Consider the following 238,020-nt stretch of genomic DNA (forward strand, 5'->3'; position numbering starts at 1 on the left):
GACGAACAAACGGCTGGCGGTCCCAACCCGACTGGGGGGATCCTGCGGAAATACCACAGTCAAAACTCTTGGGAGCCGCTTCCTGCCTGCTCCAAGGCTTTGGATGCAAAGTATTTTCCTGCCGTTAAGGTAACATCTGCATTTCCAGTGGGTGTCTCGGTGACATGCCACTGGTTTCTTAGAGCCGCCCCCAACTTCTGACTGAAAAGGCACCTTGTTTGAAAAACAGAGGGGCCTTTTTCTGCCACAGCTACCTAAAATAGTCACGTCACTGCTGATGTTTGCTTTTGGTAAATGACGAGGTTAACACACCCTCTGAGTGGGCTGTGAGCGTTTGCTTTGGTCAGGAGCTTTATTTTCATACTCGTCTGTCTTGCAAGAAGCTCGCAGGTGAAAATGCTGAGGCTTTAAAAAGTCATGCCTCAGATGGACAAATATTTTCCCAGAGAGCCAATAGAGACACAGTGTGTTTGTGGAAGGGAGGTGCTGCTCCCCTGATGGCCCTGAGCCTTCCCAGCTCTGTGACACCCACCCAGAAGCCTCGGCCACCCCACGGGGTCACCCACAACCGCTTGGGTCTGTCATAGGGAGCAGTCCCACCTGCTGGGGGAAAGCCTTCAGCCCCCTGTGGGACTTCTTCAGCTGTCCCTGAGTGATTCTGCCTCCCATTGCAGATGGGAAAGCATCCCAAGTGCAGCTCAATGGGAGCCAAGAAAAATACCTTCCCTTCCTGTCACCTCTACCAGTGCCAGGTCCACACCAGGGTGCTGGGCAAGCACTCCCACATGCTGCCTGCTCCCACCTGCTTTGGCAGGCAAGGAGGCAGAGGGATGGGAGGGGATGAACATGCCTGGAGAGGTGTGGGCACACTCGTGTTGGGTGCATGTGTGGGTAGGGGTGTACACGTGCATGTACACATGTGTGTGCCCAACCTTGTGATGTACAGGTGTGGGACATGTGGGTTTGTCCACCTGGCTGGCATTCACACCTGTGAGCACAGCCAGGGAGCCGAGGCAGAGGCTGGTGGAGGCCCAGCATCACCAGATCTTGGTGACAGCCAAACAACACTCAGCCCTGGACAAGCCTCTCTCCCAGATGTCACTTCTTCCCCAAGTCCCTGCTGTGGCATAAAACAAAGGGACAAGGCCTTTCAGCCCCAGTCTCCAATGATGAGGAAGAGAAGAGAGGGCTGGGGCAGCACTAGGAGATGTGCACATCACCCTGGGCCCCTTTGCCCTTTTTGCATCACCAAGTAATAAATAGAACCTCCAAATTCATATCTGCCATAAAAGCCACGGGGACGTGCACAGGCAAAGAAAGGTGTTTTCTCCAGAGAGGGATAATCACACCAGGCAAACCCCACAATGGCATGTGGCTGAGGAGGGAGCCACAATGGGCACCTGCACTGGCACAGAGGGCTCAGCAGCCCCCAGGGCAGTTCTCATGGACACACTGAGCCAAGCAGAGCTAAAGGAGAGGCTGGTACTGGAAACAGACCCTGCTGACCATTCCTTTACAGACCACAGATGACTAAAAGTCAGGAGGTAAAACCAAATACAGTCCACTGTTCTTTGGAGGAGTGGGGAAGAGAGCGGGGGAAGTTTTTTCCATTGGTTTGACCACAGAGTTTTTCTAGCTGCAGGAAAGACTTTGACTCTCAGGCCACATCAAGACAAAAATACAAACTCATTTTTTTACCCCTAGGGTAAAACTAGCTTTTCCCACCAGGCAAGGGCCCAGCCCTGCCATGTGTGCATCCCAAAGGATGCTTGCCAAGACAGAGGAGGACAGGCAAAGTTTTTCCTCCTCATAGCCCACCGTGGACCTTTGCCCTTGAAGAGAACATGGGGGGACAGTGGCTGCCAGGGACAGGAGGCTGTTGCAGGGCAGACCAGCAAGCAGGGGAAGGTCATCAATTTGGCTGAGGCACGGGCTGCTTATCTCGTTCCAAGAGCTGGGAGAGCCATAGGCCTTCTCCGAGCACACACCTCCCAGGGGATTTGCCCTTGAGGCACTGACCTGCTTTTCCTGTCCTAGGGAAAACAATCCAGACTCACATTTATATCGACCAGGTCTGTTGCCTGCCTGTACCTGGCAGTGGGGACTGGCTGCAAACTGCAGCCCATGGGTTTCAGCTCAGCCCAAGAGAAAGGCATGAGCCCTCCAGAGCCATGTCAAACACCTGAGTGACAAAAGCATCCCATCCCTGGCTGCCAGAGAGGGATTAAGCTCCCCTGATTTGCGCACCACATCTCCCCCTCTGCTCCATAAATAAACCTACAAGGCACATGGCATCCCCTGAGTCCCCATGGCACAACGCTGGCATACAGCAGCCAGGGGCAGGTGTCACAGCTGCCACCAGTGCAGAGAAGAGGCAATTAGCAGGTAGTGAGAAAGCTCCTGCTCTCCCTGTTCAGCCCTGTTGTGCTAATCCCACCCCAATTAAAGCCCCCCTCTTTTCTTTCAGATACTGCTATGAGAGATTAATCCACCCTAGAACAAGGCATTTCCAGCAGACCAAGAAGACAAAGCCAACTCTCAGTTTGCAAAAGGCTCTGGCACCTGCCTGGGAGCATTTAATTACCCTCACAATGGCATCAAGAGAAGGGCCATGAGACCCCTTCAATCACAAATTCACTGAGGAGGCACCAGCTTTGCCTGCTGCTCCCACATGCCTGGGGCCAGCACCTGCAGGCTTCAGCTCTTAGGGACACCTTTTTCCCCCCTGCAGAGCCTGCAGTGTTGCACAGGGTACTGGCTTTTTTTATGCTGTGCTTTTCCTTTGCCCTTTGCACTGCTCTTATGCCAATAAATGCACATTGTAAAAAAACAAAGCAGTGGACAGTTCTAATCTCTAAGTCAACATATGCCCTTATCACAGAGGGTGGTTCCCACGGAGCAGGCTCAGGCTGTCTTTAATCCATAAGCAGCAGTGTGTGCACACAGTGCAGAGCAAATCAGAGGCAAAACTTTCTTGGGCTTTCCGAGCCCTCTTGGGAGCACAGGACTGAGCAGCCAGGGACACTTGCAGGACCAGATCCTGCTAGAGAGGTACAGCAGGTACTGCAGGACCCTGCTGGGCAGGTACATGTCCAGCATACCAAGCAGATCTCTCCCACCATATCTTCATGTCCTTTCTGGCTCTGTCCAGGCACTGCAGGGAGCTGTTTCCAAGGCTGTTAAGTAACTTTCCTTCTCAACACATTCACTTCTTGAGAAAAAACACCACAAATTGTGGATGTATGCCTGGCTTTCTAGGATTCAAACCACCAAGTCTGGAGGGAAAAAACCCCAACAGCCCTCAGCTGTGGCAAATGCTGATTCAAGAGAAGTGCTTGTAAAATTGCACACGAAGCACTTTGCAAAAGTGACCTGGAATGCCTGCCTGGAGGTGCGCTGAAGAAGGAGAAAGAGAGGCAGTGTACTGCACTCCAGATACAGATCAGGAAGAGCCAGAATAAAGTGGACCAAGGGAATTAATGGGAAGCCCACATTTTCGAGGAAGAGACCCACATGACCGTGTCCCAGCTCCTGTGTTCTCTCCCTACTGCTCTCTTTTCCCTTTCCACTTTCCCCCACTCAAACCCTCGGCCCGTTGTGCCGGGGCCGGTCCGTGGGTAGCCATCAAACACGGGCTTTTTCGGCAGTGCAGACAGAGACGGGCCTTTGATGTGCCCCAGGGCCACGCTGCGTCCCCCTGCTTTTCAAAGGCCGGTCCTTGGCTATTGTGTTCACATCCTGAGCTTGTTTGTACACTTGCTGGAGGGCTCCAGCCCCGCAGCCCCCCTGCCGTAGCCGCAGCCGCCCTGACCCCCAGATAAAAGCAGCCGGGCTCAGGCGGCAGAGCCGCTATCAGAGCAGGGACAAACGGCACCGTCCGAGGTGCAGCTGCCAAGATAGCGGGAGCTCTGCCGGGCCGACCCCGCAGGGGTGAAGGCTCCAGGTCAACAACAGCCCCACAGATCTGCACCGGCCGCGGGTGCTGCCCCGGGGCTGCCGGGGCACTCGGGCTGTTGGCAGGAGCGGTATCAGTGCCATGCACGCCGAGGAATGTCCTGGTGCTGCTGCTCTGCCCCTCAGCTGCATCTGGAGAGGGCCAGCACCTTGCCAAAAGATGTAACTGCCAGGCGGGAAGCAACACTAAAGTCTTGCTCTTTGATCATCACCTCATCTCTCCGTGCCCTCTGGGCAGGCATAAAGCAGGGTAACAGTCCACCCCCCTCCCTGTAGGTAGGGTAAGGTCATGCAAGTAGCACAGAGGGGTCCCCAGGACTTCAGGGTTAAAATTGCAGTGAAACCCAGTCTTTGCAAGCAAGGAAGCCCCATTAAAAAAGCCAGACTGTTTTAGTCTCTCTGGGCAGTGTCCAAGCATGAGCCTCTCTGCTGGGCCTCCATGCCAGCCCCTGGCAAGCAGACCAGCAGTAATGAGCATCACCACATCCACATCCCTCCTTGGGTGATGGGAGAGATGAGCCTCCTCATTGCAGGAAGGCAAAAAAAATCCCAGAGGATTTTGAGTGAGGGGCCCATGGGATACCCCAGGTCTGCATCTTTATAGGAACAAGAGCCCACACTGTCCTCAGCCCCACATCTCTCCTCCAGATGCTTGGTACTCTGTCTCCTCTCCAGCTAACTGGTGGGAGCACCAGGCCAGTTGTGGAAAATGTGGAGAGCCAGGCCAGCCCCAGGTGCTTCCCCAGGAAGGATGCAAAGATGGGTGTTATTTTGAAGGGACAACAAAGCTGTGGCCAGGTGTCAGTGTCACCGCTGTGTTTCCATTCTCTCAATTGCCTCTTCCCTCACCTCCTCCACAGCCTCTTTGCTACAGGACAAGAGCCAGCAGATCCTCTCCCAGATGCCAGTTCTGGCCACAATCCTTCCTCAGCCTGCATGGCAGCACGTGTCAGGACTGTGGCCAAGGAGCAACCGCTCCCAAGCATGGCTGTGTGTGCCTGGATTGCTGGGAGAGAGCAGGATGGAATGACATGTTCCAAGGCAGCATGATGGCTTTTCCTGAAACGGTCATACCCAACTAGTTCACCCACTTTTTGTCAGGGCAATTAAGAAATGCAACAGCAAAGGCCAAAACACGTGGTCTTCTGGAGGATGGGGGTACTCATGGTGTTGTGAAATTCTTGGCTATTGCACTCTTGGCTTGGTGAGACTGGAGCAGCGAGAGCAGGCTCTCCTGGGAGCCATGCCTGCCAGCCCTAACCTGGAAGGTTAGGATAGTAGAGGGGTTGCAGCATGATTCTGACACAAAAAAAGCCTAGATTTCACAGCTTCTTGGGACCTGTAATAGCTGACTGCACCCCAGTGCAACCCATGAGTTGACCAGGGCGTACAGACAGACTATCCCTCAAACCTGCTCCCAGGAAGGCAGGAGCTAGCACTGCCTCTCCTCTGAGTGGCTGGGATCCAGAGGAAGCAGTTGCCATTCAGGGCAGAAGATCAAAGTCTCTCTTTTGTCCCCAGATATCTGTTGCCTCTCTGGCTCTACACCCCGGGGTGCCTGGAATGCCCCACAGCCCCTGTCCCATGGAGTGCACAGCCAATGGGAGCCCTATAACTACCTCCCACCCCATAGGCCACTGCATGTCCCACAACCTTTGGCCTCAGCCCAACAGCACATCCAACTTAGCACCACACCGTAGCATTTGGTTCTTGGCTTTCTCATCCCTTCCAGACTGAAGAGCCATGTTAGTCGCAGTATTTCTTGCCATAGAAGTGTTCAAGTCACCTCACAACATCATTCGTGATAAGATGCTGGCAAAGCAGATTTTCACAGAATAATCTGAGTTGGAAGGGATCAAAAAATAACCAGCAAATCCAACCCTTAAGTGAATGGCCTATGCAGGGATCAAACCCACAACCTTGGCCTTGCTAGCACCATGCTCTAACCAGCTAATCTCAGAGCTGCATGTGTTTTGGCTGCTTTTAAATTGCCTTAACATGGGTCACACAACTGGTCACACGAGGGTCAGCTATGCTGCAAAACTGAAGTGAAACCATATTTTCCTTCCCACATTTTGATCTCATGTTCTCAGCATGAATCCCAGAGGAAGAACACTGTCACATCATGAGATATGGTACAAAAGAATGCAGAGTCATTTGAGTCGAGTCAGAGGACTCACAAGCCCCCCAGGAGTTCAGAGGACACGAGGACATCTCCTAAAATAACCAAGCCAGGCCACAATGAGAAGGAACACCCTGATGCTGGGAAGACAGATCAGAAGTCAGCAGTTACCAATCCTACATGCTCTTTCCTCTTCATCTATTTCCTGGCTTTTACTTTCTGCTCCTTGTGAGGATTTTTGGCTGGACTGGGCAGCCTGAGCACCTGGGCTCAGCATCGCCAGCAGTACAGGCACCGCTGTGTGAACAACAGGTGTCCCTGAGAGAGGTGGCACCAGCCACCAAGCACCGATAGCCAGCCAGCTCCCAACCACCTGTAAGGTGAAGGGTGCTCCACTGCTCAGGGGTACACAACACTGCCTTTGAAGAACTCTCATTTTAAGGTATTTCACTGCCAACACCAGCTGAGGTGCAAAAATATCTGAGTTTCTAGAATGTCAGCTTTCTTCTCTTTTTCTCGGCACGTGTAGAAATGGGGAACTGACTGCTCAGCGCACGCACGTTGTGAGAGGGAACGGAAAACACCTGCAGCGAGTCTCTGCCAGGGCAGGTCGGGGCTGGCGCGGCGGAGCACCTCCCCTCCTGTAGCCGGAAGGGGGGCACCCAGAACGGTGGCCAGGGGGAGGAATAAATCCGACTGCCGCCTTCCTTGCCTGAGTTGCGGCATTGCTCCAGGGAACGTCCCGAGCCTGAGCTCTCCTGCAGGTGTCCCTCCTTCGGCGGGACCTCGGTGTGGAATCGCTGCCCTGCTCCTGGCACGGTGTGCACAGGTAAAGGCGCTGCTGGAAGGTGAGGGCTTGGCGGGGGGATCCCAAGAGGAACATAAAAAACAGGGCAGAACTGGGACTGCTTTCCCCGGGTTACACTTTCCTGAGCCGCAGGTTGTATCCAGACTGTTGCGGTGAGAAATGATCAGAGGATCCAGCTTGCAGGACTGATCTAAACTCTTTCTGAACCCTCTTACACCTTGGGCTTCCACCAAGGCCCCCACCAGCACCATGTCCCACGGTTCAGTCACACGCAAAGTGACAATAGTTTTCCCTCCTGTGACTGGTATCACCACAGCTGGGGAGGGATGAATCTGGAGAAGAGAAAGCCTGGGCACTGGAGCCTGGCTCAGACCTCCTCTGCTAAACGGAACTGGCAGGTCCACCAGCATGTCTTGCCTGAGAGACGCTTTACAGACTTGTCTCCAGACTGCCACGCTGAATTTCAGGTCTAGTTAATCCCCCCTCTATCAGAGCAGGAATGTATTGCTTTTCACCAAACATAATCCTCTTTGCAATCATGTGTTCTGCCAAACTACAAACTTTCTGCTCCTATCCTTCTTTCCTGGGAGAGGATTTGAGGCAATAATCTGGGCCTACTGATTTATTTTTCTAATGAGCAAGGGACAAACGAGCACAGTACTGCAGAACATGCGCACACACGAACCTTGAAGCGTTCCCTAGTTGTGACATGCTTTTGAGGGATGCCCTGAGCTGAAGGACTGAGGCTGGAAGTAGTGACCTTCTCTCACAGTGGGCCACAGGCAGCCTGTGTCCTGATGTGGGCTGTCCATACTTCTTGTGTTTAGGGGCTGGAAGTCATAATACCTACCATGCTTCCCATCATACAAATAAAATAGCAATCTGTGCAGCTCAACACAAATGAAAGGCACCCCGGGCATCTCTGCCCATTCAGATCTAAAAAGGCAGCCCTGAGCATGTGTGACTTGCTGGGACCTGAGGATGCTGAGAGCTTCCCAAGCCAGAGCAAGTCCTGTGTCTGGTTTGCACCACCCAGGAAGGAAAATATTTTTCCTGCCCTCATCCCTCAAAATGCTGAGAGGGTGGGAATGCTGAATCTGTGACCTGCTCCTTCTTCTACTGTGGTACGAGCATGCCTTCCCACAAAGAGGTGTTAACCTCACCTCCCTGCCCCACTTTCAGCCGTTCCTGAGGGGAAGCTGAGACTTGGTGTGCACCCAGTGAAACACATGCCACTTGGCAAGTGGTTCCTCCGCCGTACCAAGAGCACCTAAAGGCAATTTATAAAGAATGCAGTTTCATTCTTTTTTATAAAGGAATGAGGTCATCGTGAGGAGGGAACCACTCTCTTCTACCATGCCTACAGAGAGAGTACTAGAGGAAATGGCCTTTAGCTGAGATGGGAGACTCAGACTAGGTATTAGAAATTTTTTTTCCCTGTTGGGGTGGTCAGGCACTGGAATAGGTTTCCTAGAGAGGTGATGGGGTCACCCTGCAAGTGTTTACGAGGTGCCTGGATCTGGTGTTGGATCACACGGTTTAATGGTTTAGGGGTTACGGGGATGGTGCTGGGTTGATGGCTGGACTGGATGACCTTGGAGGTCTCTTCTATGATTCTGCGCTTCCTTGCGCTCCCTCCCCGCAGCAGGGCCAGGCAGGGGACGCAGGAGCCACACTCCCGAGCCCTTGGGGGAGCTGTGCGGGCAGCGGGCCGCAGACCCGCATCAGCAGCAAAGGCGCAGCAGGGACGTGCCCGCAGCTCCGTGCTGGGTGGAGGGGGAGCGGGGAGGCGGGGCCAGCTGTGGGGAAATATGATCGCGCTCGACGATTGGCCGGGCCTGCGCCGGGCTGCAAAGGGCGCACACGGCACGGCCGCTCAGTTGAGCCGGCGCGGCGGCGGAGCGGGTGAGCGGGCGCGGGAGGCCGGGAAGCGGGGCGGGATGGACGGGCGGAAGGCGGGATGGACGGGCGGAAGGCGGGAGGGAGGGAGGGAGGCAGGCGGCGGCGGCGGCGGCGGCGGCGGCGGCGGCGGCGCCGCAGGAGCTGCGGCGGAGGAGCGATGGCAGGGGCGATGGCAGGCGCAGGGGCCCCGGGCGGCGACACGCGGCCGCGTCGCATGCGGCAGTGCCCGCTGACCTTGGCGGGGAGCGCAGAGCGGCCCCGCCGCCGCCGCGGCCCCGCACGTCTCCCACGGCGGGCACGGGGGAGACGTGCCCGCGGCCGGCAGCGTATCGCCCGCGCCGCTTATCTGGCGCACCGCAGCCGGGCCCTGTTCGCGATACCGGGGCCGCCCGTCCCCGTGGGGCGGCTGCTCAAACGTGCTCGCTTTTCTCTCGTTGTTGGTTTTTTTTTGTTTGTTTGGGTTTTTTTGGGTTTTTTTTTGCCTTATTTCTGAACGATTGGGGCCTGGCCGCAGGGGCTCGGGGAGGCATCGCGCACCCGGCCAGCATCCGTACCAGGTGCGCTGGCCGCAGGCCCTTTGTGCTTCCCTGCGTCTTCCCGGGTTTGCTTCTAGCGACCTTTCCATCTGCTCAGTCCACTCGTGCCCTGGTGGGAGCCTGCGGCCTCAGGTTGTTACTTGGGAAAGGCTTCTCAAATCTGTCGGGGTTTCACCGCCACGTGTTCTTCCCCTAAATAAAAGGTGAAATAAGCAATGGTCACTGTTAACCTTTGCTGTCCAAATAAGACCTTGCAGAGCTCCCAGGTGTAGAGCTAATCCACGTGCACCTGAAGAGCAGAGCCATTTCTTAGCAGCACTGCTTCAGGGCATACTGGGGTTGCTTACTCCCAACCTCAGCACCTGTCTAGTCATTCACTAAATTACAAACATTTTTCAGGAAGAAATGGAGAAGTAAATAAGTTACAATTTAGCTTTCAGATATGTTCACTGTTTACAGAGAAGTTAAGATTTTAACAGTTGCTGAAATGAATTTGGGGAGATGCTCTTAGCAATTTTCAGAGAGTTTTCAAAACAGAAATTGCCTTCATAAAGTGGTAGAGAACATAGCCATCTAGGCGGGATGTTCGTATTAGAAGTGTTTTGTCAGGGTTGGAGTTTGTGCTGCTTTGCCTTATGGCCTTGTGCCACTTCCCTCTTCCAGCTGGACTCTTCCTGTCATTGAGACAGACCCCAGGAACTTTAGATATCTAGAGGCCATTGTCACAGCTGAGTAAATGCCTCTTGCCAGCACTCCCTGAGTTGAGATGTCCCCACCATTAATAAGACCCTTGGCTGAACTTAGCCACTGGAGACTGTATTCCTCATTTGTACACATGTCACTATGCCCAAAGCTCAAAGAAAGAGTTGATGTGTTCATTGGAGCTTATAATTGCTGTGGGAACTTCTAGGTTGCATTGAAGGTTGATGGAGGTTCACCAACATAGTGACTTAGGTGGAAGTATGCACAGAAAATCCATGGGCAAGCAGTGCACTATTGGCAGTGACTGGCTTCAGGTGTGTAACAGAGGGGCAGGGGAACAGCCTGATCTGACTTGTTATATTCTGAACTTCTAGGACTTGGGTAGTTGGTTTGCATTCATCCAGAAGGCAATGGACCATGCCAGAGCAGCAATCTCCAACTTGGTAAGACGTAGTACCCCAATGTTGTTTGTCTCTTGGTGCACTGACAATACTGCAGAAGAAAGGTTCAACAACATCCGTGTATGAGACTGTATAATATTATTTTTATACTTTTGCATGTAGTTTGTTGTCTATTTGAACATACACTGATTGTAGAATTGAATATAGCTATTCTGTGCAACAGGTGGTTGTGTTGATGGAACTGTATGAAAGATATTTGATCAGTAGTGAGCTATATTTATTGAAAAAAATATCACTACTTATCAGTAGTGGAGAAGATGATGAATCCAAAGCAGCGTTAGATGCTGCTGTGTGGCTGGTGAGCCAAATGTCACTGCAAGTAGCTGGCCATGATAAGGAAGTGGCTCAAGTGGTTCATTGCTGGTGGGGTTATCATTAACTGCTATCATGTCTTGGGTCTCTCAGAAAACTGGTAAGAAAGGGGGGGGGGGTGGGTCTTGAACAAAGTTGCAGAGGGAAGTGCTGCAGAGGAAGCCATTCAAATGTGACTGGGACAATCAACATGTGTTCTATTGTTACTTGGGAGGTGGGAATTCAACCTCAAGTCCAGCTTTTGAAAGCAACCTGTGCTTGAAACAAATGTGCAGGAGGAGGGACTTCTGAACTTGTTCAGCCAAGCCTGCCAGTCCTAGAGAGCTTGGATTGTGAAATGACCTGAGGCTAGGACTGTGAGTGTGGTGGTTTGGTCTCTGAACAAGAATGGAGGATATGTGGGGTTGGGGCATGTTCTCTGTGTGAGGACATGCCTCAAGTGTGAGGGAAGCCAAGCTGTGGAGCAGCTGAGCAGGGAGAGTGTTAGGACAGACTGCAGTGTTGCCCTTTCCAAAATCTGAGCAGGCAGTCACTTCATTGTGGGCAGCGTGGGCCAGAATGGAACTGCAGGTCTGAAATGACATTGGTTTCTTTTGCCCAAGCAAGCAGATATCTGGTCTCTTCACTTCCAGCTCTAACATACAGTTTGAGAGTGAGCTGAGAACTGTGGATGAGCCGCTGAGCTGGTAACAGGGCTTGTGTGCTTGTCACCAGCTGCTTCTCCAGTACAGAGGAGAGGGCTGCAGGAGTGCTGCTCCCAAAGCTACTCCTTTGGCCTTTTACCAGTCTCACTCCACTCTCCAGCACAACCAGGCAATTTCAGCGTCTCTAATGGAAGCTGAGTGGTTCAGCCAGTGCCTGGCTATGCCTGGAACTGAGTTAATCTGAGCAGTTGCCTTGTCCACGGGCTGCTGTTCTGTGGGAGGCTGTGCCTTGCACCTGTTTAGAAAAGTGGGCTCCAGACTGGAAGCTCTGCTGGGGCAGTGGTAAAAATCTGTCAAACAGTGCTAGTCGTTGGTGGGTGCAAGAGGCGTAGCCTCAGCTTTCACGTTAGCTGAGGTAGCACGGTGCCCATGGGTCATCTCTCTTCAGCCTAGCTGCTTTGTAACACTACCAGTAGTGTAATTTAAGGGTAGCCTTAGGCAGTTTAATACAAAATTATCTGGGTGCTGGATGAGAGTATTTACATCAAAGTGGATGTGGCTCAAAGGCACAGCCATGGACGGTTGCCTTCCCTTTCCCCTGTCTTCATCAAAGTGCAAGTTGTACTCATTGAAGTCAGATCTGTGTTCTGCTGATTAAGACCAGGAGTTTCTGTTTGACTCAACCTCAGCCGTGGGGTCACGTGGGAAATGCCGATGCCATTGGCTGCTTCATATCTGTAACAGACTCCAGGCTAAACTCCGATCAGTGTGGCTCCAAACTTGTGCAGGGTAAATGGAATCTAAATAGACTCTGGAGACCCTGACTGGGTCGGAGTCTTAACTGTGTTTAAAACATCCAGCTTGACTTAGTGACAGACCAAACACTCCCTGCACTAGAGCAGGTGTAGATGGACAAGCAGTGTTTGGGCTGGAGCACAGGTGCAGCTGGCTGCAAGGACTGTAGGCTGGGGGAGCCAACTCTTCCATCACATCTTTCCACACAGTTTGGTGGCGAGCCAACGTCATACACACGCTTCAGCATTGCCCGGCAAATGGATGGAGACAACAGCCACGTGGAGATGAAGCTGGCTGCTGATGATGAGGAAGGAGGGGAAATTGGGAGACCAGAGCACCTGCATGCCAGCATGTCTCCTCCACGGAGGAATGGCAAGAACCTCTGCCTCATAGTCATGGCAGCTGTCCTCCTCCTTTTGATTGGTAAGGAAGGGTGGGAGGCAGCTGCATGAAGTGGACTCTGGTATTGTATGTAATCCAAGGCTGTTAAACTTGAATCTGTATTGTTTTGGGAGGTAATGCAACAACTGGGATCCAGGCTGGAGCCTCTTGTCACTAAATATGTCTAGCTCAGACTTAAGTACAGCACTGGCACAAAGAATTGTGACGATTGACAGTGGAACTGTGACTTAGCTAAAGGGAAAACTGGTCCATGTGGAAGTTTTGGTTTTCCCTCCATTAACACTTCTGTAGAGATGTGGGTCAACAGATGAGTAAAGCCTTTGGTACTTGTCTCTTAAGGATTTTAACATTGCCATTGGCCTAAAGTGAGCATTCTCCTTCCCAAGTGGTGCTGGAGGAACTCTGCCAAGTGCAAGATCAGATTTACAGTGCCCCTTAAAATATGCCAGCTCAGGCAAAATGTCAGGCTGCATAATTCTGTCTGTCCTTGGGTAAGCCAGCTTGTCAAAAATGGTGTGAGAGCAGATGCATCTTAACTGTGGAGCTGTGTGGTGGGGGGGCTGGTTCAGTCATCTTTCTGCAGCACAAAGAAATACCTGTTCTGTCCACAGGGTTTCTCATCGGCTACTTGAGTTACCGTGGACGAATGCAGAGGGTTAACAGGTGTCTGGATGGAAGTGGCAACTGCGAGATGACTCCTACTGCATCTTACTTCTCAGATGATGGAACAGAGGAGGAAGAGGTTCCCGTACAACGTATCTTATACTGGCCTGAACTCAGAAACATGTTGTCAGCTAAACTGTCAGCTGCGCATCTTGAGGCCAACCTGAGGTAACAGTTCCAGAAAGCTTAGCTAGAGCTTTGAGAGAGGTATGGCCTGTGAGCAGAACTCGAGCTCATTTGCAGAACAAGGGCCTTACAGGTGATGTAGGGTGGGGTGTGTTAAACACAGGCTTAAATGGCTTTGCAGGCTGCAGTGCAACCTGGTGCTGTAGCCTAAGCTGCATGTATATCTGTTACCTACAGGCAAAGAGAAGGTAAGAATTCTTTTGAAGCTGGCATGTTTGAAGATGAGACCACTGCCAGCTACATTCATGACCAGTTCACCAGCTTCCACTTGGATGATGTGTGGAATGATGAGCACTACATCAGGCTGCAGGATAAAGGCAGGTACGTTAATGAAGAGATGCACATCTCTTCCATATAGCATGGATACCCACAGTCTTGAGCAAACATGTGATTTCTGCTTAAAATGATGTGAAAATTGTGAGCTAGTTATCACTCTCCAAAGATGACCTCAATCCAGCCAAGCAATAACTGCTCCTGCCTCTTCTCAGGCTTTCTAAATCCAGAGGGTCTGGTAGCAGCACTCTGGATGTTTCCTGGGGCAGCTGTTTCCTCCAAGTGTGCTTAGGAATTGGAGAGAAAATAAACTTGAGTAAAAACTCAGCTGAAAGGCAGATTCCCTGTGTCTAAAACTGCTAGCACAGGCCACTCTGTCTTGTCACCCAGACAGGACTGCACACCTGGCAGTGGCTCCTCCAGTAGCTCAGGAGGGTGTCAGCAGTCACTGTGTTGTCTGACAGCTCACACCCTCATGTCTTACTTGGCCTTTTTGTCAGGGGAAATGAGTTTGCTTAGCTTCTCTTAGGAGGTGACTGAGAGACTTGGAAGCAGAGATTCTTTCTACTACTTATCTTAGAAATCAGCCTTTGTTAATGTCTCTGACCAACTCCAGAGATTCTTGCATGGAAGTATTGGGATGAGTCTGCCTGTTTCAGGCTCTGTTGACTTGATCAGAATTGTTAGAGCACAAACTGAATACAGTCAGAATACTGACTCAGAATACTGAGTTAATTAAATTGTTGTGTGAGAGTATAATGCTGTCTCTTTACATTTAACAGTAGCAACAACCAAGTGTTCATTATAGAAGATGGCAGTCCAGAAGAGTTACTGGAGAGTCCTGATGCATATGTGGCATACAGCAAGAGTGACACAGTTACTGTAAGTGACTCCAGGAGGATCCTGGAAATGTGTCTGCATGTGTAGAAAAATGTGTCCAAAATAAGTCCCTTTAAGATATGGAGTGTATAAAGCCCTCCCCAGTTAAGAGAGCTGGGGTGGGTGGTCAGAGTGGGGAGAGGAGCGGGCCCATGTATTCTTACTGCAGCAAGATGCAGGAGTAACTTTAAACTTCCCTGCTGGGATCCAGACAGAACCTTGGCAGAAGTGCTGCTCCAACAGGCATGTTGGACAGGATCAGTTTACATTGCTGAGCTTCAGCTCCCTACTGTTAACAGTAGGCTGTTTCAGGTGTCTTACTGACCTAGGACTGCTGCATTCATAACCAGTGTTTCTATTCCAGGGCAAACCCATCTATGTGAACTATGGACGGAAAGAGGACTTTCAGCAGATACGAAATATGGGTGTTCCAATGAATGGGACTATAATCATCTTCAGAGCTGGAAAAATAACCCTTGCTGAGAAGGTAAGCAGTGGCTGCCCCACAGGCCGGCCATACTTGGCAACAGGAAGGTATGCTTCCTAGTCTTTGAGGCACAGAGGTATGTCTTTCTTCAGGTGTGTGGAACTCATGTATGTAGGATTGTTCTGCAGGCCTGGTCTTGCTTGTTTGCACTAAGGCTCCACGTGCAGGTCTGGACACTGAGGCTGAGCAGAGCTTGTTACTGTTCACGGTGCCATTCTTCCTGGCCTCCGGCAATTTGCTGGAACAACCAGGACTCTGGAGTGGTGGGGCTGGGAGGCAGAGGGAGGCAGCCTGGGAGCACCAGGATGCAGAGCTGGCTAATATCACTAGATACAGCCATAAGGCTGCAAGAAGCAGGACAGCCTTGCCTCCAGGGCACCTCTTGCTGCTGTAGCCAGATACTTTCAAAGCTTGGCTGCAGTGTCTCGCTTGGGCCCTTGCTGACTGTTCCCTTGGACCAAGTGGCAGTGCTGGCACTGTGTGTCCAGCTGGTGGCCTTGCATGCTGCTGTAGTGTTCCCTGTGTAAAGAATAGAACCAAATAGCCAAGCAGCCTAAAGGATCCAAGTGCTTCTGTATGCAAGCCTGTTCCATATCTGACCGGAGCTGCCCCCCAGATGGGTGCTCCTGGCAGGGCTGGGGCACAGGACCCTTTGCAGTTGGACTCAGCCTGTCTGCAGGCATCTGACACAGGCAGTGCTGGAAAGTGCTTCCGAGAAGTGTGGTCACTGATTCTCCAATCCTATTCCCACTTTCCAAACTGGTGTCTAGCCTTGCAAGAGTGTTTGTACCAGTGCCGTACCAGAGCTGGGTTGTTGGTGTGTTAAACAGGGACCTGGCTGGTCCACTCTTCCTCCATTTTCCATGTGAAGATGAGTCTCCAGTGGCTGCTTGTCTTGAAACTAACCTCATTTTGGGAAAACGGAGGGAGGATAATCAAAATCAAATAATATTAAATTTTAAGGTGCTCCAAGGAGCAAGTATAAGCTGAAGGAATCATAGACTGAGACACTGCACTGTGTGCTAACTGTTCAAAAGGATGTTAGACAGAGTTTGTCTGGAGCAGGGCTGAGCTGCTAGGATTCAGCTGCCTTATGTATCTGTCAGGTAGCTGTTAAGATGTGTTGTGGAGTTGGGCACTGAGGAGCACAACACTTCACACCATTACTCCATGTTCTTGCCTGGACTCCCCTTGCTTGCAGTACAGATGTGCAGTTAATGTTTCTCTTTGCTGCAGGCTGCAAATGCCAGAGAGGAAGGAGCAGTTGGTGCCCTGATGTACCTGGATCCCTCAGATTACAAGAAAACAGATGTGCTTGTCCCCTTTGGACATGTGAGTATGCAACTGGCTTCCCTGTTGCCAAGAACCTCTCTGGCTGTGGGCTGCAGGCTGGGGCAGTCCTGCAGGCCTCTGGCTCAGCAGTGCCCTTGTGTAGGTGAAAACTGTTGGACTCTGGTGAGACTTGAGGACTCCTCTTGCTTTTCACAGGCCCACCTTGGAACTGGAGACCCTTACACCCCAGGCTTCCCTTCTTTCAATCACACACAGTTCCCACCAGTGGAATCTTCTGGACTACCTCGCATTCCTGTTCAGACTATCTCTAGCCAAGCAGCAGCCGCACTGTTCAGGTAACTGTTTCTCCTGTCTGCAGGCTAAGGTGCTGTGGCCTCTTGCAGGAGTGAGGATGGTGTTGAGGTGCTGTGAGACAGAGCTCTCTGCTGCTCTCTGCTGTGTGTGGCAGGGAGCGTGTTCTGGAACTAGCTGGAGAAGTGTCACTTGTGTCGGTGTCTCATGTCTTAAAGACTGAACTTAATCTAGATTTGGATTCCTCTCGGCCTCTGCATTCTACCCCTCCCTGCATAATTAGTGCAAGCTCTCTCCTAGGCAGGCCCTGAACAAGGTTGCACCTGCAGTTGCAGGTGTGCATTTTTCACACGATAGCTAAATGAGGTCAGAGCTGGATAATGAGTTCAAAGGATCTTCTTTTTTCTCTCAGAAAAATGGATGGAGAAAAATGCCTTGAGAAGTGGACATCTGGTATCATGGGATGTAAGGTGACAGTGAGCAGCAGCAGCAAGATGACAGTGAAACTGGCCGTGAACAATGTTATGGTGGACAGGAAGATTCTGAACATCTTTGGTGTTATCAAGGGATTTGAAGAACCAGGTAACAGCAGCTGCATTGTGGCTCAATCTTGAGAGGAACCCTTCCTCTTCTGTGGTCATTGGAATGTGACAGCTGCTCCCAGACAGACAACAGTTCTTTCTCGGCAGAACCAAGGCCTTCCCCTGAGGATCAGAGAGAAATCTGAACTGTGCTGCCAGGGAAAGGCTAAATGAAAGGACTCAGTGTGCCAGATTCAGGGATCAGACTGCAGAGACTCTCTTCCTAGTACAGAAGCTGAAAGCTGCTCTTCTCATAAGTGGCGTTTGCAATCTGAAGCTTGCAGCTCAGGTCTTGATCTTGTCTCCTTTACAGATCGGTACGTTGTGCTCGGAGCCCAGAGAGACTCCTGGGGGCCAGGAGCGGCCAAGGCTGGCGTTGGCACTGCCATCTTGTTGGAACTTGCCCGTGTAATCTCGGACGTGGTGAAAAATGGTAAATATTTGTGAACAAAAGCATGACGGTGGGAGGTGATGCAGGTCTAGCTCTGTGTGTGTTAACACTGGAAAGCCTAGTTGCAAAGCAGTCCTTTAGAAGGTGTAGGGAATCTGAGAAAGCTTCCTGAGAAGCTGTTACTTGTCTAATACATCTTGTCTGCAGTGAGCACTCACTTCCAAGGGACTGCCTGCCTGTATCTGGTATGGCTCAAATACAAGAGTGTCCTTGGATAACACATGACGCAAACCTTAAACTTGAGCTGTCTGTTGGACAGCCAGGCCTGAAGTGGGAAAACTCTGAAGTGTCTGACCAGCTGGAGCAGTGGGGACTGCATGGTGGCACTTACTGTGAGCACACTTGTCTCCAGGGTTAATTTTGGGCTCAGGCAGCTAAACAAAACAGGGTGGAAATGCAGACAGCATTGTTCTCCTGCGCAGTTCTGCAGCACATGGGGGCAGGGTACAGTGTCCATGCAGTGTGCACATTTCTCTGCAGCAGCGCTGTCTCAGGAGCGGGCAATTCATCATCCCAGGCCCGCAGTGCTAATCTGCATCTCCATGGGGGAAGGGCAGACATCTCAGTCTCTCTCTCTTTACAGATGACTACAAACCACGGCGCAGCATTATCTTTGCTAGCTGGAGTGCGGGAGAGTATGGAGCTGTGGGTGCTACCGAGTGGCTGGAGGTATTGTCTGTTTAATGGAATTCTGCAGGATGGCTGTGCAGTTATTCCTGTGCATTAAACATCTCGGTGTTGGCTTGCTGCTGCTCATCTTATTAAAATGCTCGTTTTGTTCTAGGGGTACGCCACCACGCTGCATGCCAAAGCCTTCACTTACATCAACTTGGATACTGCAGTCCTGGGTAACCTGCTACTCTTTTGAGTTTCTCAAAATTGGGTGGGATTAGAATAGCTTGAACAGACATCCCTCTAGGAATGGGGGCTGTGCCAGAGGTGGCTGGTGGGTGTTTGGCTGAAGAATGGTGTGAATCCATTTATTCTCCAGCTGTCATTGAAGCTGGAAGGCTGATACAGCCTAAGCCATGAGGAGTCAGCTCTGCTAAATTGCAGTAGACTGTCCTGTGCCTTTTGATGATCCTTTGGCAGCTGTAGCTGTAGATCAAGGCTGGGCAGCTCTAGCAGTAGTGGTTGATTGTGCCACCACGTCAAATACCCTTTCATTTTTTGCAGGTTCCAGACATATAAAGATTTCTGCTAGCCCGTTGCTCTACTCATTGCTGGAGACAACTATGAAGAGGGTGAGTTGAAGGGCCTCGGTCTGATCAAGGTGACTGTGGTTTTAGGAGGAACTGAAAGCAGACAGAGCTGTGCTGGGTCCCTTTCCCCACTGGATACCTTCTGAGGAGAAAGACCCATTTAGGAGAAAAACTTGGGATATTCTGAAGGGCCCTCTCTGAAATGAGCTGGGCTCTGGGAATTGCAGTTCACACATGAAGAATCTAAAATCAGCGAATGCCACAGTTCAGTGGCAGATGTGCCTGTGTGGAGAAAGGTCAGGGGAGCACACCTGCTTCTGGCATCTGCACAGCAGCATAAGCTCCAGGATGGACCTGGAAGCCTAAGCAGAGGTCGGAACAAGTGCACTGACTGTCATCTCTGTGCAGGTAAAGGACCCCACAATGGATTCAAGATACCTGTATAGCAGAGTTGGCTCTGACTGGGTAGAGAGAGTGTAAGTATTGTCATCCATCCCTTTGGGAAAGCAGATCTCCATAAAGGAGCAAACCTTATGGATTCTGTTTGAGTGTCATACTGCTGTCTGGGGTGGGCTCTGCCTTCTGATGTGAGGTCAGGCAAGCATGAACAGTACAGCACTAACTGCTGCCCCAAGCTGGCTGAGGCAGCCCAGACACCTCCCTGTGGAACAAGAAGAGCCTTGTGCCAAGTCCAATGGAATGGACAAGTAGGTCCAGAGATTTGGTTGGGACTCCTTCAGTCTTGCCTAGACAGAGTAGTCCATTTGGCTCAGAGCTTCAATTGTAGAGCTTGTAGCTTTTCTCCTGGGCTACCCAAACCAGTTGGTAACTACTCAGTGCTTATCTTCTGCAGGGTTCCCCTTGATCTGGATAATGCAGCATTCCCTTTTCTGGCCTACTCAGGAATCCCAGTGGTTTCCTTTGGTTTCTATGATGTAAGTAATGTGTGCTTGCCTGGTGTGCCCATTTCACGCAGAGTGCTGTAAGGACATCTGCTCTCCAGGATGGCAGAGCACAAGGTGCTGTCCCAAGCTCACTCCCTCTGCGAGAGCCTCTCAGAGGGAGGAGGTGCAGACTCTGAACCTGGTGGCTGTGGCAGGACTTGCTGTCACAGCTGCTCCTGGGACAAGGCCGGCCTACAGTCTCTGTTGCAAAGTACTGACTACTTGCAGGTTTTTGGGGAGAGGGGTCACTTGCTTTTCTGGAGGCTCAGAATCCGAAGCTAAAAGCAGTAGGAAGATGTCAAGCTGTTGCTGCATCCATTGAAAGACTGTTCTACAGCCTGCTGGTCACCAAGCAGAGGGCATTGTGGAAGCAATATCATTGCCCAGAGCAAGTACTACCTCAGGCTGTTCAGGTCTGCCGCTGCAGCAGCTTGGGGGTGACATCAGCCCAGCAGCCTGCAGGTGTGCAGCTGGGTGCCTTAGTGATAGCAGCTCCCTCTCTTAGGAATGCTTGGGGTTTGTTAGTGTCAGACTTGTTTCACAAAAATATTTGAGTTATCCTGACAGGAAGGGTTGGAGGCTGCTGCAAACACCAGACTGGGTGGTGAGATTTTCCCACCTACACTTCCGCAGTGAGCTCTGAGGGGGTAAATGTCTTTGGGTCTAAATAACAAGCAGAACATCCTGCTGGTTGCTGGAAGCTGTGAGGGATGAGAGGCAGGAGCTCCATTCCTTTCCCTGTGCTTTGAAGTTTTGCCATTTGAGTCTTTGCTCCTTAGCAGCACAGGGAGATGGGATGTGGTGGAAGTAACAAGTAACCTGTGGCGGGGGATGAAAAAAGTCTTAACTGGAAAAGCATTCTTGGCTAACTCCAATACCTCCTTTCTTGTAGGAAGGTGATGAATATTCCTTTTTGGGCACTACTCAGGACACTTTGGCTAACCTGAAAGCAAAGACTGACAAGTTGTATCCTCTCATGCGTACTGCTGCAGAAGTTGCTGGACAAATAGCTCTCAGGCTGACCCATGATCATGAGCTCTTCCTGGACTTTGATAGATACAGTGAAGAATTGCTATCATTCCAGGAAAAGATTTTGCCCTTCGATTCCAAAGTGAAGGTAAGAAGGACTGTGAGTTCACCCTGATGATCATGGGGCCATGTGCAAATAAAAGCCCTGTGCCAGTGGATACAGCAGGATGGATATCTTTCCCTTTTAGACATAAAAGGGTAGTGAAGTGTGATCAGAATTGATGCTCCTTATGGAGCAGTGCAGGCAGAGTAGCTGTGGCAGACAGATTTAGCTGATCTGGCTGTTGTGAGCTCTTGAGGAAGTGGATGTGAACAGTTTCTTCTCTGGTTATCATTCACAGCATAGTGCAGCTTTGCATCTCATTTGCACCTCTGCTGAAAGTCTACAAGAAACTGTGGGTAGGGAGTGACCTCAGAAGAGCTTGCCAGGAACTTGTTCTGCTACTTGGCTAAACTGGCAAAAAAAACCCCCAAAAACCAACACTTTCTGTTGGTAAGAGAGCAGCAAAAGAAGAAAAGCAGGTTTGCTAACAGCTCCTCCCTTGCAGGCACTGGGGCTGACCTTGAAATGGCTGTTTTATGCCCGTGGAGACTTCCAGCGAGCTGCAGATGCACTGAGAAGAGACATCGCAAACAGTGACAGGGAAAACAGGATTGTCCGCAGATCCCTGAATGACAGGATGATGAAGGTGGGTATCTTCAACTGGTTTTTCTTCCTTCACAGAGGAAGAGAGTGCTGGCTGGGATGGGCCTTTCCCTAAGGGGCCATGGGCAGACTGGTGTCTCTTCCACTTGCTTAGTGGGAACATGACAGTTCTGCACTTGCTCACAAGAGAGGGTCTGGCCCTTGCAGAGCTGCTGTGAGAAAGGGCTGAGTGGGGGTCAGAGATCAGCAGCTTGTCTTGGGGCAGATAAGGAAAGAAAAACTTGGGAGGTGAGAGTATAACCCTAAATTTGCACCTCTACTCAGGTGGAATACGACTTCCTCTCCCCATACCTCTCACCAAAAGATGCTCCCTTCCGCCATATCTTCTTTGGCAAAGGCTCCCACACCCTGCAGAGTCTGCTGGAGAACCTGGAGCAGCTGGAAGTCAACAGGGACAGCGTGGATGTGAACAAGCTGAAAGAACAACTGGCCCTGGCGACCTGGACCATTAAAGGGGCTGCCAATGCTTTAGTGGGCGATATCTGGAATACGGACAACGAAATCTAGACACAGCAAACATCTGGATTACCCATCTAAGGTACAGGAGAGCTGTGTGCTCTCACAGGGAGCACAGCTTCCTTCCTGGCCCCAGCCCCAGCAGAGGGCCTTGCTGTGTAGATCTAGTTCCACCTGTAGCAACACACACAAACTCCCTGTACCTCAGATTAGGCATTGGCACGATTTTTAAATGGCAGCTTCCTGCAGACTTCCAGTACCTTATATATTGTGAAACCTAACCAAAATCCCCTGAAACCTAAGTGAAACCCACTCCCTAACATGGCATTACTTTCTTGTAGATATTCTGGCAACAAAATGTTTTTGACCAAAGTTGAGCATAAAATTTGAATCTCACCTTGACAAATTCACAGGAGGCAGTTTTACAGCAGTACTAAGATTACCATAAAGTCTCCTCTGACCAGGCTCCCGTCTAACCACAGTCCAAACTGGTCATGTACAGCTGCTTATGGAGTTTCCTGCCTCTAGTGTACTTGAGCACTAAGAGCTCAGGTGTTTCCTGAACTGGTACCTTGAGTGGGGAGGACTCTCATCTATTCAGACTTTCAATTGTTGGCCACCTAAACCTAGTGACAAAACAGGGAATGAATTCCTCTGAACACTTGTAATGAGGATCCCTTCTCTGACAGGAAGCTGCAGAGAGCTGCAGTTCAAAAATTAAACAATGTATTAATAGCCCGCATGTGCTGGATTACCAGCAAGCTCTGAAGTGCCCAGCCTGCCTTTACTCAACAGCAGGGTCCCAGTGACATCTTGCAGGCTTGCTTCTGCCAAGGCAGGTATCAATACCCAGGGAAAATGACCCAAAGATTATCCAATGTCCCCTTTATATCCTCGGCTGGCACCTCAGTGAGTCCTGCAGCACTGAGAAATGGCTTTAGACTGGCACTTCAGACCTTGCTGCTCAGGGGCCTTGTATGAAATCAAGTCTCTTGTTGGCCAAACCCTGTTTGACTGATGTCATTTTGCAGGTTGGCTCTTGTTTGGCACTGAGATATTTATTTCTTTATTTATTTATCAGTGACAGTGTTCACTATAAATGGTGTGTTTTTTTATAGAAGATAATTATCGGAAGCAGTGCCTTCCATAATTATGACAGTTATACTGTCGTTTTTGAATAAAGCAGCATCTGCTATTACAATCAAACATGATACTGGAACTTTGCATTTAAAATAATCAGAACAAGCCCCTCAAAAAATTTGGAAAACTAGCAGTTAAGCTTTCTGTGGCAAAAACACCCCTCTGGAAGAAAACGAAGGTGCAAACCTGGTAGTGAGTCTCCAGGTTGCGCTCCAAAGTAATCCTTGAAATGCTGAAAACCTGGATGGAAATTCCAATACTAGATATTTGGCTTCCTTGCAGGGTCTGTGCCCCTCTGTGGGCTTCAGACTTCTTTCTGCTCCCCTTTCTGGATGCTGTGTTGCTCTCACAGGGAGCACAGCTTCCTTCCTGGCCCCAGCCCCAGCAGAGGGCCTTGCTGTGTAGCCCTAATGCCACCTGTGGCAACACACACAAACTCCCTGTACCTCAGATTAGGCATTGGCACGATTTTTAAATGGCAGCTTCCTGCAAACTTCCAGTACCTTATGTATCATGAAACCTAACTGACATTATCGGGGGCAGTGTCTCCCATAATGTGTAAAGAACAAGGTAGTTTTTGCCTACCACAGTGTTATATCGGAGGCAGTGACCTCCATATGTTGCACTATGGGTGTACGTAATTATCGGGGACAGTGTTTCCCATAATTGTTCTCTGCTTATCACGCAATGTCATCTGCGAAGCTTGATGGTTAGTATCTAACATGGATTAATTTCCTGCAGTCCTATTTTTTCACTCTCCTGTGGTGATGCAGATACGAATTTCAGTCTGTTATGTACATCCTTAGACTCTTCCTTCTCCATAGGCTGAACTGTTTCAAATAGCTGTGCTGTGTTGAATTGGCTTCCTGCCTCCAGTCACGGGAGTGGTGCTTGAGTGTTTAGTGGAAACTAGGCTAGTTAGACTGTGTGCTCTGTGGTGTAGTAAGCTTCCTTCAAATCAGTTACAAAGACCTGAGGAATTAAAGGTGAATGTAGGGCTTGGGGCTGACAGCTGTCTGGAGGGCTTTGGTCACTGCTCTGGATTGGTGCACGTAACACTTTGAGAGGCTGGCCTGCTGTGGCACTGGGAGGGTGCTGGTGTGGGTGCACGGGCTGCTCACTCTCCAGTTCTGCCTGGAAATTCCAGTCTTGCCCCCTTGGGTGTTGCATGGAGGGAGGAAAATCAGTGGCAGCTTTCTAATGGTGCTGCTCTGCTGTGTGACCCGAAACTGAGCACTGCTGATGTGTGACACCTGCTAAACTGTGCTGCCTGTTCCCAGTGGCTGTTGCCAGCCCTGTACTCTGCAGTTTGATCTGGCATTTAAACCTAACCTGAGTGAGTGGCCTCAGCCCCAGCAGTAGTCCTTGAGGGAAAGAACATTGTTCAGCTGGAGCTCCACAAGAAATGGGCAGGGACTGGCCCCCAGCCTAGTTACTGAGCTCAGTGCTCACCAGCTTGGAGGGCTGGATTTTCATTCATCTCTAGAAACCTGATGCCCAGGCTTGTGCAACTTGTTGCTCTTCCTTAACTTCTCTTAACTCTCCAACTTCCTATAGCCCTGTCTGTGTTAGTGTTTCCTAGTGACATTTCTCTGGATGGCATCTAAGAGCTGCTGTCTGGGAGTCCTCACTGTGGTGTTTGCATGCATCTTGATATCAGACTTAATCTTGTGCATTATAGCCAGCAGAGAGAGACAGAAGACAAAGCTTGTCTCCTGGCTAGGCAGCACAGCCGTGACTACTGGGATGTTGGGATGCCTTGCTCAGTGCTGGCATCTGACTTCTGTGGGGTGCTAAACTGTTTCTGGATTACCTGCTGTTTGCTTGAATAAAGTATTTTTGAAGCTTCAACACTCAGCTTGTCTTGTGGGGTTCTGGATTACCTGCTGTCTGCTTTAATAAAGATTTTGAAGCTTGAACATTCACCTTCTCTTGTGACTTCCTGCAGAGCCATGATGCTGTTGGGGCATTGTGGCCGTGGGTGAGCTTGGGCAGCTGGAGAGGGGGGCTGTTATCCTGCTACATCAGGGCTGGTACGTAGCAGCTCCACTACCACCTTGGTGATGTGCAGTAGCAAATCTGAACTTCACAGTGCTGCTCAGCTGAGTCCTGCCTCCTCACAGACAACTGGAATGAGGACTCTGGTAGTGAGGTGGAGGAGCACAACTGTATGCAAGCCCCCAGACCTCCCCCTCCTTTCATGGCCATGTCCTACCTCCTGCCTTTCCGTCACAGTGTTGACTATGAAAAGCCTGTGGTGTACAGGTGAAGGATGGAAGAAGGAGGAAATGTCAGGTTTCCCCCTGGCTGTGACCTTGCAGGTCTCTGCTGTTGAGAAGGTGGCTGGCCAGGCCTGTGGCTGGTTGTGTCCCAGGAAGCCAGCACTTTCTCCTGCATTGTCCACGCTCTCTGTCGTCCTGGAGGTCCCATGGGCCAAGGTACAAATACACAGGTGGAGACTGCTTAGAGCGCTGGGAGGGCAGGAGGTGCCTCCTCAGCCCCAGAGGCCTGCTCAGGTGCGACCCCAGGGGTTTGGGGGTCTGTATTTAAATATGTTCAGTTTCTCTCTGCTGTCCTCCCCCCTCCCTCCTACTGGTCTCACCTTCTGCTTTACAAACACCACAGCCTGAGAAGTCACACTATTTGGGTGAGTGGCAGCTTCTCCAGGAGCGCAGCTCGAGCTTTATGGGCTGTCCCGGCAGAGCTCTGGTCCCTCCTCTTCCCCCGGGGATGATTTACTTGTTGAAAGCACGTCGTTTCCCGCAGCTCCTGCCCGCGCCTGGCAAGGCTCTCTCCCTGCGGTAACTGAGCAAAGCGTCCCGAGAGGCCGGGCCGGGGCTGCGGGAGCCCTGCTGCGGCCGGGCAGCGCCAGCCCCGCCGGGGCAGAGGGAACGGGGAACAGCCCCTTCCAACTCACCTGGGAGCAGGCATTTGGGCAGCGCAGGGCAGCCCGCGTCCCCGGTGCAGCGGATCGGTCCCGGGGTCTGGCGCTGCTCCGTGGTGAGTCCGTCCGTGCGTCCATCCCCGTGCTCATCCATCCATCCATCCATCCACTTGTCCGTCTGTCCGTCCTCACCCCCGCCGTTACGTAAAGTGGCGGGGCGGCGCCTTTAAGAGCGGGGCCGGGGGCGGGTCGGGGGCCGTCCGGGCTCCCGGCGGCGGCGGCGGCAGGAGGAGGCGCGGGGGGGCAGGAGGGGAGGAAGGGGCGGCGGAGTCGGAGCTCCGGAGCTCCAGCGGCGCGGCGCGGGGGGGCTCCCCCAGCGTGCGGGGCCGGGGCGGGGCCCGCCGCCGCGTGCACCATCCGGGGGCAGGGGGCGAGCGGGGCGCCAGGGGTGCCGGAGGGCGGGGGGCTGAGCCCGGCGGTGCCGGAGGGCGGCGGAGTGGCCCCGGGGGTGCAGGAGCAGGGGGGCTTCACCCGCGGCGTGCAGGAGGCGGGGCTGGGGGCGCTGCCCCGCGGCCAGGAGCTGGTGGCCGGCGGCGGGGAACCGAGGGGCGGCGGGGGGGCGGGCCGGTGGCACTGGGTGCCGCTGGACGAGCGGACGAGCCTGCAGGAGTGGGGCGAGCGGCCCGGGCCCGTCACCGCCCTCAGCAGCCCCAAGCCGGGCGCGGAGCCGCGGCGGCCCCGGGAGCGGGGGGCGGCGCGGGCGCGGCGGCGGGCGCGGGGCGCGGAGGAGGCGGCGGCGGGCGGCAGCCCCGGCGCACGGCGGGCGCGGGGCGCGGTGCGGGGGGTGCAGGAGCACGGCCCCAAGGTCCGGCAGGAGCAGGGCCTGGCCCGGCGGGCGCAGCAGGAGCGCGGCGGGGGGCGGCGGGACGCGGCGAGTCCCCCGGCCCGCGCCCGCTGGTGGGTGCGGCGGGGCCGGCAGGAGGAGGGAGAGGCCCGGGGCGGAGTGCAGGAGGAGGGCGAGCTCTACCCCGGAGAGCAGGAGCACCCCGGCGGCAACCCCGGCACGCGGACCCCGGCACACCGCCCGAGCCGCAGGAGGTCCGCCCGGGTGTGAGGCCGCACCCCGTGCCCGGTGCCCGCTGCCCCGGGGGTGATCCCAGCCGCGTCCTGGACGTCCCCGGCGTCGATCGTCGCACCCAGCCCCGGCAGGTGCGTGGGCTCGTCCCGCCTGGCATGCCGGCTGTGTGGAGTAACGCCATGCCCGTCCTCGCCCTCCGGTGACGCTGCAGACCCGGCGCAGGATGCGGTGGCAGTGGCGGTGAGCGCAGAGGTAAGGAACGAGGCGCGACCCCATGTTTGGGGGTCCTGCGAGGGGCAGGGGGGTTCAGGGCTTGGCACTGTGGTGCTGCCCGGTTGACGTCTGAGTGTGCCGGTGTGTTGGCACCGTGCCCCGCAGTACTGCGAGCTGCGGTGCTGCCCTCGTGCCCAGGCACTGCGGGACTGCTCAGTCCCGGCCGGCAGCATGCCCGACGTCCTGCTCCAGCTGCCAGGCCAAAGCAGGCAGCAGGGTCTGGCGTGAGTGGGTGCCTGGTGCCCTTGAACTCTCCTAAACCACAGCGGAAGCTGGGGGAAGTTTTTTTTTTCCTGGAGAAAAGGCAGCTTTGCTCTTCCTCTTCCCTGGGCTCGTGGGAGCTGTGGCACTGAACAGAGGATCCTTGTCCTCCGGGGCCAGCCCAGCGCCTCGGGGTGTTGTGTTCGGCCAAAACCCCGAGCAGCAGTGAGATGCGGGGAGCTTCTGACCACCGGCCCAGCAGGCAGCACCGCGGCTGTATCCAGCCGTGTTGTGGCAGGTTTTTCTCCTAACAGTCCAGGACCGTTGGGTACGTTTGCTCTTTGTTGCTTTTGCTTTTTTTAATAAAAGTTTTAAGTTAAACCTGGTAAGATGGTGTTGACAGTCCAGACAAGGATCCCACCTTGCCAGGCGAATCCTGCTCAGCTTCCTCCAGCATGATCTGACCCCTTGCCCACTCTGAAGCAGCAGCTGGAGAGGGGGTTTGGAGGTGGCCAGAGGAACCCAGGCAGGGACAGTGTCTCTGGCGGCAGTGCTGGGGCTGGGCTGTCTGGGCAGGACAGGCTGGGGCAGAGCCTGGCGCTGGCACTTCCCCACACCCTCACCTCCCTGGGGCCACTTGGTGCAGCGGGCACACCGGGGTGCAAAGGGTGTCCTTCTTGCCAGGTGCTGTGGGCTCTGGAGGTTGTGCATTCCCCTTTCAGCTGTTCATTGAGCTAGCTCAGGGCAAAGCTTTGAACAAAGTTTTTGGATACTGGGCTTTGCAAAAGTCTCCTAAAAACAGGACCTGCCTCGTGGGGTGTCTTTGAGCAGGTCTGCGCTACCAGGCACCTCTTTAGGGAGAGAGGGTACAAGATGGACCCCGGCTCCTGCACACCCATCCTTGGCTGCAGCCCTGCTCCTGCTGCCAGCCCCGAGCCCACTGCTCCCTGCAGGGAGGGGGGGGTAGAAGCAGCTTCCACATCCCCCCGTCGGGCCGCGCCGAGGCCTGGGGGTGCAGGGTGGGGGCTGTGCAGGCTGTGCAACCTGTTACCAACCCCTGGAGCTACCAGAGCCTCGTTAGCCAGGTATTTGTTAGTGCAGGGTGGGGTGTAGTGGGTATGGCTGGGGGGGCTGGCGATGCCTGCTTCTTCCTCAGGCCGATGCCAGCCTGCTGTCCCACTGCTGTGACAGCCTCCCCGGGGCAAGGGGGGCCCGCATGGGCAGAGGAGCAGCCCCCACGGGACCATGAACTACTGTGAGCTTGTAGCCGAGGCCTGTCCCAGCCAACTGCACGCCAGACTTCACAGCGTACCTCAGTTTCCTCCTGAGATGTCCCATCCTGCCCCTGGAGCCACCTGAGTTTTGACTTCGATTGTGTCCATGAGGGATGGCAGCTGTCAGGGGCAAAGCATCCGGGGGGGTATTACCCACTTGTATGGGTTTTGGGGGACAGGAGGAGGCTCTGCTTCATGCACAGCCCCTGCCAGGACAGGAGGACTTAGGAGAAAATCTTTTTCATGCCTTTGCTGAGTAGCCCTGGGGGAGGGCCACTGCTCGTGCTGCAGCCTGGCTAATTAGGGTGCTGTCAGTTAGTGCTAATGACCGGCAAATACTGGATGGTCTGGCCAGGATGCTGCACTGCTTTGGTGCTGGGGAACTGCGGGGATTGAGCCCTCATCCTCCCTTCCAGCTCCAGGGAGGCTGGAAAGGAGGATGAGGGCTCAGTCTTGCCTGCTCCCAGCCCAAAGGGGAGATGCTGCTCTGTGGATGTGGCTTTGTGCCAGGCTGACCTGACAAACTTGTTTTGTGCCAGCTGCAGCCCAGCCCAAGGACACCTCCTGTACTCGGGTGGAGATGGGGGTACTGCTCGCAGCACCCCCGCGGTGGAGGGGCCGGTTGGACCCAGGGCTGAGGGTGCATCCTGGTGCTCCCCTTCCATGGCAGGACTGGGGGCAAAGCTCACTTGGGGAGCAGGTTCACAAAGGCTCTTCCAAGTGCCTGGGCAGAGCAGGTAATGACCCTGGATGCAGGGAGACTTCCCGTACCTTAACCATCAGGAAGTCTGGAGCATCTGGGCTGGACAGATGGGGGTGCCAGGCAGGGAGACCCATTCTGACCTCTCCCACTTCCCAGGGGGACCCTGTGACCAGTGTCACCTGAGCCCTGACATTTTGCCCCCTTGCACACTGCCCAGTTCACTGTGACTCTGAGGCTCGCACTGCTAGGGGACCCCACAGCGCTGTCCCTGTGGCCCAGGTCAGATCAGTGTGGGGGGCTGGCAGGCACAAACCAGCCTTGCATCAGGGCAGGGTGGCAGAGTCCCTACCACCACCCAGGGTGGCGGTGACACCAGGGCTCAGTGATGCCAAGCCAGCTGCCCTCTCCACCTCCCCAGCAATGAGGGTGCCAGGGACAGTTGCTTTGCATGTTTGTCCCCCAAAACACTGCACTGTGACCCTGCCTTGGTGGGAGAGCTTGGGGCTGAGGTGAGGATCAGCTATAGGGTCAGCAATTGCTGCCCATGCCAGCGAGCTGGGAGGTGCAAGACAAGCTAAGCCCGCCCCAGCTCGACCTGCGGAGCGGATTTAGCAGAGGAAAGAGGCTTAGGGAGGGGATTGGGGTTGTACCGGGATGCCCCCCCCCCACCACATGCCTATGTCTTTCCTTTTCAAACAGCCATTGCTGCAGACAGAGGCTCAGAGCAGGGGATGCCCTGTGCTGGGGGGCAGGATCAGGCCATGGGGACAGGCTCTGGGAGCCCAGAGGTGGCAGCGAGGAGGAGCCTGGCACCTCGGCCTCCCCGGCCACCGCTGCCACAGGGGTCCCCAGTCCTTCGTGCTGGCCCCCCGAGACCTCCTGCTTGCTCCATCCGGCCAACCAGGCAGCATCAGGTGCCAGCACCGAGGGAGGTAAAGCACCCACTGGTATGGGGGTACGTGGGGTGGCACAGGCCAGTGAGGGGCTGGGGACAGTCTCCGGGGAGCTGGGTGACAGCAGCATCCCACAGGTGGGCAGGATGCAGGCGGCAGCCCTGCCTCTGGTGGGAGCAGGATGTGTTTGTACGCGTGGATGTGTGCGTGTCTGCACACCTGCGCCGTGGCAGCCGGGCTGGGGAGTATGTCACCACAATTTGGGGCCGCCCTCGGGGCCCTGCAAGGGCTGAATGAGCCAGCCCGGGGTGACGGTGTGGCTGCCCTGCTGCAGCCACAGTCAATGAGATCACTTCCAGGCGACACAGCTGCCAGGAAGGTGGCAGGAAGGTGGCAGGCGGGCTGTGACAGTGAGCAGGGTGACGTGATGGAGGTGAGTGGGGGACCCGGTCCCCCTCTGGGAGCTTGTTTTGGGGACCTGTCACTTCCTGGGGTCCTCTGTGCGGGGTGGTGAGCGTGGGGGATGGTGTGGACATGGTCGCAGGGATGTGGGGCCAAGTGTGGTGTCCCAGAGGGCTGGGGAGCTCCGTTGTCCCCGCAGAGGGGCGGGACACTGTTCAGTGTGGCTGTCACACCCTGGAGGGTAGAAGACAGTGCACCCCATCCAGTGGTTGTCATTGTGGTGGGACCCCCCGCAGGGTGGGAATTGCAGGCAGCTGAGTCAAGGCTGGCAGGGCACGATGCCATTTGTCTCCTTGGAGGGTACCTAATCATTCTGGTGTCAGTTAAGCCTGGTCAGGCCGGGAGGACCCGACGTGTGGGAGTGTGACCCAAATCCATGCCCAGGGCTGTGGGGACGGGGGCCGTCCCTACTTATCCCCACAGCATCGCCTTCACGGGGCAGGCTGGCGAGGGTTTTGGGGTGGCGCAGGGCGGCTGGGTCCGGAGGGAAGGTGGCATAGCACGTGCATCAGTCACCGTCCTGTGGCGTGCCAGCGCGGTGACGCCGGCGGGCCGTGCGCGGGGGCGGCTCGCTGCTCCCACGCCGCAGGCTCGGCCCGCCTCGGCTCCACGGCTGAGCTCACCTCCGTGGTATGGCAGGAGGAGTCGCCAAGGGGCTGTCCCCGCCCGGCCCCTCAGCCAGGGCAGATGCCCACCTGGACTGGGGGTGTTTGTTTCTCTGGGGGAGGGAGAGGGGAGGGGGGCTAGGACAGACTCTTTCGTCCTGCCTTGGCACGTTGACAGCCTGGTGCCACTCCTTTGGCTACGCCAGAGTCTCAGGGCTCTGTGGGGGGGGCAATGAGGGGTCATGGGGGTTCTTCTGGGGGTCAGAATCATGACCCGTGGCGTTGGTATGAGGAGCAAATTGGTCCCTGGGGACTCTGCTGTGCCCCAAAGGACAGGTAGGTCACAGGTCTTTGAGGGGGCTGCAGGCCCCCCCGCTCTGATTTCAACCAGTTGCAGCTCTGGCCCAGGGGGCTGGGAGAGGGACTGTGGCTGGGCAGCGTTGGGCTACAGGCCAGTCCCTATGTGCAGGTGTGGGGGTTCCCCATCCAGGGGGGTGGCTTCTTGCTCGGGGTCGTGCCAGGTGCAGCTGCGCCTGGCAGAGGTCTAGGAGACCCCCAGGCTCCTGCGACGGGGTGGGGGGAGAGGATTGATCCTGGCGTGCCCTTCGGACCCCCATTCCAGCCGCACCCCCCGGGGCCTGGCTGCTGTCCCAGCCGTGCCGTGCTTGCGCCAGCGCTGCCGGTCGCTGCGGAGCAGCCATCTTCCCTGTGCATCCCATCCCCCTCTGCCTGCGCAGGGAAGCGGGAGGGATGCTGGGGATACTGCCAGCGCCAGAGCCCCCCCATCCCTCTGCAGGTGCCTCCCTACCCATCCTGCCTGCCATAGAGCCCTGGCTGCTTGACGATGGTCCCCCCTCATCCTCCTCCTCCGCCTGGCTGCCTGGTGCACCGTGCCGGGGTGCGGGGAGAAGGGGGCTGCTGGCGCGGCGCTGGTGCTGGCGGCGATGCCACCACCTCTCCACTCAGGAGCCGGAGCAGGGACAGAAGGTGGGCGGTTGGGCTGCCGCGCCGGGAGGAAGACAGTGGTGCCAGGCTGGGATTGGGGTGAGGACAAGCGCTCAAGGGGCTGCCCCCCTTCTCTTTTCCCTTTTCGTCTGCATCCTTCCATCCATCCCCCCCCCGCCTCCCCTCCATCACCGTCGCGGTCACCTTCACCCTCTCGCTGTTTTCCGGAACTGCAGCAACTTTCTGCCATGTGATCCCAAACCCGGCTCCAGCCCTCGCCGCCCCCAGGCAGACGCGGGCGTCTCCGCAGAGCCCCCCACTCGCCGCTGCGCCGCAGCCGCCGCCGCCTCAGCCATGGGCGAGAGATGCGACTACCAGCGCTTGAGCAGCGCCGAGGAGGAGGAGGAAATGCACGGCCCCCTGCCCCACAGCTTCTCGGACAGCACCGGGCAGCGGGCCCTGCGGCTGGGCAGCAGGCGCCCCACGCCACCCCCCCGGCAGGACATCGCCCCGGGCATGCCGTGCCGGCGGGTCAGTGGAGGGCAATCGGTAGAGGAGAGCAGGGGGGGGCACCTGGCTGAGCTTGATGGTCCCAGGATGGGCATGGGTTGGCAGCTGACATGGAGCACAGGGGGTCCCTGCATGGCATCTCCCCTCTGGAATGTGCAGTACCCCACAGCATCCGGGGCAGCATGACACCCCCACTTGCTCGGCTGTGCTGCCATCCTGACCCACGGGAGAGGGGATGCCTACTGCTTCTTGTCGGGGAAACTGAGGCATGGGGGAATGGTGTGCGGCAGCGAGGATCAGCCAAGCCTGGCACACCTTGTGGAGGGGGGGGCACGGTGCCCAGCACAGGATGCCGTCCACCAGCTGCAGCGCTGTAAGCAGACGGTGGCCCCGCAGGCTGCCATCCCCACACGGGGGTGTCCCTGGCTGAGGCCAGGCTTTGTATGGATGTGGGGAATGTGTAGGTGCAGGTGGCTTGAGGTGTAGGACAGGTATTGTGGTGTCCTTATGGATAGATATAATGGGGGGGGGGGGGGGGGAAGATGGGGAGGACTGACCCCCCACGTGCCAGCTCGGACGGGTGTGTGCGCTGCCAGGCAAGCGCGGAGGCGAGGAACATGCCACAGCGGGGGTGGGCACCCGTGGGCGCGCAGGGGGCAGGCGGCTCCAGGTGTGCGTCGGGCGGAGGCGGGAGCAGGAGCGGGACGGTGCCGCCGGCGGTGTTTGCGCACGTGCGGCCGGGCAGGGCGGCAGCCGGGGGTGCGCGGCGGGGACGCGCGTGGGGGGCGGCTGCGGTCGTGCAGGTGGCGGGAAGCATGCGGGGGGATCGCTCCTGTGTGGTCCTGGGGCGCACGTGAGCGTCCTCACCGCCCAGCGTGCATGAGCCCGGGTGCACGTAGGGTGCGTCCCTGGCGCTGCAGGGATGGGTGTGCATGGCAGGGGCGTGCAGGGCACCGAGGGCCGAGCAGCACCTGTGCCGGGGGTCTAGGGGATTTGTGATTTCCCCACCACAGGATGGGAGTTTGCTGGCAGGACTCCTTGCCCAACTCGGAGTCGAGGTCGCAGGATCATTCCCTGTGCCTGTGGGTCTATCACAGAGAGGGAAACTGAGGCACGGAACCTCCCCTGGCATGGTAGGCAAAGCTGGGTTCCCCGTTCCCTTTTGGAAATCTGTACTCCCGGTGTGAGCACTGAACTGGGCAGCCTCACCTGGGATTTGAGGGTGCAGGAGGCAGTGCACTCGGTGCCAGTCCCAGTGGGTGCCATTTCTGCCTGATGAGGGTGATGCTCTGTCGAGGCAGGGCACCCCCCCACCCCCGGTGTCCCCTGAGCTGGGAAGGGGGAAGCTGGCGCGTGGCAGAGGTTGGTGCCGAGGGCACTGTGCCCAGTTGTCCCCAGTCAATGGGCTTCTTGTGCCTGGCGCTTGTGCTGCCGGGTGCCAGCTGGGATCCCAGTGGCAGTGGAAGCCCCAGTGGAGACTCCTCCTGGGGATGCACTTAACTCCCTCTTAGCTGCCCCCCTGGCACAGCAATGGCCACGCTTTGGAGGGGCCAGGCAGGGGGGGACTGTGGCAAGAGAGGTTGCTGTGGGTCTTTCTCACGCTGTGGCTGCCGGCGTGGCCAGCTGTTCTCCCTGGGGAGCCCGCGGGCGGACAGCACTGCTGGGGTTGGGTGCCAGCCCCGCCAGGGAAGGGGAGCGAGCGCCGGGGTGCTGGTGGCACCCCACGGCAGAGCCCCGTGGGGGCTGGCAGCTGGGCAGCGGATATGTTTGCCGAGCCAGAAACTCCCCCCGCAGTGCCCATCGCCCTGGCATCATGCCTGTGGCCTCGGTTGGGGAGCAGAGAGCCGGATGTCTCTTCTGCCTCCCTCCCTCCCTGCTTCCTGGGGGGGAAACTGAGGCCTGGGAGCGATTCCCAAGGCCGGGGCGAGTTTCCATGGAAATGAGAGCGGGGGTCCGGGCTCCCAGCTGCGAGCGACCGCCGAACAAGGGAGAAAGCGGGACATTGATGGGAGCCCGGCCCCTTGGGCGCGCGTCCCAGCCCGGCTGAAAATAACCCTCCTGGGCAGCGCTGCGGGCAGGCGACCGGGACCGAGCCCCGCTGCCAGCGGGGGGTCCCCAGGAAGCGGCTCCAGCCAGGGGAGTGACCCTCAGCCCTGCCTGCCGCCACCCCCCACCCCGGCCCCGTTGCGTTGGGGAAGGGGAGGGCCGGCCGGCCAGAGGATCGAGAGGCGGATGGAAGGAGGGGCAGAGCCACAACCCGCGTCCGGCCGACGGACTGCCCGAACCCCCTGCCCGCTCCAGGGGTGTCTGTGGGGCGGCCGAGCCCAGGGGACATCTCTGTAGCGCAGATGAAGGGGCTGCGGGTGCCCCGGCTGCGGTGAGTGGGCTCCGCCGTGGGACGCCGGCAGCGGGGAAGGGACATCAGCGGTGCCAGGGGCTGGCGGCGGGCAGCCAGGCAGGATGCGACGCTTCCAGGCTTTGCACCGATCCTTCCCCTTCCTCACCCGCTTCCGCCTCTACCGAGTAAGTGCCGACCCCCGCCCCGTGCAGACCCTGCGCTGACCGTCACCCGGCCCTGTCCCCGTCGCCTGCGGGCAGGGGAGTCGCAGCTCCCTTCGCCCCGCGTGGCCCTGCGTGCCCCCATGCGCCCCCGTGCCCAGCTGCTCGCCGCGCCCGCCGTATTTTTAGCCCAGTGCCGAGGGTTGCAATTGCGGTGACGCGGCCGAGGGAGCCGAGCACAGCGGGTGAAGACGCCAGGGGCCATGTCGTCTCCCAGGGAAGAAGAGAGGATGGAGAGGGCTACCGCTCTGTGGAGCTGGGGTGGCGGGTCCCAACCTCCCTCCTGCTCTCAGCAGGAGGAGGCAGAGCTATATGCCTTTCCAGAAAGGTGATGGTGAAAGTGGGGGAGAGCCGGGACAACAGGCAGGGATGGGGAGTGGGGGGGAGCATGGGGCTTCATCTCTCTGTGTTTGTGCTCTGGCATGGCTGGGGGCTGATGCCAGCAGCACTGGGGTGCCCTGTACCTCAGCACTGGAGCAACAGGACTCTTAGAGACCCACATGTTCACATGTTTCTCTCTGCCCCCTCCCTGTGTCTGGCCAGTGAGGTGCCACCACCTATGGCAGAGGAGACCCCCTGATAGTCTGTACTACAACTCAGCCAAGTGTGCGGGCATGCCAGGGGGCCAAGGTGGCTGTCCCTGCTGGGGACAGCCCCTCCAGCTGAGCAGAGGGAATTGGGCAGGCACATCTATTCTGAGGCTCTGCTTCCCTCCTCTGTCCCTGGCACCCCTGACCAGGGATAGCCTCTGCTGGAACGGAGAGGTGGGCTGGTGTACGGGCAGGACAGGGCAGACTGGGGGGCCCTGCCTATCTCTGGGGGTCCTGATGATGGGGTGCCTCTCCTGGCCTCCCCCAGAGAGCTGGTGACAGGCTCAGGAGATGACTCCACTAGTATCCCTCACAACAGCACCCCAGCCTTGATTCTGAGCCCCTCTGGGTGACTCCCCAGTGGGAATGGGGCAGAGGGGAGCAGAGCAGGGTTGCCCCTAACCCAGTATTGTGTCCCAGCAGAGGCTGAGCTGTAGCATGCAGGCGGAGGAGGGCACGGACTGGCTGCTGGAGCTGCTCACCGAGCTGCAGCTGCAGCAGTACTTCCTGCGCATCCGAGACGAGCTCAATGTCACACGCCTCTCCCACTTCGAGTACGTCAAAAATGAGGATCTGGAGAAGATCGGCATGGGACGCCCTGGTGTGTACATCCCCCCCAAACCTCTCACCAGCTGGATGTGCAGCATCTTTTGGGAAGCCCACAGGAGCACAGGGGGCTGGAGGGGACCCCTATCCCAGACTGGCTTGTGACAGTCACTGTGTCCCTGTGTCCTGCAGGCCAGCGGCGGCTGTGGGAGGCAGTGAAGCGGAGGAAAGCCATGTGCAAGCGGAAATCCTGGATGAGCAAGGTAGGGATGGGAGAGGGAGAGGTGTGGCAGGGAAACTGAGGCAGGCAGGAGGAGCTGGACCTCTCCCTGTGCCCTTTCGGGATGCCTGGCTCTCCCACATGCCTGGTCCCTGGAGGCTGACAGGGAAATGGGCAGAAGCCCCAGCCATCCATGCCCCGCCTGTGGTGTGACCCTACCAGTGTGTGCCCCAGTCCCACTCAGGCTCCTGGGTCACTTCCCAGCAAAGGACAGCCCTGCTACTCCAGCACTCGGAAAATTCATTCCCCTCATGTTGTTTGCTGCTTTGTCAGGAAATTTGTTTGTAGCCGGTGAACCAGAGAGCCTTGCTCCAGACAGCTCTGTGGGCAGCCATGGTGCCCAGGACACTGCCCACCCTGCTGCCTAACAGCAAGGGGGCAAAGCCTTGTACCTGCAGGCTGGGACAGACTATGACAGGGGACCTTGGGATGCTTACATATGCCCTGATGCCATCCCATCCAAAGCTGGTGCTGCTGGCACCCTATGGCACCTGGCACCCCAGAAGAGCAGAGTTTGGCAGAGCCATTTGCCAGCTGGGCACTGGGTCATGGCGTTTCCCCTGCATGACTTGTCTGTGCTGGGACATGGTCAGGATGGGCTTTTAATAGAAGGCTACTTCTATTAAAGAATAAATGGCAGAAATGCCACCTCCCACCCCAGACACATGCTAGGCCCAGCCCCCACACACCCTGCATCAAGACTGGGATGGACCCTGCCCCATGGGGCACATCATCCCAGCTGAGGGAAATGGAAGGAGAGCCCATCCCCTCTGAGTGGTGGCAGTGGCAGCATTGCAAAGCCCACGTCGCTGCAGGGATGTGTCACCACACTCAGCCCAAGCTGGAGGTTTCCCTTGGCTTTGTGCCCAGGCACACTGTGTGGCCTTGGCCTGGCCAAGGAGTGCCCAGGGCCCTCTGGCTACCGGCCTGGTTTGCTGTGGCTGTTGGGGAACTGCTGCAGAGCTGCTGCGGGAGGAACAACCCCTTCCCTCCACGGGAATCACAGCTCAGTGTGCTGGCAGCTGGAGGAACGGAGCCTTCTCCCACAACCAGCCTTCTCTGGGTCATCACCCGTTAGGGGTCATCATTAGGTTCCAGCGTGTACAGCCCAGGCAAGGGGTTGTGCCAGCACTGCTCACTTACAGACCCGAGGGCTTGGGATGTTCCCATACCCATGTTTCACCTTCCTCCATGTCCCACAGGTGTTCAGTGGGAAACGCCCGGAGTCGGAGCTGCCGCCCCAGCCCCAGAGTACCTTCCGCAAGCCCCCCACGCCACCACCCCCTGAAGCTGGGGGCCAACACTCCCTCACCTGCCTTGTGCGGGAGCGGGACCTCTCGATCTTTGAGAAGCTGGGTGATGGCTCCTTTGGTGTCGTGCGTCGCGGCGAGTGGTGCACGCCTGCCGGCAAGACGGTGAGAGGCTGCTCTAGGGGGGTGGGGAGCCAGGCAGTGGGACCACCCACAGGGGAAGACACTTTGGAGCTCATCCCTCTTTTGGCCATAGCTGAATGTGGCAGTGAAGTGCCTCAAGACAGATGTGCTGAGCCAGCCAGAGGCACTGGACGACTTCATCCGGGAGGTGAATGCCATGCACTCCCTGGACCACAGGAACCTCATCCGCCTATATGGTGTGGTGCTCTCCCACCCCATGAAGATGGTGAGTGTGGGGGAATGGGGCTGACCCCAATGACACCCCCATGGCAGGGGTCCCACATGATGGCATGAGCAAAGCTGATCTGGGTCTTACCCCAAGTCCTCTGCTGGCATCCCCAGTGGGGCATAAGAAGGCTGGAAGCCAGCCAAACCAGGGTGCCCCTGGACTGACCGACTTGCTATCCACACCCCATGGCCCAGGTGACAGAGCTGGCCCCACTGGGTTCCCTTCTGGACCGCCTGCGGAAGAACCAGGGCCATTTCCTCATCTCCACCCTGTGCCAGTATGCCATCCAGGTGGCCAAGGGCATGGCCTACCTGGAGTCCAAGCGCTTCATCCACCGCGACCTGGCTGCCCGCAACATCCTGCTGGCCTCCAATGAGCTCGTCAAGATTGGGGACTTCGGACTGATGCGGGCCCTGCCCAAAAATGATGATCACTACGTGATGCAGGAGCATCGCAAGGTCCCCTTTGCCTGGTGAGCCTTGGGGAGGGGGAGATCTGGAGGTGGAGCACCCATGGCCTTCTGATGCTCATGTCCTTCCCCCTGCAGGTGTGCTCCTGAGAGCCTGAAGACCCGCACCTTCTCCCATGCCAGTGACACCTGGATGTTCGGAGTGACCCTCTGGGAGATGTTCACCTATGGTCAGGAGCCTTGGATCGGCCTCAATGGCAGCCAGGTAGGTGTACAGCAGGGACCTGCCCCCTCACCTCACCCCACTGGTGCTGGGGGGGATATGGGACACCCTGACAGCATGTGCTGTCCCACAGATCCTGCACAAGATAGACAAGGAGGGTGAGCGGCTGCCGCGGCCTGAGGACTGTCCCCAGGACATCTACAACGTCATGCTGCAGTGCTGGGCACACAAGCCTGAGGACCGACCCACCTTCGTGGCCTTGCGAGACTTCTTGGTGGAGGTGGGTGAGCAGGGAGGGGGACAGGAGCTCCAGCACCCTGTCCTGCCAGCTCTGCTCAAGCATGGATAGAGCTAAGAATATTGCTGAGGTGGGAAGTGACCTGGGCCAAGGTGGGAGCTCAGGCCAGGCAGCCCTGCAGGCTGGGAGGTGGAGGGTGGTGATATGGTTACAGCAGGAGAAATCTGGTTGTTGCAGTGCCATCGTGCACCCCAGGGCTGTGTCAGCTGAGCAGGGGATAGTGGTAATGCTGTCTCTTGTCCATTTTTGGGGCCTCCATGCCCTCCATGGGGCTGGGCCTGCCCTCAAAATAGGGTGGACGGAGGGGCTGTGTCCCCTGTCCTCACCCACCTCTCCCCCAGGCTCAGCCCACCGACATGAGAGCACTGCAGGACTTTGAGGAGCCAGACAAGCTGCACATCCAGATGAACGACATCATCACGGTCATCGAGGGCAGGTACTGCACGGGAAGGTGGCAGGCATTGTAGAGGGGGAAATGCACTGCCTGCCAGCGTGCATAGGGATAGGGAATGGGGAGACTGGGACAGTGTGAGCACTGGCAGAGCTATGGGAAGCAGGGATGGGAAGGGGTGGCTCTGCCCCCAGCGTACCCTGTCGTGTACCCTACGGGTGGGCAGAGCTGAGATGTTTGTGGTCCCCCAGGCAGCACAGCATCGTGGGGCCACTCCAGAGTGGGGGGCACAGCCCTGCCCACACTGCCCACAGCCCTGCCCGCACCATCCCTGCTGACTCACCCCACTGTGCCCGTGGGTTTGCCCTGGGAAACCGCACGCCCCAGGGCCGCTCCCTGCTGATAGTGGTGGGGACGTGCCGCCAGCACCCGGAGACGTGCTGCTGTCATCGGGTTGAGAGAGGCACCGTGGGACTTGGTACTGTGCTGGCAGAACCCACTGTGCTGTGGGCTCGCCGGTCCCTGCTGACCACGCCGGGGCACAGCCACCCCCTCTGCCGTCCCGGGGATCTGGGGACTGGAGTAGGGGGCCCTTTTGTCCCTGCATCTCTATCCCAGGATGTGCCTGTCACCTTCCAGCTGGGGGAGACTGGGGACCTCCAAAAGGAGTTCAGTGTCCCCGCGCTAGGGCCGGCCCCCCAATCCCGAGGGGAGGAGGAGGAGGAGGAGGGCTCTGTTCCCGTCTCCCCCCGCCCCGGGCCGGCTCCCCGCGGTTAGTCACCACCCGGGGTGAATCAGGCCGGGTTTGTGTGTCTGCAGGGACCGGCTGCTCCCGGTCCGCCGCCGCGGGGATGACTCTTGCCCAGGGTCTGGCGGTTTAATTGCAGGGAGGGAAGGGGAGGGGAGGGGAGGGGAAGCGGCGTCGGCGGAGGGAGGGAAGGAGCGGCGGAGGGCGGTGCGGCCGCGCCAGAGCGCCTACATCGTCCCTGCCGCCGCATCGCGGCTGGGCTGCGGGTCCGCGCCCCCCGCCCCACCGCCGGCCCCAGGTGAGCCGCGGAGGGAAGGATGGAGCGGGAAGAGGGGCTGGAGGTTTCCTGTCGGTCGGGAATTGCCGGGAGTGGAGCAGAGCCGGGGCGCAGCTTCCCCTGCCTCAGCTTCCCCGAGGGACGCCGGTCCTTGGTGACCCCCGGTGATAGGTTTTGGGGGTGCGGACTCAGGGCACACGTGGCGGGTTCAGCAGCCGGGGGATGGCAGGAGCCCCAGCGGCTGCCGGTATTCCCGGAGGGGAGGCCCCTCCCCGTGCCTCAGTTTCCCCCGCGGTGGCCGCCCCCCACCGCGTTGCCTGCGGGGATGCCCGGGCAGAGCTGGCGGGGGAAAGGGGGGAGTCTCTAGCCGGGGGCTGCATCCGGCCCTGCCGAGGCCGCCCGGGGCACCGTAAACACCCCCCACCCCTTTTCAAGCCCCTGCCTGTCGTTCGGCGGGCGCCGGGTGTGCGTACGTGTGTGTGGGCAGGGGCAGGGACCTCCCTGAAAGCCCCCCGGGGACCCAGCCGGCCGCGGGACGGGGCTGTCTCGGGGAGAGGAGCCAGGGCAGCGCCGGAGCGGGTTTGTGCCGGGGGTCCGAGCTGGGGTTCGGTGGGACCGAGGGTGGGAGCAGGGAGAGTGGAGGGATGGCCCGGCCGCAGCATCCCTTCGTCGGGATGCGGCGGTGAGGGGCGCAGGGAGGGCGAGTGGAGGGGACCTCCCGGGGAGGGGAGCCGTTCCCCCACCTCCCCCAGCCTGCCGCGGGTGAGGGAGGGTGCTCGGTACTGGCTGGGCTCTGCCGGGGCTCTGCCGAGGGGTCCCGACGCTGAGTAAGGCGGCTGGCTGGCGGCAGCGGGAAGGTAAACAGGAAAAGGGCTGAGCTGGTGGCCGGGGGTGACTCACAGGTGACTCCAGGAAACTGCGGGGCCCGTGCCAGCTTCGCCAGGCTGGCACCCACACTGCCACTGCCCCCTGCCCGCAGCACACCCTGCCCACGGGGAGGGTAGGGCCTTGACAGGCAGGGGGGTAGCTTAGGGTCAGAGCCCCCCCACCATTTATTTGGCACAGTGCAGGGTGGGGTACACCATTTGGGATGCCTTTCCCTGCCCCATCCCTATTCCCCCCACCAGTCCCTCTAGACTAGATGACCTCCTCATCCACCCCAGAGGTGGCTGTGTCCTGGGCAACTCCTCGGGAACACACTGGGGACCAGTACCCCAGGGTGGCCTAAGCCCACCATCTGTCTTTCTGCCCAACTCCCCCTGCCTGCACCAGCCTGCACAGGGCTCACTGATAATGTAGGAAGGGAGCGAGGAAGACCCCACAGACCACCGTCCCCCATATGGGCCCCCATCAGATGCCAAGAGTGTCCCCTATGCCTTCCTTAAGCGCATGGGCCACAGAGGGATAGGTAACGAGCAACTTGGTGCAGGCATCACCCCAAGGCTCCTGCATAGCTTGAGGCAGCAAGGAGGAGGAGGGGGCATATCTTTTGGGACAAAAGCATGTAGCTTTGTTCCCCACCACTTGCATTCCCAGCACCACCAGGTGCAGGGACCATGTGGGGTGGGAGCCAAAGCGTACTGCCGGTGTAGGGTTGGGATCCTGGGCACCCAGGTTGTGTTCCTGGTTGTGTCACCGCACGCCTTCATGGACTTGGACGAGTCACCTTGCCTCCTCCCCATCACTGGGGCAGGCGCGTGTCAACCTCCCATCCCCTCATCAGTAACGAGGTCCTTTTTATTCCTTAGGGCCGAGAATTACTGGTGGCGGGGTCAGAATAAACGGACCCTAAAAGTTGGCCAATTTCCCCGAAACACGGTGACCTCGGTGGCAGGGCTGTCAGCCCACGACATCAGCCAGCCGCTTAAAAACAGCTTCATCCACACAGGCCATGGAGACACCAACCCGCAGCACTGCTGGGGGTTTCCCGATAAAATTGATGAGTAAGAAACTTTTTGTCTTCTCTGCATCCTTTGCCTGCTCCCTCCCTTCCCTGCTGCCCACTGGGCTCGGGAGCAAGACGCGGCTTGGCTATTGCCCCCCTTTCCCCCCATGAAGCATCTCTTTCCGCCCCCGCTGTAATGGGAATGGTGGCTCTGGGTAGGGTTCCTGCAGCTGGACTAACTTCCTTGCCTCTTCCTACTAATGGGGTTAGGGACGTCGGGGGCTGCTGTGCTTGTGGCTGTCCCAGTGGGGAGACCTTTGTGGCTGTCCTGGGACAGGGAGACATCAGTAAGCACCACCCCAGAGGTGGCCACATTACCCCAAAGCACTTTTGGGATGTCCCAGGGCGGCTAAATGTGCGTGGCTTGCAGCCTGTCCCCACGCTTCTAACAGCATGAGTCTTTTTGAAAAGCAAAACATGAAAAAAATCCACGAAAATGATTTTTTTCTCCACCCTGCTCTATCAGAAGACACCTGGCTGGATTGTGACTGGGGGGAAGGGGGCTGGGTGCTTGTGCTCCAGTGTCCCACATACTCCCTGCCAGATGGGACTGGTTGTCTGGCAGTGAGCAGGAGCACCTTGGCAGGGGGCATGTGGGGGGTCTCTCCTTGAACTGGGCTGGAGGGATGTGGGAGGTCAGTGCGGTGGGGCATAGGATAGGATTTCAAAAACTGGAAAGCTCCTGGTGGGTAGGGCCAGGTCCTGCACTAGTCCATCCCCTGGGATCATGATCCCAACTGCTGTTTGTTATCCCAGGCCTGGGACAGCTCTGCTGGTGCCTCAGTCCCAGCCTGACCCCTCCACAGCCCCCTGTGTCGTGGGCTGTGCCGGTGGCCCTCAGAGGGCTGAACGGAGGCGCTGCACACACAGAGCTGGCTCGTGCCCCGGCAGGCCTCCCCGCGCCCCGCTGCGTGGGCACGGGCACTGGGTACGTGCTGCCCGGGCTGCCGAGAACGCACCGAGCTCGGCACACGCCCAAGCCCTCGGGCTGTGCCAGCTCCCGCCGGCTCCCTGGCTTGCGACAGCTCGCCCGGGCCTCCCGGCACCCACTGGCACGTGGTACCGGGGCACCCTGCCTTGGGCGCAGCATCGCCCCGGTGCTGGAGGGGCGTCCTGGGCACTGCATCCCGCACAAGTACCCTGGACACGGTGCCCTGCTTGCAGTCCCCTGGGCACAGCACATCATGCACGCGGAGCCGGAGATGGGTGGCATGACATTGGGATGGCACTGGGCTCTGTGCTGTAGCACTGGAGGCCTCTGGGGTGTGTTGCCCCAGCACTCATAGGAATGGTACTCACCAGGCATGGTGTGTGGTGGAGGAGCTGTCGGGTGTCCCAAGGCATGAGCCTGAGGAGTGAGGGGTCCCACATGGCCCCTGCTGACTCCCAGGCACTCTCCTCTCTCCCCACAGGCTGTACCTGGGAAATCCCATGGACCCTCCTGACATTTTAGGTGTGGACCCGAGCGCTGCCAGACCTACACAGCTTCCAGGGAGGGCTAAAAGTGAGTGGCTTTTCTCCTTCCTCCTGCCCATCAGCTGCGCAAAGCCCCCATCCCCGTATCCTGCTGCCAGAGTGATGGGCTGGACCCTCTCCTTTTTGTCTCTCTGCTGGCACTTGCTTTTTGCAGACCAGGGGTAGCTGGGGTGATGGACCGTGTTGTCACTTGGCTGTACGCCACTGCCAGCAGCGTGGGCGGCTGGTGGCTCTGCCTGGCTGGACTCTGCCCTGCTGCCCTTCATCCGAGTCCCTTGTCCCCTCCCAGCCTCCCACAGCTGGCCTCCTCAGTGCAGGGGATCTCAGCAGAGCTGCTGTGGGGAGGGAACTTGGATGCTGTGCATATGCCACAATCCCCATAAACCTAGTTTTTACTTGGGGGGGGCTTCCCACCAGCATCCTCTCTGTGTGCCACTGGTGAAGAGGGACACAACAAAGCATGCACCCCGTTAACAAGCACCCTGGCTGCCGCTTGCGTGTTCACCCTATGCTTCCCCTTCTCTTGGGTTCTCTCTTCTGCAGGGCAGCCTCCTCCACGCCCACCTCAGCCTACCGTCCTGCTCACCAGTAAGTTGGGCTTCTTTGGTGCTGCTCTCCCTTCCTCACACCCTCTTTCTTTTCTCTCTTGCCTGGGTGGCCTGGGGCAGGTGCCCTGGTGTGCCTTGGGAGCAAAGAGGGCTGAAACTATGGGGTGGTTTGGGGGCTTGCAGATGCAGATGCCCCTTCTTGCACCCTAGAGATGAGTGCTGGGACCCTCACTATCCTTCTCTGTCCCCTTCTAGAGCCTTGCTACGACCCGGTCAGTGAGGAGGAGGAGGGTCTGCCAGGGGGTCTCCGGAAGCTCTGCCTGAAGAAGCCAGGCACAGGGAAGGGTCTGCGACCGGTCAAGCCATCAGCACGAGTACCAGGCACCAAGGTGGGCGAGCGGCAACCCGGACGGCTGGCAAGCGAGGGGCTGGCAAGCAGCGAGGTGACCCTCATTGACTTTGGGGAGGAAGTGCCCCAGGGTAGCCCCTCTCCAGTGGGGGAGCTGACAGCCCCATCGTTAGCCAAGCTGGCCATGGAGGCCTGCTCTTTGCTGGACAAGACCCCACCACAGAGCCCCACGCGGGCTCTTCCTCGGCCTCTCCACCCCACGCCGGTGGTGGACTGGGATGCCCGGCCGTTGCCCCCACCGCCTGCCTATGATGACGTGGCACAGGATGAGGATGATATTGAGGTCTGCTCTATCACTAGCCCTCCAAGCCGGCGGGGCAAGACCAACTATGGCTTTGTGGATGAGAGTGAGCGGGGACCAGCACTGGAGGACAACCTCTTCCTGCCCCCCAAGGAGACCAAACAGCCCAGCATGACACAGACCACCGAGCTCTTCGAGGAGCTGCAGCAGGAGTGCATGAAGAGGCTCAACGTCCCTCTGGGACCGGCTGCCCCAGCTGACGACAAGCCCCAAATCCCGCCCCGTGTCCCAATCCCACCCCGGCCCCTTCGCCGCAATGAGCCTGGGCGCTGGTCAGGGGACCTTTCCCCAGCTTCGGGGGGCGAGGAAGACCGGCCGCCCCAGATCCCCCCACGGGACCCACTGTCGCAGCCCACTTCCCGGACACCCAGCCCCATGGCTCTGCAGGTGGGCTCTCCCCAGCAACGTGCTGCCCTCTGCTCCTGCCTCTCCACCTCACCAGGGAAGCCTATGCCCACCACACAGAGCTTTGCCCTTGACCCCAAATACGCCACCCCCAAGGTCATCCAGGCACAGGGCAAGGACTGCTCCAAGGGACCCTGCATCCTGCCTATCGTGAAGGATGGGCAGAAGGTCAGCAGCACTCACTACTACCTGCTGCCCGAGCGCCCTGCCTACCTGGACAAGTATGAGAAGTTTTTCAAGGAGGCTAAAAGCCCTGAGGAGGTGCCAGCATCCCGCCAGGTCACCACAGCCACTGTCCGTCCCATGGTGCAGCAGCCACTGCCAGACTGCAAGGCCAACTTTTCCTCCAACAACAGCAACCCTGGGCCCAAGTGCCTGGTGAAAGCCTCTTGCAGCCTCCAGAAGATTGTTTACGACGGGCCAGATGTTTGCCGTCCTGCTGACAAGATCCGGCTGGTAGGTGTCATTCCCAGCATCCATGTGGAGTGGGCTCACCTGGGCAAGAGCTTTCCTCACCCTGTGCCTCAGTTTCTGCAAGTTCAACCCCAGGGGATTGGCTACAAGGAGGCCCCAGATATCCAGGGGACATAAATCTCACTGCAATGCTAAAATGGGAATTGAAGGCCCTGGGGAGGGGGAAGGTGGCTTGTTGCTATCGTCCCCTTGGTCTCTCTAGGCTGGGGATATTGTGGCCCACCCAAGCCCAGGAGAGATTTAAGATCCCAGGGTTAAGAATGATCCCAGCTCCAGGCTGACAGTGCTCCCTGAAGATAGAACCAGGAACGGGGGCAGCCCTGGTGGTCCCCTGCTTCAGTCAGAGGCTTCTCGCTGCCCAGGGATGGCAGCAGACAGTGACCACAAGCTTCCCCCCCAGGTGCAGGAGACGGTGCATGGCGTGACCACCGAGGAGTGTCAGGCAGCCCTGCAGAACCACAACTGGAACATCCAACGGGCCATCCAGTACCTGAAGGTACAGTGCACCCCTGTTCCCTCGTCCTGGCTCCAGCAAGAGTGGTGGCACCCCTGTCACCCCTCTGGCCATGCCCTGTCCCTTTGCAGGTGGAGCAGCTCTTCTGCCTGGGGCTAAAGTCCCGTATGGAGTGCCAGCGGGTGCTGGAGATGTTCGACTGGAACCTGGCACAGGCTAGCTCCCACCTCCTTGATCCCTACAGCACCACCCGCCAGAAGTAGGGACATCGATGTTTTTGGGGCGAGAGCAGTTCTCTGTGCCACACTGCTCTGGGCAGACTGGCACTATCACCCCTCCTGAGCTCATGTCCTGTCCTCTCCTTACAGATGGTGACAGCGGGGACAGGGCGACCTGTGTCGAATCCAGAGCAGGCATCTCACCATGGGGCCAATCCCCCCACCTCCACCCACGCAACCTGCTGCAGGACTCTGGACTGAGCCCCCACTTGGAGGGTGGAGACATCCCAAAAGGGACCCTGCCCAGCACCACAGACTTTCCAGGGTGCTTGTGCCCTGGCCTTGGCAATGGGCTCCGTCCCCTGGCCCCTTGTTGAATTGTTTTTGTAAAGAGAAATGTAATTTTAATATATATATTATGTGTATATATAAAAATATTCTATGGAGAGGAGGGTGCCTGTGGCCGTCTCCCAGGTCTATCCCTGCCGACACACAGGGACAGGCCACATCTCCATGGGTGCTGGTTCCTCCCTGCAGGCAGCTGGGACTGTAACCCTTGGGATCCCCCATGGGATGAAGCTCAGGAGGGGATGCATGGACTGTGGGGATCCCCAGGAAGCTGTGTGACATGTGCACCTGTAAAACCTCCTGCCGAGTCCTCCCAGGCCTTTTTAGGGTGCAAAGTTTTCCCCATCCAGGGCTGCTGGAGTTAGTCACAGTATATCCCACCCCCAGGCCCAAGGCTGAGCACGGTTTTGCCTGCTCTGAGTGGGCAGTGCTTGCCTGCAGGGGAGCCCCCCGCAGCCGGGCCCCCCTTGCCCGGTGCCCCGCGGCTCCCGGCTGCCGCCTGACTCATGCCCGGGCAGGGAGTGGCGGCACCGGCGTCGCCCCCACCCACGCGAGCACTGTTGTGCAACCGGGTGCCTCCTGGAGCCGGGAGCAGGTGCAGGAGTGGAGGGTGGCTCCTGTGGGGTCCCAGAGACAGTGTCCGTGCTCACTTCTCCCTCCAAGTGGGTATCGAAGCCCCTTAGCTGGGTTTCCTGCAGCAGCAGGAAGGGATCTTGGGATCAGGTAGAGGAGGATCTTGGTGCCCAAACCCACCAGGTACCTGCTCTCTAGGATACTCTGCTCCAGAGCTGGTAGCTTCAGAGGAGAGACCCCGCCATACACAGTGAGGAAGGGCTGCCTCGGCATGACCGTGGATCCCTCCCTGTGGCAGATGGTACCTGGCCACAGCCTGTGTACCCAGAGCTCCCTCAGCTCTGGTCCTCTGGCCGCCCTGACCATGGGGACGGGGAACTGGTGCTGCTGTGAGCACGGTCACGCGTCGCTGCTTGGGACTCTGTGCTTCTGTGTTCCCATGTGAGGTGCAGCCGCCATGGCAGGGCTGTCAGTGAAGTGAGGAAGGCACAACACCATCACTGACTTACTTCCCCCTCCTTAAGTGGTCCTGGAGCTGGGTGAGACCCTGTGAAGAAGCAAACTCATTTTCTGCAGTGACTTCACTGGGTCCGTTCATGCAGCTGGGTCCATCCAGCCTCTGTCCCTGGTGGAAGGTGACCTGCAACCCAGGGCAATGCCTGGCACCATCACCCGTGTGGGAACAACCCCCCCACTCCATCCGGGTTTGTGTGGGCGTTTGCCGCGATGGGCAGATAACGCCTGGGACCGGCAGTGCCGAAGGGGGAGACAGGGCAGGGTCAGTACGTGGGACCCCAAGGCATCAGTGGTAGCCTGCTCCTTCCTTCTTCCTCCTTGGTGACGGGCCAACCCCTGCCAGGGGTTATCGGCCGTGCAGCCGAGTGTGGAGGGACCTGACAGCAAACAGGAGGGTGCATGGGGGTGCAGAGCCCAGGACTGACCCACCCCTCCCAGAGATATTTGGGACCCCTGTCCCCACCTGTCATCCCAGTGCCTTTAGGCCAAGTAACTTTGAAAGCCCCCGGCTGCTCCCCAGGAGCTGGGGACCACAGCCTTGGGCTGTCAACAATGGGGTCAGCCCGGGAAGGACCCTAAAGCTTCCCATGGCAAAATGGGTGTGTCCCCCAGCAACAGTGGGTCCCCTGAACTGGGACGCTGCCACCTCAGCGCAGGCTGCGAGGACAGAGACGTCAGTGCCCCAGGCAGGGCACGTGGTGTCCCTGTCCCCCCCACCTGGGGGAGTGCTCACCGCCGGAGCCACCCGTTGCGCGCTCCCCTGAGGCAGTGAGAGCTGCAGCCCTGTCGCCTTCCTCCCTGACGCCGAGCAAGCACTATGGGGTGCCGGGGTCCGTGGCCGCTTTGGAGCTGGGTGCTGTGGGGGTTCTGGGTGCTGCCAGGTAAGTGCCAGGGTCCCTCGCACTGCTCCGGGCTGACCAGGTGGCTGATACCATGTGGGTGACGGGCTTTAAACAACCGTCCGGCTGCTACAACGCTGCAAGGTCGAGCCCGAGGGCCCGGCCAGGGTTTGGCCCGTCTCTGTCCGCGGGTGCCAAAGCTTTGTCGTGGTCCCCAGTTGCAGCAGGGGAAGGTGGCAGGAATTGTGGATCAAATAGGGAGACTCACCCTGGGAGAAGGTGCCTGTCTTGTTCTTGGTCCTGCGGCAGAACGGAGGAGGGACAGGGGTGATGGGGACTCCGGGCTGTTCTTTTCCTCATCCTGCCCTCACCCACCTTCTGCACAAGCCGGGAAGATGAAGGGGCAGCCCCTTGTCCCCACGCTGGACCCATCAGAGTCGGGCAGCATCTCCCATGTGGCCGACAGCACGAGCGCCGAGCTGCCTTCAGACATGGGCATGTGCCAGGCGCTCCCCACAGCCGCAGCCGCACGGGCAGAGCTGCCCTCTCCCGCCGGCCCGACCACCGCCTCCGTGGGCAGCCAGAGCTCAGGTAAGGCCGGCAGGCAGCTGGCCGCGGGCAGGTTCCTGCCTGCTGGGGCCGCGGTGGGGTTGATCCAGCTGGAGCTGCCTTGTCTCGCTCCACAGGCATCCTGGTGCCACAGGCAACAGCGAGAGGGCTGCTCCCAGCTGAAAGCCGTGGTGAGCAGGAGGGGCCTCCCAGCCCGGCAGCTCTCCCTGGGGGTCCAGCTATGCAAGGCAGCCCCCAGGCAGGGTCAGGGGCTGGGGTCTCCCCTCCAGATGCTGTCGGCCACCCAACCAGCGTCCCTCCAGCTCGCACCACCGCTTGGCACGTGCAGCTTCTGTCCTCCAAGCCAACGGGGCACGCGGTGAGTCTTGCCATGGGTGCTGTCACTGCAGAGGAGATGCCAGTGACAGCATGGACCACAGAGCCATTGCTCCCCCAGGATGAGCACAGCGCAGGGACGTCACCCCCCAGGACAAGCAGGAGCTCTGCTGGGCCACAAGCCACTGCCATGCTCCTGTCCCAGCAGGTCGTACTGGGGCTGCGTGAGGCCACCTCACCTTTGGCCACAGCTGCCAGCATCTCTCAGGACAGGGCCAACCCCATGAACATGGCAGCAGCCTCAACCAGCCCCCCCAACACAGCCACGGAGGAAGCCAGCCTGGCAGCCCCACCATCTGCAGACCTCCCGAGTGCATCCTTGGCAAAGGTCACCTTTTCTTCTGCCACCATTGGCACCGGCAAGGCTACAGAACCAGGGACACGAACCTTATCCAACACTGACCACAGTGCCTCACAGGACCCTCCTGGGCCTCCCACTCAGCTGCCTCCAGCCCTTTTGCCCCAGCTTCCTGATGATGCTGCGCTGGGCACAGGGGAGACACCTCCCCCCAGCCACAGCGCAGCCCCCACCACTGCTGGACATGGGCTTCCTGGAGCCAATGCTGTCACCCAACCCCAGGCAACAACAGGAGCTCCAGGCACACTGGCTACAGTGATAGATGTCGTGGCTGGAGACCACATCCCACCTCTGGGAAGCACCAGTGCTGAGCTGGTGTCCATCAGGAATGAGGCCAAAACCAAAGCCACAGCAGGCACTGCCATCTCGGAGACCAAGGACGTGCCAGGGGGGCTCAGCATGAGTCTGTCCCCACATGCAGCTCTCAATGATCCTGAGGGTTCCTCTTCAAGGCCCTTTCTGCGCTCCGTGGGCTCTCTGCTCCCTCAGTCCCTCTCAACAGGCCTTGGGACCACCACAGCAGAGGCAGCTGCAGGTAGATCTCCAGCCACTCCCAGCATGGCCATGCCCTTGTCCCTCATGGGCACCAGTGGAACAAAGCCAGACAGGGCCCCTCGAGCTGCTGCTGCTGCACCATCACCTTCCATTGCTGCGTATGGCATCGGGACTGTGACAACTACCCATCCATCCTCCTTTGTTAGCAACACTCCAATTACTGAAGCAGGGATGGGATCAGCATCACTGGCCAGTGGCAGTGCCACTGCAATGCCAGGGGACACTGAAGCCACCCTGCCTGTACCTGATACACACCCCAGCCACAGCCAGCCAGGTCCCACAGCAGGCTCAACAACCCCAGGAACTGGTGTCACACCCAGATCTGCACAAACCCCAGTGCTCTGGGCTGGGCTCCAAATTGTGGAAGCTGCAGGGACAGAGATGCTGTCACCCAATGCTGCACCAGGCACTGGCACAGCTGTATCAGATACCCCTGGGGGGCCCAGAGCAGTCACTGTCCCCATGGCATCGCAAGCAGACATGCCCCCTCTCCTGGAAGGCAGAGCCACTGTAGGGATGGCTCCGGAGGTGTCCCCATCCAGCATACCCCAAGAGATGGCAGCAATCACGTCCCTGCTGTCCCCGGCTGCCCCCCTGCAAGCAATGGGGGCTTCAGGTGACCTCCAGCCTGATGGCAGCACCACAGGGCGAGGGATGGGGATGGGGTTCCTGGAGGTGAGCACGGAGGAGAACCCAGGTGCCAGTGCAGCGGGGCCAGCTCCCAGCCACGTGATTGTCACTGCACGACCATCACCAGAGCCACCTGCCACTGAGGACAAGCCCACAGCTGGGATCACCTTGCCAGCTGTTGACCACACAAATGCATGGGAGACTACAGCTGCATCCTGGCCAGGTGCCGCAGGTACCACTGCCCATGTGGACAGCACCCGCTCTGAGAGCGGCATCAAGGGTGCAGCACCCTCAGCCACCACCAGCAGCACCCGTGTCCCTGACTCCAATGCCACTGGCACAAGCCTGGCCACCATGCTGGCCACCACACCATCCACCACCACATTCCTCAGCACTACCCTGCCAATCACCTCAACAGGTGGGGAGACCTTTGTGACCAGGGTCACCACAGCCACGCCATCTGCCTCAGAACAGGCCACCAGCACCAGCAGTGCCCTATCCCTTGCTGTAACACACAGTGAGACAAGTGGAGGTGGGCAGCCTGTCCCATCCCCAGCAGCACGTAACCCCTTGGTGGAGACAACTCTTGGATCCTGGGACATCCTTGGTTCCAGCACTGCTGTTGCAATGTCCAACTCTCTCCTCCCCAGCCTGCACAGCCCAACAGCGGAGGCAACAACAGCCCCCTTATCCCTGCTTGGTGTTGGTGCAACTGGGGTGGCAGCAGCTGGACAGACTCCCACCGAGTCAGTAACAGGCACCACTTCTCCTACACCCATCAGCTACCACGACATGGGATTAGCAACAAGCACGTCACCTCCTGCCTTCCAGACATCTCCAGGGGCACCTGCCTGGGGGGAGAAAACAGCCACCACTGCAGGCAGCACCACAGGCACTGCTGCAGGGAACACCACAGCCACCCCTGCAGGGAACACCACAGCCACCCCTGCAGGAAACATCACAGCCATCGCTGCAGGAAACACCACAGCCACTGCTGCAGGAAACATCACAGCCACCTCTGCAGGAAACACCAGAGCCACCCCTGCAGGAAACACCACAGCCACCCCTGCAGGGAACGCCACAGCCACCTCTGCAGGAAACACCACAGCCACCCCTGCAGGAAACACCACAGCCACCTCTGCAGGAAACACCACAGCCACCGCTGCAGGAAACATCACAGCCACCACTGCAGGAAACACCACAGCCACCTCCGCAGGAAACACCACAGCCACCTCTGCAGGAAACACCACAGCCACCTCTGCAGGGAACACAACAGACACCGCTGCAGGGAACGCCACAGCCACCTCTGCAGGGAACACCACAGCCACCACTGCAGGAAACACCACAGCCACCACTGCAGGGAACACAACAGCCACCCCTGCAGGAAACACCACAGCCACCACTGCAGGGAACACAACAGCCACCCCTGCAGGAAACACCACAGCCACCGCTGCAGGAAACACCACAGCCACCGCTGCAGGAAACACCACAGCTATTGCATCCACAGCCCCAGTGAGCCCAGCCAAGGAGGTGGGAAGTCTCCCAGCCCCAGGAACTATGGCACCAGTGAGACAAACAGCCACCACCAGCCCTGCCACCACCCTGGCTCATCCCTTTGGGACACAGAGAGGACCATCCACAGCACCAAGAACATCTGCCCGCACCACCACTGGGCACAGAAATCCTGCCCCTGAGCCCCAACCCCCCCATGAGCTTATCAGTAAGTAGATTTTCTTTTTCCCAAAGCCAAGAGTAGGAAAGGGGTGATCAGCCAGTCAACCCCTGGGATGGATGAGGCCTGGTCCAGGGTATCTCATATGCGTAGCACATTGGACTGCCAGATTCATGGGAAAAGGCAAAATAAGACATTTGAGAGCATCCCAAAAGTGGGTTAAAAATTGGGTTACAATCCATCAGAGCACAGGCACAGCATCCTGGCAGCAAGCAGGTAGGTTTGTCCTGACTGCAGGATGGATAAAAAGACATTAATGATTTTACACCTTTTCCGTTGATCTCCTGCCCATGCCAGAGCCAGCGGCCTCACTCTACCCCTTTGGCATGGAAGGAGGGGACCAAGAGTATGTCCGGAGGATGGTGGACTTTAACTCACCCCTGTTCAAGCCAGAGATTGGATTTCCCTTTGGGAAGTCGCTGCGAGATACTCTCTACGTGAGTGCCCCCCTTGGTGAGCACATAATGGATGTGCCACCTTTTTGGTAGAAAAAACCCCAATGAAATGGAGCAGAAACCAAATTTCATCTGAATATCTTTTTTTTTACATTCAAAATGGTTGGTTTCTGCTCACCCATGGAGGCTAAAACGTATCCCAGTCAGCAAATAACAAGTTCTTTTGCTTAGTTTACAGATAACGGACAGATCATTTTTCCACCCACGGACAACTACGTCCCATCCAACCCCAACCCCCCTCCCCGGGGCTTCACTGGCCAGGAAAGCTTGCCAATGGTGGCTGTCTTTTGGGATGATGCTGACTTTTCCAAGGGTGTTGGCACCACCTGGTACCAGGTGAGGGCCACCAGAGGTGTTCTGGGAGAATCCAGTTCCTGGCTCACTCATTTAACTCTCTCTCTTGCCATCTGGCAGGAGTACTCTACACTCAGCTCTACACAAGACCCCGTTGTGCAGGATGTGGAAGCAAAGATTGAGAAATACCTGAAAATCTCCTATGTAGCAAAATGGACCTTGAAGGTGACGTGGGAAAAGGCTCCAGCATACCCATCCCGGAGGGATGACACTCAGGTGAGCAGCAGGGGACCCAGGTGACAGGGAGGACTGTTGGTGGCTGTTTCAAGTCTCACCGCCTCATTCCAGGCTGCAGGGAGAGCAGGGGAGGTTTTGGGGGTGCTAAGGGGGTGCCTTGGGTTTCTCCAGACGAGCACCTACCAGGCAGTTCTCACCACCGACGGGAACCACTCCTTCGCCCTGCTGCTCTACCAGGACGGCGGGATGCGCTGGGACTACACCAAGCTGGCTGCAGCCAACGTGCTGATCGGCTTCTCCAGGTGCTGCATGTGTGTCACTGGGTTTTGGGACAGCAGGGATTTGTTCCAGCACTGTGTTGGGACTGTCCGAGGCATTACCCCCAGGAGAGCCCAGCTGCCACTCATAGAGCAACCCCACCCCATTTAAACACTTTCTCTTGCAAACTGCAGCAGTTCCCACCCCAGCTGCTCTATGGGGAGAGGAGGAGGGCTGTGTTGGAAGGATGACCCCAAACCTCATCTCTCCACACAGTGGCAATGGCTATGCCCAAAACAATGAGCTGACCCAGAAGCCACCAGCTGCCAAGTACCGACCAGACCAGCACAGCAGCACCGACTCCGGTACGGCACTGGGGGGTCCTCGGGCGGGTGGGGAAGCGGGAGCTGTGTGCTCTGTGCTGGGAGCGTGTCCCCAGCACCCATCCCTGGGAGGTGACGGGCCAGCAAAGCCACTGGACAAGAGCTGGCCACCAAGAGCAGGCTGTGGGTGTCCCCTGTCCTGCTGTGGCTTGCCACAGCCCCGCTGGCTCTAGAGGGAGCCTGGAGACCTCGTGTGAGGTCAGTGGCCAGGGACAGCTGTCCCACGGGATCCCTCAGCACAAGGTGAGACCCCGGCTGAGCGGTGCCGATCTCTGGTTGCTGCCCCAGATGTGCGCGGGCTGTGGATTTACAGACTGGACAGTCGCTCCCGGATGAATTACAGGCTGCAGTGCCTGGCGTGGCTGGACACAGAGCCAGCGCCGGCCACCTGGAACAGACAGCTGCCACCGTGCCCCTGCTCCCGGCCCCAGGCAGAGCTGGATCCCCGCTACCACTGGAGCAGAGGTACCGAGGACAGCCCCCCAGGACCAGCTGCAGAGTGGGAGGATGGTCCCTTCCTGCTCTAAGGGCAGCTGTGATGCCCCCCACTATTTCAGGCCCAGCAGACACCTCCGTGAGGATGCTGCGCACTGCATCCCCCAGCCCAGCTGGAGCTGGGGTGCGATGTCTGTACCAAGGTGGGAGCTTGCTCGAAGGCTGGCAGGAGAGATCATGGAGCCTTCCCTTCCACACTGCCACTGGTAAGTGGGAGCTGGCATTCCCCCACCCTGAAATATCCCAAGCATCAAGTACAGGCAGAGCAAGGGCTCTGACACACCCCAGCACCTTCCTCCACAGACAAGGAGCTGGAAGCATTCGACTGGTGCTGCCGGCGTGTGGGGAAGCCCCTGTTCTGTGCCAGGTTTGCTGAGAAGAGACCGAGGGTTGGCTGTGAGGGATACATGCCGCCCACACCCGGTGAGTCCCCAGGCTCTGCCTCTGCTGTGCCAGGGCACTGAGCTGTGCATAGAGCCCATGCATTACTCACAGTTTGCAGTATGCCAGTGCGGGCTGCTGAGCCACCACAGCTCTGGGGCTGCTCTTCTCCCTGAAATGACACCAACATTTGCTCTTCTTCCTCCCCCCAAAATGGCTCCATCCCCTTTGGACCCCAGCTGGTGCCTTCGGGGACCCTCACATCACCACCCTGGATGGACTCACCTACACCTTCAATGGGCTCGGGGACTTTGTCCTGCTGCTGGCCAGTGATGCCCAGACCAGCTTCATTTTGCAAGGGCGCACAGCACAGACTGGCATGGCCCAGGCCACCAACTTTGTGGCCTTTGCTGCCCAGTACCTCTCCAACACCACCACAACAGTGAGTAGGAGTGCCCTGGGTATGAGTCTGAGCCTCTAATGGGAGGGACCCCTCTGGCAAGCTGGGCATCACCTCTGCATCACCTACAAGTGGGTGGGACCTCAGGGGCATGCCCTCTCCTTTTCCTGCCACCTCCTGCTACTCCAACAAAGTACTAATAGTGGTTGGATGGACTAATATTCACCAGGCACAGGTCTAACACCTCCTTCTAATGGGCCAGCAAGGGCTGGAGACTCTGAAGGAACATGGTCTGCTTCACCTTCTTCATTGGAGGACACTCTTTGTCCTGACGTTTTAGTACAAGCAACTGCTCTTCCTGACTTTGCAGAATTGCTCCCCGCACCCGTTTAGTTTCATTAAGCAGAATGTCCTGGTGTCACCAGGAACAGCCATTGAACAGCATGAGGAGGGGGCTCAGAGCTGGCAGCCCACCAGCACAGCTCTCCATGCTGTCGAGGTCAGCTGAGCAGTGGTGGTGGCCTGGGTGTGCCCCTTGCCAGTGGTGATGGGCAGCTGGCTGTCCTCTTCAGTGCAAACATCAAAGCTGCTGTGTCGTGTGTCTGCTGGGGTGAAGAACACACCAACGCAGGCCCCAGGGCTGAGCCTCTCTTCATGGGCTGGAGGAGGATGGGGTTTAATTGTTCCCAGTATGGGGGGACAGCAGGAAGGGAAAGCAGAGGGGCTGACTGGGACATCCACCATGATTTTCAGGTTGAGTGGACCTTGGGGAGCCAGGATGACATCCAAGTCCTCCTGAACAATGAAACTGTCCAGTTTTCCTATTCCCAAGGTGAGCAAGATCTGCTGTTAAATGCTAAATGTATGTGGGGAGGACCAGAGATGTCCCCATCCCCTGGGACCAGCCCTGCCCTGTGCGAGGGCAGCCATCCTGAGATCCATCAAACGTCTCTCACCTGCACCTGTCCCTGATTTGGGTGGGGTGGATGGGGAGCACTTCCCTCCATGAATCCATGGTCGTCATTTCAGATCCCAGCCTTGTGTGGACTCTCCCTCTGTGCTCTCCTTCTCTTGCAGACCTGGGTGATGAGGTCTACTACAGCCCTGGTGTCCTGCTAATCAACGCCTCCTCTGTCACGGCTGTCTTCAATGGGGCCATCTCTGTCTCCATCTCGGCTGCCTCTGGGATCCTCAGCGTGGTCTGCAGCCTGCCCGACTGGTACCGAAACAGCACGAGGGGCCTCCTGGGTGAGGGCTTCTGGCACCACCGCAGAGCCGGGGTGCAAATTCTCTTCCCACTCTAAAGTAGACTAGAAAACAGGGGAATTGTGCTTGTGAGGGCAGGGACACCTGGGTGTAAACTAAACACTGGCCAGCACCAGAGAGGAGGTCAACCCTGGCAGGGGGGATTCCAGTCCTCTGGTGCTGCTCCACCAGGTGTGTGGGACCATGACCCCACAGATGACTTCCAGATGCCAAATGGTACCAGCATCCCAGTGAACAGCAGTGAGGAGAAGATCTACAGCTATGGGATGACCTGTAAGTCCGGGCTTAGGATCTCCCTTGATGATCCTCTCCTTCTTGCACCTTCTGGCCATGCTTTGGCTTGAGATACCTAAACACTTGCCTGAGCAAAAGCAGTGCCAAGGGAAGGTGTTTGGTGTCCCCACTGCTCTGTGAAAAGGAACCCTAAAATACAACAAACATTAAAATGGCCTGTATACATGGTGTGCTCTCTTGCAGGGGCTGTTGGGGAGCACAGCCTGTTCGCTCAGCCTCTGGACTCAGCAGCACTGAACTTCACACCCTTCTTCTTGTCTCGGCTGCGGCAGGAGAATGAAAGCCAGTACCAGCTGGCAGCCTCGCAGTGTCACGGCAGCAAGGAGTGCATCTACGATTCGCTGAGCACAGGGAACTTGAACCTGGGCCTGGCCACCCAGAGCCTTGCAGCCGACTTCCAGCAGAGGAAGACAGCACTCAGTAAGTGGAACACATCCTCACCTCCGAGAGGGCATGGCTTGGATGTAACTGGGCAGTGCCCTGCTCCTTTCCTGGGCTCTCTTGCTTCATATGAGACAGGAGAGAAGTCACCAAGATCTTGGATTTGCACTGCCCAGGTGGCTTGTCTCCAGTCCTGGGAGATGCTACCAGGAGGACAGTTGCCACCAAGATTTTGGAACTGCATTTCCTGGAACTGCATTTCTGGCTTGTCTCCAAACCTGGGAGATGCCACCATGCTGTGCAACATAAGGGCCTTGTTGGTGGGAAGCCATGACAAGTTCTGCCTGGGGTCCCATCCTCACTGGGGGGGACTCAGAGCCAAGGGGTGACACGGCCACTTGTGTGCTGGGCTGCTCTTTCCTCAGATGCCTTCCCTCCCATCATCACTGGTGACCCATCAATCACAGCCTTCAGGACAGAGAGGGTCAGAAGGCAGTACCAGGCCTTGGGGGCAGGTGCACGCTTCATTCCCCATCTCTCACCAGAGCTCAACATATCGGGTAAGGAAGGAGAGATGGAGCAGCTGGGATGGGAAGGAATGGGATGGAATTCTTCTGCCACCTCTAACTGGCATCTCTCCTCCTGGCAGAGAATGGCACCCTGATATGGGAACCCCACGGGATAGCCCCATTCACCATCAACCTGGAGGCTGTTGGGTCCAACAACATCTCTGCACTCCTCCAGCTCCGCTTCACCCTTTGCAGATGCAGCAGGAGCCAGGAGTGTGACTACAGCAACACTGTCACTGTCAGGGAGTCTTCCCTGCAGGTAGTGTGCCTGTCCCCACGCCAGCTGTGCTGGCTGTCTTCTCTGTCCACTCATCCTCCTCACATTCCCTAAGCCAGTGTCACCATCCCCTTCCCAGCTGGCAGCCTGCAGATGTGAGAGTGGCTACTCGGGTCCCTTCTGCCAGGACCCTCCAGACCCCTGCGCCCAGGGATGCTTCCCCGGTGTGGGATGTGACCCTTTCAGTGGCTGTGGCCCCTGCCCAGCTGGCCTGACAGGGGATGGACAGCACTGCTCAGGTGACAAGGGCTCACACCATGGCCACTGGGACCCCAGCCGAGGCGTTTGTCCCGGTGCCATAGTGCATTGCCTCGGCAGATATCGATGAGTGTGCGCAGGGGACGGAGTGCCCAGGGAACAGCACCTGCACCAACACCGTGGGCAGCTATATCTGCTCCTGCCTGGCCAGTGAGCAGGGTGAGTATGGGGTCCCTGGCAGGCATGGTGCTTGTCCTCATCACCACCAGGCTCTGTGGAGAGAGTTCCTGAGGGACCCAGGCTGGCCAGAGAGGAGAGGAGGGAGAGCTGGCTGAGCTCTGTGCCCAAACCCTTGCTGTCATTAAGAGAAGAGACCAGAGTCCAGCTACCACTCGTGTTCCCAGGCCATAGATCTCACTAATCCACTGGGAAGGGAGATTTTTCCCATGCAATTTTTCTCCTTGAGAAAAATTCTCATCCCAGCAAAGTTCAAATGCACATGCGGAAGTTGGGGGCTAAATCAAGCTCTGGTTTAAGATTGCTGTGGTGGGGTTGGGTTGATGGCTTTTGCTCTTGTTCTAATGCATCAGTCTGGGATTTAAGAAGGGCAAATGGCTCCAGCTGGGAGGAGGGAGAGTGGGGCTTTTCCTTGAATTTGTACTAAAACTCCTAACACAAAGAAAGAAAAACAAAACAAAACTTGGAAAAAAGGCCTTACGGATCAGCTGTGGATGGCTCAGTGAGCTGGGGCTCTGCCCTGCAGCCAGGTTCATACCTTACCATGCTCTCCGTCCCACAGGTGAGAGGCCAGGCTGTGGCTCAGCCTGTGGCTACCACTCCTGCCCTGAGGGCTACTGCAGCAACGGGGGACACTGCCACCTTCACCCCATCACCTGTGCCCCCACCTGCGCCTGCCCTCCGGCTTTCACCGACCAGCGCTGCCTGGTGGCAGGGGGGGATTTTCGGCCACTGCCCAGCTCAGGTGGGTACCTGTGCCCTGCATGGGGTGAAACCCAACCCCACTCGCCCTGGTCCTGGGATGCCAGAGCCACCTCTGTGGCTTTCCCCCAGCAGATCTCCCTCGGAGAAGCATCCAGATGAGGATCAAGACGCTGCAAAACACCACTGCTGAGGAAGTCAACAGCACTGTATGTCACTGGAGGGGATGGGCTCAGAGCAGGGGGACACACTGGCATACTGGGCAATGTGGCAGCTTGGGGTGCCCATGCCTCTGTATGCCCTCCCACGGGATCTCTGGGCATAAGGGGAGGAAGCACCAAGTGCATGATTATGACTGCAGCTGTGGCCATGTGCCACATCCCCAGCAAATGAACCAAAGGCCAGAGCAACCCTTGGGGCTTGGCCACCATGCCCACAACACTCATCAACCTTTCCCCATGCTGGTGTCATTCTGCCCTCCCCTAATGCCTTCTTCCTCCCCCTGCTGCAGGTCTCAGCCATCCTGGACTCCCTGGAGGTAAAGGCTTTCCAGAGCAACACCAACATTACCCAGATGTGAGTTAGATGTGAAGCAGCCCGTGACCACTCCAAGGATCTGGTGGAGCAGGGCTGAGCATGGGCCAGGGGAGTTTGGTGCACAAAGGGCATTTTCCCCCAGCTCAGAGTCTGTTTTTCCAGCCCTCATGCTAGTAAACCCTTGGAGACACCAGCCAGTTGGCACCTTCCATTCCTGCCTCATCCCTTCTTTACCATCACACAAATGAGGATACTGAGGCACGGTGAGGCTCAGTCACTCTGTGAGGCAGCAGCAGCTCTGCCAGCAGCCCTCTCTTTTCTCTGCAGGACAGACAGCGATGGCTTCACCTTTGTGGTGGTGGCCGAGTTTGCCTATGACAGCCACAGCACCGTCATCCGCTTCCTGAACGAGGAGCTGCCCGCGGCCATCACCAGCGCCTTCAACGCGCGGCGGGGGCGACGGGAGGCAGGCACGGGGCTCCTCTTCCAGCGCCTGCACCAGGACAACATCACTGACCTGGTGAAACGTGAGTTGCTCCTGGCACTGAGCTGGGGAGTGCAGGAGGATTACCCCACTGTCCCCATTGTCCCCATAACCCTGGCGATTGGTTCACACTCATGGGGGAGGCACGTGGGCAGCCCCCCAACCCCAGGCATGGATCCAGCTTGGGGAGACTTGGGGAAGCATCAAGAGGTGTTGCTGCAAGGCTGAACCCATGTGCTTTCCCTCCCCAGTGACAGTGGACGAGCTGAGGGACTATTTCCCCTGCTCTCTGTATGGCTACAAAGGCTATCGGCTCCACTACATGGGGACCATCGGCTTTGTCTGCATCTCCCCTTGCAAGATGGGCTACTGCCAGCACGGTGGCCAGTGCCAGCACCTGCCCGAGGGGCCCACGTGCAGGTAGCAGCAGCCCTGGGGTAGATGAGGCCACCCTGCACAGCTGCTTCTCCCCATGGCATCACCGTTCCTCCCTCCCCATCCACAGCTGCCTGCCCTTCTCCATCTACTCCCCGGCTGGCACCCAGTGCGAGTGGCTGGCCATCAGCCTGGCTGCCTTTCTTGGCATCCTGCTGGGAGCCCTGGCTCTGCTCTGCCTCCTGTTTGCCATCGCCTGCCTGGCCCTGCACCTCTGCCGCCAGCACCGCCGCCAGCACCAGGGGTGAGCCGTGGGCTGGACCTGCACAGGGGAGGGTGCTGGGCGTGTGGCAGGTTGGGTGTCAGAGAGAAAAACTGATCGAAAATCCACATTTGAAAGATCCACCACTGGTAGAACTCTGGTTTGGGCAGGGGGGCCCTGCCCTGGGGAAAGGGTTGGGTGGCCTTTTAACATCTTACAGCCCCTTTCCCAGGCATCTGCTGCTCGGGGGGGGATGGGGGAGGGGGGGTGCGATAGCATCAGTGGATTGAATATTAGCTCATTAGCTTTCCTTTTTTCCCCCATGTTAGGGAATGTTTGCATTTCTTCCTCATCCCACCCAGTACTCGGTTACAGACTGGCTTTCTATTTAATTTTAATTTGAATGCCACCCAAATTATTTCCACTGCAATTCACATGGGTCTGGAAAGAGCTGGCCTGGAGTGAGGAAGAAGTCATTTCAGGATTGGACCTTGCTCTTCTGCAGAGCAGGGAGTTAGCAGAAGAATGGCAAAGTGCAAGGCTGGAGTGGAAACACCCGCATCTCCTTCCCCGCTCCCCAGCCCTTGGTCCTGCAGTGGCAATCCACACTCAGGGGAAGCTTAGACCCCCAAGCCCATGGCTCTGGTCAGAGCTGTGTCCTGCCCATGCTCCCAGCTCCCTGCCAGCCCTGGAGCCAGGGATCTCTGGGAAGCTCCTTTGTTCATTTGCACTTGTGGCAAGGAAAGAAATTGTGTGTGCACAACAACTGGGGCTTTTCCTCCTCTTACAGCCCCATCTCACCCCTGCAGTCAGTCACTGCTCCCCTTTGCCATCTGACTCAGACACCAGGATCAGGCAGGCGTTTTCCCAGCCTCTGCTGACCTGTTGTCCCTTTTCTGTCCCCTCTCTCAGGGCCAAGGAGACCTTGTGGAGGACACGACCCTTTTCCTGTGAGTACATGCCTGTAAAACTCCCCCTTACCATGGCTCTACTTCACCCCAGTCCTCAAGCTCTGCTCATCTTCCCGGCTCCAGCTTTAACGATGGCAGGAGAGCAAGCAGAGCCCACCCTCTCCCACTCCCTGGAAAGGCATTGGAAACTGCAGCTCCAGGCCATTGACCCCTCAGTCCAGGTCTGCCCTGGGGTTACTGTCTCCATGGGGTGTTGGGGTGGGGAACTTTGGGCTGGGGATGGAATACTGGCCCTGTGCCTCAAAGGTGCTCAGGATCTGTGCCTCATCCTGAAGCATCACGGATGCTTTGGCCAGCATTGGATCTGTGCCACTGTCTGAACTCGTCACTAGGCACAGAGCCAGTGCCACACTGACAGCATGGCCTGTCCCTCCTTTACAGATAAGAATCCAGAGACCCCACGTTATGCCTCCCAGCCAGCCCCCCCAGCAGCCCTAACCTGCCACTGGTCCTGTTCTGGCACCTCCAGGCTCACAGAGAAGCCAGACGCTGCTGCCTGCTCTGCTGCTTGCTGTCAAGGTCTGCAGCAGCAGCAACACATGGAAGCAGGGGACAGGCAGCTGCCTTTTGGGCTGTGGGAGGATTCACTCTGGAGGAAGTGCTTTTTTGAATGAAAAATGTGGGTTTATGTGGGGTGACCAAAGCAGAATTTCACTTTCCCCTGACTACCTGCAGAGACAACAGGGACCATCCTTAAATGTTTCTGCACCAGGGTATGCACTAGTGTGATATAACCAGACCCTGCAGAGCCCCTGAGAGCAGGGTCAGGTGGGGCAATGCAGTGATTGTAACCCCTTAGGAACCAAATAGAATAAATCAAAAATGTTGGCTTGCTGGTCAATTATCTGCACCTCATGGGTCCCTGCTCCAGCCCTGCTTCACTGTCATCGAGCCCTCAAGTCCCTGCTTTCTGCTGGTCCCATTCACAGAACCAAAGTGCAAATGGATGTAGATTTTTTGGTTGCTTCATCCCCTCATTTTCCCTACAAAGCTACAAGTCTCTTCACACTGCTTTCATGGATACTGCTTACAGTGGCTCAGATCATGCAGGTCGGGCTCTGGTCTCCACAAACATCCCACAGCCCTTCAACCCTGTTGATTGGTGATTAGGAGATGTTGATCCAAGGAGGGTGTATCAGACCCCATCAGACCTCCAACTCCCACCCCATTCACTGCTCTAGACCCTGGCTTATCTGCATCTCCAGCACTAAATCCAAGGACAGAAGTATCCTGTAATCCTGCTGCTCCAAGCCTGCCCCGTCACTGCTTCCCACCCCACTTTGGGAGAGGACATGGCTGCTGAAGGATCAGTGATGCTCAAATGCTTCCAAGGTCATATTGAACAAACAGGATTTGACAATGATTTATTTTTTTTAAGAAAGGAAGATGCTTTCTTACACACAAAAAATTATTTTTCTCCCAACATTTCTGATCATGGGGTTGCATTTTGCCCTCACACACCCAGCAGACGTACTGATCTGATTCTGGCTTGATCTGGAGGATTGTCCCTTCTCCTGAGCACAGGGGCTGGGAGAACACTCAGGGAAGGATGGCTGGGAAACAGAAGTGGGGGACAAGACAGGACAGGCTCACAGGACGAGCCTGGTGCACCCTGGCATTTAAGGGCTTGGCCACAGTCAACCCACACGTGGTGTTTAAACCTTTTCCCTGGGTGCCAGGGGTCCAGCCTCACCCTGCAGCGTGGGAGCACAGTGGGATGTGGGAAGGACAAGGGTGGTGTGTGTAGTGGGGGGTACTTGCCCACCTCCCCAACAGTTCTGCCCCTCAGCTGCAGCTGGGAAAGGGCGACTAAAGCAACTGAATCCTTGGGACAAGTCTGGGTTAGAAACGTGAACTTGTGCCAGGGCAGGCAACTGCAGGCACTGGCCAAGAGAGCTGCCCTGCGTAGTGGGCAGGGGTGATGGGTTCTGGGAGGGACGTGAGAGAAGAGCAGATCAAAGGACTTAGAGGATCAGCCATGGCCCAGAACGTGCTGTGGGTGTGCAGCCTCCCAGTTACTTGTCCTCTCCGTCTGCAAAGAAGAAATGAGATTTGCTCAGCCACCTTCTCCCTGTGGGGCAAGCTGGGAGCTCCCAGGGCATTTTCTTGCAGGCGCACACGGACAGAGGGAAAGGAGACCCCACAATCCTGCTCACCTATCTGCTCATCCGAGTCATTCTCTGCCTCCTCCAAGGAATCTGTTGAGGGTTGCAAGAAAGCTCCACATCAACTTACACCATAACCACATTTGCTGTGCTCCTCCTCCCCTCCCAGTGCCGTCACCTTCAGACTATGCTGGTGGTTATCTGCTGAAGGAGATGCCCCTACAACCCTGCACAGCCCAGGGCATGGCACAACCTGCACATGGGCAACCCAAAACCCTTCCCCCATCTGCCCAGGGCTCTTGCTGCCTTGACCACAGGGAGGCTGGGACATTCCCAGTCCCCTCCCAACCCTGGGCACCAAGACAGCATCACCCCAGTGCACGTGAGCTGCAAACCCACCCATGCTGGGGGACTGGTATCCGTCACAGCCAATCTTCGGCCTCTTCTCACTGTAGTGGGCGCAGAGCTGGGCACTGCCCGCCCGGTTACAGCACCAGTCGTACAGCTTCAGTTCCTGGTCTGGAGGCAAAAAGGAGAGTGAGGGGCTGAAGGGAAGAGGAGGGGGAGATGGGCTGGTTACAGGTGAGGTTTTCCTTGGCTTTTGGCAGCTCCACACTCCCTCCAAGTAAAACAGCATGTCAGGAAACAGGTTGGCATAGAGATTAAAATTATTTACAGGCTACAACAATGCCAGCCTCAGCCAAGAGATGCCAAGGCTGGCTGTGCTTACCACGGTAGGGTGACGCCTGCCTGAAGAACCTCCAGTACCTCTCCTGCCGCCCCTCGATGAGCTGGTTCTGGCTGTCGTACAGGCAGCGGACGCCGGCACCGTGCTGGTTGGGGGAGGCCGAGTGCAGCATGGAGACACGGGCACCCCACCTGCCTGCAATGGGGCAGCAGTGAGCCTTTGGCTGCTCTGCCTGGCCAGCACACCTGCCTCGGGGCAAGAATCAGGCCAGAGCTGGCTCCTTGTTATCCACCACTCTCACCAAATCACCCACGGTGCTAGAGGGGTTTGGACGATCTGATGGAGACCATCCGAGTGGTCCCCCAGGATGAGACCCTGGTCCCCAGCATCCCTATGCAGGTCAGACCAACTCTGGCCAGTCTAATAAGACAGGAACAGGTCAGCCCTCAATCCTCCTTGCTTTTCCTGTCTCTGAAGGGTAGGCCAGTCCCCCTCTTCCTTAGGGTCACCTGCCCACCCTGCCAAGTGGGACCCCAGCACTGTCGCAGGGAAGGTGGGGAGGGACAGCTTGGGGATGAGGAGAGTGAGGAAGCAGCATGTCCACTTGCCTCCACGGCTGCTCTTGAAGCGTGGGTCCTGCTGCCCTTGCTGCAGGGAGCAAGGGCAGGTGGGCAGTCCCTGGCTCCATATCCTGGGCTCCTGCTGCTGCCCCGTCCATGCCAGACACTTCAGCCGGTAGTTGTAGCCCACGTGGCTCTCCAGCTTGTAAATCCACAATCCACGGAGGTCTGAGCAGGGAGAGAAACCATGAGCTGTCATGTCTGACCCAGGGGACCACAGGGGCTGTTTTGTCTCAAGCTGAGAGTCATATGATGCTGATGCTGGAATCTAAGCCCATGTTGCCTCTTAGTCATGGGACCCCATGCTCAACAGCCACTCCACAGCAGGGAAACGGGGGGAGAGGCTCCTGCCAAAGAAGAAAGCCTTTGGATAGAGCCATTGGGACAAAAAGTGTCCATGGGTACAGCAGGAATGTTTCAGCCTCAGGGCATAGCTGGTATCCAGGGGAAGCAAGTTTTATGTGCTTGGGAGGGAAAGCCTGGCATTGGTGAATTCAGTGAGAGCCTCGCCATAGTGGCAGGCTGGATTTCATTCCCTGGGATTATCCTCCTCCTTGCGAACCCACCCCGGCTCTGTGGCACTACCTGTGTTGTAGCCCCTGAACTGGTCAGGGCGATATTTGGCAGCTGGAGGTCTCTTAGTCAGGTCATCGTTGTGGTAAAAGCCATCCCCACTGAGTGAAGAGGAAAGAGGAAAAATCAGGGGTTGCTCTTCCCAGGTGGGATTATCCCAGCCTCAGCCCCAGCCCCAGCCTGCCCTTCAGCCATCCTCTTCCCGTGCCAGTGGGATTGCAGCACCCACATGGCAGCTCTGGGGACAAGAGGGCAAAGGCATGAGCTGCCCCAGCTGGCTTCCTCCTCTACATAGGGTGCAGTTATTTTGGGTGCTGCAAACACTCCTGCTGCATCAGGGGCTGAGCCCACAGACATCTGAAAACCCCCACGAGCTGCTTCCATGGTTTCCAGCATTTTGCTGGGTGATTTGGAGCAGAAACCCACGAGTGGTCATGCACACACACACACACACACATGCCTGTGCCGCCTGCACTTCCCATCCTGGCCACCTTTTCCTTGCCCAGCTGCAGCAAGCAGCTAATGGGAAAACCCTGGAGACAGCGTGTACAGGGCAAGACATAATGCAAGGAGGCAGGAAGCAACTGCTCCGGCCAAGCACGGAAATCCCTTCCCTCGGCTGGTGCAAAGTTCAACAAACATCCCCTGTTTCCCACTCCTTCCACCCAAACCGCCAGGATGCTGGGGGCCCAGGACTCCAGAGGAATTTGTGGATCTTAAAACAAGCACAGCCCAGCAAGACAGCATGCTGCAGAGTGATCCAGTCCCTAGTGGGGCAAATTTGTTTGTGAGGCCCCTATATGCTAAGGTTGTATGGACATACAGACCCCCTCTGGGCTGTCCTCATCCTTTTAGGGCACTCCTTGGGACATGGGGGAAGGATTCAACCAGCCAGAGCTGTGGGTGGGATGCAACCCAGTGCTCAGAGGAGGCAGGGATGGGGTGCTGAGCTGCTGTACCTGGTGTAGCCCATGAGCACATTGGTGGAAGTGAGCCTGGTGTAATCCCACTGCATGCCTCCGTCCTGGTACAGCATCAGGATGTACGACCTGAAGCCATCGGTGGTCAGGACAGCCTGGTATGTGATTGTCTAGGGAGAAGTGTTGCAGACAGGTTAAGAAAGTGAGTGAAGATGTGGGGTTTAAAATTGGAGTGTAGGTCAGTGCTCACTGGGAAACAGCAGGACTGAAGTCTGGAGGGAAATGAGGCAAACACAGCCAAGGCTGGTTCACATTTCGCATGGAAAATGTGATGGTTTTACTTTGAAGCTGTTCCATGAAAAGCTTCGAATTCACCCAATTTTATGCCTCTGAAAAACAGCGTTTCTGGTGTGCAATAAACTCCCACCACATTAAAGAGAAAGGTTTTATGGAACGGGAGAAGTTCTACTACAGGTGTCCCTCAAAAAACCTAAAAAACACCAAAACATGGGCACAGCCCAGGTCTTTTTGGCAAAATTCTTCAAGACTGGCGTTTGTCATAAAACTGGTTTGTATTTTCAGGCACAGAGAAGATCACTGACTGTGGTCTTGGGGATTTCTGACAACTCAACAGCGCCTGTGTTCCACCAGTCCCTTACCTTCCGGGTGTCAGTCCTTGCTGCATAGACAGGTGCCTTCTCCCAGGTGATTTTCAGGGTCCAGACTGCAGAGTAGGAGGACCTCAGGTACCGCCGGACCTTCGCTTCCACGTCACGGACGAACGGAGGCTTGGCCGTGTTGAGGGTGGAGAACTCCTGTGGGTTGGGAACAAACAAGTCTGCATTAGCTCCCAGTAGTAGGCCTAGACTGGGGTCACGCACAGACCCCTGTAACCAAGGTGCTGGATGGGATTTGGATGGCTCAAGAGGTGACACAGCACCAACAGCTCTTAGATTTGGCTCAGAAAAGGGAAAAACTGTTCACGAGCTCCATTCATTACACATCTCAAGAGGCATCCACAGAATAGGTGATGAGTTTATAATCTAAAGGTGTTTCGTGCAATCATGCACCCACGTGGCTTCACTCACCTGGTAAAACGTGGTGCCAACACCTCTGGAGAAGTCAGCATTGTCCCAAAACACGGCGATCATGGGAACCTCTTCGTGGCCATTGAAGCCGCTGGGAGGAGGGTTGGGGTATGTGAGGATGCTGTTGTCCGAGGCTGGGAAAATGATCTGTCCATTGTCTGTAAACTGAGCAGAGGGATCCCTCCATCAGGTGAGATCAGGACCAGCAGCCCTCCCATTTCCAAGTCCATTTTGAGCAACACCCAAGGAAAGCCACCACCTGCCACTGCTGAAACGGCCACAAAGTCACCTCCTGCTGCAAATAGACCACAGCAGCATCCCAGTAGCTTCAGCCCTGCAAGAGTCCCATCCCAGGCACCTGGTCCCTGGTGCCTCTCCCAGGTTTTTGGGTGATGGCCGCTTGCCCAACGAGTCAAGCCCAAGTAGACTCACATAGAGAGAGCTGCGCAGGGTCTTCCCAAATGGGAATCCAGTCTCAGGCTTGAAAAGCGGAGAATTAAAATCCACTCTCCTTTCCACGTACTCCTGATCATTTTCCCTTGCCCCATACCCATAGAGGGGCACAGCTGGAACTGGAAAAGAAAACAAAGAAACAAACAGTAAAACCAAACCACATTTACAGCAAAGCCTTTGGTCTGTGTCAAAAATTTTAAAGGGCTGAAATTATTTTGCTTCCACTGCGACACAGCTTGGGCAGCAGAAGGATGGGGGACACTGCCAGTAGCCTCCAGGGACACTCTGCATGTCACCTTCCTGTGCGGGAGCTTGTTCCCACCCCTTTCACTGCCTTACTCAAACACAGCTGCCCTAAACCTGCTACGATGGCCTTTGTGGTAAGTGTCCCCTGCTTCAACCAGCCCTGTTGGGACACTGCCATTAGGAGGGGAAGAACATCATACAAGGATTGTGCCAGGGGACAGTACAAAATTAAACACCCACAGCTCACTCTAGAGATTTTACAGCCTCCAGTTCCCTATTTATGTCTGTTAAAAAAAAACACTTGGAGGGAATGGGTTTTCCAGCTGATGGGACTGTATTGAAGGCAGGCTCACCCTGCCAACAGTGCAAGCTCATGTGCAGGGGCTCCTCATGCTGTGTCTCCCCCAGAGTCCTGTCTTCAAATAGATCCCTTGTTTTCTAGGCACTGAATGTCCCTGAGGATGGTCCGTCAGGAAACTGGATGCGTTAGTCATACCCAGGCTGCTCTTCGAGCATCACATACCTGCGGGACTGGGCAGCAGGGCTGGGACAGCTGCTGGCCCTCCTGGTGGAGCTGGAACCACGGGGGATGATGCGCGGGAGGTGACAGTGGCTGTTCCTGGCCTGGGAAGCACCTCCCTGCCCCTGGGCACGGGGGCTGGTGGGGCTGGGCCGGCGAGGGTCGGGCTGCAGGGTGTGGCAGGGTGTGCAGTGGCTGGGAACCCGCCCTGGGATCCCCCCTGGCCTGGGAAGGCTCCAGAAAGGCTCGACCCAGACGTGGCAGGGGCTCTGTTTGCCAGGCTGGTGGTCAGCTCCCTGCCCAGGAATGGCTGCAGGGCAGCGGGTGATGAGCCACCAGCAGGTCCTGGCCCCAGGGTTTTTGCTCCGGGACTGCCAGCAGTGATGCCAGCGGGAGGAAGGCCAGGGAGCCCTGGACTCCCTCCAGGTGGGGAGTGAGTCTCCGTATGTGCCCCGGATCCAGCGGCACTGGGAAGCAGACTGGTTGCATCCCCTTGCACTGCCATCGTTCCGTGGAGCACAGCACTCGCTTCTCCAGGAACAGGGCTGTCAGCATCCCCAGAGGGGGCTCCGGGGCTTCCTGGCTGGGGGGGAGGCAGGACCAAGGCAGGGCCCCCTGGCACAGCAGCCCCCAGCTCTCCCTCTCCACCTGCAGGGGACCCCACTATTGACTCACGTGCCAAAAGCCCAGGGCTGGCAGACGCCCCCTCTGCAGAATTTCCTCTCTGTGGAGCAGAAGGCAGCACGGGGGCAGCGTTGGGGGATATGGGAGCATGAGGGGAAGCTTCTCCCAAAGGTGCTGGCATGCCTGAGGCCACCTCATCTTCAAGAGACCACGACTGAGCACCTCCAGCTTCTTCTGACAGCCCACCTGGTGACACTGGCAGCAGGGGCCTGCTCCCACTTTGGGTGCCAGGGGCAGAGTTGGGGTCCCCATTAGGTGCCAGCCCTGAGCTCAGCCCATGTCCAGGGAGAAGCAGAGAAGCAGCCACTGAGGTGGTCATGCCACTGGAAACGCCATTGTTGTCTGGAGCCCCTGGGACCAGGCTGGCACCAGGGGAAGGTTCCCCATTCACCAAGCCTCCTCCAGGCACCTCCACCACATCAACTTTGCTCAGTTTTCCATCAGAAAGTTCAGTACTGGCACCACTTTGGGTGCCAGAGGTAGACACAGATGCTTCCTGAGAGCCAGCAGCCTCCAAGCTTGTGTTCAAGTCACCACCAGCTCCAGCAGCTCCAGGAAGGCTTGTTTCACCAGCAGCCTCACCTGTCCTCCCAGGTAATGAAGACCCCTCTGCAGACGAGGAAGAGGATGCAGACTGCAATGCATCTCCTGTTTCTCCATCAAGGGTTTCTGAACCAGCTGGTCCCATTCCGGTAGGAACTTGGGACTGCCCTGCAGACCCTCCACCACCAGCCACTTCACTTGCCCCTTCTTCTGCAGCAGGAAGGACGCCAGTGCCAGCACCCAGGGAGGGCTGAGCACCTTCAGCAACACTGCCTGCTCCTTCGAGTGCACCCAGGCTGGATGGATCTGAAACAGAGGGTGCTGCAACATCACCACTGGGAGAGGCTGAACCAGATGAGGAACCTGCATCAGGCAGTTGATCCTGCTGAGGGCTGACAGCTGAAGGATTTGTCTCCATATGGGGACTTTGACTCTCTGGGTTTCCTGCCTGTGCCACATCCCCTGCACTCTCAGTCCCCTGCACCAGACCAAGCCCTGGGCGAGTTTCACCATCTGGAGAGGCCGGGGACAGACTGTCAGGGCCAGGGGCTGTGGATGAGATGGGTCCTGCCTCATCACCCCTTGACACAGAAGGTGCTCCCACCACATCACTGGGAGAGGCGATACCGGATGGGGAACCAGCACCAGGCAGTCGATCCACCCCAGCTGCTATTCCATTCCCTGTGGTGGAGCTCAGGGATGGCTCAGACTCAATCCCACTGCCTGCTCCTTCCAGTGCTGGCTCTGCCATGCCGGCTCCTTGCCCTTCTGCTGCTGGCAGCCCCACATCTGTGCCAAGCTGGTCCCCAAGGCCAGGTGACTGGGGTCCTACTGGTCCATGAACTGCTGAGCTGGGGGTATCCCATGCTGAAGTTGAGTCAGTGTCTGGTCCTTTGGCTCCAGGGAGGCCTGCTCCCGGGAGAGCACCAGCTGCTGTCCCCCATGGCTGTGACCCACCAAAGGATGGAGACCCAGGTGCTCCCTGGGCAGCACTGAGGTCAGGGCTCACTGGTGTCTCTGCCTCAGACACGGGGCCAGACACAGACTCTGGGGGTGGGAAAACAGCCCCAGGAGCACTGGCAGATTCACCAGGCAGGTCCCCTGCTCCTTCAGACCCTGAGAGATCAGGTTCCATTCCAGCACTGCTGGGAGGTGCAGGACCAGTTGAAGACACTTGTCCCAGTGCTGGGACTTCTCCTGCTTCTGTTCCATCCCCAAGTGCTGGTGGAGGGGAAAGTTCAGCATTTGCCATATCCCCTGTTTCTTCTGCTGGCAGCTCTCCGGTGTTAGTGAGGTCCTGCTGAGGGCTGACAGCTGAAGGATTTGTCTCCATATGGGGACTTTGACTCTCTGGGTTTCCTGCCTGTGCCACATCCCCTGCACTCTCAGTCCCCTGCACCAGACCAAGTCCTGAGCCAGTTTCACCATCTGGAGAGGCCGGGGACAGACTGTCAGGGCCAGGGGCTGTGGATGAGATGGGTCCTGCCTCATCACCCCTTGACACAGAAGGTGCTGCCACCACATCACTGGGAGAGGCGATACCGGATGGGGAACCAGCACCAGGCAGTTGATCCACCCCAGCTGCTATTCCATTCCCTGTGGTGGAGCTCAGGGATGGCTCAGACTCAATCCCACTGCCTGCTCCTTCCAGTGCTGGCTCTGCCATGCCGGCTCCTTGCCCTTCTGCTGCTGGCAGCCCCACATCTGTGCCAAGCTGGTCCCCAAGGCCAGGTGACTGGGGTCCTACTGGTCCATGAACTGCTGAGCTGGGGGTATCCCATGCTGAAGTTGAGTCAGTGTCTGGTCCTTTGGCTCCAGGGAGGCCTGCTCCCGGGAGAGCACCAGCTGCTGTCCCCCATGGCTGTGACCCACCAAAGGATGGAGACCCAGGTGCTCCCTGGGCAGCACTGAGGTCAGGGCTCACTGGTGTCTCTGCCTCAGACACGGGGCCAGACACAGACTCTGGGGGTGGGAAAACAGCCCCAGGAGCACTGGCAGATTCACCAGGCAGGTCCCCTGCTCCTTCAGACCCTGAGAGATCAGGTTCCATTCCAGCACTGCTGGGAGGTGCAGGACCAGTTGAAGACACTTGTCCCAGTGCTGGGACTTCTCCTGCTTCTGTTCCATCCCCAAGTGCTGGTGGAGGGGAAAGTTCAGCCTTTGCCAAGTCTTCTGTTCCTCCAGTCAGCAGCTCTCCATTATCAGCAGGAGATGCGGAGGGCTGAAGGCTTGGAGGACTCATGTCACTCTGGGTATCTTCATAGGGACTGGCATCCCCTGGACCTCCTGCCTGTGCCATGTCCCCTATCCCCTCAGCTCCCTGACCCTGGATCCCAGCAGTGGGCCATGCCAGTCCATCAGGTACAGAAGGCGCTGGGCTGGGGGCATCTGAATCTGAACTCAAGCCAGTGCCAAGTCCATCGGCTTCCTGGGGAGCTCCAGCTGGCGTCCCCGCTGGCTGTGGCTCCCTGAGAGATGGAGACACAGGTGCTTCTGGGCCAGTAGTGAGGTCAGGACTTGCTGGTGTCTCTGCTGCACCATCAGCTTCAGGCAGGGTGATGGCTCCAGCTTCTGGGGCTGGGTAAGTGGCCCCGGCAGCACTGGGGATGTCTGTGGGGGATGTCAGAGCATCGGGAAGCAGCAGTGGCTGTTCTCCAGTGGGGGTCTGCCATGGGGCAGGCTGGAGAGATGGACTGGCCAGATCCACAGCTCCCACATCCCCTGCGGGCAGCACAGTGGCTGAGACTGGGAGATTCGTGTCACTGTGTGCATCACTGGGAACCTCTGGAGCTGGCAGTGAGGTGGCAGTGTTCTCTGTTCCCTCAGGTGCCACTGGTGCCCTGCTGGCTGCAGGTGACAAGACTGAACCAGAAGCCTCTGATGACGCTCTGGGAACACCCTGCCCATCCCCACCGTTGGATGGTGTCAGTGAAGAGTCTGGACTCAGCACTGCCTGGCCAGGGAGGAGGGAGGAATTCTCAGGGGTTTCCACTGTTCCTGACATCACTAGGCTCTCTGGAGGTAGGTGGGATGAGCTGGCTGTGCTGATTCCACCATTCACTCCATCTCCTGCATCTCCAGACTCTGAAGCCAAGGGACTTTCCTCACCAACTGGGGCCATTTCTCCTGCTGGCTCTGGGTTAATGCCCTCAACCCCGCCTACTGCTCCATCCTGCTGAGTCGGAAGCAGCTCCCCAGCGGCGTCGGGACTGGGGCCCGAGGAGTTGGCACTGGCTTCACTTTGAATAGCTTCAGGGAGGGTTACACCTTCCTCGACTGCTCCCTTGGCTGTGGTCAGCCCTTGGCTCAGCAGCACAGTGACACCAGCAGTTGGCTGCGGCACCCAGGTGACAGCCAGTGGAGGGGTGGTGTTGCCAGTACTGAGGTCTGTGTCTTCTCTGTTTGCAAGGATGTCCTCCTTCACATCCTCGAGGACAGGGGTGGTCCCCAGAGGGACATCAGGAGGGATGTCTATTTCATCATGCTCTGCTTCTGGGGTGACAGCGGGGTGCTGCGTGGTGATGGCGGCAGCAGCTGTGGCTGTAGTGGGAGCAGCTGAACTTCCCTCAGTACTCTGAGTCGTGTTAGGGGGCTTGGTCACGTTCACCAAAGCTGGCACTGTAGAGCTGTATTCACTCATCACCGTCACTGGGTCTGTCTCAGTCCAGGGAGGGAAGGTCTCAGCATCAGCTGCTGTAATGCTCATCTCTGCAGTGAGTGTGGTATGGGGCCTCTCGTCCTCTGCTGTGATGGGGAAAGCTGTCCCCACAGTAAAGGGCCCATCGGTAGTGACAGGGACAGCAGCAACAGCCCCAAGCCCTGCAGAGAAGCACAGAGTGGAGCGTTACAGTGGGAGCTGGAGCTGGCAGCCTACCAGGCTCAGACACGTCTCCGTGAGAATCACAAACCTCCCACCACTTCTTAAACCCCTTCTGCCTCATCCCACAGCCTTACAAGGCCCTGATTAAAAGCCAAGGAGTGCAGCCTGGGCTGCCTTAGGCACATCACTGCACAGCACCTCTTGCAGCCCCAGCATTAGCAGCCAGGAGCTGAGACAGGACACAACTCATTGCAGGTCAGAGAAAGACACTGGTGCAAGCATGGAGGCAAAAGCAGCTTCTGAAACCCAGTCCAGTCGTGCTGGGGATGGTACTGGGGTGCTCAGCCACCAGGTAGAGCTGGAGCCCAGTAAGTCTGGTTCATAGCCCCAGGGGTGTCTGTGGAGCTGTGCCACCCCAGGACAACCCTCAGCCTACTTTCCATCGCTGCAGGGACAGCTCTGAGCACAGTCGCTTCTGCAGAGCCTGGGGAGGTTCTGTGTTTTTTCACCTTTTGGGTGTCTGAGGGACATTTAAATAACCTTACCCGAAGCCCATTGTCAGGTAGGAAAGCCAAGGCGTAGGGAAGCCTTCCCTGACTGCAGATGCATTCTGATCTGCTGCACTTAAAGCAGGTTCAATAAAACTCTCCTGGGCTGGGCACCTGCCTCTTCCTGCCCCCATCCCTCTTGCCTCCAGCTGAGTGAAGGCACCAGGGGTTCCCCGCCCATGGAGGGAATATATGCAAGCTCCCAGGACCAAGCCCTGCTTACAGCTCTCTCCTCCTGCTGCCAAAATCTTAACCCACATCCAGGAGCTCTGCTGAAAGGAGGAGACACCTGCCCACATCCCAGACGGGTCTCCCAGAACCTACTGGCACCCATGGGTGACGTTTCACACAGTCTTATTTTTAGGACGCAGGCTCTTGGGAGACCAAGCTGCCACCGTTGGCTCCGTGAGGAGCCGGGTGGATCTGCTGACGCTTGGCTTTAGGGAGCTTCAATTAGAGGAGACGAAGGGCACCCCGATGGCAAGATCCAGCAGGGCTTTGCCGCAGCCTGACAGCCCCAGCCTGTTCCCAGTCCCGGTGCTCCAGTTCTTCAGGTTCCCCCTGACAGGCAGCCAGATCTCCCTGCAGCAGAGGTGCCTCCAACCTCACCGCCGGCTCAGCTCGTTAGCTCGTAGCTTGTGCAGGGTCATTAATGAATATTAGCTCCTCTGCCAGACCAGTCCTCGAGGGGTCCATCCTCTGCTAGACCCATTTGCCATCAGGCTGCTTCATTGTCATCTTCCCTGGCTGGAATAAGCTCTTTGTTCCAGCCCCCTCAGCCAAAGGGGCTCAGCAGCTTCCTTCCCCATCTCAGGGAAAACAAAGCACATCAGTCAAGTCGTTCCCATTCAGTCTGGCCCACTCCACCCCAGTAAATCCCTGTTTTATCTTAATTCTTCAATGTGGAGCAGGAAACACCATCTACCCCACACACCCATTCATGGGAAGCTTGTGCAAGAGGGGCCCCAGCATGGAGCACCAGCATTTGCTCTTTCCTGGGATGTGGGAGGGATGGAAGCATCCCTGGGTCCTGCTCTGCCAGCTGGCTTCCCTTGGCTCCTTTGCTGGAGGGGTACACAACTGCCTGCAGGCTTCCGGGCTGGGCTCTCATGTCTCCCACAGCTCCACGCCTGCAACCAGCCCCTCGGGGTGATGCTTGCCCTGTAAAACGCTTTTCCAGCTCTTTGGCTGCAATGCCTTGCAAGGACTGGTCATAAGAGGAGTTTCCAGTACAGCCAGGAGTGAAAAGCATCTCACAGCATACCTGCTGCACCCCAACAGGGCTCAGGTAGCACATGGGCTAGCAGAAAAATATAGGACATACCGTGCAGAATCCATGCGCAGCATCCCAGGAAGGTGGAGAGCGTCCATCCCCTGGTCCCCATGCCTCAGGCCTCCACACAGGCAGAGCACTCGGAAGCTCAAAGGGAGGAGAGAGCAGTGAGGAGCAGCTCCCTCCGTCCCTCCCTGCCTGCTTCTCCTGCAGAGCTGGAGTCCCACAGGTGCTCCTGCTCCTGCTCCCTCCTATTTATAGGTATGACAGAAGGAGGCAGGTTGCTCTCCCGCCCCCGGTCCCTTCCCTCCAATGTCCCTGTCACCCTTCCCTTCCCTTTCCTTCCCTTCCGGTCGAGCCCTCCCCTTCCCAAGGGCTGGATGCCCTGTTCAGGTGGGGCATGGGCTGGGGTGTACCCCTGCAGGAACCCACATCTCCCCAGGGACCAGGGCTCAGCCTGGTGCAGCTCCCCAGGCTGCCAGCACCAGAAGGTGAAGCTGAGCCCAGAGCAGTGTGTGGCACTGCCAACAGTGGCATGGCAGTCACCCCACGGACTCCACAGGACTTGTTCCACATGCAGGGTATGGGGCCACAGAGCAGTGTGTGGTGGTGACAAGGCAGTGCCAGCTGGTGTCACCATGCCTGTGAGGACACCATGGGCACTAAAATCACCAGCTGAGCCATGTCTCAGGCCAGAACAAGGCAGAACACAAGTCCCCACTTGGCTCCCCAGGAGCAGATTCAGGTTATATAAAGCAGGGCGAAATATGGCTGGGGTCAGGCCCTGGGGTGTCAGTTGAGCCCCTCAATGCCCAGCTGCAACTGGAAGCACTTCAGAGCCCCAGCACACCCCAGTGGGGTTTGAAACCTGCACCTCAGTCTGGGCACAGCAGTGCTGGGGTACTGTGAGGGGGTAAATTGTTCAGGGAAGCTTCTTTGCAAGGTCGGACCAGCATCCCCAGAGGCTGGAGCAGGAAAAGGCACAAACCTGGACCCCCTTTCCTGCTATGGGGATCCCCTGGGTCACTTCACCCCTATGTCTTGCCCCCCTCCTCCTCCTGGAGCAGCAATTCCTGCACGCCCCCTTGAAAACTGCTGCCAGCTCCCCTGTGAACAGCATTATGCAAACTCCTACCACTACATGGTTTTGTAGTCAATTAAACACTTCTCAACCAGAAATGCCCTCAGGCAACTCCTGCAAAGTGTTATGAGGGGTGTTAGGCAGTACACAGTGTCCTGCTGGAGTCGGGCAAGCAGCACATCAAGTGACACCCCGGCCCACCACCAGGGCAGTGTGGATGGGGAAATGCCAGGGGAGGCCAGGTCACGGTTGATGGAACCCCGTCCTGTGAAACCCACGCATTACCCCCGGCAGCAGGAACAGCGCACAGGCGATAAACTGGGGGGAGCATCGCTCACCTGGAACTAAACACCTCCCCACCAAAAATGCCAGTGTGGGTGTAAAGCTGGGGGGGACAGTGCATTGGGGGTCTTGCAATCAGCACTGCAGATTATGGGGTGACTGACCCATCAGTGGCCACCTGAGCAGTGACCACACCAGGGCTGATGGAGGATTTGAGAGATGTAAACCTGCCGTGGGAGAGTTGTTCCTGCCCATGCTGACAATGCTGTATCACTTTGGAAAGCAACCCCAACAGGGAATACATGCTGACGCTGGAGAGAGTTGCTCCAGATGGCGTTTGAGGTGCAAAATGTGGTGGGAACCACAGGGATTGTTGCAAACGTGCTGCTCAGCATAGAAAAAAACAACTCGACTGAAGCAAGGCACTGGCCCCAGCCTGCCTGCAAGCTCCTGTCCATGCTCCACAGGGGCCAGAACTGTCTGGAGACCCTTGTGTCTGCTGCTCCTGCCCATGCTGTCCCCAGAAATGCCCATCTCCCAGCAGAGTCACAGGGGTGACAAACCAAACATCCCTCTGCTCAGGCATTGGCACATCTTCCCAAGAAAGCCCACAGCCACCAAGGGATGCCTCATCTTGAGGACAGTACCCTGTTACCACGCTGGGAAGGGGCTTTTCACTGATCTTTTTGCTATGCCTGAAACCAAGGTCCTGCCAAAGCACTGGTTCCTGTAAAAGTCATTTAATCTGCTGTTACCAAAGACCAAAGCATCAAGTGAGCACTGGAGCCCTTCAGGAGCCTGTATCCAGGGGGCAATTCTGTGAATCCCAGCACCCAGGGGCTCTGCACTGTCCAGCGTGGCAGAGCATGGCCCAGCACAGTGCCTTATCAGCTTTCCTAGAATTAATGGGCTGGTTGTTCCTGTGGAGAACACAGCATCTCCTACTGGCTCCCCTCCAGCCTCCTGGCAAGGGCATTTGGAGAGGGCTCAGGGGTGGCAGTGGGGGAAACCAGGTTATCCATCAACCCCAAGGTTCTGGATGACTTGGCATGCTGGGTGTGTTGCAACACCCTGATGCCAGAGTGGGAGCTGGGCTATAGCCATCAGCAGGGGTGAAGGGAACAGGGACACTGGAAGGGACACTGGAGTCACAAGGATCTTGAGATGCACCCCATGATGCTGCCAGGTCCTCTGAAGGTGACATTCATGTTGGGCACAAGATTTGTTCGTTTGGACAATGCTGAGAGATTGGAGTGTATTACAGCAAAGAGGCTGAGAATTGTTTTGTGGACTGGGAAAGCAGCAAGACTTGGATCCAACCTCCTAAGCCCCTCGTCAGGGGTCTATGGCAGGCAAGCAGCCATGGGGTGAAGGTGGCACCTCAAGGACGGCAAGCACAGAGAGCACGGGCAGTGTCGGGGGCTTGTCAGAGCTCTGTGCCACCACTGCAGTGATGCCACATCCCCCCAGTGGGACCCTCTTCTCCCTCCCAGGCGGGGGCAGAGGGGACCAGAGCATCTCCTCCCCCCACAGCTCCCCAGCCACAATAACGGTGGAAGGCGGCTGTGCCAGCAGAGAACAGTGGGTACCCTGGTCACCTTTTCATCCCAGCACTTCAGGACCTTTTCCTCCCTTTGTGACGCAGTTTGGCTCCATTACCCTGGCCTTGGCGCCCGGCCATGTCCCGGGGTCTGAAGTTATGGATTCAACAGCCAGAGAAAACAGCCCAGTGGGACGCGACGTGGGAGGACTCTTGGCCCAGCTCCAAGGCGTAGGCAGACCACAAGGATTTCTTTCCCAGCACCCCACCAGGCAGCCAGCACAGGGACCCCTTCCAGCAGGCTTTGCCTGCTCCCCGGCTCCTTTCCCGGCTGCTAAGGGACCTCTCTCAGTCTCGAGGAGCCCAATAAGCCCACAAAAGTCAGGCAGCATCCTAAAGAGCAAAGGGGCAACCCTGGAATGCAAGGGCATCCCAAATGGGAGTATCCTGACAAGCTGCCTGGGCACAGCCTCCAGCCCCAGCCCAGCCTCTCCCAGGCCCGGTGAGCTGGCAGGCAGCTGGGTGATCCCACGGTGTCTCTCCCCATCCTGTCCAGCTGCTGGCTCCTTCCCAGCTGGTTGAAAATCCAGACAGCCTGAGAGCAGTCCCCAGGTTAGGAATCCCACAGCTCCACACACCCCCTCCCAGCCCTCCCTGTGCTGGGGCAGTGAGGCCTGCCAGTGAGAAGCAGGGATCAGCCAAAAACAACCCCTGACACGCAAAAAGGCTATTTTGCTAATTATTTCAGTTTTCAAACTCCAGGCAAGGTGGCTTGCTTAGGCTAATAATTGCTTCAGTTGGATTTTATCTGGTTAATTAATCAGTTAATAAATTACTTTGCTGCAGGGGGACAGATGTTGCGGCTGTCTCCTTAGCTGGGGACTGGAAAAAACAGGGAAGAAGCACAGCCCACGGGATTTCCACGGCCCCAGAGTGCACAGAGCTGCCCCTGCAGCTGTGGGGTGTCATGGGGCAGAAAGCTCCAAAGCAGAGACCCCCCAGTCTGCCAGGGTGCCGAGCCATCCTTTGGAATGCCTGCAGCAGCCCCTGGCGGGAGGGGACAGCCCTGAGCCCATCTCTCCACGCAAAGATTTCGGGACTCAAGTTTTCCTCACTGGTACCTCTAATAGATGGCAAAGCTGAAAATCAGGAGAGACAACTTGGAAAATGCAGAAGTCATCACTTCGACACAGAAAACATGGAATTTCTATTTACTGCCCAGCCTGTGTTGGCACAGGTGTTCTCCTCTGTCAGCAATACCACAGGTGAGCCTTGGGCACCGCAGTCCTGGGGGCTTCAGGTCTCCTTCCTCCCATTCCTCTGTCCCCAGGGTGGCTTTGATGGCTGAGCCAGCTCAGTCCCAGATGTAAAAGCCCAGTCCTGTGGTGTTCCCTTCTCCCAGCCCCCCAGCAGAGCTGGAGGGGGTCCCACCACAGGAACCAGGTCTGGAGCAGGGTGGTGAGAGGGCTCGGGCTCTACAGACAGGCTGTGGGAAGGGGCAGGAGCAGCACTGGGGGTCCTCTGGGGGTGCAGAGTGAGGGATGGGAAGCCCCAGGTTCAAGAGGAGCTGTAGAGGATTCCCCAGGGGCCTGCACCACCATGGAGTGAGGAGCTGGGAGCAGGTGGCTTGGCAGTCCAGGCAGGAGCAGGCTGGGCGAGGGGCAGTGGTCAGGTCCTCCTCCTCCCTCGCCATGCCAGTGACAGGGCAGCGCACGGGAATGCCGTCTGCAGGTCCTTACGGAGCTGGGGGAAAGAACAGCCATCAAACAGCCACCAAACTGTTCCTGTCCCCTGTTCCCACATAGAAAGGGGCTGATCCTGGACCATGGCAGCCAAAGGAGGGTCTCCCCTTCATCTGAAAGGGGTCTGGATGACATTCAATGCAAGATGCAGCCATTCCCCTCCCACTGGCTGCCCGACCCCCTCCCTGAGTGAACCACAGCTGTCAGATGCAGAGTGGGATCTCCTCCTGCGCACCTCACCTGGGACAACACCAGCTCCTGCACCGTGGTGTTCCCCAGGTCCAGGGGGGTGGTTAGCCGCAGCGACAGAAAGAGGTGAGATGCACCTAGGGATTAAAAACAGGGCTCTAGTTATTGGCCTTGAACCCTGGGCTGTGCCAGAGAACCTGGGGGGTCTCTCTCCAGGATTGCTGTCACAGACATGGGACCTTCTCCCAGGTTAATTGTGTCATGGACACGCTACACTGTCAGGAGAACAAGTCTCCCACTGTACAACAAACCACATATACCCCAAAACATCAATACCTTCACACTGAGAGTAAAGCAAGAGCAGTGGGGCTCCAGGACCCCCTGCACTAGCCCCGAGCACTGATGCTGGGGGTGGTGATGCCCACAGGCACTGCACTTACTGGTGTTGGACGAGCCAGAGGGGCAGACTGGCGGCAGCGTTGTCAGGTCCGTAGGCGTGCTGAGGGTAACCTCTGAGGTCTGGGCTGAGCTGGTGGCAGGGGAAGAGGGCTCAGTGCCTGGGCAAAGCAGTGTAAGGTTAGTGCTGTCTGCAGAGGTGCAGGATGCTCCTGCAGCTGGGAAAAGGCTTAAGTGAAGCCACCTATGTGAAGCCACCCAAGTACATGCCCAGGATTCCCATGGGAATTTGTCACCCTGATCATGTCCCCACCTTCCAGGTGCCCCCTGGCTGAACCCACTCATAGCTGCAGTGGGGGTCCCAGATACTGTCAGGGTACCTGGAGTCGACTCCATAGTTGAGGGGAAGATGTCAGTGTAGCTTGAAGAGGGGCTGCTCATGGGGTCTGATGTGCTGATAACAGGGCTGCCTGTGGTGTCTGTCAGGGCTGTCAAGGCCTCAGTTGAATCGTCTGTAGTTTCAGTGGGAGGAGGCGCCGTGGGCGGTGAGGTGTTGCCAGTCTCTGGGGATGTGCCGGACCCCTCTGGGGTGGAGGCTTCTGTTTCAGGGCTGGAGGAAAGGAGGGTGGCTGTGCTGATGGAGTCAGTGGTAGGCAGCAGTGTTGAGCTCTCCATAGGTGTTGAGGAGGTAGGGAGAGCTGGGGACACAGTTGCTGTCACATCCATGGCAGTGACCTCTGCAAAGAATTGGGACAATAAAATGCACAAGGGTTGGTGGTGAAAGGCTGAGCCTATGGCTATGCTGGGGATGGTGCAGGATCACCACCACAGTGAGCTCCCTGAGGAACTCAGAGCTGCACATCAGGCATGGAGCATTGGGAGTGGGAGTTGCCCATCCTGCATGGATCAAACACACGGATCTCTGCAATGGATATCAGCCACGCAGACCACGTAAATCCCCAGCCTGGCAAAGCAGGAACAAGCCATGGCCATTGCTGCTTTCAGGACAGAAACTCCTCTAGGCGCCAGTCCTAAGACCCATTCCACCTGGAGAAAGTCAGACAAACCCGTCTGACAGGAAGAGCCAAGCAGGAACTGGTGACCGTGAGACGGGCTGGAAATGCAGCAGCAGCAGTTTACACAAACCCTCTGCACTGCAGATAGTCAGGAACTGATAGCGGTGGGTGTAAATAATGGCAACGGGGGAAGCAGCCCCACAAAGGAACAAATCCCAGCTTGCAGCTCAGGATGAGCCGTTAGAGACGTGCCGTGACCCACAAAAGCTCTGGGGGGAGGGGGTGGGACACAGGAGAGCCGTCCTCTCTTCCACTAGGGACTCTCTACCAGAGCAGTGTGCTGTCCCCAGAGAAGCCCAGGGATCTGTAACCCTCTCCAAGGATGGGCAGGACAGCGTGGCTGCCTGAACCTTTGTCAAGGGGTGTCTGCAAGGTAGCAGCTTTGGGATGCCAGACTGGATTCCCCAGTGATCCCAGCACAAACCCGGTGAGTCTGGGGCTCTGCTCACAGGAGGATGGGAAACCAAAACACAGGCTGCCATCTGCTTTCAGCCAACCCAGCCAGAAACTTCCAAATCCCCTGGCAGCCACACCCTCCCTGCACACAGCAGCTGGTTAAATAAAAATATGGCGAAGGGCAAAGGTCTGACCCCAGCCCTTGCCAGGTGAGCACAGAAGGTGCACAGAAGGGCCTCATCCTCACAAAAGGAGAAGCAGCAAGTCCACCTCTGCTTCCCATTTAAGAAGCAGCAAACAGCCCCCACAGCATTCCATCCCCTGCACACCATCCCCTCCACCCTGGGGAATGATGCTCCCCGCTCTCCACCCACCCTGTAGAGAACATCACATCCCACTCAGCCCTTACCCAGAGCGAGGTGCAGCATGGTGAGGCAGGTGAGGCTCAGCAGCAGCAGGGGCCAGGGCAGGGGCAGGGACAGCCCCCCTCTCTGCCCAGCCATGTCCAGGTGAGCAGGAGCTGACAAACCCCTGCAGGCACCGCTCTGAGTGCTCCCCACAGCCCCAGCACTAGGGTTTCCAGGACTCCTTCACCCAGCAGAGGAGGAGCATCCAGGTGGGTCCTTTTATCCTCCAGGTGCTGGCAGCGAGGCAGGGGGTTCCACCTGACACAGACACTCCCAGGGACTGTTGCAATGCCCAGCAGACATCAACTGCACGGCTCGACCCAGAGCAGCCACCAGAAGTGGGCAGGGCAGGCCAGCAAGGCCACCACTACCACAGACCTGGCTCCTGTGGCCGTCCTCTGCCTGCTGAGGGGAGGGTGACAATGGAAAAAAGCCCAAGGATGAGCCAGGCTGCCTGAAACCCCGCACTTCACCACAGGGGTGATGTTTGGTGGTGGCTCCCAGCGCCAACGCCCTCAGGAGACAACAGCCAGCTCCGTCTGAGCGCGAGGAACTGGCCAAGAGAACAGGCGGCGCTCAGGAAGGGCGTGCTCCAGGCTGAGGGTTTGTCCCCTGGGCTGTCTGTACAGGCATCACTTCCCTGTGTCACAGCATACCACAGCCCAAGTGTACTGCTGACAGCTGGAGCTGCTTCCTTCTCTTCAGGGTCAGGCACAAGAGCACTCAGAGGTGCCTGCAGGCACTGGGCATTCCACAGGCAGGTATGCTGGAGGATTGTCAGGGTGTAGCCACCCTGCTGCTGAACAGGCACACGGGGGCACTGCCAGGGCACAGGCACACAGAGGCCATCACCAGAGTACCAGCACTCTGATGAGGTGCTCTCACACCGTAGGCATCGGGCCAGGGTGCAGGTACTCTGTGAGGATACAGTAGCTCGCTGGGGTACAGGGACACCAGGGACATGTGCACGGCCAGGGGTACTGGGGCAGGGTAGAGGCTCCCTGTCCTGGTTGAGGTGCATGGAGTGGAGTGTCACCAGGGTACATCTGCAGCCCCAGGATAAAGGCTCCTGCAACAGCCACCAGGGTACAGCCACACTGACAGGACACAGGTGCCCAGTAAGCGGCAGTGCCAGGGGACAGCAGCGCAGGGGGACTGCTGGGGCACAGTCACCCTCCTTGGGGTACAGGGTACACAGAGTCTCACTGCCAGAGGGTGTGTACATGCAGGCTCAGTGCTGGGGGCACAGCAACAGTACAGTCACACCATGGCACAGCCACACAGCAGTACTGCCACACCACAGCACAGGTCCCCAGCCTTGGGCTACCCGCTGGCCTGCAGAGCCTGGAGACTGGGTGGCCCCTGGGGGAAGAAGCCAAGCACCTGGCTGAGCAAGATGGGAGATCCCATGGGGATTTACCACCCTGATCCACCACCTCCAGGTGCCCTGTGTCTGCACTCACCTGCAGTGTCACTGGAGGTCTCTGGTTCTGTTGGGGTGGAGGTACCAGGGGTGGTCTTGGCTGTGGTCCCAATTGGCTGGCTGGGGACAGAGGTGCTCCCAGGGACATCTGTGGTGGTAACAAGGGAGACTGTGGTGTGTGATGGGGACATCGAGGGCTCGTCTGAAGTGTCTGTCACTGCTGGAGTGATAGAAGAGGTGCTGCTGGTCCCTGGGAATGTGTTGTCAAGCAGTGTGGTTGTGGCTGGCCCTTGGTGGGTGCTGGTGCCAAACGTGGTGCCCACCAAGGTGGAGGAGAGAAGAGTAGAGGTGGGGGGAGGCAGCATGCTCATTTCAACTCCAAATGAGCTGACAGCCAGGGCTGTGCTGGTCCCCACAGACGTGAAAGTGGTCATCTTGTCACAGTTGGGTGTCATGGCCATGGAGGTTGGAGCTGGTGTGCTGGTGGTGGTGAGCCCCAGCCTTGCTGTGGTACCGCTGCTGGTGGGTTCCAGCCATGCTGTGGTACTGCTGGTGGTGGTGAGCCCCAGCCCTGTTGAGGTACTGCTGGTGGTGGCGAGCCCCAGCCTTGCTGTGGTACTGCTGGTAGTGGGTTCCAGCCGTGCTGGGGTGTTGCTGGTGGTGGGTTCCAGCTGTGCTGGGGTGCTGCTGGTGGTGGGTTCCAGCTGTGCTGGGGTGCTGCTGGTGGTGGCAGGTCCCAGCCCAGGTGACACAGGGGTGCTGTGAGCTGTGCTGCCCCTCACCTGTGGTGTGGTGGTGTTGGAGGCTGCCGGGCTACTCTGCTGAGCCGTAGAAGCACTGGGTGTAAAGTTACCCATTGGCATCCCTGGGGTGGAGGTTGCATGTCGGGAGGGAGGGAAGGTTGCTGCAGTGCTTGAGGTGGTGTTGGGCAGCAGTGCCGTGGTCTCTGTGGGTATCAAGGAGGTTGGGATAGTCAGGGATGCAGGGATTGTCACGTCTTTGACAGCGGTCCCTGCAAAGAGGTGGGAGAGGGCACACAAGGGCTGGCAGTGAAAGGCTGGGACCATGGCTCTGCTGGGGATGGATGGTGCTATATTACCACCACCATGAACTGCCCAAGCCTTGCATCAGCCATGGATCATCAGGAGTGGGAATTCCCTGTCCTGCATGGATCAAGCACGTGGATTCCCTGAATAGCAACATGACAATCAGACCACGTAAATCCCCAGCCTGGCAAAGCAGGAACAAGCCATGGCCATTGCTGCTTTCAGGACAGAAACTCCTCTAGGCGCCAGTCCTAAGACCCATTCCACCATCTTCACCCATGCCTGGAGGAAGTCAGACAAACCCGTCTGACAGGAAGAGCCAAGCAGGAACTGGTGACCATGAGACGGGCTGGAAATGCAGCAGCAGCAGTTTACACAAACCCTCTGCACTGCAGATAGTCAGGAACTGATAGCGGTGGGTGTAAATAATGGCAACGGGTGAAGCAGCCCCACAAAGGAACAAATCCCAGCTTGCAGCTCAGGGCGAGTCCATGAGAGACCTGCTGCGACCCACAAAAGCTTTGGGAGGGGGTTGAGGGATGCAGCAGGAGGGGACCTACAGCTGTAGTTCAAGATTCTCAGGAGGTACAAGCCCCAGGTTTATTCCCAGTTCTCAACTCAACATTGCTCTTACTTTGCATCAAGTGCAAATGTTGGGATGGCATTTGAAGTTTTCCAGGCCTAGTACATCCCAGTGAGGTTGCCATCTGGGCAGGGCCATTTGGTGCTACTGGGCAGGTTGTAGCAAAGGCAATGAGCCCAGCAGGGACCAAGGCTCAGCAAGGGGGTCAGCTGGGCCTAAGGTCTTCTCTTCCCAAATGGAGACCCCCATCAGAGGCAAAAGAAATAGAGCTTGTTGCTTGTGTTCTATAAACCACTGCCCTGTTTGCTCACTAGGACAGGGCTGAGATGTTGGAGAACAAACAACACCCACAGTGTTTCACCTCTGTGAGTAAAGCCACCCGAGGGCCACCCACCACCCTGCAGAACAATGCTGCTCACTCACCCCCCACCCCTTGGATAGCTCCACATACCGCTCAGCCCTTACCCAGCGGGAGATCCAGCACAGCAAGGCTCAGCAGCAGCAGGGGCAGCCCTCCCGTGCCCCCAGTCATGTCCACAGCCAGCACCCCAACGCCTTGCAAGGTGGGGGACCTGAGGACACAGAGCGTGGGGAAGGTGGCAGCGGGGAACTACGCTGCCGAGTGATGGCTGAAGGTAGTTGGAGCTGCTTCCTTGTTCCCGGGGGCAGGGAGGGGAGGCACCAGCGGGCACTGGCCCCCCTCCCGGGGCAGGTGCAGCGCCTTGGGCGCGCCGGAGACATCGGTGCAGCACCGGCGCCCGTGTGCGGGGGGCGGTCCCGGGCGCGGAGCCGCCCCTCGGGGCACGGCCACACCCCTGGACACGCCCTTCGCACACGCCCACGGCTTGTGTAACACTCGAGGGCCGCGTGGCTGCCAGGTAGGGACTGGCATCGGCATCGGCGTCGGGATCGAGGTCGGGATCGGGGCCGGGGTCGGGATCGGGGTCGGGGTCGGGATCGGGGTCGGGGTCAGGACCCCGGGTATCGGGACCAGGAGCGGATCGGGCCGGGGACCGGAACACCGTTATCCCCCGCTTCCCGAGGACCAGGATGGGCAGGGGACCAGCATCCCCCGGGCTCTGGGGGCGGACCGGGGTCCGGGATTCGCAAGGAAGCGCGGGAGCTCAGTCCGGCCTGGTTTCCTCTCGCAGCGGCCGCACGCAACCACGCTGCTCCGGGCGGTGCTGAGGATGCGGCGGGGACAAGGGAAGCGAAAGGCCGAGGTCACGGAGGTGCCACCCGTGTCTCGGAGGAGGACGGAGGAAGAGGAGGCGATACAGGAGGCCCGTCGGAAGGCGGCCCCGTCCGTTCGAGAGTTCAAGTACAACAAAAAGCGGGTTCGCCTTGTCTCGCAGGGATCGGACCTAAAGGACGATGCTCGGTGCATCCTTTACTGGATGTGCCGGGATCAGCGAGTGCAAGGTGCGAACCAGCTGGTGGAAGGGGCTCCCATGGGTGGTAAAAGCGCTGGTTCCCTCCTTCGGTAACTTTGGAGCTGGCCCCACTCTCTACAGGGAGGTGTGGGGGGAAACTTCCTGTGAAACTCCATCCCATCAGTGAAGCACTCTCCTGACGCCGCCCTGTGTACTTTTCCCCCAGATAACTGGGCTTTCCTCTACGCCCAGCGCCTGGCCCTCAAACAGGAGCTGCCTCTGCATGTCTGCTTCTGCCTGGTGCCCAAATTCCTGGAGGCCACCATCCGCCACTACAGGTTCATGCTGAGGGGCCTGCAGGAGGTGGCGGAGGTACGGCCAGGGGATGTCCACGCTGGGTGGCACAGGGCTCCTGGGGAAGTGGGGGAGGCAGATCCATCCCTTCAGGAGATGGTGGTGGGGTGGGATCTCTAGAGCCATGAACTGTCCCACAGCCATTTCCTTGTCACTGCAGGAGTGTGCAGAGTTGAACATCTCCTTCCACTTGCTGCTGGGCTATGCCAAGGACGTGCTGCCCACGTTTGTGGTGGAGCATGGTGTGGGTGGGCTGGTGACAGACTTCAGTCCCCTCCGCCTGCCCCGGCAGTGGGTGGAGGACGTCAGGGAACGGTTGCCAGAGGATGTGCCATTTGCACAGGTGGGTGCCAGCACTGTGGGAATGGAGCACTCTGGCTGGTGAGATGTGGGACAAACTTGTCTCCTGTGTCTTGCGAACTGGAGTGACCTGAGCAGAGAGCATGTGTATCATGTCGTCAGGACTGTTTGCTTCTCACGCCCTTCTCCGTGGCTTTGCTTCCCAGGTTGATGCCCACAACATCGTGCCCTGCTGGGTCGCCTCCCCCAAGCAGGAGTACAGCGCCAGGACCATCCGGGGCAAGATCCACGCTCAGCTACCTGAGTTCCTCACTGAATTTCCCCCTGTTGTTCGTCACCCACATTCCCCCTGCTGCCCAGCAGAGGTACCAGCAGGAGACACTCCAAACCCATCCACGGGCTGGTCCCAGAGTGTTTCACAGATATTTTTTGATCCTGGGAGGGGTTGGTAGGGAATAAGGACAGTGACCTGCCTGAGGTCACACACAGATGGTGTGGAGATGAGGATGCCCTGGGGAGAGGGAGGTTCCCACCTCATTCATCAGGTTCCCACATCTCTGCCATGCAGAGGGCTAGTTAAGAGGAGGAGGCTGGCATGGGCTGGGGACTTGCTGGTTGGAGATACAACACTCAGGGCAGCCCTCACTGAAGAGATTCTGCAGATGCACTCACTGTTTGGCTGCCGCCCAGCCCATCGCTTGGGAGGCCTGTTATTCCAGCTTGCAGGTGGACCACACTGTGAAGGAGGTGGAGTGGGCAACCCCTGGCACAGCTGCAGGACTGGCTGTGCTGAAGTCCTTCATTGCAGAGCGGCTGAAATTCTTCAGCACCCACAGGAATGATCCCAACAAGGCGGCTCTCAGCAATCTGTCCCCGTGGCTTCACTTTGGTGAGTGTCCCAGGCTTCCCACTCTGCAGCAGGCCTGAGCATTGTGGCTTGGACCAGCAGCCTGATTTGCTGCTTCTCCATGTCCCCAGGCCAGGTTTCCACCCAACGAGCCATCCTGGAGGTGCAGAAGCACCGGCGCACGTACAAGGACTCAGTGGATGCATTTGTGGAGGAGGCTGTGGTGCGGCGGGAGCTGGCTGAAAACTTCTGCTACTACAATGAGAACTACGACACCGTGCAGGGTAACATCCCGGGTCACGTGGGCCGTGCTGGGTACCCAACTGGTCACTCCAACTTGGCAATGCCCTTTCTGCTAGAAGGGCTGTGGGGGCACTAATGTCCCATCATTTGGTCCCTTCTGGAGGTAGGACAGCAGCTGGCGAGTACCCTCTTCAAGACTGGTGCCTCTAGGGCACAGTGCCCTCAGTAGCCCCATTCTCAGGACCCTACAGAACAGGTTGCTCAGTGTTGCTCTTCATCTCTTGCTCACAGGTGCCTATGACTGGGCACAAACCACCCTGAAGCTCCATGCCAAAGACAAGAGGCCTTATCTCTACAGTCTGCAGGAGCTGGAGCAGGGGACCACACATGACCCACTCTGGAATGCTGCCCAGGTACTGCCCTCCATCTTCCCCACAAAATGCTGAGCTTTTTTCTGAGGGGTAGAGGTGTAGAGGTGACCTACCACGGACTGACCCTTATGGCTGTTCCTATCCCCACAGCTACAAATGGTCCAGGAGGGCAAGATGCACGGCTTCCTGCGGATGTACTGGGCCAAGAAGATCCTGGAGTGGACGCGCTCCCCTGAGGAGGCCCTGCAGTTTGCCATCTACCTCAATGACCGCTACGAGCTGGACGGGAGGGACCCCAATGGATACGTAGGCAAGCTGCAGGATGGGGGCATGGGGTGGGAGGCCTTAGCTGTGATGGCCAAGGCTGCAGTGGGTGCTCTCTGCAGGCAACTCCAGTGCATCCTGGTTTGCACCCACATGCCACTTGCTCTCTGGGTGCCTCTGAGCAAGGGAAGAGCTGACGCTTTGTCCCTGTGCCCAGCAGGCTGCCTGTGGTCCATCTGTGGCATTCATGACCAGGGCTGGGCGGAGCGGGCCATCTTTGGGAAGATTCGCTACATGAACTACGCCGGCTGCAAGCGCAAGTTCGATGTGGACCAATTTGAGCGTCGCTACGCCCCCACACACTCCCAGTGACCCTCTGTGCTGGGGCACGTGTGCCTTTGCCAAGCTGCCAGCTTGCAGTGATCACCCAGGGCAGGGATCACCCCGGGATGCTGAAGGGCTCCCTGCAGCAGCAGCAAGCTCCAAGGTTTTGCAAGTCTTTGCCATCAGCTGCTGCTCAAGCTGCCACACTGGGGCAGCTGCTGGAGCCCTCCTGCTGCCACAGGTTTGCTGGCAGCTGTGAGAGCCCATCTTCAGCATGCCTGTGCCTGCCAGAAGCCTTTGTTACGACCACTGTCCTCAGGAGAAGCCCAGGTCGCCACTGCTGCTGGTAACCACAGCTGAGATTTGGGCTGAGCAAGGTGTTTCTAGGAAAAAGCCCCCAGGAAGAGGCTCTTCGTGAAGCCAGTGCTGGGCTGTCAGACCCATCTTTCAACAGTTGTTTTAAAGTTTACAGTTTGTATCACCTGCATTGATGGTGTTTATGGGGACATGCACAACACTGCTGTGAAGGGAGAGCCGGGCAGCGGGGAATGGGGATGCAAGCACTGACAGGGCAGCCAAGGCCAGGCCCATGGGCCCCTCTGACAGCAGCCAAAGCAGGCTCTGGAAGGGAACAGGCATTACAGAGAGCCCCTTGTTCAGTGGCTTGTACCTCCTGCCCTGAGTCCAGTGGGCAGTTTGCAGGCGGAGGCCACAAACCAGATTAATTAGTCACGGGGTAGTGACAATAACCCCCTCCCAGTGACTGCATCACCAGCTGCACAAGCTGTCCCTTCCATTTCTCCTTGCCATCAGCAGCACTCCCTGCCTGCCCCATCACCTCCAGGTGGGATACACACCATTACCCCACCTGAAACAATGTCACAACACAACCAGACTCCTTATTAACTTAGTTTATTGAGGACGGCATTTTAATTGTTGTGCTGTGCAATAATAATCCCGTTGTGAGAGCTCCAGTTGAAGGCCAGGGCAGCCCCCAGCTCTCCCTCCCAAAGAGCTTCCCTGTCTTGGCCAGTTCCAGTGTTAGTTGTAGCGGTCAGTGCTGGGCAGCAGTGTCAGTGCTGGGCACAATCTTGCCCTGGAGACCTTTGCCAGGTTTGCGAGTCCTGCTGCTTCCGCACACAGTCCATGGCCAGAATAACAAGCCAGAATTCCTTCCCTCTTCTCTAAAAGTACTCAGTGCTTTGAGAAAGGGATCTGGGCAGCCTCTCAGCTGCTGTCCCATGACATTAAAGTGCTTCAAACAAAATAGGGTGGATGGAGGTGTGCTGCTGAGGCAACTCCAGGGAAGGGGTTCCCAGGTCCGAGCAGCAACAGGAGGGCTTGGCTTGGGCTTGGAGACAGGCAAGACCAAGGCAGACCAACATCTGGTAGCCCCAGGGCTTGCAGAGTGAGCAGAAGAGCAGCTGCTCTGGGGGAAAACAAGCAGAAGCAAGACACAAGGCAGCAAAAACCCTGGGGGGGCAAGTGGGGAGCTGAACCCTGCTTCCAGGACTTTGTCAGGATGCTGCAGGCAGGGGAGAGATGCTGCTGTGCGGCAGCTTGGCCCCCAGCTGCAAGGCTTGCAGCCACCCTCCCTGAGCAAGCCCTGCGGCCACCTCTCCTGGCCCCTGCCTCTTCCCCTCTCCCCAGCCCTGCTGCCCCCACAGGGAGAGCCCATGAGGGGTCACATCCCAGCCTCAAATCAGGACATGTCCTGAAAGAGCCACTGCCCTTTGAGGCCTCCTGCCAGTGCATTGCTCTCTGGTCCCTCAACACCCTCCTTGCACGTACACAGGCCACACCATCCTTCCTAACACCCCACATCCCACCCATGCTGAGGTGGTGCTGGGTATGCCATGGCTAAAACATCCCCCCACGATGCAGAGGCACCTCCTTAACTGGGCACAGAGCTCACCTTATCCCACTGGGTCTGACCCTGACCCTGCAGAGCTGTCACTCATGGCAGGTGGCTCTACATCAGCGAGGAACCAGACCTTGGCAGCACCCCAATGCCAAACCGCTCTCCTCCTGGGTATCCCCACTGCAAGCAGGCTGCCTGACCATCTCACCACAGCACAGCTGGGAAGCTTCAAGGCTTTGCCTGGCTCAGGGACCCCTCCTCTCCCAAGGGAAGCAGGAGATCTGCTGGGAGAGGGGACCAGTTCCATCCAGGGTGAGGAACCAGGAGCAGGACAGCCCTGGAGATTTATACTGGTGAGTCCCAAGCAGATCACATACCCCCTAAGGAGGCATTTCAAGCAGCACCTCCTTGAGAGGGAACACACAGTTAAAAATACAAACAACCACATTAAAAAAAATAAAACCAAATCCAGCAGATTAAAAAAAAAAAAAACCAACCTAAAACAACAAACCAAGACAGAGGCTTGGGGATGCAGCTGGAGGCATGAGCCTTCACCTGCATCCCAACAGGTCTCGGGCAGAAAGGCAGCTCCACACAAGGCAGGTCCTGGTGCCACAAGAGTGAGGTCCCATGTCATCCTTAGAGGAGGACATGTCTCCCTGGTAGGACACTGGCAGCATGAGAAGGAAGTAGGGTCAGAAGCCTCACCGTATCCCATGGAGGCAGATTTCTGTGGAGCCATGGGGATCTGCCGGCCAAAAGTCCATCAGCACATCCACTTGTGCAGCTGCTCCAGCAGCAGTGTCCCTCTGCAGCACAGGGAGATGGCATTTTCATCATTGCCACCTCCTCTGCTCTGACTCTGGAGTGAGAGCAACTGCTCTCCAGCAGTGTCCCACAGCACATTTGAGAAAGGGAGCTGTTAAATGTACAACCAACCCCAAACCCCCACCCTCCCTCCATGCACACAACCCCCAGCAGCAGAATGGAGGATCAGAGGACTGAGACCTGATTTCCTCCTCCAAGGAGCAGATGTGACCAGAGCTTCCTAGTATACAGCTGATGAGCAGGAAATGCTGACCCTGCAGGGGACCCTGCTCGGCTCAGAGCAGGGCACAGAGATGGACAGCACAGCCCTGTCTAGTCCAGCATGAACAACTGCTCGGAAAAGATCCCTGTTCTGCCTGCAGGACAGGCAGGAGCAGCTGCCTCCCCCCAAGCAAAGGCATCAGGGAGTGGGAGCACCTGGAGCAGATCCACATGATGGAATATGTTCCTTTCCCAGCCCAGCACTACTGCATGAGGGAAAAGAGATCCCTTCAAGACAGTGCTCCAAGCCTCCCAACAGTCCTCCTCATCCTCAGTCTGTGTGGTTCAGTCTCTGGTGATGAAGGCCACGCACATAAATAAACCCATGATCTGCTCCTTGGCTGCACATGCTCACGTGGCTGCCACTGCCTCCGGCTGCTCCAGCTCATCCTCGTAGTCCGAGATGTAGGACTCCATGCTCTGCTTGGCCATCAGCTCTCTCCGGGCTTGGAGACGCTCGCACCGGGGACAGCGGGCGGATTTGAAGCAGGATTTGTGGTAGCAGGCTTTGCACTCTGTGAGGGAGAGCATGGCTGAGCACTGGTGCAGGCTGACAGACTGCCTGACACTCCACACCCCAGGTCCCTGCACTAGCTTACGAAGCTTTGGAAGCACAGGAGGGAGGTTTTCTGCTCCACACAAGGTCCCTCCCCAAACTTCCTTGATACTCCAAGGCAATAATGACCTTGCCCCAAGTTTTCTCTGGCACTGCACCTGCCAAAGCAAGGCTTGCATGTAGTCAGGAGCCACTTTAAGCCAGTTCAGAGGCTGGTCCCAAGATGCAGGACCAAGCTCTACTCAGCCATTAATACTGGGCATTATCGAGGATGTCTCCTGAAGGGGCCTAGGTATTTCTTAGCATGCAGGAAGGACACAGAGATAAAGCCTTCAGGCTCTCTCTGTTCTGCAAGGTCAGCTCCAGCCATCCACGCAGGGGCAGGGGAGCTGTGTGCAGGCTGCAGCCTGTCCTGTAAGCACAGCAGCAGGGAAGCCAGGGCTCCCAGACACCCGCTCACTGCAATCACACCCCAACTGCCCGCTGCTGGCAGGGCAGGCAGCACACAGTGTGGTCAGGAGGGGACCTACACGCTTCCCCACGCCAGCAAACACTGTTACAATGCTGATCTACTGCTGTGAGAGTATGTTGCAGACACAGGCCATGCACAAGTGCACTCTGGTCTGGCTGGCTAAGGCTCTCTACCTCTTGCTAGCACAAATGCCACTCAAACTGGAAGCAGACCTTGGTGGCCCCAGGGTCTGCCCCCTCCCTGCTGTTCCCCAGTATCTCACCTTCACATGTCCTGCACTTGTTGAGCTCAAAGGGGAAGATGATGTCATCCTCATTCTGGCAGAACTCACAAATGAAGCCTTTGGCTTGGCACAGCTGGAAGGAGAAAAGATGAGGAAAAGGCAGCTAAATGCTCACCTCCCTGGGAAGTCAAGGCAGAAGGTAGAGTAGAGCAGGACAGCAGGATGTGGTGCCCTGCTCTAACCATGTGGGACAGCCCTTCCCCAGCATGGAGCACAGGAAGGCTGAATCAACCTGTGTCAGGGGTGGGGGAGAGCCAAAATGAGAGCAAATATCCCATTTGTGCTAGATAGGAGCTCTATGAAGCAGGCAGGAAGAGTTAGCACTGAATCAGTTATCTGGTGGCTGCCCGGCACACCAAAGCCTCCCCATCAGTTATCTTTGCAGCAAAGCCTGCTCCCAAGGCTGCAGAGCCATGCAAGAGGCAGGAGAGGAGGCCTTACCATGCACTTGTCAATGTGCAGGCTGCCTGCCTTCAGGAGCTCTGTCAGGTGAGGCATCAGGTCCCCTTTCTTGATGGCACTGAAGTCACTCAGCGAGTAGAGGTGCAAATCCTCTGTCAAATGGCCAGGCACTGTGTCAAAGGAGTCCAGGAGGCTGCAAGGACAGAGAAACCAGAGCTCAGAGCAAAGTGACTCCACTAAGACCCCTCTCTCCACTCCTTATGCTTTCTCTCTCCCTCCACTCCCCTCTCTCCCCACAATGCACAGGCTGCACAGATTCCCAATGCAAATTGCCAGGGGACAGAACCAGGACAGCAAAACAGCCCAGGACTCACTCTTTAGCTAGCCGGCATGTCTTGAACATGTTCTTCATGTGGAAAAGCTGGATTCTCAGCAGCTGCAGAGGAAGGGGGGACAAAGAATGAGTAAACACAGCACCGTCCTCAGCCAAGCAGGTTTGTCCCATTCCCTGTGCTGCTGTAATAACTGCTGCTCCTCAGCTGCTGCTCTCCTGTTTCCAAGGTGTTTACATCACGCAGGGCAAGGCAAGCACAACCATCATCCTGTGCTCCAGGAGATAAATTGAAGCCCAGCTGGATACCAGCCACAAATTCCTTTTGACATTCCTATGCCACTGAAGAAATAAGAAGACATGGAATGGAAACACATACTGATGAGGTTTTAATCCTCCAAAACTGAAGCATCTGCTTCTCCCCAGCTTCCCTGAAATACAGTTTACAGTTGGCAGCCACCCACGTCATCCAAACCCCACTCAGGAAGGCACAGAAAGGGTCTTACCCGCACTTGGTTGAGAGCCTTCACTTTCTGGTAGAGGGCAGAATTGATAGCCTGCACGTTGAAGAGTGGGTCACTCCAGATCTTGCTCAGCAGGTCTTTGGAGAAGTTGCTCACGTAGTACTTGCTGAAGTCCCACTTGCGCAGGATGCGGCTGGGGATGACGGTCTGGGCATTCTCGTGGCAGCACTGGCAGAAATACTTGCCCAGGTACTCACAGTACCGCAGCCGCTTGATGTAATCTGGCCAAACCCAGGCAGACAGGCAGGTCAGCCCAGGCACGGGCTCTGCACAGCCACATGCTGCACTCCCCTCTGCACAGCCACATGCTGCACTCCCAATGCTGCTCAGCATTTCCAACAAGCAAGGAACTCTGCCTTGCTGCCATCTCCTCCAGCCCAGAGTGCTCAACACTGGGGTCTGCAAGCACTCTCTGGCTGCAAAAGCCTTCAGGACCAATAGTCCAGTCTCATGCAGCCACATCTACCTACATATTCAGGGAAGAGCTCTGCAGCTACAGAACCTGCTGGGAGCTTGAGGACCCAACAGAGGACTTTGTGTTACAAGAGTCAAGATCTGAAATGCCCTCCAAAGGACAGGCTGGCTGCTCTTTGCCTCCACCAGCTCTGTGACCTTCTGGAAGAGGAGACTCCTCTGTGGATGGTGCACACCAATGTGCAGGCAGAGCTGGCAAAGGCAGTGCAGCACTGCCCCAGTGACCTTGTGCTGAGCTCTACCACCACCCACTCACTCAGCATCTTCCCACTTGTTTGCACTCTCCAGTTACAGGTCAGGCTCCCAGCACTCACCAGGATCAGTCCGGATGCCACAACCTGCACAGCGGTAATTCTGCTTGGCCACAGCCACCTTCCTCCTGCCCAGAGATAGAAGACAACATGCATGACCCAGCCCTGATGGTACCTGGCACCAGAAGACGGGTACTGGAAGGCCTGGAAGGTTTATGTGGACAACACATCCAAGGCAAAAAGCCCTTCTGTGTCCTGGCACTAATCCCAGGCACTGGCTCCATCTCACCATCTCACAGTGGTGACCACTGTGGATTTACCAGTCTGAGAGCGGGGAAACCCCAGCAACCAGAGGATAAGCAACCTCGGTGTTGATGGATAAGGGATGGAAAGGGCAGATCCCCTGAGAGCCCCCAGCCACACGTGTCCTTACGCTGGGGCTGGGTGAACATTGAAGATGATCTGCGGTCGTGGCGGGGCCCACTCCAGGTTTCCGCGCACCCGAATCCTCAGCTTGTAGATGTCAGCATGTTCTCCATCATCAGGAGAGATAGGCAGAGAGTCAGGGATGGGCAGGAGCTGGAAGAGGCAGGCAAGAGGGTCAGATCCCTATCTTGTACTGCAAAGGCAGTGCACCTGGCTGGACTGCCAGAAACCTGCAACTGCAGCCCTCTGGAAAACTGCCAGGCACCGAGTTGCTCCTCCAGCTGAATTGGGGGATGAAGAATGGCTGTCTCCAGGGATCTGGACACTGCTGTGGGAGGCTGCAGTGGCACAACCCTGCTTGGATGCATCCATCTCCAAAGCCCAGACAAACCCGCTCCTCCAGCTCCACAAAGGGAGCACTGGGACAAGCAAAGCCCCCTCAGCAGTGGCCTGAAGCCAGGAGTTCAGGGAAGATCAAATGCAATCAGTGACACAAACTCACAGCCTTACCTTCTGCGGGGCATCATGCTCAGGGACCAGCCACTCCAATTCAGAGGCAGCTGGGAGCTGCATGCCCTCAAACTGCTTCAGCAGGCCCATGGCCACAGCCTCTGCTGAGTTTGAATTGAGGAAGGAGTGGGATCTAGACAGCAAAGGAATTGTTAGTACTGGATCTCACCGCTGTGCCCTCCTTGCAGCCCCATGCCAGTCCCAGCTCAAGCTGAAGATCCTCTCTTCAACTCTGGTACCGTAATTCTGCACTGCTACACAGGCTTAAAATTAATACCCGTGATTGATTTCTGTCTTTGCAGCTGCCCCCAAGCAAAGCTGGCTAATGGCACCACAACAACTGTTCAGAAAGGTGAGCAAAACTTGAATCACTTAGCAAAACCTGTGCCTGTTTGCAGGGGAAGCTGCAAAGTGACAGCCAGTGCCTGTGTAAGCCAGAAAAAACTGCTCTCCCAATGTGAACCTACCCAAGCAGCTGCCAACCATTGACACAGCTTTGTATTTTACCACACGAGCAGAGGGATCCCCACAGAGGGAGGGAAGGCAGGAGGGAGAGAGGGAGGGATATCTACTCCAGTGCAAAACAGCAACTGATGCACATGGAAGAGCAGAGCTGAGGAAAGAGAATGTGGTACCAAGATGTGTCACCATGAGGTTGAAGACGTACATGGAGTCCGAGGAGAGAAAGGACTTCCTGCTGGAGTCTGGGTTCTTCTTGATGTCTGCATCTGAAATCACAAACAGACAAGGTGGAACAGATGGGACAGGGCAGGGGGATACACTCATTTCAAACCAAAGCTTCAAGGTAAAACTCATCAAGCTATTCAAAAGCATGTGAACTACAGCATCAACTTCTACCAGTGGCACTGAGCAGTAAGGAGGGGTGCAGTCTAATCAGTCAGCTGTTGGAATTACAAGGGAAAGGCATGGTGGGATGCTGTGAACAGCCAGCCTCAGGTTTGGGGGAGACAAGTGGCTGCTGGTACAGGTCACACATCAAGTCCTAGCAGTGACAGGGCCTGAAACAGAACACACACAGGAGGGCAGGACTGCAGGGCTAGCAAGAAGGTTTAGTAGCTCTCTACACACAGTATAGATGCTGGAAAGGATTAGCAATGGGATGCAGAGCCCTTCTCTCTACTTGACTGCAACCTCTAAGATCAGACACTGGCCAAGCCACAGCTTGTCAGTTGACTGCACAGCCAGGGCTGGTAGCCTGTGCCCAGCACTGCCCAGACACATCAGCATCCCTGCAGAGAAAGGGCCAGCAGCCATGAGGCCAGCCCTCTGCAGAGGTCACAGACTCATCTCCTGAGGAGGGAAGGGTCCAAGATAAGGTGCAGGACATTGGAGTTGTGCTCCCTCCACCCCTCCATCAGCTCCCAAAGAGTCCTGGGCTGCCCTGCAGCTCCAGTAGCAGGCAATACCCAGAGGTACCTTTTACACTCATCTTTTTTTCACTCCAGCAGGTTAAACCCTAACCGGGAATCCATCTCAACAGTAGAAGACCCCTGTGTCATGACACTCGTAGTTGTACGATGCAGACAAAAATAGACAGAAACCCTGCTTCATGGCAGATAAGGCTCCCAGAAAAGGGAAGAGAGCATGCAAGGTGAAGGTACTACAGGTCAGGACAGAAGAGTGGCCAAAGCCAAAACCTTCATCCCAGCAGGTCTCCTGTTTTGTACCTCTGGGGAGCTCTAGGAATGGTCTGCAGTGACCACACCACCCCCACAAAAAAGCCTGTAGCTTCCCCTGCCCCAGTGCCTGGCATGGGGAGGCACAGCTCAGGGTCCCTGCTCCTATTCCCCAAGCAGGCTGACTAACACAACTCTGCAGAGAGCCCACATGATCCCAGCCAGGCATCAACTGCACACTGAGGCCAAGGGAATCACAGCCTGTGAGCCAAAGCAGTCACAGGCTGAGCAAGGAGTGTCCCCCTGCTCCGAGCTTTCCTACAGAGAGCAGGACTGCCCTAGCAACAAAGGGAGTAAGTCCTGCAAATTTACAGACTCACACTACTGGAATTCAGCTTGGATGCTTGACCTTCACTGTTTGACATCCATTGCTAAAACAGGCACCCAAAAGCATCCTAATGTTAAGGAATCCATGTATCTAGGTCATGCAAACTGAATTCTAGCTGCAGAAAACAAGGAATTCAGGCAAACAGCCTCATAACCTTGTAGGACACCAGTCAGACACACCTGCCATGCTCCGGTGCCTTCTGCTCTGCGCAGGAAGGTCCCGCATGGTCCTAGACTATGACAAACATGAGCAAACGGGAGGGCACACGCAGCACAGAGTGGGCCAGGTGCTATGGGAAGGCAGAGCCAGCACACTCAGGCACTGACATGGTCTCAGGGATGGCAGAGGGAGCCAGATCTGACCCTAGGCTTCCACAGGAGCTAGCACTGGGACACCGCTCATTTCCTAACATTAACAGCAAACACTCCCAAATCATCATTAGCTGCCCAAAACATCTCTGCCAATGCTATCACCAGGTGGGATAGCCCCCAGCTGGCTTGTGAACAGCCCCCAAATCTAAGGACATCACCCCACACCCCAGTGCCAGCTTCAGCCAGGATCACAGCCTGGTCTGTGAACCCAACAGGGCTGACAGAAAAGATCTGAGCACCAGCAAATCCAGCAGGAGCAACATGCTGGTGCTGAACACCAGACAGGAGAGATCAGCAGCAGCCCAGCAGGCTGCTCCCTTGCTAAAGAAAACAGGGAGCACATGAAGGTTATTTCAACACGGCCAGCAGACCAGAAGGATTAACTAGTACTACTGTAAACAATAAAAACACTAAGCTGCATGTGATCTCAGTGCTTAGGGCCTCCAGCATGAACAAACTGCCAATGCCCTGTCTGATCTCACTACTTCTCCCTCCAGAACTTCTTTCTAGAATGATTCCACTACAAGTCAAGTCTGAGCAGAACAGGAAGGGCTGGCTGTGGTTCAGATCAAAGCTATGGCATGCCAGCTCTGCCAAGTCAAGTAGGATAATGCTCCCTAAGGCACTTGGGATGGAGACCTGGTCCCACATCATAGAGGACTCTGCTCTCATTTAACCCAGGCTCAGCCTTCAACACCTACAGAGCTTCACTGCCCTGTGAAGTCCTACCCCAGGCAAGACAGGTCTTGACCACAGCAGGCACTTTTGATACATCCAAAATACTGCACGGCAAAATGCCCTGGGGGGGTGGAGCCCACAGCAGAATTCCTCTGCCTCTGCTCTACTCCATCCTGCCACATCATCCTGCCACAGCTTTTCTTGCTGACATCTGGATGGTACTGGAACTAATTCCCAGTTCTGAAACCAGGCAGATTTCAGAGAAGTGTGCCCGTGCACACACACACACACCTTGCACACACACGCGCGCGTGCCCGGGGGAGCACTGCAGGGTACCTGAGAACAAGGAAGCCATTGACACTGAGAGGCCGTTCTTGGACATTTGAATCAGGTTAGATCCATCGTTACCATCTGTATGACACGGTGATGACAAAACAGTTGACTTCAGTGCTTCAGCCAGGCCAGAGAGAAACGGCATAAAACAAGAGCAGCACTCACACGAGGAGAGCCCAGAACTGAATTCACACACTCCTCCAAGGGCTACAAAACTGAGCCCAAAACCTGACCCTCATGGACTGAAAGGAGGGGTTGCTGTCAATAGTCAGGAGACAAGAAGACTGGACAACTCCATCTTCTTTTTAAAGTAAGAGAGATGGAGGTACTATTGTCATCCACCTCGGGATGAACAAGGCTCTGAAGGAAATGAACACCCAGGGACTCAGGCTGGTCTCCTGTGGGTGATGAGCTCAGCCACCCAAGCTGCCAGGAGCAGAGACTAGAGGTATTGCAGGTCAGGATGTGACCAGCACCCACCATTCAAGAGGTAAGTGGTCAGAGCTATGGCTCCTTCTGCCTGGGGAGAAGAAGAGCAGGAGGGCAGCTCTCCCACCTCTCTAGCTGTGACAGCAGCTGTGTGTACCAGGCAATGAAATGGAAACCACCTACCAGCCAGAGGCACAGAACATGACAGGGTTACAGAAGATTCTGAAGGAAAATCATGCCACCACATGAGGGAAACTGATTGTTCTGCTTATACTCAATTCAGCCAGTTGTTTGGGAAAAGCCATCCTGAAGGCCAGAAGTACAGGGTCTTCTTCAGCAGGACTGACCCCAACACAACCACACCAAGAAGTCTGTTTCTATGAAAGAAGCCAACACAGCCATTTCCTCCTACCTCGGATCTCGTACTCTTCCACATCCTCCACAGAGCCAGAATCAGAGAGCCGCATGGAGCCGTGGGAGCTGAACTGGGACCCGCTGTCTGTCGCCACCAGACCTGGGAGAAATGCATCACAGCCAGGTCACCAGTGGAAGGGTCACTGACAGCTATGGGAGAAAGGGATAGCCAGGTACAGCCAGGGAAGGGAGGGATGGAGCTCAAAGATGGAACACACTATGGGTTCAAAATGAAATTACATTCCATAACTCAGTGCCAGCAGTGTTATCAATGGATGGTTATCTGTCACATTATGGTCTTCAATTGCAGCAGTTTCACAAATCTTGGCAGCACCTTGGTAGCAATTTAACTGTTTGCAAGGAACGGGCAGGAAGGCAGGCAGCTTATAGGACAGGCAATGGACAGAAAACCCACATCCCACTAGCTGATGAGCCCAAAACGCATCACCCACTGTCTGAGCCTATCTCCTGGCAGGTAGGGAACAGGTGCCTGGTGCGGATCTGCTGGCGCCGAATGCGAATCTTTTGTTTAAGCTCCTGGATCTCCTTGTCACTGTCTTCCTCCTCCTCCTCCAGCTGCCGGCTCATCATGTTGCATTTCATCAGCTCAATGGCAGCGATCAAGGACTCTGAGATGCTGAAGTGGGCATTCTCCTGCAAGGCAAGAGCAAAAGCATTCAAGGCTATGCCTTGGATGAACTAAGACTTGGTAAAATTTTGTTCCCCACCTATGACAGGAAAGAGCTTATTACTCATGGATGGTGGTGAAAGCCATTAACCTCTGTCAGCCCTGTAAAATATGACTCTTCTATGAGGACCTAGAAAACAAAGCCTTCTTGGGCATCAGAATACTCACAAAACACAACAGGCATCCTACAAAGAGGATGTGCAACACATCTACTCTGGGGGGTCAGCACATGGCCCCGAGAGGCCCTAACATGTTGCAAAGCTGCCATGTATATGACGGATGGGCAGATCCCAGCTACCAGACACCACCAAGGAGCTCAACCTTGGAGTTCGGTGCACAGCTCTACAGCAGGCAATACCATGGCATTATCTTCCCCACGGCAGGAAGTGTCTCTGAACCTGCACCAAGATACATTCTCCAATGCACACAGGCTGCTGCTGCTTCTCTCACCTTCTCCAGGTCTGCACAGCTACCAAAGTCCTGCTCAGAGAGGTAGCTGATGAGGGACTGCCCTTCTGAAGGTCTCCTGAACATCCCTTCCCCCGAACTCAGGTACTGTCCAGAGTCTAGAAAAGGAAGAGACACAGGTATGAGGGAAGGACCTGCTATCTCCATGCCACCAAGCCCTGCCAGCACCCAGCCAGCATCCCACAAGCAGGTGCCAGCAGCTGAGGCCACTGCAGACCATGGAGGAACCTGACCAGGATTGAGTGTGCCTGCTGAAGCTGGCTGTACTCACCATACTCCATGTAGAGGGAGCTGGGTGTGCTCAGTTCACTGCTCTGCGTGGAAGCAGAGACTGGCCCTCTCCCTCCACTTGGATCACCATGGGACTCTGGAAGGGAAGATGACACCAGGCACACCTCAGTAGCTCAGAGGCACCCAGCCACTGCACAGGGTGAAATGAAAGGGGCTCAGCATCACACACACAGGCATGAATGGATGGAAATAAGGAGAGACATCTTCCTGCTCCATGCCACAGCTGAGGGCAAGCCCAGGAGGAGACAAAACTAGAAAGGCATTTCAGGCAGGAGAAGGGGAATGACGGAGAGAAGATCACGAGAGCCATGGAACAGTCGAGTCCTGAGCCTTCCTCTGTTTACCCCAGAGCAGAGCTGGGGAACACACCAGGCTCCAGCAAGTACCTCTTGCCAGCCCTTTCTTCCTGATGGAGCATCTCCGAGGGCAGTTATCCCCCAGAACAGAGAACAGGAGACACAGGGAAATGCGAGCAGCCAAAGGATCTGTGGGGGTCCCTGCCCTGCAAAGCAGCCTGGACACCAGAGCAAGGAGGCATCTGAAGGACATGCCCCTGCTCCACTATAAACCAGGGCTCCCCACACACAGCACTGGAGCCTGGGTGCAGTGCCCAAGGTGACCTACACGGGCTGTGGGCTGGGCTCTGCCCCACGCACACACTGTGGTGCAGCTCCCTGCCAGACTGAGCCAGTGGAGACTGCCAGGAGCTGGCCTGACTGGGGACCAAGAACATGTGGTGCTCTGCGGAGAGCTGTGGCCCCAGGGAACACGTGGATGGAGTGGCTGGGTGACAAAGGACTGCTGAAGGAGACTGAAAACACCCTGGCCATAGTGGGACAGGAGCACACAGCTCTGGATACAGGGCAGGTGCCAGCTGACATCCTGAGCGTAACAGAAGGGCAACACTGTCCTCTCAACTTCCTGCTCACTTTTGTTCCCAGCTTTGTGCTGTAACTCTGATGTGGCTGGAGGCTCCTGAGCCCACCAATACCAGCCTCTCCCTATGAAGGCCATGAAGCAGCAGTCACCAGGATGGAGCCTGGGATCAACCCACCCCACAGGCTGGAAGACAAAGGAGACTTGTCAGGGTAGGAGCCTCTCACAGCTACTTACTGCAGCCTGACAGGGCGTCCTGCAGCCACCTCAACACAGAAACCACCTCATGAGGTGGATGCCACGTACAACAGAGCCTACTGCTGAAGGGTAAAGCAAGGCAGTGCTCAGCATCATCTGCTGGAGCAGGACACAGGGCTGGACACATCTCTCTGAACACCCATCACCCCCAAGGAGGAGCCTTCCCAGACACAGAGCACCCAGATGTGAGGTCAACAAACCCAGTGCCACTGTTCAGTGGATGCAAAACAAAACAGCCCACTTTTTTGAGCTGCTGACTTTTTCTGCATGTGAGGCAAAGGGATGGCAGCACCCCAGCATTTCTGCTCGGGGGAAAAGCCATCCTGAAGGCAGAGGGACAGGGTCTTCTTCAGCAGGACTGACTGCAACACAACCACACCAAGAAGTCTGAGTGCCCAGTTCTTTGCCCTGAGCCCAAAGGAGCATCCAGGAGTCTCAGCTGTGGGTACATACACTGGAAATCAGTCAACATCAAACCTCCCTGTGCCACAGATCCACAAAATAAAAGGAAAAATTAGATGTTCAAGCCCATGCCTACTTGGCTGCCAACCCTTATTCACCAGGTAAGAGATGGCTGGCTTCCGAGGCAGTGGGTGGAGGGAAGGGCAGGGGATACAGCTCAGAGACTTGGTGGCCAGCACTCCCTAATGCCATGCAAGGGAGCTGGACACACTTCTGGGTCTGGTCCACTGCTTCCACAAACCAAGCTGGGATCTTCAGTCAGGTTGCATGCATAAACCAGACCACACTTCAAAGCATCAGTTGGGACACAGCAAAGAAAGATTTTTTTTTTTGGTTTTCTAAATGAACACTAATGGGTTGATGGCAATCCTGAACTTGATGCAATGATCACTAATGAAGGGCTGTTATACTGGCTCCCAAACCTGCCACTGGATCTTCTATTATAATGGTGATATCCCTGAGGCCTCCTGGGCAGACAGAGGAGGAAAAGGACAGCGTTAAGGGAGAGAAAACAGAGACAGACTGGTTACTACTCAGCAAGGACCTCCACTTCTCCAATGAAGGCAGCACCAGAGCAAACTCCCACAAACTGGTTGTCCCCTCACACCCCACTCTCCCCATCCGTATGTATTCACTCACTCAAGACCACAGGAGAACCCAGCAGGTTAGCAGTGGGATAACATCTTACCAGCAGGACGAGGCCAGGCCTCAGTCCCATATCCCAGCCAAGCAAGGCCAGTGGGGAAGCAGAACAGCTGATGCCACAGCATTGCTGCCATTTTCTAAGATTTTGGTAAAAGCTTGCAGTACCAGTAACAGTCCACCCCTGGGCATTCTGGGAAGCAAGATGTCATCCCATCATTCCAGTGTGGAGCTGACAAGCTAAGGGAAAAGTCCAGTCACTTGCCCACTGTCCCTCTCTCCAACGTGATCAATGGACTCAAGGGGGTGGCCAGCATCAGCCTTCTGGTACCAGGGACTCCCACACCCAAAAGCCATCCCAGAGAAGCTGTCCCATTACCATGCAACTTTCCAGAAGTCACGTTGGTGTCAGAGTGTGAGCGCACATGGCTCTTCTTGAGGATGCCCTGTGGAGTTGATGACTGTCCCTCCGAGAAGCTGGACCGACGCAACAGGCTCAGGCCCCTGCTGCCACCTCCACTTGCTCCCTGCTCCCCCAGGGATGATACTGAGTCCAGCTTCTGAGAGCTGCTGGAGGAGAAGAGTTTAGAGCTACTGCTCTTGGTGCTGCTGGTGCTGGCGCTGCTGCAAGCCCGGCCCCGGCGTCCCAAGTTGCCAATGGCCAGGTACTCTGGCCCGTCATTAACATCACTCTGTGCATCATCCTGACTCCCTGTCCAGGTATCCTCGCTCTGGCTGGTGGTGCTGGAGCTCATCTCGCTGGCTGGAGAGAAGGGGTCTTTGGGTGAGGGGACGTGGAAGTGGGTGACAGAGCCAGGCTGCTCCAGAGGGGACTTGCCCTCACTGAAGGAGGAGGACCGAGTGGATGGGCAGCGCTCCTGGGGCTGGCTGGAGTTGGAGCTGCCACAGGAACTCACTGGTCTCCTGTCTGGACAGAGGCAGGAGAATGATTTCACACACTCTGGCACGAGGAGACAAGGAGACATATCCTACAGCAATAAGCTTGTGGCTTCACACCAACATGTCCACCCACCACAGGCAAATCCCTCCCTCCCATCATGGGCAGAAGTCTTCCATACCCATCCACCCCAACAAACACACAAGCAGATAACTAGGTAAAGTCTTTTCTGGGTCTGCCTTAAGCTCCCCAGCCACCCTTGATACCTGCGGGGCCAGAGGAGGCTGGATGTTGGAGGCTGGAAAAGGACCCAAAGCAGCGCTGCTGTGTGCAGGTGGCAGCAGGGACGCATAGGGATGCAGGGAGGACAGTCAGGCTCTGACTCTTGGTCACTGGAGATGGATTGCCACTCTTCCTAGTAAGCTGAAGAGAGGTGGCATCATCAATAAATCAGCATCTATGGGGCTACATGTCAAAAGAGTAGCAACAGAAAGGGATCAACCTGCAAATGCCTGGTCACCAACCACAAACGACGTGGCAGCCCTGGGAACACAACGGTGGGGGGGTGGGGAAAAACACGGCAGCACAGAAGGGAAGCAGCTCTTTGTTCACAGCTACAGGACAGATTCCCATTGGGAAATTACCAGGCTCTCAGTGAAATGATCCAGGCAGCCCAGCGCTCCCGGCAGACGGCTCTCATGTCCCTCAGTGCTGCGATCACACATCTCTCTTGTCCCAGCAGAAGGGTCTGACGCGCACAGGGACGGCAGTGACGTGCCGGCCAGCTGAAAGAACACAGCCCCCATTTAATGAAGCCTCATTAATTGCTCTCTTCTGGGGAGCTCTGTGCAAAGAAGGCAGCTGCTGTTTCCCTCCTCTGGAGAGGGGGCAGCTGGCGCAGGGCTGCATAGGGGGTCACTGGCATAATCAGTAGGAGTAGGCACCCAGGTGTCCTGGGGCGTTGCCCATTCTCTCAGAGGGTGACTGTCCCTCATGACTAGGCCGCTCTGCTGACCCTGAAGCCTGGGACTGTTGGAGAGGGCTTCAAAGGTGCCTCTTACAAGGAACTAGTCCTCAGGTCCTCTACTCAAATCCTTGGTGCAAGCCTGAACCAAAGTGCCCCACTATAGGCTCCACACAGCCATCTCGGCCACCCTGATCCCTGACAGGTCATGCAGGCAGGACAAGGACCAGTTCCCCACTGTCCTCCCCTCTTGGAGCAACTTTTACTAGTTCCAAGTCCAGCCTCTTGTCCAAGGGCTCCAAGTGCCCTGAATGTGACCTTGCAGGAGCAGCCGCAGCCAGTCGGCATTTGGGGAGAGCCAGATGGAAAATCCGGGACCTCAACTCACCATGGAGGTGTCAATCTGAGCCAGAAGCCTGGGGTTGTTCTGCTCAACAGCTTCCAGGCACTGCAGCATGGCCGTGACGTGTGCGTCACTGAGCAGGAAGGCAGTATCTGGGGAGAAAAAAATGCTGCTCAAGGGAGTCTCTCTCACCCACATGGTTTGACACACCAGTTGCTCACATGCAAATCAACTTTTCTGCTGTCCTCCCTCACTCCCACGCAGCTTGGAAATGCCACCAGCTAGATATTTTCCTAGTAAGAAGGAAAAGGCCCACTGCTCTTTACCTGTGTAGAACTTCCTGATGTACTGCCGGTTCCCCAGGAGCGGCCTCAGCTGCGCCGACAGGCAGTGGCACTGCAGGCTGTGCTGCAGCCACAGCTGCGCAATGGCCTGGTCCCCTGGGCCCTCAGGGTCACGCTGGCCGCTCTCCTGCAGGCTGATGAACTGGAAAGGGACGCCAGGCACAGGTTAAGGCAGGCAGAGGCAAGAAGGGGAGCAGGGCTTGTTTCTGCCACATGGCTTTGGTCCCCTTGATAACAGCAGCTTTCCCGTGCCAGTCACCATCAGCAGCAAAGAGGGCATGTCCCAGCAGCTCCCCAGTCACCAAGTAGGCAAAAGCACCAGGCAGGAACAATGCTTCAAAGGTCAGCCAGTGACCAAAGTCCTCTGAGAGCCACCAGCACAACGAATTTCGCTTGCACACTCTCCCACCCATGAGCCTTGCCCCTGACCTGGAGGGATCCCATGCGCCCAAATCCAATCTGACCCCGGTGGCGACAGTCATTTTCTAGCTGACGCATTAGCTGGGAAAGGCTATGGCAATGCTTGAGCTGCTGCAGCTTGCAGAGCTGGACTGGAGTTACACCCCCATTCCCCCAACAGCAGGCTGGACAAAGCGACCACCAGTGGCCAGCCCTTTATGCCCATCCACAGCAGGAACACGGATGTCAGCATGGTGCAGCCAAGGACCAAGAGCATCCCCATATACCAGTAGTTGGCACAAGTCAGGAATGGGAGAATAAATGCATGGTGAAGTCACAACCCAGAAATGGCACAGCCCAGACCCTTAGAAATCTGCACAGACACATGAATCACCCCTGCGCACACACAAGCCCTGCTTGTGCCAGTTCCCATGGTGATGCCTGCTGCACCCAGCCCAGCAGAGCTGGAGACTGGCCTGGGAGAAATAAGCAGCCAATTGTCTCAGCCCAAGCCACACTGAGTTCCCAGGACACAGCTTGTACCCAAACACACGGCTGCATCAGCCTCCACAAGCCATGGAGCCACTTTACTCACAGCAGCCCAGGCACCACTGTCCCATGGGTGAGGCTCCAGCCCAGCTGCCCTCTCCCCTCCCACTGGGTACACAAGGCCACCCCACCAGAACCCACCTTCTCCAGGTGATGAGCAGAGCCTGGACTCAGCCAGCGAATGTCCTTCACAAACTGCCAGTAATCCTTCTGTCTGCAGCACACCTGCCCAGGACAGGCACAGTTAGGTACCACCTCCCAAGTGCCAGTTAAATGAGTACATCCCCGTTAGTCCCTTGCTGCCGTGAGAGGACATGCTGTTTGCCTCTGCTTTATTCAGACAGTGAGGGGTTTCCCGTTAGAGAGGAACTGCAGCAGAGTTGCTGTTTTCCTCTCCACCCTATTGGTTGTAAACACAGACCCAAAAAGTATCTCTTCACCAAAAAGCTGATTATTTTTACTTCCATCCCTATTTCCTCTTTCACAAGTGACAGAGGAATGGCTTCTGTTTTGGTGGTTTCTTGGGTTCGGTGGGGGAGTAGTTTGTTTTATAAGACTAGAAAACTAACACGGCAATTTTAGTTTTCTAGACTGAATTGGGTTTTCTGGACAAATAAATAAAATTAATTCTAAAGTTTAAAAAACTCTTACCCTAGTTTTCTTAATGTGTACGTATGTATTTTTTCACCTTCTTTTTAATTCCCAGCTGTAGGCAAAAAAGTTGCCAAGAAAATAAAAAGTAAACGGAAATGTTTTGCTGGAGCAACTATGAGACAACTGCTATAAGGAAGCTGTATTTTTATGGACCTCCTTTTGCAACTCCCATAGCTTGACTGTTGTCACACATGCCTGAGCAGAGGAGACATTCCTGAGTGGAAGAGCTGTCTTTGCCTATAGTAAAAGCACTGAGGAAGGTAACACACCATCCTGCTTTGCAAGTCTGGCATGAACTGCTACCAACAGACAGACAAGTATAAATTACTTAAACCTCACTTCTTGAAGCCTGTGAATAGCAGGTCTGTCAGAAGGGAGCACTGCACACCTCACATGGAAAAGGCAGCTCCTCTATCTGGCAATCTCCCAGAGAAGGTCCCTGGTCCATGCAGCTGGGGACTAACAGCAACAGAGCAGCACCTCAACTAATGCTGTCTGCAAACTTAAAAAATCCAGGGAGCAAAGCTCCCTGCTTGAACAACCTGCCAGTCAGGCTCTTCCTGGAGGTTTATTAGCTTGGGTGCAGCACTGCATAGGGGCAGTTTTCCTGATCCGGGACCCAGCTGGCCCGGGCAAGCTGCCTGGGGCTCCTCTGTGCCATTCTCTTCTCTTCTCTCTGGGTGGCAGAGCCACTGATGGGAAGCCTGTCCCCAGGCATGCCCTGCAGCCTTGCTTCACCTTTCCACACCTTGCTTCACCTTTCCACTGTAAATTAATTGTGCTGGTAATTGCAAGCTGAAGGGGAGATCTTCAAGCCTCTGCACACAAGTGGGAAAGAAAAATTCTTCCACGCAGCCACAGAAAGGGGGAAGGCTGTGTGAGCAACTGCAGGCACAACAAGAGCCTGGAAAGAGTGATCCCATTCACGCAGAGTGCGGGTTTGGCTGCCAGCTCCTGTTATTAACACAGCTAACCAGAAACAGTAAAGATGCGAGGTTTCTCTTGCCAGGCCTCGCTGGGGACTTGTCCAAGTGCAGATGATACGGGGCTGACTCACTGCAAATGCAATTTAATCGCTTGGCTGCAGCACAAAGAAAGAAGAGAGGGGCTGGCCTCAGCACAGGGGGCACAAATACTTAGAAAAACCATATTGAAAGTAGATGAGATAGAAAGAACGTGCACCCAGGTCCCCCTGACAACCACAGCATTTGCCAGGCAAGCTCAGTCCCCGCTTGCATCACTTCCCACATTGGTACAAGCGCTGTGCCTACTCTGTGCTATGAGCACAGAAGTGAGCTGCAGCCCTGCTTGTGACAGGCACTGAGGCTGTGACAGACAGACAGACAAACAGACAGCTGTGCTGGCAGGACAGAGCTGTACCTTGTCATGGATAAGCCCATGGTAGAGGATGCTGTGCATGTCTCTGCAGAGCCGTTCCAAGCCGCCATACTTGGACCAGACATTTGGGTTGCTGATGGACACCAAACCTTCCACTGTGGTCTTCAGGTTGCCAAGGAGCTTCCAGTGCTCCTTCCTGCAGAGGAACACATCAAGATACATCAGAGATACAGCAAGAGGAGCTTTGCAACAGGAACACTCTCTCGAAGGAGTCTGTTCAGGCTGAAACCGTTGGTGGTCCAGAAGCTAGCAAAGGTGAGCTGAAGCACTTTACCTCCAGGCATTATTGTTTGTGGACAACTGCCTGTATCATAATGATTCTTCTGATGACTGGTAGCCACCACCAGGAGACAGACAGAACAGACTGATGGCTCCTGCAATGTACCACTTGCCCAGTCTGGGCCAAAAAACTGGAGGTTATCTCTCTATTGAGCCTCTTGCTTCACCAACATGCTCTCTCTAAGAGAGCAGCAGCCCCTCAGGAGCACAGCAGCTGTAAGGAACGGTGTGAGGGCCACCACATCGAGCAGACCCTGTGTTTACAGAGCAGCAATCCCTGAGGAATGCACACCACATCAAGCACTCCAGCCCTGTCAGGATGCAGAGGTGCTCCTCTCCCAGGGAGATGACACTTCATCTGCATCTCCAGCTGTACAGCTGCTCTCTGGGCCCTGAGCTGCTGTAGGCACAACTTGCAAAAGCCTTCGTCATGTTCTGGACAGAGATTAGCAAACTGCTGGTGAACTCTAGAGCATGCACAACAATTCACCAATATCATCCCCCTCGGCTGCCCTGCATACAGCAAGAAATCAACATTATCTGCCACAAAGCAGGAATGATGGTGCAGAGAGGAAACATCATTTGACTATGCAAAAAGCAGCTTTGGGGAAGGAAGCTTTGGATGACTGAGGTTCCCCCTCAAGCTGCTTGACAACGTTGCCAGATGAACAGCAGCTGTCAAAAACACATATTCAAATATGAGCCACTCTCTCAGAAGAACAGGAATGTTGCAAGGTATAGTTAGGAGTGTAAATAACAACAACAAAAAAATGTCTCTGCAGGGTTTGTAACAAAAGCACCCTAACTGCCACCTTAAAATGAAAGTTCAGGTTTTCAACTGGCAAGAAACAAGAAGGTGTTTCAGCAGTTAATCCCTACCACAGCCAAAACCAAATTGAGACTCAAAAAAAAAAGGAAAAAAAAAAAAAGGAAAAAAATTAAAATAAATAACATTTTTTAAAACTGCTTTCATTTTCATCCCTTGGGGATCAAACTGTGAGCTGCATACTTCTGGTAATTAATACAAAGCTTTTCTCACCAATATTCTCTTTTTGAGACTAGTTCACTACTGCCAAACTGATCAGTTGAACAAGCAGATCATTAATTAATGGCTCTACTTCAAGCTCCCATTCACTCCCCTTCCTCACGAGGGAAACATCACCACTTTCAGTGCCCACCTAAACTTAAACCACACAGAAGCCAACCCATTCCACCAGCAAAGCCTGTCACCCTGACAGCACTGGAGCTCTAGACCACAGCTGCAGTGCATATGGCAGCATGTGTATGTTTGTGTTGTACTTAGATTCACAGGCACAGTCAGGGCTTTATCTCAGGAGGGACTGAAGAAAGATGCACAGATATAAATCAGAGGCAGCTTTCTGAAGGAGATACAGCTTGGGGAGACACAAAAAAAATGATCCAGCTCTTCTGAATTTATGGGCTTTTCCCATCCCTGCCCTGAGGGATGCAGACGTTCTTTGTCTACGGATGCCCAGAGAGGAATCGGCAGTCCCTGGTCAAAGAGCACCGGCAGCCACTGAGCTCAAACATCACCAGCTCCTCCCTAAGATGTTTGCAACACTCAGAGTTAGGAAATGCAAGTGAAAGCTCAGCCACGCCACTGATATTCCAAGTCAGTGAGTCAGGGGAACTCCCTCCCATGTAATTTCATGCTATAAAAAGCAGGCAATGCACACAAGGATGTGAGGGTAGCACACTCAAGAGATGTGCCTTTGCAAATGAATGGTTTCACTGAAGGACTTGTGCATCTCAAGATGTAGGAAACCAGGATCCATGGCTCTCTCCTAACACAGGGAAACTACGGGTAAGCAATCCTTGAACAAAATAACCTCAAAACATTAAAACATTGAACACAAAAGCACATAGAGAATGAACAGCATAATTAAAGCACCTTTGCAGAGGTGATCTTGAATCCACCAAAAGTGAATTAAATCCTGGTAAGTATCCTACAGGACTTCCTGGCCCAAAGCAGTTCACAAGTTAGACACACAAGACCTTTTTGATACCCTAACCCCAGTTGTTACTGGGCTGGAACATGCTGAAAAGCACACAGTGACACAAGGCTGAAGAAATGAAGACCCATATAGTTAGCTGCAGGTGGCAGGGAAATTGAGAGCACAGCTAACCACATTTCAGCTTTGACCAAACTCTGGGGCAACCCCGAATTAGCGGTAGGGTTTGCTCCCTCCCCTCCCACTGACAGAGCCTGGGTTTTAGCTGCCAGGAGGGATGGAGAAAGCCCAAGTTCCCTTTTCTGACAGTGTTCCGAGCACTAGTAAGAAATCTGCTTTTTTTCCTGAATAAGGAGAATTCTACTTTGCTAGTGCTATAGAAGGCCTGGCATGGGGTAAGGCCAATTCATATTACATCATGAAAACACCCCAATTTACAATAAGGGCAAAGTGAGTAACACCCCAGAGGGTCACAGAACACGACCAGAGCTTCCCCTGGAAGAACCACACATACTTCTGCTCTCCTGATCTAGCAGAGCCTGGTTCCCCCAGCCAGAAGGGCCGAGGGTGTTTGCAGGGGCCATGGAGCAATGGTGAGATCTCAGCTGCATCCTTATCCTCCCTTAAAGACAACCTCTGATCCAGCCTCCAATTTTAACCACCAGCTCCACAAACTTGGCACTGGGTCTCCTTTCTTCACCACAACAAACTCCACCTTCAGGTACAGCAACATCAAGCTGCGATCAGGAACTGTCCCAAATATAACTGTCCCGAATATATATTTCACACTGGAGTGATAAAATACAGAATCCAGCTTTGGAGCAAAAAATGGCTTAATGCTGCAACTGCTGACAACAGGGAATGCTACTTGCTCTTTCAAGGCTTTCTCAGCCCCTCCATGCCAGCAAGGGTAGGAACTTCTCTTGGTCCAAGTCAGCAAACGTGACTCACAGCAGAGGCAGGGAGCCATGCTGCTGACTTCTTTGTTTAAAATGAAACCAAACCCTGATTACTTTCCAAAACAGAAACACACAGGTAGCCAGCGTTCAAAAATGAAAAATAAAAATGAAGCTCATCTTTCTGGCAAACATCATCTGCTGTGTATCTCCTGTGCTCTGTAGAAGGCACCCAGCAATGGCTGCTTGAACCCTGACCTGCACCTGGAAGACTCTCTTGATCCTTCTTGGCACACTAAAGAGGTTGGGCTAAGGATGCTGAGGTTATGGAGGGACTTCTGACAAATCTCCAAGGACATTCATTCCTCTGCTGGCTGTCAGTTCCTCCTGCAGAAACCGAAGACACCACGTAACCTGCCCTGCTCAGAGCCTACTCCCGCCTCGTTGTCCCCAGATCTCCCAGACAACCAGCAGCCCCTTCCCTGGAATCCCCCGCCTGCTCCTCCAGCAGGCTCAGCACTGCTGGGAAAAGGGATTAAAGAAAGCCAGGCTTCGTGCAATTCATCTGCAGTCACGGGGAGTGGCTGACAAGACAGAGGAAGCCAGAAGAGCTCTGCCAGCCCAGCAGGGATGGGCAGGAATAGCTGAGCGGGTGGCCGGAAAAGGGACACGCAGGGTAACTTGCATCCATGCTAAAAGCTGGCACTGATATAAAATGGGGGCACAACCACAAAAGGTGCCCTCAGCAAACACAGCCTCGAGCTGCTGCTTACTGATGCATTCTTGCTCTGCACTGGCAAAGGATGAGGGAAGAAAATAGGGATTCAAGGTGGTTTTTAGCCTTGCCATGGCAGATAGCTTTACCTGTTCATCTGACTAAGTCTCTCACAAGCAGATGACCACAACCTGTGGACCCAGGGTACTGTCCAGTGGGCTTCAATCTGCACAGGACCTGCCTGTGACAAGCATGCAGGCAGCCAGAGGCAGTGACAGGCAGAGCAGATCCCCACAGCAGGCCACCTCTCCCTGAGAGCAGCTGCTCACATCCCTACATTGCTTACAGCACAGGTTCCCTTTAGGAACCCTCTCCTGCGGCTCTGCTGTCCCTGAGGGTCTTGCTGGAGCCAGAGACAAAGGTGGCAGCTCTTGCTAACCTGCTCAGCTGACCACTGGCCCCTAGAACTGTTGTGTCCTCTGCAGCAGCCCAAGAGCCCTGCTCTCTGCCCAGCAGGACAGCACTAACTCTCCTGCCTCCATGGACAATGTCCTCCATGGACATTGGCATTACAGCCCTGCCACTCGATGCATTTCAGACCTCCTGCTAGGAGGAAAAATCCAGCACAAGATCCTCATTTTCCTCTCTCATTTCCTCATTTGCTTCTGCATTTTCTGTAATTCACAAGAAGATGGACCTAGTGATCTCTATCTTATCAGTACTGCCACAATCTTGTGTGAAATGGCACCTCACTGGGAATAAAAATGCTAAACCCATCACACAAAGGACAAAATCCCATGCAGGATCCTCCCCAAGGCATCAGTGCCAGCCAGAAGAACAAGCAGGCCCCTGCATGTGCCAGCACCGGTGGGGGATGACACCTTCCTTTGTCCCTGGGGGAGTGCTGGGGGTGGCACCACCCCAGCTGTATTAGTCACACGATGGCAGAGTCTGGTAGTGCAGGACTTGTGCTTGCAAACGCAAGAAAATGCACAAAGATGAGCCTGGAAAGACAAAGCAGTGAATGCAGGCAATTCCTCTTACCTTTTGGAACCTGCTGTGTCTGAAGCATTAGTAAAGTGGGAGAACAGCTCGAACCGTGCAAATCAGAAGGCACCCCAAACCCGTGCTATAGCTTTAAAAGCACCGGTAGCATTTTCCCAGCTGATACGGCAAGCAGGAATAGAGCAACTGGCTGAGCCTCTCAGATAAGGAATGCTTCTCTTCCATATCAAGTTTCAGCTGCTCCTTCCTCCCCAGCCAACACTTCCAATTTCCATCTAACATTCACCCTGTGCTTGTGAGCACCAGGGCAAAACGAATGCACACATGAAAACCTGAAGTAAATAGGACTCATCATCAAAACACCTCCAGGAAACAGCCTCTGCTGCTCACATAAATGCGAACAAGAAAAACCAGGCCTGAAGCACAAACGAAGACCACGCAGGTGAGATCACTGCAGTGCGGCCATGCTCACCGCCAGCCACGTGCAGGCGCAGGGCCTCGCCTTCAGGAATAAAGAGAAAAATAAATACATTTCTGCCCAGCACCTAGAAGAGGGGATGCAGACCACTGCCAGGAGGGACAGAAGATAGGATCCCAGAGCAGCAAGCTGCAGAGTCACCGGAACGGTGGCAGAGTGGCGTCAGGGCGGGGTGGTTTCGCCCCTAAGCTCAAGGTGCGTGAAGCAGAGGCCTGGCAGCTGCTGTGTTGGCCATTACTGATGGAGGACAGAGCGGGGACAGAGCATCAGGTATTGAGGGTGCACATCCGTAGCCGTCACTGCCTCTCCAGCGGCCAAGACTCCTGCCCAGGCCATGGAGTAGAGTGATGCGCTGGCCTCGGGTGGGTTACGGCTCTGACAGCCCGGCCCACTGTGTGCCACGAGGGACGGAGCCGGGGGCAGTGTCACACTCTGCAAGCACTGATCCCACTCACGGGAGGGTTCTTCCTGCCCTGATCGCCCCCCGATACCCCCACACCTCCGCCCTGGTGCTGGCTGTGCGCACACTCTCACACACCCACGCAGGACGTGAGCTCTCCAGGAGCATCCCCTGCGCATCCCTACTGCTTCCCAGGCACCACGCGCCTGCTGGCACTGCTGCCACCCGCGTTCCTGCACGCCCATCCCGCGCCGCGTCCTGGATACATTTACACACACACACACACACGCGGGCGCGCGCCTGTGCGTCACCCCACGCGTGCACACACAGGACCCTGCCGCCCCCCGGCGCGCACACGCTGCCCCGCACCGCCGGCACTGGCGCTGCGCACCGTGTCACACCCGCGCCCCGTGTCACGCCTCCGACGGGCGCCTACGCGGCCCGCGTCCCCGGGACACCCGCACCCGCCCCTCCCGCGCGTGTTCCGCCGCGCGCTGCCCCACCTGCTCTCCGCGTGCCCCGCGTGGGGCCCGATCTCCATCCCGGGCGCGCGCGCGGCCCCGGCGCCGCCGCCGCGACACCGTCACGCGGGAGGGGCGAGCGCCCGCCCCGCCCCGCCGCACCCGCGGACTACAACTCCCGGCGTGCACCGCGCCCCCCCGGCGCACCCAGTGGTGCGGGGGACTACAGCTCCCGGCGTGCACCGGGCGCTACGGCGGGCGGTCCGCTTCAGCCTCCCCCGCCCCGGAGCTTTCGGTGCGACCCCGACTTCGAAGCTCCGGGAAAAAGCACAGTGATTGCTGAGATAACCCTTACCAAATCCTGCCTCGGGCGGAATGAGGAAAATGTGATGGCAAGGGGAAAAAACTAAACGACGTGTCCCTGAGGGACAGCTCACGCACTGATCACACCTGCAGAGACAGAGAAAAGGAAAGAGGGTTCTGTCCTACCGCCCACTGTAAGGTGGATGTGAAAAATACAGCAGAGTAAGATGTACCTTCCACCGAAATGCAGTGAAATGAAACTTCAAAAAGGAAAAAGTGATGCTGCTGCCTTCAGACTGAGAATAGTCAATGACAAATTACTATCAGAGATAAAACCTAGATACGTCTCTGGAGTTGTCTGATGCCTCAGAAACCAAAGCTAGGCATTTGTACAATGGAAATTCCCTGTAACTGTTACTTGTAAGGATAAATATATGCTGCATACAGGAAAAAGCACCCCTTGGCCTGACATTTTCTATGTGATTTATTTTACCAGTACAGTACTCCTGCAGCCCATGGGGGTACCGGGTTCTATAGTGCTGTTCTTGATAAAAATAACATATTTTTCAGAAGGTGCTTAATGAAGAGACCAGGACTCCTCATGCATCGTAATTGTATACAAGTGTGGAACAACAACTTGAGCCAGGTTATCAGGCAGAAATTTCTTTTCATAGAGCCTACAGCACCGATTGAAAACACTGCCTGTACGTGGCATGTTAGGTCTCAGGGCATCAGACTGTGTTGACTCTCACTGTAAACACACTGGAGGAAATCAAGTCATTAGGACTATTGTGATTGTTGGATGAGCGCGTCTGGTGAAATGGAGCATACAGATAAAGCTAACAGATCTAATTTAGCTCCTCCACCAGGAATTACAAGATTCTTCTAGCTCCACAAGTCAGAAGTAGCCTGGATGTTGCTCAACAGTGACTTTTTAAATTTCTTCAGGAAAAAACATCTCCATTTCCCCTGCTTCATTATGTTGTTTTGCATACATTAATTATAGTCATTGTTTACTTAACTATTGTCAGTGCCCACATCAATTTAGAAAGCATATAAAAAACCATCAATAAAAAGCTTGTGGTCACACACAGACGTGAGCTTCTGGATCTGCACTGAGGTTAAACTGGACATTAATCCTCCAGTGTAAAATTTAAGAAGTGTCAATAGAGGTGAACAATTGTAAAGGTATGTTATGTATGTATAAATATGGGATCAAAGCAGGTGTGATATTTCACAGCTCACAACATTCAGCTTGAACTAGACAGTCCCATCTGGCTTTAAATCTTTGAGTGTGCTTAGCACTTGATCCTTGGGTGTTATTTCTGCTTGGTAATTTTTACACTTTGTCCCAAGAATTTCTGCATGTTCAGCAGGTAACATCTGTTCCGCAATTCCTCCACAATTCCTCCGCAATTCCCCCTACTGAAACAGCAGGGGTAACTGGGCAGACAAGCCATGAGGTCTCATTTTTGTGAGGGGACAACTGGTTCTCAGGAAATGTGTGTAGGAAGCCCAGGAAAGCACCAGACCCAAAATTTACTACAGCCTGTGGGTGCTTCAGCTACACCGTGTTACAGTCTCAGCACAGCTGAGTCATACTGGACTTCACACAGTTAAAATACTGGTTCTTTGTAGGTCTCAATGCCACATGGAAGCTTTGTCACTTGGCTGGATGCTGACGCACTCCCGAGAGCCACACAGCAAACCAAGAGCTGATGTTCGCATGGTTGCCTCTGTGATCCCCAGCCATTTTGAGCACAGAAAGAAAATACTCTTCAGGATCACAACTTTTGCCTGGTTTTCTGTTGTGCTGAGCAGCAGACAGCTGGTGTCCTGTTTGGATAATAAATACAACTCATGGATTTTGTCTGATTTCCACTTGTCACGAGGACAGGCAGCATCTGCCACCTTTGCAGTTCACATGTTTGTTTGGGGTAAACAGAGCATTTGTTTATTGGTGTGATGCAGTCCCCAGATGGAGCTGCACCCTACAGCCTCACAGAAACTTGACTTAAGGCTTTTTTTAAAATACATCTTTTGGCACCTCTATTATTAGTAGTTCTTGGTAATCTGGCAATAACATATTTGCTTCAGAAATGTAGCCTGATTATAAGAACCTCCTACTTGTCATCAATCACTTGTCATCCAATCTCAGTTGTCATCTGGGGGAAAATGTTATCAAAAGTTATCAAATCTGTGGGTCCAAGACTCCGTGTCTGAAGTTCTGCTGCCCATGGAGAACACAGAGAAGAAAACAGGGTGGAACTGTCAGCCTCCAGCACTGGGGTCACGAGTTTCTCCTGCCTGAAGGAAAATCTCTCACTAGCTGGAGGTGTCCTGTGACAGTAACTGAGCCATTCTCTTCTAGACAGTAGAAAGCAGCAGGAGGAACACCCAGAAACACATTTTTTGCCTTATTTTAAAAGAGATTGATAAAAAGTGTAGATGGAGAGAGCAAGGCCTTGTCAACAGTCTAGTACAGGACAGATGAGGATAGAAAGCCTCAACTGACTCCTCTTATTCTTGCCTGTCATGGTAACACTCCTAGAAAGATCTCCCATTCTTAAGGCCTGCACAGTATTTCAGTGCAGGTAGCTCCCAGCACAGCAAGACAGAGCTGTGACAGGGATTACATGCACAGGAGCTCGTTGTGTCTCAGGTACTCAGGATATTGCACTTGCCACAGAATGTTTATTTTAGCAAATGCACATATGGAATATGTGGGCAATTAAAGAAATGTGGAGCGTTCCTGCTGGAAGGAGGTGTGTGCAAGGTCATGTATGGAAATAATTATCCCTACCCAAGGGCATCTGCAATACAGTCGCTGCAGTCTCGGTATGGAGCTCCCCCTCTGGAGGCAAGGCAGGCAGACCCTGAAACGAGCTGTCCTTTGGTCATGGCAAAGGAAGTCACCTTTAGAATGGCAGTCTCAGCACAGCATCCACAGAAAACTTGGGGAGACATGGACAGTAACACCAGGTGACCACTGTGAGCAGGGGAAATGGATGTGGACTTTCCTTTCAACTTTTACTGCCTGGCTTCTGAAGCAAGTTCATTCTCTGTGATCACCTTGTCAGTCCATCTGCTCCTTCCTTTTCTGTCTCTGGAACTCACTGGCCAATTTCAACCAACCATGAGCAAGATGTAAAGATTCCAGAGAAAATTACTATCCCTTAACTGTAATGGAGTGTCATATGAAGAAAATGCTGTTGTGTAAAAAAGATGTAGCCCGTTACATGTAACTTGTTTGGCAGCAGCCAGCTGCCCACTAGGCACATGTGTACTGGTGACCCACCAATACCCACAGCTCCAAAGACTGCAAATATACAGGGACGAGGGAAAGGCTTCACTAGATTCCTTGTTAAAAAAACAATTTCTGTTCTGAACTTCTCAGTCACATGATTCTGACCAAAAACTGGAGAAGATAACAACTCTGAAAAGAACCCAAAGAGAACAAAGTATCTATGGACACACTGTTCTGGGTTTAAGTAGTAATTTTAAGCCTTACATGGTATTTTGAAACAGGAACCTGGTTTGAACTCTGCTGTTTGACATTTGAAAATATAATTCTGCTCAAAACCACCCTGCATTGGTTTTGTTGTTCACAGAACAGATCATTTCTCTCAACTGCACTGGGGTCACAGGGAAAGGCACATTTTCAGCTTCTCAGCTGAACACCCTTCCCTACCCGGCAACATAGAATGGTTGGATTGGAGGGGACATTTAGAGGTCATGTAGTCCAACCTCCCTGCCATGACCAGGGACATTTTCAACTAGATCAGGCTGCTCAGAGCCACATTCAACCTGACCTTGAGTGTTTCCAGGGATAGGGCATCCACCACCTCCCTGGGCAATCTGTGCCAGTGTTCTACCACTCTCATTGTAAAAAATGAGATATATCTATATATATATATATAGCCAGTCTAAATGGACCCTCTTTCGGTTTAAAGCCATCACCCCTTGTGCTATTGCAACAAACCCTGATGAAAAAATCTGTCCCCATCTTTCCTATATGCCCTTTCAAGTACTGGAAGTCTGTAATGAGATCTCCCGGAGCCTTGTCTTCCCCAGGCTGACAACCCCCAAATCCCTCAACCTGTCTTCATAGGAGAGGGGCTCCATGCCCCCAGTCACCGCCGTGGCCCAGCTCAGCACTCCATCAGGTCTGCAGCCAGCCCAGGACTCCGTGCCCTGCGGCACAACTGCCCTGTCCGCCAGCCCCCTGCACCCCGCACCCTGCCTGCCGCTCTGCTGCCCAGGCCCCCCGCCACTCGCCGGCCCCAGCCCGATGTGCCACTCACTCTTCCCACGGACACTGCCTCTGGAGAAGCCCCTCCTGGAAGCGGCCGCCAGCTCCCCGCGGGTCCCCGCGCCCCCGGCATCGCCCCCCGCCGCTGTACCTGCTCCTCCCGGCCGCCAGGAGGCGCGGTGCCACAGGGGCGGCAGCGCCGCTCCCCACCGCGGGCGTCTGTGCCCTGGGCTGGGCGGAGCTGCTGCGCATGCGCCGGACCGGCGGGGGGGGTGGTCCGCTCTGAGGGAGGCGGCCATGAGCGCGTTCGGGGCTACGGCACCGCTCCCGGGCTCTTCGGCCGCGGCGGGGGCCCGGCACGGCGGCGGCGAGAGCCTGGAGAAGATCGACATGTCCCTGGGTGAGGAGCGGGACTGGGGCGGCCGCTGTGGGCGACAGGGCGGGGGGCTCGGACTGAACCAAACGCCGGGGACGGGCGGAACGAACCAACGGGGCTGTGCCGGGCACCGGCGCGGGCGGAACCAACGAGGGCGGGGGGGTGGGGAGGGGAAAAGACGGGACCCTCCCACAGCGAGAGCGCAGGAGGGGCGCGGGTGGCGCCGGAGGCTGGGCACGGGAGCGGGTCCCGGCCGTGTCACCGGGAGCAGCGGGGACCCGGGGCTTGCGATCCGTGGCGGGGAAGAGCCGGGGCCCCTTTGTGCCGCTTGGTGGTCTGAGGAGGCCGCAGCCCGGGGCGCTGCCTGCGTTTGGCCCAGTGAGGCCCTCGGTACTTGGGCCTTTGGCTGGGTGGCCCTCGGGGAGCGTTCCAGGGCCTCGCCTGGGGCTTGTAACAACAGAGATGGGGGAGGTTTGGTGGTCTCTCAGCTGGCCTGGCCTTTTTATTCTTCTCAGGTTTGGAAGTCGGCAGTGGCAAGTCTCCCGTCTAACCCCTTTGCAGTATAAGACCAGTCACACCAAGCATGACGTCGCGTCTACCACGTACTTTCCTGTGATAATCTACCCCGTTGTCCCCTGCCCTCCTATTGCAGGGTGTGTGTGTTAGGAAGTTGCACAGACTCATTACAAACCTGCAGAGCTGTGTCTCCAGCCTGTCCGAGAAACTGACATCCGCACTGTAGATACTTCAGTGAGGTATCTCAGAGAAGTTCTGTTCTGGTCCTGTGTACTGAGTCCCCTTAACAGTCAGGGACAATTTGATGTGTTCGTGGGCTGCATCTTCCAGTTTACTTTTATTAGAAAAAAAATTTTAAAGTTGGCTTTGTACACTCCAAGACTGCTCTGTGATGCTACCAGAGCATGATAGATTGGTGCTGTCAGGAGACTTTCTTCATAAAGCAGAATCACAGTGTAAACTGAAATTATTAATGGTGGATTTGGCCTTTGTGGGCCACCGTAAAATAAGAGGATTTGTGCAATTTTTCCATCTGTAAATAATTTAGTGGACTTCTTTGTTTGTGCAGTGGAGATATCTTGTGAAATGATGTTTAGAGTTTGAATGTAGAGTAGTGTTATAGCATTCATAGAAAACTATAAATCTGTTTTTATTTACAGCACACAATCTTTGTTTTCAGGATTGCTAATAGAATTATTGATCCTGGCTCATTGTGTTTTCAGATGTTTTGATGTTTCCTGGCCAAGTCAACCTTGCAGTCAGTCACTGCTACATGTCCTGGCCATTAGCTAGTAGCAGATTGCAAAGGAGTATTGTAGTGTCATGAGGATGGCTTTTTTTCTAAAGTGGTGTTGTGAAGCAGGTGTGTTCCTCAGCTTCTTGGGGTGTATGAGAACCTTGTCACCCATGGCTGCTGTCCCCAAAAGTGTCTGTGTCTGGTATAACCAAAGAGGAGGTGCAGTCCCACATCTAGTGTGATATCAAAGAAACTGACATGACTTTAATCTAGAAGATTTTAAGATTTGAGATCTTGGTGTTGAGTAAATTCTCATATAGTAATAAAGATTAAACATGGTTGTGTTTTGTGCAGCTCATCTGCAGCTGAGCTTCCAGTTTTATACTGTTTGGTATGATTGATAACTCTGCTGTTCTAGCTGTAATTGTAGTCTCTGATCTCAGGCAAGATAGGAGAAGGCTTCAGTGTGGCTGCTCTAACAAATGCATGAAGTCCCATATGTCCTTAATATACTTATGAAACTTAAGTGCTTTTCTTTAAAAAGTTGTAACCTTGTGTGCAGTAGCTTGCAAAAGTAGGATTTAAGATGAAGCAGATGTACTGTGAAGCATGAAGTGTTCGAAGTGGCTTTGGTTTCCTTTGTGTATAAAAGGATAGTTTGGAATCCTTGCTTCAGGGACAACCCCTTTGGTAAAGAAGATGCTGTAGATATCAAACCCTGAGTAACCTGTGTCAGTGTTCCTTGTCCTAGTAGATTTTATCTGAAATTCAATCATTTTTGCAGCAAAGTGAGCTAATTTTCTCTTAGCTTTCCTTTAACAGGATGCAGACCATTGGATAACAGTGTTGTGATTTTGGTATTTATGTTTTTTACACTGTTTTCTCTGTTCTACCCCTTATTAGTCCATTTGAACTCAGCCACAAACACAGTAACCCCATTTCCATCTCTCCTTGACTGAAAAAACACTGTCCACATATTTGTGGAGGTTCCCTATTGAAACATGACATTTTTTATGACTCGTGCTCTCATGATAAAGATGCAGTAAACACAATTTGACAATTTCCTTTAAGGTGTTCTTGTAAACAAGCTGACAGATAAAAGCTGCCACACCTTTTGCTTTGCTATTCTCTTCTGAGCTGGCTACCAGGTCAGTGAAGGGAATCAAACTGGTGTAGCATCATTTGTACTGGACAGACCTGCTGTTCACTTTTCATCAGCTTGTTTCTCACACATTCTTGAACTGATTAATAACTTCTCTGAGATGGTTTCCCTGAACGATAGATAAGGTGATTGCTTTGGATTGTAGATTCCTGGGAAGAGATGTCTTGCTTGCTTTTTTCCCCATCATTTCAGCCTTGGTGAACATCTGAAGATAACCGATGGCCTGAGTTGTCTCTGTGTGATCTTTTTTAAGTAGCTTAGGATGAAAGAACTAAGGCTGGAATTGACATTTTATCTGGACTCTGCAAAGTCTGGGAATGAGATTGGATTTACATTTTCTTTAACAATATACAAAAACTAATGGAGTCATTCAAATTAAAATTTAGTGCTGGGCTTAATGCCATGATCTTCCAAGCCTCTTGCATTGTCTGGATGTATGCAACTGCTTCCCTTTGGCTGGGGCATCGTATTATAAAGTAGGTTCTGTAAGACGTAACAGGGACTGGATGTTTGTAGTGCTAATGTTTCTGGAACCTTAACTTGTATGTGCTGCCTTTGCAGGATTGACTGGTCTGTCTCCTATGACTCCAGGCTGCTCGGGGTTTTTATTCAGTATGTCAAATTTTATACAGTATGTCAGTTTTTCTTTTTTCTTCTTGTAGATGATATAATCAAGCTGAACAAGAAAGAAGAGAGAAAGCAATATTCTCCCAAAATAAAAAGAGGGCTTCAGCAGAATCGAGCTCGACAGTTTAGTTCACAAGGCTCCAAGTGGGGAATCCAACAGCAGAAAGGTATGCGTGCCAAACATAACATGGATTCCATATTATCTTTTTTGAGCTGAAAGGTAGTATAATGAAATGTGTGGATTGACGTGGTCAGTTCATGTGTCTTTCAAATAGTGTAATATGTCACGCTTTTGATTATAATTCAGGGGTTTTTAAAATCTATTTGGTTTTGTTTCTGATACAGTGTGAGAAAGTAATTGACGTTTGGCCACCAGGGAGCTTAGATGCTTGAGGGACTGTCTTTGACTCAGGGAAGAATTGGCTTGCTTCTGATTCTTCAAATTAATTTTAATTTTCAAAATTGTGATAACACTTTGCCCCTTCTCAGAGATGGACAGAACAAGTGCTTATGCTAAAGGCTGTGTATTGGGAGATGTGGAGGCCTTGCCAGAGCTCAGAGCTTTGTGCAAGAAAAGCATATTCGTATTTGCTGGGTAGAATTCTCTTTGTAGGCCTCCCCAAAGTATCTGTTACTGTAGACTGTGATGCTGGCTCAGGAGTATTTAAATGGGTAGTGCAGAGTCTGAGTTGGCTTTTCCTGGTAAGAGCTTGGGGATGCAAAGGAAGTACTGTGTCAGCCTTCTTAAGCCAGTGGTTTTACAGCAGAATACAAAAAGGAGAAGCCAGTGTTTTAACAGTGGAATACAAAAAGGGGAAAAACACCATATAGGCAGGGAGCGAAGAGAGGAAAAGTGTACAATAACAGCTTTGCTGTAGGTTCCCCTGAGTAACTCATGGGGTTTTTGATACACAAGAGTCAGTTGAGAATGATTCCCAGGCTTTAATCCAGTACGTGGATAGTTCCTGCTTGAAGTACAGGCTGGTTTTGCTTGCAATTAGTTTTGAAAAGTATCTATTTAATACAGATGATCAAAATATGGAAAAATACTGTCTGAAAAGAAAGCTTACCACCTCAATATGAGCTAATTAGGTGTTTAGGTTAATTCATGCAATTTCTTGTTTAGTAGCATTCCTTTAAAACAAAGACACGTCTGTCTGGTATACTCACAATGATCCCTGTGTTATCTTTGTCTTGCTTAGTGTTTGTTGTAGCAGCAGCTCCTCTTTAGTATCTTAGACACAAATGTCTTTAGGGATCAGTGGAATGTTGTGTTACTCAGGGCTCAGAGGAGTTTTGGTTTCTATGCAGGCCTACACAACTGTGTTACTTGTACATCTCTAATAAATTGGTGACAGGACTGGAAAAAAATTTACATCTCTCAGCCCAAGTGTGAGGATATTTGTGTGGGTGAAGAGTAAGTGAATTTAAGTTGTAGATTATAGAACATGTAGGCTCTGTTTATAACTGCGGTTGTCAAGTGCAGTTGTTTATCATCAAAAGAGCACAAAAGAAACAAGTATTAGGATTTAGAATTTTAGGAGAAACTTGATCTGTAAACATGAAACTCTAAATACTACTGTTTTGGGCAGTTAGTTTTCTCTGCTGGAACCTTACCAGCTTGCCTGCCTGTGTTCTAGGAAAAAGGCAAACAATTTCTTTGTAATATTGCCAGATTCCTGACATCTTGAAACACTGTGAATATATTCAACTGTTCCCCCCTATACAGCTCTGCACAGTTTCTCCCATTGAAAACAAATCTCTTATATTGTTTTTAAGCAGAAGGTGACATTAAATAGTTTTTCTGAGCATTCTAGTCATTAGTAGCTTACCAGTAGATTTATTGCTACTCTCTTGCTATTGAATCCTCTGTGGACAACTTCAGAAACCACAAATGATCCACAGTGTTCAATTCCTTGTGGTTTTAGAAGTGGCTGCCAAACTTTCTGGAAAGAAGAGAGGAACTTGAGATGGGATTCTATTCAGCTTTTGGGGGTAAAAACAGAGAGAGGAGCGTTGTTCATTTAAATGAAAGTTGTCCTTGGTGATACACAGAATGCAACTACACAAAGCCCTGTGCAGCCTGAGCTAACTTGGATGTTTTCATTTACTTGAGCAGAGGTTGGTCTGTAGAGCTTGTGAGGTCCATTTCAGCCTAAACAACCCTGTTTCTCAGCTTTTATCTTGGAAAAGAAGAGCATTTGCTAACCAGCCACAAAATGTGTGTACACAGCAGTTCTCCATGGCAAATTGATCTGAGCTGGGTTCTGATCGGTGGCTTACCTCATGTCATGGCTTGTGTCATGAGGAAGCACAGCTTTATTATCAGTGCTGTTAAGTCAGATATGTTAAAACTAGATGTGTCTGTTGCTGGAGAGCTGACTCCTTAGTCTTAAATTTGTTTTGCAGTCTGAGGTTCTAGAGGGGAGGGTGCTTGGTGACAGAATTTGAACATGCTCTGTATTCATAGCATGAAGCTAAATGACTCCAGACAGGGTTAATCAAACCCTGGTAACTGGAGATAGTACAGACCTCAGACTTACAAGCCTTTTATATTCAAAAGCTGTTTTCAATCCTCAGTTTGGCTGCACTGCCATGCAGACTTCAAATTGAAAACACTTCAAATGTGATAGAATTCATGTGCTGTTTAATGTGATTTTGTAGGCCAATTGCTATGTTCTTTCCTCTTAAGTCATGTCTTGGGAACCACTGATTTAAATAAATAATCTTTTAAGCTGTTTTGGTTTCGTTTCCTTCTAAATTAAACTGGCAATTTGAAGTTTGCTGAATGAGTAGGAAGCTGAGGGACTTTTTGTTTGGTTTGGTTTTATATTACTCAGTACTTGATGAAGTCCCATTTCAGAGTATTTTGGTAGTTTTCTATGCTAGAAGATTCCTAAGTTCTTCCTGTAGACATGTCGAATAAGACATTTTCAACAGAAATTAATGCAATTAGCTAGAGCAAAGCTATGCTTTGTATGAGAAGCTGATCATTGCTGTGCTGGGGCTTGGGCCAGACCTGCTAAAACAACTGAGTGACCAAATTGTCTTCAAGTGTACTTGTCACCTCAACTCTAAGGCTTGAAGTGTGCAGCCAAATAACTTGTGCTGCCTGCAAGGCATCTTAAAGCATTAATCTTTTTCTTCCAGGAGGAATTGTTGAACTTTATCTGCTTGTTGCAGGTTATGGTAAGAATCGTTTGGGGCGCAGAAAGAAGATAGCAGGGAAGAAGCGTTCTTACGGAGTCATAACTGGCCTGGCAGCCAAGAAAGCTGTGGGTTCACACAAAGGAATCAGTCCTCTGAACAGACAGCCACTGAGTGAGAAGGTAATTAACGCAACCCTGGTGACTCGTGTCAGAACAGGTTACAAAAATGAAAGACGAGCGCTTCAGAACATTGTTACTGAAATATAAAATGGAGACATATGGTACAAGCTTTTATCAAATTGAGAATGTGTTAGCTGAGTTCTTGTTTGTTTTGAGTGGGCTGGATAATGACTGGGTGTGAAAGTAGTTTCTAATGCGTAGTTGGGTTGCAAGTCATGCGAGTTGAAGTACAGAAGTATGTTCTGTGTGAGTATGGAGGAAATTACTGTATTTTATGAGGAAAATTGGTTTTCTTACAGACCAATGATTCAGCCAACCTGCAGGTGCTAAGCATGTGCTGTTACAAAAACGAAAGTTTTTGCAGAATACTAAACTCCATCAGTAGGCTCCCTTCTCTGCACTGCTCCAGTGCATTGTTGCCTGCTTCATCTCATTCAGTATTGTAGAATGGGGGTTGCTTTCAGATTTAAGAAGACTAATTTTGAGACATGTGGAGCATGGATTTTTGTTAGTTTGGGGAGATATGGTAATGAAAAAATAGCTGCTAATGTCTGATGCTTTTTGTTTTCTCCTGAGGATGTGGAGAATATCGAATTCATGAAATTGTAGAAGGTATTTTCAAATTACACTAGACTGTGAAAGATAGGCAAAGCCAAGTGTATTCTAATCACAGTTTGTAAATGGAAACTCAAAGAAAAATGTTTGTGTGTGTACAGTATACATTGTGCTGTATATGTTTGTTGGTTTTTAAGAATGCACAACGGAATTACCCAGTCTTGAAAAGGAAAACAAACCTGCAGAGACAATCTGAAATGCAGAGAAAACAAGCTCCTGCCCTCAGGAGGCCTGCCCTGCTAAACAGGAGGTAAAATACCAAGTCTGCTTTTTGAACACTCCTTGGCAACTTTCTGTAGTGAATCTTGTTTGACAGGACTGAGGCTAAGAGAAGACAATAGGTACTGGCAGTAACAATATGGTCAAGACCACCTTATGGGTGAAGTTCTACAAATCTGGAAGCCAAGAATGTGACAGACATGGTCTCGATATAAAGCCAGATGTTTGTTATGATGTAGAGCACTCAGGAAGTACCTCTATTTTTGAGCATGTGGTATTCTGCTTTCAGTTAAATCACAGGCAGCCTGTATTTGAGCAACATGATCTTGTGGAAGGTGTCTCTGCCCATGGCAGGGGGGGTTGAATCTAGGGGATCTTTAAGGACCCTTCCAACCCAAACCATTCTGTGTTTTATGATGCTACATGGAAATGGCCACTGTAGATTTTGATAGCTCAGAAGTGTCAGCCATGGTTTAGTGAACTTTCTAAATGCCTTTATGGAAGCTGGTGCCATCTGCAGCTTCAGGGAAGCCATTGCATGTTTTATTTGTGCTGTAATTAACTCGTGTTATAAACTGCAACCGAAGTGGGTTTCACTATGTGACCATATCATGAAAACGGTAAACAAACTTCCTTTAATTTTTTTTTTCATCTAATCGACAATGTTTAAAGTGCTGGAGGATACTCAGCAAAGTGAAGAGCAGAATTAATGACCATATTGTCCTGTGTTGTATGAACATTAGGCTTCAATGTACCAACAGTGATTTCTCCATTTATGAGTGATGTGTTTCATTCTTAGTGTGTAAGGAGACTATCCCAACTGAAGCATTCAGCCTCAAAGAGGCAGCACTGCAGATGTCCTTCTGGATGTTTTGGGCATTTCTTTGACTTCCATAGTAGCCTCTCTAAGGTGTTCCCTGTGGAGCCTTTTATAACTATATTTTTTAATAAATATTACAGGAATAACATGCCATCCACTTTTGTCAGAATTGGAAACAAACTAAATCAGCAGAAAGATACTCGTCAAGCAACTTTCCTGTTTAGAAGGGGCCTGAAGGTAATACAGATTTTGGAAGAACAAGGCAATTGTACCACAGGTTCTAAGCTAACCTGTAACAGTGATATTAGTGAATCAACTTCAAATATCAAGTCTAAGTAGAAACTTCAGGTGGACTGGGAAATAGCAACAGGTTCTTCTAGGGAAGTGCACTTGTTCTCTTTAGTTACTGTAATCCATTGAGCCTTCCTTCACATTCCAGTGCAATTGAGCTATTCTGAGGGGCATGAAACTTGTCTGTGTTTCAGGGTAGTTACAAGATACTAATTTTTCCTTTTAAAAGTTAATGTTAGAAAGCACTGCCCAGCTTTCAAAAGTTGCCTTTGGGTGAAGAATAGAGCAGAAATACATTTTAGAATCTGATTATGGTTTGGTTTGCTTTTTTAGTTACTTTGGGGTTATTTATTTCAGTTATTTTGGTTATTTAAGGATTTTTTAGTTAGTAGGATCGAGAGATTAGAGAGTGCACAGTGAATGAAAAGTGGTGGTTTTAGTTTTTATTTGTGCCCTCATTCTACATCTGCCGTAGTTGTGACTGTAAGTAGCTGCTGTGTTCCTTTCAGATGGATTGCAAAATTACAGGCAGGATCAGGAACTAGACAGACTTTTCTTGCTAGTATAGTAACATTTTGATGTATCTTGGCTGACATAGTCCTCCAGAATGTTGCCATTGCTGTATTGGCAGTTTTGTTTAAATCATTTTGTGTTCTTAAAGTAATTCCTTTTCAGTGTCTTAGGAAGGTCAGAGGACTCTTATCTTTGAAGTCCCTCTGAAAGTACAATCCTCTTTGTGCAGAGTGTACAAACAGCTTTAAACTTCTATTTTTGAACTTCTGTATTTCCAGCTGCTGCAGTAGGAATTGAAACAGTATTCAAATCTGGTGTCTGTATTGATGTGTTTTCAGGTGCAGGCCCAAGTGCAGTCAACAGATGATCTTGATAATCAGACAGTAAAGAGAACTCGTCAGTAAGTATCTAATTTGGAAAACTTCAGTTTTGTAACACATAAGATTTGCATTTTAGCTCAGACTTCCTGGCTGTGATAATAGAAGGGGGGTGGATTTTTTCCCCTCTAGGCCCATCAACTAGAGTGACAGTGATCCTCTCCCTATTCTCAGTTATTTCCTAAATTATCTTCTAATTTAATCAGGAGGAGTTGGTTTGCATAAGACATTTACAGGAATGAGGGGGAAGGTGGCAAGAGGATCACTCTAATCTCTAGCACTCATGAATACTGCATAGATTGGAAGAAAAATTCAAATGTCAGTGTTCTCCTGAGCTCTTGTTGTAATTTTCCTTTTATTTAATATGCATATAAGCCTGTGAAGCAGTTTAGAAATGAAAAAAACAGAGCCCAATGAGGCCACTGGGCTCTTCCCCCACGCACTCTTCCCGTATCATTCTGTGCCTGCTGGGCTCTTTGCAGTGTGTTTCTTTGGGAATACAGCAGGCTGAGAAAGCAGCAGGTGCCACAGAGTGCAGTCTGTCACCTCTTGGATTTGCTGTTAGGGCCATTTTGGCCCCATCTGTTGCAAGGAAACTGAATGTTTTAAAAAAGTGAACTCTTGGGTCAGTGATGTAGTTGTGGTGCACCTTGACAGCTTGTGATTTAGTGCTCTCCTGAATAGATGTAGGTAATGTAAAAGGTACAAGATTCAGTAGCCAAGTGTCTTGTGGCTGCATGTGGTCTTCGTACTGGCCAACCTTCTGAAAGCTTGCGCATTCTTTGCTGGCCAGTATTTTGGACATACCTTTAAAGATACCCTGACTGAAATCTCTGCACAGGTTTTGTAAGTGATTTTTGTGTTTTCAAACTAGATGGCGAACTTCTACTACAAGTGGAGGGATCCTGACTGTGTCTATTGACAACCCAGGAGCAATCATAAGCCCAATGTGAGTTTTCAAATAACTTCTGAAATGTTCTGAACATAAATGAAATTGCTGCTTTGAACCATTTAGCAAGTTCCTTGCTGCTAGAGTTTCAGGTGACCTCGAAGTCACAGCTTCTTGTGAAGGCTTTTAAGTCTGGCCCCTTTCTGAGTGTTTCTGAGCTGTGTTTGAGCTGGATCTCACACATCATCTCCCAGTTAGGAGCTTGATGTGCTATACAGAGTGGAAGAGTGGTGGGCTGCTAGATTTTCACCTTGTCTGTCCCTTCCAAGTCAGGCCATGTCGTAGCTGTTTTCTGCCCCTATCTGGGTTGAAATGAATGAGCACCTACTTGATGAGTGATGGTAACGGTTCCTTCCTGATTCATAAAAATACTGCTGGACTTACGCTTAAAGAGAGCATTGCTGTATTTGTCTTCGGGAAGTTGATGGTACTGTTGTTTATAGGTGGTATATTTTAAAAATGTCTTGAGTAGCATTTTTGTGGTAGCATTTTATAAGTAAGGAAGACTGTACTGATTCTTATTTTTTGTATTTAGAGGATTAATTAACCACAAATTACATATTTGTCAGTAGAATTGCAGATAAAAAATAGGATGGTTTTCTGTTGGGACTCTTCTGTCTGATAACAATAACAAATGGTTCCTTTTTTAGTTCTGCCTGACTTACCTTCTTGAATTTGTGCCCTCCAGCTCTTCAGGCAGCCTGGTCAAATGGTTTGATGAAAATCTCATACCTCTGTCAGCATTAAGGCTTTCTTACATAAAACACAGGTTCATCATGCCCTTTGTAACATTCTTCTTTCACAGTTCCCAGAAATTACGATTAACTCGTAGTCCTGTGCCACCATTTCTGATGAAGAGGGACCAGTCTGAAGAGAAGAAGATTCCAAAAGGTGTTCCGTTGCAGTTTGATATAAATAGTGTTGGAAAACAGGTAAATGCAGTTTTTGTAACTGTGGCAGTAGTTTGAATAAAAGCCAATGAGGCACTTTCCTCCTGGACTTGCTAGTGACAGAAAGAGGGAACTAGTAACTACTTCATTTCCACTTCCCGTCTTTCTGCTAACTTGCTGTGTAACTTCAAGCAAGTAGCTAAACTCACTGTTCCTGTTCTTCTAGTTTGTGCCTTGCATGCCCACGTGATTTAAATGGGATTTAAAATGTTGAATATTTCTGAAAGGCTTCTAGTGTTCCTGCTGTGCTTATATCAGCAACTGTGAGTAATTCAGGGATGAGCTGCTTTCAGCTGTGTGACCTGCATGGAGCCCTGGCAGCCGAATTTCTAAGGCAACTTTTGCTGTCCATCTAGGAAAAAAAATTAAATGTGATGATGTAAAGGCTTGAAAGATGAGCAATTTTTCACAGGTTCCATGTACACAGGAAATTTGGTACAGCAATCCTAATGCTGTCATTGAAGGAATTCTTAGAGGGTGACAGAGTTAGATGCTGTTCTTGTAATCAGCTCTTTAGTACCAGCTGTAGAAAACTGCATGGAGTCAGGGCATTGATTTTCATTTGTTCCATCAGGAATAAGAAGTATGTCAGAAATAGTCTACCACTGTACTGTAAAATTAATTGAACTTTTGGATTAGACTTCAGCTTGTTGCCTCAGCTGAGTAAGCTGGAAAGCAACCTGCATTGAAATGGTGAAAATACTGCATTTGTTGAAGTTGCAGAAAATCTGTGTGGGGAAATGTGTACTGGAAGTTCCTTTTTTCAGTCTGTCTGTCCTCAGTTTAACTTACAATATTTTGAGTAGGCTTTGAGTATTGACATTATATACCTTGTGTTTTTAGTGAATTCTGAGAATGCAAGCTCTTGATGTGTAGTCCAATCTGATTTTTAAATGGTGTGGGAAGTGACAAAGTAGCTAAGTGAGGCAACTAAGGAGTCAAGCGATGATACAGACTGAAGAAAAAGTTATTCTGTCTTCATTACTTTGATTAAATTAACCCAACACCTTTAAAGTTTCAGTTAAATGACTTTATTTTTCAGACAGGGATGACGTTGAACGAACGATTTGGGATCCTGAAGGAGCAGAGGACAGCACTGTCTCAGAACAAAGGAAGCCGTTTTGTAACAGTGGGCTAACGTGGCAGATGGACTTGGGCATTGAGCCCACCTACCTAAGACCCTGAGATAAAAGTGGGCAGAAGAATACAGCATATGTCACTAGAATTCTCCAGACATCTTGCTAAGATGGTGGCAGAGCTATCTCTTTTTATTACTTTTACTTGGAATGGTAAAAGACTTGATGCCCTGAGGGAGAAAAAGTGGAGAGAAACTGATCCGCCATAGTGGCACCATCACCTGGTTGGAAAAGATTCTGTTGCCCAGCTGAGTTCTTTGACCCCTCTGTTCTAGTAAAGATTGTTTAAATGTTTAATTACAAACCCCATTTTAGGGTTTTTTAGGGACTGCCTTTGAGCTCTCTTTCAGACTCCAGTTTAGCACAGAGCCTCAGTCCATGGATACTTTGGTAGCGATGTAGCGGCATTTTTCATGGGAGCATTGGTTCTGTACTTCTTTGTGCTTTTAAAGTTCTATTTTTTTCCTTTCTTGAAAACTGTTTTGCATCCTCACGTTCATGAATAAAGCTGTTAGCTGAGACCCAAAATTTGTAACTGGGATGGAGACTATTCTACTCTTATCCTTAAAAGTGGTCCAGATCATATACCATATTGGAGGAATACTGCAGAGGCAGTGTGAGAGTCCTTTATATTCCAAATAGCTTAACTTCATCATCCTCCTCTGTAAATGGAGTTTATCTGTCTTCTTCTTTAAATTTTGATTTTTATTTCTCTTTGAAAGGTTTTTCACAAACTTAATGCAATAACGTAATGTTTTTGAATAATTTGATAGGAGAAAATACAGCAGTTCACAAGGAAGTCAACAGTATGGTAGTTTCTTACCCTCCCAGATACTGGATTCTCATCCTGCATACCTTGCCCCAGAGCATTTTCTCTGACTCTTAAAAATAGCTGGAGGCAAGCAATCTCATGGCACTTGTTTGTTTATACCAAAGAGAGGTAAGATGTGAAGCTGATCTGAAGTGGTCAGACATCTGGAAATGTCTGAAACTGAGGAACATTGCTGGAGGAAAGCCCTCAGTTTGCCAGCATGTGTAAGGCATTAGGGAGGAACATGTAGCCACCTGCTTTAAGCATAGCTTTGGGCATCAGAATATGCAGGACAGTAACAACTGGGCCATCCTCAATCTGAATGTATATAATCCCTAAAACTGAGGCACCTCTTCAGAATTGCTTCCAGACCAGGAACTGGTGATCTTGGCACTGCTCTTTGGCAGGGAGGGTTAGGTACAGTCAGGCAGAAGAGTGGCTGGCTTTGCTGCATCCAGGAATGTTTATGGTGTTTGAAGCTGGTTTAACTCCTTTTCACATTCTTGAAGAATTTACATTGGACAGAGTTGGTTTCCTTGTGTTTTTATCTCAAATTCCAAGTTAACTAGCATATACTGGCAAGTTCAGCCTTGAAGAGCATTTGACAGCAGAAGGGCTTTTTTTTGTATAGTTTTGAAGTCAGAGTGCACTCTGATGCTAAGCTAAATAGGACTTAAACCCTTATTTTTAATGTTGAAAAATATACCTTAGCAGAAGCAAACTAAATGTAATGGTGTTAAGGTTTCTTTCTCAATTACTAGTAGGATTTTTTTTTTTAATAAATGTCCCACTGTTAGAGTTTGAGTAGATGAAGTGTAGTCAGTCATCCTGTTTCAGTGTATACGTTTTCCATGTGCCAGGATGCAACAAAAAAAAATTCTTTTGCATCAACCTAGATGCAAAACATTGATGCAGTGCATCAAAAAATGCTAGTTTGTATTTAATGAGAAGATGCTTTACACTGTACCTTTTGGTATTTTTTGGAGAAGTTACTACATTTGATCTATTCTGAAGCTGTTAATTTTTTTTTAAATAAAAAGTTACAGGTTTCATATTGTCTTGTTCCTGTTATAACCACCTGGGCAGTAACCTGGTTATGTGAATTTTCTGATAGCCTGCAAGGGGTTCTTATTGGTTAAATTTTTGTTAAATATTTCAAAGAACACAGCAGAAAGCAACCTAACATAAAAGAGGGCTCACACTCTTAATACTCTGACAAGGAAGCACTTCTTGGAATGGCACTGTAGAGGCTCACTTGCATTTAAATGTGTCAGCTACTAATTAATGTTTCAGTAGCACTGCCTAATTTAGTGGTTTGATGTGATGAGAATACCAGATGTGTCAGTCCAAGCACTGATTGTTGCTGTGACATGTCTTGATAGCGAGAATCGCTGTCATCAACACCTTGTGCTGCAGGAACAGCCCGAGCAGCTTCCACGGCCGTGTCTGGGAGTGCTGTGCCAGCAGGAGGCATATGCAGTGGAAATGCTGCTATTAATTGTCAATGCAGGACAAAATACTGCCTGTAAATATATTTGATAAGGTGTTAAATATTGTGATTGCCTTGCTATTGCCTTGTGATTACTTAGATATTGGCAGCCTTTGTTCTTCATTACCAGCTCAGGTGTGTTGGCTGCAGCATCAGGTCGGTTCAGTGAAAGCAGCAGGGCAAGATGGTATTTATTAGGATGTCGTAAAGGGTGTGACCTTTTAATGTCACCAATCCTTAAGTTAGAAAACGTGAAGCAGTTGTTGCATTTCCCGCTTAGCTGAGATGTGCGCACTCTACCCTTAGTTTGCTGCTGGAACGGGCCCCAGCAGCTGTGAGTGATGCTCACCCAAAAGCCAACCTGTGGCATCCCACCTTGGCGGGTGAACTAGAATTTTTAACAGTTTCAGCCGGTGTAGAGGCGTGTCCAGGGGCCCCCTTCGCACGCCGGCTGAGCCGAGGCGGGCGGGAAGACGCGCCCCGAGAACGCGCCGGCCCCGAGAACGCGCCGGCCCCGAGAACGCGCCGGCCCCGAGAACGCGCCGGCCCCGAGAACGCGCCGGCCCCGAGAACGCGCCGGCCCCGGGCGCTTTGACGCGGCGTTCGCGCGCTGCCGGTGCCGCCGGGCGGCGGCCGCGCATGCGCCCCTGCCGCGCGCTCTGTCATGCGCTGTCCGAGCGGGCTGTGGCGGGGAAATGGCGGCGCCGGAGGGCGGCTGTGCTGTGATGCCCGCGGCTTGTCCCGCTCCGCCTGGTCCCTCGGCTCCGGGCTCCTGGAGCCGCTCCTTGGACAGAGCACTAGAAGAAGCGGCGGTCAGCGGGACCCTCAGTTTGAGCGGCAGAAAACTCCGGGACTACCCGCGAGCCAGCGCTGCCAACCACGATCTCAGCGACACCACCCAGGCTGGTGAGGGACGGGGCGTGAGGGGGGCGAGGCAGTGGGGCACGGGAACGGGGGCTCTCGGAGAGGGTCTGGGGGTCCTGGCTGCCCAGCTAGCCCCTTGCTCAGGACTGAGTCTGAGGTGACCAGTTTGCTGTCTCTTCGTTAAATTGAAGCTGGTTTCGCCTCCTCCCTTCGCTTTCCGCCCTTCCTCTCCTCGGCTGAGGCAGGATGGAGGAGCTGTGGCAGGGTTCTTCCTCTGCCCGTCTGATGAGATCTCTCCCATTTGTAGGGGCTTTTTTCTTTAGTATCTCTGCTCTAAAATGTTTACCTTATGGAGAGTTGTTTTAAAAAGGGTTGTGAGGTTTTTCTCAGTATTGCTGCTCGCTGCTGTGGTTTTAGCCAGTCTTGTTCTTTCTCTGATATACCTGTATGTGAATGTGTGTATATACACATACGTGTGCGTCCTCACAATCTCTCATCTTGTCCTGCTGACACGGGAGACCAACTTTCCAAGAAGGGCTGTCAGGTGTGTGTATGCTAAAGAAGCTATTTCTTATAAGCTCTGTAAGCTCTTATGCTTCTGTTATTGTCATTTCAAACAGCCACAAGCAGATATGAAAAATACTGTTAATATAACCACAGCCCTTTTCTTTTTTTCTCCTATATAACATGGATTTAAGGATATTAAAGATTATTAAATACTTTACAAGGTGCAGTAAGCAATAGGGCTTTTGTCCTCTCTGTTCCTTAAAAGTATTCGTAAGAATAGACTAAAAAACATATACCTTGCCTTTAAGTACCTGGATCAGAAGTGAAAACACATTTGTGTTTGTGTATTATTGTACTAAATAGAGAGATGAGACTTGGGAAATGAGAGTTTGTGCAGGATGTAGAAATCTTCTTAATGCATGATACAGAGCAGATTTAGTTTATTTTGATTGTGCAGTTGTATAAGTGAAGTACAAGTAACTTTAAAAGGTATCAGCATGCCATCTGTTTGTAGCTTTGCAATCTAGTCATTTAGACTTTTTAGTATTGAGTTGTAGCCTTAAAGCTTAGAAATAAGCTTCCAACATCACTTTTTTTTCAAGTTACCATGCTTGTTAGTAAGTGTGTTGGTTACACTGTCAGTTAAGTAATTCAAAATGGAACCTTCTTTAAAATTGTCTTGACTTCATACTCCATCCTGTAATATCCTACGTATGCAAAAATCTTTCACTAACGAAAGAAACACTCATGAAAACTCAAGCAAACCTTGAGACAACAGTGGTTTGCTTGTCTTGAACACATTTATACATAGAATACGCTTCTTGTTGGGATATAAATTTTTGGGGTGTTTTTTGTTTCATTTGTACAAGTGCAGTTGCACAATGAATGTGTGGACTAATCTGTAAGCAAACGCAGCATACACTTTTGTGAGGGGTTTGGGCTTTTTGTTTATAGCACTATTCATTTACTGTACTCTTAAACAATTTGTGGGAATTCTCGTTCCCACCAAGGTTCCCATCTATTGTGATGAATATTTGCATTGTAGTTGTTCAAGCAGCATTAAATGCTAATAAGTAGCAGTGCATGCCATACACTTTTGTGCGTTTATCATCACAATGAACCTTAGAAAAAGCTAGAACTGTTCTTAAGTTGTAAGAAGCAAAGCTTATTGAGTGCGTGTGGGGACACACATAATGTTTAAATTCTCTGTTTTGAAGGCTGCTGTGAATAACTTCATCTTGTGGGGTTTTTTTTAGCGTGGTCTGTTCTGTTAGTTTTTTGTTTTGAATAACGTTGAGCACAGTTTCATTCATGGGAGACTTACAGTTCTTTTGTATGGAAGTAACCACAAATAATATGAAACAATGTGCGTGTGTGTTAGGTGTTATAAACACTTAAAGTAAACACTTTAAACAACACCCGAGAATGTAGACTCCCAAGTGCCTCCCTACATGCTGTGCCACAGACTCCAAGCACATGAGGTGGAGCATGTCTGTGTTTCATAAAAATCACTGGAATTGCTCCCAAACTACAAATTGTTACAAAACTGAAGATGAGACAATGATGTGCAAACCTTCCTCCTCATGTGCTTCAATAGACACCTCTGTAGTGTAAATCATACACTGATATAGCTCATTCCCATTCTTGTAGCAATAAAAGTAACTGCATGTCAGTGTAACCACATCGATGCTTATGTGGTGGGAACGAATCACATCCCTCATTAATGTAACTACCCTGCCGGAAAACCAGGATCTCACACTGCCTCAAGCCCTAACAGATCTACTGGCCTTGGCCGGAAGCTGCTCTCAACGCAGGTGAACCAGCAAAGCAGGTCGGTAGGAACAGGGTGTGAGAGATTAGAGGCTTGATCAAGTTTAGTTGTGTGCTCTGTGGATTTTGAGGATGATGGTGGGTGATGTCAGCCACAAGATACATTTTCAGATGTTAAGTCAATGGGAAGATCCTATTTCTTTGGACCTTCTATGGGTTCAGATTTGACTAATACTAACCCTGGTGCCCAAGCCGTAATAGCTGCTAGGTACCATTGTTAACCACTCGCTAAACAGTCATCAGAGTGGCAAAACCAGGTCAGGTTTGCTGCACTTTATTTTTGAACTTAATATGGTATTTCTTTTAGGTATCAGTGGAAAAATTAAGTTCCTCATTAACAGTTTTCTTCAGTCACTAAACTTTTCACTGGAAAGTGGGTCCTCTAGTCATGTCAGAGCCTTGACTGCTTCTGGGCACTGCTGTCTTCCAGATGATGAAGGCCCACACATGACTTTTTAAACCAAGATCAGTGCTCAAGGTTATTCTCAGAACCGAGCAAATAACTTCAGCAGGCAGTAAAGCAGTAGTGAATTTCTAGTTGTTTCATACTGGAATTAAGGCCACATCTAAAATCAAATTGAAGATGGGATAGTCTGTGCTGGAAAGCTTTGGCATGGATTAGCAGGAAGGTAACTCCCTGCAGTGCGTGATGCAGTCGTCCATCTCATGTTCTCATATGTGAAGGATGGCTCATGTGCAAGAAATGCAGTATAGTAGTAACTAATACCATAGATATTGAAAAAGTGTCTCATTCCTTTATACTTCTCCCTTACAGCTTAATTGGGATTTTAGGAAGTGACTCAGGTTTACAAAGCTCATTGATGATGAAGAATGAGCAAGCTTCTTCATTATCAAATGAAGGGTATGCTTTCATACTCTTCTTTTTCTTTCATACTGTCATTTAACATTCGTTGTCTCTCCCCATTTTATCTGAGTTACAACTCATTTGTTCATTCCACTCATGTTCTTGACCACGGAATAGGAAAAGGAAGGTCTATAAACCACCTGAGTTAAATATGAAAGGAAGCACAGTTGCATTTTGCCAGTGTTAGTGTAGACTCTGATGTCATTATTTGACAGGTTTCCCAGTGGACTAAAGCATACATTGAGCAGAAAAGTTATTTGTCAAACCCTCCATGACAGCTGTAATTACCTAACCACTCACTATCTCCATTTTTAAAGGAGAAGATGGGAATATGTGGGTTTATGCAATAAAAGAAATGTCTGTTGTATGGAAATTGAGTAAGATAATTACATGCAGCTCACTATGTCTTGTTTCTGGAATATATTAGTAGTGAAAAAGCATAGAAGGACTCTGAACAGGAAGAATAAAATGCTGTCTACAATAGTCTGCTGTGCCTTTTCAATGGCTTTGCCAATAAGGCATGTCTGTAGTTTGTTTGTACTAGCTCTCCATAGAAATGGTAAAATCTGACCATAGTGTCAGTAAAATTTCTATATGCCAGGTGCTTGCATGCATCTAGAAGGATTGCAGTGAGTATGTGAGTGTTCTGCATTAAAGGGTCTCACTGGTGTTTTTCATTCCTGCTAGAAGTTCAGGTGATATTGCCTAACGAAATGTAAAATGGCTTGAGAAGCACAGTATGGCTCAGATAGCAATGGCCCTCTTACTCAAACATTTGTTCTTAAGGCCACAACAGCACAGTCAAAACCAGCCTAAAAGCAAATATTTTTTAAAAAAAATTCTCTTTGGGTTACTGTATTTTGAATGTAAATTATTGTGATCTTTCAGGTAACTTGGAATTTGGATTATTGTTTGTTCAAATATCAGGCTATTTGTCAGCAGAGTTTACAGTACTGGTACTTAGATTATCTATAGTTTCAATATTAAAACCCAAAACCTAACATGTCAGTAGGGTCGTTTAGAGTCTTGTGATTGCATTTGTGCCTTTTCTCTACCCTTAACAAAACCCAAACAGAAATGCACTGTCCAGAGGTAGCTGTAGGAGCAAGAAGGAGAGAGGATCACAACCCTTCCTCAGGCTTTGGACAGTAATCCAGCTTGTTCTGTTCAGCTGCATTTTTTGGTCTTAGCTCCTACTTGTGTCAGTCCTTGTTTAATTTGATTATTGCTCCCTTTTGTTTTTGTTCTTGTGTTTCTGTTATTGGGAAGTCTTGATCTTGTGTGGTCTGTGCATAAATACTGGCAATTCTTGGTCTCATGGAATTGTCTAAGAGTGGTGCTTTGGCTAAATTGAGGTCAGTTCTCTGATTTGGTTTTTTTTTTTTTTGTTACCCTGAAAACACGGCAAGCAGTAGACTATGGTAGTTTATAGTCCATTTTTGTTGGATGTGTTGGGTTTGGATGGAGACCTGAGGCCTGCAGTAATGCTCAACTGTTCTTGGCATACGGGCAGTCTTTTTGCCTAACATTTTATGGCAACTGGGAAAACGCAATCTGAGCTTGTAGTTCCTAATCCTTGTGGCAATAAAAGCAATACGTGACATTCAGAATGTGTTTGTTTAGCGAGCTTATCTTTTAAAACAAACAATAAAGTCCCACCATCAAATTTTACTACCAGTGAGCTCTTGTAAGTGAAGTTCAGTGGTGTTGCATGTGTTTCTAGTTACTTCCCTAGTCTTCCCCTTCCTTGACTCCATCATGATCAGATTTAATTTTTTTTAGTACTGTCCTGTCTGCATATGCTCTTGTAGTTATATTTTTGGCGATAACAGTAACTACATGAAAAGTAAAGAGGGTAGGGATTCATAGTTGAATAGCAGAAGTTGACTCTGCAGTCACATGAAGGAATTTAGGGAAGAAAGGAAGTATCTGTGTTTCTTTCATGGGGTTTCCAGCCCTGTTCTCCTGTGGTTGTACCTGTGCTTGGAGGTAGCAAATGTATCCTGGTTAAGTACTCCCTGAAGTCGTTGTAAATACACAGCCTAATGCGATCCAAGTTCTATGCTGATGCCAAAAGGGGAAGTTCTGTCTTCATCTACTGCTACACAGTCAACACCAGCAATCCTAGTGCCTTCCAGCAAGCTGTTTTGTACTTATCTGGCTGAAATTCAGCCAGTAACTACTTGTATCAAATCCATGGACAGCTCACCACATTTTCACGTGCGTGTGAATGCCAGCAAAAGGAAAGGATGGAAGAACTGCAGGGATGATGAGAATGACAGAGTCTGTTTTGGCAGATGTGTAAGCTTAAATTGACACACCAGTTGTGAAATCACATCTTAGCTCTGTTTTGTAACCTTTTACCACTGACCTGCTATAAATTTGGTAATAATTTTCTGTCAAATAATGTGCTGGTCTTTGACTTGGTGAGCATAAGAACTTATGGCTTACAGAGTTGAATTTCATTCAGTGAAACATCACTACTGATAGGTTTGGCTCTCATGCTTTCAATTGGCAAAATACATTATTTTATGTAAGTAATTTTAAACTGATGGTTCAGGTTTAGAATGCAGTAGATGTAATTAGTTTATTTAGTAGAAGAACCAGCAGTAAAGAATTAGTTACAACAAACACTACAAATTATGTAGCATGTGTTAAAAATAAAATTACATGGTAGCTAACAAAAAGGCTATAACTCAATTCAAGGGTTCTTCTCTCTGTAATAACTAATCAGGCTTGGATCTCATGGTTTTTCTGGTGTTGGCCAAACAGCTTGAATGAATTGCAGTTGTGTGTTCAGCTGAAGCCAGAGTGCTTTCTTCTTTATCTGCCATGTCCCACTCTCCAAAGTGGAGGGATGAAATCCATTCATGTTAGAAATGTCTTGTGATTAGATTTATCAGTGCATCAAAGTTAAAAGTATTGCTTTAATTCTCTGAATTACAGATACTTGGAGAAGATGCAAAGGGTACAACATTGTGGTCTTTTCTTTTTCAGACTGTTGTGCCTAAGTTATTACTTCTGTATATATGCAGGAAAAGGGTTTAATGTTTCAGCTTGAAGTCCCCAAAATTGTCCCAATAGTCCTTTACTCAGCCTCACTTAAAATTCTACACTACAGACTGCTGCTTCCACTGACAGCCCGTGTGTCTTTCTGGAGTGAGAAGTCTTTGTTCTCTTCTAGCTGATAATGTTACTGATTTGAAAGTTAAAAGTATTTACAGTCATAGCCTTCTCCCAATGAGCTTCAGGTACTCCAAAATGAGAATATGCCGAAAAACCCCAACTTGCTATGCAGCCCAGGTGTTGGCTGCTGGAATGTACAGTTTATAACCATAATGTGCTCTGTGCAGAGAGCAGGAGGATTAGGGAGCATCTATTCAGTTCCACCCACCACCCCCACATTGTTCAGTGACCCATGTGAATTTTAGTCTCTTTATTCAGCTTATTGTTGAAACTTAGCTTTGAATACAGAAATGTGTTATTGTTGCTTTGGGCTTTTGGGTAGTGCTCCAGACTATTGAAAAGTTTTCAAACACTATTTTGTATGTAATCTCTGCAGTGAAGCCTGGTAATGTTTCTGCATTTTATATATATCTGAAGCTCGGTATAAGATTTAAAAGCATCTGCTGATTTGGGGTACCAAAATTTAAAATACTTGATGCCTGAACTTACAGGCATTATTTTTAAATGTAGCTTTTAATAACTTCAGATGCCTTGGTGACTCCTCAGGAATACTGGGAATCAAGCCCAAAGCCTAGAAAAATGTGATTAATTACTCTATTTTGGAAAGATTAGTTTAGAAGATTTGCTTAGTATTATGAAGGAAATACATGGCACTGACAGTATGCAATCTATTTTTCCAAAGCAGTGTTCGCTACCTTTCAGGTTAACCATCCCTTTTTCTTTGTGTAATTCCCTGGGGTTCTTTCATGATTTTTTTTCAACAACACTCTCTTCTATAAGACTTTGACTGTGATCACTCCTGATTTTTACAGTAATTTCATCTTGTCTGAAAAAAATCTAGTTGAACAGAAAAATTTTGAAGAAGAATGAAAAGTGGTATGTGGTTTTTAATTAAAGACATGTGGACAGTAGATATGCACAGGAAACGAGCAATTAAAGTTCTGTGGGCATCTCTGATGATAGCCTATATCATCCTTGTGCTTGATTTAGCAATGTTACATAAGTTTTTAACTGAGTTTTCTCTGTATAAAATATCAGTGTCTTTTCCAGGTTGCTTTACTGATGCTGAAGTCTAAATTCAGGCTGAGTTTTAGTCAGAGATGCAGTCTGAATTTTCTAGAATGGTTAAGTGGAATAAAGCTGGCATCTGTGTGGCTCATCAGGACAGTTCAAACCTTTACGTTTCTCTTATATGAGCTAGCAAGATAGCAGGAGGTTGTCATTCCCTGGAACCTGTTTGTAGGGTGGAATGCTGTACTTCCAAGTTGTACAGATTTTGAGGGTAGAGGTGATGGTTTGAGCAGATCATGGGTTCTGTGTTTGGTGTTCTGGAGGTGATTATGCTCTACCAGGTTGGGGTTCCTCCCTATGTTTGTGTCACGTGTCTTGTTCCCAGCAGTGTTTGTTATCTCAGTTGTGTTTCTTCTGCCTACATTTTTTTTCATCTCCTTTATCCCAACTTCCATGTCTTAACATTTTCTTCTTTTCTTGTTAATCTTGTTTGGTCTCAAATGCCTCTCTCATCACCAGCTCCAGTCTTCTCATCCAAGTTGTTAGCATGATAAAAAGAGGAATGACTGGTATCTTAACGTTTGGTAGGAAATTCCTTTTAAATCTGAGGAAAACATTAATTTTGGGATGCTGATGAGGCAATTAATAGTTTAAACGTGCTTAATTCATGATTACTATTACTTAGGGTCATATATATTACCCTTTAGTTCAGTCATAGACAAGGCTTTACTGGTCTTTGAGCTGGTGTCAGTCATGCTTCTCTCAGGGACCAAGAGAGTCACTGAGCACAATTATAGCAGGACAATTAGGAGCTTGTCATTACATTGGCTGCAAGCTCAGCTGTGGAATAAATGTTTTTGTAGAGTGCCACAACTGAATGTGGTTATAAGCCATAAAATATCTGCTATTTCCTTCCATTCTGCTGGCTTGCAAAGGAGTGGGGAGATTTGTGCTTAGCAAGGTAAAAAAATTATCTTTGGAACCCATCTATGCTAAAACAGCAGGTTGGCCATTGGAGCTGTAAACTTATTGCAAATATTCAGGTATTACTTACTTCATGTCTCTGTTCTCCTGGGTGCAAATCATGTCACATCATTCAGGGATGGCTGTGTGTCAGAAGATTGTTATAATTACCATTAAAAGTTAGTATGGAAATCCCAGGAACTTCACTATTGGTAACAGTCATCAGACCTTCACTGGTGATTAGCTCAGAACTGGCGTTGTGTTCTGAGCATGGTGAAGGAAATCACGCACACACACACCCCCCCCCCTATTTCTGGTGCTCATGATTTGGCTGCGGATTATGTAACTGAGTAATACAGATGTGATATTTTAAACATCTGCCATCTCTGCTTTCACAAATATGGTAAAATGAGAAATGCATCTGTTAGGTTCTTTTATCAATGTTACTGCACTGCAGTTTCTGTTCACAGCCCCTGTATTGCCCTGTAGTGGTTAAGAAATAAGTCTGTGGAAATTCCATTTGAAAAACATGTTATCAGTTTGAAACTAGACCGCTTAAGTAGCTTTTCACATATAAATAAAATTAAAATATTACTCATTTCATACTCAAAACACATTTTTCCTCTTTGGATGCATAAAACAAAAGGCAAAAATATGGATTTTCATCAATAATGCAGTTGTTGCCACAGTACTGCCAGATTTGCAGTATATAAATGGAATAAAAACTTTTAACAGTTTTAATAATGCCTGTTATTGTTTCTGTCTAATTAGATTTTCAGACAGAAATGTGATTTTTTTTTTTAACTAACTTTAACTGTATCCTTGCCATATGATACAGTTCTTTTCAATTCTTGACCATGCTGAAAATGTTATCAATAGAAATACAAGGGTTTTTAGAAGCATGCGCTGTAATCTATATGAGCTGATTCTGGGATAACTCAAATGAGGTGTTGTTCCCTCTGTTTTGGGCAAGGGGTTTCCTCTTCTAATGAATGTCTACAGCACATGTCCCTGGGGCTTTCTCAGTGCAGTGATGAGAAATGTCTCTGGTACCTGACAAGTGTTAGCAATAACAAGAGCAAACAAACAAAAAGACCTGAGTAGAACTGTGAGATTTTCTGTTCTCCAGTCTGTGGGCTGGCTGCCACTTCACTCTTGGAGAAGCACTTTATACTTCTGTTTTCCTCAGCTGGAGGCGTTTCGATCTGCTGAACACCGATGTCTGGTTTTTAATCATATTAGAAGAGAGTGTGTTCATTCTTATAGTATGCTTTTTAGATTTGCCTGTTCTATTTCCATCCTGGTTTGGACCATGAAGAAATCCTCCTATCACTGCATTTCCCATGTCTTTGTATCTTGCTTTCCCTATTTTGTGTGGTACATTCTGCTTCCTTCCTGTGTGTACCACGACACATCCTTATGTCAGAAACATTTAGAGAACTTGTTCGGTGTATTGTTTTACTTCTCAGGCAAAAGCATATAATTTTAAAGCTGGAAAGCTCAGTTCGTGCTTCATGAAGAGAGGAGGAAAAAAGAAATTATAAGCTATCCATCTTATGTGGCGGACTGGTTTTTAATCTCATTTCAACTTTTATGTTGCATATAAGTGAATTCATTGAAACAGGTTTTTTCATATGCCTTTGTGTTTTATTTTCATGCCAGGTGATTAGAAGCTATGTGACTACATTACATAATACCGTAAAATTGCATGTTGTGCAGAAGAGTCATTCCTGGTGTAATACTGGTATTAATTTTTTCAGGTGATGTCAAACTCCAGTGGCAAACTTCCATTACCAATTTTTTTGTCAGTTTATGGCAACTTGTCTTATGATCCTGCCACTCTTGCTATCACTGGAGTCAGTGAAATCCAGTACTCTTTGTTTCTGTTACTTAGTATTTCTTGTCATAGTTACAACAGTTGTTTCTTCCTTGGCTGTAGGTGCTGTTTAAGTAAAAAATTCTTGTTTGTTAAACACTATCAGGTGAAATACAAACTAAAATAGTTTTATTTCCAAATGGAGTTTGTGGTAAGACTTTTCACAGGTTTCTCATTCTTTATTTACAGTGGCTGGGGAGTTTTATTTTACTTCTGTTAGAAGCAGAGATGCATTTCTGTGCCTCTGCTGATCTCAGGATAGATTTTGTTCATCATATTGTGCTTACAGTAATGAACTCAATCTTACTTTCAGGGCAAGAGAAATACTCTGTACTGCCACTACTGTTAATGCTTTATCTTTTTTTTTTTAAATAACTTCAAATATCCTCCTTGACTCGCATTTTCCTACCCTTATTTCTTTTTTTTTGCTGATCACTTCCATATTTATACTGAAGTTAAATTAATCTTTTAATATTTTGCCATTTTTATGATATTGCATATCAGGGCCAATTATTTTCAGTGTATAACCAGCCCTTCTAGTCTGCTGTGTGTGGTTCATTGGCTTATTTGCTATTCAGTGAATATCAAATCTGTAATTTCAAGATTCTGAAGTTTTCCAGTACCCTTGCTGCATCAAAACCCTTTTCTCTTATCTCCCCACACCCTGTGCAGACTTAAGGAATTTGTTAAAGTTGAATTATTTCCATTAAATCTATTGACTAAAATCCAGGCAGTTATTTTTGCATTGGGACTATTTTCTGTCGTTTGGGGTTAGATTTCTTTGGGATTTTTTTGCAGTCTCTGAATATTAATTTGCCTCCTGTTCACCCAAGTTGAAGGCTGTTGACTCTCTTTGTACCCAAGCCTGTTATCCTAGTGAGGTTTTGGGAAAGGTAAGTGGATTGAATAAATATCAAATGTATGTTTTAACAGTACACATGATTTTTGATAGGAGAAAATAATAGATGGATCTAGAGGTTTGCACGTGACCTTATCTGGCGATAATTTTAGCTCCATTTTCAGCTTTTTTTACGTCTTTTGCTTTAAAATTATGGTTTTAAAAGCCGATTTTTTTTTAGTTGGGTAATTCCTTTTGTACCTGAAGGAACTTTATCTAGGGGGCTGGGGGGATGAATTCATTTACTGCACGCTTCCCCTCACTGCTAACTTTGTGAAGCAGTCTTGGAAAATGAAATCCTGCTCTGCTGGAACTCAGTCAAGTATTTCAGGAGCAGCGGGCAGAAGACAGTGTCGTGTTGCAGAGGAGCAGTGAATGCTCTCACACATCTCGAGTGTCGTGCCTGTGGCCCTGTGTTAGCAGTTTCTCTGTTAACTTGGAGATTTTTCCACTTGCAATTCTTACATGCTTGCAAATGAACACTTTTTAAATTACAGTTTTATATACGTGTAGAGCTAAAAATACCAGCAGTCAAAATAGTCATTATGAAATGGAATAATAGAGATCTCAGGAAGAGGAATTCTCATCGTTGTTGTGCAGTGTGGGCAGTTGCTGCACAGCTTCTCTTCTGTGGCTCAGTGTTTGTCAAGAATTCTCCTAGCAAGGCAAAAAGCTTTCATTTTGCTCAGTTTGTACTGAGCTGGTATAGATAAAAGTTGTCACATGCAGAAAACTGTTTTACTGAAGGAGCTGGAGGGATAGAGCCAACCAGCCAAAATTTTTCAAAGTGACTACTGCAGTTTGAGATTAATTGTCATCATGGCTTCTTAAGAACAGTGTTTACTGTTAAACCTCAACTTAAGTATTTCCCTGAAGAGGAATCAGTTTGGTTTGGATTTGAAAAAAAAATTTCATTTGTGGTCAGATGAGTTTGGATTTTGTTTTATGTGTTTGCTTTCCAGCATTAATAATGTTAATTTTATTTTGTGAAAAGATGTGCATACAATTTACCTGAAATACTAATTTGAGAATGTAACAATTATTTTGATAGCCTAGCTACTAGTTTTTAACAAGCTTAGCTTTTTTTTTTTAAGAAAGTAAAGATGTATTAAATGGTGACCGCCAGTTCTGTAGCCCTTGATCCCTGGTAACATCTGCATGGTGTGTTTTTGAGTGAAGGTGACTTTTATGGTTTCCAGATTCAAAATTTATTTCGTATTTTAAACATGTGTTTTGGCAATTGCTGCCATTTATCTCCTCGTTTGGCTGTTCCCTCTGTTTGATTTGGGATATTTTCCATGCATATCCTATACTGTTGTTTTATTTCTTGACACTAAAATGGCATGTACTGCACAGATGACTTTGTAAGACTCCAGCTCTCTTTCTAGAACTCTGGCAATAATTATCCTATTGAAATTGAAACACTGCTTGTGTAAAGTGTAACAGGCTTTTTTTTGTTAGGGATGATGTCAGCATGAGAGATGGCCTCAAGGAGCCATTAAAAGAACATAGGACTTTTGACTGTTGGACTTTATTGACTTTTCTCCTTAGTAAAATACAGTTCTGCAGAAGACAGATCAGTGTCTGCAGTGGTATGAGACATATTTGGTGACTTGACTGTGCAGTCTGATGAAGCTGTATCTGAGTGCCATAAATACAGAGGCACTCTATTAAGAATGTCAGAGAAATGCAGTAATAACAGGCATAAAATTTTATAGAAATGCTTGCCTTTCTCTGAAAGTAATTGGCCTTTTTATGTGACATTACTCACTTTATTTTTTAGGACCTTTGAATTTTCAGTTCTTGTTTGTGCTGGTTTGTTTCTAACTATTCCCTTAAGACATTTTGAAATATATTCACAGCTAGCATTTTTTTAATTGTCTGTCCATCCATTGCAGAGTTTATTCTAGCATTCTATTTAAATAGTTTGTGGGAAAAAATGGCTATGGTAATACATTTTGAACTGATTGGTGAAATATATAGGGGGAATATGCAGAACTAATGTTCACAGTAGGTAAATAGCAGCTGATATATTGGCTGACATATGTGAAAATGCTTGTAGATGGAGATTTGTATGTCCAGTATTAAGGTGAATTGAAGCTTTTAGTAAAATAAATAGATGAATGGTGGAAATAAGAAGTCTTCGTTAGTTGCATTTGATGTTTCCAGCCCTCCTGACTGACACATTCCTCCTGCTTTTATTCCATGCCATGTTCCCTTTCCCCAAGTTACAGTTTACTCACAAAGCCATTGGAATTGCTGAATTTGAGAGATATTTTACTGATTGAAGTGAAAGCCAGGGCAGAACATCCAGCAAAGTGACAGTACCACACAATCTTCCTCACTCATGATCTCTTCAGGTGTGACTCTGATAGCCAAGATCAGATTGTTGAGGGTCGTTTGAGATGCCTAAGATGGGTGTGGAAGGACCACCTTGGACAGTGTAAATGTATTCAAAAGGCATTGTGCTGCCTTGCAGGGTTTTCCTAGCCTGGCTCTGTCCTACCTAGAAGTCCTTGACACTCTTCTGTCAGCAGTGTCATTGCCTAGGACTGTATACTCTCTGCATTAGGTTTTATATTAACCTGTGGTATTGCTTTGTCCTGGTTATCTGACCCTTCCTTCCCCTTCCTTTTATGAATAACTGAAGGTAGGTTATGGATTTTAAACTACATACTATGGTATCTAGCATAGTATCTGAGGGTCTTATCATGGAGTGGAGGAACCAACATTTATCATATTCTTGATTTCCTGTCTTTTTTGTGAGAAGCTGTGTGTGCAGCATAATTTCTTGGCAGGAGTCTTTTCTATTTTTCGTATCTGCTTCTGTGCATTGCCTTTCATACATACTGTGTGCTCATGTTTTCCATGTAAAATTGGAAAAGAGAGAGAAATGGGTTTGAGGAGGTGATAATGTGTGTGAAGACCTTGAACCCTCTGAGTGCTTACTGACCAGTTTCTGGACCATGAGAAAAATATGGTGCTTCTAACTTGCAGAAGTAAGGAAATGAAAAGTTGCCCCATAGAACACAGAGTCTTCTCTCCTCTTGCCAAGAGCAGACATCTCCCTGTTCCACTGGCTGAGCCCTTGCTCTGGAGGTGGCAGCTTGTACTGTGTCCTGTACTGAAGTACACTTTTGAATACAACTCACCATAATGTGAGGACAACCATAACAACATTAGCAAGCTTTTAATTAAAAACAAGATAAAAAATATGTATTAAGTGGCTTGACTTTCAAACTCAGTATTCCAACTTTAGCCTGTGAAAGAATGTCTTCAGCTGAACTTTTTTGCAGCCCTTTGCCACATTCATTCCTATTTCTGCACAGCACCTTAGCTCCCCTCTGCACTACCAGATCACTAAGAACAAGTTGCTGTAAGGTATGAACTGACAGCCAGGTTAGTTCTGCCCCTGTAAACATGACAAGTTATACCCAAGTCTTGAGCCATCAGTTGTCTTGAAGTATTCATGGGGAAGTGAAGAGATGTCAAAGAAAATGAGGAATTGTTTTGTGATTGGGAGAGTCCTTAGAAGGGAGGTATGTTGATGTTTTTGGTGGGAGTATGTGTATACACTGGTATTTATTCTCCATGGTCCTTAGTGTGAGAACTGAGAAAAGCAGATGTCTTAGATAAAAATAGATGATGAAGAAATACAGAAGAGGTAAATTTTGTTTTGTGTATGCTGGGAATCAAAGCTGCAAATCTCAACTATGTAATGATTCTAAGTGGTGGTGTTGCAGTGAGACATTTAAAAAACGAGCTTAGTCTCCTTTGTTTTAGCCAAGATGGTTGCATAATGCTACAAGAAAATGGAATGCTTAAGTAATGAAGACTTTGATCTGATTCAATTCAAAGTAATGTCTGCTTAGAAAATCTTGATGAAAGATTGTCTTTCAAACGTTGTTTTCTTACTTCTCCTCCTTTTCTCAACTCTTTGTTAAGCCAAGACTTCAACTTGTTTGTCAATGTGCTGATAACAGCTAATTAAAGGAATTTGTGCTGCCAAAGGAAGTCACTGCCCTCATATATCCACTAGAGAGACAGTTCATGTAAGTCCTCCCCAAGTTAGCTTCAGGCAAAATTTGCTAGAGTAGTTTAAACAACTTCAAAAATCATGTGAGCTAACTTGACGGTTTTTCTGCCTGATGTGAATTGGGAAATGCTCACACAAGCAGTGCAGAATCAGTAGCTTACAGCAAAGGGCTGGTAGGGAGGACCCGAGAGAGGGGGTAATTTTAAACCAGTAAAGTCAGATCCCAGAGGGTGGGAATCTCCAAGGCTTTCAGATATCATTTAAACGGTCTTTGTTACACTGCATAAAAGGCTAAACATGAGGGTTTCATGCTATGATTTGACCTTTTTTCTTCTCTTTTAGTTTTAAATCAGCAAGGAGTAGGTTTGGGTCAAACCCAAACAGCTTCTTTTAAACCAGTTTTATCAATGAAGGGGTGTATGCTGCTTTACCAGCTTTGTAGCTGTAGTCCAAAGGCTGCTTTCCTTGGAGATAAATACTGTGTCTATGTATGTTTTTCTGCATAAAAAAAGCAGAGGGGCCTGCAGTGCAGCTGGACAATGAGGAACTGAGCTTCCCTGATTTAAACAGCCTTGGTGAGCTAGAGACTCCAGTTCATTTACTCAGTGATAGATCTTTTACAACACTGCTTCTCCAACTTTCACTCAGTTTAGTTTGTTTGGCTTGAAGTTTTAGAGCTGTTTGAAAGAGAAGCATGATTATGCTGTTGGGTGGGTGCCAAGTTTAGTGAGGAAAGGGAATGAAATTGCTAGAAGAGAGAAGATGGGGGGGTGTCTATGGGAAGTTGGAAGCAGAGCACATGTAAAAACTTTAACCTCAAACCCCATGTGAAGGGGTTAGAATTAATTCCTGTTTTGAGACATGGATAAACAGTTCCACTTTGCAGCATCTCTCCTGTAGCAGTACATGCGTTGCAGTTTGTATTCTCTCCATAATCTGTCCCGTTGTTTACTGACCAGTCATAAGGCCCAGCTGGCAGGTCACCTGACTTCCTTCTGCCTGACTTTTAAAGCTTCTGAATTTCTCTCTCTGCTCATCTGAAAGTGGTTTCATCTCACTCCCAAAGTGCTTGCTCCACTGTGTGCCATCCTTAAAACACCATGGTGTGCACACAAGGACATACCATGCTGTGTACTGAGGTACGTATCCATAATGAGCAAAACTAGGGAATAAATCCCTGATCACAACCCTGTATTTGCTACTCTGAAAAGACCTGTTTTATTAGAAGTGTTTGTGAGTTAAGGAACAACAACAACAACAAAAAAATGCAGTTTCATGGTTGTTATTAACCAGATAGTTCAAATCCCAGCTACTGCCAAAAGTCATGGTCTTGGTCTTCAGTACTCATAAAGCCACACATTCTCGTCCTCTCCATTTTGTTGATGTTAGAGATTACTCAACTGCAGCAGGAACTGGATCATGCTTCAGAAGGGCAGAAAATTATTTGTGGCTTTGGTTTTTTTCAGGATTTGTTCTCAGTAACGAGATCCAACTGGCAGTGTGGCTGCACAGTCGGGAGTGCTGGTGCAAGGGAGAGGATGGTAACACATGGCCAGTAAGGAATGGCTCCATGGCTTGGAGTGGCTGTCTGTGAAGCCAGGGTCTACACTGAATAATGAATAAATAATAGTTGACATAACAGTTTGATCCATTCAGGCTACAGATTTTTCCGCTCTAGAGCTAACCAGAGGAAAAGCAACTGGAGTTGGTAGAATATGAAGAGTTTCCGGTTCCTTGCAGGGACTGGAGCTTGTCACTCTTGCCTTGCTCTCCAGTAACCACACAAGAACAACTGTATAATGGTGTTCTATAGTTGACACTGTTTGTTTTTGGTTTTTAATAAAGAATATTCTTCCTTGCAAAAGGAAAATGGAATCATTGTGTGGAGGAAGTGGCATTGTAGTCCAAGTTCTTACTTTCCTAAGAATGTTTATCTTCTTGCAGTACTCAGGTGGTTCTGCTCCAGTGAGACATTGTGCTTTCCTTGGAAATGCGCTTCCCTATCAGTGGTCATACCCCAGCTTACGTTAAGGGTAGGACTGTAAAATATGTGTTTGTGTTTAGCTGGAGTTTTTTATGGCGGCACCTGTGAGGTTTTCCTTCATGTGTAAAAGAGAAAGCTAAACTACACCAAATATGCATTAAAATCGTGTGGAGAGAAAAAAGGGAAGGAGAATGGGAGTTGGTGTTTAGAATCTTCTGTTTTCCTCTTTGATCCCGGATTGGTATGATTGAGTTTTTTATTCAGTATAGTTAAAGTTCTTACAGATCTTTGTGTATCGATTTTTCTATACAGCAAATGGTGAATGTTGCAGAGATTAGGCCAGGTAAGAGAGTTGTACTTCCTTAATTATTTTTTTTTTTGTTTCATGTGATGTGTTTTAACAGAAAAGAGTTGCTAATAGACCCTAGGGTAGTTCAAGTAACTTGGAAGCCAGATTGTGCAAATCTCCCTTGTGTGACTGTTCTTAAAATGTTCCTAAGTTAGAAGACAAAAAAGCCAGCCAGGTTTCATCTGGTAGTATAGGTGTTGAAGGAAAAGAAAAGGTAGAGGCTTTGGCCGTAGTTCTCACTTCATTAAAATTGCTTCAAGCAAGGGATTTGTGGGAGAGAACTCAGAGAAGTGAGGGGTTTTCTTGTTTTTTAAAAGCTTTGGCAAGAAGCTTCGTTATTTGTATTGAATGTTCCAAAATAAAAATGTAGCCAGAGGAAATAGCATCTGTGAAACTTTGATTCACACATGTGAAACTTGACAATGATTTGGCAGTAATTTGAAGCAGGTTTTATAAAGGACAGTTAAGCAGCCTTGGTTAAAAGCTACAAACCTTGTCTTTAGCACTCAGTGCAGGGAATCCAGAGGGCCCATTTCAGTGTGACTTGTAATCTTCCATTCGTGTTTCATGTCATGCAGTGCATTCTCACGTTGGTGGAGTAAGTTTTGATGGTCACTCTGCATTCCAGATGTAGCACCACCAAGTGAACATTTGGAAGAAACCACTAACCTTTGCCTTGTTTTCTGGAACTGCAGAAATCACAGCCTGTGCATGGTGCCAAAACCAGCAGGTTGGAGATCCTTGGTTACAAACTGTTAGTTCATGGAAATGGTTAAAGTGTAGTTTAGTGTTGCTGGTGCTGCTGCTAAGTAGGAATGTGATCATGCATATCAAGCATGGATCTGCTGAGAATTGAAATGTGATAAGTGTATCAAGGATGGATCACGTGTGAACCTAATCTTCCTTCATGAAATGCTGGAAACTGAAACTGGAAATTCTATATTTCATTACCGGGCTACAGAAATAATGCAGGTGAAAACAGCCTTTGGTACATCTGATTCGTGGGTATTCTGGCTTGGGCAGTGGGGCTGTCCTTGGCAGTTTACCTGGGTAAAACACAGAAGGAACAAATCCATTTTGGTTCAGTAAATAGCACCTTGACTTAATAGGTTTGCACGAAGGGTATCTTGATGCCTGGGAAAATAATTGGGAAAAGTTTAGGTTTGACAGGGCTGGCAGGTGGAAGGTGAGTCAGGAGATGACATTTTTGAGGTTTGTTTTAAATTAGGGTATGGCAGAAGTGGTAGTCTTGTATCACAGCAGGCAGGAAGAGGTAAAGTCACCCTTCCTGCGTCCAGGTGTGAAACGAAGCTTGAAGGATGCCAACATTTTCAGTGTTTAGAAAGATAAACACTCCTAGTAACTGAGTACAGGGACCAACAGCATCAGAAGTCTATCACAGAGGTATTCTCTTACGATGATTTCTGATTTCCTTGTGCAAGAAAAGTCAGTACCATAATACCAGCAGCTCATCTGCTTGGGGCTATACTTTCATTATTCTAATTTTCTCTTAGGAGCTTCATGGGACTGTTTCCTGAAAGTCAGCAGAATCACAAGTGTTGTTGCTCTTACGTTATCAAATTCTGAAGTGTTTGAGAAGTGGAAAAAAAACAATTCATAAAACCAGGATAAATATACATGCTTTTATTTGGCTAATAGAATGAGTGACAAGCTAAAGGTGAAGCTGAGGTTTGTATAACAGTGCGCCTCAAATCCATTTGGAAATGTTGTTGTTTTAATAGAGTTGATTCTAAATGTTAGAATTGAGCAATCAAATGGCATCAAGTTCCTCAAAAGACGGTTTTAGTGACATTATCTGAGAGGTGCCTAAGCAGTCTCCTTCCAGGGAGCAGTAGCTGTAAATGAGCTGTTCTGGTGAGCTGCTTTCCATATCATCGAGACTACATCACCTACTTCAACGATATTCTTCAGTGTGATGGTGGTTTTGTTGTTATCAGTGTGAAACTGTGGAGTTTGCTTCTGGTCTTTGTGTATGTGGGGAAAAAAAAGTCTGTTTACACAGTTCCAGATTTCTGGTATTTCTTCTTGAACAGATGTACCTTGTCCTCCTAAAGCAGTTGGTGTTGCCTTTTGTCTTCTGTCACTATAATGGCTGTCAGCCTCCTGGTCACTGATTGCCCTCTTTAATTATTCATAAGAAAATATCTTTTCCTCTGTCAGCTGCAAGCTCATATGTCTTAGATTTGTCTGTTATTAAAGGAAAACCGAATGTGCTTTCAAGCTACAACACTTGCCTCACAGTTTTTGGGAAAACAACATTTGCTTGCCATATGAATGAAGTCATCCTAGCTGAGGGCAGTCTATAGCCACCGGTGTCACCATTGGGATTCAGATCAATTCACAGATATGAGGGTTGTTGCATCACTGCAGCACATTCGTGGCTGACATCACACAGCTGCAGTGAGGTTTTTCTGGAGCCATGTTGCATCATGGGTGGGAGCCCACAGCTGACAGTGTCACAGTTTCTCTTACATCAGGGTTGCCAGCAGATGTTATGGTGGTTGCTGACATTCAATTTTCAATTGACAGCCAAAAATCTGGGCTTTGCTGGTTTAAATTTTAAAAAAGAATTTAAAAATTAAAAATTTACAGTGTGTGGGGAACACATGCAGATCTCTGGTGACAAAAGGCAGATTTTTATCAATAAAATTGTGTATTGAAGCTCAGGTCTAGAGCTGGCTGCCTTTGCCGTAGTTAATTGGAATGACAGCAGAAGCCGTATTCCCATCACAGCAGGATTAGTGGACTGATCCTGTTAGCATCTCGTGATGAATTTGAAATTCACCACCACCCAGCTGGTCTGAGTGCCAGCAACAGTTGAGCTGCAGCTCCCTCTTTGTAGTGTATGTAGTGGGTACCCCCTACCTTGCAGAGTGCATCTTTATGCATCGCTGATGGTTCTTTGGAAACAAAATTTGTGTTGCAGCTGAAGTTAAAAATGTGTGAATACAGCCCTGCTAATGTTTGATGTTAGAGGAACATTCTTCTTTGAGCAGGAAGAGTTTGCATTTCATGCCAAATGATGCAATTTGAAGCATAGTGTATCTCTAGTCACTTTTAACATTGGATTTGCTGGCTTTCTCCACAGAATCCCAATTAAGATGGAAAAGGTCAGTGATCTGACTTTGCTCTGAGATTTCATTTTGTATTTCTACTGTTGGCTTTTATATCTTTCACAAAGAGCTTAGTTCAAAAGAATGCTTCTCCTTTGCCAAAATTCCACATGATCTTGCCTTCAAGGAAACACATCCATTTTTAGTAAACTAGGAGAACCTTTTTTTTTTAAAGAAGATTTCTGGTATCAATGATTTTAACCTATGAAATGTGGACGCAAACGAGTCAATCCTAGTTCTAATTATAACAGCTATATTTCGTTCATATTATTATTCATAGTGAAATTCAGTATTTGTGCTTTTAGGGGGGAATTAGTAATTTGGTTTTTGCAGTTTAAGGTATGAGAAGCAGCAAGAGTGTGCACCTGCATGTTAAAGAAAATAACTTGCTTCGCACCAATTTTTTCTTGCTTGTTAAAAAATATGAAAATTCAAATAATACCTCACTACATCATCTGTTATTTTCTGTGAGAAATAGAAATCTCTGCAGAAATTTTAGTTTACACAATAATTTGTACTGTAATACCTTCTTATTTTCTGGTTGTTGAAGTTATTTCATGCATACAGTAGCAGAAGAATATGACCAAAACAAGTCTTAATTGACAGTATTTTAAATAAAATACCTTAATTTTTTCTTTTGCCTCACTTCTACTTTCTCCTTTGAAAAAACACCAGCTAGTGCTGTGCTGCTGGGCAGCAAATGCGTGAATATATAACCAATCACCAGAATGCTTTTGTTGTCTTCTGGTTTTGTTATAGCTGTGCCTCTCGTTCAGATGTTTTGAGGAAGATGATGGCAAAGAGGATGGAATTGCGGAATTGTTTCATGCAGTGACTGCTGTACTCTCTGCCCCATTTCTGGTCCCATTTAAGGTCTGTTATTCTGGCCTGGGAGAGGATTCCAGAGAAATCAGACTAAATAAAAAAAAGTCCCTGAATCTTAGGGATGCTGGGATGTTCTGGACTTTGAGAAATTTAAATACTTATTGAAGGTTTGGGGAGGACAAGGCAAGGATTGCAAATAACCAAAAGCAGATTTTCAGATTCAAAATTCACACTGTATTTCATCATACGTTGCTTCTGTCTAATTCTCAACTCAATTCTCAAGTCTTGTTTTAGCTTGGTTGTTCTTTTCCTAGTGCTTGCCTGTTTTTATGGTTCTGGCCGACCCTTCCTTTTGGCTCCCCATTTGGATACAACAAATAACAAATGCTCTGTATAAGACAGCATTCTCGTGGTCATCATGAATAAAAAATGCTCTTAACTTATTAACCAAACTTGTAACTGGTTAGACCCATTTTGAATTATTTAAGAGACTATACTGCAGCATCAAAATTCAGCTCCAATTTAATGTTTCCCACTGAATGTCTACTGCTAAATAGGAATGCCAAGTTTTAAAAATCATTGTAGATTGAGAGAAGTGTGGAAAAACTTATTCACTGGTGCTAAACAGCTTTGGTGTCTCTTTTCTATCACGGTCTGTGCTCATTTGTTGCTTGATAAAGTGTCTCTTCATTTCTTTTTACCTAATGTTATTTTTGCAGGGAGTTATTTCTGTAGCAATATTAAATCATAGCTCAGAATATGTGAAGTTCTTGACTAATTCATGCCTAACAGTTTGCACAATGTGTAAAAAATAGTTTTTAAATGTTCTTTTATAAGGTAAAGTGAAACAAAAAGAGAGTGAGAATTCTCATGTTTGTGGTTAAACCCTTTCCAAAACAGAATTGAACAAAACTTTTGTTTTCTACTTTTCTGCCAGCAAAAGGGCTCACTATTTGTGAAGCCTGTTTCTCTGTTTAAATGGGTAGAATTCAAACTGCCTTTGCCAGCACAGCTGTGAGAAGTTGTGAGCTGAAGGATGTTTGTATGTTGTGAGAGAAGTGGTGAAATTCAGAAACTTTTACACCTTATATGTAAACCAGTGTTGTAATAATTCTTTAAATAGGTAGCTAAATATCTAGTCAGTGTGGAAAACAAGTATTTTTTCTAAATTGCCCTTGCTTGTTTCTTGTCTTCTCTGAAATAATTTGTATTCTCTCTTTCCTGCATGGTAACATACAATTGTATTGTGAAACCTCATAGCAAATTGTGTGGATTGCAGATAATTCCAATGATTGAAAGGACTGTGGTTAGCTGAACTCTAGTAGAAATTTTTCAGGATACATGACTTCTGTTGGGACAGTATGTTTGTTTGAAAATCTCTCCTGTTACAACAATGTTGGCACACAGAGAGATCCCAGTAGGAATGTTGCAATTTTGTACAGCACATTGTAGCGCAGCACTAAAACTCTGCTTAAATCTGCTGCAGCTCTAGAACTTGGAAGAGGGGAGGGCTGCAGTGTGCTGTCATTTTCACTAAACTGTTAATTAGAATTAAGCTAGGGAAGTAAAACAGAAGGAACCCTAGGACATAATAGTTCACTCTGGGAAGATGGCTAGTACAAAATAAGTATGCATTGCATAAATTCTTGGAAGTGTATGCTGTGTTCCTGCAGGATATATACAATTACTTTATTGACTCCTTTGCTACCTGCAGATTCTTAAGCAGGTTCTGATCAGTCCAATTAATTTGCTGCTTCCACTTAAGCTGGAGTTCAGTGAGTGCTTTAAAATGTCAAAAATATTCCCTGCCACTAAAATAGGGATTCTGCTGCCTGCACCAACATTTTTTCCTGGTGCTGGCATAGGGTTTGTGGGAGAGGTGATCAGAAAAACCTCTGTATTTCTGATCAGTTTCTCTCACACACTCTGGCAATGCAAAGCACCCAGGACGAGCTATAGAGGGAGGAAAACTGCTTTGGCAGTAGCAGGAAGCAGGATCTATCAAAATGATCTTTCTTTGCATTGATGCTTTTATCTGGATTAGCAAATGGTAAGATCAGGATGTTTATAGAGCCTGTCTTTAGCAATCTGTAAGTGCAGGTTTTTCTTCACTCTTGGAAGAAAAGGGGGGGGGAAGGGAAAAATGTTCTCTTTTTCACAAAAAACAGAAAAGTAGAGCAAAGATCTTAAACTGCTTTGTGTCATAAAATAATAAAACAATTCTGGATGTGAAATGTGAACTTATAGCTGACTTCTATCATTTTGTACTTTTAACTCCCACTATTAGAGCTGTCGGAAACACGCATTTAAAAGAGTTGTTTTTTCAAAATCAGGTTTGGACAAGTTGAAGCTGAGGTCATGTTTGAGCCTGATACCAGCTGGAAAGAAGCACTTGGTGTGTGTGTGTATGGGGGGGATTAATTTTTAATTGATTTCTTTTTTTTTTAAATTTTTGTTGGTGAGCAGACAAGGGGCTTCATTATGTTCCCCATTAACTTTTTGTATTGCTGGATTAGAAGTTTCCATGACTTTCATGCTTTCTTACCTGTGTGCACCCTGCAACATCTGCTGAACTTATATCCATCATAGGCCCTGCTGTAGTAATCTTCTATCATACCTGGAGGTTGGGTCATGCTTCTATCAGAACTCAGAGCTGGGTGTGTGAGGAAGTGGGGACTGTAGGTGTGTGTCTGTTAGAACTGCCCTTTGGCATTTATAAGCAGCAGCTTTCCTTGACCTTTAAAGAAAAAATAGCCCTTTGCAACTGCATTATTTATCACAGTGCAGCTTGTGAAGGAGGGTAATGCTCATGGATATTTTATGCCTATAGACTGGTAATTGGAATTGTCTAAGGAAAAATACTGATTCTTCAAATATAAACATTTGGTAGGTGTTTTGGTTAAACTTCTGCCTCTTGCCAAGCAAGGAACCTTGTGAAGTTCTAAGGCAGCTTTACTGAATCTTTCTGTTTTCCCTCCTTTCAGACTTGTCACGGAACAGATTGTCGGAGCTTCCAGCAGAAGCCTGCCACTTTGTCTCCCTCGAGACTCTTAATTTGTACCAGAACTGCATTCGGTATATCCCAGAGGCTGTTTTGAACTTACAGTCTTTAACATTTTTAAATATCAGGTAACAGATGTCTTACAAATTTTGCTTTAGTATGAGTAGTCTAGGTTTATGCATTTTGGTGCATCCATAATTATGCTAAGTTATTATGTTACATGTCATTGGATCAAAGCAACCTGAACAAGTCTTATGCACTTAGGTGGCTCAGGGAACATAAGGATTAAGCAGCAGCTTGTAGAAGAGGAGCATGAAGAAGAAAGCTAGTTCCAGCTTGAAAGAATAAATAAATTCCAGTAGTTTCCATGTGAAATATCACCATGCAGACTTAAAAGAGATGGTAGAGCTTTTGCATAGTCTCTTTTCAATGCCGCTCTCAGCAGCTCAATGCATGGGTTATATAACCATATATATATAACCTTATATATAATAAGGCTTGTGCAATATCCCTTTGCCTTCACTGTACTGATGACTTTGGAAGATCTTTCTCAAGCATTATGACTTCCCTGCCGGGATTAAAAGCAAGTTGCTGCAACTTGGCCTGTTGATGAAATCCAAATGTGCACAGCATCTTCCATTTGTAGAGAGTCTTTTAGAAGATGTGGAAGGTTTCTCTTCAGAAATTGGCAGAGATACTAATAAAAAAGTCTCAGGCTATTTCTTTCTGGTGTTATAAGCACACTAAATTGACAAAAGTATATTTCTTTCTTTTTTCTATTGATGGGAAAATTGTACCAATAGGATACGAATCAGATACGGATTTCCTAATGCTGTATCTCTAGTAAGTGCAGTACCGTTATTATCCTTACTTAATCAGAAATACACTTTAAATATTCAGTGTCTCATTACTTTCTCTGTGGCATTTCATGTGTGCTGACCTGCAGTGCTGCCCATGAGAAAAGCTGTTGCACTCAGCCCAAACATACTCTTTTGTGGCAGAGCATAGCCAGTTATCAGAGGCACCTGAAAGGGCACAAAAATGTCACATTCCTCCTCACTGAGTTCAAAAGCATCTGATCAGCCTTGAAACTTGATATCCAGAGTTTGTTCACACATAACTAGATAAAGCAAGTAATGAAGAACAGCCTCATGGAACTACTTCTGTAGTAATCACATAAAAACTGATTTGATCATCTAAATGGAGTGTGCTTTTTGTATGTGTCTTTCATTGCATGAATATTTCTCATTAGAGTTCTGATTATTTTGTTTTCTTTCTGTCCAAAAGTCGAAACCAGCTTTCAATATTGCCAGTACACCTCTGTAGTCTACCACTAAAAGTTTTGATAGCAAGTAATAATAAATTGGTTTCAATACCTGAAGAAATTGGACGGCTCAGACAGCTGACAGAGCTTGTGAGTATGCACTTGATTTTCAACGATTGCTATTCTGCTCTTGGCCTAAGGAAGATCTGTGTCTGCCACAGTGTCTCTAACTACATTTGGTTTTGTATAGATGTGTTAGAAAAGAGTTTTAAATACTCTGAGATTTTAAAAGAATTTGATGTGAGGGAAAGATGCACTGGAGAGTAAATGATCCATGTCAATTTAAATGTTTTCCCTATTCTAGAAAGGATGGCCTGGTAGAATTACAGCTCTTGCTATGTTTGTTTCTGGCAAAAAGCTTTTACATAGCAAGTTGTGCTGTCGGAAATACTATGGAGTAACTTGAAATAAATTTCTCCATCCAAATGCTTAATCTTTTAAAGCTTTTATTTCCCCTTGTGTTTAAAATGAGAACAATGCTTCATATCAGCAGTGAGATTGGATGAATTTAAGGATCTGAGGTGTTATATAAATAGCTGTCTTTTTCTTTCAGTCCCTAAATAGAGCTGCATATTTTAGTTAGCAGAGACTTAGCAGACAGTGGTAACTCATTCCTTGCTCTTGCTTTGTAGGATGTGAGCTGTAATGAATTACAGACAATACCTCCACAGATTGGCAATTTGGAATCCTTGCGAGACCTGAATGTCAGAAGAAATAATTTGGTGCGTTTACCTGAAGGTGAGAAAAATGGCTGTCAGTTATAACAGCAGAAACTTCAAACACTTCTTTATTTTCAGTCTCTTTTCCTTTCCCTGAGAGCTGGAAACAGCTTAATTGTTTTGTGAAACACATATTTTTATACTCTTGCTTTTTCTTATACTCTTAATCTTCTGAATTGTATGTTTGTTTTTTATCTCCAGAGCTTGCTGAGTTGCCTTTGATTCGATTAGATTTCTCCTGCAATAAAATAACAACAATACCAGTTTGTTATAGAAACCTCAGACATCTTCAGACCATCATGTTAGAAAACAACCCTCTCCAGTCCCCCCCTGCACAGGTAAACTGCAGCTACAAAATCAGATCACTAGTTCAGCTAACAATGGCAGAACTAAGTTATAAACTGAAGGATTATATTATATCTTTGTTATTTAAGAACAAGAGAACTTTAAATAAATTCTATTCCCTAAAAGTGTTAAATATAAAGCACAGCTTGAAAAATCCCTTTTCTTCTCTTTACTGTATTAATAATCTCTGCTGAGGGATATTACAAAGAATTCCACTAATGTTAGCTTGAACATTTCTGCTTTCAGCATAGGAGAGAGGAAGCTCTGTTAGGAAAGACTCAGTTTCTGCCACTCAAATGTCAAAATTTTGACTGAGGCCTCAGTGCTGCAGTTTGCTGGTCCACTTTGCAGCAGAGTACTCAAATTGGCCTTAGAGCTAGAAAGCGCAATATTGTTAGTGACTGATTTGATTTTCAGTGTGGGTGTACAAGCCCCTGAGTAGTACAGGTTCTACTGTGCGCTGCTGCACCAGAGTCAAGAGGAGCATTTGCTGAAACTTGTAGTTTCAGTAGGGTTTTGCTTTCCTTGTGAAAGCAGAGACAGCTGTTACTGGCTTTATTGACTATAAATTTGAGCTGGCTTTGGCAGTCTGCCACTGCCATTCAGATCTGGGCATGGGTGGGATGCATCTGTTCTGATGCCAAGGGTATAAATTCTAGTACTTGTAAATACTCATGTCTTGTTTGTGTGATGAAATTTCAGCATCCAGCTGACAGAGTTGCCTGCAGACCAGATGTACTTGGAGGACAGCTTCCATTTGTCTATCACAGGCATCCCATGATGCTCCACTATAGCTGTTACTCTAAAATGCAGTGAGATTAGAATAAAAGATACATTGGTTGATGTAAATGTGCTCATTTATTATTATTCTCAACTGCATCTTGAATGTCTGTAGTGTACTTCGAAAATGTATTGTCAAATTATGTTTACTTGATTTTTTTTTTTTTAAAGATATGTATAAAAGGGAAAATTCATATATTTAAATACCTGAATATAGAAGCATGCAAGATAGCTCCAGACTTGCCTGATTATGATAGGAGACCCATGGGATTTGTATCATGGTAAGTTTTGCACGACCCATGTTCCTAGTTTTAATGGTATTCGGGAAAATTTTGTCAGTCCACCTTGAATTTATTAAAAAAACAGGTCAAGATTGTTCTTTGGCAAGTGCATTTGAGGTGGCTTTGAAAAATATTGTTTATGGTATTTCATGGTGCATTCTAGCAAGGTACTGGTGTGTAAGGCAGGAGAAGTGGTTCAGGAGATGACCTGGGCAGTCTCATGTGAGAGGCAGGGTCAGAGCTGATGTGCAGTAAAAAGAGAGTAATAATAACCAATACAGGAGGTATGCTCTTGTGTTGTTAACATGTATGTTCAATTTACGAGATCTTAATATTTTCCACAGACTTACTGAATCATATCCCTGCTGTGGTTTTTAACCTTTTGTACAGAATTTTAGAACTGCTGTGCTCAAACAGCAGGTGTAAATGCTGATCTCTACCCCGTTAGTAAACTGTTATTTTTGGCAAGCTTTCACTTGGCACTGCTGCTTGGCATTGTAACACAAATATTGGAACAGTCAGCCATATCAGCTGCTAAATTAAGATGTCTAGCAAAAAGCAGGACTTATGATTTATTTCTGTCATGTGATACAGAAGAAAGGGAGTCAGTGAAGTATGAAACTGAATATATATAAAAATTACTTCAGTCATCTTGGAAGGTAGTAATAAGGTGTGGAGGAGTAAGTTGCTGAAGGATGTACTGCTGCCTTAGCAGCAATGAAACACAAATCAGGAGGCTTCACAATAAATCATCATGAGTCAGATTTATGAAGAAGAATTTGCATGAGGGACTGACAGAGTGATTCCTCTTTGGCCTTGAATGTCATAAATTACTGTTCTAGATGAGGTCAACATATGAGCATGATGAGTGTTAATCAATTTCCAGTACAAGCTGTTGCAGATGGTTTCTGCATAATACTGAGGGATACTGTCCTTTTACTGGAAGGAAAAGGCTCTAAGTGAGAAAATGTCATGATCTGTTGAGCTCTAACATAATTTGTTTAAGAAAAATTCAAAATCAGGTGGGCTGTGTGCTCACTGATTTATTGCTGTCTGTAGCTGTATATTGCTCTGGAAATTTTCATAAATTGCTTTTGTGAAGTGAGAACAATTAATGTATTTTAATCATAGCTTGGAATTGTAAATGTAAAAATAAGGGCAGAACTAGTTGAGGGTACTTTCTCTAGAATTTTTACCAGACTCAGCAGTATGAAATGATCTTCAACTGACTTTCCTTTAGCTGTATTTCTGTACCCAGAAGGAGGTAAGAGTTTGTGATAGAATTACTTGTTGTTACTGTGCTGCATTTAGTGTTGCAGGTGATTCCTTTCATCTTCAGGTACCTATGGAAGAACTGTCCATGGAGCAGAGTACATATTAGAAGAAAATTGTAGTGAAAGAGAGAATTCCCGGTTACTATACTTTTATGTAATTTGGGATGAAAGAAATAAAATCCTTCAGCTGTGATGCAGTTAATATTTCTAGGCAAGGCACAAGAGCTTTGTTTTTGTTATCTTCAAATGTGACCAATAGAAATAAGGGTATCAGTCAATCCACCTAGACTTTGTTGCTGGTTTATCTGATCAGCTTGGTGTAATAATGTGCAGGTTGAGAGTCTGAGTGGTAGAGACACTTAAAGTTTAAAGAAGTTTGTGTCATGCTGTCTGTTCACTCTTGATCAAAGATTTTTAATAGCAAGGCTGTTGATGCTGCTAATAAAACAAGATACACTGAGACATTATAGCAGGAAGTGTGAGTTGGAGGTTCTAGCACAGCTAATTCTTGGTTTTAGCCTTGTCAAATTATATCAAACTGTTTTACCAGAGTGAATCCCTGTATATTTCAATCCTTTTCTAAACATAAGCTATGTGAAATTTATCTTGCAGCAAGTTTTGTTCAGCTGCAAAAATCCAGTCTCTCATTTGCTGCAACAGTGAAGCTGAGAGCAGTTCAGGTTGGTGCTGGAGGGAATGGGTTTGAGAGGACACAGAACTGTCGAAGCTGTGTAGCAGTTTTTGGCACAGAGGCAGATTGGCATAGTCTGGAGCTAGAAGGTTTAAAATACCAAGTATTCATGGGTGAACCAGTGTAGTGAATATTCTGGGACTTGGGCAACTGTTCTTTCTTACAGGAGGTAAAGATGCAGGTTTTAGTGCGACTTTGAAATTGTGGCAAGTATTGTCTTTCATTGTTGGTCTTAGCAGGCATTTGGCTTCTCATCCTTTTATTTCAAGCCTTACACAACTTCCTATATGCTGTAGTTGCCCTAAAATGCTCTGATCTGTCCAAACGCCTAAATGTTGTTCCTTGTGGCTTGTTGGTCAGGGAGGAATAAAAATCTTAAGTCTCAGCTGATGGCTGCTATATGATTATAAATGTGTAAAGTGTGTAGCATTGGATAGCTGGATTTAGTTGTGAGAGTTGGGAATACAGAAAGCAGCTTTCTTGTTAAAAAGGACAAGTCCTGGGCATAGTGATTATGTATTTTTGAGCTTCCAGCTAGCTTTAGTGTTAGATGTATAGCTTTTCAAATTCTCCAGTTGAAAAGGGAGGCTAAAGAAAATTTGTATCAAAACACTTCCTTATTTTTGAGCTCAGTTTGCAATAATTGTTTGGTTTACAACAGGGTGCTCAGGAGATGCTGAAAACACTGATTTATTTAAAATGGAATTATATTGCAGATGGATTTTTCTTTGATCCATGTTTTAAATTCAGTATGTAAGTTCTATGAACTGTTAGTATAATTATGGTTCTATTGTCAGTGATTCAGGTTGGTAGCTCTTTAACTACATTGGGCGATTTCATGGTCATTCTTTTTTCTTCCCAGTCAAATGAAGGGAGTTGTTTTTTCTTTTGCTTTTTTTCCTTCTGGTGGTTTATTTTTGCAGATGATCTTTCTGTTCAAATACAAGGCCATAAAAGTGGAACTCCTCTGAGTTAATCAAAACTCCATGCAGATGCAAGAGCTTGTCTTTTAGTCTACATCTGCATAGAAACAGATGCATAGCTTAATGTTTCTCATCTGTAGCCTCATCCCTCCTGGTACTTCTTTGCTATTTCATGTCTATTTGAAAACTAAAATAGGCCTTGATTCTAGCCTGTCAGTCTTCTACAAAGTCATACACACACATATGGAATAATAATAATGATAATAATAAATTTGAAAATAAGTATTTCCTGAAAGTGGAATTGCAGAGGGAGCAGCAACTTGAGAGCAATACCAGTGAGAAAATGACCTGCAATTTAGTTACGATGGGGTGAAGCAATTAGCTTCCTGAAATTCATTCTTCCTTGTGCATTATGTAGTAATTACTGCTGCAGTTCTCCCTGGGGCATCGAGTGCCAGTAGGACAGTTGAACCATTGTGAAATGCCATCTGCAGTGGATCAGACAAGTCCCATTGTCTCTTTCAGTGTAGCTATCTGCAACAGTTGACAGAGTTGACATCTGTGGTGTCTGTGCTGCTGAATTACATAGTTTCTAAGCCCAGAAATTTAAAGAACTGTTTGGTTATATGTATTATGACACTGGGCACATGTCTAATGCCTTTGTCTAGACATGTCATTGACAAAGCTCTGTAAATGAAAACTGTACTTCTACAGTTATTATATTATGATGCTTTTGAAATACTGTCCAGCTTACTGCAGTTTTGTGCGTAATTACGACAAAGAAGACATTTATGTAATACATGCTGCATACTTTTGAGTAGAAGTAGTATATTCTGTATTTTTAGTGATTTTGTACGTATTTGTGCTTATTTATATCATAGTTTGTTGGACAGTGTTTTTCAACCAAAACATATGAGTAGTTGAAAATGGAAGTTTGACTTGTTAAACAGAGAAATATGAGACCATTTTGCAGTTTGCATTGTCATAATTTCTCTTTGGGAAATGTTTGAAGAGTGGACCTGTACTTTGAATCAGCTTAGGTCTGAAAAGGCCCGGCAGTGGCAGGTGACAGCTGACTGACAAGGGTGGTGAGTTGTACGCACATGCCTCCTGCTCTATTGTAGCAAATGCAGTGTGAGGTTTTCAGACATGCTGAGCTTGTGAACACAGTGCAAGTGTGCTTGGTAGCTTATGCTGATTTTGTTCTGTAATAGCTGATAAGCTTTTGGTGGTGTTTATATCATGTAAACTGTGTGTTTGACAGCCACGAGGAACTCTATTCCAGTCGTCCATATGGAGCACTCGATTCTGGCTTCAATAGTGTGGACAGTGGAGACAAGAGATGGTCAGGGAATGAAGTAAGTGTTGAAGCTTTATTTTTGTTGAGTGCAGAATTGTATAGGAAAGAGAACTAAATGTATGCATTTGGAAGCACATTCCATAGGTAACATGGATATGCTGGTGTGCAGGTTGCCTTGAGCCAATATTACTTGTTGTTTCATTGGAGAAAAAACAAGCTCAATTTTATATGGGACAGACCCAAGTTGGAAATATTAACAGAAATGTATAAAATGGTGCATGAGAAATTAATTTACTGGAGCATAAAAAAATGAGAAAAATGGGGTTCCTCATTTTAAAAACCTGGTAACAGTTTCATATTACAATGCTGAGCCAACTGTAATTATTCATGAAAAGTTGTTTCAATAAAATAAATCTGAACATGAAAATTCAGCTTCAGAAATCAGCTGGAAATTTTGTCTTCTTCCTTTGCAGCTTGTTTGAAATGTTAAAATCTGTTTGCTATTTAGAAGCAGGAAAATACGATCTCTTAGCAAAAAGATTGTCAATTATTATTCCCAGGAAGAAGTTCCCTTTTCCTCTTGGGACAACTATAAAGTAGCCAAGACCTAAAGTGTCTCAGTGAGCTATCCTCCATATATCTGCTTGCACTTCTAGCTTGGTTTTAGAGAAGGTGCTAGGATTTTCCATCCTGGGATGTCTTCAGGCATGTGTAGATACGGCAAACAAAACTGTAGGCAAGCTGGTTTCTAAAGAAAGCTCTTAATTTGCTTTAAATTAGTGTTTTGTGGTTGTAAAACAGGACAATTGAAGTACAAATCAAGAGGTAGTAGCTTACAAAATTATGTTTCTGAAGAAGAATGTTTCCTGACTTCGCTGTTTGTGTTCCAAAGCCAACAGATGAGTTCTCAGATCTCCCGTTACGTGTGGCAGAGATCACCAAAGAGCAGAGATTGAGAAGAGAAAGTCAGTACCAAGAAAACAGAGGGAGTGCAGTCGTAACTAATGGTGGAGGTAAGTAGTGACCTTTGGCTAATAGTGTGTATTGTCATCATTATTAAAGTTCCAGAATGTTTCCTATAGATATTGATTGTTTAAAGAGGAAAAAAACAGAAAGGTTCAGGTAGAATTACACAAAAGCAATGTTGTGGAAACTGTAAAAATACTGTTGTTTTAAGGATGTTAAAGGCAAAATCAAATAGCAGCAGAGTTGGGATTTTCTTGAAAACTTTGTCAGTTTTTGCATATGTGCTGTGTTAAAGTCTCCAACTGCTTCAAATTTTGGTATTTTGGAATACTGAATTTCAGTGCATGGAGTTTTGCTGTTTGAGCTTTTGGGGAAAATTTACTGCAGCAGTAAATTGTCAGTGCTCTGTGCTGACTGCTGTCAGAACGAGATGAGCAATTTTGTCAGGGAATTTCATATTTCCAAGCAGTACAAATGTCTCATTCCAGTCTTGGATTTTAATCCAAACTTTAAAGCCATCTAGAAGGGGCTGGTGTTTGTGAGTGGCAGTGCTTTTTTGTTGCACTTTCTCAGTTGGTGTCCTGCAGTCTTAACAGGATCCCCTTCATAATTGTTCAAGAGTTGGTTGTGCTTTCTATGTTTCTTGATCTCCACAGTCCTCCTTCATTTTAACTTCCAAATTATCTGCTGCTACCAGTGTTTCCTTTTGTCTACATGCCTTAATTTTAACAGTCTTTCAGGTTTGTTTTTTCAATCATTCCTTCCTCTCCATTTTTCTGCACTTCTTATTATTAGAACTCATCTGCATATACTTCGATTGACTTTTCTTCTTCCTCAGCTGCTCCCTGTTTTTCACTTTCCCTGATGGCTGCAGTACATTTTCTCTTAAGTGTCACTCTTCCCAACTACGTCTAATCCCCTGTGCCCAACTCCCACTTTTTCTTCTCTCTTCCCTCTTCTTCCCCATCTTTACCTTTTGGCATCTTCTTTTCTTGGTCTTATTCTTCTGTGCCGCAACTTTCTGTTTTTTTCTGCCATCTTCTAGAAATAGCTGAAGTGTTTTAGTTGACTCACACTCTTTCACACATTAATGGGGAAAAAATTCAGTTCAAACAGTTAAATTCTGGCAGTTAGAAGAGTTGAAGACATGGTGTCATGGGGAGCTCTGGGCAGCCTTAATAACAGGTAGTGCTGCCAGCTATGCCTCCAAGACTAACTTTATTTTGTTCTTTGGATTTCGTACACCAGGGATTTCAAAATGCCTTGCAGACTTATAAGCTGGAGCACAATCAGTTCATGAGTAGGTGTATCTGAGAGGGGCACAAACCATGGCATGTGGCTGTCAGAGATCCAGATGCTTTGCAGTTTTGTGTTCCTAACACAGATACTAATATCTTTCACTCTTTTCTGTATTATTGTTGCTATCATCACCATCATCATTATTTAATAAGCAAGGCTGGAAAGCAGGGGAGTTTTGGTTCGTTGGGGTTTTTTTTAGATTCGAAACTGAGATGGTGATTTAATAAAGCCAAAGTATATAGGAATGTAGTTTTGGATGGTTGTGGTAGCAGAGGGGGTGGCTTTGGCAGTAACAGTTGCTAGATTGTGTGGTGAGGCAAAGAGAAGTCTGTTTTAGACAAGCAGGAAAGGGGCGGGGGAGTAAAAAAGAATGTCTGCAAGAGTCTGGAGCAAGTTTGGGGAGAGTTTCAAGAAAAAAAGAAAGCTGTAGTGCTCTGAAAGGGAACTTAAACTTTCCCCTCCATCCCCAGAGCAGTATTTTTCACCAGAGGGGGTTTGCTCAATGTCATGACTCTTAGAATCCCTGGGCAGAATGTGGAAAAGCAGTGACAAGTGAAAAAATTGCCCTACATAATATCTCCCCCACAAAGGAAAATCAATACCAGACAAACTGTGCTGTTTCTTGCTCTCATTTCAGTGGTTCCCAATTTCTTTTTTCACTCCTCTTTTTAAATAAAATTGCAGGTGTCGTTACATTGTTACAGAGGGGTTTTGTTGCTTTCTGTAGTGTTGTTCATTATTTTCACATACACTTCTTATATTTATTGTCTTTGCATCCAGATAATTTAGACATGCTGCTCTTTTTTTTGTTGTAGTAGTAATACTAGTAGAAGGATCTGTCATATCCATTCTAATTTTTCTGACAGAGAACCAAGAGAAATTATTCAAAAATGTACACAGTCATAGTACAAGTATTGGTATTAGCTGAAAGATTTTGATAAATATTTTTTGGTTTTGAAAAAAACCCCACAGTATTTACTTTTTTAGTCATTGCAAAATATCTGCAGCCAGCAGTATAAAACTACATGCTTGATACATGTTTCTCGTTGCTTTTTGAAAGTCATAAATTTTATCATTATTTCAAAATTTGTTTATTTAATGTTAGTGGGCCTGGCAAAATCCAAGAGCTTTCAGGCTGAGCTTTCCCAGATGGAAGAAAAAGTAGGGCCTTAGTTCCTGACATTGCTGCATTCTTGGGTTTTTTCCTCTCCTGTGGGTTATCTAATTGTGGATGTTTTCTCTGTGTGTGTTTGTCAAGTGGAACATGATCTTGATCAGATCGACTACATTGACAGCTGTGCCACGGAGGAGGAGGAGGAAGAGGTGAGGCAGCCCAAGTGCCTGGACTCAGACAGCCTCAGCTCCCAGTTCATGGCATACATTGACCAGCGGCGAATCTCCAATGAGGTGGTGCTTTCACTTGAAATCATTAAATTCACCCACCCCAGCAGGGCCCTAGTGAAAACTCTTCCCTCTTAAGTCATTTGGATGTTAAACTTCTAGAGAGAGTCCTCAGAAACTGAACCTATAGAAACAGATTTTCGGCCACATAATGATTCTGTGTTCTGTCAGTCTTAATTAGTACCTATGTACACAGTTACACAGTTCAGTGGCTCACTGTACAGACTACATGAATAACTTGTCTGAAAAAATCTTTGTGGCTGCTCTGCTTAAACAGTAACTGTTGTGTTGTGATTCAGATGAGTCCTTTCAAAGTTTTGTGTGTTTTGAAGCAGAAAGATATTTGCTATTTGAAGGAAAAAAAAAAAGTGGATCTTTAGCTTTTATGTAGGAGTCTGGTCCCTATTTTGTCAGCTTTATATTACTATGTTTAAAATCAGTCACACAAGTATGAGAGATGCATTCATTTGCAAATCTCGTAAATTCAATAACAAATCACAGAAGCTGAAGCACAGACACAAGAGCAAAACTCAGAAAAGGCAACTGTAGGCAATGCAATCCAAGGACTCCTTGCTGTAGATAGGGAAAAGGCATTGCTCAGCATCACAACAGCTGTTCCTTGGGCTCTGTCTAGTCATAAAAATTAAACTGCTTTGAGCTGAAGCAGTAGTTTCTCTAAAAAGACAGTCCAAAATACTACTTAGAGAGGCTGACTGCAGTATAGCAGCATGCATGCAGGCATGAGTGAGAACTGGCAAGATAATCTTGAAAAGTTTCTATTTTCCTACATTAATGGGTGTCAGTGGAAGTTTTTAAATAACACCAAAGGCAATATGTCTGTTCCCAATAGGATGAATTATTTCGTTGTTCAGATTAAACCTAAAGTGTTCTTACTAATCCCATGTTTTGCTTTCTTGGTCCCTCTGGGACCTGTCTTTAGAACATCATAAAAGACTGTCAGCTCCTTTATTCTGTATTTCTGAGAACCCAGTCTGCACTGCTGTACACTTGTAGAGTTAAACTCCAAAGAATGTATTTACATTTCAATACAAATTTTATACCAACATGAACTTCCCTGCATGATTCTTAATACTGGAGGTTTTAAACTCCCAAAGTTATCAGCAGGAAACTTATTTATTTAAATTGGAGAAAAAATAAGAGTGAGCTTGCTTGGTTGGAAATGAACATCCTTGACTTGTGTTGTGTTTCTTTGTCAGGTGTTTTCAGTACCAGTAGTTACAGATGTAGCTCTGCAAAGAGATTGTTTGGCATTAATGTACAGTTTTCGGAATAAGTTGCTAGCTTATTCTTTTGTGGGTTTTTTGCGTAGAGCTCGCCAGCAAAGCCTGTATCCATCAGAGAGTTTCAGAGAACAGAGGATACAAGACGACATTTACATCAAAACAGGTAAGAATTACTGTGGTAATAATAATTTTATCCAGAATGTCATGACGAATGCAGAGCATGTATTTACTAAACGTGTTTAGAAAATGGCATTGTTTTCTGTTGCTTCGCCAGAAGTGTGTATGGTACTTCATTGATAAATTATTGCTCCAGATTAGGAATTGGAATTCTAATAATGGCTGTGAGCAAAAGGCATAACTGTTCTATGCCAATGTTCAACTTTAAATCAGTTGGTTAAATAAATCTGCCTAATTCAAGTGCATAGTTTTAAACTGATTTAATATCTTCTTTTTGTGATTTAATTTGTACTTTGATTAAATAGTTGGTTTAAGCTGTTATTACATAGAGGACAAAGGGGATAAAGGTACTGCAGGAAGGATAGAGATACTATGGAGTATCTTATGTGCCATGAGGACACATTCATGGTTGACTGCTCTGGTTTTAGTATTATGGGAGATTCATTTATGTTGAAAAGTACCTTTCTGGGCCATGATCATGAGCTTACATCAGCGGAAAGGATAGAATGGGAATCAATGCTGAAAACAAGTTGCTTATTTTGATGAAGTATGCCTGTGATCTTTAGTGATTACTTGGCTTACTGGAGGGAATGGTCATCAGTAAAATAAAGGTCAGAATTGGACAGAGAGTATCAATGAGGGGTGGTTACGTTTCTGAAAAAATTTTGGATGTCTAGTAAAAGAAAAGAAGATAAGCAAATAAAAGATAAAAAATAAGCAAATTCTTGCAAATGAAAATTGATAGAACCTTTGTTATACCATTGAAGCATTTCAGTATTCTGTGGAGTGAAAGTGAATTTGCAGGGACTCCACAGAAAACCAGCCCAGTTGTACTTGGAATGTTTGGGGGGGGCAGGGGAGTGGTGGAAAAGACAACTGCTAGTCCTAAATATGTCATTACTTATGCTGTCAGTAGAAACCAGTTTTTAATGGATTCTGAAATGGTATTGAAAGAGAAAATGAAATCAAGATTAGTGTATAAATTTTTCCAGAGTTTTGGCAACATTTTAATAGGCATTCTGAAATGTGCAGAAAATGTGCAGATACAGTAGCTGTACTGATACAAGGGAGGGTAACTACTACAGCATGTGTCAGCATTCCTTATCCTGTCCACAAGTCAGGTATAAAGTGATACAGCAGTTCTGCCATGTTCTCCCCAAAAAAAAGTGAGTGCTCTTGGTTTGAAAAACTGATTTTTTGCTTGTTTGTTTATTTATTTTTCTATTTGAACATTTGTGGTCGACATGGAAATAATTAGACTTTACAAACACTGGTTTCCATGGTAAATCTGAAGGGACTAGGAGAAAGCTGGTTAGCTGGGGAGAGCTGCTGTTTACATAGATGGATGTTAATGATAAAGGAAGTTGTAGTTCAGTAAGGTATCCAGTGATTTCAAAATTTAACTTAAGGACAGCAGCAGATCTTCATGCAGAAGTAGTTCAATAACGATCTAAATGAATTGTAGCTTACTATGCTGCAGCAGAGTGAAATTATTAAGGCAGTAAAACCAGGTCATGTTGTTATTGCCTTCAAAGTTGTGTAAAAACAGCCATATGACAATGAGTAATTTTTTGTATTTCAAGGTTGTATTAGTCAAATATTTTATTTTGTGGCAACCACAAGCTGTAAAGTGCTTCCACAATAATTCTGCACAAATGCCTTGGCAGGCAGCCTCTTCTTTTTTTTCTGAGGCATCCTGGAGCCATTAAAACTCTGAAAGTTGGATGTAACGCAGGCTTCATCTCAAGAGTACTTATATTAGTTGATTCAATTAAATAAATACAGTTTGTGCCTCTGGACAGACTGTGGTGCATTCCTGATGCAACAAAGCTGTGTGTACTCTGCTCTAAACACACTCCTTGGCACTGAGCTGAACCCCGTCCTGTCTGTTAAAACAGCTCTAAGTAATGGATTTGTCATGTGCTTCGGTGCTAATTTAAGTAACAGAAAAGACCTGTAACATATGGGTCTCCCACATCTCATCTTCGTGAGGAAAAGGCCCTAAGTGTGCACACAGCCAGCTGGACTGACATTTTTGGAAATGCATGGTTAAGTGTGTCTGTGTTCCATGGCTGCCCCGGGAGCGAAGGTCGCAGAGTTTAGGCTGTCAAGAGTAAGCTCCTTGATTTCCATCAACTTAGTTTCTAGGCAGCAACATGTCAGCGTACGTGCTGTAGACTGTGGACCTTGGGAATTGTTTCAGTGCTAACACCTGCCTTCTAGCAAAGAACTGACTGCAAAATTTCTCCCTTATTGTTGATATGATGGATAAGAGCCAGATGGGTTCTTGTTTACCTTGTGACTTTGAGGGCTTGTGTCAGTGGCAGTCACCTGATTGGTGAGCTGAGCAGGTTTGTGCTGAAAATATCAAAGGTTCCTGATGTTTAAAAATAATTCTGCTCTTCCCAGAGCAGAATAAGGCCTACAATAACCAGAATATTGTGTTAAGAGAGAGAGTCCATCTTCATGTATTTTGAAATCATTGTTAATTAAGCAAGTTATGTTTAATTGCAAACTGCAGTAGTTGTGATCTAACTTGGTATCCCAATGCGATTTCTTTAGTCCAGATTTCACTTTTGTAATTATCTGAAGCTAATTGTTTGGGCATTTCTCTCACAAAAACAGTTGTAATCTAGAGTAGAATTAATCTGACGGTAGTCTATATGCATCAGTGGCCAAATCCCCTTCCACCTGGTGTTTTACCTGCAGGGACACAGATGAATTACGAAGACCTGAAACTCTAAATTTGATGCAGGACAGAGAGCATCACCAAGTACTAAGGAGTTATGTGGACAGGACAGAGAGGTAGGGAAAAGGAAGTTGATAGTTTCTGCTGATTCATTTTATTATTTTCTCCTCCCTCAAATAACCATAGTAGCCAGTTGTTCCTCTAAATGAGGATCATCTGAAAAATTCCTGGTTTGGTTCATCTTAGAGAATGGGTGTTAAGTACTGGGTATCTCAATGTAGTGTGCCAAATACACAATCCCATTGGTACATCTTGTGCTGTAAAAAAATTTTATTACAATTCGGGAGAAGAAATAGAAGTAACTGCACAAAATCTGTCATTCACAGTGAGTTAAATCATCATCACAGCTATTAGTAGACAGTTACTCTTATGGTTTGATGAAATACCTGTGTATCACTGACAATTCATGTATGCAAAGTTTTTAGATTTAAGATTAAAAGTCTACTTACTCTCTGTTTTTGCATTTGTCAGACCCCTGCCCGATTCACCTTATTTTCTCTCTCTATCAAGTCACCAGACCCAGGTAACACATAGAATTCTAATTCCTTTGAATGAGTTTGATGCAAAACCAAACTGATGTTCTCCATAAGAGATGGGCTGTTTCTCCATAACCCATCTGCAGCTCTGACTTCATGGCCTGATGCCCTGTTTGATTCCAGGTGCCTAACACAGATTCTGAGCTGCACCGCCGGCACATCGAGCGCACCCGTCGGGAGGCCCAGCTGGCAGCCCTTCAGTACGAGGAGGAGAGGATGAGAACAAAGCAGATTCAGAGAGAAGCTGTCCTTGACTTTGTTAAGGTGTCTCCTTTTTGTACCTACTTCATACTTTATCTTTTCTAAATCCTTTAATTATAACTAATTGCCAAGGTAATTATTGCTTGTATGTTGTGCTCCTGGCACTTTATAAAGAGTTTGGACAAATAGCATTTAAGTCCATTAACTGTTGGTGCTGTAGCTTAACACAGGCAAAGCTAGAACTGGGGAGGCAGATGGAAGATTTACCCAAAATACAACTGTTGCAAAGAATTCTGATTTTGCATAGTTCACCTTATTCTCTCAGTTTTCATTTGCATAGATGTGACGGGATTGGTTTAAGAAAGAAGAGGTCTTTATCTGAGAAGGCGTAGAGGCAGTTTCATTTTGAGGACAAATGTAGCTGGGAGGAAATAATCATCACACACACAAAAATATAATGCTGTCTGATCTATTTTGCTATTTTGTGGTAATAAAATAAGTTACTTCTGTGTAAAGCATGGGTGCAGACTTACAGTACATCAGGCGCTCACTCTGAGCACTGTGTCTTCTCTGTCTCTGCACTCAATATGAAGTCTTCTGCTTAACATGCCAGTTTATTTATGTGATGGTTGATTTAAATTTGTTTTACTGTTTGCTGCTCTGGTCACTTACCTGAATCTCACAATCACAAATTTAAGAAATGTTACAGTTAATATTTTGGGCTTAGGGTGGTCTGCAGAGAAGCAAATAATGGTTTATTGCATATATTTGTTGTATACAGTTTAGTTTAGAAAAAGGGTCTTAGCTGCCTGAAACTAGACTTTTTGTTAGCACCAACTATTCTCAGGGCCCTGGCAGTATTTTGTAGGAAAGGTGCTTATTAAAGATTCAGCTCCGTCTTTTAGTTAAAGATTAAGCTTATAGGATGCATGTTCTTTATTGATGAGTCTCCTGGGGTTTTTGGTTTGAGTTTGGGTTTTGGGTATTTTTCTTCTGTTGCCTTTGTTATTCATGACCACTTTATTCTCAGTAGTTAAATTCCTCCCTTGGGTTGTATTTTGGGTTTATTATGTATCTTTCATATGCATCATTTGAATTTTTTTGTTTGTTTGTTTGAATATGGTATAGAGGCTGATTTTTTTACTAATATCAGGAAAGTTTCAGCTCAGGGAAATTTGCAATTTCCCCAATGCATGTTCTATTAAAAACCAAGGCTTTTGATTTAAAACACTTTTAAGTTATGCTGGTTTCTTGTGAGCTTTTGTTTCTCTGTGACATTATTTTAAATTTCTTTTTTTTTCTGTGTAGCAAAAAGCCTCCTTAAGTCCTCAGAAACAAAGTCCAATGGATAGTGAGGTAAGAGTCTAATAAGAGCATTAGTGGGGATGTCAGCACTTAAATGCTTAGCTCTCCATCAGAGTTATTTTCCTCATTGTGGAAAACACTTCAAAACTGGGTTATAGCATAGTTTTCACATGTTATTAAGCCTTGGGTTGGGGTTTTTTGCTTATGGGATCAGTCTAGTATTTCCTTCTGTTCATGTAGATTGCCTGTCCAAGTGTTTTGTTTTATTGTTTCTTGTACGTTTTCTGTGTTCTCTGCAGAAAATACATTTCATATTCCATTTTAACCTGCTCCTTATGAGCAGTACAGTTTATATTCTAACAGGAGTATTCAGTCAAGTTACAGAGTTATAGTCATCCTTCACTGATCAGTTTTCTCCCAGTTTCCCATTATTAGATCACCAGTTGTCCCAGAAATATTAAGCTTTAGAATTTTGAGGGCCATCAGAAAAAGTAATAATTTTTTTTAAAGTTTTTCGGCTATCGATTGATAATAATATAGTTTTTATAATCAAAACCAGGAACACTAATCATACAAGGCTCAGTCTTCTAAAATATACAGTTGAGCCAATGACATCTGTTCACTCTCTGCATCAGATTTCTGCATAGTGACAGCTCTTCCACTGCTTGCCATCCCCACTTTTGTCCAGAGAAAGATAATTCACTTGGTAGTGTTAATTAGATCAAAACTTTTAATATCATAAAAAATATGATAGTTCTTTAGCAGCATTTTCCAACTAACTCTTTTTGGCAGAAAATTACCAAAATGTGGGGTAATTAAAATAGTTTTTACTCCTTTTTCTCCCTAATGTTTTTCTGTTCTTAATTTATTCTTTTAAAAGGTCCTTTGTTCTACCAGAGTAAGCACTGTGAATACATAGTTTTTTGTATTTGCTTGACACAACACAGAAAGCAGAATAATTGATTCCTTAAGTAATATGACTGCACTGTAATTCCTGGGTCACATGGCTCTGTATTCCTACAGAGTTACAGATAATTCATAGATTGTTTTAAAGAGCCTCTTAGTGCTATAAGCAAGCAATACATGTTCCAAAATGTCTGTCTGTTCACATACCATGTGTTTCTGACATTGTGTGTGTTTCTGACATTGCTCCATCTCTCCCACCTCCCAGTGTCCCTTTCCATCCAGAAGGTCTCAGCATACTGATGATAGTGCATTGTTAGTGGTAAGATCCTGCACGTAATGGCCTTTTTCTGTGGCAGATTCTAGAGCACAGAAATGACAACATGTTATGATTGTCTCAGATTAGAACAACTGTTTTAGAGCTAATCTGAATAGCATAAAACATGACCATCTCCTTTGAAAAGTAGCTTAGCTGTGAACTATGATGTTGTGAATATATTGACACTTCTGCTGTCAGCCATTTGCTAATAAGACAATTACATTTTTCTTTAAAGTAATTAAATCTTATATTTTGTTTGAGAGCAGAAGAAAATTACTGATAGTAAAGAACAGTTTCTAAAATGAAAAATTCACCTCTAGTTGTTATGGTTTGATTTTTTCTCCATTCAGCTTGCTTCCTAATTGATGTGCTCTTCAGTGTCAAGTAAGCGATTTTAGTGCTTAGTACAGCCTTCTACTTTAACTTGTCTGTGTCCTGCACATGGGGGTGAGAAATACTTGGCACAGGAAAAAAGTGTTCTACTTATGAATGCTATAAATCATGAAATAGTCCTCATACAGTTTTATTGTTTATTAGTGCAAGTGTCTTAAAAACCATCTATTTTGAACACTTACCAAAATAAAAACATGTATGCACATAATTCATGTTTTATGCTATTGCTTCCTTTGTGGCATCTTAGTAATGTAGCATAACTAAAAAATACAATTAATGTCGTAATCCATGTCTAGAAAATTAAAAATATACCTGATCTGCCTGCTGTTGCATGACTGCATGCCTAGAATTTATTTTCTTGATTTATGTGCTTCCATTATCTGCCTAGATTTTCTTTAGGCAGCACCCTTGGTTAGAATGTCTCTCTCCTGAATGTGTTGGTCAAGATATTTACTGTGTCTTTATTCAGACTTTTTGGGTTTCCTGCTTTCATAAGACTAGCACTTTGTGGGTGAGAAAGAAGGCTTAAAATGTTAGAGAGAAATTTAATAATTATGTGCCTGTTTAGAGAAATCACTATCAGTGAGCATATTAAAATGTGCTTTCATATTTAGATAATAAAAAACAGGAGAACTGCAGTGGTTTGGGTTAAGAGATGATTCTCTGTTGTCAGTGAATTCATCTTTAGAATATATTTTAAAGATACCTGTAAGAACCTCATTTCTCTTCGATTGTGTGATCACATGACTTCTGTTGTAAATTAAGATACAGAATTCTCAGAAACTATTTTGAAACTAGCTTCCATTTCTGTTTGTTTCCTTTTTGTCTTTAACCAAGTTACATCCTTTCACTTCACAAAAAGAGTGACCAGGCTGGCAGGGAAGGATTGAAAGCAATAATTTCTCTGTTCACTTTTCTTTCGGTTCTTTGCTCTTTTCAGCAGCCCTGAATTATAATAGAATATGAAATGCAGGGGGTTTTGATCCACAGCTCTGTTCTGTAGCAGAAATCCACACTGTGCCTAATGGTCACATATGCCAGGGTAGCTGTTTGTAGCAATTACTGTAACTGGAACATTACGCCCATACTAGCTCATGAATTTGTACCATTTTTTGTTTCCACAAATGTATTTTATATGGTGTGGGTAAAAACTTGTTCAACATCAAGGAAATGGTCATCAGTTTGCTTTGAAAAAAATTCTAAGAGTTTAAATTGCTTTTACCTTTTTATGTTCTATTGCACTGAATTTGACATTTTCCCTATCCTTCTGGGTTTGAAATTTAGCTAGGTCTAATTTCTGAGGACATAAGGAAAAGCTTTTATAAGTACTAAATCTAATATGGAGTTAGAAAGCAAGTGAGCTTTTATTTTACTACTTTGCTCCTCTGGCATTGTTATTGCTTTAACAAAAAATTTAAGTTGTGAATCTGCTTTTTAAAATCTTTAGTGTTTCTTTTGGTCATCTTATTGTTGTCTTTAATCACTAATTAAAATGTATTCATGTTGCACAGGTTACTCTGACCATTTCCTTCTGTTTATAAACAACATCAGGACAGTTGGTTTGAAGTCCCAGAATGATTGCCTGTACCTTCTGTGAATGTTAATGGTTCAGTTTAGTTGTTGTTCCTCTTGCATACCTGTGATTAGAAGTGGAGTGTGGCTGTAGAACTTAATTGCACATGGTGGTGGATTTCTTTGGGTTGGCCTGTGATAACCAGACTAAAATGTTGTTGAAGAAATGTAATCACTGGCCTCTCTGAGAAAATAAAAGTTTTATGTTAGTCATAACCTCTTGCTGTTCTCACAAGGACAGTTCCATTCATTACAACTGAGGTTACTTGTAGAGCTGGTATCACACTTTCAGACTTGGTTAATGATTTCAGCCTTCCTTGCTTTTAAATCTCATTTTTCTCCAAATATCATCTTCTCTTTTCTCCCATACTGTCCCTTACAAGGTTAGTACTATGAGAGGGGAAAAAAACCCCAAAACATTGTGTCTAACTGCTGCTCAGTTTCTGTTGCAAAGCCCACAAGGTACTTCAGAAGCATCAGGCAGCTGCTGTGACCTCTTCCTCTCACAACTTTTGTTTCATTCCTGCCTTGTGCTCCCTTCCTTGTGTTGTTTTCTTGTTGTGGTCTCAAATGTGGCCTGAGGCTGTCATGTTACTGTTAGCACATAGGATCTCTGAAACATTTAAAGTTAAGGCTAGGTTTAAGTTAAGTACCAGAGTGTTACAAATAATAATGGTATGGGTAAAGTAAGCAGGCCTTGACTTACACGGACTTTTACCCTGGAGTTTTCTCTCAGGCCGTTGGCATTCATTTGTGTATTCAAATGTTTAATAACCGAATTCCCTTAAAATACCCTTACTTGGTTCATGCAGAGTTCTGGTTGGGCTCTCCTTTGGCACTTCCTGTATCTGCAGTTGTTTCTGGCACAGGGAAATTTTTGTGACTTCAGTGCTAGACCTAAAGGCTGTGTGCAGCATGTGCAGAGGGTGGTGTAAGTCTGAATTGCAGCATCCTGGCTCCTTTAGTATTGTGGCTGCCTTTTCTCACAGTCATTCTTTGCCTCACTTCTTCCTTTCTTCCCTCTCTTTCTTTCCTTACTGTCCCTGACAGAATGGCTTTGAGCCTCTCTTTGTGTTTGAGATTGACAATAACACCAATACCATTAAAAGGAGGCCAGGCACTCGCAAACAGGTGAAGAGCATGCAGTGTGTTGGTGTTGTGGTTGTCCCTCCCTGTGCTGTGCCGTGTCCCCCTTCCCTCTGCCCACTGCTGGGTACGTGCATTGTGACCACTTCTTGTTCGTCCGTGTCAGGCTTGCCCTGCTCTTTTCATACAGGAATAAGCAGATACATTGATGTTAGAGCCCACCTAGTTCTGGTTTATTTTATTTTTCTCATTTCCTAGCTAATGTGTTGTCTAAGTCAAGTGATATTTGGAACACTTAAAAATAAAAAAAACCACCATTTTGGCTTTGCCCTGCTCTGGGGAAAGAGGCAGTTTTGAGGATCAGCTGTAAGTCTGCACAGAGTCTAAAGATGTTTGTGTTTAAGTTTTGCCCTGAGCATAAATCTTCCCTTCTAGTCCTTCTGGCTGTGCTGTTCTGAAGTGGCAGAATAGTTGCAAAGGTTTTAAAAACTAACTCCCAAATGTGACTTTCACTGCCTGTATTTTCTAGGTGTCATTTCATGTTCTTTCCTGTGCTGAACTGCTGAACTGTCACTTTGATATTTGAATGCTGTTTCAGAAAGTATAGTGAGCCATTCAGTCCTCAAATGTTAAAGTGTTGATGGTGCTTTCAGTCAGACACAGGATTTGGCCTTCTAGATCCACCTGTCAGTGACAGATGGGCACAACTGCAGCCCCTGTTCTATAAACAGGAAAAGTTGTTTATTTGGCTGGTTTCGATATTGGTCATTATTGAAATGTGACTGCACTTTATTTGTGGCAACGCTGTAAATCCTGACACTGACATCTTCCCTGAGAGTGAGATTGCAGCCACAGAATCTCGTTTACTTTGTGTCTAATCACAAGGACCAGTTGTTAGTGTTTGTGGCAGATACAAAGTGTGTGTTACTGAGCCTCTTGTGTATGGGTTTCTCTGATTTTTCAGACGTGTATAACATCCTCAAAGCATTAAAAAGAAAGCTATTTATTTCTAATGGTGGCCTAGAATGGACTGTTGTAGGGTAAAGTTTTTTTTTCTGATGGCATAGGTGTTACTAAAGAAGCTTTTGCCTCACTTACTGTTCTTAATTCTGTTTTTAATGTCACTGTATTATGTGTAAAAGAAGTGCTGCACCTCCCAAGCTTACTAGTCAGAAAGTTCAGGAGAGTAGGAAGGCTTTAACTATAGTTCAGCAAGTATTGATGTGTTGCTTGTTGAGTGTTTCTGAGAATGTGATCATGATCACCTCTTCATTTTTAATTTTGCTGCATTCCACCTTTGCGCATGACCTGTCAGCCACTCACTAACTCTGCTACTGCATTCTCTTTCTTTCTGCATTCAGTCACTCTCAGGGTTGAACCAAGAAAGCTGTGCTACTACCCTGCCTAGTGCCTCTACCTTCAGTCCTGTCAAGGTATCTCTTGCTATTATCATTCACCACTAGCGCCAACAAAAAAATCTCGGATCCACACATCTGTTTTAACAGGTGTTAGTCTGTCAGCATCTAATCAAAAGTTCAGGTAGGGTATGAACCTGATTCACCTGATTAAATTGTAGAAGGTATTACCTCATCTTAGCTTTAGGCTGTGTCTGCAGGAGGCCTGATCTATAAAACATGGTAACTCGTCTCTGCTCCGAGGGGTTCTTGGTTGCCTTTGATGTTGCTTTTTCTGTACAAGATCATTTACTCTTGATCGAGTTGAGTTCATCAAAAGTACACTGGTATTCTTTGCCTGTTTCTTTCTCTTCTGTGGAAACTGCTGTGCTGAATGCATTCCTCACAAGAAATCATTAGTTTGTGTAAACACTGTGATGAAACCACAGTGTGTTTCACTGGGGACAGATGTTCAGTAAATAGCAGTTCTGCATTAGCAAAGGTGTCAAAGAGGTGTTTTGGTGTTCCTTATCGGGGCTGCTGTATTGCCAATTCTGCATGTTGTTTAATACCTGGTTTTTGCTGTCCCCTTTGCAAGGAGCACTTTTTCACTTTGGGTTGGAAGGAGGAGTTAACAAAAATCTGTCATTGCATAGTCAGAGCTGTTTCATCATTCTTTTTCTTCAGGAAAAGAAAGCAGTTGTGACATTTCTGTAAAAGAAAAAGTTTTGTCTCTGCAGAGATAAGACTTGGGGAACAACATACTGTGTTTTTTTCTTATTTCTGATTATTTTACTGCAACACATTTAGATGGATAGAGCTTTTCTTAAAACACAGAAAATGAAAATGTAGTCAAAGCTTTTCCAGATTAGGCCCATTTATACTCTCTTGCTTTTTTGTTCACAGAGTGATGACAGATCTACCATCTCCCCTGGCTCACCTACTGCTCAGACAGGTAACAGGGACAGGAAGAAGAATTCTAAAAAAAAAAAGATCAAAATGCCTGCTTGCTTATTTGTCCTATGAAGAGAGGGGAGCATCTGTTCCCACCTCTGTCTGTGGCACTGCTATGTGTGAGAATTTACCCAGTTACTTGGGTCTCCTTAGAAAAACACAAGGGAAGAGACAACAGGGATGAAGTATGTCCTCAGGCAGAGCGCAGGGTTTGGCTGGTTTAGGCCTTCATACAGGCTTTGGTACACAGATGCATTCAGAAAGAGTCAGAACAGTTGTTGGAATTGGTATGTGGAATGTGCTTTGCATGCAAGTGTCCGTGGAAGCGCCTTTTCCTGCTCTGCTTTTATCATGCATGGCTGTAATTTATTTTGTCATTATTCCATTAAAATTTTTGGTTTGTTCTTTTTAATTACCACATTGCTGAACCCATTTCCTATTTAAACTCTAACCATTTCCTTCTTCCTTTCCTGTGCCTTTCCACATTTGTTTAGTCCACCTTTCCCCTCCATATCCTGGCCATGCAGCCCCGCCTTCCTATAGAAACCCTTCCCAGCGACCTGAGAGTTTCCTTTTCCGAACAGCTGTCAGGGATGAAGCAAAGAGAGGTAGGTTACATAGCTCAGAAATTAGCTAGTTTTGTCACATTATATTGACATCTGCATTACCTGGGGCTTGCAGTGTTTTGTTACTTCAGGTCTTTATCATCAAACCACTTGCAGAATTCCATTTGTAGACAGATGACATCTACATTGTGAAGAAACAGGGTTTTATTTGGAGCTGTCCAATATTCTTTTGTCATATCTGTGGAAGTGTGAGAATTTGCTCTTACTGGTCTGCACTTACACGTTTGCCACACAAGCCTTCAACAGCCCAGTAGCCTGTAACAGAATTGCAGTTTCTGAAGAAAGAGAACTGTTTCAACATATTCCATGTGGCAAAACTTTGTCATCGTTTGTGCACGACCATTATCCAACAGAAAGGTCAGAATCTAAACAGTGAGGGAATTGTGTTGACACTTCTTTTAGGTTGGTAGACCATTAGTTTGATTAATAATCAAAGGAAAGAAAGAGATTTGTGAAAGGAACTTTGTATGCGGTGCAGCAGTGAACAACATGGAGCCTAACCGTGCTTAGTGATTTTTCTTTCCTTCATGCTGCTGTTTTAGCTGTTGCTTCATCCTCTACCTGTGCCTTGTCTCCTGCTAATGATTCTGCAGACCCTCGAGTGAGACAAAACTCCAAACAGCGGGAGGAGGAGCTGGAGCTGATAGAGCAGCTACGCAAGGTAAGTGCTGCCAGGAGCCAGAACGTGGACATCGCAGTAAATGCGCTTTGTGACCCTGCTAAATCTGCTTTTGTCTTGTGGACCAGTTTCACTGAACCAATATGGGGCACAGTTGACTGAAATTAAATGGTCTGGTACAGTCTGTGTAGTTCTTTCAGATACATGCAGTGGTGTTCACTTGGTTGATTGTGGTAGATAAAGTCAGCTTCAAATTCTGTAAAATAAACTATGTCGACTCCTGCTCCTAAATGTCCAGTGAACTCTGCTTTTAAAATGACTATGTGCTTCCTTTCTTCCTTATCAGCTTTCACACTTGTAAGGAGCTCTCTGGAGAGTTGTCTTTACTGTCCCCTTTTAATGTCTTTTTTAAAACTCTTTTTTGCTGTAAAGCTGACAGAAAAGCAGATGGAATGCAGAGACTGCTGCCAGTCGTGCTGACAGCATGGTTTCCTTGTGTGCTCTAGATCGGTCTCTTGATTCTTGCCTTATCCTTAGTTAAGTGCAGAACATTTGAGACACAACTGTTTCTTATATTTGTGCTTTTTGTCTGCCTGGGGCCACCACAGTCCTGGTTCATGCCCAGGCACAAGGACAGTAAACAGGAATATTGAAAATGCCGCATGGCATTCAGGTGCCGTGCTCTGCTCTGCTTTGCCCCAGACTTTTCTGTAGAGCATGAAGGGATTCCGTGAGGTGCTGTGATTAATTGTTTGGATTTTCCCAATAAATAAGAATTTCCTTATTGAAGCTAATCTTAAAAGCCATAAGCATCCCAAATGGACAGAGAAAATTCCCTCTCTTTGTGGGGGAAGTGTTAAAATAAGGACAATCTCCTTTCTCTAAAAGGAGAAAGGTTACCTTAGATAAAACAAAACTTAGTGGTGTTTGCAGACCCTCTCTTACATTATCTCAGATTGCTTTTTATGTAGTCTGTCTCTTGTTCTGCTCCCCAGGTAAGCCTAAATCTTTTTTTAATACTTAAAAATATAGATACAGTATTACAACTTGACGACATTCACACAGCATTTTAAATGAGTTTGAAAGCCTGAATTAAATTTTTATTCATTCTCTTAAACAAATGCTATCTACCTGCTTTTTAAAGGACTGCTTATGCCAAATAGTTCAGTTTTTATTAAAAGGCAAAAATATTGTCTTGACTTTTGTTAACTGCGTTGTCCTCCAACCCACAGTTATTTTCACTTCCCTTGGCAGAACTGTTCTCTGAGAATATGTAGGGTTAGGAATACTGTTCCTAGATCCTGATTTCCATTATTTTTGAATAATGGTTGTACTAGTTCACTGTGCTCTACAATGAAAACTGTTCTTCATTGAACTCAATTGCTCCCAGACTGTGGCCAGCCCTGGTCCACAGCAATGCGCAGGGCTTTCCTTGGGGTTATTCAGAAAGCTGGTCGGAAATGCCATGAGGATGGACAGAGTTGTAAGGCAGGAACTCTGCCTCATACAAAATGTTGTGCAGAATGAAGCAGCTGGAGGAATGCATCTCTCAGCTCCCACGTGTGTCCCTGTTGGTTTCCCACAGAACATCGAGTCGCGGTTGAAGGTGTCGCTGCCCAGCGACCTCGGGGCGGCTCTCACGGACGGCGTCGTTCTGTGCCACTTGGCCAACCACGTGCGGCCCCGCTCTGTCCCTAGCATCCACGTGCCCTCACCTGCTGTTGTAAGTGTGTAACAGTGACACTGCTTTATAGCTGTCCAAAGTGATATCCTGCAAAGTCCTGTATTCCAGACAGACACTGAACTCAGCATTCTCCTCAGTAAATGTATGTGACAAAAAACTGTCTGTGCTGTTTAAAAAAAGTCTGTAGTGTCACTTCTGACAGATTGTAAGGAAATGTTAACATTTTCATGTGCTCCCTAAGCATGTTAATTTCAAAACTAGTGAAATAAGATAGAGTTCAGCATGAAAACTGAAATAGGATATTTTACAAAATGTCTGAGAAGTTCAGGAAGACGTAGTAGGGAATTAAAACAAGTAGGATCCCACTACACAAGACAGTGAAACAGGCAGAGACCAAGTTGATTCCTGTATCTACTTCACAGCACAACAAATTCTTCTGCTTAGGAATTTTAGCAGAACACACTCAAGCTACTTGGAGAACAGCATCTCCTGGAACAAAACAAATCCAGTCATAGCTTTGTAATAACAGGAAAGAAAGGTAGCTGTGTCAGGGGACTATTTAGAGGAGGGAAGTATTGCGGTCTATTATGTAGGGAAAGCACAGAATTAGAGAAAGGTCAAAATCTGTGAGATAACAACAGATTATTTATCCAGTCTGTGTTTGTGGAAGTCAGAAAGTTCAGTGAAAATATTTAGGATCAGCCACTTGGAAGTAATGTGGACAGGCAGATTGCTTGTTATGCACCTTTAAATTGTATGAATAAGGAAAAAAAACTGGAGATTGTTCCTTGGGGTAGAAGTTGAAACATGCACATAAATCTTCACTTATCCTTCTTTTGGAGTGAGTCTTCATGTTGATTGGAATTTGAACTGGCACTTCCAGGGCTGCCAAGTGTGTCATTGTGGCTGTATCCCTGGGACTGGATGTGACCAGGCAGATGGCCCCATTATTTTGAGAACGACTGAACTGGATGCACCAACATTTTAGGCAGATTGTGGGATCATTCCAAGTAAAGGCAGGGAGCCACTGCTCAGCAGACTTGCATCAGTGAGATCTTTTCAATGGCCTGGTTTGATGTGCAGCTGAATGTTCTGTGTTAGGAATTAAATCATGGCTTTGTCATGTGAATCCCAAGGAGGAGGCAGCCTTGAGTCTCGTGCTCCAGGAGCAGATGAGGCATCATGTCATGCCCCAGGCACAATGTGATCTTTGTACTCACTTGGTCCTTCGGGATAGAGGCCAGTGCTGGCCTTTAACCTGCTTCCTTGGTGGGGAAACACAGCACATGAAGGGGACAGAAGAAACCCCATTACTTATGGAAGTGTCGAACACATGGAGGCTGCTGCCTGCTGCTCCAGTGTGTGTTCAGAGGAGCAGGGAGCTTGTGTCTCTTGAACCAGAAGAGAGTAAGTTTTGAGAGCAAAACAGAGCCTGTGCTGTGGTATGTCTGAAGAGGTGTGAAAGCTGACTGCAGAAAAAACCTCACTTGAAAAAATGCCAGTGAGTGCAATTCAAACAGCTCCATCAAACACGTCTACAAGAGGCTGACAAGAAGCAAGCTTCACTTCCAGTTTTCTGACATTATTTTTTGGCTTCATCTAGCCTTTTTTTTTTTCTTCTTTTTTTAATTGAAGTATGGTTTGATATTTATATATTTTTGCATTACAGTAATCCAGAACAGACTCTAGATTGCTTTATGTTATGGAATTGCTCTGAAATCACAGCATGAAAGCCATGGATGTGCATTTCATCAAAAGACATTTTTAAAATTATCATACTGTAGTCACTAAAAGTGTTAGCCAGTTTTATATAACACTGTGTATATAAATAACTGCAGGGCTTAGAATTGTCCTTTTTTTAAAATCATCCAGCATTCATAACTTAGCTTTTCATAAAACAGCTTTGAAAACTGGGATGGTTTTCTAAGAAAAGCAAACTTTAGCAGAGTGTGCTTTGAATTAGATGAGCTTATGTCAGCGCCGTGTTTTTGGCAAAGAAATTTATTATGAGTTTTATTTAAATAAAAAATAAAAATCTTTTAAAACCTTGCCAGTTAAGAACACTGTATGCCTTTGCTTCTTTGCAGCCTAGACTTACAATGGCAAAGTGCAGACGAAACGTGGAGAATTTCTTGGAAGCTTGCAGAAGGATTGGAGTGCCTCAGGTATGTATTTCTGCTATCCTGATAGAATGTTTCAGATGCAGTTTTGTCTGGTCCTTCAGAAAATAAAACATTCTTTGGAAGATTGGATTAAAACAAAATAATTAAAAGTTTAGAAGGGTCAGGTACAAACTGTCCTGCAGTATAGCTCAGACTTACCTTGCATGGTCTTCCAGAGTAAAATGAAGCCAGATACAGTTTGTCAGAGTGTAGTGTATAGAGTTCATATTTTAGTACAGATTCATGTAACTATTGTTCCTCAAATTCATAATAGCTGATGGACTTCAAGTCTGCCTTTAGAACTGGTGGGTCCTATAAAACCAGTTACATTTTCTCAATATTAAATATGTGACAGCATAAAAGTGGGATAAAATCTGGATGATGGTTTGCACATGGTTTTTTTTTTATCTCAAAGCTTTTCATGTCTTTCACAATAATTCTCTTACATGAATGTCTTTACTGTCTTACCAAGAAGTCACAGAATTATTGGCCTTTCTCTGATGGTAGCTGTCTTTGCTTAGTTCCTACTTTTGCTATGTTCCAATGGTAGAAGTCTGTCTTCTGGTATTCCTTGTCCCCTTTTGAAACTTGTAAGATCTAGGAGGTGGAAACATATGAAATAGTCTTGTTGGTCCAGTTATCCTGTTTGATGCTGTCCTGTCCTTTGCACTTTGTCTTATTCAGCAGCTGTCTCAGTACAAATAGTTTTAATACATTATATTTTTCTTAATTTCCCTTCCAGTGCACTAATTGATTTGGATTTTTACACTGCTGAGCATTGGTGTTTCTGTTGTAGGTGCTGATTTCTTTTGTATTGTGAAAGGGAGAAGTAGACCCCGTAACTCATTTCTCAACTACATCTAAAGGCAGTTCTTGAGTCATGCAGGATTTTCTGGTGTTTTCAGATCACTTGCAAACATTTGAGTCACTGGGATTTTAGGATGACTTGTTTATTGAGCTGCCTGGCAATTTCACATGGCTCAGTGGTGAATCGTGTTGGAACGGGCTAGGGAACTGTAAGTGATTGTTAGTGCTGGGAGATCCTGCACTGCTTTGGTCCCCTAAGAAACTTTGGACTTTTAATCCCAGCAGAACTGCATAGAAATTCATCTGGGGCAAAATTGTGCAGTTCCATCCCAGCTTCCCTATTTATAGTTCCCTCAAGTATGAAGATAAAATTTTTATGGGATTGCAGTACAAAGCAGATCACTGGAATGACCCACAATTAAAAACAAACAAACACAAAGGCCAATCAAGAAAAAGTCCCCTGTAAACCCAGGCTGCTCCATCTACTACCCCTACTGTGAAGGGCCCTCTTATTTTTCTCATATATCTTGTTTTAATGTGAAAGAGTTCAAGGAGGGTCTCTCTGGGAAAACTTAGAAAAATACCCCTCCTGAACTCCAAAGCTGCTCTCACATGTCTGCATTACAACTCTACTGAGATGTGAACATAAGATATCTGTATGTAAGAATGGTGGGGTGGCCTAGTATGTTTTTCTTGAAAAGTTGCCTGCAGGTTTTTTATTTCATTTCAGTTCCAATTACAAAAATAAAAGGCTTTCTGAAAGCATAGATCCATGTAGGAATACTTGCCTTCTAAGGGAAGGCTACTTTCAGAAAGGGCTAATTACAGGCACCACAGCAGAGCAGCAATTTCTGTGGGACTTTGGTGGTTTTAAAGCCCTTGGATCAAAGGGAACCCTCAGCTGAACAGGTTGATCCATGCATCTAGATTTCACTGATTATTAGCAGTTACCTGTGGGAAAGGGAGACAAGAGATACACAATGGGAATAGTTAGAGAAGTCTTAAACTAATTAGTAATAGATATTTCTGCAGGATGCTGCATTCAAGCATCGGTTGCACATAAATTATTCCTTGTCCTGCTGTTTTCATTAAGTTACCTGTGGAGGCTGAACTTTGGTGAGTACCCAGTGCCAGCAGCATCTCAGACACCTGAAACCTCTTCACTTCTGGAGAAAAACGGGTTTCACTAAGGCTTGTGTAAACTGCTGTTTTTAACAACAAGGAATAGTTACATGTTGTAGCTGTAGAGGTGACAGGCACCTCACTGAACACTAAACACTGACATTGAGTTCTTTGCAATGGGAGTCGTGCAGATTTCTATGTGGGAATTAACCAGCTGTGATGTGCTTCTCGAATGTGTAGGTTGTATCTGAGATGTCTGATAACTGCTTTGTGGATGTTGCTATGGCTAACTGACTGACCTTTTTTTTCTGTCTGTTTTCCCTTCCTGCTCACACACTCTGGACAGGACAATCTTTGTTCCCCTTCTGACATTCTCCAGCTAAACCTCAGCGTTAAAAGAACAGTTGAGACTCTTCTTTCCCTGGGGACAGATTCAGAAGAATCCAGTCTTGTGTCCCTTTCCGTTCAGCTCTGGGGCTTTGTGGTGTTTTACTGTACTCTAATGCTAACGCTCTGTATGTTCTATCGCTGGGTCTTTTTCCTCTAGTGAAGGATAGTGGTGCTGCTTCCTCCCTCTGTCACTCCAGTGCTTGGGAACAGATTCTGGGCTTTGCCAAGACTGTGTGTATGAAGTGCTTTGTTTCCCACGGATGGGACAGAGGTGACAAGTATGATGTGCAAACACATTGGTGCACCCACACCACCATCCGTGACCCAATTCCCATTTGTATTTGCTGTGTCACATTGAGCAGATGAAATGCTTTACCAGGGAGGAGGAGCTGTCCCTGGGCTCGAGCAAGGGCTGGGGTCAGGACACATGGTGCATGCTGTTGTCTGCTGACCAGTGGTGTAGTGAAAACTGCAGTGTCAGTTTGTGCCTCTGTTCCCCCATCTGTATAATGGGAATTGCAACCACTTTGGTAAATTGCTTGAGGATTATCTGATGAAAAATGTTAAACAATGTGAAGTATTTTTTTCAATGTGTTCTTGATGAGATCTTGCAGTCTTAGGAGACATGGTCTGGTAAGTGTTGTCCACAGAACTTTCTAGCTGTATTTTTTTTTACCCCAGTCCTTTATCCTGCTTCTGAGAGCATTTGATTTCTCAAATTTATAGACTCTGCTGTATTACTCTGAGACAGGATTTTTAAAACAGCTGTCAATGAATCCTGAGATTCTTGAACTTCTTAACAGTTCAAGCAGAAAAATTTCAGAGAAATTAAGCTCCTCAACAGCTTTAAGATAAAAGTTTTCTGGCACAGAAAGAAAAATCTTTAAGATTCTGTCAGGTGCTACAGAATGCCACAGCATTTTACTGTGCTCTGGATAAAACTTACAAAAACTTGTTGAGTTGCCACTTGATCTGGGGCACCCCAACCCAAGCTTGTTCCATGCTTATTCCCTTCTTCCTCTTACCCTGTCATTTTCAGAAACACTTGTAATCATGCAATTGCACAAATATAAGTCCCGACTGCACAAGCACTCTTCACTATTTTACAAAACTCAGGTAGTCTTCCATAAAGCTTCACAGCCTTTCCCTCCCCAGGGAAAGCATCCTGGTGCTTTAATGCTTTAATGTCTCAGGGACACTTCAGAGCTTCAGGGCACTCCCCATGTGTGTAACAGACCGTGTCTCCTCAGAGTGGAGATCGATTCAGGGAGCTCTGCTCAGAGACCAGTGACAGGTAAGTGTTCAGGACATGGCTGTTCCAAATGTATCTTCAACAAATTTCTGTTATATCTGCAAGTGCAGTAAATGGCTCAGAAGCCCAGTGCAAGTGGTGTTGGCATTCCAGCCATAACCTGGAACGCCTCTGAAGTACAGTTTAAGGTACACAGGAGTTCAGTTGCAAGTGTGGTCACTACCAGTAAGAATGTGTTACATGTATGTGGGTCTCACAAGCTCTTGTACCATGAAGTGAGTATTTATCAAAGGAGCAAGTAACAGAGCTGCTGCCTTCTGTCCAAGTCACACAAACTGTTCTGTCCAAGCCAAACATCACCGAGTAAAGAAGGGACCTTTGACAGGGGGAGATTGCTTTATATTTGAGTAAGCTGTTTTTGCACTGCTTACTGGTATGAACTAAAATGAACTCAGTTCCTGTGTTTCTTAACTTCTAATGAACACTGTGATAAAAGCTGCAAGGGGTTTTACACTAACAGTGCCTTCCAGTTTTTAAATTTTGTTTGTCATTACTGTCTGTGGTATGGAGTCATTCCAAAGCTTTTCCCCCTTATCTGTTTGCATACATAAGAAAAAAGATAAGGCATATTTACTTAAGTTTACAAGTATTTTCTCAAAAAGCACACTTTTCTCAAAGTAACACACATTTGCTGGAAGAAAAATGTATTTTAGCCTGAGCATATGGCTTTCTGTGAGAATTGCAGTTGGGGCTCACTTGTTTTCTCTCTGCTCGGAGCTTTGTGGGAGGAGTGTTGGCTGCCACTGTTGAAGGATTTCTTTAACCTCAAAAATCAGTAAAGACTCAAGGAGTGGAGAAATGCCAATTGATATGAAAATAACACATGAAAAATAGTCTCTGTAGCTCTATAGGAAGGACACACTTGGGTTATTTTCTGCGGGTACAGAGAACTGTTGGACATGTATCCTGACTGTTGTGGAGTGAGGATGGCCAGGAGGTGCCAAGGACTTCTGTAGGATGAGGCTTTAAATACATCTTAGACTGAGAATAGCACAACTATTAATAAACACTTTGAAACCTCTTTTTGCATTTTGCGTATTACTGTTATTCCTCAGGATGATTTTGGGGGCCGCCCACTAAGCGGGGGCACTTTGGGGAGGTGAGTGAGTGGTAGTGACTCATTCCCTGCTCCACAGCAGGGCTTCCCTCACCGCTGTAGCTGAACAGGCTTGTCCCAGGAGGACTCTCCAAAAGGTGTGATTTGGAAAGGAAGCTGTGGTTCCTCTCCTGCTCTGTGTTGTAGCACATTGATCATATTGACGCAAAGCTTCCCCCTCCTCACATTCATCTGTTTTGGTTTCATAAACTGCTGCCATCTCAGCGTGGGCAGAGATGGAGGACAATTTGGTATTCCCCTTTCCTCCCACAATCCTTTTTCAAATTCTTATTTGTAGAAAAAGAACACAGAGATTAGCCCAAGGCCACCTTCCATGAATAGTCAAGGTCATGGTTCCTTTGTCACAAGCAGAAATCTCATGTCCTACCCCTGTGTGTGTGTGCTGCCTGTCCATAACATTTCATATTTCAGTCACCTTTTGCTTAATTTTTTTTTCTTTTCAGTTGAGTGGTTTTCATCCATTTTGTTTTTGTCTTTGTTTTGTTCCCCATTCAGGAGCAATTATGTTTGCCTCTGCATATTTTAGAAGAGAAGGGTTTGACACAGGTAGCTGTGACTGTCCAGGCGCTCCTGGAGCTGGCACCCCCAAAGCAGCAGCCACTTCACCACTTGTCTGCTGTGTAAAGACCTCCGGGACCTTTTGGGTTACCTTGGCTAAGCAGAAGGACCTGAAGACTTTACTGCCCATGCAGTGCATCCAAACACACAGAGCTCTGTTCTAAGGAAATGAGTTTTCGTGATTCCTGACAGGAATGTTTTACTTCATTTCTCCATTTTTTTTGGAGATCACAAGAGTTTCCAGTAACATTTTTTATTATCAATATTTTTGCCCCTTATTTAAAAAAATGAGAGTTCATTGGGAGGAGGGCAGGGAATTCCAGTGGCTGGCTGTTGGAGCCAGCTGTAGAAACTGACCTTGCAGGATGAAGAAATGGGTTTAGAGTTTGTAAAGCAGTTCCTAGGGGAATTTGTAAAAAAAAGGGTGTTGCTGCAGTGGGCACACAGGGAATTAAATTTCATTCCTTACCCACAGGGTAATGGAGTTTCTTTGCCTCCAAAGAATGGTTATTTCTATTATTCTAAAAATTGCATCACACAATCTTAACCTGCAGTGTTTGATAACAGGGTCAAACTTCGCACAGCTGTCACTTGCATTGGCATGTCTTCATTACTGAAAATTGAAGGAATAAAACACTTTTTTTTTTTTTCCCCCCAATGGAAAAATTACTGCATGTTTTCTCTACCAGAAACACTTTAGTAAAAGATACTAAGTCAGATCTGTTCAAATGGGATTAATCCCATCAGCATTCTTGCTGGGTTCACTTTCTGTTTGGGTTTTAACATGTCTAAGCACTTTTCCAACAGCAGTGGAGGGAGATCTCCACTGTCCTCACATCCCCTTCTGGTGGTTTTGTGGGATCACCAGAATCCCATGCCTTTCCCTGCAGTGGGAACAATGCCAGCCTGCCCTGCTGGTCATTAGAAGCCCGGTACCAAGTAATACATTTATGAGGGGCTGAAGCATCCCTGCAGGCACAGAATGGATCATGTCACGAGCACAGTTCCCAAGTTGCCCAGGTGGGCTGGCTGTTGTCAGAGCAGCATCTGTGCTAATGTAGCTCTGAAGGGTTTGACAATGATTTCAGCAAAGCCCTTTATTCGTTGGAATTTACTATGTAGAGAGATGTTTTACAGAACTGCTATTATTTCATTCTTCTTTTCTTAACTTAAAAATGGAAATTCAGTGTACAGGAGTGGGAGAGGCAGCTGACAAGTTTTGTTTTCCTGGAAAGCTGATGTGCAAAATAAAGACAGGTCTCTATGCTCTGGTCCTCCTTGAGAAGGCCAAGCTCACTACCAGGTCAATTAACAATACTTTTCTCTCCCCCACAAAAAGACCTCAGAAAATCCAGCTCTCCACCCATGCAGTTCCTTTGTCAGGTGTTGCCCAATTTAAAGCATCCCTGAACACTATGCTACTACTACATAGTGCATGAGGGTTCTGAAAGCAGCTCCACGCATCAGCCGTATTCCACCTGGGGATACATTTGAAAGAGAATACTCCGAGAGGATTTTATGCAGATAAAGGAAGATGAAATGTGAACAAATTAGCTAAAAGTCATTTTTGCAGAAGTAAACCTGCTGTGGGAGCTGCTAAGGACAGGTCTTAGCTGCATTTTTCCCCTTTTGATTTGCAGTTTTGGTTCCATTTTGTTTTGCTTCATTTATTTCTTTCAAGAGCCATTGTGGTGATTGATGAATCACTTATTTCACATAATTATTCCAGTTGCTTCTTATTGGCATTGGTTGGTCACATTGTAAGTGAAGGAGAACACCTGGAGGGTGTTCAAAAGTCCCCAGCTGCAAAGAGAAACCTCCTCATGCTGGGTAAGCACAGCGCCCTGAGCCCTGCAGGGCGTGGATGTGCCCGGAACTCACAGTACCCACTGGAAGAGCAGCTCCACTCAGGCATTCTGTCCCCCTTAAGTAGCTCTTGTTTCACTTAATGCCATTGATGAGCAGCGCTGGCCATTCTTGCAGGGTTACACAGACGTGTCTGAAGTGTCTGCTGCAGTTCGCTGGGGGGAAGATGCTGCCACTTGCAGGCAACACCTCGGACACAGACAAGAGTGTTCCTGGTGTGTTCGTCTCTGCACGTAATTTGAGAGAGAGGGAGGCACTGGCTTCATCTTGGTTTCCAGCCCTAGGTCAGCTGTACTGTTACAGGGACACGCTGCATTTAGCAGCACACCCATCATGGGCTATTTAAATACCCCTGTTTGAAGAAAACCATTCCCTTCATGGAATTTCGAGGGTGTGGTGATTGCTCCAGCACTTAAGGAAAATGAAACTTAACAGTATTCAGGTTGGTGGAAGCTTTTTCATTTAATTAACAGTAGTTTTTAATGGGTGGGGGCTAGAGTCTGGCCTGCAGGAAGGAGCTGTTTCCTATTGCTATGTGTGGGTCACAGCTGTGAGGGGCTCATGGCCACCTGTGGCTCCCAGCCACGGCTCAGCACGAGCCAGGCCTGGGGAAGGGCTGTGGCTGGAGGCCAGGCAGGCACAGGGTCCCTGGAACTGAGTACTTCATTGTGAGCGACATTCACTCTGGCAGTTTCAGTGAAGGGAATCGTGTTAGTTTGACATAATCCTGTGTTTTCAGGCTGGCAAGCACTAAATCTTGTCCAGATGCTTAGGACAAAAGTCCAAACCTGAAGTTTCATCATACGGTTTCTTTAATGTGTTACACCAAACCCACTTCAGTTCTCTATTGCAAAATGGGTTGGGATTTTTCAGTGTAGTTATGTGCAATTTTTGTTGTATCCCATGAAAAGAATATTTGAAAGAAAACATGTATAAAGTTCTATTCTGTGTGTTAAAGCAGAGATTGTCTTTCCTCTTTGGGGCATTTGCGTTGGAGGATGTGGGAGGGATCCACCTCAGTGTTCTGTGCTGCTGGTGTTCCTACACTATCTCCATGGTGTCACACTCCATCCTCAAACCTGGCAAGCCCTGAGCAGTGTCTGAGGCTCTGCAAGGTCACACACTCCAGGTGGAGTGGCTCAGGCACTCGGGAGCCCCTGATGGCACTGGGGGGCCGGGGCAGAGCAGCTGGGGGTTCCCCCTTTGAAGGAGAGGCTTTTGTAAAGGCCCCGCCCCTGGTGTCCTGCTTAAAATCCATCAGGGACAAGCACCAGAGCACCTCTGTTCTTGGTAGTAACAGGATGGCAAATGGTATTCTTACCCCTTTATAACTATAAATGGTTCTTTGAAAAACTGTTTTAGAAACAGAGGACTTGTAAGGTGAATTTGGACATCTGAAAATCCTTTTGTATAGATACTGTGATGTTCTACAAAGTGATCTAATTTTGTTATTTCTGAAAACAGTGTAAACGTGTAAGTAATAGAGTAAAGGATTTTAAAGCTTCATCCCATGTTGTATGTCTGTAAATACATTCCATAATTTCTGTTACATATAAATGTGTCTGAATATTGTATATTTTAAATCGCCTGTATTCTGCCAGTAGTGTGACCTTCTAGCACATTGATAATATAAAAGGAAACCATGATTATTTGAAATAAAGTTTTAAAACTTACATGAATTGCAGTGTTTCTTCCTGCTGTTTTTCTGTTGGGTCAACAAAAGTTCCATCCTCTGTGTCAGGTGTTTATTCCCCTTCTACATCATCCCAGTTGGCATTTGATGGACCTACTTTGGTTTTCTACTTTTCATAGTTAACCAGGACAGGAAAATTCCAGCATTTTTACACATACTCTGCAGCCACATCAGCAGCTTTTTTGGGGGATATTTTTAACCTTCCCCAGACACTCATTTGGTACAGAATCCTTTGCTTCTTCCTCCTTGGCCTCTTGTTTTTTTCCTTCTCTGTGTAAATTACACATTCTGGGTTTGGGGTCTCCTGCTGCCAGTCCTGTTGCTCCTTGTTCTCATCCTTTGCTTTTGGCCTGTCTTGGGTTTGAAGTGTAAAATTCACACCCCTGCTTCCTGACCCCACTGTATTTGAAAGGTTTATTCTTAGCCAGAATGTTTAGTCCCCTTTTCATCTCTCCTCATCACTAGTTTTATTATTTTTTAAAGTATAAAAATGCAAAGTCTAGAAATTTCCAGAGATCCACAAACCCTCCCTGTCTGTGTTACCCCTGTGATGCTCTTCCCTGCTCACCAAGCTGCTCCAGCATCCTTGTCTGACCTGGTGACTCTGTCAGCCACTGAGGACATTCCATTACTGCCTCTCTCAAGGCTGCCCAGCTCTCTTCAGGTATTTATTTCTCCCCCTCAATCTAAAGCTTCCTCCTAACCAGCTTCCCAATCTCCAGCTCTTCTTCTGCATTTAATTCCCAGGAAAACCCTCTCCATGGGAATTTCCCTGTAGGAAATCCCATGGATGTACATTTTGATCCCATTTCTCCACAGCTGGAAAAATGGAGCAGTACAACCATGGCACAGTTCCTCAGAAGTGATGGGTTTGAGACTCTGCTCCCTGCTCCTGTCCCTGGATGTGCCAGCCTGTTTGCTTGGCAGCTGCACAGCCCAGGCACAAACTCTGCTGTGGAGCGAGGGGAGGCTCATTCAGAGAGCAGCGCCCTGGGACGGGACAGTACAGCCAAGGAGGCCAGGAAGAGCTGGATGGGTGGCACTGCGGCCACAGTCCCCAGCCCAGAGTGTGTGGCAGGTCACAGGGTTCAGTCAGGTTACACACCAGTGTTACAGTGGGGATACTGCAACACGTGTATCAGACGACGAGGCCCGTGGAAGAGAAATATATATGGACCTATTCTTGCTAGATGTTTCAGAGATGTTTATTTCTCCAGCTGCATGGCTGGGATCTGCCGAGGAACTGCAGCAATCACAGGACCCGAGGGTCCTTGTCCACGTAGGGGAACACAAAACAACCAATGGGGAACGAGGCTGACCAGGGGCAGGGAAACCCAGGGCCGCTCTCCCAGGAGCACATGGCAGGGGGAAGGGACCCCAACACACCTGTGCCCCTGTCACTACCCCACAGTGGCCTCATGTTGGAACCTGAGCTTCAGCACCCCAACTTCACAGGAATAGCAAACCCTGTTCCACTGTTGCCTCTGTGTTTCCAGAGCTGCTTCATTCTCTGCTGAGAAGCAAGAGCAACCCAGCCAAGACCATGCGTCAGATTTCAGTTGTTTGGTTGCATTACTAAAGTGTGCCTGGAGTTTGACGTAAACAGCAGAGCTCTGTTGCCTGCCGTCTTATCCTGCTTTTCCTTAGCTGAAAGCCTGTGGAGAGTTTTATGATCAACTTCATTCCTTCTGCCCAAGCAGCTCACCTGTTAACACCCCCATCACATATGGAAAACACGGGTCTGTGGTAAAATATACCGAGTCAGCAGGGCATGAAAAGGAAGAGTTAAAATTAGGAACATAAGTCCCAGTTGCACTGAGGTGCTTCCTGCAGTGGGGTGTAAGCACAGTCCTGGCTCTGTTCCTGCCAGCACCGAACTGAAGTGATCCCTGCACTTACCACTGCATGGGGAGCATGGGAAGTGAGGGAATGTGTTCAGTACCAGTGCTGGAATGGGAACATGTTCAGGTTTCAAGCAAGCGTCCGTGCTCCAGCAGGAACACTGGCACTTCTAATGCAGTTTGTCTGGAGCATCTGAAACACTCCCCTGACAGTCAAGTCTGCCTGACAAGGCACCAGCCCCTTGTTCAGAGTTCTGGGCCACAGGCTCTCTGCTCATGGTTTCAGCCATCTCACATGAACTTTAGAGCTTTTGGCTCAGTTCAGATCGGACATGAGGAGGTTTGGATGGGGCCAGCATGGGCTGCTCACAAAGAGCAGAGCAGACTCTATGGTTTGAGATCATTTCCCACGTGGGAGAGTCAGAAACCAGGCAGCTCAGCTGCAAGGCTTTGTGCACAGACCTGCGTGTGGACTGACAGTGGTGTCAGGAGCAGGGATTCCCCTCTTGGTTAAAAAGCAGCTCTGCTCCCTGCCTACAGCCCCATCCCACTGCACAGTGGCACTGGCCAGGGCAGTGGGGACGGCCGTGACAGACCAGCTCCTGCAGGCAGCATGGCTGGCTGTCTTTTCCCCTTGGTCAGGGGGTATTTGGAGCTATTCTGTCTGTGCACTGACACTGTGCAGGACTGTGGGAATGGAAACCTGTGTGCTCTGACTGCACTTGTGTTTACACTGCAAACTGTCCATGTTCCCCCCTGCTGACCTGATGCCAGCACTGGTGGCAGGGAGAGCACAGATAGAGCCCAGCTGGGGGTGCCTCGGCCTCCCCACCTGACCCAGAGCCACGGCTGGTGCTTTGGGGGCTGCAGAGGAGGTTCTGGGGGCAGAGCATCCCACACTGGTGAGTTACTGGGATGGTAACAGGATTACCTCCCACTGTCTTGTTTCCATAAAGCACTTCGCAGGGGATAGAGTGTTTCTCACTGCTTTGATGCAAATCACTTCTGCTGGGAAAAAAGGCTGTACAAGGGCAGCTTTAAGATCTTTAGTGCAGCTTCACCATAACTGTGTCTGCAGGAACTGCGTTCTCCAGAATTGCCCAAGCTCTGTTACATGGTTTATTTTGTCCTGTCAGACAGACAGACCACAGTGCCCTGCCCAGCAACAGCCCTGGAGCACATCTGTGGCCACTTTCTTTACTTATCTCTTTGCTCCAGATTTTTCCTTCCCTGTTTCTTTCTGTGCTGACTTTTCCTTCAAATACTTCTCGAGCTCCTGGTAGGGGCCGAGGAATCTGCGGACCATTGTACCTTTCCACCAGGCCTGCACCTGGAAGTGAGAGAGAGAGGCCTGAGGGGAAGTCACTTGCTGGGGTACCTGGTATAGCACAATGCCTGGAGAGTCTTTCCTGTGCTCCCCAGCCACAGAAGGGAACCCCCAGGCCAGGCAGCAGCCTTTGGGCCTGTGCTGGTTGTGCCAAAGGCATCCACAGCTGGGCTGAGGGCAGCTGTTGCTGGTGGCAAGGGACAAGCAGGGGCACTGCCCCATGACCCCCCTCTATCACCTGGGCAGTGATATTTGCAGGAGACTGGCTGCTCCCCTTTCATTCCCATCTCAAACCTGCAGCCAGCTGCTGCCTCTCAGTGTGCCCCAGCAAAAAGAACAGGCTTTGTCTTTTGCTTGTGCCACCACACACCAGCCAGCTTTCTTGGGCTGTTTTCTGCCTGGACAAAGCCCATGGCACAGGTTATTAACTCTCAGCTGCTGCTGGAGCAGCACTGCCTCACCTTTGCTCCACTTTACCTTTAGGGCGCTCTTCAGCTCCAGGGCTTCCCACTCTATTTGTTTTCTCTTGGCCTCCTTGTCTGACCGGTCAATGGTGATGGTGGCCTGGAATGCCAGGCACTGCAAGAAAGCACAGGGGTGACAAAAGCCATGACAAACACATCCCCTTAACTGCAAGGTCAGCCTTCAGGCTCACTGTGTCCAGCTGCTTGCCAAGGCAAGGCTCACCTGGACCCTGGTGCAAGGATTGTTCCCCTCTGCTGCCTACACGTCTCATCCTTGCTACACACTTCCCACAGCCCTGCCAGGACTGATCAGGCCCAAGGGTTGTGGTGTCTGTGTGCACCAGGGACCTCCGGGGCAGCCCAGGGATAATGTGTGAGTGGAGACTTTCCCCCCCACCTCCATTATTTGATCTTTCCTAAATCCAGATGGCAAATGTTGCTCGGAGTTGCTGCCAAAGTGAAACCTCTCACGGCCTGGGTGTAATTAACCCCCTGATCCCTGTAAAATGGCTGGCTGATGGCTTCCCAGGCAACAGCTGGTGGTGAGGAGGACACTTGGTCCCCCAGGCTAAGCAGCAGATGATGTACAAACACACTTGGGACACTGAAATGACAGCGTACAGAGTGAAAAATGAGCCCACAAGCCAGGAAACACCCAGCTCAGTCCCATCATCTCTGACCCACAGACAGCAGGAATGTTTACAAGTAAATTCCTTCTGGTTTTAAAACACACATTTTTCTAGATACTTCTCTTTGTTCTGTGCTGCTGCTCTGCTGTGATCAGAGCCCAGCAGTTAACCAAGAACCCAGTGGGGCAGGAATGGTTCTACCCAGAATCAGCTCCCTGATAACAGAGCTCTGTGCAGCTGGGAATGTGTGTCTGCAGAAAGGGATGAGCTGCCTTTTCCAGTCTCAGCCTGTCTTACCCTGATCTTGCTAGAAGGAGCAGATTTGTTCAGACTCAGGCAGCAAATTAAGGTGAGGCGTACTGATGGGATGGGACAGTACCTCTGCCCCTCACAAAGGCTGTCAGTAGCTCTCTCATTACTTGCTGGTATTTGAAAATAGCTATAGGGGAAACATCATCATCCCTCCTTGATGTCACAGGTGGCAAATAGAAGATGACATCTCAGCTTCTCACCAGGACCAGTGCTATAATCACAACCTGTGCCTCAAAATTGCTATTTTTTTTCCATGGTCCTGGTTCCTTACCTAAATGAGTGTAGGAAAAAGCCCAATGCAGTTTGCATGGCTGAACACTGAGATGCTCCTGATGTCTTACCTCCTTGGCAAATCTCTGCATTGTTTCCAAGTTTTCTGCCTTTAATGCTCTTAGATCATCCAGTTCTTCGTCTTTTGCATCAGTGTCTTTTTTATACTTCTCCATCCAGTATTCCAGCTTCTCTTTCACTTTCTGCATAGGGAGAGAGTGGTGCTCAGCATGGTGCAAAGCGTGCACAGATGAGAGACTTGCTACTATTACATGGTCTGCTTTCAGGATGGTGGTGAAAGTCCTGTAAATTGTGCATAGTCAGTGTTTTCTTCTCATCTTGAACAGATCAAACCCCTAAGACTACTCATAAATTACTGCAGGGCTAGTTTTGTGCAGTCAGTCCTGATGAAGCAAGTGGCAGCCAGAAGCCATTCTTTGTGTGTATACAGAAGGAGGGGGTTTTAAAAAGCACAGTTTGTCAGTGGGAAAGCTTTTATCCTCTGCCTGACTCCCTACCCACTTTCTGGATTAAGCTCAGCACACCAGGAATAAGGTCCCAGGGGACAGCATTTCACACTATTTCAGGTTGTGAACTTGGCTTTGTGTCACTCATGAATAGGGCAGGTGTTTTCTGAAACAGTCACCCAGATGACTTCCTCCTATTCAGCAATAACTTCTCCATAGCAACCACCATGATTGCTTCCATGGAAAAATAATCTGAGGAAAAGCATCAATCTCATTACGGCATCACAGCTGGACACACAAGGGAGATGGAGGGCATGGTCATCCTCCTCTCTGCGGGCCCCTGCAAAGCCACCAGCTGCTGTCTGAGCACCGAGGGGCTGCTGCTGGGCCGGCTGCTGGCGGTCAGCCAGGCTCAGCGTGTACTTGGGCAGTCCTCCCACTGGGAGCATTGATCAGACCAAGGCTCTGGGGTACAGACACACTGTTCAATTGCTCACAAAATCCAGCACTGCTTTGCACTCAAATTGCATTTTTAAAAATCTATTATCTCCTATTAAATTCTGTACTGGCAGTGACGTCAGGTGCCCTGCAGTAGTCCAGGTTTTCTTCCTGTCATACCATTTATGAGAGGCTTTGCAGCATTATTCACTGTAAAGTTATTCACTGTTAATGATGGGAATGCTCTGAATCTCTGAATCAACACCACAAGGACATTCATGCTGCTGAAAATGTGTACAATACCTGTGGGTTAGCAATGATCCAACCCCAATTCTTCCTCAGATAAGGCAGAACTGAACTGGCATTTTGTGTCATTTCTTCCTCAGTGTCCCTCCCCTCTGCGCAGCCCTTGGGTCTGTAAAGCTGCTGCCCTCGCTTTGGGCTCTTCACTGGGGTGCTGGGAGCCCCAGCTACTGCCAAGGAGCTAAATTCCAATTAGCCAAATACAACTATCTGAGAGAGGAAAAATCCGTAACACCTGAACAAACAATGTCATTCACTACATGAACCCTAATTTTAAGGAAATATATCTATATGTAGCAAATCCCAAGTCTTGGAGAGGTAGGTTAATTAAGATTTGAGGATAACAAATCGTTCAAACTGCAGTGGTCATGAACCTGATACATTTGATGGAGCAATAACTGTTTTCCTTTAGGCACTAATTGATGATTAGTGTTTATAGATTGTTATTTTAAGCATTAGCTGACAGTCACACATACCTGATACTGCTGCGTGAGGAAATCTTCTGTCTCCATGTGGAGTTGAATCTCCTCATCAGTGTTGCTCTTCAAATTCTGTGATCAGAGCAAGCAGAACACGTGAGAGACAATGTTGGTGTGTATGTGTGTAGACACCCTGCTGCTGAAAGCTGAGTAAAAGTGTTGGAGGTCTGTGTGGTCCACAGATTTTTTCCAATGATAAAATTAGCCGAGGCAGTCCTTGCCCCTGGGCCATCCATGAAAAAGGGAAAATTAGATCAGACTTTGATAAGTCAAAAAAAGATGTTTGCAAAACCAGAAGAGTTTTCTAGTCCAGTTCACCTTATGGTCACACAAGCAGCTCTATCTGCATTATCTGCTGGGGGCACTGCTGAGAGCTCAGGCTGCCTACGTTGCTAAATACCCTTGTAACAACCCCTTTGGATATACTTCTGGGTCTGGTTTTCTGACCACAGCATTACTTTAAGCATTCCCTGTCTCCTAAAGCCATGCCATCCTTGTTGCTGCTGTTTGCAGGATCATACAGAGAAACAGTAGAAGAGATAAAGGTGTCTAACCCCGGTGAGTTTCCTGATCCAGTTCAAACAGTTGTGCTGGTGACTATAATGGAGAGCTGAAAGGGCGTCTGGGGAGCCAGGGAGGGCTCTTCCCTTACTAGATGGAGATGCCTTCCAGTATGGGCCATGGGGAAGGGCTTACCTGGATTTCCTTCTCCAGGGCATTCTCTGCATTGCTGCACTTTTTCTGGGTTAGTTGGATCTGGAGATCTGTGTTTTTCTTCATGTAGTAGCTCTCTGTGTTCAATTTGGCCGTCTTCTCTTGGAGCTTATCTTTGAGGCGATCAATGATGTTATCTCGGTCCTAATGGAGACAAAAGCAGCACAAAAGCAAGCCTGGAGTCTGAGGTCAGCTCACAGTTTCTTAATCTCTCCACTCCCTGATAAGGTCAGAAGAGACAAAGCTATAGGCTTCACACCTTCCCTGAATGTTGCTCCATTTCAAGGAGCATTTCAAAGGTTAGTTTGATCTATAACCCATACAGATGGCAATAAACCCATCAGCAAGGAGTGATTGCCTTTGGAGAGGGTGGGGTGAGGAACAGAGTGGGACAAGAAGGCAGGCCTTCCGCTCTCTGGTCCAAAAATGTATTCAGTCATGCTTAGGATAAATATGAAAAACAGCCAAATAATTTTAACCACTTAAAGTTAGGCTTTACTTTTACTAACCCCTTGGATTAGACCATCTCAGTGAGTGAGCATCTGTAAGAGGAGGATAATGTCTCAGCCCCACAAAAGCCAAAGTTTGTTATCCTAAAGTATACTGTATTCCTTGGATTTATTTTTTTCTAGTTATGCAGCAACTGTATAAACGCAGCCTTAGGAACAGGTGCAAATCTAATCCTGACTTGCTCATATTTTTAAACAGCTCTTTCTTGAAATCTTACCAGGTAGATGCTGCCCACTTCTTTATGAAAACATACACCCAGGGCAAGGAGGCAGTGTCAAGGAAAAACTGGCTATGAGCTCCCAGCCTCTCCCCATGCCTTTGCTTTGCAACAGAGCTGAGCCTTTCCTGGGGCAGAAAGCTCAGTTTTCTGTTCCCTGGAGTTATCCCATAGGCCAGAATCCTGAGTGGTTTGTCCAGCTTTTGGAGCTTGCTCAGGAAGCAAAGTGCATTTGCTCGATTTGGGATTGCTGTTTTGTTTACTCCTTTTTAACTAATTTATTTGAATAAGAGATAAAGGTTCATTACCCTGGGGTTGGGACTTGGGACAAATGCCTGTAAAATGAAGACTTTTGCGTAGAGTTAAAAAGGTCATCAAAGCTTCCTGTGTAATTATGCAAGATCGATGTGAATGCACCCAACAGCTCCATTACAGCCTTTCTCTTTGCTTCCCTGCCATGCTGTGGTGGGTTTGATATTCATCAGCCGAACCTCTGCAGCTGAAGATGAAGATGAAATACCAAGGTGTTGGCATTTTTTGAAGCCCACATATCTTGTGTCTGAAGCACGTCACATTCCTTAGCTGTGTAAACATGGAAAAATGCCACAGGAAGAAGCCAGCTCAATAGGGCTGTGTTTGCAAGCCCTTGCAGCATGACTCATTTGGAAAAGGTTTCCTTATAAGAAGAGATTGGAATAGTTAAAAGGAAAGTCCTTCCCTCTGCACCCCTTGGCATACACAGGAAGATTAGAGTACATTTATAAGGCTCAGGATAAGCGGGGCCCTTGGCTGGTGCTGTTTTGTGGGTTCAAAGGTGTTCACATGTTTTTGAAGGTTTCAAACACTATTTTTAGATACTATTTTTATGGCCATATCATCATATGACTGCAGACAGCTACAGATATGAGCTGTTTGTGCCTTATTAAGGTTTCTGGTCATGGCCTTTATTATCCCTGGCATGAAATTTTGGTGGCCATTGGAGGAGTTTTGTTCCTGGTCAGTAGTCATGGGATGTGAGTGTACCACTCTATTTTGAGATTGTCTTTCTGGGTCATAGTGGGCTCGTGTCTAAATTGATGTACCAGCAGAGACACTGAGGGGATGCTAATTAAAAAAAAGAACAAACCCACAACTTTCTGTGGCACTGAGGCTTAGGAAAGTCGAGCACTTCTGATGTCAGTGTGTTACTGCTATCTGCTAAAGATCTGCAAACTGGCCAGAAAAGAAGGGTTCAGCCTAGATTACAAAGTACTCAAGAGAGTTGGGGCAGAGCATGAACTTCTCACCAAGTTATTTTCTTTTTCATTTCACATTTTAGTAAAGAAAAAAGCACTTTTGATTCAAGTGCCCCAGGCCTTAGGATAGGGTCCAGGATGGGGCCTATCTGCTCTGTTGTTTTCTCTGTTGAATGGCATGTCTGTGGTTTGGATTTGGTCTGCGGTGTTGTAAAACATCCTGGTTAGAGGTGGGGAGTCCGGGGGCTTGGTTACACAATCCAAAGCAGACGGGAAGTGAAATGCAAAACCCACTGGTGGTTTACAGCAGCGTCTGCCTGGCCAGGGAAAGCCGGCTGCAGGCGTGAGGGCAGCTCCTGCTGCTGGACCTGGTGCTGTAGAGCTGGGGCATGTTTGAGATTTAGCTGCAGGTAGTAAACGCAGCAGTAAATGCCCACAAGCTGTGGGCACCATCTGCAGAGTGTGCTGTTCCCTGAACTTCAGAGACAGTAACTGGGAAAATGAGTTAATATTTATTCATTCGGGTTTATCATAGCAAAGGTCCACACCAGGACATGGAATGCTTTCATAGCTGATGCCGTAAATCTCTGGGCTGCTTACTTGGGATGACTTCAGCGTTGAATCTGCCAAACTAAATCATCCCTTGTGTCCAAAACTATCGGAAAACTGGCAGAGACCAAGATCAAAACCCAGGAAATAGTTGTCAGGAGCCAGTCTGCTTCACAAGCAGGTAAACAAGGTGATTTTCTCTGATCTCTCAGCTCACAGACATCAGCCCAGGGGCCTGTCTGCTGTCACCTGGTGCCACAGGAGTCTGCCCCACAGATGCTGTTTGGCTGCAAAAGCAGCTGCACTTAGCTGGAGACCTTATCCACACTCCTGTGTTTTCAGTTACTTTGATTTATCTCTCTTGTAAGTGCCACCAAGATCTCCCAGCTCTTCCACAGCAATTAGTGTTTAGTCATAAAATACAGCTGGTTACAAAAATAGCCCACAGGAGTAAACAGTCTGAGGAATTCTCCAGCAGTCCAATGCCGCCATTTGGCAGGGGAAGGAGTGCTGTGCTCTGTGCTGACAGAGGGCCCTGCTCTGCTTGCTCCCACACTGACTGCTCAGAGCTCAAGGCTCTTCCTGGCAGCTGCAGCATCTCAGCTTGCAGGGCCTGGAGATGTGCTTGGATCCACACACCTGCTGCAGCCTGGGCTCGCTCCCCATAAACCACAACAGGCAGCCCTGCAGGCACTTCAATAAGGCTTTGCCTGCATCACTGTCCCAGCTCCAGAACACCCTGAAGGAATGTCTGGGCCCAAGGGACAGCAGGGCTGGCTGTCACCCGGTGTCAACAGAACGGCTTCTGCAGCCCTCAGCCAGCTCAGCGCCAATCCCAGCAGCTGCAGGAGAGCCCCAGGAGGGGCAGCTTGCTGGCACAGGGAGCAGACCTGTTGGCAGCAGCGCTCCTGTGGAAAATCCTGCCCCTCTGGAGCCAGGTTTGGATCTAGTGCTCCAGGTCCTGCAGCGCTCCTTGGGGCTCTGCCAGCAGTGAAGCTCAGGACCATCACAACCTTGTGCCTTCTACTGTAATCATTCTGTGCATATCCCCAGTAGAAACATGCACCATTTCACAGAATGCTCCACTGATGCATTTGTCCTCCTGGGAGAGGAAAAGGGAAGAAATATGGTGGGTTTTAATCTTACTACTAAAAGCACAACTGAGTGGTGCACTGATACAGTGGATCTGGGCGTGTTATGACAACTGACAAAGAATTAAAGTTACAGACCTGTTTTCTCTGGTACTGTGGTACAATGGCTGGGACTTCTGTCTGTTTGGTAGCTGTAACATTACTGCTTGATATAAAATGACACCACTACTTGCATGCATGTATGACATGAGTACACCACAAAATCTACAGGACGTAAAAAGGCTTTGGGGTGAAGAGCAATGCAGGAATGCTAAAGTTTACATTTCTAAATTTTTATGTTAAGATGCATAATCCATATGATATTAATCTGTTTCAAAACCTGCAGAGACTGCTGTTACTTGTCCAGGAAACCAGAGAAAGTGAGAATTTTTATAGAAACTAGAAAATGAACACTGCAGCAGCAAACAGACCCCCTGCAGCCAAACCTGAGCTACCAATGCTGCTCCTGCACAGAGAGGTAAGAACAAAACCAGATGGATCATTTCAGCTCCTTTAGAGACATCAGTGCTTTCCAAGAGAAAAGAAAACAAAATAAAGAAGAACATTTAGCATTTGATTTGTGTTCCATTAGAAAGAAAAATGAGCTAAGCAGGCTAATACACTATTAATTAGAATCTTATTAAGAGGTAGAAAGGCTGAAAATACAAATTCACAGCAACATGAGTGAGACAAAGGCCATGTTTTTCTGGTTCCAGGATTACATTTGCTCGCTTTTGTTTTCTCAACCATGTAGACTTTTGTTTACAGGTCTGTGCATTGTTACTGTTGTTCAAAGTACTCCAAAGTCAGCGAAGCTGTATTTTTATTTTTAATTAGTTGGCAAGGTGACAAATCATGCAAGTGTCTGTAAAACTGCCTATGGGAAAATCCCATATGAAGCAAAGAGAAATTATTCTCCCTTGGGAGACACAGTGAGACACCATTATTTTTGGCACAGGAGGAAAGCAGTACTTTAAAGTAGTCTTGTCTTTGATTTGTTATCAAAGCTGAAACTATAAGGAAGCTCAGAAAAGGACTTTTAAGCTTCTAATATTTAAAAAAAAAAAAAAAAATCCCAGATGAGTGCAAATCCCACTTGACAAGGCAAAACCCAAGAACTGAATAAGCACTGAAGGGACAAGGAGAAGAGCCCCCTCCCAGCAGAGGAGCTACATACCTTCTTATGACCATAGGAGGTAGGAGAGGTGCAGGGCAGGACACAGAGAAGTGTGTGCAGAGTGCCAGGACATTGCTGCTGGTACAAAACAGGATGATTACAGCCCCTGGGAAGGCGTTAAACCAGGACTGGGTACATATATTGTGTGCATGGACATGGTGAGGTTTGAAGAGCTCTACATAGAAGGAGAACTACCTCATCACATTCACCAGCTTGGGGAATGGGAGAGCCGGAACTTCCCAGGAGCCATCAGAGTCTGACTGAGAAGGGACAGTATGAGAAGCAAATAGATCCTTCATATTTTTTACAGCCATTCTGTATTTACAGTTAAACTTTCTACGGCATGTGCATCCAGGCTGCCAACACAAAACCTTCATGTTCTACAAACCAAACTTCACCAGCATGCCTGGGGCTTAAAATTCCTTTCTGTAGTCAACTATATCCTGGCTTGATTACTGTCCACACTTTTGTCCAAAGACAAAACTCAGTGACACCAATTCTTTCCTCAGATGCCCTTGCTGTCCTCTTGCTCACTACTGAACCAAGTGTCAGATTCTTGTTCCTTCCCCCAGCCCCTGTACAGCTCTGCCCCAGCTTGCCTTCTGCTTGTTTGCTATCACACATCTCCTGCCTCAGGAGGCAAGGCTATGTTTCCATGTTGAGTGAGCATTAAGTCTGAGCTGTCTGATGAGCATCAAAGTGACCAGTGATAAGTCATTCAATTGATCTGTACTTGTGTAGGAAGTCTGACATTTCCAGAATGCCCCATATTTACTGTGCATGCACACACCATTTGCATGATGCAGACAGAAGGGCTGAAGCTTTCCAGAAAGATTAAGTTGACAGCATATGTGCAATAACATTGATCTGCCCTTGTGTAGGCATGTTCGGGATTTTCTGATGTCTGGAAGCCTAGAAAAATAGATTAATAGAATGACACTTTCTCCAGATGAAAATGTAGGTAGAAAAATGGCCTGTCCCTATGATAGGTGTCTGTCTTTCTCACTCTCTTTGGCACACTTCCTTCTGTGCCAGATGATCTGTCATGACTGAGTATGACAGAACCTTAGATACTGTTATCTGCAGATAACCTCTTTCTTACTGATTGCAGATATCTGTGCTTTGTCACTCCCAGCAGTGGTTTTGGGATATTCTAATTTGACCATGGTCTCATGATTATGAGCATTTTGATTTCCCATTTGAAAATCATCAGACACTGCTCTTAAAATCATTAGTGGGCTTATTCCAAATACAAATCTTTATTGTAATTATTCTACTTCTATACTCCTAAGTGATGGCTCAATATGTATGGACATGGCGTCTCCAAGTGCTAGTTCCTGGGCAGCAGAGGCCAGCTTGCTAACAGGCTTCCCCATGGCAAGATGCCCAGTGCTAAGTGCTCTCACCTGAAGGTCTGTTTCAGCTTGTTTCTTGACATCTTGCAGCTGTTTCTGGAGTGCCTTTATCTCCTTCTTTCCTTTTTCCTCCCTGAAGTGGGAAAATACAATCACTTGAATATATCAAAAAATAAAGAGCTGTTTACCAAGAAGGGGAATTTCCTGTCTCCTGATACATTGTGGTAAGATAAACAGAGACTTCTCACCAAAACTACTGACTTGCTCAGTAAATACTGAAAGAAGAGGTGCACAGACTGAGCAAGGCAGATGGGAACAAAAGGGAGAATAAGCCAAAAAATCAGGATGCTCTTGTTGGAAGCCTGGAATGGATTTGAGGATGATGCAATTCCTGTAGCAGAGAGGGAAGATGTCTGTCATTGGGTCACAGTTTCTACATTCAGGCAAAATTGCCCCTGATTCTAGGCAGAAGCAAGCCTGAGCAGCAGAGTGCCAAATTGTGTCTTTATGTGTATGGAGAATGTTTCTTTCATATCAGACTTAAAATCTGCCAAAGAACACTGCCATTGGTTCTGAGTTCCATAAAGGGATCTGAGTGAAGCCCAAAAGCTAGAGAGGGGTTCATCTGTCTAAAACAAAACAGATGCAGTAAATATTCTAGGTATTATTATCTTATTTCACTCAGAGTGCACCTCTAAGCTTTTATGCTTATGGTTAGTTTTAAAACCAGTAAATACTACAGTTGGCCCCTGAAACTTTGTATCCTATCCCAACCTTACAATCACACTTACATTTCATTTTCAGAGTCCTTATCTGGGTGACTGATGAACAAAAGCTCCTGATAAGGAGTCCCCGTCGTCTCACTGCAGATGGCTTTTAGAAAAGTGTATTTACACAAAACCAGGCAAGTATTTATTATCTTGAAAGACAGATCAAGTACATTCCATGCAAAGAATGTATAGTACAACAGAGTGGCTAGATATAACTGACAGAAGGGGACAAAAAGGATTATGTCCTTTCTGATTATAATTTGTCTGCTCTTTTCTACCTTTCAGTATTGGATAGTTACTGCACAACCAATTGCTACTGTCATTCTTGCTTTCTGTCCCTTCCACGGATAAACAATAAATCCCTTGGTTTTGGGCAGTGGAAGAGTTGGGTTTCCTACTTGAAGTCACACATTCCACTGGAAGCTGGGGATTTGCCCTAGAAGCAGATCCCTGAACCACCATAGGAGCTGTTCCAGTAGGCTGGAGTCCTGACAAATCACGACTTAGAGCAGCTTTGCTGTGCACCCTCAATGATGGGCCCGAGCTGCTACATTGAGGTAACTTTAAAGTGGTTAAATACTTGTCTGATGACTGTGATTCTCTCTGACAGTCTTGGGATTAGACCAGAGCTTTGCATGCTAAAAAACCACCAAACCTCTAGAGCTCAAAAGTTTGAGCTGAGATGATAACAAATGTGTACCCTGAAAGATTTGGGACAGAAGAGGATCTACAGTACAGTGGCTGGTGGATTAGCCCTAAATAAGACAACTCCTCTGTCACCATCTGTGCTATCCCCTCACTTCTGCTGGGAAAAGGGAGTCTATTAGCATATTGGGTCAGAGCAGATTCTCCTGGGCATCAGACAACCTAAAGGCCATATGTTGCTGGGCCTGATTTGAACATATTCTCTGACTTTCACTAGGGACAGGAGTTAAAGATCAAGGAGCTCCTACATCACATTATGTTTTAATTGAAGTGAGGCATTTGCACTAATGCAGCTACTGCTGTCCGCTGTGGTCAAAGCTCAGGCCATTCCTAGCTCACATCAGTATCAGACCCATCCACTGTTTCTCTCCAAAGGGGAAAAATTGCAGTTTGTAAAGCAAACAGAATAATTCAAGATGAAAAAAAGTGGAATCCCTTCTGTATTTTGGTTTTGTTGGGTTTTATTTCCTTTTCAGCACGTACTGAGTGGGAATGGGTTCGGCTTGCAGCATTTAAACAGGGAAGAACTGAACACAACACTGACCTGATGAGGATGTCATAAAGCTTGCTCTTTTTTGCCTTCTCTCTCTCATTAGCATCTGTTAGGGTACTAAATGTTCCTGTTTCCTCCATCTTTTTAATAGTGATTGTAATTACATCACTTGCATACTGCCTGCCAGGAAGAAAAGGAACACAACAATACTTTACAGGTGCTGGTAGTACAGTGTCTAGCACTTTTATCCATTACTGTTTACAGTAAAATGTAAGGAAATAAAAGATCCCTTTTCTGGTCTTATGTCCTATCAAACCCAGGAGTGCTTCTCCCATGGTATCTGCTTATTGTACGTCCAGAGAGCTCTGTATTAGGAGTTGGTTGAAGCTTATAATTTAAAAATGCTGCCCTGCATGCTACTCTGGGAAATTGCAAAGAGGCACAAATGTATCCGTGCTGTGCCAGACAGTGTTGCCATTAGGAAGAAGGCTACTGGCCTGCAGTAGTGATGACAGGTGGATCTTGGAAAATGAGATTTGGGGATGCAATACGTGGGCTTGTCCAGTTTATTGAATGTCATGATGCATGTGGCATTTACATTTTAGCTGCATTTGCCTCATTTGTGTTAGAATTTTCTTTAAGCCTTTTGTTGAAATGACATGAAATGAGAGAAGCCAGGATGCAGAAAAATGCATACTGAACATTCAGCTCTATAATCTCTTTCAAACCAAAGGCTGCTGGTATTTCTGCAAATCAAGGCACTGGATTAGGTGAATAAAGTTCTTTTTAAAAAAGAAAGAAAATCTTTAGTCTTTATATACATTACCTGTTCTATAATGGCTATAACTGCCACAGAAGCTGTGTGCCCTACAGAATGACTGAGTTCAAAAATAAGGCTCAGATCTGCCTTTGCCTGAGACCTGCTAAGGGAATCTGACTCCAGGTACCAGAACACGAGCACTGATTAGTACCTGGCATGATTTCCACCCAGGCAACCATTATCAATGAGATATGTTTTACAGCTCCATTCAAAATAAACTGCTGGTCATTAGGTAGCATCCAGAGGCAAGCAAAGGCCAGAACTAGACGGCCTATGAAGGATACTACTGCTACCCTTAAAGGAACTCCTTCCAGACAGACATTGATGTACTCTGGCAGTGGGAGAGCGAGGAATTTGCATTTTTGCTTTCAAGAGATAGACAGAACTTTACAGCTTTGACCATCCCCAACAGGTGCTTCACTCACCTGTCAGCATAAATTTTTCTGAGCTTCTGTGCAGCCCGAGTGGGGCATTTCTTGGAGCTTTTGGAAGGATGATGGGTGCTTTTTTGATCTTCAGTTTTCCCCTGCTGCTGCTTGTGTTCAGTGCTTTTCAGGGTCGTGGAGGTAACTGTTTTCCCACTCTCTTGCTTTGCTGTTGTAAGCTCTGGGGAGTTAATATCCAGCTCCTCCTGGATCATTTCTTTAATTTCCTGGATGGGAATGAAAGGGGATAAGGAAAATAAGAGAATAAGGGAAGAGGGAAAAGGGAATAAGAGAGACCTGTTTGTACATTACACAGCAGAAATAAACCCTCTGCAACATTATGTGAGAGGAAGGAAAATGAGTAATAAACTAGAATGAAGCTATACTGAGAGTAGCTGATAGTGCATGATACATCCTGCAAAGAGTGGAAGATCAGAAACATTTATGTTGGTCAGTTTTGAGCACACAGTGTAGTTCATTGAAGTTTATGGGCTCAAAACTCCTAAAGTGACAGGATTAAAAAAAGCCTAAAAAGGTGAATTCATCCAGTCCAAGAGATGATTGTTCAGATTGTTCTTAATCTGACATGTTCCAAATGACCTCCAGCAATGGAGGCTACACACCCTCCTGTCAGTGCCAGCACCTCACAACTTTCTTTACCATAAGAAAGTTTTGTCACCTCAACAGCATTTGAACCCCTGGCTTGTTGTCCTGGTCTCTGTAGGCACAGCAAACAAGTCATTCCTTCCTTTTTTTGCACCAGTTTTTATGTACTGGAAGATTGATAGCCTGTTTCTCCTCCTTCTTCTCTCCATCTTAGACATTTCCCACTGCCTGTCACCACAACCTTTCCCTACAATATTATTGTTATAACTAGAGCTGTGTGGAAATAAAGGTGATAGACTTTCTGTCTGCTATCTGCTTAGCAGGTTTTTTGAGAGAGTAACAGCAGAGAAAATGTAACATTAATTCAAAGGAGAAATTCAAAATATTGGCGGCTCTCTTCTTCATGGAAAGATATCTTGTGATTGAGAACAATTTCATTCAAAAAGCAAAAGCCCCCAAAAATACAAAAGCACACTATAAAATCAGGTAAGCTCTTGCTTCTAGGAATTTCTCTGCTTTATGTGTCATGGATAAAATGCAGGTGTATACACTGGGACATTAAAAGGGCACATTTTCTTGCCTGCTTACCAGCATTTCTGTGGCTGAACACTTCATAACAGCACTGCTGACTCCAGCTAACACAGTCCCTGCCAGCCCCATCCCAGTCTGCAGCTGCCTGCTCCCCACTCCGGCTGCTTGGGGAAGCGGACAGAGAACTGGCTGTGATGAAACATTTTCCAGCAAAAAGGAAAAAAAAAAGTTATTTTTAGCAGCACCAGTTCTCAGTCCAGATCCTTCCACAACCCCACACACATTTGTGCCAGCAGAGCAGAGCTGGCAGAGCAAAAACAAGTGGTCAGGGCAGCAGCTGTGGATGCCAGGAGTACTTCCAAGAAGTTACTTGTCATGCAAGTCAAGCAAGGCTCTGTCAGTTGTCTAAGGTGCTGGTGCAGTCAGTGAGGGCATTGCAAGGGGCTGCTTCATGCTGAGTGTTTTGGACAACTCTGGATTGGGACGGATCAGCCTCTGGCAGTGTCTGACTCATCAGTGACTAGAGAAGGAGACTAAGTGACTACATGCTTAATTTTTGGACTGTTAAATTTACATTAAACAAATCACATGCAAAGTATACACAGACCAATGAAAATTGCATTGTTAATTAGTAAAAAAAAAGGGCTTAAATAGCTGGCTGGTGATGGCTGTACTTCAGAAAGAACTAATTTTGGCAAACAAACTGTTTTAATATCATGTAGATTTTATGAATATTCTGGTATATGTTTTTTAATGTCTGGAAAAGTTCAAGACAGGCAATAACTGGGTTGTCTGTAAACAGTAGGAACTTACACACTAATCATCAACAAATAAGTATGTAAAAGCAAGAAGTTTGAAAAGTGCATGTGTTACCATCTGTGTAGTCTCCTAAGTGCTTGTCTGTTGCCCAAAATTCAGCAAATAGACAGGCTGCCTCCCTCTACGGCATGCACTATGTGAAGCAATGTGCAAGAGCATCCAACCTGGAAAATCAGTGAGGTGCTGGCCAACATTGTGATTAATCCTCTCAAAAATGTCATCGGTTGAAATTTAGATCTCAGTCTTTGAAGATGCTGTTGATTTGTCTGACAGAGTTCCAGGGTGCTTTGTAAATACAGATCTTTTTCAAATACAGTGAAACCAGCCAAATGTAAACTGAGAAACAGGGAGGAGTAGAAAATTACAGAGCTCCATAGTTAGCAAGTAGCTTCCCTAAGCCATTTTCTTGTTTCTAATTGTTTCCTTCTCGATTTGTTCTGACATCTTTAAGAAACACAAGTGGGGTTTATAACCTGTGAGAAAGTTGTGTTCTAAGAAGTGACTTGGTGAAAAAGAGCCTCTGTGATTGAAGAGAAAAGTGAAGGTGTTTTCTCTATAATTTAAGTGTACCTTCGTTAGGTTTATCACTCTGAGTCTGTGTGGCTGAAGAGGACAACTCCTGCTGTCCCAGAGATATGCTCTTTCTCTGTGTTTTGCTGCTGGCACATAAGAAAGGGAGAAGCATCCTCTGGGATGAGGCCAGCTCCCAAGAGTCTTTCAGGGGAACAGTGCCCTCTATGGCACAGTCTCAGCATCGTTCCCGCCCTGAAATTCACTGTAATTCCAGCTGCTGCTGCTGCTTTGCCCATGGGCTTTTTGAAGAGGTAATATGGAAAGGAAACACGTAGAAAAACATGATTTTCCTTCCTCTGGCATTCTTAAGTGGTACATTAGACAGAGTGAGCATCTTTAAATGTCAAAACTCAGATCTCAGTTTTTATTTCCATCCTGGTTGTGTATTTTTTTTCATGAGTTCATCTTAAAAAGGTTTCAAACCTGCTAAAACTGGAAAGAGCCTGCTGTGTCTTTTATAGTCCACAGTACGTAGAGCCATTTACCCCTCAGGATGATCCCATCCTGATTCCTGTGTCTTAACAGCTACCAGAAATGTCACAACACCTTCCTCCACTGAGGAAATGCCTGAGCATTAGGAATTCTTCTCTGTTCTTCATATCTCTGCCCAATTGTCTTAGTTATGATGCCTATTAGAAATCAATTATAATTAATGATCACTGAGAGAGGGTAGTTACTATATTTTGAGGTGCATCTTTCTTGATGCATTGTGGGAACAAAAGGAACTTTGGCATGGACTTAGAGAGGAACAGAATTTCCCTGGTTTTGAGTACTTTGAAATAACCTATACATTTCTACTTTAAAAAGAGCTGTGTATCTATATAAGAACCTACAGATGTTTTGCTTCCTTTTCCCCAATTCTTTGCTTGTTGTCTACCCACGGAGATTTTAGAATTATAATCTCAGGAACCTCATCTTGGATCGGTAGGGTCCTTTGCACAAAGTCTTGACCAAGGCTTCTCAGTGATGCTGCAGTACAAATATTAAAATTAGGTCACTTTTATTGTGTTTCTTCACTGAAGAGTCATGGAGCACTTACAGAAAATATATTTGAGTTAATCTTTTTAAAATGCTGGTAAAAGATATAAAACCAAGACAAAGAAAAAAAAAAGATATGATATACATCTTTTTAAGCAGTGGCACATACATGGCTGACTTGTGTCTTGTCCTCATGTGAAACTGGTGTGATATATCCAAGAATTGCAAGTTGATCCACACAGTTCTCCAGCACAGCACTAAACATCAGAGCTTCCAGATGAGTGATTTTTTCCATTTGTTTAGTCTCTGTGTTCTTGCTAGGAGGAACAAAGATAAAAGATACCAATCAGAAAAATGCTATGGTGTAAGTAATGTCAGTAACAGTAGATGAAACTAAAGGTAGACCCGAAATAGCCTTATTTGCAGCCTTACATATACTTCCCTGGCTTTGTTTATAACCTTCCATCCACTGTTTATAAGAGGAGATGTGCTCTGCTAATGGCTGCATTCAGGGACAGTGGGAATGTTTAGCTTTTGCAAAACAAAGAGGTCCTGGTCCCTTCTACAGCAGATCTGGGTAGACAGGCTGAGAAAGGAAAGAGTATGGAGGGCACAAACTGGGTGAGGTGCCTCATTATTCAGTTCAGTGGGGAGTAGTGGTTCATGGTGGACTTTGGGAAACAACAGAAGAGCCTTTTTAAAAGAAAAAAAAATAAATCCATATCTTATAAAGTCTCAGATGGTGAACCCTCATGCTCTAATCATTCCTCAGTGTTACTGTGTAGCCTTCACACTTCTATGATCCCAGTCCCCTCTCAGTAGGAACTGTTACCATCTTAAGATGCTGAAAGTTAAACAAGAACCAATACCTGGACTAAGTAAACAATCTTTAACTTTCTGTATTATGTTATTTAAACTTGCATTTCAGACATGAAACTGCTCTGACATATACTTAAGCACTCCTTTGCCTACTTACAGTTGGAATATTGTAAAAGTATATATAAGGAAAGGTGGAAATTCACTATTAATCCAAAAGTACCTAAGAAAACACTTGCACAACAATGGAGAATTTCTCCGAAAATGTCAATGTTTTGATATTGGACAATCCCTCCAACCCTGTACATACAAACCAGGTATTTCTTGTACAACACGTAGCACAACTGCAGTCTCAGATGGGTGAGATCCTGAGTGTCATTGCAATGGAAGTATCAACAGCCACTAACAAAATCTTAATTTGGCTGCTCTACCTACAACTGGATTTGTGCCATCTGTAAAACCCTTGCATAAGCATATCCTAAGCCTGCAAAATATTACAGTCCAACCTGTAAGCATGCCAAGGAAATACATCAGACAGTCCCTGTTAGGAAAAGACATGGCCATATTCTATAAAAGTCAAAGAGGCTTGGATGCAACTGTGCTCTGGATCACTGGAAATCAGTGATATTTCATAAGCAAGTGTTTTAAAAAATGCGCAATTGCTATAACCTCTCTGAAGCTGTTATCATTTGTCTTCCTCCTTTTTTGTTGTTTTTGTTGAAGAAAATATGTCATTTACAGTTGGACCATGAAGTTAATTTCACCTGGCAGTAAAGAAAGGCCACTTTTAAGTGCAGGCTTATTTGATGTCTGTTAGTACAGAATAGGTAAGCCAAACAAAAATAACTCAGATTTCTCACATTTATTTCCTGGTGTCCCTGTCTGCTGCAGGAAGCTGTCTAATGCAACATGTGTTGAAATGTGCTGTAAGAGGACATGGCTCTCCCTGGGGATAAGATTAGAAACTGTGCATGGGGTAGTGACTGGGATTGCTCTCAGTAAATCCATAGGAAGAGCAGATACCAGGGAGAGACAGAGGTATTTAAATTAAAGGATAATACTGCTCTGGGTCAAAGGAGAGTAATTTCCTCTAAGCCAGGCAATTATGAAAAGGTTTCTATCTCCTGAATGGATGAAAACACGGAACAGCCTTTCAGACAAGGTAATGGTAGAGGCACCCTCATTTATTTCAAGAAGCTTGTTTAAATCATGGCAGGAAAAGGTAACAGCAAAGTAGTGATTCTGAATATTATCAGTATGTTCACTATACTTGTATTGTTTGTACCCACGTACCTAATTAATTCCTCTGAGCAGGGCTTTTGATGGTCACCTAGGACAAAGAAGGAACTGATTTCATCCCTTTGCTTCTGAGGTTTTTTTTCTCTCTTTTATCTTAATTATAAAAAAAATGTAACAACTTCAGATAGGAATCTGATAATAGCATTAACAAAAAAATAGCAAATAATCTGTATAATACACTAAACCCATCACTTTCCTTTTCAACCTTAAAATCAATAATAGAAGTGGAGATGCAGTGTTTTTACATCAAGAAAGTCAGACAGTGTCTCCAGTCAACAAGCACTAATAAAATATTTTTCAATGTTTTACCCATTTTTATCTTTTTCAGCAATCCATGATCCATATTTTGAGTCTAAACAACCTAAAAATAATCTATTACATGTGGAGTTCTAATGCTAAAAATATGGTGAAAAAAGATGTGTTGGGAGATAGCTGTGACAGATGATTACAGCAGCATTTTTGGAAGAAGAAATAACACATACAGCTCTCATAGGAAAAAGGGACTTATTTGGAAACAAAGGAGGATGCAACAGCTTTTCCTCTTTTCCATCAGCAGCTTCTGACCAGGAGAGAATTAACTAGGGATATTAATATGTTTTAAGAAAGCTGGCAGCTGGAATGTTTCTCTAAAACTCCTTTGCTGCTTTGCTCCTCCTGTATATCTTCTCTTATATCCATATCCTTGCTCAGCAGATCCATGTGCCAAGCCAGTAGGGCCTGGGCTTATGTTAACTTGGAATTGAGAAGGAAACCACTGTCTGGGGCATTAGGAAACACTACAAATATGAGCTGCTTGCTCTGGATTTTAGTGTCAACACAGTGCCCTCAGATCATCCACTGGCATCGCCCTTCATTGCTGTGTTTGCTGAACTCCCTCATTAAACTCTATTAATAATAATTTTTAAAAAAAAGGAAAAGAAAAAAAAGCAAAGAAGTATGTGAAGGATTCAGCTTTCCCCATGAGGTTTGGTTGACATTCTTTCCCTGCTGATCTAAAGGGAAAGAAAAACATATCAAGTAATAATTTTTAAAACAACTGTATAAAAGGTCTGGCTTCCTGTTCCTCTGGGGATTGCAACTCCCTCTGCTGTGTGAGAGTTCTGGATGTACATTTCTCCCACTCTGCTGCCTGATAAATGAAAATGGATTCAAGAGCAGCATTTTGTGAAGCATTCCTTGTAGTCAAACAAAGAGACTCTGGTTAATTCCAGTGAGAAAATGCATAGCTGAGAATGTCACATCTCCTTTAGCTCTGTTTGGCAAATGATTGGCAAAGAGAAATTCTGAATATCTACAGGAGCAGCAGCTGAGCCAGAAATCAAAAATAGCTTCATTTTTACCAAAGAAAGGTCTCTTGGAAAGCAAAATAGGTGTGGCCTTACACAACTCTGCCTCCTGCTAGAAATGTTAGAACAGCAAGGTGCTGATTTGGGGGGAAAAAAAGGGGCGGGCAGGGGGGAAGGGGCAAGAAAAGGAGAGGAAAGGTGAGGAATGGAGAGAGGAAGGGGAAGAGGAAGGGAAAGGAAGGTATGGGAAGAGAAGGAAAGAGAAAGGGAAGAGGAACATCAAGGTTCCTCAAGGTTTCCCTTCCTCTCACCTTCCTTCCCCTAAATCATTTTAAGTGCTCTGAAAATGCACCTGAATTTCTGGCAATGTGAGGGAAGTGACAGAAATCAGGAGCGAATAACTCTGACATGGGCAAATAGGCAAGTACACGCTTCTAGATCTTATTTAGGAAAACACAGGAATGTGAGACTTGGTTACAGGGATTTCAGTGTCGAAATATGCTTTTTGTCTCCAAGGCGATATCGGGAGTAAAATAAATGTCGAGAGGATTCACTGATTCAGGGTGAGAACTGAGGACGACGGGCAGGGCCCGGAGCCCACCCCGAACACCAAGGGCTGCTCTTCCCCTCCGCGCTGCCTCTCTTCGGGCTCCTCGGCTCGTTCCACCGCCGCGGCCGGTTTTCATTCGCCCTGCCCAGCCCGGCCCGGGCTCCCCTCAACCTCCCACCGGAATTTGCCCTCATTTCCCCCGGTCCCGGTCCCAAGTCCCGGCCGCTCTCACCGGGATGCGCCACCCGTCTCCACGGCAACCACCACGCTCTGGGGCCTCGTGGGGTTGCCCAGCGGGTGCCTGCGCGGTGGGGCCGGGGCCGCCCCTCCCGGGATCGCTCTTCCGGGGATCATCCCCGGGGAACGCGGGGACGGGACACGGGGCGCTGCGGAGACGGCCGGGACCGCTGTACCCCCTTCACCGACTCTGTGCCGCCCACTCAGGCAGCGCTCGGGCCGCCTGCGGCAGGTCCTGGCAGCGCGTTTCCCGGCAGGCAGCGCGGCGCGGGTCTCTTTTGCCGCCATATTGGGGCGCTGGGGGTGAGGCCGAGCGGGGCCGAGGGCCGGGAGCGGGGTTGGGGGGTGCCGCCTTCGCTGTGAGGCCGGCGGCGGGCGCGGGGCTCACGGGACGCGGCGGATGGCGCGGTCCGGGGCGGACACAGGGCGGGATGGCGCCGATGCGCGGTGGATGGCCCCACCGCGGGTCGGGGCCCTCGGCTGGAGCGGGGCTGAGGAGGCTGCTCTGTGGGGGAGCGGAGGGTCCCGGAGCTCTGGGTAGCACCCGGGTGCTCGGGCTTCCTCTGTCCGGGCCGGGCGGAGATGCCGGCCCGAGGCTCATGGCTGTGTGTCGTTTCCAGGCGTGCCGGGACCGGCTCTGCGGGAGGACACCATGACCGGGAGGTGAGTGAGTGCCTGCGGTGATTCTCGGCTCGCTGCTGTAGTGCTGTGGAAGTGTTCCTGAGAGTGTTTGCTGAAGCAGTAGGCAATGAGCAGTGTTCATGTGGCTGCTCTCGTTTTCCAGGATATCTCCTCTGCCCAGTGTCCTGCTGGGCCCTGTTGAACGCCCACAGTTGTGTGTTGTATTCTGAAGTCTCTGCCTTGAGTTGGTTGTAGTTGCTGTTACGATGTGCCACGCTCTCCTTGGCCAGTCAGTAAATGTCAGTATAAAATTGATGGGTTTGTTATCACAGTGTTTGTGAACCTCCAGTGTACAGTAGAGCTCTGACATACACTGTTTCTTTGAGTAAAGGAAGCAACATGTTTTTCCCTTGAGTAAATTTCCTGTTATGCCACCGACTTTTCTTAAGTTTAGGAATTGAGTTTGTAAATGAAGGGATTAAATCTGAATACTCTTGAGTTGGCTGGAGAAGCTGTGGCTGCCCCATCCCTGAAAGTGTTTCAAGGCCGAGCTGGATGGGGCTCTGAGCAGCTTGGTTTAGCGTGAGGTGTCCCTGCCCATGGTAGGGGAGTCAGAACTGGATGGTCTTTAATGTCCCTTCCAGCCCAAACCATTCGGTGAGTCTGTGAATCACAGCTTTATGTCTTAGTATTTATCTCTGGAGTTTATCTCCTGTTACATGTGTGGCAAGTAGAACTGGATATCTCAGCTGGATCCTACTGTATCCCAGGACAGGTGCTGGATGCCGTTGGGCCAGATGTGCTGTGTACTCGTGTGTGGGCAAGTCTTACAATGACTTTACATGGGCAGTGCAGACAGGACTTTGTCCTGAAGAATTGCTGGGGAGTTTGTGCAGTGTCTGTGTCCAGTGGGTGTCAGGCTGTTGCTCTGGCTGTTAAGTCCTTTGAGGCTACAAATCAGGGGCAGTTCATACGTTCTATAACAGTTACTGTGACACAGGAGACTTCCTGTAGTGTGTAGAAAAAAAGCAATGTTTACTCATCAATGTTAGTCGACATTTGGAAACAATATCTGCTAATGCTGAAGCACTTGAAACTTAGTATGAAGCCTGTACTGTAGTGCCAGGAGATTATGACAAGCAAAAAAATGGAAAGTTCTCATAAATACTTAATGTTCCAGATACTCAGCTTTCCTCTGTTCACTGAACGTCAGGATTTGCAGTGATTTGTAGAAGTCGGGTATTGCCTTTGCTAATTTCTACCGGTATAGAGTTAGTTTCTCCTGAAACAGCCTGTGATTAGTTTTTACTTTTGTTACTTTGGAGTGAATTATAATTTGAAGCTGTTTTCTGTGTTTTTAGGCTGTGGTGCAAGGCCATCTTTGCTGGCTACAAACGTGGCCTCCGAAACCAACGGGAGCATACGGCCCTTCTGAAAATTGAAGGTGTTTATGCCCGTCAGGAGACAGACTTCTACCTGGGCAAGAGGTGTGCCTATGTGTACAAAGCTAAAAAGTAAGGAATGTTTTATTCTTATGCTGAATTAGCCAATTCCTGTATCAGGTTTTGCAGATGCTAGGAGATAATGGTACTATATGATATGTTAGAGAACAAGTGGGATGAGAAACAAGTTTTGCCTAAGACTGACAAAAACTGAAGGTGGGTTGATAGGGTAAATTAAGGTGGGTGAATTTGTGTTGAGTACTATGAGCTGTTGAGTTACTTAAACAGTAAAATGATTTTGTGAAGCCTGGATGAACTTGTGTCCTGACTTTTGTGTGCCATTTTCAGAGCACTGTCTGTTACTTCTGCTGCCATTGGTAGAGACCTTGGGAACAGCTGCTTATTTATCCCACTTCCTTTTTTTTTTCCTTGAGTGCAGTTGTTAGAGTTCAGAATTGCCTTGAATAAAATTGATCAGACTGATAACGTGACCACCATCATTTCAAGCATGGCACATGGCCCTTCATTTAAGGGAATTTTTGCCATCTATCCCAATGGCCTGTTCTTCTCCTGCCTTCAGTGTGTATGGAGAAATCTTAGAAATAAGGTGTTGGCAATTTCACGTTGTTGATTTTTTGGGTTAATCACATTAGCAAAAGTGTTTTCCAAATTTTTGAGCTTTGTAAGTTATTAATAGTTGTCCAGTGGAGCTTCTGATAAATTACAAGCTGTAATTACCCCTTTGAAATGTACAGTGAAACTCCCAGGCCTGGCAAATTTCATAAGTAAATAAAAGTGAGCATTGGTCAGGTTAAAGATGGCTATGGAACTAAATTATTGATGTGCCTTAAAGAGACCACATTGTCACTGCTGGTGACAGCAGAGCTGTGGCTGCCCTGCTCAGCTGTTCTTTGCCTCCCTTTCCCCAGCAACACGGTAACCCCCGGAGGCAAACCCAACCGGACACGTGTGATCTGGGGGAAGGTGACCCGTGCCCATGGGAACAGTGGCATGGTTCGTGCCAAGTTCCGCTCCAACCTTCCTGCCAAGGCCATTGGACACAGAATCCGGGTGGTAAGTGGATGTGTTTGAGCAACAAGATACTTATTGGCAGTTTTTGAGTGCCTTTTAACTTCCACATAGTATGAGGGAATGTTTGAACTCTGGTTTTGTTCTGCTGCTGTTGGGTGTTCAGCATGGCTCAGTGACTGTTCCTTAGGAGCCTAGAGAGGCTTATTCCTGGCTTCCTGTGCTGAGGGGATTTGTCTCATTGTCAGGGGTTTGTGTGCTTGCTCACATTGTGTGGAAAGGCTCTTCAAGTTCCAGGACTCAGCTCCTTTCTAAAGCTGCCAAGCTTGATTTCTTTTCTTCTTTTCTGTTCTGTGTATTTTTGCACCCTTCTACTCCTCTAACTGTTTCATTTTTCTCTTACTCCCAAATGTTTTAACTGAGGGCTGTGCTGTGATGTCCTGGCCACTCCCACCTGCTCCACAGTTGGCATTTTAGCCACAGGGCTTCAGTGAGACTGTCCCTTTAGGTCACTTACCCAGAGCTGCGATGTAATATTTTCTTAGTGATGTTGTCAAAAGGAGTGGTGTAGTCCTTCCTTTCTTTCTCCTGTGCCATAGAAAAAGCACTTTAGGAGCAGCACAGATAAATCCTGAAATCCAGAGCTGTGGGAACTCTTGCTGTTGGTGCACAGGAGGGCTGGCTGCCACGGAGTGTGTGCCACCAGCAAAGTGCTGCTGCAAGTCATTGAACCAGCTGTTGGGCTTTTCCGTTCTCACACCTCTTCTGTGTAAACTGGGGATTGCTTTTATAGCAGTTGAAGAGATCAATGGTCTAGATTGTAACTGCAAAACTTGTGTTTGAAAACAAGGTTTCTAACGTGATTCTCTCTGGTTTTGTATTTTACAGATGCTGTATCCATCTAGGATCTGAATTTTTATTGAAAATAAAATGAAGACTGTTTAACTTTTGTGTATTTCTGGTTTTATCATCTCCACCAATTTAAAGAGATTTCTTCTTTCTCAGTAGTGTATCAGAGCTGACAGCACAGAGAGAGACACTAAATCCTAGCAGGTGCAGAGCCTATCTCACATCTCAAAATAGTGGTTCTGGTAGAATCCCAAATAATGAGCCCCTGTGTACCTGGGCAGCACATGTGCCTGTAGTGTCTGCTCTGTGTAGGTTATTTAAACGCGTTTTCATCACATGGCTCTGTAGTGCCCAAATGTTAGTGCTGGTTTCCTGGCCAGCCTTACTCCCAGCGTGTCATGTGGGGCAGTTAAGCATCTTCCCAGCACTTCCATAATTCTTTCAGGCTTGTTGAACAAGAAGGTGGTGAAAAACTACTTTAATGTCTTGAAGTGTGAGGCTCAGAGTTTCTTATCTCTGAAAATTCCCCCCAAAATACTGGGTAGTTTGAAGGGAGGTTTAAGGCAGGTGCAGGTTGTCATGGTTGCTGCTGATGTCACAGTCCCAAAATGACCTGTGGCTGCCCTATGAGGGCGGTTCCAAGTGCTCCATGTAGTCCCATTATTTTCAATGCATCCCTAGTGGGTCAGGCAGGTGAGTCTGTTGGCTCAACCATACCTTGAGCCCACTCCAGTGCAGTCCTTCCTTCCCAGGGGATGAGAGCTTCCTTCTCCCTGCCTAGTGCTGCTGCCAGTGTGTGTCAGGGAGCCCTCTGAGCTGCTGGCTTTGCACATCTCTTGCAGTGAGTGGGTATTTCACAGCTAATCCTCTTCCTTCTGAAAGAGGTGGAGTAGTTGTGTGGGCAGAATACATTGTTGGGTAAATCAAAACTTTATTTTGAATTGGAATTTAAAAACTTGACCCAGCTACTCAGCTTTGGTATAGAAATCATTTTGCTGGACTTCCAAGATCTAATCCTGCTGCCACTGCTGTCCTTCACAGCAGGAGGGCCCTTGCCATGGGAAGCTGCAATTGTTTAACGTGGAGAGAAACTGCAGCTTATGGGATGTTGGGCCAGGTCAAGTAGGGCTTTTACTCCTCCACAACTACCAACAGGTTGGACACATAGGTTTCAAGGAAGGATGGATGGAATTTTCAGCTTTATGCATTACAGATGAAGGAGGAGAAAATGTAGTAAGCAAAGTGGACTGTAACAACAGGCTGGTAGGCCTGTGGTCACTATCATATAGTTGGATTTTGCTGATGAGATGGTAGTAAGTCCTTTTGAGTTTGATACAAGGTGCCCAAAAATATGTAATCCTCCCTTCTCTCTCCTCTGTCATCTCTTTCTACTGTACCGGACTGCCGAGGTACAAAGGCTCTGGAAGGTCCAACCCAAATAGCATGTGGCTGCAATTTGTGAATCTTTGTAGCAAAACTGCTATTTTCACGTTCATTTGGTCCCACCAAATGCAGCATTGGCTGCTCAGAGCAGCAGGTGGTGCCTATTTTGAACCTGTGCTGCACAATTGCCTTTGCTACTTCTACTCCTTTCCCCAGCAGCACAGTAAACTGACGTGTGAGAGGAAGCTATGGCATCAAAGGAGCCGGTCTCCTTTGTGGACAGAACCACCTGGGATTTCCTCAACCTACTGGACATGCTGGGGAGCCGGAATGGACGGGTGGGTGTGATGGAGGTGGACCATGCCGATTCAAGAGCTCCCTCGTTGCTGGTGGATTTTACCCGGGACCTGTGTGGCACAGGGGACATCAAGCACAAACAGCAGGCAGAGAGTGAGGGAAAAGAGGAAGAGGATATGGTTCCGCCACATCTGATTTTTATGCTATGGCAAGCCAGTGTGTTGAAAAGGCTCATGCAGTGGGATCACCTGGAGGAGGCTGTCCGGAATGTGAGGAACCTTCTCCCCTGCCTGCCGGACGTGCTGGTGCTTGTGATGATCCGTCCTGACTCCCAGGAGCAGCTGGACCAGGCAGTGAGAGCGCTGAGGAGAATGCAGTGCGTGCTGGACGGGGCCCTGCAACTGACCGTGGAGACTGCAGTCTACAGCCCAGGCCAGCCTGGAGGTATCCTGGAGGCAAAGAGAGCTGCCTGTAGGGCACTGAGAGAAGCCTTGAACTGCCATGAAGGTAACCCAGTAACACTGCTAAACACAGGGGTGAGGGATACGAAAACGTGCTCAGGACAGAGTCTGAGGGATGGTGTAGACAGAAGTGGTGCTTGTTGACTGGTTCAGGTACAAGAGGGAAGACAAGCTGGACCTTGCAGGCAATATGAGCCAGAAATGAGAATGAGTGTTTATATGCTGGGATGGGGATGGATAATGTGTCTGAGCCGAGTGTGTGCCCTTTTCCAAGTCAGATGGTGTTAACTCTTCTTGCCCCAAAACACACGTGGCAATGGAAATGCTGCTCTGTGTAAGGGCTGCAGTTCTGAGTCACTGCTGGGGCTTTCTGTGATGATGTTAACAGTGTCATAGTTTCACTGACCCCGAGTTCTTCATTGAAGGGACGTTCCAACCTTTTTGGGTGGCCACAGGCCTTAGCTGTGAAAGGATGGTGCTGGGTGGTGTTCTATCATTTGTGTTTCCTCCCCTAGAAATCGACTCCCAGGAGCCATTCATTATTTCACTCCCAGAGCTCAGATACTGCCGAGTTCTGCCTGAACGTAGGCAAGAGAAGGTATCAAAGACAGATGGAGAATGAATTCCCTTGGGCAGCAGAACCTGTCAGGTTGGTTTTAGCACTGTCCTGCTCCTGGATGTCCCTTTGCAGATCACTTCATGGTCCCTTGCTTGTCTGCCCCGGCCTTTTGCATGGATGAGAGTCAGTGTGTGGCTGCTGCCAGAAGGGGACGCTGCGCCCTCAGCATCGCACTATCCTTGCCACAAAACTGAGTTCTTTCCTGCATTGGCTGAACAATCTGCCCCGGGAAAGTTTTATCAAAAATCAGAGTTTCTTCTTTGTGTTAAATGCCTTGCTGGATTATCAAAATGTCCCTAAGAAACCTGTCCCTAAGAAAACAGCTATCAGCAAAGAGGGAATCAGAGCAGGCCAGAGGCCTCTAGATTTTAAACTGTCCCAAACCTGAAACAGTGAGAAAAACTCAAGACTAAGGCCTAAGACCATGTTTTCCCAGGAGAACCTGGGTGCAGGAGTCTGTGGTACATGGTTCCCATCAGCAAAAAAGCTCCTGAAACTCCCCAGAGTTCTTTATAGCAGGGAGTTGACCTTACATCAAGTGGGTACACATCCAGCAGATTGAATTACTGGGATGGGTTATTTTGGATGGGAGGAACTGTGGGAGCACTAGATTATTTTTAAATCAAATTACCCACATAATACCTGAACTCATTTCCCATCCTCTTTGGGCATGGCAAAGCACTATAGGTAGCTGCATCTTTTTGCATTGGGAGTTTATATATCTATTTTTTTCTCTGGTGTTTTTTGTAGATCTTTTGTCATCCTAAGATCTTCATTACCATCAAAAGAAGGATTAAACACCTGATACTTATCTCATTGCTCTGTGTCTGTGTGTATCTATAAGCTTTTTTATATCTAAGACTGTGAAACTTACTGAAGCTGCAGGTTTGTAAAGAACCACTCAGAAGGGATGGGATTTGAGGGTGGTATGGATCCTGTAAACCAATGTTTGTCAGAGAAAGGATCCTCCAGGTTATTTTTCAAATATGGGTTCTTTCCACATCCTTAAGGATGTGGCTTTAAGAAGCAAAACAACCTTGCTCTAAGTGTTTGGGTGGTGCTGGTGTTTGGCAGACTTTTGGACGAGGTGACCCAATTGCTCTGTTCATGAAGAGACTTTCCACGAGCATTTCCATGAGATGAATTCTGCCTCTCGTTGCTGAGGACACTGGGTTTTGGGTTTTGGGTTTTGGGTCAAGCTAATGAAGAAATAGTTCTCTTTAGTCGAAGCAAGACGTGCAGTTCAGGCTGTTTGTGAGTGAAGAAGGTTTGGCTTTAAAAGATCATCATATTAGGACATCACTAAAGCAAAAAGCCACTATTTGTGTCTATTATTTCCTGTAGCATCTGAAACACACAGATAACCACCCAAATCCAGCCATAGTCTACACAGCTCTCAAGTTTCTCCCCTGGCAGCATGTTTGTACTGTGTCTAGGCACTTCTGTGCAGGATGATGTGGGGCACTGTCAAGGTGAAGGGGGGAAAAAACTCTGAGATGTGGCTGAAATCCTGGCTAGAGCTTGGGAGCACAGGAATGCCCTGCAAGGGCAAGTGATGTAGCCGCAGGGATGTGTGGCTGGGACAATGAGGAGTGTGGTCACCCAGAGAGCTGAGGAGGAGAGGAGGCAGAAGGCTATCTGTGGGTGCTCTCAAGCTGCACCCTTGCTGCATTCTCCACTTAATCCTGGGTGGATACACAGAAGTCTTAGGGTGCCCTGTAGTGTACCAGAAGGGCCCTTTTGTGGCCTCTTTCAGGGCTGTCAAACCAGGCAGATCCACACTGACCTGCTCTGCTCATTCCAGCAATGCCAGGGAAGCTGATGGATCTGCCCTTTGCCTTTATAAAAGGGAGCAGTTCTGAGAACCTGGGAGCTTGGCCATGCCAAGAAGGGGCTTTGTGAGGAGCAGGTAGGAGAATGCACGAGGCAGGGTGAGGGAGGCAGGAGAGCCTGTGTCTGTGTGCAGTGGTCCCACCTATTGGCCCCCAGCTTGGTGAGGTCTGAGGTGACTTTTAAGAGGTGCTGCAAAAGGTAAGTGCAGAAAATCCGTGCTCTTGGTATCAAAGGCATGTGTGTACTGGGAAAGAATGGAGACTGGTGGCTGTGAACAGCTAGTCCTGGGTCGTGTTGTCAAAACAAAGGCAAGGATTCAGCTGAGGCTCTGGCAGGGCAGCCAGGAAAAAGGCCAGAAGAGGCAACTTAGTCCTTGGGTCTGATTTCATACTGAATGCCAGTTCTTTAACATCTTCCAGGGGAGGATCCAAGATTGGAATAGGCTGATGGGCAGCCTCCATCTGTCTCTAAGAGAGCAGGGAAGGCCATCCCTCCTATTGTGTGATCAGGACTGACCAACACTTTGGGGTCTCTGCACATGGCCCTGTGCCAAGCTTCCATCCTCCTCTTCAGCCATACCTTCCTATGCCCCTCTGCCATCCAGAAAGGGATGGTGACTCAAGGAAACATGAGGAAACATAGGACAGCTGCAGAGATGGGCAACTTTCAGAGGGAACAGAATTTTGGAGAAAAGAGGCAAGACAAAAGTTTGAGGTTCCCCATCAGGAAGCCAGGCTGTGTCCCAGCCATGAGGTGGCAGGGACTTCCCAGCTTTATTTGCTTATGGTGTGTAACCTCTGCTGAGTGGAGCCCAGAGGGGTGTGATGACTTGGGTGGATCCAGGCCAGGGCTGAGCTGGTACAGGCTGCCATGGGATGAAAACTGGGGCTGCCTCAGCTGGTCCTGGAGGTGGCTGGGTCTGGGATGAGGGGACCTGGATCAGAACAATGTGACCATAGAGTCTGGATTCAGTTGTGACTGAACTCGTCACAGAAAGGGTTCATGTCTGGTTTGATACAAAGTTCAAGCTCCAGTGGGTGAAAAGTGGGAAGGGGTTTGGGTTCAGGGGCTGGTAAGATTGAGGGGAGGTTGGGGCAGGTCAGTGGAGGAAATAGGAAGAGCCGTGGAGGAGTGAACAGGAGGCAGGCTAGAATGGAATCAGTGGGACTGGGATGTTGGAGGCAGGAGTGGGGTTTGGAGTATTTTCTTCTCTCGCAGTTACCTCCTCTACTACTTCTCTGGGGAACTCAAAAAGGTCTCCCTGGATGAAGAGCTCAGCGAGTGCTGGTGCCCTGCAGCAATGCCCGGGTAGTGCTATACAAGTAAAGCAAATGCTTTCCAGCATCTAGTAAGGATGTGTTTTTCAAAGTAATAATTGAAGCAAGTTTGGAGAATAGATCAGTGGAAGAGCAAATGTGCAAAGGTTTGTTGAGACTTAGCTTGTCTGCAGCCAGTCCCAGCTCCTAGGTGACTCAGAGGCTTTTCTAAGTGTCCCTGTGAGCACCAAAGCTGCTGAGAGGAAGAATTTAGGAGCTGGGTTGGGTTTGGACATCAGGCTCAGAACGGCTCCTACAGATTCCTTCTTGCTCATTCAGGCTCTCTGGTCTTCTATCATCAAAACTAGCACAAGAATCCTTTTTCCCTGTCCTCTTTCTACTCTCTTCAGAAGAAAGGTTAATATTACTAAACGCAGGCTCTAATGCAGTGGACCTTTGATTTTGTTTAGGCTTCAAGGCACTACTAATACACATGCCAGACTTTTTTCTCTGAACAAAGCATCTTCACTCCTCCTTTGAAGTCAAAAATGAACAGATGTTGTGTCTACTCTGGACAGCTACGGGCATATGTAAGGGATGTGATGACCCTCATTTAGGGTTGTCTGTAGTGATTCTCTACAACTGTGACTATCAGATGGATGTTTGATGGAGTGTCAGATCTTCTAAATACATCTGTGTTTTTGCTCAGATTCCTGACAGGGCTCTGAAGACATTTTGTGGGGGACTACAAATGTTGCTGAGCTCATGACTGCCTCTGAACTGTTTTGAGTTTTACCTCTTTAAGTAACACAAAGGGAGATAAAGTTGTATGCGTTAGATCTTACCTCTGTTAATGAGTAAAGAAATGTAAATAATGTTGTTTGGGTATTGTGGGTGACATTCACCTTTCCAACCAGCCTATGCTGGCAGTGGTACATGTGTACCCAAAATTAACTAAACAATTGCAGTGGCCATGAAGAACAGCTCCCAAATACTAGTTTTTAGTAGCTGTGCTGGCAGTTTGAACATTGGGGCTACTGCAAAGAAGTAGCCAGTGGTGTGCCTGAGTTAGGAAGAAAACTCCCAATTTTTTCTATACCTTCTCTGCAAGAATCCTCTTCATAAATCTGGGGATTTGCCTGCTAGAAAGCCAACTACCCAGTGCCTGAGGCATCCTGGCATCTCTAGGCAAGTCACTGGCATAGTGCTGCTCTGAAAGAGCCCTATGAGAGCTGTGCTGTAATGGTCTGCACATCAGTCAGGTTTTAACCAGTACCACCACACCACAGGCTGTGCTGGCAGCTCATGAGAAGTTTAAACACTCTGTGGATCTTGTGGCAGTTTTCCAGAGAGATGACTGTTTCTGGGGGCCAGCACATGTTCCTGTTACCTCCTACTGCTGCTGGCACAACTCATGATGCTGATTATACCCTGGGCTTTCATCCATAGGACCACAAACAGGATTCTGAACAGATGAGAAAGAAATCCTTGTAAACACAAAATCTGGGTAACACTAAGGCCAGACCTAGCTGTTAAATTATATCTAACTTTGTAGCCCTCCCATGTTGACAGCTCCTCTCAGGTCTACCACACTGGCACAGAAGCATGGGCTCTTGCAACAATAGATCCTGGTCTTTGGAAGAGGAGCCTAATCTTTCTGTTTTATCTCCCCCACCTTCCCCCTGTCCCATTTGCTTATCAGCACTTGTCAATGAGTAAGTTACTTTTGCTGGGACCCAGGGCAGAAAGTCTCTCTGAAGCCCTTGTCCATGATGCTGGCCTGGGACAGTGTTTGCTAAGCCTGTCATAGCTGGGGCAAATGTTTTCCTTAGATTAAAATTGGACCTTCCAGAGCTGCCACACCTCTGTTGTGCCTGGGCACCAGCCTGTGGCACACCCCTTTCTGCTGTGGCTGCTGATCTGTTCGGCTTTGGGGACAGATGGCCATGAGTATAGGCAGGCAGCAGGCATGATGGCTGAGCCACATTTGTGGCATAAGCGTGCCCTAATGCATATATTGGGAATCACTGATCCAGGTCAGGCACATGGATTTTGGCTCTACTTTCACCCCCAGTGCACTCAGAGACTCCTTCACCCATCCCACAAGAGATGGTTTGGCTCCAAAAAGCCTCAGAGAGCAACTGGCCAAGGTGACTCTGGCCGTTTACACCTTTGAGCTGTTTATCCCTTCCCAGGTTCTTGCGATAAGACGTTACCGGTTTGGAGGAGCCTGTTCTGATACGGCATAGGGGAAGTATTTACCACATGCCATGGACTGGAACTTCCCCATGCAAGTGTCAGGGCTGGGCACAGTGGCTTTCATTCACCGTCAGCTGGCAGAGATATGTGTAACAAGTGCCAGCACTGAAGCCCTGACTAAAGCTCTGTACTTATCCCTGGAAACATTTGTGCTTTGATGGGACATAGTGATGCCGATACTTGTGGGTCCGTGTTTGCGGGCTGTGTTTTGCATGGAGGTGGCAGAAGGGAAGTCAAAGCACACTGGCTTGGGAAGGGACTCAGAGATGCAGCATGTGGTGTGGGGGCTGCACACAAGTGTGCACTTGTGATCAGTGGGGTGGGTATGTCCTTTGAGGGTGTAATTGTTTCCCA

The 238,020-nt window shown here is 49.3% G+C and overlaps 9 protein-coding genes across 25 annotated transcripts; 6 read left to right on the forward strand and 3 right to left on the reverse strand.

Moving 5' to 3' along the window:
• Positions 1-6,799: 6,799 nt before the first annotated feature.
• Positions 6,800-25,098, forward strand: TFRC (transferrin receptor). Of its 2 annotated transcripts, none has more exons than XM_082287931.1 (19): positions 6,800-6,905; positions 10,399-10,467; positions 12,446-12,659; positions 13,250-13,469; positions 13,665-13,808; positions 14,543-14,642; positions 15,004-15,126; positions 16,363-16,458; positions 16,615-16,754; positions 17,123-17,292; positions 17,605-17,724; positions 18,326-18,411; positions 18,527-18,590; positions 18,919-18,986; positions 19,353-19,420; positions 19,798-19,879; positions 20,781-21,005; positions 21,466-21,606; positions 21,888-25,098. In XM_082287931.1, exons 2-19 carry the CDS (start codon positions 10,435-10,437, stop codon positions 22,128-22,130), a joined length of 2,337 nt encoding a protein of 778 aa, XP_082144057.1. In that variant the 5' UTR covers positions 6,800-6,905; positions 10,399-10,434; the 3' UTR covers positions 22,131-25,098. The 2 variants fall into 2 exon arrangements, with proteins under 2 accessions (XP_082144057.1, XP_082144056.1); XM_082287930.1 differs by lacking the exon at positions 6,800-6,905 and adding an exon at positions 8,728-8,789.
• Positions 25,099-26,106: 1,008 nt separating this feature from the next.
• On the forward strand, positions 26,107-47,656 carry TNK2 (tyrosine kinase non receptor 2). 5 transcript variants are annotated; one of them, XM_082288295.1, is made up of 16 exons: positions 26,107-26,219; positions 36,620-36,797; positions 36,935-37,005; positions 38,225-38,437; positions 38,529-38,681; positions 38,879-39,156; positions 39,232-39,358; positions 39,450-39,596; positions 39,956-40,050; positions 42,779-42,973; positions 44,388-44,479; positions 44,995-45,039; positions 45,255-46,570; positions 46,989-47,084; positions 47,174-47,301; positions 47,411-47,545. In XM_082288295.1, exons 2-16 carry the CDS (start codon positions 36,635-36,637, stop codon positions 47,415-47,417), a joined length of 3,126 nt encoding a protein of 1,041 aa, XP_082144421.1. In that variant the 5' UTR covers positions 26,107-26,219; positions 36,620-36,634; the 3' UTR covers positions 47,418-47,545. The 5 variants fall into 5 exon arrangements, with proteins under 5 accessions (XP_082144421.1, XP_082144420.1, XP_082144417.1 ...); XM_082288294.1 differs by lacking the exon at positions 26,107-26,219 and adding an exon at positions 26,920-27,433; XM_082288291.1 differs by lacking the exon at positions 26,107-26,219 and adding an exon at positions 35,468-35,570.
• A 33,704-nt stretch (positions 47,657-81,360) lies between these two features.
• LOC309576720 (uncharacterized protein) lies at positions 81,361-84,918 on the reverse strand. The gene is made up of 5 exons (XM_082288211.1): positions 84,405-84,918; positions 82,904-83,260; positions 82,568-82,684; positions 82,179-82,264; positions 81,361-81,939 (listed from the first exon to the last, which is right to left on the reverse strand). The coding sequence occupies exons 1-5, from the start codon at positions 84,496-84,498 to the stop codon at positions 81,865-81,867; spliced, it is 729 nt and encodes a 242-aa protein (XP_082144337.1). The 5' UTR covers positions 84,499-84,918; the 3' UTR covers positions 81,361-81,864.
• A 3,726-nt stretch (positions 84,919-88,644) lies between these two features.
• On the forward strand, positions 88,645-91,578 carry LOC309576822 (deoxyribodipyrimidine photo-lyase-like; the record flags this gene model as incomplete). The annotated part of the gene is made up of 9 exons (XM_082288369.1): positions 88,645-88,876; positions 89,054-89,199; positions 89,342-89,524; positions 89,688-89,846; positions 90,172-90,370; positions 90,460-90,612; positions 90,863-90,984; positions 91,093-91,252; positions 91,427-91,578. The coding sequence occupies 9 exons, from the start codon at positions 88,645-88,647 to the stop codon at positions 91,576-91,578; spliced, it is 1,506 nt and encodes a 501-aa protein (XP_082144495.1).
• A 2,796-nt stretch (positions 91,579-94,374) lies between these two features.
• RUBCN (rubicon autophagy regulator) lies at positions 94,375-123,136 on the reverse strand (the record flags this gene model as incomplete). Of its 5 annotated transcripts, none has more annotated exons than XM_082287828.1 (22): positions 94,375-94,995; positions 95,771-95,864; positions 96,233-96,386; positions 96,568-96,629; positions 97,031-97,269; positions 97,837-97,901; positions 98,207-98,352; positions 98,710-98,842; positions 99,377-99,437; positions 102,120-102,194; positions 102,958-103,059; positions 103,412-103,613; positions 104,098-104,213; positions 104,387-104,482; positions 107,024-107,572; positions 107,809-107,965; positions 108,187-108,327; positions 108,895-109,001; positions 109,176-109,335; positions 110,283-110,366; positions 112,176-112,329; positions 123,008-123,136. In XM_082287828.1, the coding sequence occupies 21 exons, from the start codon at positions 112,212-112,214 to the stop codon at positions 94,832-94,834; spliced, it is 2,946 nt and encodes a 981-aa protein (XP_082143954.1). In that variant the 3' UTR covers positions 94,375-94,831. The 5 variants fall into 5 exon arrangements, with proteins under 5 accessions (XP_082143954.1, XP_082143955.1, XP_082143957.1 ...); XM_082287829.1 differs by having other exon boundaries at positions 123,107-123,119; XM_082287831.1 differs by lacking the exon at positions 123,008-123,136 and adding an exon at positions 118,443-118,488.
• An 88-nt stretch (positions 123,137-123,224) lies between these two features.
• FYTTD1 (forty-two-three domain containing 1) lies at positions 123,225-137,380 on the forward strand. Its single transcript, XM_082288364.1, has 9 exons — positions 123,225-123,355; positions 126,408-126,539; positions 129,556-129,701; positions 130,454-130,566; positions 131,496-131,592; positions 132,498-132,559; positions 133,411-133,485; positions 134,291-134,417; positions 135,478-137,380. The coding sequence occupies exons 1-9, from the start codon at positions 123,253-123,255 to the stop codon at positions 135,571-135,573; spliced, it is 951 nt and encodes a 316-aa protein (XP_082144490.1). The 5' UTR covers positions 123,225-123,252; the 3' UTR covers positions 135,574-137,380.
• Positions 137,381-138,566: 1,186 nt separating this feature from the next.
• On the forward strand, positions 138,567-201,229 carry LRCH3 (leucine rich repeats and calponin homology domain containing 3; the record flags this gene model as incomplete). Of its 8 annotated transcripts, none has more annotated exons than XM_082288115.1 (23): positions 138,567-138,777; positions 163,184-163,328; positions 164,488-164,614; positions 165,157-165,262; positions 165,445-165,581; positions 166,540-166,649; positions 170,802-170,895; positions 171,730-171,850; positions 174,361-174,509; positions 175,834-175,910; positions 178,634-178,729; positions 179,145-179,196; positions 179,333-179,473; positions 180,719-180,766; positions 181,887-181,940; positions 184,953-185,033; positions 186,350-186,421; positions 187,289-187,337; positions 187,831-187,944; positions 188,505-188,623; positions 190,167-190,304; positions 192,353-192,430; positions 197,671-201,229. In XM_082288115.1, the coding sequence occupies 23 exons, from the start codon at positions 138,567-138,569 to the stop codon at positions 197,797-197,799; spliced, it is 2,448 nt and encodes an 815-aa protein (XP_082144241.1). In that variant the 3' UTR covers positions 197,800-201,229. The 8 variants fall into 8 exon arrangements, with proteins under 8 accessions (XP_082144241.1, XP_082144244.1, XP_082144243.1 ...); XM_082288118.1 differs by having other exon boundaries at positions 174,361-174,425; XM_082288117.1 differs by lacking the exon at positions 186,350-186,421.
• A 3,105-nt stretch (positions 201,230-204,334) lies between these two features.
• Positions 204,335-225,626, reverse strand: DRC9 (dynein regulatory complex subunit 9; the record flags this gene model as incomplete). The annotated part of the gene is made up of 10 exons (XM_082288027.1): positions 225,613-225,626; positions 221,599-221,746; positions 217,923-218,149; positions 216,729-216,857; positions 214,761-214,842; positions 208,519-208,680; positions 207,820-207,894; positions 206,207-206,338; positions 204,938-205,039; positions 204,335-204,463 (listed from the first exon to the last, which is right to left on the reverse strand). Exons 2-10 carry the CDS (start codon positions 221,722-221,724, stop codon positions 204,335-204,337), a joined length of 1,164 nt encoding a protein of 387 aa, XP_082144153.1. The 5' UTR covers positions 221,725-221,746; positions 225,613-225,626.
• Positions 225,627-225,801: 175 nt separating this feature from the next.
• Positions 225,802-229,654, forward strand: RPL35A (ribosomal protein L35a). The gene is made up of 5 exons (XM_082287852.1): positions 225,802-225,920; positions 226,238-226,280; positions 227,600-227,752; positions 228,610-228,754; positions 229,598-229,654. Exons 2-5 carry the CDS (start codon positions 226,270-226,272, stop codon positions 229,619-229,621), a joined length of 333 nt encoding a protein of 110 aa, XP_082143978.1. The 5' UTR covers positions 225,802-225,920; positions 226,238-226,269; the 3' UTR covers positions 229,622-229,654.
• The last annotated feature ends 8,366 nt before the right edge of the window (positions 229,655-238,020 follow it).

This window comes from Coloeus monedula (assembly GCF_965178545.1).
Source record: "Coloeus monedula genome assembly, chromosome: 10".
NCBI lineage: Eukaryota > Metazoa > Chordata > Aves > Passeriformes > Corvidae > Coloeus > Coloeus monedula.

Coding starts and splice junctions, on each gene's coding strand:
- FYTTD1 (XM_082288364.1), top strand. CDS start 123,253: ATGAGCGCGTTCGGGGCTACGGCACCGCTCCCGGGCTCTTCGGCCGCG. Junction 131,593..132,497: donor TGTTTAGAAGGGGCCTGAAG/GTAATACAGATT, acceptor ATGTGTTTTCAG/GTGCAGGCCCAAGTGCAGTC. Junction 134,418..135,477: donor TAAATAGTGTTGGAAAACAG/GTAAATGCAGTT, acceptor TTTATTTTTCAG/ACAGGGATGACGTTGAACGA.
- TNK2 (XM_082288291.1), top strand. CDS start 35,508: ATGCGACGCTTCCAGGCTTTGCACCGATCCTTCCCCTTCCTCACCCGC. Junction 46,571..46,988: donor CTGCTGACAAGATCCGGCTG/GTAGGTGTCATT, acceptor CTTCCCCCCCAG/GTGCAGGAGACGGTGCATGG. Junction 47,085..47,173: donor GGGCCATCCAGTACCTGAAG/GTACAGTGCACC, acceptor GTCCCTTTGCAG/GTGGAGCAGCTCTTCTGCCT.
- RPL35A (XM_082287852.1), top strand. Junction 227,753..228,609: donor TATGTGTACAAAGCTAAAAA/GTAAGGAATGTT, acceptor CCCTTTCCCCAG/CAACACGGTAACCCCCGGAG. Junction 228,755..229,597: donor TTGGACACAGAATCCGGGTG/GTAAGTGGATGT, acceptor TGTATTTTACAG/ATGCTGTATCCATCTAGGAT.
- LOC309576720 (XM_082288211.1), bottom strand. CDS start 84,498: ATGGCTGGGCAGAGAGGGGGGCTGTCCCTGCCCCTGCCCTGGCCCCTG. Junction 83,261..84,404: donor CATGCTGCACCTCGCTCTGG/GTAAGGGCTGAG, acceptor AATTCTTTGCAG/AGGTCACTGCCATGGATGTG. Junction 82,685..82,903: donor AACTATGGAGTCGACTCCAG/GTACCCTGACAG, acceptor TGCTTTGCCCAG/GCACTGAGCCCTCTTCCCCT.
- TFRC (XM_082287931.1), top strand. CDS start 10,435: ATGGACCATGCCAGAGCAGCAATCTCCAACTTG. Junction 14,643..15,003: donor GCAAGAGTGACACAGTTACT/GTAAGTGACTCC, acceptor TTTCTATTCCAG/GGCAAACCCATCTATGTGAA. Junction 19,421..19,797: donor TCTGACTGGGTAGAGAGAGT/GTAAGTATTGTC, acceptor TATCTTCTGCAG/GGTTCCCCTTGATCTGGATA.